This window comes from Falco peregrinus, chromosome 10 (assembly GCF_023634155.1).
Source record: "Falco peregrinus isolate bFalPer1 chromosome 10, bFalPer1.pri, whole genome shotgun sequence".
NCBI lineage: Eukaryota > Metazoa > Chordata > Aves > Falconiformes > Falconidae > Falco > Falco peregrinus.
In genome coordinates, this window is record NC_073730.1 from 32,670,035 (window position 1) to 32,924,135 (window position 254,101).

The 254,101-nt window shown below is 41.8% G+C and overlaps 1 protein-coding gene across 2 annotated transcripts; it reads left to right on the top strand.

Moving 5' to 3' along the window:
• Positions 1-18,481: 18,481 nt before the first annotated feature.
• On the top strand, positions 18,482-190,113 carry ROR1 (receptor tyrosine kinase like orphan receptor 1). Of its 2 annotated transcripts, XM_055815670.1 has the most exons (9): positions 18,482-18,747; positions 133,961-134,032; positions 146,495-146,782; positions 148,253-148,283; positions 174,514-174,641; positions 175,831-176,148; positions 177,016-177,261; positions 183,024-183,235; positions 187,140-190,113. In XM_055815670.1, exons 1-9 carry the CDS (start codon positions 18,648-18,650, stop codon positions 188,562-188,564), a joined length of 2,820 nt encoding a protein of 939 aa, XP_055671645.1. In that variant the 5' UTR covers positions 18,482-18,647; the 3' UTR covers positions 188,565-190,113. The 2 variants fall into 2 exon arrangements, with proteins under 2 accessions (XP_055671645.1, XP_055671646.1); XM_055815671.1 differs by lacking the exon at positions 177,016-177,261.
• Positions 190,114-254,101: the final 63,988 nt, after the last annotated feature.

The window sequence follows — 254,101 nt, forward strand, 5'->3', positions numbered from 1 at the left end:
AAAGGAAAACTTCCTGGGGGAAAGTACAGGTGCAGAGAGCAGCAGGCGGGGGCCGCTCCCAGGGAGCACAAAAGCCTTACTCGGAGCAAGCCGTGCCACGTCACTTAATAAAATACAACTACAGAGATCCAAAAATCCCAATAAACTCTGTGGTGTGTGCGTTAAGGGGAGAAAGGGGGGAAAAACCCCTAAATCAAACCTGAGTTGCACATCTGACCTGACAAAAGGCAGTTAAATATGGCCCAGCCTATATTTGTATCGAAGTGAAATTATGTAATCCAGGTATATCCGCACGTGAGCCGGGTGCTCTGTTTGACTTTGATCTCCTCTGTCAAAAAAGATGCCTGTCTGGATCTGGAGGTTGGCAATGAAACCTGGAGCCTCTCACTTGTAAATCCTTGCTTATAGCCTTTCTCTGGGTGGCAGCAACCGTGTGTCCCCCTTTTGTGCTGCCTTGTGGGGCACTGTAGCCCCGCTCCTGCCATAGTGGCACTTGTAGCAGAGAAGCATCAGGGACATGGGATCAAACCTGCAGCTTTTCACTGCTGCTGTCAGATCTCTGCTCCATCCCCTTTCCCTGGCCCAGCTCGTGGGCAGCGTAGGATTCCTCTGCCACTTTTTTTATTCATGCGGATCACTGCTGTGAAACCTGCCTGATTTTCCCCCAACATTTTAACTGGCAAATAGAGATTCCAGTTCTCTAGTAGAAGCCCTTGTTCCCTGATGGTACTTGGTGCTGGGCTATGACAAAAACACCTCCTCCTTGCTGCTGCTCTGCAGCACGGAGCTGGCTCAACTCTTCCATTTTAATCTGCAGGGGAGGTTTGTAGGTGTTTTAGTGGAGACAATGTTTGGAGCATTTGGGGCTGTAATGAAGGACTCCATTTCCATACTGTGTGTCAGGCATCATTAGCACGGATGCTGCTGTGACTTTGGCCAAATGAATTGGTCTGGAAGCATGAGCCACGTGGCCCGGAAAGGGCAGATGCAGTCAGCAAGGAAGCTTCCAAATTAATCTGGGGAGTCTCCTTTCTTCTGAGCACTTGAAAGGCCAAGCCTAAATCTACTTGACAGCTTCTGTAGGGACGTATGTGGTACGGAAACATTTGATCTCTCAGTTGGCTAATAACAAAGTTGAAAACAATGTAGATAGGTGACTATAAAATACTTTCAAGAGACAAAAGAATTTACATTTGCACTATAGAGCTTCAGTCTGATTTGATTATGAAAAACAACGAGAATCACAAATAATGACTTCTGTAAATTGTGTTAGCACCCTGATAGCTACTCAATAGAATGATCTAGATCAGTCTCAGGGTAAAGAGGAAAAAGGAGATTATAACAAAGGCTAAAAGCCGAGGTAGGAAACACTGCTGCCCGCAGGCAGGCTGTGCCAAGCTGCTGCGTGCATTCTGCAAACGGCTGCTCAGCTGTCGGTGTGGGTGTGAGCGCGGGTGTGCGCAGCATCATTGCCCGGTGGTGTGGCAGCTGCTGACCCAGGGAAAGCTTGTGCCTCCATCTGGGAGAGCCGTGTTTTCTGTGCCGTGGTCCTGTGCCGGCACTTTGCTTGGCAGAGTGGGGTCTGGGAGGCTTTCCTCACCGTTGGCTGCAAAGCACTAAACCAGAAAGCTGGGATTAGTGGGGAAAAACAATTTGGCTGCTCTTATTTGCCTTTTGAGCACTGCATGAACAAGTGACCTTGTAGTTTATGGTTGGCCTCTTTTTAAAAAAGGTCAGCCCTGAGGTCTTTCTAATGGAACCATGAGCACTTTTCAGTTAAATTGTGTCCTAAAAACTGCTCTCTTGCCCATGATGGTGCTAACAGCTCTATCGTGGGGTGCAGCTCTCCTCTCTTGGCACTTCCTACTTATTTCAGCATCTTCAGGATGAGTTGCAAAGCTTCCTGTGCTCTCATAGCTTACAGTTACAGTTTCTCCAGCTGTTCCTTTCTGCTGTACCTGGAAGTGCTGCGAAGTAGGGCCTGAACTGTTCCCCCCTGTCGATACCCTTCCCCCACGACAAACAATTTGTGCCTCTGCAGCCCTTGCCTGTTCATCTCATGGGATTTGGAGCCTTGCACAGGAGAGGGAGGTAGTCACAAGCAAAAGACTGCTCCTGGGGAAGCCCGTGTGGATTCGCTTGCTGGGTCACTGAGCAGGGACGTAGCTCTCAGCAGCTGCCTGTGTGCCGGCAGGTCTCTGAATATACAGCAAATGAAGGAAAAGTGGCTGGTGGTTAAGGATAACTGGTACAGCTCTGAGCACGGGAGACTTCCGTTCTACACGCCAAGGTTCAGTTAGTCATAATTTTCTCAGGAAATTCACTTTTACCCCTGGGCTGTATTGTAGTGGATTCCTTCCAAGTCAGTGACTCTGTGCAACAACAGGGAAGCACGGTCGGCCCGTACAGCACTTAATGGGCCGCGTTTGCCAAAGACGTGGCAATGGAGGTGTTTGCAAAGACTCAGCCCCTCTACGCAGATGGATATTTGCATGAAAAATTATGGCTGCTCTTCCTTTGCTTCTCTTCAGGCTAAAGCTATAAGACTCCTGTCCCGGAAGAGCCCAATTAGATCCAGATGTCTCGCTAGTTGTATGTGTTTTAATCTTTACCCCAAGTTTACGTAATGTAATATTTCATTTCTGCATGCAATTTCCACTGCACAAATGAAAATACATCACAAGAGCTCACCGACAAAAATAACCACAGCCGTACAAAGTGGAGATCAGCCCAGCCACCAAACTGCCACTCGGTGATTTCTTGTCCCAGTCTGGTGGGTCTTGCAGAGGAGCCATTGCCAGAAGCCAGGTTATTGAGCAGCAGCAGCAGCCGGGGTGACTCCCAGCGCCCAGGGTGATGGTTTTCCTAGCTGGTGTCAGTGAGCACCTGCACCAGGGGCTGAACCCTTGTGCCAGAGGCAGAAAAGCTCTGAAATCCTGTTCAGATCCTACTGCTCCACCTGTGGAAGGTGGACTGTTTCTCTGTAGATGGTAGCAATGCTAAAGAGCCTCGGGGCATCCGTCTCCAGTGGACCCAGGGTCTTGCTACACCTCACTCTGGCGTGATTTCATCTATAATCCAGGTGTTCGTTCACAACTCAAAATTACCGCATCTTTGAAGTCCTTAGCGAGGCCACAGGCTGCCAAGCTGTTCCATAAGCATCATCTCCCAAGCATATGCTGAAACCCAGCCTGGTAAACCAAAGGTCACTTTGAGACTGGCTAGAGCAATTCAGGAAGATGCTGCATAGTGCTGGGTTTTGCGGGGTATTTCCATGTGATAAATCCAAAGTCTAATCCCCAGATCTTCAGCGTATAGAGTTTTGGGCAAGATTTCCAGTTACCATTGGAAAGAATCTGTTCCCTCAGCTTTGCAGTGAAGAGCATGTGTTATTCAGCACGTTTCTATCACAGCACTGACAGCTATGCCCAGGCTCAAGTGGGGAAAGTGGCTGCAAATGCAATAAACCAATTATCAAATCAAATAAACCAGTTCTCTATTTTCCTCTCAACATTACCTTACGCTGTCCAGGCACATGGGGCCGCCAGCATGTCCTGGTGTCTCTGCACTTTTCCCACCTTCAGAAGAGCTTCCCTTCCCTTAGTATTTCCTCGCACTCCCCAGCTCTGGGAGGCTCTGGAAGGTTCTGGGAAGACCCCAGAAACTGGGAGCAGGGCTAGGCTGGGCCCAAGGAGTGTGGGTGAAGGACCAGGGTCAGGGAAGCATGGCAAGAACAAGACAGGATCAAGAGCTGGCGCTGGGGTGGAGGTTGGGCGGAGTGTAGTGGTATATATGGAAACTGAAAGGGGCAAAAGCTTCAAAACAGTGATGGCTTTGGTTTTACTGACTTTGTTTTTGCAGGTTGTGATTACAAGCCAGAATTAACAAAAATAACAGCCCTATTCCCCATTATAGGACATGGCTGTACATGCCAGTTCAGAACCTGCTGCTCACAGCATCCCACCTGCACTTTAATTCTGTAAATTCACATTTTCCTCTGTGGCTAAACACTCAGTTATACTCACATGCAGCTTGGTTATAGGGAAAAAATAAGTTTTAATTAGGATGAGGAATCCTAGTGATGCATAACAGTCCAGATTTGAAATTCATCCAGGCTTGTGTGACAGTGTGTGATAGGAGCCAAAGCCATATCCGTTAGGATGGATTTGTATGGCCTCTGAAGTCGTTATTAAATATCCATCCTCCCATTTTAGATGGTATGGGTTATAATTTGCATCATCTTGGTAAACAAACCTCAGCACAACAGGGGCTGGGCGCTGGGAATGTCTCCCAGCATCCCACTGGCTCCTGGACAGAGCAGCAACACTGTGCACTTCACCAGTGAAACTACAGCAAGGCAAAGGCTGGTGAAGAAAACCTGCCCGTGGCACATTTATTTTGCCATAATTTTGAGCTTTCTATCCATCCCTAGAAGCAGCCAGGATGGGATAAATTTTAGAGGAGTTTGGCTGTATTTAACACCATGGCATTGCTTGGAAAGGCATTTCACCAACTCTGGATCCATTCAGCTCCCTCACCCCCTTTACAAAAGCCATTCTGGAGTGTCTATTAAAAACCTTCCATGCTCTGCTCCCTTGAGGTGCCAGTTCAGGTGCCTCAGGGTGACTTTCAGATATGCTGTGGCTCCCACCGTGGTGTGCAGCTCCCTGCATCGGAGAATCCACAGGGTTGTTCCCCAGCTCTTTCAGGTCCCAGTGAACCTCCTTGCATGCACAGCAGAAAGGAAGGTTAAAAAAAAGGTAAGTTGTAGAGGGAGTGAGTGGGCAAAGAAAGTCCTGTGTCACAGTGAGCGAGTATGCAAAGCTTTGAATCATTTGACTCCGTGTTTATCCACTGCTCCTGGGAGAACAGGGGGAGCTGGAGGGAAGCGGAGGAGTTTAGGAAGTTCGCAAGCAGAGTGCTTGTGTTGTTTCTGGCACAAAATTCCCAGTCATGTGTGTCCCTTCACAGTGCCGTTAACCTCCCATGGCGAGGCTGGGATCCCTTCAGAAATGATCAGCTCCAGCACTTCCATGAAGGATGACTTGGGCAGTTGTTCCTGGCAGCAGCAAGGCTTGGGCTGCTGGTAGGAGCCATGAGCAAGGTGGGGCAGGATCCAGTTTTGCAGAATAAATCTGGTAAGTGCGGGTTAAAACGCTGGAGATGGCTGCTATGGGAACGAGAAACAGGTCTACCCCTGGATGGTGCTGCGAGCTGGGGGGTGACTCGCTCGGAGGAAGGTGCCTAATCTGGCTGTTCGGCATCAAGGCAGCAGAAGTTGGAAGCACTGACAAGGGGGAGCAGCACGTGGGGCTTTGCCTTCTCCTTTGGGGTCACCTGCCTGCGAGGATCCTTAGGGAGAGAGGCTTTACTGAGTTCCAAGGCAAGCATGCCTGTAAGCATTTCCCTGCTCAGGTCACTGATGTTGCTCCCTCCCTGAACTGAATGTACCGCTGTGGTCTGGTTTTGGCTGTGCTAATGCTACACACTCCTCCAGAATGAAAGGAAGGAGAAAGTTTTCTGTATTTTTCCCTTCTGACCATGCACAACTGGATGAAACAGGAGACAGACTACAAATCTACCCTGCCCAAAGATAAAAGCGTTAAAATACTCTGTAATTATAGTCAGCCTCAAAGGAGAAGTTTTATGAGGGCAGTAATCAGATGCTCAGCTCTTACAATCCATGGCACAGAATGAAAGAATGTGATTTTTAAACAATGCTGGGGTTTAATTTGGCTCAGCAACAGTTCAGAGGTGTTTCTCCCTTTGTAAGAATTTTGAACTGTTTGAGAGTCCGACCACTTGGATGACAGAATAAAACCCCACATTTAAATGACAGTCCTGTCCCGTTCTAGATGCCTGCATGTTTCAGGGTGAAGCGTAGCTGCCTACAAAGCAAAATGAAAGCATTGGTTATATGCAGCTTAGGCTGAGGAAGTTAATTAGTATGTAGGTGTTATTTTAAATAGCTAAATTAGAATTTATTAGAATGCTAAGATGGATGTGGCCCAGTTAGGTCCTGACTGCCTTTTTCAGGAGCACACGAGCTCCTACCGAGTTCAGAAGGTCAGAGTGTACCCCGTGCTTACCGGTTCTTAGCTTTAAGTGTCCTGCTGATAAAATTGTTGCTTTTGTGGAAGCTGAAACGTTAGGTTACAAGGAAAGTAGAGAAGTCAGGAAGTTTGGATACCTTAAGGACAGATTTCCTAACGCAGGATGGCCACCCTCAGCCTGTGTTATTTAACCAACTAGCTTATTAAAAATTAAAAACATTCTGTTAAACGTTCTCAAAACACTCTGGTTTTCAGTGTTCAAGCTAAAACTCAGTTATCAGAGATTCCCTCAGACTTCCTGCAGTCAAAGGGAACTTACTTTCCCAAGTTTTAACTTCTTAATGGGCAATGCATAGGTATCACGCCTGCCTGCACAGCGCTCTTGTGAATTTTTTAGCCTGATTTCTTAGAGTCCCATGCGATCACCTCACCTTTGCTTGTCTCTTCTAGGTGACACCGGAAAACCTGTTGACATATTTCAAATTGGATATAGATGTGAGTTCGCAAAGATGTTAAAATCCTGTCGGTTTAATGGCACTTTGCAGCAGAATGGCAGAGTGAGCAGCCCTGGTGAGACCTTCACCGAAGAACAGTGGCTCTGGGGGTTCAGCCCTTCCTCGACATCAGTGAATCCACACGGGACTGCATGCCTAAACCACACACCCATAGGAAACCCAGTACTGTCGTCTCTTGTGCCAGTGGAACTATTTGTTTCATCATTAGTTGTTCAAAAGAAAGGCGTGAGGTACTGGTGCTTCTTGCGGTGCTGCAGCGAGCCCGGAACTGGCTCTGTTCGCCCCCTCCTCGCTTAGCAGGCGGGGCAGAGCTCTCAGAGGTCTGGCTCATGGCAAAGGAGGTCTGGCTCATCCTGTCCCCTCTCACTGTTGTTAATGTCCTGTTTATTTTCCATGATCCCATGAGCCCTCCAAACTCAGGAGCTGGTACTTGCACCCGTGAAAAGGGATGCTCTTTAGCCCCAGAGCAACGTCAGCAGTCAGCTGCAGAAGGATCTGCTGGAAAGCTTCGGGTTTTTTGTGTTTTTTTGTTTGTTTACTCCTTCTGCTTATTTTCCTCAGGGAGAAGTTGTGGTGTGACCTCAGCCTCTGCCTGCTCTGCCCTTGGCCGGTGTTTGTGTGTGTGCAGGCACTGCAGCTCAGCACCAGCCACAGCAGCACCTTCGGGGCGAGGAGGGAGAGGGGAGGTGGGGAACTCGGTATATTGGAGTCACAACGGATGCTGGATGGGTGGTGGGAGATTTTGGAGGTGCATGCATTAAAGGATAAAGGACACAAAGCTGCCAGGTATCATTACTTGTGCTGTTTGTATCTTGCTTAAAAATACATTCTGGGATTCTGATATTAGTCAATAGAATCACAACACAGCAAGAAATATGGCAGAATGTGGCCAGAGGTGCCCCGGTGGAAGTAAAGGGAATCTACAGGGCATGAAGCTGTGTCTGTGTTTCAGCAGCACACCCGGCTAGTTTATAACTCCCTCTGTTAATAGGAACGTGCTGTTGGATGCAAGTTACTGGCATTTTAGGCTTTTGTGTGTGTGCACACTATTAAAATCTGTATGTGGTGAGAGTGACGAAGACACTGACCCGCAGAGCCGCGCATGCACGCCGCAGAGCCGTGGTGCTGGCTTCGTGAGCCAGGGCTGAGGCAGGGCCAGGACTTGCACTGGGGGCTGGTGGGGCGTGCAGAGCTGGGGCTGCTCTCCTCCGTGAGTCCACCCCAGTGAAGATGGATCGTGATTTGTGATGCTGCACATACTTGTTTGCTTCGGCACATTGTTTTGCGTTGAGAAAATCAGGGAGATATTTTAAAAAAGCTAATCTTTCTTGCTTCTGTATTTTCAGGATAAGCTTCCTAATTTTTGTACATTTTATTTTGATTGAGAAAAATGTTTAGTGTAAATTAAAGCCATTTATTTTTTACTTTATTGCAAAACAAAATTGCAAGTGAAAATGTGCTACATATACAGGGCTCTTAATTAGTATCTCGCTCGCAGTAGCAGGTGGGACAGCAGAGCTTCTGGCAACATTTCAAGCATTTACTGTTGATAACATTTACGGCAGCACTAGCAAGGTAAGACATTTTATTTTTCTGCTTTCACAGAAAAAAAAAAAAAAGAAGAAATGGAATTGATCCATGCAAATTAAACAGCAACAAAACCTAAACTAGACATTAGTGGTTTCAAATACCCAGGCTGTACTGGTAAGGTCTCTGTCATAGAGGGAATCAAAGTCAATCTTTAAGCAGCTACTGTATGTTCTACTTTGAACTGATTATTGTAGATGCCTTATAAAAAGCAGCTGAGCTGCATTTTTCAATTTTATATACAGGCCTTGAAAACCCACTAAGTAGCTGAATGCCCCCGTGCATGTATGTTAAACGTCCTGTGTGGTAGGAAGAAGGTACAGAATATACCTCAGCTCGTATATAAATAACAAACGACTGATTTTTTCTGCCATTTCCAAGTAAGTTGATGCTAAACAGCATATAGCCTGTGGGTGTTTCATAGGAATTTTTTTTAGATCCAGGGAAGTGCTACAGATTCCTCTCACTATGCACTAATTCCTGCAAAATTGTGCTTTCATACTGGATCTTTCTTTCATCTTAACTTTTGGACTTTCTCCTCCTATCTTTTTTCCTTCCTTTGTTTCCAGCTTCTCCTCCTCTTCAGTCTCCTTCACCATTTCCAGTTTGCCATCTTCTCCGTACATAATATTTTTTCCCCCTCTAGATTTCTTTTATCTTTTGTAGTACTGTGTGGGACCACAAGACTTCAAGATATTTAAGCAAACCAACATCTGCAATCCTTCCTCTGGTCCATGCTTTCAGCATTGACTAAAAATCCCTTTGTGGAACTCCAACACGGGTGTCTGAGGAGTTACTGTATGATCAGGTGAGCATGAAGAAAAGGCAGACAATGCGGTTTTTGTAATGTCCCCGGAAAGTGCCCATGGGAGAAGGGCGAGACAGTTGCTTCCCTGGCTCTCCTTGGCTGTGGTGGCTCCTTCAGGGCTGCCTGAGAGTGGCTGGGGTTTTGGCCACGTAGCCTCAGTTGTGTAGGTTTGTCCTACTAAAAGATGTTGTAATATGTACAGCTGTGTTAAAGTAAAGAACATCTGCAAAGAACATAGCAACTGCAGTGTTTGTAGTAGCAATAGCACACAGGATTGCCTCACTCATGCACTTCACAGCAGTGATCACTGCAGTGATCATCTGTTGCAAGGAACGCTGAAGCCATGAAGCACTGACTGGAGAAAAAAAGGACATAACCCCCTGTTTTCAGAGCCAGTATAAGCAACTTATAAATGAATCACACTAAGAAACAAAGGGGAAGCAGCTCATCAGTCATTGCAAACCTGAGTTGGATGGATTAAACCATGTCTTGTCCAGTTCCACGGCAGCTACACACCACAACCCTGTGCACAAACCCATGTGCTCTGCTGTGGAGCCCAGGTGAGTGTGCAGTGGCCTGACGGGAGCAGCTCAGTCCTCGCCCAGCTCAGAACTCGTGTTCTGAAGACCCCAGGGTGGACGCACCAGGGCACTCGGGCACCACTGGGCAACTGGGAATATTTAACCCAGAACTAGAAGCAAGGATGTTTGTGCTATGTATGTGGTCTTATTCCCCAAGCTCCAGCCCTCCTGCCAGCTGCATGGGTCAGTGATACCTGGTACCTATGCAAACCTCAAAGATCTTTTAAAAGTTAGTCTTCTTGCGGCACTCAACTCCCTCAAAACAGTATTTAAAAGCGTATGAAATGGCCTTCAAAACCAAGCTATCTGTATTTTGACATTGTTCCCTTCCCCACCTTTAATAATGATTAACATTATTTTAAATCTCTGTAGAGAGACCTTGAGTGATGGCCAAACACAGAAGGTGCTGATGCGGGTGCCAGAACTGGAGAGGATAGATCAGGGGTAGGAGAAGGAGATGACATGGGGAGGTGCAGGCTACCTTTTAAGAGAATTTTTTAACAGTAAGGTATTTTGCTAAGGGTTATTTGATGGAATTTGTAATGGAACACTCTGGAAAACATCTCTAGTTGTTATGCATTTAAAGCTCTGTAGATTTTCAGTTTAATTTACTCCATAGAAACTAATGTAAAGAATGTTTTAATCAACATCCTTTAGCATAAATGATACACTAGAAACATTACAAAATACTAAGTATTCAGTTACGTCCCAGGGTCCCATCGCTTTTATTCCACGTACAATGAAACATATGTGTCCTGAAGCGGTCTGAGAGGTAAAGGTTAAATTATGGATATATATTCAGCATTTTAAAAGTCTAAGAAGTTGTCAGGCTCTGTAGTCCCTTCTACATGAAAGGCTTGTCAGCACGTGTTGCTGAGATCAGTGGGAGATCTGCACTGGCAACCCAGAGGAGACAAGCTGACATGTCATGAGCTGAAAGGATAAAGAATAGAACTAGTAGTGGTCCATAAACCCAATATAACTCGTATTTGTTCCTTTGGCATTGCAATACCACTCCAAAACAGAGGCCAACTGTTAGCAGGGGCAAAGCCAACTTCATCTTTTGCAGGCTGACAAATGGTCATGTAAGTTACCAAATAACCCAAGACCTCAGGATTAAACTTCGCCAATTGTTTTCACACGATGCAACTTTAAATCTCTCTTTTGAACAGTATTAAATTTCCTTTCATTCCCATAAACTTCAGAAAAAGTTGACTGCTCTCACATTTCAGACTGTGACCCAGCTAACTTGCACTTTTCCCCTCTGCTAGTCTGGAGAACAGAATAATGAAATTCAGACAACAGTGACCAAATGTTGCTCCATAGAACTTTCCTTTTACAAAACAGATGAATACTCCTGGGCTCCAAAACACTGCAGGGAACAAAACTTTCAAACCTTATGGAAATAAAATAGTAAGCCTATGCAGTGACTTCATCTCCTTTATCAGATCAGAGACATTTTCACTGGAATTGAAATGGGTTTAAAAAAACCCTCTAAATAGAGCAAAAGAATTAAAAAATCCCACTGAAGCCATTACTGAAATACTGTTTCATTTAAAAAAACCCACACCCATGTGAATGAAAGCTAAATTTCACAGAGCTACAGAGGAAAAAAACCCCTCTATCATCCTCATAATTTACATAATTCTTTGTTGCAGATAGAGGTGCACTTTTATAACAGCCAGGAAAATAAATATTTTAGCTTTTGTGTTTGTGATTAAAAAGATGATAAGCAAATGTATTGTGTACTCTAATTTGGACAAAGGGCTATAGAAAATGACCACAGACATGCTGTGTGGAGGTTCAGTTGCTGCAAGGTCTGGAATTTCTCCCTCGAGGTGCTGAGCACTCTCGGATCTCACAGAAACCCAACCAAGTTAGTCCACTCAGCATCTTGCCAGATGAGGCCCTATATTTATATAACAAGAAATACCCACTGTGCTGCAGATTTGCTGCTGGTGTGAGTGGAATTGCATTCACTTAAGCCCATTGCAAATTTAGCCACTAGAGTCAAAATAAAAGGAGCCAAAATATATAAATCCAGCAGACGAAGTTTATGGGGGAACTAAACCAAACATTCAACATCAAGATTTAGTGCAGCCAAATTGTTATAACTAAATGGGGTACCTTACATCATTTTGTGTCCTAGGGGCATAGTCTCCATTTTAGTGGCGTGCTAAACTCACGCTGATATCAATAAAAGTTTTACATGCAAAATGAGTGGAAAATACGAGATGTTAGATAGTACGATACAAGTCTATAAACCTGATACCTAAACCCTATCATGGCTTTGCCAACCCCCTGCTAACTTCCATGCAAATTCCACCGATGGATCTCTAGTTCAGTTTGTCTTAATTGAAAGTCTTAAAGGTGAATTGAAATGTTGTTGGAATAAAAACCTGTTTAAGATGCCAAATCCGTAACAAAATCCCTGTGTAGACTTACAAGTAAATAAATTGTAAAGGCAAATGTACAGGCCTTCTTATTAACCTGTCAAACCACAGATCCTGGAATCTATTTTTCTCCTGAAAAAATTGTGACATTCTTCTTCCTTTAATGACTGATGTATTTTACTGCTTTACATGCCTGGCAACAAAGATTATATTGTTCAGGAAGGTGGTGAAATCTCCCTTGTTCACGCTGATGACTGCCATGGCCCTTCCCGGCAGGACTACTTACTACAAGTTGGTCTGGGGCTACCTGCAAATTGTGTGAAGTCATGGATTAAGACAGCTGAGTGTAATACTAGTTCGGTTTTCCAAACTATTGCCTTAATAACCTCCTCCTTGAATCAGATTTTTTGAGGATTGGTTTAACTGATTCCTTTTAGGAAAAGCAAACAAACCCTGCAAGAGGAATCAATTAATGAGGAGTTTCACCTGAAATTACCTGAGATATTTTGCAACAGGACAACCTGGTCATGCCTGAACTGAGCTGTAAATCCACAGCCTTCTTTTCAAGACTCACTTCTGGGGCTAATGAGAAAGTCAGAGATAAAACAGTTGCAACTCTTTCCTCCCAAAGGACAACTACAAAGCTCAGCATCTGAAATGTAAATAACCAGCCTGTGCGACTACTTGGTACATGCTTCTCCTATTGACTGTCCCGCTCTGTACCATGCCTGGTTATTCAATTAACTCTTTGAAAGTGCCTGGCACAATGGATATCAAATTTAATGAAATGCTGGATGCCGAACAAATATAAAGTAATATCAACAACAAAAATAATAAGCGTGCCAATATTTGCGTATGTTATTAAGCAGTTGCTAGTGTTTGTGCCCCATTCTATCGCCCTCGTTTTTCCAAAAGGGTAACATTACATGTTATGGAGGTATGTAATTCAAGGATATAAAGAACAGAGTCCTTCTGCTATATATATAAAATTCCAGTGTAATACACATATGAAAGGGAAAGAATTGTGGTCTATTTCAAGGCTTTTCCTTTTATCTTTTCCATAGTCTCCTGCCAATTTTCAAAGTACTCCCAGATCACAGACTGAACTAGATTGTCTGAACAAGATTGTACTGCACCTCCTGATACTCCCTCTGTCATTCCCCAGGGCTGCAGTCTGTCCCCTGTCCCCTGACGGTGCTCTGCTCCACCTCTCCCTATGGATAGTTGGTCCTTTGCTTTTCAGGCAAAGAAAAAAATTCAGCCTGGGAAGGTGGCAGAGCTGCTGCAAAGACTGGCACAAATGCAGCTACTCGTTGGCCTAACCTGGTGCCTTCAAATCAAAGAGGCCCCTGGCAAGGGATGCGTATCCCACTACCTACGGGCATACCCTGAGCTACTGCCTGATGCCTGCAGCTGACCTGCCTGATTCAGGCAGGGAAAGGCACATCAGGAAACATCCTGACAATAATGACCAGTGCTGGATTTAACTCTAAAATAATGGATCAAGTGCAATCCGTTACCTCCCTGTCTTTGGCGTCTTCTTACTCCTGCTGAAAACAAATACTGAAACCAGCCTTAAATGCTTCAGAGTGTTCTGTCACGATCACCAGGTTTATCAACCATTTTCTCATGCAATTATGAACAAAAGAGAAAGCTTTTGCTACATGATCACATAAAGTAAAATTTTTCCCATGCATGCTGGCCAATATCTGTAGTTCTTTAACTGTCTGCAACAGGCTTTTACAAGACAGCCAACTTGCTGAAAAAAATCACGTAGCGCGACATATGTCTTTCTTGTGCATGCCTGTTCTCTACACAGTGGCTGATTTTTTTTAGAGAAGTCAGAAAATTTACACTCATATCTCCTGTTCCTTTTAAAGAAACATGTTATTATTTGCACTGCACTTGCTCCTGAAAACTCAGCTAGAAAACAAAGGATACATCGAGTGGGACAATGTCTTCACGTAAGTTAGAGAGAATTCCTATCCTAGAGAATTGACAGTATAAGGTAGACGTAAATCTCCAATCTTTAAGAAGTACCGGCAATTGTTGTTTTCCATGGCATGTCAGCATTTAAAAATCAGCGGTGAAATCAGATTTACATGTGGTCTTTCCACGGATGCACAGATTCTAGGAGTCCACAGGCCGTTCTAACCTCATCTCCAGGTTCCACTTGGGAAGCCTTAACACACTAGTGTAATTCTAGTGGAATTTCAAATGGGCAAAGGATGATTCATGTGGCCTCAAATGGTTGAATGAAAAAAATCTGGTATAGATTAATAGGAGTATTAGTGAAAGATGGAAAGGAAAACAAGGATTCTTTTATAATGTGACATGATACTTAAGAACACACGTTGTCAGTAACTACAAATGTGTAATGTTTCTCTTTTATTTTGCTGTACTTCTGACACTATTCTTTTACAATATTTTGCTTATCATCTTCTTGTGAGGTTTATTGTACTTACAAATCATTCCCAGACAGTCAGCTTCTTTGCTATCTTTTCATTAAAAAAAAAAGAATAAAAAAGTTTTGTGTGTAATACATTTTCCCTGCAGGAACTAATTCCACAAAGATATTGACTACAAGCCTTTCGTTGTTTTAAAATATGTAGACATGCATCAAACAGTTGATTTTTCTCCCCAGAGTCACCTTCTGAAGCTTTATCTGTGCATTACATCTCCGAAGCATCCTGCAGACTGCGCAGGAGAAATTCTCTCTGATTTGTCCTCCCAAGCCAGTGCTTATCCTTACCTCGACTACTTTTTGCCATCATATCATTATGAATACTCTGTGCTATTCATTTCATGGTGTTTAGGGCTGTGTCCGCTCTAGTTCCTTTGTTTAATATATTTTTACTCTTCCACTGTGGTATGACAGACTGCAGCATGTTAAAGGAAAAGCAGGGAGAATATCTGTATTGATTTCAAAACGCTGCAGATTGAGAGCAGATGTACCATGTATTCCCAAAACGTATGTTTTAACTTTCATTTATGTGCTGTGCTGAACAGTCTTCAAGCCAGGAAGTGATTTATATTTGCTAATTGCATGCACTTTGGTAGATCTGCAGCTAAAAATAAGTGGTTTGTTTTTTAATTATAAATGATTTATCCTTTCACACTGCATGTATCTAACACTTAGAAGCTAACTGAAGACTTGAGGATTCTGCATTTAGTTTCCTCATCTGCCGTAGAAGCAGTATCTTTAGGCACGCACTGTGGATTACCCCTGTGCCCAGCTCAGAGGTATCTGGACCTCACGGACATCGTACTTCTTTACACAACCAGCAGACAGATTAAGGAAACACTTTTGTGTTACAGCTAAGCAAGTCTTAACAGCCAGTTGCTGCCAAAAGCAGTGTTCAACTGCTCCTACCCCACCCCTGAACCAGGGTCCCACTTGCCTTTGCTGGATCTAACACCCAGCAGCTGTGGGGGAGCTGACCCAGATGGCTCTTCCGGAGGAGTATTGCTCTTCTTTTCTCTCATCAGAGGGTTAGTTTTCTGTAGGACCAGCTGGCTGAATGGATTTGCCCGGATGAACATACAGGAAACAAAGTGGATTTTTTTATTGTGGACAGCTTGCAGTTAGAGCACCTAAAAGTAACTTGAAATGTCACTTTAGGGGGTCAGGGCGGTCAAGTCTGGGCTGGTGCTGCAGAAATCCTATCCCAGCTGTACAGCCTGACCTTCTCGCTGGCATTAGCTCTAGTATTCCTGTATCTAGATGACACGTGTCAGGACCCTGAGGGCACTCACAGCTCTTAATGACTGACCAGCTTCATCTGGGGCCTCAAACACCACCCCACCCTTGTCAAGGGGCTCTATTTAAGCTCTGCCCTGCCCCCCACTACCTCTTAGTCCCTGCTTGGGCTATGTTGGAGGGCTTGTAGTCCGCTACTCCAACATACCTGTGCCTGGCTATGGACCCTGGCACGTGGACTGACTTCCCTGTTTGACCTCAGACCTGTCTTATTGCTCCGGACCTGCCCGGCAATCACTGTCCTGATGACCATGATGGAATGGACCCTGGCCTCTAGTTGATTTCTCATCTTGATGTTAGACACACCCCACCACTACAAACTTGCCTGGTAATATAGACTCTCGGTTGGACCTGGGCCTGCCTTGTTCAACTTGGTTGGGGGTAGTGAGACAAGCTCTGGCTTCTAAGGTCCATGTTCTGCTGGTTCTGTCTGGCACCACTTCAACTCCTTGTCCCTTGAGAACCAAAAAGCATTTGCTATGCCCTGGGAAAGAAGTGGTTCAAGGACCTAAACTGGCAGAAACACCTCCACTCTGAAGCAGTAACTATCTGTCAGCTTGGCTCTTGAACCATCTCAGTTCCTGGTTCTTTGTGTCAGGAGAAAATGCATGGGACTGGGAAGACCATGTAGCTGTCTAAGGAAGGCAATGGTGTGGGTCTTTCCTAATCTTGATTTGAATTGGCTTTTGCTGGTACTGATGGGCTTGGCTTCATGGTCAGTTTAAACTGGCCTAAGCTCATACTGCTGCTGAAAGGGCAAATCCTGTGTGGCTGTGTACCTGCTAGGGGTGACACAAAGACTGTATTGGAAACGCATGATTGGGAAAAGGGGGGAGGTGGCAGCATGGCTGCCTTCAGTCAGCTGTGAAACTGCATCCTAAGGCATATCAGAGCAAGGTGGCAAAAAGTCCTGCAGCTCCAACAAGGACCTACTTTGTCCAGTGCTGCAGAAATTAAATCCCACCCTGCTGCAAACATAGGCACCTGGGTCCCAGGCACAGCTGGTCCCTTCCATGCATCACACACAGAGCCTGTAACAGCTCTGGCAGTACCAAGCTTGGCTTGCCTCTTCCAATGATTCTGTGTTTGCATAGTGGTCAATTTTCACTAGGAAGTGGATAATCTCTTGCCATTGTCCTCCTTGGTCTGAGGAGGAATATGCGCACATTTGTGTATGTGAGGAGAAGGTGGTTTCAAACCTCCATCTACTTCCCTAACATGCAGCCAGATGCTTATCTGGGTTTGTTCCTCCTCTTGAAACTCTATTAGTGTCTGACAAGAAATACAAGATTCATATGGCAGAAAGCAAGCCTAGGAGGGCTGGGATCTGATCTAGCAGGAAGTGAGGAGGAAATTCCTTTAATCTTGTCCTTGTTTCCACTCTGCTTATGAACTTTTTATTAAACAGTTGCTGACTTTTGAAATCCTAAACCTAATCTAAGCATCCCAGGAATGTGATCCTTCTCCTGAATGGAAGGAAAGTAGTTATCATCCTAGTAGCTTCAACTAGCTTTGGCAGTGTCCTTCAACTCCAGCAAAACAGTGCTATCCACTATGGAACCTGCCCGGGCACAGTTACAGCTGTGATGTAACATATGGTCAATGGTCCTTTGTGTTGGCAGGAGGGAGCTGCAACCCTTCTGCTCGCAAAGCTTAGCTTCTATCACCGGAGCAAGGGAAAAGCATGTTTGGGGCCTGGCTGTAGGTACCCTGGGATGATTGAGCCCTGGCAATGAGGCCACAGCCGTGCAGGCAGCATGCTTGTGGGGGTGGCCCTCCCCTGGGCTGAGGTGTGCTGGAGAAAGGTGGGTAAGAGCAGCATTACAGTGCTGCTGCTGCTCTTAGCATTTACGATCTTAGGTAGCAGGTATACCTGACTCCTTTCAGGTAGGGTGTGGTTTTTTTGGTTTGTTTTTTTTTTTTTTTTTTTTGTGAAGAAAGGCTGAACTAGGAGAAATCTGTATATTAAACATTGATTTCACTGAGGCAGAGAGGGTTGAAAGTGATTCCTAAGAACTTCTGAGTTCCTGACAGGAAGAGTAGGAGATATCCAGTAAATCTGAAATGTTGTGAGGGGAAAACTGGAAGCTCTTGACCCTCAACCCATGTATGAAGAACAGCCCCCCTGCCGCACTGCCATGAGCCCTGTGGGAGGCCGTGGCATGTGGGGCTGGCCTGTGCGCCTGGCTTGGAGCTGGGCACCCTGACATGGCATCCTTCATGGCTGGGGAGCTTCCTCAGGGAAGTTTGCTGACGGGGTATTCCAGCTGTCATGTGTGGTATGGGAAGACCAGGAAGAGACCTGGACCGGTTGTGAGTGGTGGTAACAAGTAACAAAACTGGATTCTGCCTGGGAAAGTGGTTTCCCCCCAGTAATCCCACCTGTCGTGTTTGCTGTTTGATCCCTGGAAAGTGAAATGTGGAGGGGAAAGGCTGGTAACCCCAACTGCTGCCTTTGTAAATCCACCTGCTATGAAAGGGGAAACGTGAGGTGGGCTGTGAGGAAAGGCGCTTCTCCTCCGTCAGGCCTCTGGCTCACGGGGCAGGGAGGCGGCTGCCACCCGCCGAGGCCCGCAGGTGAGAGGCGCCGGGGCCGCCTGCTGAGGTGAGGAGGGAAAATGGCGGACGGCGGGGAGAGGAGAGCGCCCCCCCGCGGCGGGCGGCCGGGAGGCGGCGGCGCGGGCGGGGCAGTAGGGGGCGCTGCCGGGCCGGGCTCGGCGGGCCCGCGGCTGGGGCCGGTCTGTGAGCGCAGCTCGCGCAAAGTGACAAGTGAGAGGGGCTGAGGCGGCGGCCGCCCGCGCTCGCTTCCCCGCCCGCCAGGAGAGCGCAGCCCCGAGGGCGCGGCGTGGGACGGCTCGGGAGGAGACGCGGCCCCGCGGCGGTGCGAGGGCCGGCCCGGGACGCCGGCGCTGCGCGGTGGATGTGGGAGTAGCGCGGCGCCGGCTCAGGAATGCAGCAGCCGGGCGGCGGGGACGGGAGCCTCTTGCTGCTCCCGCTGCTCCTGCTGCTGCGCGCGGGCAGCCGGGCGGAGCTGGGGGACGCCACGCAAGGTAAGGGGTGTGCGGGGCCGCCGGCCGGCTTTTGTCCCGCGGGAGCCTCCCCTCGCCCGCGGCGGCGGCACCGGAGGCGGTTTGTGAGGGGGACCGAGCCCGCGTGGGGTCCGGCGCGGCGGGGCCGGCCGTGAGGCGCGCTGGGGCGAGCGCGGCGCAGCCCGCCGGCGGGATGCCGCCCTGCTGAGGCGCTGAGGGGCTGGGGGCCCTCCGCCCGCCGGGGAGCCCGCGGCTCCAGCGCTCCCCTCCCGCCGCCCGTTAACGAACTCCGAGTTTTATACTCGATCGGTGTTTAATTGCTTCGTAAAAAGCCCTTCCAAGTGTTCGGCCGAGTTATTAGCTAAGTGTAACCATGCCCAGGCAGTCCCGCTTTTGATATGTGATTGATGGTTCCCGAGGCGGCGTTATCGACGGTGACTTGTCCTTCGGCTTGTAGTCTTCCAATAAGAAGTTTTCGGCTTTTCTATTTTTTTTTTTAAACAGTAATCTTAAAGTCTCTTTGATTTAGTTTTAACGAGTAATATCTATTTTGCTATCCTTCTGTTTTATGAGGGTTTTGATTTCAGCCTTTTGCAAATGATTTATGTTTAAAGCATAGCGTAACACATGCATAAAGGGACCTAGATGGAATTAGGCAAGAAGGACTGATTCTGAAGCCAAGTCAGTAAAATGTGAGCCTGCTTTTGGACGCCTGCATGACAATTTCAGTAAGAGGTGACTGACTACTCATGAACTCCATCTTCTTGAAGGTATTTTATGGTGGGTACTTAAATCACAAGCCAATTCTGCAAAGTCCCGGCTGATAATATGGCCATATTTAGTATTTAAAGAAGAGGGGGAAAAAAGTGAACACTGAAGAGATCAAGCTGATTGAATTTAAATACTTAGCAGTTCAAAACTGAAAAAGCTGTGGTTGTAAAACCTCCAAGCCAAATTGCAGATACTGTAGGATAACTGCGTTTAAAAGGCTGGTCGTAGCTAACAGATACAATGCTTTTGTCATATGCCTGTGCCTGAATTTCTCTCTGTGTTTCAGTGTGTCCCTAGTGATGCCATTACCTGGGACTGTGTGTTAGGTAGTGGATCTGTTTGAATGACTTCCAGATATTGCAGTGTGATTCTGTTGGACACAGGAGTCTCCTGGTGCAGATTCAACGGCTGGATGATGTTCTAGCTTAGGGTAGGAATTCTCTATGACATCTCAGTGGGAAAACTTTCAAATGCTGTTTTCTAGTGTCCCCAGGGAATGCTGTATGTGCTTAATAAATAGCTGTATAATTAAAAGGGGCAGGGGGGAAGACAGGCCATCTTTTTCAGATAATTTCAAAACTTTAGGGTAATAATATGAAAACTTGTGATTTTCTAAGAGCCTAGAGAGGGGAGAAAACCCATGAACATAAGGCAACTGATCATGTTGGGTCTAAACCTGCCCATTTACTATTTACTGTGAATTGTGCTGGGAAGTATCTTTCATTATATGAATTCACCTTTATGTATGACTTAATATGGTCATTATGCACAATTACTTTCCACAGTGAAATATTTCTTGTGTTTTAAGTAATATTTTTGGCAAAAGCTGACAATGTTGATTCATGAGCAGATCAAGTGATTTTTTTTTTAATAGATAGACATTTATCACATGTTACAACTACATACTACGTTTTCCCCCAAGCTTGCCAAAGATCTAGGTTTTGTCAAAGAGTAACGAAACCTAAACGTCTAATGCTAATTAAACAAACAAAAAAACTATTATAATGTGTTTTACAAATGTCTTTAAGATAACCGTAGTGGCTGGGTAAATAGATTTTGCTCCATCAGAAACCCAACGAACCATACAGTACCCTTCAATCCCTACCCTTTTACCTTCACATTTTTCAAAAAGGTAGAATATGGACTGCTATATAAGTAAAAGACTTGATTTTTCCAGGCATGTCAAATAAGGACTGCAATGAAAGTCCATCTCTGGTGGTAGCCTAACTTCAGCTACCAGAAAAGATGGCCTGGAAGTCCAATATCTGACAGTCTAATACACTGAAAATATTGAAGAGTAGTTTGGGCTCTTAGCTCCCTGAGGTCCGTAAGGATCAGAGCCTGCTTGTGCTGCGCTTGGTCCAAACATTTGTGAAGACATGGCTCCCAGTATAGAGTTTGACACTGTGATCCAGTAAACATATACAGATGTGCACAGATGGCCTCATGTGAATAGGCTGATGCAGCTCAGTAGGACAGGTCTGATGCCAGGAACTTGCACAGCTATTGTCACATCTCTTTTGGGGAGGATTATTACCAGGTCATCCATTTAGTTGAGTTATTGTCAAGTGACCAAAACTGTGTTGCTGTGTTGCCTTCCAAAGGCTCTTTTTTGGCCTTTTCCTCTTCACTTTTACCCCTGTCTCCTGCTGCTTCCTTTTTGTCAATGACCTTTCCTTGTAGAAAGCAAAACAAAACAAAAAGCACATTTTCCTTTGTATATTCATGCTGTCTTTAATGTGTGCTCTTCCCAAGGGTGCTCACAGGCTGCCCAAATGTTCTGAATAAAACCACAAAGTTAACTGGAACAGAAACGCTCCAACTTGGGTATTTTTTCATTCTTTGCAGTATCTGACTATGGATATTACCAGTTCAGCTTTGTTATTTTTATTCCATAGCATGTAACTTTGCGAGGAGTCAGGATAGAAGAAGTGTGACTAGTATAAAAGCATTATAAAAACATACAGTAAACCCACAGATCTCTAGATTAGGTTTTAGATTATAGGGGGTACTGTTGATTTCTTTGAAAGTTGCCTCTTGTGAGATAAAGTTCCACAAGCTCTTCATTAGTCCCTGTAATACTCCAGTGGTTAATTGTTTTGTCCATAGGTCAACAGGCTGCTATTTCAGCCAGTATCCACTTATGAGTTCACAAACAAACTAAATGCTTTTGTTGCCTTAAGCCTATAAGAGGATGAGAGTACATGTCACTGTTTGACTTACAGTGATTGTAGTCTCACATTTCTTGAGAAAAGTTGCTTGAAGTATCAGCAGATTATCTTCAGGACATAATTTCTTTGTTTCTATAATTAACATTTACTGGAACTGCTGTGTTGATTATGTACACACAGGAACTTTAAGTTAAAGCATTGCAAATGAGATATGGTCAGGAGAGCGTTTTTAAGCTTGTATATGGATTTTAAATACAAATACCTAAATGTAGGCAAAGGTGGGGGAAGCTTCCCTGAGGTGTGACACTAGATACCACTCTTTGGAAACATGTGTAGAAATGCAGCAGTCTTCTGAGACTCAGAAGAGCACCTCAGAGTTGAAAACTCTTTAAAAAGCTCTCTTAACTGAATGCAGCTGCTTTCCACATAATGATTGTCTTGCAAGCCAGAAATATCTGGAAAGTTAACTAATACAAAACAAGGTGTAAACGTTTTCTTCCCCAAGCCCTGGAGAAAACCTCAGTGGACCTCACTTGCAATTACAGCATGTTTTTGAAACTATGTATCTTAAGAAACAATTTTTACTGATCTGGTAGACTGTGAGCTGCAGTTATTTTCAGCTGCAAAGCCCTGTGTTTTATCTGCTGTTGTAGTGTGATGTTCTTGTCTTGCTGTAGGTACCCAGGTAATGTTGGCTAGTACTTCACTGGTGAAGTTGCTCTCTGAACCAAAAGAAATGAGGTAGAAGTAGTGTAGTACCACGCGTAGGTAGAGGCGTGGTGGTGGTAATGCAGCTTGCATTTTGACAGTGACTCCTATGTATTGAAACACTTAATAGGAATGTCAAATGAAGTTATGCTATTGTTAAGATGCTGTCTTTGATCTAAGTTTCTGCTTCTAAAAATTACCAAATTGGGGTATATTTCTTATAATAATCTCTTGCACCTGAAGGCAGAGGAAAGGTTTATGTGAAATCTGAATCTGGTTATGCAGTAGGAGGCAGTTCCTAGTGGTAAGGGTAGTGCAGCATTGTGGGGAGAACTGTGGAACCAACTCCTTAGAGCAGAACTTAAAGAAATTGTGGGTTGATTGGGGCTGGGGCGGTGGTTAAGTGATAGTTCAGAATAGTTGAGTGACTTTATAGGGCTTCTTCTGTCCTGGTTTCTTTTTCATTCTAATAATGGAAATATTGAAAGGCAGTGAATCTGCTCATTTATAAATGAAACAATAAGGAAATGAATAAATCAGCGCAACTGTCTATGATCCTTTGGAAATAATAACAAAATACTGCTGTTAGCTGAAGGATGGTTCTATAGGTTTGATGATTGCAGTTCTACATTCTTTATGATGAATGGAGAGCACTCTAAAATTCCTGAATTTTACATTTGGTGTAAAATTTCATTTGGGCAGGTGCTGCAGAAGAAGTTATAATTTTTTCTGTCTGTTTACAAGCAGAGCCACCCCCTGCCCCCTCACCAGGAGTGTGGCATGTGAGAGGCTTGGTTGTGTTTAATGTCTTTTAATTGGGCTGAAATGACAGAATGCATGGAAAGGCTATGAAGTTTGCTAAGGTAAAAAAATGGAATTATTTCAGCTTAAATAGATACTACTAGTGTATTATGTAATAATAAAGATCTAAATACTACTATTTAAAACTAGTAAAGTTCATTTAGGTCCTCTTGGGAATATATTGTAAAATAAAAGAACTTGCATATATTTGGAATCCAGTGCAATGTGATATTGAAAATGGTGCTCCGCCAAAGTTAGAGAGCTTGGGAAAAAGAAGTAGCTTTACAAAGGAATCCTTTAGTGAGGGAAAGCAATAATGCAGGCTTCTCAGCATACTTCCATGCCAGCATCCTGTAGTGAGGAAGATTGCTTTCCAGGATCTCCTTCTGAAGTGGAGACATTGGAGTGCCACTGTTTCCAAGTAAATCTGCAGAACAGTATATGAAAGGAAATGGCTAGTGACTTGTGAAAAGAATCCCATGGTGCATATTACTGGGATGGACACAGATTTGGAGGATGATTAGTTAGATATGATTCCTGAAGAAATAATGCAGAATATTCACCAACAGAAAGCCAGATCACTCCCATTGAGGAGGGACTGACAGGTATAAATTAACTGCAGGGCCAGTACTGTGTTTCAGCAGTGCTGCGTTCAGTGCTGGGCTTTTTCTAATGTGTTTCAACAAGTCATTAGCTGGAGTTCCTGCCGAAGGCATGAAATAGTCTCCAAAGCAGAAGAAAGCCTAGGTCAAGTCTGCTTTGTTACTTCTACTGAGTTTCATGGCGTAATTGTACTTGATAGCCTCTTTTAACAAAATCCCTTCAGGGAGCTGCATAGAGGCTTTGGTTGTGTTTGATCAGTGAGGTGCTACAGAGCACCTTCACAGGAGATTGAAGAACAACAAAAAATTGCCTCTTGCAGGAAGTATCCTGTATTGCTGATGCTGGCAAGGTCTGGGGAGTGTGTCTCTGTCAGCTGGATTGGGACAATTGCATGCCAGTTCTAGGCATGTGCTGGTCCTGGCATGGCTTAACCCACTTGGGCCTTTCTGTTCTCACGTTGGAGGCAGGGAACCTGGGCACATTTATGGTGCTTCGGGAGTGTTGAAGGGAAAGGAGATATTTCTGGCCTTGGTGTAAGGGGAAGTTTAGGAAAAAAAAGAATTAAAAAAAAAAATAATGAGGTGAATCACTATATGTAGAGGCAAGACACGCTCCTGAAGAGTTCAAGAAAAAGTGCTGGTAACTTTGTGCAGATGTTGCATGTTTTTTATAACTGCTGCTGATGCCCTGTTCTGCGTTGTGTTGTGCAAAGACATGCTTTCACTCAGTAACAGATATTTGGGTCTAGGTTTACATTAAGACTTAGCGATCCCAACATGCAATGCCGAAGTTTCATAACTAGATGAGTTCTTGAGAAAACAGTTAGTGGAGGCCCTGGTGGAAGCCTGCATTTTATTAAATTTTTTTTTCAAACTGGTCAGGTCATATGTTGAAACCGATACTTCACGATGGCTTCCTGTGACCTTCTGCTCCTTTCCTCCAAGGGGTGTCAGTTGTGTGTACTCCTGTCCGGTTCCCAGATGCTCTGTTCTGTCTGCAGCAGAGGTCTGAACATCTGTTCCATGCGGATCTGGGAAAGAGACGGAGTAGTGAAACTGTGTGTTGGAGCACAGCAGCAGGCCATGGGAAATTGAAAGATCAGAGATAAGCAAGGAAAAATGTTCGGCAACTTTATAACCTCATTGCACATTCTCTCCAGAGACTGGAAATATATGAGGGTATGCTTTTCTTACCCTTAGAACTTGAGATTATCTTTGGAAGGATATGCACTTCCAGATTCACAGAGTGAGCATTCCTTTCAAGAAAGCTGTTTTGTCTTCCTCTGAAGGAGGTGGCACGGTCCCTCCTTGAAAATGCTAAGCCATGCTTTCAAGGATTGGTGGTGAAAGTTTAAAGTGCTGCCTGAGAGCGTCCGCATTGTGGCCAGTCAATACAGAACATAATGGCTACTCATTCAGAGAAAACTGTGTGCTGGGAATATGTGCTGGGCAAGGAGGAATTTTATGATCTGTGTGGCTGTATTTTCAAAACTCATGAGGATCTTTAGCTCTTACCATGTTTCGTTGGGAGAGCCAAGCACTTCTCTAAATCTCATCAGAAAGGGCAGAGGGTGCAGACCAGTCTAAAGGCTTCAGAAGCCTAGTCAGGAGGAATGAAGCTGCTTGAGGTGATGCAGTGAGTGAGAAATTTTAGTAGAGCCCTTTTTATATCATGTCTGGTACTTCATCTCTTCTTGTTGGGCTAATACCACTTTGAAAAGAACCTGTCTTTGTACTTCAGTCTCCTAACCACATCTAGGTAAAAGGGAGAAATGGCATTTGTAGGGAAAAGGGTGAACTTTTGTTAGCCCAGCTGACAAGCTTTTGAGTGCAGAATGTGGGCTTTGCCCTGAGGGCAGGAGTGGACCCTAGTAAGACCTAATAATAACACTACCACCTTTCCTTGTTCCTTTCAATTGTTACAACTATGTAGGTATCATTATTTGAAAAATAATGGCAATGCTTCCTGTAGTACATAGAATAATTCGTGCTAGGCAGAGGCTGCAGGTTAGTGTTCTGTTTTCGTCTAAACATTTCCTTTAGCACTAGCACTATAGAAAAGTTATTATGATGTTCGGTATGTTGAAGGATTTTCAATTAAAGTGATTTTTCCACTGTCTTCCAGAGAGCTTTTATCTGATTTTGAACAGAATGTGTGTCTGATGATAGGATTGTTCTTACTGAAGGCTTTGGTTTAAAAGCACAGATGTAAAGCTGCTCACATATATAAAAGCATTATTGGGTAACAAAACAAAGGGTGGTAAAACAAATTGCAGAGTATGGTGACGAGGCTGGGCTAATGGACATCCTAAAATGTTTGAAGCCCATACAGCAAGGGCATAGGAGTCTTCATGTTCTCCTAGGAGAGTCTGTTGGTTGTGGTGAGCGCTTCCCTTTATTCTTTCTTAGACTTGGTACCAGCCTTTGTTACACAACTTTATGCAATGGGTATGTTTGGATAATACAAAACAGCTTCCAGAGACGTTTTGTTGCAAATATGAACATGTTATGGAACTGCTAATTGTTGAAGTTGTTGAGATAGTCAGGCATCTGGAAAAAACCAGAAAGGATTCGTCCAGACTCAGTATACCCCGTGAGGTCAGGCAGGTGTATTCCTGACGTTCTCACTACAATTTGAAAAGGGTTTGAATGTTTTCAGATGATTCTTGCATTTCATGAACTTTTAAGTTTTCATCCCACTTGCAGAAGTAATTATCTATGCTTGTGCTTGTTAACTGCTCTGAGCTATGAAGCGAGTGGTAAAGTCACCTTTTTGACTTGGTTAGAAAAGGAGAAATGCAGTGTCATAATGCTGTCATTGTGTTTGTAGCAGCAGCTGAATAAAACGTACAAGCCACCTCAGCATCCATAGCTTTGAACATCTGTGAAATATGCAACTTGGAGAGGGGGTTTGTTTTCTTTCTGTTGAATTCAGCTTCAGTAATTCTGTCCTCAAAGATTATTGTGATTGTGTATACAGAGCAGTCTCTAAGAAAAGCCAGAACCATGGCCAAATGACCAAGAAAAAATATAATTCAGTGTTAGAACTAAGATTAGATCTATTTTTGATCCAGCAAAGTCCTCTTTGAAAAAAACTTATTACTTCACCTTTTTCTTCTTGGAGAGTTACTGTCCTTATTGTACAGTGAATATCATTTTAATCTGTGACACCTTTATAGAGTTATTGTATATCTGAATGCTGTGGATTCTACGCTGTATTTACAACAGTTTTTGCCTCTCCTGGTTTTTCCTGTAAGAGGTCAGTTATCGTGGCTGAACATCTCTTCTCAAAATTAACTTGGCTTCAAATAAAAGGAAGTATTTTTGTAATTGTTTTGTTTACTCTGAAATATTTGATGTGCTGTATAAGTAACAAGCATGTTTTAGTTTTTAATTTTATTTTATATGTTAATTATTCATTCCATGTTTTGATTTTTATTTTTAAAATGCATTATCTCTCTGTGAATTGAGTGAACATCTGTAGCATGATGGAGACATCTCTTTTTCTCCAGAACAAGCTGAGTGTAGAGAGCACCACGTTGAGCTCTGCTTTCAGTGTGTTTCACCTAGAATGACAAGAGGTCACTTAATTTGAAATTGATTGTCAGGGAAATAGATTTATGTCATTAAATGCTTTCAAAAAGCCACCGAATAGCATTAGGTGGATCTCTGCTTTTGACCATTGACATACTATTCTAGTGTGTTGAATCATTTTCTTTTCCTACATTTAAAGCACTTCTCTAAATGAAAAAAAAATGGTTTCCAGCTTTGATTTGTGCGCCCTTTTTTTATGAAGAGAGGAGCTCCCCTGAGAGCTGAGTTACTGTGGAGGGCTACTAATACCCACAGCTGAGAAGCTGGCAGCAAGAGGGAAGGCTGGTAATTAGAAGTAAAAATGTGGTAGTTTAGAAGTGACTATCAGCCAGCGATTAAATCTGAAATTGCAAGTGGGTTTTTCCTTTGTTTGGGCCCTGTCTGGGCATTTGATGCCTTTTCCTGCTACTGGACAGGAGAATTGCATTTACTCTAATTAGCAATATGTCAGAAGTCCTCCCAGAAACCCTGGCTGGTACAAAGCTGGCCCCCTTCTAGCTGGTACGCGCTCATGAGGCTTGAGCCTCTTCATCGATTTGTATTTAATATCTGGGGCAACTTGGTAGTGTTGCCAATGCTTTTTATAGCTCTGAATGGTCCAGTGTTGTGGTTTGAGAGCATGGTTGTTCTGCCTGGTATTGCATCAAGCAGTTAAGATTAGCTTGGGAATGCCGGGCTGCTGGCATCTCTGAGGCTGAAACACTTCATGTTCACGATAGGATGTTTTTGAACTGAGGGCCCCTTACTTTTACATTCACTTGGCGTTCTGTCAGAGCCCAAGTCTGGCGACCTTTGTCGTGAGATGCAACAAGCCTTACTTATTTTAACTATTGGTCTGTCACTGTGTTTTTAATTTACTGTAATTTAATAACTGACACAATGCTGGAATAAATAAATGGGCTGTGAACATTCTCATAGACCTTGGAAGTCCAGCTCAGGGCAAGATTTAGCTTTTAATTAACACTGTCCATGAGATTTATTGTTAAAACTATATCCTTTTAAGTAAGTACATCTGAAATTGAGTAAGAGATGAATAATTGAAACCTGGTGTGGGATAACAGAATGCATTCTAGTGCATGCAATAGTGTAGCACAGTGACCTTCTGCAGCAGAGTGGAGGACCATCACAGCTCTAAACTCTGTTTCTATTAAGTTATGGGTCATTCCACTGTTGGGCAACAAGTTGAATGTTGTCTTTATGTCTCCCTTTATTTTTCTTGTGAATGATATGCTGCTATATGTAGAAAACCACGTGTTCTTCACTACATTAAGAACACTAGTATTTTCCATGTGTATAAACCAGATTTTTAGTACAGCAAAGAGCTTTAGGAAGGCCTTTGGATGCCCAGCTAAAAAGAACTGTTGAAGGGGTTTTGCATCTTTTAGCCCCTACTGCTACATAAATTTTCCAAAAAGAGGCCCAGGCAAAGGAAGAAGCTGTAAAGGCATCCTCTCACTATGGAGGAATCTTAGTCATTAGCAAAATTCTAATTAATGAGGGATCAAAAGATTATGTTCTTCTGATTTTCTTCCGTTATGTAGGGAAAGATTTTGGCTGCAGCGCAAACGTCTTAACTGACATAGTTGTTCTCGTTGTGTCAGTAAGTGACTGAAGCTGTTGCCTCAGGCATCGCAGGCAATCCAGCAAGGGTCATAGCCAGCAGAGCAGTGCTATCGCTGTCTTTGATTTGGGAAAACTGCAGTGTGTAGTGTTCTGCACAGTTTTGTACATTAGGAGGTTTTAATTTTATTTGTCACCTCCACAGAAATCCCCTACCCAAACCCTGTAATTGTTGGATGTTCTGTTATACTATTCCCCCTGCCAGTTATTATCTCCTAAGATTATCAAGGGTAACTTCACATGGACTAATTGTAATAACTGAAAAGGCCCAAGGGGAAGAATTCTGTCTCGACATTGCAAGTAGGGGATTAAGTGTGCATGTATTCAATGTAATTTGCTGAGAGGTGTCTATGTACGTAGCTGTCAGAAGAACTGTAAAATTGTTTGAAATACTGCAAAGGATAGATACATGGTGATATGGAGGCTCAACTTTTGCTTTTGGTACATTATCCCATTGAAGGTAAATGTGTATGCTTTTTTCTCCCCTTGTCTGTATAAGCTAGTGTCAGGCTCCTCAAGAAGGAGGAATTTATGTTCTTGAAGGATTATTGTGCTAATTTAGCTTTCATTTCATCAGGTATCAAGGACTGATATTATCCTGCTATTTGTTACTGTATTTTTACTGTAAATTACTGACACCAGAGATGGTTGATGATTACAGTGAAGATGACTGAGGTGCAGGAAGGAAATACTAGGTTTTGATCTCTACTTGCTTTGCTGTCTTAAAAATCCTGTAAGTGGTTATGATCCTCTGGGGCTCAGTCATTCAGTAACGCTGATTAAAATAGCTATTCTGAGCAACAGACCCTGACAGATTTTCTGCCAGGGCCCTGTAAAGAATACATGCAATGCATCTTTTAGGAAATCTAGCGGGCAATTGCTTTCAGTCAGCTAAAATATTTCCCGTGTAAAAGAATGCCTGCTATGATGGACTTGTGATGGGAGGTACTGTTGTGTCAGAAATAACAGGCTGGATTCATGGCAGCTCTCCTGACAAATATATTTTTCTAGTGATCAATGTTTTTGTTAAAATAATGTTAACAGCACTAGACTTGTATTTGTTCTATAGTATTCCTGGGTTCCAGGTTGTTTCTTCTGAACTGTAGCATATTGAGTAATACAAGCATCCAAAGCTATTCAGTGTCTCAGTTTTATTTAAACAAAGGGTAAAAAATGAATTATCTAACTGTTCAAAGAAGATTTATCTTTCTTAATTTTGGCCTCAGTGGAATCTCCCTCTAAGCTTTTCTTGGGGCTTCTGGGTAAAATAGAGCCACTTTCAATGTGAGAATGATGATGTGTGCATTGCAAGCGAGAGCGTGATGTTACTGCCCCAAAAGATGCATCTTTGAACAGTTAGCATGATCATTCCTGTTAATGATGGCACTTGTTACTGTTAGACATAGAAGTAAATTGAAAAGTTACTTGGATATATTTTCCTTACTTCTGAAATAAAATCCGTTTTTTTTATAGGGAATAATTTTGCTACTTTGTTTCTTGGCACACTTCATCTAGCAGTGAACAGAGCAGAAAGCAATTTCAGTGCTGAGTGTCCTAGAACATCTTATCCTGAAGAACAGAGAAGTGCAATTCCTGTCATTAATTTCATTGGGACTTAAAGTATGTGGGGTGCTTGAAAGAAATGGGAGAGGTGCTGAGTTTTGTTTTGCCACATTGCTCCATTACACTGGTGCAACTCCTGAGTATTTCCCATCAACTCTGGTGTTGTTCAAATGTACAGTGGTACCACTGAGGTGGTTATTCATCTGTAGATTTGTGCAGCAAAAAAACCCTCATTTGACAAATGGTGATAGTCTGGACTTCTGCTGGTGCCCCTTTTCTCATCGAAGTTAAGTGTCCACTGCAGAATGTGTGAAATTTGAATACTTTGGATTTTGTCTGTAAGCAGAATATAGTGTTGCTTTTGCTTCCTGCACCAAATGCCATGGGAGAAAGGATAGTTTTGATCTGTGCTATCCATACTGTGATGTGTAGCTGTCTCGGCTTTCAGGGATGAAAGACGGCTGTCATTTACAGCACTTGCCATATGAGAAAATAGTGTCTGTTCTTGCATAGCTGTTTGGGGGAAGGGAGAAAGTGAATGCTTTGCATACAGGAAAATATCTGCTCAGGGGGTATTTGATTTCACTAAACAAAATATTATCCAACCTCCTTTGCATGACTTTCATACTATAGTGGGGTTAAAATGAACAGCCAAATGCAAATGGTTACACTTCTTGTTCCATATATGTTTTCATGCCTTCTCCAACATTAATTATAATATCCTCTCTTTTTTCTTAAAGAAATATATACTAGGAAATTAAAAGGCAACACATTTGACTAGTAACAAATAGTATAGAATTCAGTCAAATCCTAATGAAAAGATACTGTTTTTCTATGAGAAATATTTCTCAGACTGAATGTATGACTCGAAATAAGCAGTTTCATTTCCCTATTTTAAATCCATTTGTATGTCAGGAAAGCATTTACACTATTTGATGAAAGCCATTGCTACTTGAGACAATGTTTGTTCTTGAAGCCTGCATTTAGTAATTGCATGTGCAATTCAAGGAGAATAACAGTAGTTCTCTGAGCATGAACTTTTCACATTTTGGAGGAATATAAAGATATAAAAAAGGAAATGTTTGATGCTGTGCATTTAAATCGGCTCTTTTGATTGGGGAAACAACTGTTTTTAGTCTGCTATATGGCTTCTTTGGCTTTTATTAATTTTGTTATCACTTTTAGAGTTCTGAAATGAGTGGTATTTGTCTATAAAAAGGATTTTATAATCTTCAATATTTTTCTGTTTTGCCTGCATCTATCAAACATTTGTTCAGATGATGTGAAAGGGAAGACAGCTTGAAGTGTCTTTTTCCTGTTGCATGAGATTTGATCCTTGTTTGAGTTCTGCAGAATTTACTAGTTTGAGCCAAACTAGGAAACATTTTGGATATTTTATGTTCATTCATCTTTGATGTTTTTGATTTGGGACTTCAATGGCTTATTTTGGATATAAGCCCAGGTGAAAATGGGATGGAAAGGGGTTGTACCTGGCAGGTGAGGTTCTGGCAGCCCTTTTCTGGCCTGCACCAACAGGTTCTGTCCTGGGCCAATTTTAATCCAAGGCATTTCTAGGGTTTCCATCTCTGTCGTATCTAGATACTGGTATGTCTGAAGATGCAATACCAGGAGGATCACCCTTGGAGAGCACAGATACTAAAGATTTGGAAATTCAGTGTTAGTGCCTGCTTTCCAGAGTAGAGTTGTGGTTATTTTTTTGTTCTCTGCTAATTATGTGTTTACCCTCCATGGAACTCTGTTGATTTGGAGGTGAAATGGCATACACTGAACTTTGTGATTTATATTGTCTTTGGCAGAACACTTATTCAGAGATGCTAAGAGTATTAGAAAGCATCAACCCAGAGTGTAGCCACATTTTCACTCATGTTCTTTCGTGAGGAGGGGCTATGCTATTGAGCTGCTCTGATGAATCATTTCTATTGGCAATTCAACATCCTGGGGTTTTGTTTGGGTTTTAGTGTATCCTTGTCTCAGCCAACATCTGCTTAGATGCTTTTTATTGACATCCGTTTAATTTGGGGATTTTCTTTAATTGAAACTTTAAAGTCACAGGAAGATAGTTCGACCAAACCTGTTCTTCTTTGCACTAATATAAATGCAGAATAAATCCATACTGTGACTGATGCTGGTAATAAATTGTGTGTGTTGAAGAGTCCATGGTTTGATAGTTGCCAGTTCCTTTGGTTCAGCAAGACTTAAAATTTCTTGACTTTTGAAGCATGCTGCAAGGCTTGCCTGCTTATTTGAGCTGCTTAATAAGGAATAGATAGAAGGAAGGGTAGCTCTTAGAAATCGTGAATGGGTAGGGGTAGTCACTAATAAGTACGCTATGACATACTTTGCATGCATTTTTTTAAAAAAAAATATTTAAATGCATTTTTTTGTACATGTGCCAAAAACATAGGGCAGTTACAGTTTTAAGTGAACACCCTGATCTGACGTTAGAGATGTGGTATGGTTCAATTCTTACGTGCATGTGATGAACAGCAGAGAAACATAGCATACCATGAAGTTAGGCAGCAGTGCCAGCTCTTCAGTTGTTTTGTGTTTATAAGCAGATACTTATTCTTTAATCTAGGGAGTGATTGGTATATTATCCACAGTGTGACTGATTTACCAAGAGATGCAATCAATTTGTTTCTATGCAGAGACATGTCTGGCCTAATACAATACAGGCACACTAATGACAATGCAGTTTCCAGTGCTTTTTCTTATTTTCCAGTTTTTAGTGACTGGCATTATTAAAAAAATGAATAAATCCATCTGTACCAATTTACATTTTCAAGGGAGAAGGTAGTGGGGAGCAGAATTACAGATGTTTGTGTGCCCAAACCCTATAATGATATTAGCAAATAACAGAGCTGCAATGCTATTTGGCATGACAGCTAAAATGATTGACCTGTTTTTCTTTCCAAACCTTTGTTTATATTAGAAGCTTTATATCTCAAATAAAATTAGCTTTATATGAATTGGAACTATACTTGTAATGATTTAGTTTAGAAAAGTAATGTCAACACCCCAAAGGATTTCTGGCCTTTGATTTTTTTCCGTGTCCAATGGAAGCCTTTCATAGAGGCTGGATAATGTCTTGTTCTGACTTCTGTTGCAGCACACAAAGCTAAGTGTCTTGACAGCTTCCAAACCAATAATATCTTACTTATGTTTCAATATATGAATAACAGCACAGGCTTTCTAGAAGTTATCTTTTTATAATGTCTTTAGTTCTGTAACATGATGTAGCCAGATGAATGTAAATCCTTGAGCATTTTGAAGAACAGGAATGTATCCCTTTAAAAAAATGTGTGTTATAGCAGGGATGCGCAGTAATATTAATTCAGTAAGCCAGAGCTATACTCTTTTAATTAAGAGGAACAGTTAGCAGAGCATATGATACTTCTTCCTCTTCATGCTGTTTCTTTCCTTTTTTCTAATCTCTGCTCTCCAGTGTGTTTTTTTCATGGTCCTTGGGAGTCTTGTTTTTTCAAAGTGATCCCCTGCTGACTGTTTTGAGGTCTGTCTAAGCAGTTTCTTCAGCTCTAATTTAAAAGAAAGTGTTCCCTTTGATTACTTAAATAATTCCATTGCTGTCCGTGTGCTTATTTTCTTCGCGTGGAAGAGCTGGGAGGAGAAGAGACCAGAGAGCTGCCAGTGCTTCTTGGTCCATCTGCTGTGGTGATGTCTCATCCAAGTGGATGCATCTTTCTGCATCCCAGGTTTGTCACCCTAGGCTGGGGACTGTGTAAACAAGCGTTTGCATCAGGTAGTGCATGGAGAGACTGGTGGAGAAGCCATTCTGTGCAAACTGGTGCTGGAAATGCTCTGTTTCTGTTGAAAAAGCTGTTCCACACGGCGCTGCTACAGATGTCTCCTCTCTGGTCATTCTCGGCAGGCAAGTCCTATGGCAAGCTCTAGTGCTTTATCAGCTACAGCAAGAAGTGAGAACTCCTGCTAATTTTCTTACAGAGGCAATTGGTGTGGTGAGGAAAAATGCCTCAAGCTGCTACCTTCTCTGCGGGCCTGGTTTGTTTTCCCCTTTCCTATCATCTCCCTTTGTCCCACAGCATATGCACCACTGCCTGTGTTTGCCTTCTTTCTCCTATTGACGGCAAATGTTGCTAATTTATTCTTGTCTTGAGGAAAACTTTGAAAATAGTAACTTGCCTTTAAATTTAATATCTGCCGGTTCCTAGATTACTGCGGTGGCAGAATCTGAAGTGTTCTGACTGGGGGACATCTGTGTTTGTTCAAGAAACAACAGGAGATGCAGTGGATGGAAAATAGATGAAGTTTGTTGAGGCACAAAAAACTGGCAAGATACCTTGAAGAAAGTGTTAAATAACAATCTCTGTTTAAGGCCCCAATCCAGCAAAGCACTTAAACATATATTGTAATTGTAAACAGTCGAGACGCCCAGTTGATTTAAATGGGAGTAGTTTTGTTTTTAAAGTTGTTAGATACTCACTTGAGTGCCTTTCTGGATCAGGGCCTAAGTGAGCGAGGGACTGAGTTGTTTTTCATTTACAAGAGTGAGACTTGAAAGTGAGACCTGACTAGTGGTTAGTGGTGTCCTGGGGCATCTGAGATCTCAGAGAGACTTTTTAAGGCTGTATCCCTGCTGATACTTTTCCTGCCACTTGCAAATACGTTGCTTTTCCCTTGCTTATTTTTCTGCTCACTAGTCAAATAACTTAGGCAGAATGTGAACCTAAAAGATGCAAATAATTCATTTCATGCCAGGGTCATGGTGTAACTGATCACATTTTTCAACCCAGCTTGTGTGGTGGAAGAGAGAAGGGAAGGAGCAGAAAAAGTAGTGATGTAGAGGTGGCTTTCTACTTTACTGGCATAAAGTACATGTAAAATTCTTAGGTTTATGTAAGTACATATAAAATGATAGGTGAAGTTTTAATATATATATAGGTCCTATTTAGATAATCTGTATCTTTTTGTGAATCTTCAATCCATCCTAGAAGTGTTTCTTAGGAAAACAGGATTTTTTTTCAAGCAATTATTCACATATGACTTTAATTACTAGGAGGAACTTGCTTAGTGGGCTTGATCACACATATTTCTCTTGCAAGTTGTCTTTACTCCAGAGAGCTGACTGCTGTTTTCAGAGGAGACTGCTGTGCAGAGAATGCTCTTCTGCTTCAGGTTTGCCATTGGCTTACTCTGCAACAATTTGTCTCCTTCCCAATCTATGGGAAGCAGGATAATAATGTTTACCCACCTGTGTAATACAAGTTCAGATTCTTGAATGAAAGGCCCTACTGTGCGAAAATACAAGGTAGCACTATTGGGGAGAGGGTGGGAAGTGTTCTATACCTGCAACTTTAGATGACTTACTGTGGATGTAATGAAGTTTTCGTTAACAAATAGGTAAGGTGTAGCTGGTATGCACCAGTGTATGATGTTGCTTTAAAAAGATAACATTAGGGAATAATGCTACAATTGTCACTATCTTAGTATTTTTAAAAATGGGAAGGTCAACTTTCTAATCCCTTAGGTGTGGAAGTTGTGCTGTAGCTATTCCTGGTTATTGAACTATTCTGCTCTGGTTAACATGCTGCTTACCTGCTATTCCTCTCCAAGGCTTGCGTGTCCATGTAATTTCTAACTCAAAATGGCAATAGTATTTTGAAGGAGCTGGTAGAGGAAAACTTTTGCAATAGCAGGGTGATGAAGAAGAATGAAGAGGAGAATCAGATTTGCTGAAGAATAATATTGTTTTTATTGTGTATTGCACCTGCAGTGCCTGGACAAGATTTATGCCACAGTCCAGGTTGTGTACAAATGCCTGGTAAGGAGCAGGCTCCTTTCTCTGGTGCTTTTATAGTGTAGATCTCAGTGGTCATGATGTCAGTGGTAAAACTCCATTGACTTCCACAGGGAAGGGAGTTTGCCTCCCTTCAATATATAGTGAAGTGTGTGAGATGGAACAGTAGCTTAGAGCAGAGATTTGACCAAAAGTCACACAACAGGTTAAAAATAAAGCACATGCTCTCCCAAGTCTCCAGCAGGCGCTTTATAAGCTGCCCAAAACACTTCTCAAGAAGTAAATGAAAGTATATAGGAAATTGTGAAATAAGCAGCTCTTCTGTTAATCTTCAGTCATCAGCCGTGGGGGTGTGTGGTAGGTGTGTGTGTGTACAGCATACTCAGTAAAGGCCCTTATAATTGTTCCTGCATGAGCCTTAGGTCAGGAAATACACCTGACAAAGCTATAATTTGTAGACCTGTGCAAAACACCTTTTCATAAATCTTTGTTTCATATTTGTTTGGCTAAATCTTCTTACAAATTTCCCTAGCATTTTAGGGGCACAAACTATATCATTGTTTTGGAAAATGCAAGTCTGACCACTGTAAATGGGTTTATATTTCCAACAGGGCAGTTATTTAATTTCCTGTTGGAAGTCTGCAAATGTTGGCACTGTTGGCTCTTTGGTAGGAAGCCAAAAGAGTACGGTATCATTAACATGCTGCAGTCCATTTGAGATTTCAATTGGTTTCATCCAACCTTTCAGACCGGACTATAACAAAATATGGTTTTTTGATTAAATTTCATAAAAGCAGTCAGGGAGACAGGGGTGAAAGGGGAGTGACAGGGTATTCTCTAGCATGAGAACAGCTTTTGTTCTTCCTTACCTAGTCTTGTGCTGGAGTAATCCTCGTTTTGCTGCAGACTTTATCTCACTTTGCAATTTTCCATTAAAGCACCACAAAAGGAAGGATGAAGTCTGATCCTGAAATTGGCTCTTTCAGTATAAACACGTTCCCTGATGCAGTTATCTTCCTTGGGATCCACGTGCAAGGTCCCTGCAGAAGGAGGAGTGCCAAGGTTTGAACCTCTTAATAGTCACGGTAAGTCACCCAGGTGCATTTCCAAAGGATTCGTCAGCATTCAGACGACTGAGCTGTTTGGAAAATGCTGTGTTTAGAGACAAGTGCTTAGAGATGATTTGGAAAGCAAACTCTTATAAACAGAAAAGCTATTTTTGTTCGGAGTTTGTTTTAATTACACAGTCTTAACTCTGCAAAAATTAATCACACTAGTATAAAACCACATAGTTTACCTTGGATGCCTGGTGTAGGCTATCTATAGCTGCATGATGCATCAGGCAAGGCAATTTCCTCTGTGTAACAGTTACTGGCTCACGTGGACCTGCTGGTGTACCATTTCTGGTGCCCAACTTGCTTGTGGAATTCTCCATTTTACCGTGGTTTGTAATGGAGATATATTCTTAACAAAATCTACATCTTGAAATAGAGGAAGCCAACTTCAGTTTTCTTTTGCAAATTTTTCACTTTGAAAGGAACTATGTGTTGAAAACAAATGATCGAATGATGTGACGAACTCTTCATCACTTGGAAGCCTTTAAATCAAGGCTGACTTCCTCAACAATACGCTCACAGTCACAGTGGGCTATGCAAGAATTGCTGGATGAAGGAAATTGGGGCATGTGTCACACAGGGGATCAAATATAGGATTATTGTGGTCTCTACTAAATCTCGCATAAGACAGTACTTCAGTGTAATCTGTTTGGATTTACCCTGTTCTCAACTGGAGCAGCTGCTTTTTCTCAATGATTCGCATGTTGAAGAGGAAGCGCTCGCAGAGAAATGTGCACAATTTATACATTGTAGTTAATATTTGCACTCACTTTCTGGCTTATCTGAAGCTGTAATAGGTAAAACTATATGATGGAAAGCAGAAGGAGGATAAAAAGCATGTTTTGTACACCTGTCATACTTTGGTATTGTTGCTTGAATTAAATTCTTGGCTGCTGATACGTAGCTTAGGCCATTGATAATGTACTGAATCAGAATGAGGAGTACCTAAATAACTTGTGTGTCAAAAGATCAGGTTCTTTTTTCATTGGGTCCTGAGAAGTATGCAGTGCAGCTAAAGAAAAATGCATGTAAAGATCAAAACATATAAAAAATTATATTCCTGAATTGTGTACTGCAATAATGTACTTCTGCCACTTCCATATTTTTGGTGATAATTTATTTAGTAAGATTTGCAGGTTTTCTTTTCCTTTTTTTTCTTTCTTTTTTTGAAGCATACAGGTGAATGCACTTAACTGTATTTACATCCCAAAAAGGCAAACTAGAGAGTGTTCTTTCCATATGCTTATGGGGCTAACAGCCGTAATAAGTATATAGGGACAGGAGAGCCTCTGGTCCTTTACAGTTTCTTCTGGGTGTTAAATTTCATGCAGAAAATATGGTTCTTATTGCAGTTTGGCAGGCTTTAGAAAAAAAACACATCTTTTCAGTGTTCCATCTACATGGGAACATGGCACGCTCAATTTCTATTTCTTTGCTGTCTCTTAGTGATAGTATCCAGAAGTTATCATTTTTTTTATATTAGGTTTGATCAAGGGATCTCAGAACTGTTTATAAACCATTCTTAATTTTTTACTGTGTCTTGTCTGTGATTTCTGTGTTTTCTCCTTTTAGATACATGTAATGGAGCACAGGGTAAAATAGCTTGTTTGAGATCCCAAAAGAGAACCCCTAGCAGGTCTGGAAATAGAAGCCAGGGATCTTCTCTTCCACACACCTCTGTTACATCAAAATTTTAAGACCAAAGTCCTATTTATTTATTTTTTCCCTGGTAGTCTGGGACCTTGCCTACATGTGGTTCTTTTTCATGGTGTACGTATGCAGCTGTCTTACATTAATCCTTATTGAACTTGCCCAAACTCTGCAGTCAGTGTCTCCTACCCATGCACCTCCCACATCCTCCAAAAGTCTTCTGCCATTCCCAGCTGCCTACCTCCCAGGTTTGTGGATTTGGGGAGGGGAGTGAGATGTTGACAGAAAGAAATCATTATCATGTTTTTGAAGTTGCTAATTATTTCAAAAGTTGTTACCTTCATGAAATAAATGCATTTGCTAGCATTTCTTGAAATTGCATGACGTTGGGTTGAAAATACTCTTTTCTGCACAGCGTTGCATACTGGTTTGTTAACTCCAGTTGCCCTTGAAGGCTTGCTCTGCTGCTGGCAGAGATTGTCCCCCAGTTCTGATTGCCACCTGAACATCAAGAAAAAGTGTGAAGAGGTCATGGTGTGCAGCAATCTGAAAAGAATAAAGCCCTATATAATGCTTTATGCATTTCAAATCAATATGAGATATGCTAAATGTTTTAAATGCAAATTTGGATCAAACCCTGAATCTATAGACATCTAAAAAAATCAGGTTTACGTAGCAAAGGGACAATAAAACAACGTAAATCAGCCACACAACAAACAGTGATGTCTGTACCTATATGTTAATATATCCTGCTAAAACAAATGAACTCTCAACATCATGTAAATAGCGTGAAACACTTACTGAAGTGTAACAACAGAGGCGAATATATTTTTCCAAGGAGAACTTCCATTTATCATGTAATGTTCAAAGTTTAGCTGAATGTATAGCCATCAAATATAAGATGACAAAGTGCTTTTAAATTTGCGCACTTGACTTTGAAAAGTATTTTGATTTTGAATCAAAAAATTTTTTGAATTCAGAAGCTTTGAATGATGTGAGTTCAAAATCCTTAGGAAATAAGGATGATATAAAAAACATTGTGATGTGGTGCAGACTAAAGACTAAAGTTTGTAAGTAATGTCCTGTGGGAAGCAAATCTAAAGAGAAAAAATATTTAAGGGAGTCTATGGTTACATACAGAGATTATACTGCTGATGTGAGGGCATCCTCTTATTATATGGGAATGATAGCTGTGATTAAAAGGGAGCGAGTGGCCTCAAACACAAGAGGGAGGCATCTAAAAACTGCAAATGAGATTACCAGAAATGGGTACAAAAGCTTAGGATAAACACAGCAACAAAATCAGAAAAGCAGAGGCACAGAATAGGACTAAATCTCTAAGTGATAAGAGAAGCAGAAAGAGAAAGCCAAGAGAAATGCTGACTTGTGAATCAGTGCACAGGAAAAATTCTTGATAGGTGAAACGGAAGGCTGAAATCTCTAATGCCCTTTTTTTGTACTGCTTTCCATTCTGCCCTGAAAAAAACAGCAGATGCAATGAGTGCAAAGACGTAAGGACTGTAATCTCAGTCTAGAATAAGAAAAAACAGTCAGAAAATACTAGATAAATTAGATGTTTTCAGATTTCTCTTGTCAATTCTTTAACCAGAGAAAGTTGTTTGGTCCTGGTCAGTCTCAGGAGTGAGAGACACTGTACTGATGGAGGTAGGCCTAGAAAATTGGGAAGAGGGGGGAAGGACAAACGTAAAGCCTGTTAGAAAGAGAAGTGCTAAGGAATTCTACATCAGTCTGCTTAAGAACAGATAAATTATTTGCAAGCAGCTGGAAGATAACAAGGAGATAAATAGCAAGCTAAAATGGTTTTGTCAAGAACAAATCCTCTCACACCAATCTCCTTTTACAGCAGTGTATTGAGTCTTGTGGAGAATGTGAGACCATGTATCTTGAGTTCATGTAAACTTTTGATGCTGCATCTCATGTGCCATTCCTACAAGTCACTTAGAGATGCAAGGTCTTAGTGAAACTAGTCTAGCCTAAAGGCAGAACTGGAGTAATTGCATGTCGAGGATAGTTCTCAGGGTTCACAGGAAAAATGGAGACCCTCTAAATAAGTGGAAAGCCTTGGACCCAGGGGTTTGGTACTTCTGGTAGCAAGCTGGGAAATGGAATAGGAATTATGCTGGAGGACACACATGTGGGAGCGACTGTGAGGGTATCGGCAGGCAGGTTTTAAAATGCTCTTGCTAAATTAGAGAAATAAAAGAAATATTATGAAATGGAATAAGTGCAATATGTTAAACTTCCAAAGGAGTAATCAACTGTATAAATTACAGAATAGGAATGTGGTTAGGTTGCAGCTCTTCTAAAATGATTTGGGAGTTTTTGTGGAACAGAAATTGAGCAGAGTCAACAGTGGCATACTGTGAGGAGAAGGCAAACATTGTGTTTGGCTGCGTCACTAGCAATAGACCCAGCAGGGTACAAGAAGTCATGTGTCCCTCTGCTCAGCATGGGTAAGACCTCAATGGGAGGAGTACTGTGTATAGTTTTGGGAAGCATATCTTGGGAAAGGTATGGATCAGCTGGAGAAGGTCCAGTGAGAACAGCAAGAATTGTCACAGACTAAGAAAACATGACCCGCGAGAATGAATGAACTGAGAATGAATGAACATCACCAAAAGGGGGGTGGAGGGGCAGGAAGCAGCAGATATTATGAGCTTTTTGGTACATAAACTGTTACAGGGAGGAAGAGAACAGCTTATTCCCAATGGCAGTGATTGATAGGACAAAAGATATTTGGCTTCATTAACAGCAGAATAGATTTAATTTAGATATGAGGGAAAAAAACTTGCCCAGGTAAGGAGAATAAAGCCCTTCACAGTCAGGAGACTGTGAATTTTGTGTTGCTAGAGGTCTTTAACCACAGATTAGGTTTACATCTGTTAGGACTCAGTTTGGGGAGTGAGATGGGAAGAGGACTTTTGATACCTCTATTTTACCCTGGTTAATATGGTGACTCTAAAGAGATCCTAGAGAAACTAGCTTCTGTAGGCTCCATTTCGTCTTTGTGAATATTTCCCTCACCTGTTTCTTCAGATCTTCACAAATATACACATTAATTAAAACAATAATAGTATCATACCTAAATTGTTTCTCATCTAAAACCTGATAGAGTATAAAATGCTTTTTGATATGAAAGCTTACAGACCTAAACAGTAGCACGTGATCCTGAAGCCCTCTTCTGTACTTGTTCCCAGGACTTAGAAAAGGAAGGGTGCTTTTGCACTGCACATCTTTCTTGCGTGGTGGGGGAGGAAGCAGTACTGTGGGTGGTATCCACCTGTGGTGTTTATCTAAAAGCCTATTAGTCTTTCCTCCTAACAAAGTACGTTTTTTGTTCTGTCCAAGGAGATGACAAATACGTCTACTTTATTAATCACATGAGTCACTTGAGAACAGCAAAACATCAAACATTTTCAAAGGACCGAGTATGTCAGAATTTCTGTATCTGTGTAATAGTCTTTGATTCACTTATGACTTCCCAAGTAGTTCAAGTCTGCCAAGAAGCCTAATCACTCGACACCAACCCACAAAACTGGATAGACTTAGGTTCACTGTCGTTTTGAGTTAATACATCAGTGATGAGTCTAGTCCAAGAGCAGAAGAAAAATCTGTTTTCCAAAGTTGTGTGAGCCATTAAGAGGGGTAGCTCTGCTGGGACTAGTTTACATATAAGTTAAATACCAGATATGAGGGGTTGTCTGTACTGAAAAATAAGTAGTCTGTCGTTATATAGAAAACAGAGGCCCGTTTTCCTATGTACATGTGTCTAGCTCACAATTTAGGCCCCAAAGGATGTGTCTGTTGAAAAGAGAAGGCAGAGATTGCCAAGAAAAAAAGGCATGCCCTACTCAAATAACAAGTATTACTTTCCCCTTTCTCCTTCCTCCTTTCCCCCCCCAAAATTATATATACACATACTGCCCCCCTTTTTTAATACTCAATTTTTTATTCAAATGGGCTGAACCTTAATCTCGTGAGTCTGAGTGCTATGTTTAGCTGCTTTTCCTTCCATTGGAAACCCCAGCATGTTTTTTTTGTCACAGTAACTTCCATCTAACACATCACCCTCTTTGTGAAGTCTGCTGTTACTCACTGTCCTGTAAGGATCAAAGTCAGCCTTTTAATATTTATTAATTAGACTTTAGCCAAGAAGTTTTGTGTTGTGTGTAATGGTGTCAGTCAGTTGTGCCAGAATCTTGCTATTTTCCAGGATGCAGAATGTCTCAATTTTATAGAATCATGGAATCCTTGTAATGCTGCTCAAAGGGACTTGGGGTCACCCAGTCCAGCCTCCTGGTTGGGGTCAGACTGTTTTCCTTTCTGTTATATTATGCACATGTGCTCTACTTTTTTCAGTGGGTTTTGCTGTTTTTCTTATGGTAGTTCCTCAAGGCCTTATTAAGCTGCACATGATGCAAAGACATTTTCTGTAGGACACTGCTCCCGGTAAGCTCATGTCCTGGGTAATAAAGCAGACAGAAAGGAAATATCCAGAGTAACTTGCCTGAACAGAGCTGCAGTTTAACCTCTCCAGGTTCTCAGTGTCAGCCTCATCTCTTGCTCTAGCTGCTCATTAACACGGTGGCTGTTAATATGAAACTTGCACATCGTTTATTCACATGTGTACGTATATATGTATGTGCTACACTGGGGAGCACTGCAGAGGTGTTTGGGTTCTTCTCTTAATTCTGAACATTTTTCTTTCTTCTGCATGTAGAAGGGACCAGCTCATCTGCAATGTATATAGTTGTTCCAGGGGGCACTGCTAAAAATGTTTAGGTTTTTCTTCCCCTTTTATTATTATTCTATAATGTATCTGGTTTTTCAGATACTGCTTAAATATAGTTCATTCTCATGCTGTGTCCCCTGAAGGCAATGTAAGCCATTTCTAATGCAGCAGTGAAGTTTGACCAGATGCAGTTTTGTTGAGTATTTCTCAATTTTTAGCCTTTGCTGGGGTACTCTGCATGGTATTGTAATAAAGGAAGGAAAATGGTCTTAGTCAACAATAAATAGATACTTGTTTGTAAAACCCGATTTCTGTTATTTGGCCGAAAGGAACCTGCAAGTGAGTATACACAAGATCAGTGAGGTTAGTGGGCTTTCTCTACAGCTGTCATGGGAAAGAACATTTCTCTACAGCTGTCTTACTAGAAAGGCTTTCAACAAATTGGGGTGAAACCTTAGAGGAAAAACATCAAAATCGATTCTGTGGTTTGTTTTTATTTAGGGGAAAATGAAAGCATGTTGAAGTTAAGGGGGAGGATCTCGCGCATACTTGATTTCCGTGACCAACAGGGAAAGGGGTGGTTGTTTGGAGCAATGCAAAGGAAAACATGGCTATAAATAGGAAATGCAGACAAGGAAGCCTCGGCTAAATTTCAGAACCAGTTTCCTAAGAGTAAAACCTGTTGGACTGAATAATCTTGCAAGGGAGGTTATTGAAGCTACATTGTTTGAGATGTTTAAATTGGACTGGGCAGAACTACAGGGGAATATATTTCTGGCACCAAGTCCTCCTTGGCAGTGGATTGGATGTACAGGTTGGTCCAGCACCTGGGGAAGTCAATGGGAGTCTTTCAGCTTGCTCTGGATCAAGCCTCTACTGACTGAAGATGTTGCTTCTGTTTCTGTGATCTCAGTCATGTTTAAATGTCTGTTCAGATTTTCAGGTTTCCTAGAATGGAGGAGGGGATGAGTGGTGGGACCATATTTGCCATCATTCTTTAATTACCTCAGACTGCTACCTGTAAATGCTGCTTTAGAGACTAATTTTTTAAGATGAGATTAAAAGAGATTCCCCTGTTGAGATGGGAATGTATCTTTTTTCCCTCTTGGATTTTCATAAACATATTTTTAACCTGGATCTATTTCATTAATATTAAAGGTGAAAGATTTTTCTGGGTTTTTTCCCCTGTCTTTTTAATATTTCTCTACTTAATGCAAAGTCCCTGTAATGTTTGCCTTGTTGGTGGTCTTGAAAGAATCCAAAATATAGATTTGGTTGATAATGTGTAATGTAAATACAGTTAGTAGTATGTGCTTGCTTGTTTTTCTAACAGAAAAAGGTCTACAGAAAAATAATACATCACCAAATTCAGATCACAGGAAGGAGCTATGATATATCCTTAGGTTTGTTACCTCAGATTGTGTAACTGCCCTTAGTATTTAAATTCCAGAGCAATAAAAAGCAGTATTTTTAGACTCACAAATTTAAATAACACAGTATGATTCCCTGATACTGCGAAGTCTCTGTGTGAGAGAACTGTGGCAATATTGTGTTTTTCCTCCCTCATTTCCCTGCCATATGTAGTTAATAGAATAATAGTTGGTGGTATGCCTATGCCTCGATGCAGCTACCACACTGGAGGAAAGTTGCAGGGCCTTTTGGCTTTCACAGTTCGCCTATCTCTGCAAATCAGTTGCTTAAACAATGCAGCAAGTTCTTCACAGATATGTGAATCCCTTATGCTGGCACGTGGCAGCCTGCCTGCTGCTTAGCTTGTTGGCATAAAAATCCGTTTCTTTGGTATTTAAAGCTTTCCTCTCTGAAATTAGCTTTTGTTGAAGTTTGTGTAAGTCTTTGGTATTAGAGCACTCCCCCCCCCCCCGCCCCGAAAAATTACTGAGATCTATAAAACTATATTTGTGTTCCTAGAATTGTATGGAAAAATAGCAACTGATATTTTTTGTTTTGTTTGTTTCTTTGTCATCCTCTGAAGCTTTGGCACCATTGACACTTTACTACTTATTTCTGTGGTAAGTGGGAAGACACTTTTTTAGTCATTGCACAGCATGCTGCAGCTGCACAGAAATGGAGACAGCCTGAACTCTTCTGCTTTGCCCAAAATCCACAGGGCAGATTTGTGGCCACCATTTTGGATCCTCTCCTGAATGCAAATTCTTTCCCACAGCCATTTAAGTCTTTCTAAATGTGTTTTTCCATTGGAAAGACACATTTGGGCATTAAACATGTGCTTAGAGTGTATAAAGAAGAGGAGAAAATTATTTCAGATGGGCAAGCGGACTCATTTCTTCTTTCCCTTGGGGGAGCATCCTCCTCAGGAGGTTGTGTGTGTGTGCATACCCCGGGCTGGCACTTGGGCACTTCACTTCAAGGAAAGCAAAAAACTGCAGTGGACCACGTATCGGTGCATTGGGGTGCCAAAATTTTACTAAAGTGAGCAAAGGGAGGGAGTGTTCAGAGTTTCAGCCTAGAAAGGAAGCATTGTGCAGAGGCAGCTCTCATTCTGTGCAGGTATTTGTTTGCTGACAGTGCAAGGCGCAATGAAGAGGGTTAGTAATCATCCACTTCATTAAATAGTACTTCTGAACTGAACCTGTGCTGCCCTTCAAAGCCCTGTGAAGTGATTTCTGTATTGATTTTTGGCTAAGACAGTTTTTTCCTATCTGATACTTACACAGTTCTTACCACTGTAAATACCCCAAAGCTGTACAATCTTTGACATCATTTTCCCCATTAAATTCCTTTTGAGACAGGCAAAACCTGCTATTTCCATTGTACGGTTGGGAAACAGAGACATAGGCTAAATAACTTTGTCTAGGATGACACCAGACAAAGATAATTATCCAAGATTCAAACCTTGAGCCCTCTTTGCTCAGATGGGTACTGTCACCTCCAGGCCACTTGCACGGAGACTGGAGGGGGTGGCAGAACTTTTGGGGCATGTGTATTTCTGCTGGCATAGTGAAAGCTGCTTGTCGCACTGGTATCACAAGAGTCGTGGTGTCAGCTAGATACTGAATCTTGGTTTTATACTCAAGGTATCAAAACACTAAAGACCATGTAGACTCCCAGCATCCTCACCACTGTCATTCTCCACCCAGTTCTGTACTTCCAACCCCATATTTTTGCCTTGTAACATGATTTTACTCCATTCAGTGATTAATTGTCAAAACATTTGAAGCCATGAACTATTTCTGGCATGGTAGAAAAATATAAGGGGACACAAAACCCCAAAGGTTCAGAGCACGTGCATTTCTCCAGGTCCAGGCTGGCCCATGGGAACATCTGGATTCCCAGTACCATCATCTTCCACTTAACCACTCCTTGGTTCTGCCAGTCTGATGTGTCTCCTTCCAGCTTGTTACTCCTACCCAGTGTGCTCTGGGTGGTGATAAAGGCATCTTTTCCTGTGTTCCTCTAAGAGACTTCACAGGGGTTTCTCCCCTGTTCTTTTTTCCAAGTTGTTACTGGGCATTGCACAGCAGTTTGTCAGCCTGTGGCAGTGAGGCAGTGGTGGTGGATGCAGGTGGGGAAGGTGGAGTGCTTTTGCTTCCTGCCATCTCCTCTCCAGGTGAAACTGCCTCATCCTGCTGTCATCTTACTCTAAACTGTGCAATGGACAAGGAGCTCGACCCCACTCCCTTTCTGGGTAGGGTTCAAACTCTGGTTAAGAAATCCCCATTCACATGTTCAATAGACAAATTTGGTTTACTTTTTATTGCCCAACTTTTTTTTAATAATAAATAATTTTTGAGTTGGAAATCTTGAATTTACAGCAAGGTATTTGTTTAAGGAATACTTCAATGAAGTATGAATGTCTTCGGGTGAGGAAACAGATTTTCTCACTTGCTCTAGCTGTGGCTGTTTGGCATTCAGATGCTACTCTCCCATAGCATTTGGTCCTGTCACAGATGGAACAGTTAACCCACTCCACCAAACCCAGGGGTGTAGCCTTGAAAAAATCCAAACCAGCCCAGAATACTTTTAGCAGGTACTTTCCCTGACACTGTTGCTGAAGTGCCAGGTGCTTGATTCAGCTGTTCAGTATGACATAGCAAAAAAATTATAAGAGATGGTAAAATATAACCGTAGACATGAGTTAGTGTTTCTAAAATATTGCATTTCATGTTTTTTAATCAGCTGTGTAATACTTAATATGCAGCATGAACATCCCATGCCTCTGTAGGGTGTGCTTGAAGCAATTTTTTCATGTACTTTGGGTTCAATGTTCTGAGCACTTTGTGTTTTATGTGTCCTGTTCTGCAATGAAAAAGCAATGAATTATTTCCAACTAGTTATAAGCTGCTCTTATTCTGTCAACACAGAGTAGAAATCCTGGTCGTCTTTCTCTGTGACACAAATTTTCACACTTTCTGCAGTTAATATAATTGCAGGCGCTGCCAGATAATGGCCTGCTTTCTGGGCACAGGACTGTGAATGTGCATATTATCCCATATTTTAGAATAATTGGCCTGTACATGTTACAGAGTTTGGAACTTAATTTTGGAAAGCAGCATTGCTTCTTGGCAGTACTTCTTGGCAGGAAGCAGTGTGCTTTTTTGTCTGCAGCAGCTCTGTTGAGCAGCATGAAGAGGGTTAATGCTGATAACACTGGAAAAGTCTCCTGGCTGCATGGTGGGGGAATTGACCTAGGCTGGCTGAAACAGCGGGGAACTAATAGAAGTTTTCTGCTCTATTCAGAGCAGGGTAGTCAAGCATCTGAACTTCCCACCAAACTCTGTTTTCTATTGTACTTTTGATGCCAGCTCTCTGTAGCACTCACACTAAAAGACAAACATTTGCAACTCCATCTTTGCAATTCTGACTATATGGCATTTAGTCTTAAATAAATAAATAAATATCTGCAAATTGCTAGTCTTATTTAAACAGACTGGGGGAAAGGAGCTTTGCTATTTGCAACTAAGAACATTCAAACTGTTTCAGAACAGAGTGTAAATAATTAGACCACACTTACACGTCTGCTCTGAGATAATGCCACTGAGTGAATCTTATCTTGAGGGTTTTTTTTTTTAGAAGTAAAGTTTTGATTAGGGTAAATGTCATTTTTATCTCTCTTTAAAGCACCTATCGTATTTTGGAGCTCTATGTAAATAGCAAAGGCAGAGAACCTAATTTCTGCTGTCACCTTTGCACTGTAGTCTGAGCATTGCTGTTCACTTCAACTTTTTTACATGAACATCTCAATAAAAGAGAACAAAATTTGACTTTCATGCTAATGAAACCCCACTCTCATTTTCCTTTGTAACATTTCCCTTTTTTTCTCAGTATATACTCTGCTTTTGAACATTTTTTTTTTTTTTAAACAAAGGTATAGGAGGAAATCTGCTATAAATTTTATGTACATATAAAGAGGGCGAATTGTTGTATACTGGAAATACACTGTTGGGTGGATCGCTAAACTTATATATTGCAAGAATTTTGTACATCTGTGCCTGGATATGGAACAGCGCTTGGAACGTAAAGGTACAGGAGCATTTTGCCTCTGCAAGCAGGGCATGAAGACAGCCACTCTGTAAAAATGTGTATTGCATCTGGATCTAGGAGTAACTCTTGACCTAGCCCAGACAACTGATTGACATTATGAACAGGGGGCATCTGAGCTCGAATACTTGGCAGAAACAAAACTGCCTTGTCCTGACTTTCTGTGATCCCTCAGTTGGAGTCTTTTCGAAAATCATAAGGATGGAGACCCTGTGTTGAAAGACTGTCTGGTAAGATATTGTTGAAAAGAGGCAGGGGGAAAACAATTTCTGAAGAATTTAGAGCCCTGTTGATCTACTAGCCCATTGAAAAGACTAGCTGAAGCAGAAAGTCCCAAAAGGGTTAAGTGGAGGCAGGTGTTCAGTGGACATGATAAACTATATCCCTTTCAGCTCTCAAGAAATATCTCATTTCTGCTGTGGAATGGAGAGAGCAATGACTCTATGTGCCTCTTTATACCTAAATACATTCTGAGGACTGATTAAGTTTCCTTGATACCTTTTGTAAATATTCTCATTAAAAAAAAAAAAAAAAAAAAAAAAAGCTTTCTTTTAAGGGACAAATACTTACAAATTAGATGATGGTGGATTTTTTTTTTTATATAAGGAAATGCAAATGTTAATTTGTTAGGAGCAGATATTTGTGTACAGCAGGCCCCAAGCAATTCATGTGTGTCTCTTGCAGTAATGAAGGCAGTTTGGGTTTCAGGCTGCTAGCTAGCATGGCCATGTAGCATTCACTGCTGCAAAATGTTTAGTATGAAGTGTGGCCCTACATCCACGACAAGACTGTATCCCTTCCAGATGCGCAATATCGGCATACTAATTTGCAGTGTGTTTGAATGCATGTCAACAGGAGTGGTTATTTTAGGCTACAGAAAGTTTATCTTGAAGTAAGCATGATAAAAGAATATCCTTTTTGGTCCACACACACCCCCCCACCCCCCCACCCCCCGCCACTTCCCCCAGGCAAGCTCCGATTCCTGTGCTATCCTTTTCTCTTGGAGCAATGTGCAGGATCTGGGCTACCTCATCCATCTGGGCTGCATTCACTCTTTCTGTGCATTTTTACATACATGCTGTTTTCCTTTGTCTCCTTGTTCTCCTTCCCCTGTTCCAGGCACGGCAAAATGAAGGAGTCAAATTCCGGCTTGTGAGGGCTTCTCTCTTGTTCTTCTCTGCCGTTAACATGTGTCTCCTAGTTTTTACTGGACATCCTGAGAAGGTTGCCGGATGACATGTATGGAAATGCTGATGAGGTTAATGGGACATCAGGAGAAATATTAAAAATCATGATTTATATTGGGACATCTGGCAAATCTATTTCCAGAGCCTCTTTTGCTCTGTAGGTGAATTCTGAAAACTCTTAAAACTTCATAGGATGAGCTTGTACGCTGCAGGATCTACCCTGTGCTTTGCAGCATTGTTATCCCTCCCTGGCAAGTATTTAGTGCTGTGTACCCTGAGCCACAGCTGATTTTGAACAGAGCTTGTTTGGCCTTCATCTGGCATGGCACATTAGTTTATTTCTGGTGTTTTCCTGTCCCCTTCCATTTCTCCAGCATTTAGCAACCCTAAAATTTCTCTTTTAGGGTTGGTTGCATTTAGTTTTCCTTTCTTATAATACGCCTGGTAAAAACTAATAGAACATTTTAAACTTAAAAAAAAAAAAAGTGTTGTGTGTGTGTACAATTTTTGGAAGGACTGGCTCATTTTTTACTTGTTTTTGTGTAATTTATTTAAATTTGAAGTATTACTGCACATGTTAGCATGAATAAAAGATTCCAGGAATTTTTCATTTACCAAAATGAATTTTAATTTATCAAAAGCTCCTGACATCTTGAGGCAAGCACGATGCGTTCTTTGTGTTTCAGTCTAATGCTGGCTCCCAGCCATAAGGCTGTGAAGGATCGTTTTCACCCGAGGCCTCTTGTAGTTGGAGGAAATCAATCTTGTGTGATACAAAATGCCTGAGCATTGGAGGCATGTCCATCTTCAGGAACTTCAAACTCATTCGCTTCCTTTCAGGGACTTGGCTTGAAGGCAAAGGCTGAACTCTCTTCTTGTCCAAGAAAAATGAACAAGCCTTGTAAAGATGCTTTCTCCTCTGACTGGATGTCTATTGAGCTGGAAGATTTTGACTTCTCCCTGGAGTAGGGAAGATGTGGGTGGCCTTCAACAGAGATGAGGCCGCTGAACAATGTAGCCATTGTTTGAGCTCCTCCAGGAGGTAGCAGAGTGTTGCTTTAACATGGTGGTTCTGTTTCTGGTGGGCTGGTAATATTGAGGCATTGCTTTTTGTCTTGTAATTATAACAGTATTAGCTAAAGTTTTCTCCCTCACTAATATTAATTAATCAATGATGTAGATGGGCTAGTGTTTGGGTTACTCTCTCTTCATGTGCAAGGGTAGGAATCTATAAGAATTAAGCATGGAATCAGAAAACATGTGTTTTCTCAGGGAATGAATTTGAGGTAGCAGCTTTTGAACATTCTCTGCATTATGATTAAGAAGGAACAACAACAACAACAACAAAAATCAAACTGCCATCCTGAGTCTAATAGCCTATTGCACTAGCATGACTGAGGCACTGGTTTCTGCAGCTGATGATACCCAGGGACCTGGTGTGGGCAGCTGGCATAGTAGTCATGACTGAATGATTAGATACCCCATTTACAACAGGGGCTGCAGTAAGGATTCAGCTGGTCTTTGCAGAGTGAGTTGGCTCAGGCCTTCTGTAGTTACTCCCTTTTCTCCTTTTTTTTTTTTTTTTATTACAACATGTTTAATTTGGGAAATAATTTAACACAGACTTCTGTTTTCTAGTTTTAACTTCTCTCTGCTGTCACTTGGGGAAGAACTGTTGTGTTCTCTCCTCAGGAGATAGGAAGATACCTGACTGAGGGTCTCCATGGTGGAAGCCTTTGGCTTTTTTCAAGGTAATCTGTACTTTGTTCTGTTTTGCCACAGCTGCTTGTTGGAAAAAACTGTAATTACTTCAGGTTGGTATTAAAATGAGCAAATAAGAAGCCTGTTTTATCTTTGCTGGCTTACATGGTGTTTTACCTTATAAATCTTCTGTTTGAAGCATGTGGAATCTGGACCAATATCCATGGTGACATGTTATGCTCACACTGCACAGCTGTAAGTCTATGAAAGGTGAAATCTGGATGTCACTGAAGTGCATGCAAAACTCCGGTATGCAGCAGGTCTGAGATTTCACACTTCCTCTCCAAAGTTCTGCTGGATGAATTGCTTAATGCTGGGTTTTGGGAATGTCAGGACGACCTTTTTTGTTTTTTTGGGTTTTGTTTTTCAAATAAGGTAAGGCTAAGCAGCTGCTGCTGCTGGAGTCATTCAGAATGAGTTGTAGGGGGTAGAGATTAAAAATGTTTTTAAATAATTGCAATTTGATTAAGAAAAACATACACATAATTTTGAGGTGGTTTGGGGCATAATGAATGTGTGGCCCTGCTTTCTCAGATGTCTGTACCTTTCTCTTGAGGGTGTACGACTAAAACTGCTCTGTGCTTCTGCAAAGTATTCAAGCTCTACACCCCCTTCACGGAGAATGTTGTGCACATGGTGTTATGTTCAGTGGGGAGGAAAGGAAGATTTGCTTCAGGATTATGCTGCAGGAAGGCTGAAATCAGAGCAAAGGTCTTAGTGCTGAAGGTGGGATGCTTTGCTCTCCTAGGAGGGCAGCGGGCTACAGGCATCAGAATTGTGCTATTTGTGTCACTAGTGACAATTCCTGGTCTTGCAGAATTGTCTGGACTTTGCTTCAGCTCTGGTGCTGTGCTTCCAGACTCTGCCATTTTATGTTACTGAAGGAAAGCACATCGTCTGGCATTGCCATTTGGAGAGGAAAGGTGATGATGACTCGGGCTGTTTCTTAGAGAATTCAGCCTGTTGCTTTCTGTCGTTATGGCATATCTTCATAATCTCTGTGACTGGGGGCAAAAGTAAAAGAACTGAACAATGAAACTGTTATTAAATTGAATTTATTACACGCAGACATGAGAGGGCAGATTTGATAATGTGGTCCAATACGTTAAGGAGCTGCCACAAAAAGGAAGGCAATAGTTGTTCTTGGCCACCGAGATTAGGACTGGCTATGGTCTTAAACAACAGCGAGGGACGTATAGACCAAACCATTAGCTGATGGAATAGCTTTCATGAAATTGCTGTTCTACATGATCTTTAAGGTTGTTCAGATGCTTGTGGTACAGCTGATGCTGCTTTGTGCTGAAGGGAGGGAAGAGGAGATGTCTCCAGTGTGAGCAGCTCTGCTCTCTGTAGTGCCCTGCAACAACCTACAGAATGGGAGTTGCTATGCTTAGAATTATGGAAATAAGGTTGCAGAAAGTATAGATTTATTAGATTTCCCTTAGCAAAAAGGTGAGGATCCTCATCTCATCACATCTCCCGTGATTGCCCTGCTCATTTTTGTTGGAATTGCTGTTGAAGACCATATCTGCAGGGTAACTGATGGCTTTGCTTTGCTGAGTGGGAAGTCACTCAACAACAAACTTCATTTCTTTTTGCCTGGCCGCAGAAGTGGTCCTCTGAATTGTTACAGCGGAGTTTGTGCTGCAGTGCCTGCCTACCACAGCATTTTCTTCTGCTATTTATTTCCCAGAAGAATAGGATAGATACAGTAGATAAATGAGCAAGAACATGAACATAAGCATGAAGTTAAATGCACAAGGAGTAGTGTTTTTTTCCCTGTGCTTATGTGAGGTGTTGTACAAAATGTCATGGCACTTGGATCTATTCTTTTCTTCCTGCCACTGGCAAATGTCCCTGCCACTTGCCCGTCTGTAATACTGGTTTCATAATAATAATAGTTCAAAGAACTTGCATGGTGAGACTGTAGTTTTTAAAGCATGTTGCAAATACCAGTTGAAGCACACTGCCTCCAAATGGTGGGTAAGCCCTGGCCTCTTCTCGCTGTAGGAGCAGCAGAGCAATGACTTGGCCAGAGCAACAAAAGAAGTTATTGTTAAAAGCAGCACGAGAAACTAGAGGCTCCTGGCTCAAAAGCCAATGCCCAGACTCCCAGGCACATGACACAATTTACCAACATGCAGCCTGGTTTTAGCAGTTTTAATGTCAAGCATATATCATCATTAGTCTCACTCCAGCAGCCTATGTATTTTCCTTTTCTTTATTTTCTTCCTGAAAGCTGTGAGCAGCTCCAGTAATTCTTGAGAATAAATCTTATTTCATCAAAGTGAGTGCCTCGTCAAAAGCACTGTTTATCTTTGCAGCTCTGTCTGGGCTTTAATGCTTGCAAGGAGTCAGGAGTGGCTGCATTGTGCTTCCTGACCAGATGTACAAATAGCAATCATGCGGGCACTGGGATGAGGCACATTCCTATCATTATTTTGCAGAGATAAGATCTATCAAGCTACTAGACAGTCGTTGTTTGTTATGTTGATTCATAACTTTATTCATTCCCAAGGAGCTCCTTGATCTGGTAAATTCTGTCAGGAGCAGAGTGCTGTGAAAAGAGCTAGTTAGCACATGTAATTCAAACGGTTTTCACATAAAAATCAAGCATGTGCTCATAGCCTCTTTGGCGATTCTCTGAGTACTTTTTCCAATGGACTTTATCGGTGAAGCTTTAAGTGATAGAAATGCCATACTTATCTGCATGTCTATATAAAGACACATATGCAAATAATATTAAATGTCATGCAGTGTGACTTTTGCTGCTGTTGTGTCAATGGAAAAATCATCTCGTAGTTTTAAAAGGCAATATTTTAAAGTGGTGCTTCAAATTAAAGGAGTGTCATTGTTTTGAACCTTATTACCTAATATTGCTATGGATAGTACTGAAGATGATAGTAGGGTAACTACCTGTACTTCTGTATTTTTTTTTCATTTTAAAAAGAAAAGTGATAAGAATTATGAAATTTGCAGAATACCTCAGGCATGACTTATTCCTGAAATAAAATAGAGACTTTTACAGATGGAGGATTTATCTTTACATTATTCAAATTGAGATTTCAATTTGCAAGAATGTGATATTTTTTTTTTTTCATATCACTTGATCAATTTGTTTTTATGGATGCTTATATCTAATTATTAACCATTGTGTATGGTTTGCTTGTAGGTTGGTTGTGTAAATAAGTATAAAAGTCCAGATCTGTTATTAATTACAGATAAGCTCTGTGTAACACACACAGCTTTGTATGATCCAACAGTCACAAAATCTGAATGTGTTACATTCGGCTTGATGTGTTTTTCCTCACTTATACGTTGTTTCTTTTCATTTGTACCAAAAGAAAAATGGATACAGTCAGTTAATGCACAACTTCTTTGTTCAGGTTGAGTGACTTGCTGTAGATGGTTTAAAGGGAATGTTAAACATTGAGGGTTTTATGCCAGGAAAGTACTACTTTATTGTAAAACAAGACAATAAAGGGAAGAAATGCTCCTTTATTATAATTTGCACAGTGGTACAGAAATAATTGTTTAGTTTTCTTTTGAGGTCAGACTGAAGTACAGCAGGAAGATCTTATTAATGATTGTGAAGAAGTGTTTTCATAAAAATAAAGATATACCTAGATGAATCCATGCTTTTGTGTTCACTTTAAAAATAGTACTGTAATAGAAATATTAAGGTCATGGTTTTGGTTAATTAATGTAATTTAGAGGCATATAGAGGATAAATTGAAATCCCATGTTACTTGTGTGGTTGTCTTTTGGCATGCAAGAGACATTTGATCAAACACTACTTATATGCCTACATAATTTTAATATTTGGAGTTTGTGAATGTGATTTCTGTTCCTGCATAGTTTTGAAGTAATCCATATTATGATTAAGAAATGAACTCTGAATAAATCCTAGACAATGAAAGTGTCTCAGTACATTCACTGAAGAGCGAAGTGCATGTTCCTCTCAGCGTTTTTTGCATTGATTTAAACAGAGGAGTGCTTTAGATCCTTCCCAGCAGCTGCTACTGTCTCTATATGTATGTGCCTTTGTTACTGTAGAGTATGAAAACTCAGTTTGTAGGTTTCTGTGCTTCATGTGATGATAAGCATCACTGTTGGCATCAAGTCTAGATGTCCAAGTAAAGGGAGGGTGTGTGGATTATATGGGTAACACCACCCACCAGCCCCAATTCTTGGCAATTCAGAGATGTAAAGTGAAAATTACTAAGCAGGAAACAATAGTATGTGTAGATTTATTAGTCTGGGTCTTAGGAAGCTGTTGCAATGCAAAAGGCACCAAAGAACTGTGTAGATGGTGACTTGAACTGCTCTCTGATGGTCCCGGCAGAAGTGGTGCATCCAGAAGCAGCTTGCAATAAATAGCATTTTCCATTTTAGCAATCCATCTTTTGTTTAAAAGAGGACTGCAGACTCAGTCCTTCTTACAGATTTGAAGTTAAGTGGTATAAGCAGTCTGCTAATTGGGGGGATGTAGTAGGTAATATATTAAATCCTTTTCAGTTCTGCTGATTTTGTTAGCAGGTGGGGGTGGGTTGGGGCATGATTCACAATTCCTTTGAAGTTCATGGCATAACTGTTGATTTCAGCAGAGCTGGAATTAAGCTTCGGGTCTCTGCCTATAAATTTCTTTTTCCCTCTATCTGTAATGTTTTTAAATAGCAATGGCATTCAGGTGCAGCTATTGTCTTGCACTCAGGGTGATCACTTTCTGCCCTGATCCTCCTCTGATTGCAGAGCTTGAATCCCATGGCCATCAGTTTAGCTTGAATTTCTTTAAGGTACAGGAGAGGAAAAATTGAAGGTGTTGAAGGATTTTGTGGTTTGGTTTTTCTTTCTTTTTTTTTTTTTTCCCCCTCAATCCTTGGGGTTTTTGTATTCTCTTTAAATCAAGAGTTAATGATTTTACATGATACCATGACTCCCAGTGCACAGCCACAGCTGGCAGTGCTGTGTCTTGTAGCACAAATTTCCTTCTGAAAGGATGGCATAACATCACCCTTTTCACCATTAGCAGTAAGATGGTTGTGCAGATGGAGGAACTCAAGCTGAGCTCTCAGGTGGACTTGCCCTAAGTTTCCCTGCCACTGAACCCGTGAATGTGCTAGTTGTGCAGACAGCACTGTCCTGAACAGAGTCTGATTGAAGCATATAAATGATTTTTTTTCCTGAGTTTGTGAGAGTCTCTTGGGCACAACAATTTAATAAATATTTGACCTACCCTGGGGGGGGCGTTGGCGTTTATTATAGTTTAGACTGTCTTAACTCAGTGACTCAGGAGACACCAATCCAACACTGTTGATATTTTAATTGAGACTTTTCTGAATTTCTATCAGCGGTCTGAACCTAGCCAGAACGGCTGCCTACCTCCTCCCTTGACAGATTATTTAATTGTGGTCAGTTCTGGATAGTTACGATTTACGATCTGTTGGTTGTGTTCATGAATGCTTTGGGAATGGTGCTCTGCTCTTGGGCTGACTTTGTCCAGATGCATCAATATTTTGGTTTGGATGATATAAAATAAATGGTCAAGATTAACTGTCTGCGACATTCTCATTTTAACAACGAAGTAGAACCATTTTTCACATCGGGAGATGTCTTTAAAACAAATATTGAGGTTTGCAAAATGGTTATAGCAGCCCATGCAGAAGTGGCTTTCCATTAGCCTTTGCTACATCTTTTTTGGCGTTGCTGTTAGACAGTGAGAAGACCGTGGGGAATCCACTTGCGATGCTCTGTGCTAAAGGCTTCAGATTGTGTAATGATGACCTAAGTGTGAAAGGATAAGGTGAAATCTTTTCAGCCTTCAGGCAGCTAGTGCTGCTCTAATAGGAGATGAGCTGGGAAAGGTTTAGAGAATTTTGTGATGAGAATGGAAAATCTGTAGTGTGATTTTTATTTGGTTAGCTCTGATCAAGTGAAGGAGGTCAGATCTCCAAAGGCTGATGTTATCTTGAGCTCCTCACAGCCTTCTCCTTTGTGGCTGCTGTTACTTAGGGTAACACCACTCTGTTATGTGCAAGGGGCTTCTGAATAGGGAAGTGCCAAGGTACTTGCATTACAAAACCATGAAGCTGACAGTTGTTAATGGGAATAGAAGAGCCCATTTCCCCTTAGTACCAGTCTCTGCCATGGATGTGAGCAGCCAGCAGAAATGGGTCGTTCAGGGCCTCCTACTGTTAAGAGAAAAAAGATGAAAACTCATCTGGATAAGTCTCTGACAATAGAAGATGTGCTGATTCACATCAGCAGCTGTGAAAACCAATTCCCTGCTAAAGAGCTGTTTTTCAGTGTGTGTATTTCTTGTTTGTGGAACCAGGATAGTTTACTTGATTTCCGTCTGATGCTTGATCACTTAGTAGTCCTTGAGTTCAGAGGACAGCCACAGGTCTGGACCAAAGACCCATGTGAATGAGCAGCATGTCTCCGATGATGGCTGGCCAGTAGACAACACTTGGGAAGGAATGTAAGAAACAGTGCAGGAATAGGATCCTCCCAGGCTCAGGCAGGGAACTGCTTGAGCTGGAAGTCAGTTATTAGTTTTGTCATTCGATGTAAGATAATCTGGTATGACAAAATGAATGTAGGATATAGAGATATAACAAACCTGTTATAACAGAGTTAGCATAAAAGAGAGCAAATGATTTTGTTTGGGCAACAGTAAGAGCAGTTAGCTTTTTGCTACATCAATTTATGCATATAAAATTATTCCAACTAGGTAGGAAGAATTTTCTGCATAAGGCATTAACTGGGTCAGGCTGGCTTCCGAAGGTGATGTTTGATAGCATGCCTTGAGTTGGATGTGGAGGATGCTGGAAATGAGGTGATGTAAGTGTGAGCTAGCTTGTGACCTGTGCTATACTTTACAAATGAACAAGTAAATTGCTTACTTTAGGGCTGAAAAGAGTTGGATTTTTCAAAGAGCTGTTTCTACAGGATTAGGTCTTTGATATTTCTGTTATTTTGTTTTTCTAAGCTAGAGAAAGCTTTGAGTATGTAATACCTGCAGAACTGTTTTTTCATAGAAAGCCAATCTGATAGTAATAAAACAAGAAATGCAGCAAAAGGAACACTCTGTTTTGTTGTGCAAGTACATGGTATTTCATATAACTTTCATGTGTGCTTCCAGTAGAATGGAGGTGATTAAACACCAAACACTTCTTTTGTCTCTATCTAATAATCTGCACTGGTAAACCAGCCTAAACTCTTAAATTGCAGGGAAACAATGTTTTCCGTAAGAAGTGGGCATGTCTCGTTCTGAACTCTGAGGCTGGTGTAGCTACAGCCAATAAATTTCTTTCTAAAGGGGAATTTGACGTTTTAAAAGAGAAAATAAGGTTATTCCAATCTTTCATGGTGTAAGCCTTCTGGTGTATTACCCATACCCTTTGTGTGTTGTAGTCATTCAGTGGCAATGCCTTGTCTAAATCGGGGATAGGTTACTACTTCATTTTAAAAATCTGTTGCTTGAGTTACTAAAGGTATGGCTATAGTGAGAAGTTGCATATTTCATTTGAAGCTGATTGCTTTAACTTTGAAAATATTTGTCTAAGTTTCATTTGGTTTGCTAACTCATTATATAGAAGTGACAGTAGTTTAATTAGAAACCACAGTTTGTATTTATGGAAAGTTTTCACATGCTGTCTTTTGTGAAAGCTGAAGAATTCAAGAAGGAACACAATGTTTCCCACAAACCATACATCTCCGCAATTCCACAGTCTCTCAACAGCTGGACTAAAAAGGTTTTAATACAAGTTATGTGTTTAATTAGGGAAGGGAGCCTTGGCAGATCTTCTGACTTATAGTTCATTTTAAAGTCTTCCAAAAAAAAAGGAAAGAAAAAAAATAGAAAAAAAGGAATCAATCCAATTTGGTTTAATTGTCATATATAAATTAAGAACTCATTTTTTTCCACTTCACAAAGATATCTTCTTTGGCCCCTCCTGATGGATTGCACAGGGCAATTACTTCCAAATGAGGAACGCCAGGCTGGAATTCAGCAGTGAGTTCTCATGGTCTCCCAGAAGGCCCCGCTGCAGATCCCCCCATCGCAGCCCTGTGGTTTCCCAGTGCTCTGCAGGCATTTGCCTCTACGGTTCCTCCCACAAGACAGTTGCTCAGCCCGGAGAGAAGGGCTTCTTCCAAACGCTCAAAAACCTTCTTGAGAGTGGACTGTGGGCAAGAAAGTATCTTGTAGGAGATTCCTGCCTGAAGTGGCCATCCTGCGTGTTCAGCAGGACGCAAGGCCAGGCTTTTCCAGGCTTTGGTTGGAGGGTTCTCCACTGCTTTCTTTCCCTTTTTCATATGGGTAAATCATTTTGGGTGATAGAAATTTATTCCCTTTGTAACACTTCTGCATGGGAGAAGATTAGTATGACAAGATCAAAATAAATGGGCTTAAACCACAATAATTTAATGCAAGAGTACCAATTGCCTACCGGTTTCTTCTATTAGGTTTAACTCTTGGTAACAGATCTAAAACAAATTGGAAAGAGAAGAGTTGCTTCAAGCTGACTGAAATTTCTTTACTGTCTTCACAGGGAAACACACAGTGGATTTGAGCTCTAGAAATATTAATGGCAAGCTGAACACTAACATTTTTATGTCTATCTCTTAGCAGCCCTCATTTTCAGGATATAGGGTTGAATATGGTGAAGGATGGACAATTCTTTTTTTAAAAAAATCTGAAAAAGGAAAGTTTCAGGGGTTGCAGAGGTTAGTAGTCTCATTCGTTAACTTCCTTTTAAGAACTGCCATGTGTCACTGGGCTTCTGCAAGGCACCGTTGCTGCCTTGCTGTCTCCTCCTTGCCCTCAAGAAGCCAAAATGTTAAACTAGTGGAGTTTACTAGTTCTACAGAGAAATTCTTCACGTCTGGCCTAGATGTCTAACTAAATTTGGTATGTATCTTGTGGGCTGGGGCAAGTGCTGGAAGCTATTAGAACACTGAACAAAAAGCTCTATTCAAGGACTATCGCCTTCCTGCCGGGGTAATCCAAGTATCAAAATGTTAAAAATATGGGGTAGGAGACTGTGGCTGCCACAGACGAGAACTTTTAAAGGTGTCTAGAACATCCACTCACTTTAAAATGTTGCTTCGATGGTATATGATTAATTTGAAAAATGCAACAAAGCCGCCCAATATAACATATACATATATATCCAATTAAATAAAATTGAACACTTTTAATAAAGTAGAGTTGCAAGCTGGTAAAAATTTTCTCTTGTCACTCAGAGTTAGGACAGGAAAACATTTTTCTTTCCCTTGAAATAGCTGTATTTATTATATCTGATCTGTTTAACATTGCTGGTTTTACTTAAGAACTAGAAAGAAACAAATGCTTTTCATCATTTGGTGCCTTTTTTGTAGTGTGAAATTGTGTTACCAAGAAAAATAAGGTAGAAATGGTTTCCAAAACACAGCCCTGAATAATGATTCTTTTTTTTTTTTTTTTTTTAATGAAGCTGGTTAATCCTAATTATTTGAATTTATTATAAATTATTTACTTTCTGTTATAAATTATTTACTTTCTGAAAGGCAGCTTGTTCTCATTTTTAGGCTTTAAAACGGCTATGTATGGGTTTTAGTTTTCAGTAGTTTCTTCAGGAAAGGTGAAAATGCAGTGAGAATACATGTAGTGCTTAGAGAAAACCAGACCATACAAAGTGATTCAACTTCCAGTTGAGCTATCCTGTCTGTTAGTTACTTTTAGCTGCTTCCTAATGAAAAAGTTCTAGGCAGCAGGAGAGCTGCTGAAGTCCATTCTGTGCTTGGTTTACTTTTAGTGTATACTTGTAGCTATATTTTTTGAGATATTTATACAAGATTTTTTTTTGGTGTCATGTATTGTAATGGATTTGCCTGAAGAGCAGACCTGCTCCATGCATGGCTGGGCTAAATATCTTCATTCCACAGCCAGAAGCATGGGTTATTTATATTATTTGTCTTTCATTTTACCTTAACCATTCCAAGTTAGCCAATGAACTGTGCAGCTGGTACCAGGCAAGTCAAGGAAAAAATCTGCATTGTTGTGGCCCCAGCAGGCAGATGCTGAGGGTGTTGGAGTAAGTGGGAGTATTTCTGTTGGGATCATGGGAAATGAACAAAGATGAAGGAGTCGAGACCTTGCTGGGGTGGGTTTGTACACATAAAGTTGAAACTTGCAGCACATTATTTCACAGGAAGATCCAGTTGCAGCAGATGCCCCAGGATGCTCCCAGGAGGGCCTGATTCTCTCCTTTCCAACTTTTCCCCCAGGTCCATTGTCCAAACAAATCTTGAATGAACATTGGATAAATTGCTTATTTCCCTCCCTGTTTCACCAGTGTGCTTTAAATATGGGAGACAAAAATTCAGCAAGTTTTTTTTACACATGCTATTTGCTTATCTCCCTGAGGATTTTGAAGTCAGAAGTGGCATCTATTCTGCATTGCTGCACTACTCGCATTGTATGGAATTTGTACCTGTGTGTACTTTTCATGTTATGCTCACACACAGAGGAAAAATCGTAGTTTTAAGTAAAAATTAGATCTGATGTGTTTGCTACCTATTGCCACTTATTTGTCCATCTTGCAATCCTTTAAGGTTGAGAGGCAACTGAGCATAATAAAATCTGCTTGTAGGGCAGAGCCCTTACACTTACCCTGTCCTCTCTAGCAGGAATGTGAGCCGAAGCCTACTCAAGTCAATACAAGCCTTTCCACTGCCTTCAGTAAGTGGTGGATTAGGTCTGCGGTGTGGCTGTTGAGATTGGTTGAAACAGAAGGCTTTTGTATATAAATTTATTTTATTTTTCTTCCATAAATGGCAATGAGTGGTGTTACAAATAAAATAATAATAGACTTGCATTATAGAGCTCCTTTTATCTGTTGACTTCTAAGTGCTTCCAAGTTTGCATGAAGTTCGCAGCTTTCTTGTTGGAGAAACTGAAGCAGGTGGAAATCAAATTCAAAGTAACATGGTGCAATAGCAAGATTGGGAATAGCACTTGGCCTAATTTTCATTCATACAAAGTGTCCTTAGCTTTCACTAGTTTTCAGTTGTCCTGAATTTATTTGGATGTATTTTTTCTATCTCCTGTATTTTTTGACAACCAGGATACCAGAGTACAGCATTAGTGAGAGGCAGTAGGTGAAAGCCCTGGCTAGAGACTTTGTAAATGTACCATTTTAATGTACAAAGGGTGATGATCTTAGATTTCGATTGTATCTGTGTTCAGTGTCATAACATTAAGCTATTATATAAACCATAGCAAAAGCTTTGAAAACTTGTAATGTATTAAGCTGTTCCTTTCCAATTTTCCTTATTGTCTAGTTTTCTTTTTTTCCTCAGTAGCTTCCCTAAAGCATGCTCATTATTTCTGTTTTCCAGGATTTGCTCTAGAAGTTGCAATTAGACTGACATAGTCACAAGTATGTTTGAGGCTTTCTGTTGTTAGAGAGTTAAAACTGAGGTGATTTCATGCCCTGAACTTGGGGTGCTGTGTGATGAGAGAGCACCAACACAGTCTCAGTTCTAAGAGGTTTGTCCTTACAGACTGGAGACTTTGAATTCTTAAAATATAAATTGAAGTGTTATATCCACTTATATTTGTCTTTTAAATACCTGTATAATGGATATTAATACCTGTTCAGCTTTGTGCTTCAGTTTCACTGGACCCATATAGTATAAACATGATCTTTCACCAGATTTTTTTCCAAAAGTAAAATGATCATTTGGACTGAAGACTCGCACTTTTGGCTGGAGAGAGAGTTGTAGACTGAGCTGATTTTACAACCATCTAACTGAACGGATATGTTCCGGTTTCTTTTCAGAGATTATCTTCTAAAATAAATAAATAAAAAGCAACAAGCTGGAGACATGCACAGAATCTGTACAGAAGGGAGTCCAGAACAGCTTTTGTGTGTTTTCTGCACTTCAGATGAAACTTTCATTACAATTTGTCTCAAAATGATTGCTTTAAATTAAGCCATCTCTTGCAAGGTACAGAAGCTTGTATTGATTACAGTTGGCATAAAGCTGTAGATAACATTAAAAAAAAAAAAAAAAAAAAAAAAAAGAGACTCCAACTTTTACATCTTCCACGGCCCTGACTGGATACGCTTGGAAGGTGGATTGCTCTTCCCTGTCTAAATGTGGGGAGGGTTTTTGGTTTGTTTTTCCTTCTTTAGCTCCCATGTTGGTCACTGAGAGGGAGGTTGCTGGGTTTCAGAGGTCATTCTCCTTATTGCTCTGTTCTCTGTGTCGGGTCTTGGCACTTGCATGGTTTTCATGCATGAGAGTGTTAGAAAAATTCTAGTTTGCAAAAGACTGTATTTTCTACTTCTGTAATACCAACATAAGCAGGAAGATGAAAATTCTAATTTGATCATAATTTTCAGTAGAGAATTGTAAGGATTTACTTTCAAACTAGAGGCCAAAAAATGCAACTGCTTGGCACTAATTTGATATTGAAAATTATAATACGTGAGAAATGGGAAGTGTTGACTGCTAGGCTTATGGCAATCTGTCGTAGCTGGAGGGAATAATTTTTCTCATGGGACAAGGAGTATGATTTCTAGGTGTGTGATCTAGTTGCTAGGTATTTAGTACATGAACAGTGGTAATTGATTTTAACATTTACCAGTTTTTTCTTGTAATTCTTGTCTTTGACCCTGTGTTTGCTTTGATAGGGCCACATGTGCTCTAGATGTAAATTGGTGAATCTTTGTGGCCTCTGGTAATTTGTACCTGGCTCCACATTATTGCTGTACAGCAGACATAGCCTAGTTTGGCAATTTTTATCGTCCTCAGTATAGTGCTAAGGCAGGTGGTGCTTTTTGTGTTATGTTTTACTTCCATCTTTTGTGGAAATAATGAAAAAATAGTAACAGAAAGCACCCTCCTGCTGAAGAGAAAGGTGGTTTTAATTTCTTAACAAGTTAATAATTCATTACTTTGTTTCTGTCTGTACAACTATTAGTGAAATGTGCTGTAAAGATCTACCTGATTGCCTGAAGAGAAAGCTGTTATGTGTACCCATGCATAAAGAAATGAAAAGCACCTGCCAGGTCCTATGTAACGCAGGCCTGGCTTTAAACTCTACAAGTAGTACAGCAAATGCTATTAAAGCGGTGCACTGGGATCAGTTGATAGTCCAGTGCTAAATCAAATTACCAGATTTCACTTCTCATGACAATGATATTCCAGGATTGCTTTATGCTTTTTCCATTTGGAAATAACTAAGTTTTCCTTACTGGTTTTGTTTATAGCTTTGATAATCTACAAATTTGAAATCCATATTGTGACTGAGTCAAACAGAGATTCCACCAAACATTAGAAAGTTGGTATTTTCATACTGAAAACTTAGGCACTCTAAATGCCAAGGTTGAAATTAAGTAAGTCCTTAAAAGCTTGACCCAAAGTCTGTTGGGTCAATATAAAGACTCACATTGAATTTTAGTGGGCTTTGATCAGGCTGTAAGTAATGTACAATTTATCAAATTATTTCCTTGCTATTCTCTTTCTTTTCTGTAAGGTTCACAGAGGAAATGGCTTTTGTTAGTGACAAGAATAAATCTGAAAGATGAATGGAGGGGAGAAAGTATGCATATGCTGAGGGCTTGCTCCTCCTTTCAGCAATGCAGGTGTGGGTCTTGGTATCTTGTAAGATCAGCTGCACTGCTGATTTTACAAGAGATATGATTTACATTGTGTGCTCTGTGACCAGAGTCAGCCTCAGTGATGCACGCCTGCATACCTGTGACTGGGGCAGGCTGAAGTTGATGGAAAGTGCAGGTAGTCTTTGTGTCTCTGTCATTAGCTAACATTAAACTGATTTAAAGGACATTTAGAAAGAGCTCACTATTTGGCAAGCACATGGAAAACCAAGCAAACAAATACAGAGGCACAGTTTTGCACTGCTGGTTGTCTTGCACTTTTTCAGTCCTTGCCAAAGTCACATGCAGGAGCAGGTTCTGGCATAATCAAGAATAATAGGGGAAATCTGTGTGTATACAGGGCAAAAATTAGTCAAAAGAACGCCTGTCTTTTGACTTCTATTAGCTAGAACTTCCTGTGTATCTGTTGTGTAGCAGTGCTTTCACGTCAACACTGTTTGTATGCTTTTCTTCAAGACTTGTCTGTGTCAAAACAAGGCAGCTGGTACAGAGTAAAAGCTTGAGCTAGTAGTTGGGAGAAGTGTGGAAAGTCTTATTACTTAATACCTAGCAAGTTCTTATGGAACTTGCATCCTGTTTCAGGGTAACTCCCTATTTATTGCTGCAAATAGTCATAGTAACATCGTCTCTCTTTTGTGGTGTTTAAGGAAGAACTACAATGGCTGGGTTATGCGATACACAGCAGGTGTGGACTGCTGGTGTATGACCAGACATGTCCATTTATACAGGTACCTACGATGCATGCAAAGTTATTTATGAGAAAAAATCCATAGTAGCTGTGTTGGCACACAAGGGTAAGGTATTTCTCCTTTTTCCAAGCTGGCAGCCTTTAGTGACTCACTTCAAAGGTAAAAACACATCTTTATTCCTGTATACCATAGCCTTTCATCCCTCTGCTAATCCGTAGGTTTGGGAGACTTATCCCATGACTAAAACACAAACTGGTATATAGTACAGAAGAATGCAGAGAAGAAAAAAAACCCCAAAACCTACCCCAAAAGAATTTGAAGGGCACAGTTCTGTAGGTGAATTTTATTTTTGCCTTGAGATAGCTTTCTTCTCATTTCGATTGAAGACTGGAGATGGTAAGTATCATGAAAACTTCCTTTGTCCTGCAGAGGCCTGCATGGCAGATAACAAACCCTTTGATCTGAGTCCCTGTCTATGTTTAGAGTTTAGTCCGGAGAGATGAGGTACAAGTGCTCGTCATTCTGGGAGAGCTGCTGGGTAAGAGTATAAGCAGAAGCAGTTACTGGTAGAGAGCAATATGCTCTTTGCTTACCTTGCAGCAACTTGTTTTTATGTCCGTTTCCTGAAGTGGTTTTCCTTGTTTCTGCTGTTTTCTCATAGCTGTTTCCCCTGAGGGTTTCTTGGGGTTTGTGTTTTTGTTTGTTCTGCTTAGTTATTTTTTGAGTTTGGGTTGTTTTTTGAATGAATCGCTCTGTTTCACTGGAATTAATAACTCTCTCTTTTCTTTTTGAGTAACCACAAGTGGTTAAGACCTGTCTCCTCTGGTAAACAGCGCGTGCAAAACCACAGTAACTTATGCTGCTGTTGACATGCTTTTTCCACTGCCTTCTGGAGTCATGAACCTCTGCAGTGCAGCTCAAAGGGTTGTGTGTCACCTTCAGGGATTCACCGTCAGTATTCCCTTCAGCATTCTGCCTTCTCTTGGAGGTGTCACATCAAGGTATTGACCTGATCTGACCTCTGTCACCTTCTTTGACCCAAAACCACCACAGCCTGAGGTGGTGTTACTGCAGGAACACCTGTGACATTTTCGTTTTTTTTTCCTACTGGAAAAAAAGACCAAGTTTTTCTTTCACACTAATTCCATCTAAGCACTGTATTTTCATCATTCCGGAGGTAATGATTTGAAATGACTTCATTCTGCTTCCAAGGATAGTACTCGGAATTTAATGAAGACCAACTTGACAGAATTTAGTGCCTCATCATATGGTATAATTAGGATTGTGGAGAAAAATAGAAGTGTAAGTCCCTGTGTACTCTGAGAAGCTCAAGTCTTGTGCCTGTGTAAGGTCATGGCATGTTTTATCCCTGTTCAAACTTGTTGGGAAACTGATGATTTTAAAGCCCACTTAGATGTTTTTCTTATTGGTCTTGCCTCTTGATGTTTGCTGGCTGGTTGGGGGATCATTATACTTTGGGCACAATATATCTGTACTCAATGCATAGTTGCAAGTCATTATTAACCCTGGAAGCTTGCTTATAGTTCCATTTTTTGCTCAATTTTTTTTTCCTGTACTAAAAGCAAGGTAAGCCAATGAGCAGTGTTTGGAAGGTTTGTTATTAAAGGCCTGTGATTTGCATATTTGATATGTTCAATGTCTTTAAAGATGTCTTATGGATAAACATAAAATCACAGAGCAGTTTAGGCTGAAAGGTAGGTCGTCTTGTCTGAGCCATTGCTCAGAGCAGTGGCTGCTTTGAAGTGAGACCCAGCTTTGGTGTTAGATCAGCTTGCTTGTAGGTTGAATGGCTTATGTGTTATGGACTTTGAGGGGTTTAAATCACTTTGCTAAGTGGTAATACTTGAAGTTAATAATATTTCTTGACCACTTAGTACCTTGAAGTAAACCTTCTGGATGTGTCCTATGTTTCAGTACAAGTCCATATTGTCACTAATAGGTTCTCAATAATACAGCATTTTCTCCTAACAATGGATTAGAGAGAAAGAATGCTGCTTCTTGGTGATTAAATGGCACTTATTCTTGTGTGCTTTATTCAGCTATTCCCCACCAGTTGCTGACAAAAGGTGCTTTCTCTGAATACAGACCAGCGAGCCACCTCCTCTGTGTTAGTAAAATACTGTAAATTCCAGATGCCTTACAAATAAGCTTGGCCAAAACGTTGCATTCAGGAAGAGAGGCTACTTTTTAATTAACAGTAAAGTTTTGTAGAAAATTATAACTTCAAAGTTTTCTTTTTCCCATTTTTCCTTAAAAGTATGTTGTTTTGATTTTAAACTCCACTGAAATACTGAAAATTAATGGAAAGATTTCCATCATTTAAGTTTACATGTGGGAAGAAAACAGTTTCCTACCCAGTTAAAATTTTAACCTGTGCTCCCCCAATTCCCAACACTAGTGTTTCTCAGTAGTCCTTGTTCCCTGAGAATTTTCACAAAGAGCTGATTTTTTTTAATTAGGCATTTGCAAGCACACGTATGTTTGCATCAGCGAGTACATTTTTATCTGCTTCATGTGCGCACCTTTGAACATGAATTTTTGTGGGTATGTATATTTAACATGTATTTGAAAACTCTGCTCTTACCATAGCTGCCTTTTGAGCACTGGCGCCATAATTTCCTAAGGGAGATGTGCTGCAGCACTCCCTCCCATCTGATCACCAGGACAGTGATTGCGGTTAGAGATAACTGGCAATATCTTTAATTAAAAGGCTTGCTGGAGAGCAAAGGGCACTTGGCCAGTTACCATAACAACTGTTGCTGCTGAGAAATTATAACTGCATGCTTTGGCACAAATGGTATGCTTTCAGGTATGTTTTTTATCTCCTCGCGACTTAATTGTTTGTGTTTGCAAAGTATATGGCCATTTTTTTCTTTAAGTGTCATGTGGTTTTCACTCTGCTGTTCTCATTGTGTCTAGGGATTTTTAGCTTTCTGCAGCAGGCAGTGAGAATTGTTGCTTAAGTTTATAATGCTCTGTCAGGCTTGTGACCATAAATAATCCATGGTGGAGCAGTGATTATACTGCATTTCCCCAGGAGCTGCAGGCTACCTTTGCACTGGACATACACCCACTGCATTGCTTTAGGCATTTGAGTGATTCCTATTCTCAGTTTATTTTAAAAAGTTGCAAATGGACAATTTTTTAAATGGTTTGTTATTTTTATTTAAGTTGATTTAGTATTTAGACTTTTGCATTTGTACTTTAAAGAGACTGCAAATTAAAACCAGTTCTGAGTCGGGAATGTGTATTCACTACAGCTTTCGAACATGTATGGAATCTGAAGTTTATGGCTTTGAAAGCACTTGCCCTCTTTCAAATGTTTCTAATAAGATAGAGTGTGGTGATTTACACCTCTTGAGATATTGAACTGCTCTCCAAGAATGCTGTTTGGCTCTTAAAGAAAGAAAACATTGGTGGGCCTGATTTTGGTAAAAAAAAAAAAAAAAAAAAAAAGCCAATGTGATTTCATTGAAACTTAGACAGTATGAGTGTAAAAGAATTCATTATTTAACACTTTCTCTGCACACCACGAATGCATTTGGGATCCATCAGATGTTAGTTTCTGCCGAGGACAAAGAGGAGAGCAGAGGCCTCGCATGACCTGCTTTTTCTCTCGCTCCAAAAGGCGTTGCTGTACCAGGAAAAGAAAATTTGACTCCGCTCCCAAAGGAAGCTCTTTGTCTCTCCGCTGCTGGGCTCTGATAGCAGTCGTGGCGGTTCAGAGCCGCAGGCTCCCGCGGGGTGAGGCCGTGCCGGGGTTACGCAGCTCAGCACAAGGCGGGTCAATCGCCATGGGGGTCCCTGATACTACTGTATCGCAGTGCTAGCAGCACTGGGTGGCTCACACATAGGAGAGAAGACATTTGGAAGCAGTGAGCTGGGACTTTTTTTATATGTACATATATTTTAATGTAAAACAGGGTGTGTAGCTTTTAAGTGCTCCAGGGTGTGTTTCAGCCTAGATGCAAAAAATGAAGCATGGGTAGGGAAAGTGAAGGGAGAGACAGAGCAGAATGAATTCTCACATCGCTCATCAGAAGAGGAAGGACTTGTAAACGGGTTTTTGGAAGAGCTTCTAGGAATAAGAAATGGTGTCCTAACTTGGGAATCTATGATGTGTTTCTCAGGGTGATTTAATGATTATCTATATAATATAACTATATTATAGTTATAATTAAGGGGGTTTTTCTTACATAAAATTGAGAATGTTGTGATTTTTATAGATTAACTACACTCACCCCATCCTTGTGGGCCAGCAGTGCTTCTGCCCTCGCTCTCCCTGACTTTCATTAGAGGTTATCAAATTACATTTGCAAATCCTGAGATGAGTTACAAATTATGTTTGCCCATTCATTTGACTGGAAGAACTGGGGAGGGCAGGCATGAAGAGGGCAGGAGGAGGTTCAGGTCTGTCCTGGTGTGTGTGGTTCAAGTTTTAATCAGTGTGGTATTTCCTCTTCCTGCAGGCCAGAGGAACACCTGTGTTTTTCTTTAAGTATTGCAAGGGACAGTTGATGGGCCCTATCCTTTTGAAGAGAAACGCATTAGAACCTATCTGCATACATAGGCTTCAATGGGTGTGCTCAGTGTTTTGGCTGATAATTTAAAAAAAATTAGGGTGAGATCTCTTGATGGAGCTAATAAGGCTCTAGGTAAATTGCTTTAACAAAGCATCTGTCCTGGAGAAGACACCTTGGGGTTGATATGAAAGGTCAGGGAGGTTTTGTGTGGTGAAGTTTTGAAGTGTTTCTTAACCTTCAGGACTAGTTTCTTGTTTTGAGGTTATGTTTTATTTCAAAGCACAAAACTATTCTTAATTTCATCCTTTGTTTCATATAAACCTATGTTAGAAATCTGTAAAATTACATACACTGTTTTTTGTCCGGGATCTTTTTCCACTCCTGAGAACTTTTAATGGGAATTGTTGCTCCCAGGGCCATTTTGCAGCTTTGCCGGTGTGTAGTAGCACAGTACTGCCTGAATGTCTCCAGCACCTTTATTGGCACACGCTGGGGGTTTGGCAGGTGAGTGCATGTAAAGCATAGCAGGCACTGCTGTAACCATGTTTTGGAGGCAGCTCCATGAAAGCTAGAGGGGCACAAATGCAAGCAGAGAACCTCTCTAATCTACAAAACTGGGAACTGTTTGCTCCTGTTCTCCCTTGTGAATTAACTTGTTTGTGTTTTTAAAGGATGAAAATTTGAGTTGTGTGGAGAAAGACGATTACTACTCACAGAGGACTAGAACATTTAAAAGCTGGGGTTTTGTTCAAGGTTGCACTGAAAGCCAAACCTGTGAAATTCTCTGTAAAGGGAATGGGGCCTTAACTCAGGGCAAGCTGCCTGGGGGGCGCATGAAGCCATCGGCCGGGAGAGCTGGGGCTCCTTGCAAGACACAGTCCTGGGAATGATGTTTCCAAGCTCTGGGCTGCCCTTTAATCTGCCAGGTGGGCTGAAGGGAAGCCAGGAAACTGAAAGTCTTAGGAGCCACGGCTCCAAAGTGTCTGGCTCGGCTATGGTTGCAGGCTCTGGCTCCTCTTCAGCTACTGATGGGGAGCCAGAGAGCCTTGCTTCCCAGCACACCCTCAGGGGAGCTGCACTGGAGGGGGAGTATGCCGGCAACTGGGAGCTGTGGGAACTGGAAGGCATGTTGCCAGAGGGCTGAGAGCTGGAAGGGCAGACTCCCTGTTAACCTAGCAAGGCTGCTTGGTGGGGTAGCAGTGAGGGTCTTGTCATAACCCTGGCAGGGCCCTGCAACAAATATATTAGAACTGAACCATCTCCAGGTAATGTTTTGATTGTGCAAGTTTGGCATTCTCCAGTGGAAACTCACTCTCTTAAAGAATTTCTGACAAGCATTTTTAAAATCCAAGGGTTTGGTTTTTTTTTTCCCCTTTTCAAACATACTAAGTTTGTTGATTACAGCCTTGCTTTTGTAGCAGTAAGGTCAGCTGTTTGGTGGTTTTTGGTTTTTTTTTTTCCTGTCTTTTTTTTTTATGTCTTTGTTGCTGATTGTTATTCAGGATTTCTGGTTAGCTTTTCATACTAAATGTCCAGGAGGGTGATTTTTCATACGCTAGAGTATAAATTCAGTCACGTACAACATAGAGGAAAATCTGTTTCCCACAGAAGTCAGTACAAATTTGAGACAAATGAACTTGACTGCAGCATGTCAGGACTAGAAATTTAGGCCCTGGTCATGTCATCAGATTTACTTATGTGGCATTGTAATGAAATTCAGTCCTTTAAAATGTGTTGATCAGATCTTAGCGAACGAAGATGCATCTTCAGTTGGAAGTGTATTGAAAACATTGCTTGTAATCATCCGTCATTATATCAAGAAATTGCACATTGCACCTGAAGTGGGGAGAGCAAAACAAAAACAACCCCAAAACCAATAAAACCCAAACCTCAAGGATCCAGGGAAAACCACCACCTTTACAAACTGCTATAAACTCATATTCAAAGACCTCCTTACATTATTTGCAGTTATTGCATAAACATGTTGCACAACAGCTATACTGTTAGCAAAATACATAAACACATACTTACAATATTTTTCAGAGCAGATCATACCGCAGGGGCTGCTAACGTGTTCTCAGGGACTTTGCTAGCTCTTCCAGCTCCGCTCACAGCTCTGGAGGGAGGCAAAAGATGAGGAGCTAGGAAGCCCGCTGTGTGCTTACATGTAGAATGTGTGTGCCCCAGTTTCTTGGATTGGGGGTCTTCTCAGGGTTGCAGATTTCCTTTTCCAGCACCAAGATTATGATTTTGGCTTTTTTCTTCATCAGCTGCTGTTGTCCCCTGTCTGTCCCCTCTCACGCATTCTCATTTAGCAACATGGTCCCTCTCATCCTCTCTTGTTGATCTTTCAAGTACCCATCCTGATTTTCTGATAACCAAGCTCTAAATCCCATTTGTGCCCACCGTGTAAGTTTGTGTTTCTTGATGGAAATTCTTGGTCCAGCCCGAGTTCTGTCCCTTTGAAAGAAATTTTCTCAGAGTTGGTTTTCTGAAGACCCCTTTTCCTTTGCCTGCTTACTGTTCCAGGTAACTAGGAATTTTGTGCCTGATTTCTCTGAGGTAAAATTCTGTCCTCTGGTTGTTTTGTGTGTGTGGTGTTTTGTTTTTTTTTAAACATGCGGAGAATATGGGAAAAAAGCAGAAGGGAAACAGGATTGTACCAACCAACTGACTGGGAATCATCAATGTGGGCAGGCAGATGAAAAGGCAAATGATACCCTAGGGTGTACCAGGTAACTGATATTAATAGTGGAGTAAAGGAAGTTTCAGTGTAAAAGGTTCTGGAAAGACTCCATCTGGAATTCTCCACACAACTTTAGTTTATGACTTTGAAGACCATCACTGATATGGACAGGCTCCTTGGTGAGACTGCTGATACATCTTGTGTAGTCAAGCTTAGGTGCTTGCTACAATGAAATGTGAATGAAATGTGGCTGTATGAGTAAAGCGTTTATCCTCAAATGCCAGAAAGGCAGGGAATGTAACTGAAGCAGAGATTAATGCTGATGCAAAATTAAATTTGTCTAAACTGGCCATCAGTAAGTTTTAGTTAATGTTTTCTAAGTAGAAAAGCTGTGAGGCACTGGAATAGCTTTCCAGCAGGAGCAGTTTGGGCAAGAAACTTCATTAGTTTGAAGATGGCACTCATTCAGTTCCTAAGTAGTGTGGCCTGCCTGCAATAAAAGGCAGTTGTACCAAATCACCCGACATGTCACTTTAAAGCTGTCATGGCTACCTGTCTCCTCCAGCCTTCTCTCCTTCCAGAGCTTATCCTGCACCTCCTGGTATTCCCTGCCGTGGCTGTTGCTGCCTCTGTATCCTGCCCACCCCTCCTGCCAACGGCCCACCCATTCCTGATGCTTCTCAATGAAAGGACATTTTGTGGAGCTGATTCACTGCTGTGTTTTTACTCTTTGCTGCTTTGTATAATCCTTGCTCTTTCAAGCTAAACAGCTTCCCGTCAGATGGCTTGCCAATAGCAATTGTGATCTTAATATTTCATGCCAGGTTCATCTCACTGCCCTTACAAGATAAATGAGGCTTATGTGTACTCTAGAGAGCGCATCTTTCTTTTTGTAAGGCCACAGTTAATTGCAATTAAACAGCCAGCCTTTGTAAAATTAATATTATTATTACTATGCAGTGTATGTGCTAGAACTTTGGGAATGGGTAAAAAATGTCAAACAAATACAAATGTAGCCCTTTGCTTACTGGGATTTTTAATATATTATAATCACCTGTTTGCCTTGGCAAAAATGTATATTTTAGATATTCAAATCAGTGGGAAAATAAACTCGTAACTTTGCTTTAAGTATAGCCTGACATCTGTTCCTTTCTTCTTTTCTGTTCAGCTTCCTTCATTATGCTTTTTCACAGGTCTCTTTGTTCTCAAATATGTTAATTTCTTGGGTTGTTTAAACCACATACCTAAAATGTCGATTCTAAAGAGTTCTTTAGAATTTAAAGTTGCTCTTGTTATTCTGAAATCCAATTCTACCACCACTTGTACAAACCGAGCTAGTGGGAGTAACCCACACAACAAAGTTACCAACCTTGAGCGTTTCCAGACTGGTGGAAGTTTGTGTTGTACATTCGATGTGACAGGACTGACCATCCGAATGAACTCTGCGTGCTTTTCCTTGGGAGCATGAAAGTAGCAGCTGACATTCCCAAGCTGAGCCAGGCGTTGGCTTCCTTTTCTCAGCATCTGTTGTTGCTGCTGCGCGGAGCCGTGGTTCAGCTGCACTAAACGGATGACCTTGTGATTGCGAGATCCTAATATTAGGGTTAACTTCCCGCAGTTGTGGCTTTTAGCAGACACAGCCGTGAGCACAGGTAGGCTGTAGGAGGTATATCTCTGTAGATAACCTTCTGGATTATTTGATCTGTTCTCCTGCACACAGCATAAATGATGAGACAGTGTGATGTTCCCTAATAAATATAGATACTATGTAATCTTGATTAATGAATCATGACTGCAACTATTTACTGAAAGACATATTTGTAACAGAAGGAAGTTCTTTTTATTATTATTTTCTTAATTGTGGTGACAGTCTCTCACCACTGAGCAGGAAGACTCCCAAGATACTTAAATTGTTCATAATTTAGCACCCCATGTGAAACAAATTGGCTGTTGCCATTTTAATCGCAAATGGGCTCTCATATCCCTCTGAATAGTGCCTCATGCAGTTCCCCAAAAGTGCCCCCACTGGAAATAAGCATTGCTTAGAAAGAAAAACCCAGAAATAACCCTTCTGACTGCAGGCCCTTGCATCTCAATTGTACATGTGGTTAGGTTGAAGGTCATGGATGCGTTGCAGAAGGAGCAGGGCTCTTTGCCGAGGCTGGAGATAGAAGGGATTTCAGTTCTTATGACTGGTTCCTAATGTTTCACAAGTACACGTTTCTTTCAAAATTTAAGAGAAGAAAAACTGTATTTTGACTAAGGAATGTAATTCCCTCTCCCCCAAAAGAGATATTTATTCAAAAGCTGGAGCAGGTCCAGTTCAAATGTTGAATACTGAGCCAGTACAGAGACATATAGCACATGTTCATCACCATGCAGGTGCAAGGGGAAAGGGAGTTTAGGCTTGAGCCATTTTGAAATATTACTTTTACCTACATGTTTGACATTTTGTAGCTCTTTTATAAGGAGTGATGGAAATCTACGTTTTTCCTCCTTTAATAAAATGAAATTCTTGCTCGTTAAAGGTGCTAGATTGACAACTGTGGAGACTGAAGTCTTCTGTTTACCCAGAGAATAAGCACAGCATGGGAAAGCTGCAGTACAGACTTCCTTCAGGTGCTGCCTAAGCTAATGTGCCTCAGCCTTGACCGGGTGAGAAATCCATCTGTTCCCGTTGCAGCTGTAGCTTTTGTGATCAGACTCTGCAAAGGAGGAGTCAGTTCAGGCTGGTTCTAATGTTGCTGTTATTGCTTTAAGAAATCTTTTGGTCCTAAACAGACCACCCCACAAGCTACCTCTGGAGCATGTGCAGTAAGCAGAATAACCTCATCATCTTCTCTTTCACTTTGTACACACAAAACTGAACACGTCTTTGATGAACCCCAGGTGAAAATTCAGAGCTTGCCATGAAAAATAAGTAGCAGGAAAAGATGACTAACTGAACACATACATTGAGAAAACCTCCAACGATTCCTCATTTTCCTCTTCTAGTCTTAATCACTGGTGCATTTTGTATTAGGGAATGTCTGAATGTGTGTGTTTCAGGACAATAATAAATAGTGGCTTTGCATTAAGATAGATCAGGTCTGCACATCCCAGAAAAAGTGAAGGAGAGAAACTGAAGTTTTAAGCCCAAAAATCTTTGCGCTTCTCTCATTTTTATGGCTAGCAAAACTCAGAAAATTTAGCTTTGGAAAAAATTATGACAGGTCTTCTTCAAAAACAGTTTGTGATGACTGACTAACAAGAAGAAAGATATACAAGTACCCCAACAAATCACTTAATGATATAAATTTATGCATAATGGTAATACTACTGGCCTCAAAAATTTAACTCATCAGTTAATGTTAATGTAGGCAATGTTTTCATTACTGTCCTGTCCTATAACCCATTTTTCTTTTTTTCATATTACTAGATCTGTGGAGAAAATAAACTTTGGTAAACTCACTTGTGATGAAACTATTAACAGTGAGTTCTTAGCACATTAAATAGCAGATTCTTTAAACACAAATTTAGATAAACTAATTTTAATGTAATGCTAGAAATTAATAATTTAGTGAGTTTGCAATAAATAGTAGAACTACTAGGTGCTTTTCTTACTGGAAAACACTTTTCTTTTGGAAACACCCCTACTGTGCTGTTGGTCTCTGTGAGCACACTTGTTCTGATCATCTCAATGAAGCACAGTCCTACTATCCTCCTGGTAAGGAGACAACTGGACTTGTAAAACACATCTTCTCTGCAATATCTTAGTCAGTAAATGCTGTTGGGTAAACATTTGTGCCAGTGTGGCCCTGAAGCACCGGAGTCCTGCGGATGGCCTGACATGCTTTCTAGGTTTCTGCAGTAGAGGAAAGTCAAGTAGGATAATTTATTTCTGTGAAAAGGTTAAAGCATCAGATTGGGACATAGAGGAGATGTAGATGCAGAAAATGGCAAAACAGGAAGATGGTTTCCTAATGAGTACTAAGCAATTTAAGGGAGGAAGAAAAGTTTTAAAACCCTGAGATATATGAAGGACACTGCTACAGGACAGTGAAGATCTGCTTGAGAAAAAAATATAAGGGGGAAATGAGCTTCTTGAAAATAGTTGTGTATCTATTAGTATGTGAGCTTGGAAGTAACCTGAACCCTGAAGAGGGCCAGGTTTTTTAGGAGCTACACCACTTGGAGTGGGCTACTGTGTAGTTTTCTGTGCTCCTGTGAATTAGGGGTAATGTTCATTAGAGTTTCCCATCTTGGCTCTAGCCTGTGACTCTCCAAGGTGCATCTTTTCATTTGTAGTGCAGTTATGTTTCCTTTGAGCCTGTTGATATTCTCAGAATGCAGGTAAGTAACACAATGACCTACAACCTCACCAGGACAATTATAGTCCAGTTCCACAGAAGTCAGTGTAAGACCTAATTTTTATTTTTACTTTTTAAATCAAAAGAAGAGCCTGTGCTCCTGCAATTTTATTTTGGGAGTTTATCTAGTGTCGAGATTTTGTGTGCCTGTGCTGTGACAGTGTAGTTGAAGAACCCTGCCAAAACCATTCTTCACTTAGAATATGTGTACTCAGAATGCTTAACTCAGGCTTTTAATGATGGAGCATGGTATTGTGCTATTGGGGCAGTAATTTTCAGATAAGGTTTCCAGACATGATTTCTGCTTTAAGGCTTCGCCAGTACTAACATTAAACAAGCTTAAGTATACATCTGGGTTTTTTTTATATCATCTAGATATGCGGTGTTATTAACGTAACTTTTAATTTACATGTCAGAGTACAGATAAAACCCATTTGGATTAGGATCACCATGAAACTGCTGAAATGGTGAATTTTAGGTGTGTGACTGTGTCACACTAGGGAAGGGAAAAAGCAATCAAATGTAAGAGGGCTAGAACTTTTCAGGGTTGTTACAGATCCCATATGGTGAGAAATCACTTTTTTGGCAATTTTCAAAAGATAGTGATATGATTTCACTTCTTTGTGTCTGTCACCACATCATCTAGTGTGGAGAACAGCACAGAGGAATGTAAGACACTGTTAGCATGACTTCAACTGTTCTGAATTTAGTTTATTTGTGCAAATTGGCTTAATATTATACTTTGAAAACTCTTTCATCAAAAATTTTTTTTAAGTTCAATTTGGTTTGAAGGTATATATTATATCCTTTCAGGACACCCTTTGGTGATTACATGGGAAAAATGTATTTTTTTGGTTTGTTTTTGTAAGCTTATTTTTCAGTGGTTCATTTACTTACTGGTTCATTTTTTGTTAAGTTCTGAAGGAATGATGCAGTCATTTTTCTGTGACACCTGGTTATTTTTTCTTTATGTTACTCTTGGAGTACAAGAAAGTAATTTGCACAGATTCAGGAGTCTTTAAAATTCTTCTGCATCAAAACATTCACCATAGAAACTAATCGTGCTGCTTCTTAACTGGGAGTAAAGGGGAGGAGGGGTTCCTTTTAATTAGAGTAGACCTGAAGCCGTAACAATTTCTGAAGTCACTTGGGTCTCTAGAATCCGTGTATTTTGGTAGAGCACGGAAGTCCTTTTCAATGCCTAGGCTGATTACCTGCAGTCTTGGAAACAGCTGTTTGCAACATCAGGGATAGCATCTAGTGGTGTGTGATACTGGCTGGCGCCAGTGCTGCTTTCAAATAAGCAAAGTCCTACAGGACTGGTAGGAACTGATTAATTATTACATATGAAGTTTACGTTGTGTGGACAGCTGTATAAGGCATGATCACCGCTGAAGTCCCAAATAGACCCATTGGATAATGGGTAGTAAAGCGCATGCTCCTGTGTGAGAAAATTTCCTTCCCAGTAACTCATGCTAGTACAGCATGTACTAGTAACTATTTGTGTTTATATGGTGACACACAGAGGTGGAACTGAAATAACACTAATAAAGTTTGCAGGTACATGCTGGATTGCCAGTGATGTGGCAATCCTGTGACTTTTACATCATACTTCATTTAACAGTGTTGTCAAAAAACTTCTTTTCAATCTTAGTGGTAAAATTACTTTGTTTGTCTTCCCTTACTCTACCCACCTTATTTTACTATGATATAATATTTGGCTTTAGTAAGTGGTATCATATTAAAGGTAATAAAAAAAAGACAAGGATATGAATTAAAACTTATAAAAATGGGATTATCTGTTTCATAATTTGTACAGAAGTAGAATATCTACTATTTCCTACTGACATGTCCATCATTTTGTATCACCTAAGGAGTAAAGTGCAGCCTTGTGTTGTACTTAAGCTTTACAAATCCTGTTTTGACTCATCAAGAGATAAGCATTTAAAATGTTACACTCTGCTTTGAAGTTCTTTATGGAAAATTGTACTTTACATAGTGTTTCTACAGTGAGGTACCAGTGACTTCTTGTTATGTATTTGGGAATATGAAATTCAGAATCAGGCATTCAGCTTCAGCTAACTGGAACTGTTTTCTTATTTTTTTTGTGCAGTATGTCGCTGATTTATAGTTTGGTGCCTGAGATGGTATCTGCAAAATATAATTATTGAAAGTATTTATTAAGAATTATATTAAGAATTAGTATCACTGTTGCTAGTAGGTTATATATTTTTAACTTTCAAGCTCTCTGCTTGGTTGTATGTGTGGCATTTTAAAATTACCATTACCCACCCACCCTCAGCCCCCTTCATAGAAAGCTATTTAGTACATATTATCCCCTCTCACTATTTATCCCCCAAGTCCTGCTTTTGCATTATAAACAAATGCTTACACATGGTAGTGGTACCAGCAAACATGAACCCACTGACCAGTGGCCATAATATTAACAAGGATAATTTTTCTGGGACTGGATAGCAATTTGGTTTTAGCAGTAACATAAGCTTACCATGTTGCAGAAGAGAAAATGAATGTCTTTCAATGTGGTTCTTTATTGTACATCCCTAAGGAGCAAGATTTTATGTTAGTAGTTCATATTGTGTGGGAGAGTACCATTTAAAGTAGTATAAATAACAGCACAGTAGACTTAGGATCATTCGATTTAGCTTAAAATCAAAGTGATTGAGCATTTTCTGTCTAAGCACCATGGGAGTTCAACGAGCCCAAGATCAATGCCTGAATCAGTAGTTCACATTCTGCACCTGGTTAATCTTGAAAAAGTTTCCTTCATTGGCACAGATTTATACAGCGATGCAAAAAGTCTGTTTTGTGACCTGTCCAAACATTCAACTGTTACTTGCTCTGGGCAAATGACTGTTCAGCAGAACAGCTGGGTTGTTGTGAGTGCAAGTCTAAAGGTTCACAAGTTGCACAAACTGGTGTCCTGCCACTTACTAATTATCCTCTAAGTCAGCAGACTGATTTCTCAAGAGTTTGTACAAAAACATACTAAAGAAAATGGATTATGTTATTTATAAAGCACTCTGCTACTTCTTACGTGAGAAAGAAATATTTTTAAAATTCTCATACTTGTCTAGTAACTTTATTCAAGTCTGTTTCCTGAAGGTTTTTAACTCCACTTTTATGCTTTATCCATTAATAACTTTTTTGTTCCTTCCTGTTCTTCCTTATACATTTTTGAGTGAATTAATCAGAATGCTGCACTTGGAACAGGCTCACTTGCATTTTTCTTGGGAGGAGACGTGTATTGTAGGGTATTAAACAGTCTGGTTCTTTGTACTTTGCATATTGAGTTACTACTGATCCAATTCTGTTGATCATTTTTTTTACATATCATCTGCGCTAGTACAGTGAAGAACTGAGCATCTGCTTAACTACCGTATTGAATCCACAGGTTGCTTGTTGTTAAACTTCTTCAGGCCCTTATGCAGGTTTTATAGATGATATGAAATACATGCACAGGCAAAAAACATTGACTCAGGAATGTAAATATGTAGAGGATGCAAAGTAGCCACCTTTAGGACACCAAAACCCCCACATCTTTATTACAATTTTGCTGAGGGGAATGCACAAAGAGAGTAAGCAAGCTATTAGAAACATACTGTAATGCCTAGTGTGTATTTGTATGATGCTGTAAATCATGTAAGGGCCTTGTATGCTGAGAACACCGGAGGAAGCGAACAAAGGAAAAGACTGAAGTCACAGTTCCCACAGTGCGGCTGTTTACCCTGAATTGCTTCTACAGACTGTGACTTTTTGTTGTTGGGGCTGAGTCTCACCTCGTTCACTTGAGATGATGCAGGACTTACTCTGTGCTTTTGTTGAGCCCCTCTGGGTTTTTCTTGACCAAGAATCGTCAGGATATTTTATTGTTCGGCTCATTATTATTCAATGAAAAGATGACAAGATGCTGGAAGCCACAAGCATCTGCCCACTATTAGACAATGCAAAGAATGGTAAATAGAGTGTTTGGCTATTTCTTACACTTGTAAATCAGTTACTAACTATGCCTGTACTTGTGGATGGATGAATCACTTGCTTAATTTATTGAACAGGCTCTCTTGTTTTAGTAGGGGTGTAGGGAGCTCAGAAATCTTTGCACACTGGGAGCAGTGAAGGCTCTTGAAACAAATGTGTGCAGGCAAAGTGTTTAGGTACATTTTGCCTTAGAGTGACCTTTCAAAGAATTTCACACACACTCTGGGCACTGGGTTTCTTTCCATGGGTTTACCCTTAAGTGCAAAGCCATATGTTTTAGGTAAGGTTAAGCCATCAACAGGTTGTATGTTTAACCCTTAAGTACCATATCTGGGACTAGACATTTTTATTGCATCGCTTCAGTCTATGTATTGCTCTACTACCAAGTGAGAATTTAAAAGGTTGATACAAGTGCCTCTTGAATAGTATGGTGGTTTTTTTTAGCTTGTTGATTGAAATTTATTCCAGATGTAGGTTGTGATTTATTTATTTATTTAATATATTTCATAACTGCGAATCAGTACCTGATTCTGAAAGGTGGTCCTCTTGGGGGGGCTTGAATATATTGCAGCCTGTTGAAGTAAATGGTAAGTGAAAGTGCCTGTGATGTGTGATTAGGCCCTTGTTTCAGGAGACAGAAGCCATCAAGCTTTTATTTACTAGATTTATCTTAGTGGTTACTCTGTATTCTAGCCAGCTGCTAGCATTTGAGGAACTATGTTGTGTCTTTAAGAAAATATATCAGTATTTCCCTGTTGTCCCAGTGATAAGGGAGTGTCAGAGTTTAGCAAACGAGTTGTAACAGCATTGAGAGCTGCCCCAAACCTCTTGGCTGCTCATCTGGGCAGATCTCACAGATTTCATGGATCTCCAAAAAGACTGGTCTTATCCCCACATGGTGGCTGGCGTTACCACCTAAGTTAAGGTCATGGTATGCTTTGTTTTCTAGCAGTACTCAGATGGAGAATATTTGTAATAAAATGTATGAAACTGTGGCTTTTTGATGGGAATATGAAACTCATCCCCTCTTCCCCTGTCTCTGAAGGAAGAATACACTGTCTGTTCCTGCTAAGAGTATTCTGATCTTAGAGCTGATGCAAAGCAGTGGCATAAGCTGATTAATGGCACGGCTCACCACCGCTGACGTTTGGGGTTACATTTTTGAAAGACACTTGTGAAACTGAGCCACTAATGTTATTTTACAGCCGTTTTTATGCTTTGAAATTCCTCTAGCAATACAGAATGTTGTTTTTCCTTTTTATCAAAGTTTAAGGATATTTCAGCAATTAAATTTAGTGTACTTCAGCCAAAGAACATACTACAGATAGCTGCTTTGCCTTGTTATATAACAAGTCTTCCCATATTACCAACAGAGTAAATATTGCTTTGTTTGGCATCTTGTGAAAAGAAAATTTCAGAAGAAGATGGGAAAAATATGCAAGATTGCTTATGACAATTTTTAACATGTAAGTGAATAGTGAATATAAATTGCTGTAGTTCTAAATTTAGCAGATCTATCCCAGCGTGCAGTTGGTCAGGATCTGTCTTGTGCTTCCAAATATATCCTGGCAGATATGTTCCACCAAGTGCCTGCTTTTGAATTAATCCTGAACTTCCAAATTTATTGTTCATGATCAGAAAAAGGAAAGATGGGAATGGAAAACGCTGGGAGTGGTTATCCAGCATTGCCCACAGAACCAACCTGTGCAAGAATAGTCTTCTTCTGGAGACGCTTCTTTCTGCCACGGTGTACAACAAATGCCAAAACATCTTTGTGTGATTGAGAAGTGCTGTCACTTCTGCTGTACCTGAAAGGGCTGGGGAGTTTTACATCACCATTTCTTTTCTTTTATGTTTACCTCAGTAGTATAAGATGTAATAGAAAGCCAAGAAGACATCTCCATATATAGGTCAGAAGCTCATCTGAATTTGTTGTGCTCCAGCTTCATTTACTGAATCATCAGGCAGAGTGCTGCAGAGATAGAGGGGGATTTGGGTGTTGAATGTCGTTAAGCACTTACTGCACCTTGCCATGTGTATAGTTTTCTTAGTTTTCTGATGCTTCTTTCACTATTTTGAAAGAAATAATTTCTATTATAACAACGTTTGGGGCACTGTGAAGGGTAAAGATGTCCTCTTGAACTTGACTTGCATTGTGCTTTTTGAAGGCAGTATTAGCTACCTGGCGAAGTGATGCTTTTTTGTCTTCCATATAATGAAATCACGAAGTGCTAAGGTAATAGGCCCATCAGATGCTCTGTCAGGTGCTATATTGAAAGAGAAGCATTGTCGGTTATTCTTTAAGCATAGCAAGACTGTGATTATTTGGCTAGGTGAGCAATTTTCATTTAAGTTTTTGTATGTATCTTGAATTTTTGTCCAGTGAAAGCAGTAGGTAGGATGGTACCTTTCTACTTAGCACATGGCTTTCTTTTCAGATAGAAATTTTCTGCTAAATTCCTATTAGCTTTTCCAGTTTAAATTCTGTTTTTGGGATTCTTGTGTTACATGTATGGCAAAATCAAAATTATTTTCTGTTTTTTTGAGGGATTGAGTTCTTTAAAAAGTTTTGTAAATCATAAAAAAAAAGGATTTGTTTTTAGTAAGTTTGAAGTTTTCCAGGCCTTTAGCTCACTATATGGACTAATCAATGCCTTTTGGATAATTTGGACAGGGAAAACAATATGAGACTAAGATACTCTCTTCTTTTTTGGGAGTCACATGGCATTTCTGCTTTTCAGTAAACATTTAATCAGTATTTCTGACCCTTGGGGGTTGCATGCATGCACAACAGCCAAATAGTCTCTGGGTTTAAGACTCCCTAAATACTCCTTGGCATGATACACTAACTGCTCCAGCGCTGTGAAACCTGAAGGTCAAAAATTGCCTTTATAAAAGTCCCCAAATGCAGGTTTACAATTCAGTTTTTAATGTCTACTGGCTAGATACTACCTGCTAGGAAAGATCTCCTAATACAGCTGGGCCAGACAGGATTTTTTTATGTCAGCCCTGAGTTACTGCTTGAGAAGTTGCTCTAAGTGCTTTCCCTGGAAAGAGCAGCCTTGGGAAGGAGCTGACTTGGAGGAGTCATGGTTCATTGCCTGACCCCGTCTGGCTTAGACCTAAGAGGGAACAGCGCAGGAAAAGGCATTACTGCTGGCTTTTCTCTTTTCTCCTCCATCTTGCAAGAGCCTGCTCAGCTGCCTCTCACTTTTTTTTCTTTATCACAATTTTTCAGTGCAAAAGATGCACTAAAGCTTCTTTGAAACACAGCCAAGATCTGCATGGCCTGGGAAATCCTTTTTGCCCGGGTCCAAATTAGAAAAGGACACAGCTGATCTGTGTCTAACAACTGTTACTAGGGAGACTTGCTTTTCTAGAATTCCTCCCAGCGACCAGGTTCAGAATTACATTTGCTTAATCATATTTTAAAATTTAAAGATACATGAAAGGTTGAACTTACTTGAGCTCAACAAAACCACTGTAGCACTGAAAAAAGAAATTGGATTTCTCCATATCTCCCCTGCCTTGTTCACAGAACTACAAAATCAGTTCCATTTCTAGCATCGCCTCTTCAACTCCATTGTTTTCAGGTTATGTCCTTAGCTGTAATTGTGCATCCTCATGGGTAGCAATAGGTTTCCTGTTGCAGTGCTGAAGGATGAATGAAGTCAAGGTCGCTGTTTGACCTGTAGACTCTTCAGTGTTTGGTCACAGCCATGAAGTAAAGGTAAAGCGCATTCCTGGGGAATTAATGATACAGTTTTAGTTCTGAGTAGGAATTCTCTGGCTTGTTTAGTTTCTTGGAGTCCTGCAGCAATGTATTTAAATGTGGAATCAGTTCAAAATTTCAGCATCTCAGCATGTGCTTGCTATCGTAGTACTTAGCCATAAAACCTTTTTATGATCTCATTTAAAAGGCTCTATTTTATATGTAGTTCTTAAAAGCCCCTAAATTGTCTTTAAAAAGCTATTTTTAATTATTGCTCTTAATAACCATGTTAAACCCTATAGACGAAAACCTAACCTTACTGAGGAACTTCAGCAAGGCAAGGATTTCACTCTGTGTTTACAAGTGTATTTTTAAAGTGTTGTTATAGGCAAGTGGCCAAGTGAGTTATCCCTGAATGATAACCGCTGCAGCCACGTTATAGGTGCTGTGATGGGCTTTTGGGAAGTAACTGTTGAGTCTAGCCTAGAGGTGTTAGTAAATCAGAGTTCCTTCAGATGACTGATGATACAGATAAAGTAAGTGTGGGTTTGTCTTAATTCAGTGTCTTTGTTAAACAGTTCCCATGGTCACGTAGCATTGAACAGACTACCTTTTTGTGAAGGTCTGGACTAAGCTACCTTTCATCTTCCCCACTGCTCCTTCTGGGTGAATGATGAGGATGTTAATGGAGTCATACTTAAGAAAGCTAAACTGTTGTGACTTGTACTTCTAAAGTATCATGGATAAAAATATGCCTTTTTTGGTCAGGACTGAACAGTTTCCCAGAACCAAACCTAAAAAAAAAAAAAAAAAGCTTAGCTGTCTACAAAACAACATATGGTTGTTGTAGAAAAACAACACACATGTTGCTTTACAAATCTATAGTGGTATATGTAACATAAATATACATAATAACTTGATTGAGTATCTTCACTGAATATCTGAACATTTATGTCTCTGCTTTAATGGAACTTCAGCAAAAGGAATCATGAGTTCTACTTAAAAATCCCACAAGCAGAGGTTTTTAAGGGTGGATTTTGTATTGCCTGATATATTTGGTGATAGAATGTTAAATTGAAAGATGTCACATGTAACGTTTCAGGTGGAAATTCTAACTAATTGGCAGTGAGCCACTAGAGATTGTATTACAGTATTGTCCACAAATTAAACAGTTTTGCTCTTGATTTTTTAAAATAAATTATTATTGTTTTCAGGGCCAGGCCATAGTTAGAAATTTTCTGTGATTCTGTCACCAGCACATTTTGCATAGGTAGACCTCTGCAGAACTCTCAATAAACAAGCTGTCAGGGCTGTTTGGATAAGAGCTAGGGAAGGGACAATAATAAACCAAATGTACAACAAAGTTTGAAAAGCAAAGTTATCTCAGACTGTTTATTTTTAATGGCCTTTCACAAACAGAAGGTACTTTATTGTCTGTGATGCAAATAAATATTATGAAGTGTGCAGGTCTTCAGCCACTGCTGAACTTTGGAAGTTGAGTAATTTGCAAAATATAATGAAATATCAGATATTCCATCAAAAGTTCCTGTCTGGTGCAGGGTAGTGATCTGTACACTCTTTCTCATTTAAAAGATAAATAAAGATTGGGATTCCCTGTGGTTTCTTTAGAAAGTGCAGGTCAATACGATGTGCAGGTGTAAAGGGATTGTGGCATCACAAGTACAGGAGACAGGGGCTGTTTGTAAAGTCTGCAGCTGCCCGTTTTGAAAATGGGGTAAAGTCCACCCTTAACTCAAAGGTTGTCGGGTCTGTTTTTTTATCATTTTCCTGCATAGACTAAATAGAAAGAAATAAAAAATTAATGCCATGTTAATCAAAAGAAACAGTAGGATATTTGCTGCATTATTAAAACCAGGCTTTCCTGTTGTGGCAAGTCACCTGTATTTTCTGATCCGAGGTCTGAAATCCTGCCACTTTCACAAGCCCCAAACTGCAGGTGTGGGCCTGAAAGTCCCCATGATGCCTTTTGCAGATTCAGGCTTGCCTTTGCAGCCCATCTCAGAGAGGTGTGTTTTAAAACTCCAGCCTCTGCTCTTGACAAGGACCATTTTGGAGTCTGCATTGAAGAGCCAATCCTCTAGCAGTCATCTGCTGTCTGTGTTTCTTGTATCCCTCATTTCCCCATAACATATAAAGGAGTTTCTTTGCAGCCGAGTTAAGAATGAACTTAGCTGAACCAAGTCTAATACACAAAATATAATTTCTGTGTGCCTTCTCTTTGAATTTGACCATATTATTTTTCTATTCTTTGTGTGTTAACAAGGGACTTTATAACTGTGTTCACTGTAGTGCAGATACACAAGTACAGTACTTGCCTGTTACTTTCGTTTTTCTTTTAAAAAGAGACTAAGTAAAATAATAAATATAATAGCATTATATTTCTGAAGAGACAAGTGTGAGATGTTTCTTTTTGTTTTAAAATGTCTGATTTCTTCTTGGGGAGGAACATGGTACCAGTAAGCACGAGGGACAATTACAGGGATCATATTTCGCAGACGTGGCCCAGGCGTTTATCACACAAAAACATCTGATGAATCGGAGTATTCCACAAGTATTAAAGTTTATGTCCTCAATCAAACCCAGCATAGGGTGTAAAAAGACCAACAACAACAAACACAAAACCCCCAAACAAACAAAAACCCCAACCAAAACGCTGCTTTCCACCACATGCTGTTTCAAAAATTAGTTTTGTTTTGAGCACAGAGATAGATCATGGAGATAAGTTGCCCTTTCCAGCTTTCAGTGTAGCTGTTCTCCTATGACTAGACCTTTACCTGCCTTCTCTCTGGTCTGCTCTCCATTCCCTCATTCTTGCTTCTCTCCATTCATGTTTGTTCCTCTACAGTTTCTCAGCCATAGCTAGAAAGGACGCTACAGTGGGATACAGCTATAATAACAAATCACTTGTGGAGTTTGAGGTTTGGATCTGAACTTGGATCACTCAGTTTTTTCTTTGAACAAAGTATGCGGCTGACAATTGGCATATAGTAGATTTTTTGAGAAGTAAAGCATTTGGTGTGGAACAAATGGAAAATTTAAAAATAATTGTTAAAACATTGGAAAAAAGATTCACTTTGAGTCAGAGTGCTTTATTTGAGAAAATCAAACCATCTTACTTGCTTTTGACTGTTTTAAGTTTTCAATTGTATTCAACAACAATTTGAAATGAAAGGTCTTTTCAAATGAAATAATTACTCTTTTCCTGAAGCCATCTAAAGAGGATTCAGAATGGTATGAAGCTTTTGTTTTTACATAAACAATTCATTAAGATTAACATGAACCTGCAAAAAATTGTGTCATCAATCAACATGTGTTTTTGCTATAAAAAAAAAAAAAAAAGCAGCCTGTTCAAACCAAGAGATGTGGGTTGATTATTTTGCACCAGCACAGATTTATGGGTGGCTTTAAATCAGCTTCCCCCTCCCAAGTTGTAAAGTAGTGATAATGCTGCTCTTGTTCAGTTTTTTTTATTTAGATAGTAAACCTCATTGAGGGGAGGGTCTGTTGTGAGCAGCTGGCTATGTATGAGAGGCCGTGCTGAAGTCTGCTTGGGCATGTGTCTGACACGGGTAATGCAAGAAAGTAATGCAGTTAGTTCCCTTTGGAGATGGCAACTGTCTAACATAATCCAAAAGAGGGCTTTTGTGGATTTTTAGCTTTATTTAATGAAAACAGTGCAAATGGTGAGAAATGTGGTCTATTTTGATTCATTGTCTGTGCAGCCTTCTGCTGGGAATTAATTAATAACTTTTGTAGGTTATTTTTGTAGGTCTTAAGTAGCAGGATATTATCTAGTCTGTCTTGGGGCTTCACCTCCTCAGAGTGGTAGCCAGGATGTCTGAGAGGGTTTTGAGGGCTTTTCCCTCCTTGCAGCCCATCTGGTCCCTTGATGAGCTGTACTGGGAGCGAGTTAGTCTTTGAAGTTTGTTTGGAGTCCTGTCTAGACTTCCAAAAAATTCCCTCCTCCCCAGCTTTGCTTTTGTAGATTTTTAAAAATTTTTGTCTGTTAAAAAAATCTTTTCTTATGCTAGTACCAGCTAAACTTGTCTGAAAGCTGTGTGATTGCATCAGAGAGGTACTGGTCTCCTTTTGGGTGGCAGAAGCTATTGAAATTCATGTGGTGGCCCCTAAACTACTTCTCCCTCCCCTAAATTCATGTACCCACCCTGAATGACTTTCTTTGCAGGCAGAAATAAAATCACTATAACTGTACGAAGGCAATCTGTTCTATTTAGTATGTCAAAGAAACACCAATTTTTAATCTATGTAGTTGACCTCATTTTCGTTTTAGGTAATGCTCCTGGCTAATCTAATGCATAGATGCTATGGGAAGATAAGCTTTATTGCTTTAAAAATGTGCAGGGTAACACACTGTACGTTATTTCTCAGTCATTGCTCATTTCTCTAACATTTGTTCGCCTAGCCAAAGAGATAGCCAAAGAGGTGTGTGTGGTTTTTGTTTTTTTTAAAAATAATAATGAACTGGAGAATTCAGAGGCAAGTGTAGTATTTTCTTTTATAGATGATTACTGTTGATTCTCCTTTTAATGTTTTTTAGCTTTTATGTGCAGTCGTCATTTCCTTGAGGTTAAATTTCTAGTGTTTATTCAAGATTTATGTTTAATCTTAGTTTCAAAGAATCCTAAAAATTATGAATGCATTTCTTTCAACCAAGTTTTCATTTCTAGGAGCCACTGTTCTTATTGGAGCTGATCTACAAAATAACACATTATTACAGTCCCTGTCTCCTTTTAAAAGAGACTTTGTTAACAAGCTGTGCAGGTCTTGCACACTTGAAAGAAATGCAGAAACCATGGGGAACTGTGGTGTAGCTTTTTATCAGACTGATACAGATATTCCCAGAAGCTCTTTTTGACTCTTAGGATGTGCAGAAATCATGATAAATTTTTGAAGTTACTTCTGTTTTATGTCTTAAAAAAAAAAAAAAAAAAAAGTGAACTTTTCCTGACCCTTTACACGGACTGCACTTGAAGCTGGCACAGATTCCATCTCATAAATCTCGTAAGAGAGTAAAATGTCTACTTTTTGTTCCATTCCCCTTCTTCTCCCCAGCCAAAACTTGTCATAGGTCCAAGGACAGTGTTACTTGGGTTGACACATGCACCACGTTAGAGGACAGAGGATCCTCGAAGTCAAAAGCACACGCAAGTCCAATAGTAGATCCGTTTTAGTTCCATGTGCAAAGGTCTAACAGGCAGCAAAGGAATTGGTTCTCAACTCTACCACCAAAGGAGGATCAATGATTATGTGGTCACCTCTATGCCTAAATTATTTGGAGAGTAAAAAAAAAGGACTGTCCTTTGGTGGAAACCTGATGGGTGCTCCTATCCTGGCTGAAATGGAACGAGTGAGAAAGGAGTTCAAACCCGCAGTGCAAAATGGGGAATGTCTTGAGAGAGTTTCATACCTGACCTATTTCCCCTTCCTGGGGATGTAATACTGTGTGGGAGTAAAACCTTATTTCAGCTTACTCAAAATGTCTCTTTCAATTAAAGTAGTTTTATTTTCCCCATCTGACTTCTTATCTTTCCTCCGGCTTCTCATTCACGCAGGTTTCCCAGGTGACAAAAGCTGACTCTACACTGAATGTCTGAGGTCAGAATGAAAATAATGCGACTTTTTATTTTGGTAGATGAATCAGTAATTGGAGAGTTATGCAGATGTATCTAAACCTTGCTAATGAAAAGCATTTGAAGTTTGTTAACTTTAGAAAGGCATTTTTTCATCATGAACAATGGCATAGGTGGGGCCAATGTATCGCATGCCAAGTGTGAAATAAGTTTTGCTCCAGGGAAAATCTAATCAGTCAGCTAAATGTGGGGCTCCCATTGCAGCTCAGGCAGGCTGTTTGGCTGTGTGCATCGGACGAGAGACTGGGTGAATTCGGGGGAGTAAGCTTTTATAGCCAGATATGTCAGGGCAATTGGCGCCCTGAATAGTATGAAGTTCCTATTTCTTCCTCCCCTGTTTCCAGGTGCTTTTTCTCTGATGAAACCCAGCGGACAGTATCTTCATACCTCTATGGGGGAAAGTACGTGGAGTTGTATTCTACAGCAAAAAGCACCAGTCCTGCAAGTCCTCAGGAGGCAGGCCTGCTGGGCTACGGCTTACTCCTGTTAAAGAAAGTCCTTTTAGTGCTGAAAGATGTATGGAAAAAAGGGTGCCTGGCAGAACTGCAACAGAGTGGTGCAAGGGCAAAGAAAGGGTAGGATGAACCCCCACACTTAAGGATAAATAAGTCAAACTTTTAAAAAACAAAATAGGACCATTTAAATGAGTGTATTTCCTTCTTGAAAAATTAAATTAAATTTGTGAGGAAGATTGATTTATTTTAGATTGTTTTTTTACAAAAGTCATATAGGTTTATAGTCTGGCTCCTAGTTTTATCTTTTTAAATAAATGTAGTAGTAGGACACGTTCTTAGTTAAAAAAATTATTCATGTCTTTCTTTTGGGTAAAATAGAGAGCTTATTATATACACTGTATTTCTATTTGTCTGTTGTTTTGAAGTTAGAGGTAGGGAGTTGTACTTTTTGCTGTATATATAGCATGCATATTCCGTAGGACCATTTTCTGAATTGCTTTTAAAGAGGTGTCAGCAAGGTAGAATGAGGTGTCCCGCTTTAGCCTCTGCTTCCATGCAAGTGGGATTTGGCCTCCTGTTTTACTGCCAATATTTAGTTTGATGCCTCAGCTTGCAGCATGCTGACTGTGAAAGGACAAGATCTTCCTGCGCAGGCTGCTGATTCAGGGAATAGTGGCTTGGTAACCTGCTTGCAGCATTCTGCTGATCTAGTGTTACAGTAATTAAACACAAAGAGGTCGGGATAGCAAACACATGGACTGAAATCTTCCCTGGGTGTCAAATGCAATCTGTCTTACATCAGTCGCTCTGGGCCGTTTCAGTCATGTGATGTCATAACCCTGATGACATGATCTGGTGTGACAGCCAACCTGATTGAGGCGCATGCTAGAGAAAGAAATTTGGAGGGGGAGGGACATGGATCACTTTCCCTTCCCCCAGATGAAGTGTGCATGGAAAAGTTTTGGCTGGCTATTTGTGTTGAAAGCTGTGTGGGATCTTAGCCCCGGAGCTCTCTGGAAGCTGATGCTCTGATACATTGCCAGAGCAACATTGCACACTAAAATGTATTTTTGGACATATTTTCATCTAAAATACCACTACTTCTGGAAGAGATATGTGGGATGGGGATAATGCTTTTTCGCACGAGCACATTATCAAAAATCTGTTGTTGTGAGTAGTGCCTTTGCTTAGGAACTTGCCGGTTTTTTGCAGTCTCTGAGACCCAACAAACTGAAATCTTAACTGCTGCTTTGTGACAGTGTTAAAGAACAAGTGCCAGCAGAAGTGTCGCGTTGCTTATGGACCTACCTTTCACACATACTTTGTTGCCAGTACCTGTGTAAGCATAATAAAATGATGCACAGAAGTTGGAAATCATGAGAAAATGTAGCTGGGAAGGAGCTGCTGGAGGTCAGCTCATCTAGGGCTAACTTCAAAGTGTGCCCAGGACCTTGTCCTGTCTGGTGTGAAAAACGGGCAGAGGTTTTCCAGTGGTAATGTTTCTTTCTGCAGCTTGTGGGTGTTGTCTCTTGTCCTTTTCCTGTGTGCTTCCAAAAGGAGCTTGGTTCTGTCTCCTCCACTCTGCGATCTCTCACCTGCTTTCTCTTCTCCAAGTGGCACAAGCCCACATCCCTGGGACTGCCCTCCTGTGTTGTGTAACTCCATCCTCTGACCATCTTAGCTGCAAAACTCCCTCTAGTCGTCTGTTCTCTCTCAAATGAAGGGTGTGAGGGGAGGGAAAACGGGGCTCCAGATGTGACCTCACAGGTCCCGTGTCGAGGGGAATGCTGGCTCCTCGCGGCCAGCTGGCTAAGCTCTGCTAATGGCAGTCCCATAGGTGAGTGGCCTGCGAGGGTGTGCTGCTGTCATGTGTTCAGCCTGCTGTCTGCCTGTCTGGGTGAGGAGAAAATGATCAGCCTGTTGGTGAGGGAAAACAGCCTTATGCTTGGGGTGCTGGGCTACGGCTACAAGGACGTCATATCATGCCTCATGTGAACACATACACTGTGTGACCTGGGTAGAATTCTTGATTTTGCTGTGCCTCTCTTGTGCATCTGCAAAACGGATAACACTTCATTCCTTTTTTGTACTGTCCATTAAGCATTAAGCCAGTGAGATTGGGAACTGTCTCTTAATGTGTTTAGACAGTCTCCAGGGCTTCACCAGGGATCATCAGGTATGATTGATCTGAAATGACAGTGAGAAAGAGACCACAAGACAAAAAGCTGTGCAAATATTTCTGAGATGATCTGAAAATACCCGGAGTTGTTAGCAAGGTAGAAGTCAAATGCCTTAACTGCATGCCTTCTAATTGAACCAAGTTGGTCTGGCTACATGCATCTAAACATATTTTTTTTAGTTAAATTTGGCAGATCTATGAAGTTTCATCTCTTCAGTGATTATTAGGAGCATTAATCCTTCTTACTTCCCCTTTCACTTTTCTAAGGAAGATATGTTGGAAGCTAGTGTTTAGGCAAGGAGGGGAAAAGAGGCAGTCAGGTTCAGGTTATTATGAATACAATAGTATGGAACTGGTTTTGCTTTATATAGGGAACTGCTAATTGGATGTTAGAGGCTGCTAACTTTATAGTCCTGTAAAACTGCAATGAGTGAAGCTGACACTTGTATAAAGTCTCTAGGGAGAAAAGGAAGTTTTCATGTCACTCTAAGGAAAAGGTTAAGAAACAAACTGAAAAAACAGTTGTTTTTTGTGTTTGTGCTTCAGTAATTCTCAGTTCTGTAATTTAAACAAGATTTTAGACATCCTCATGGCATTTGCAAAGTAATTGTAAGTGCTCATACTGAAAATAGTGGAACAAATTTTAAAATGGCATAGATTTAATTTGCATATGGCCAGACTTAAATCTAGGTTCCCATTCCCTCAGTTGTTTTCAGAGGGCCAGCAAGTTGAGATAAGTTTGCTGTAAGCTTGTAGCAGCAGAATACAGGCAGTTGTACAATCCAGTGTTTGTATCTTGTGTGCAGAAATGGATTAACTACTTGCATCTGTACTGGATCTTAAGAGCAAACCAAAAATACTTACTGTGCATGTTTTCCAGAAGCAGCTAGCTCTGTGTGTGTCTGCCTATAGCACCCATTTTGCTCATTAGTTGAATCCCAGCAAACCGTCATTCCCAGGACATGGCACAGTGGAAGTTCTGCTTGGAAGTGCTGTTCCCCGTCCCACCTGGTCTAGCTAACAATGTAAAATATAGTGTCAATATTTTGTACCCACAGAGGTGAAAAGAGCCTGTTGTTTTAAACACAGGCCACTCATAGCTTGTACCTTTTTTCTTGTGTAAATGACAGTGAAAGGGTCTTGAGGATTTTTAGAAATCAAATCCCTCTGAGAGAAAAATGCATCATTTCCTTAACTTTTAAGATGTGTTAAGAGTATATAAATCTGTGTATTGAGCCTTGAGGGACTGCACGCCTGGACCTATGCAGGTGCACACAGTAGTAAAAGCAATAAAACACACTAAGTGGTCGGTACGCTTTTGTTTCACGCAGATCAATTACTGTGTTTTCATGTATGGAAAAACTGCCTTGCCAAAGATGACGTAGCTCCTTTTAAGTGATATAATAAAGTGCAGTGTTTCTGAAGGCTGCGTGTGAAAAACTCAGTAGTGAGGGTAGAACTAAACCATTTCTAGGTGCCTGATTTAACTAACCTGCAGGTTTTTCTGAGATAGACCCTGAAGGTGTCAGTTTTATAAATAAAGTATTTTTAGAGGTATTGACTGTTTCCCTCCTACTCTGCTTACTGGGACACTGTAAAGGGGACATGGTCAACTGTGGTTTTAAATAGAGTGGCTGATCCTTTGCAGCAGCACGTGGCGATTTATGGTCTTAAAGTGACATGGTCAAGTCTCTTAAGCTTAGAAAGAAAGAGAATGCCATTAGAAAACGGGTGTGAGGTGACAAGTATTCTCCAGATGACAAATCTCTGTATGTTCCTTTACATCAGTCCCTTTGCATTTCAGAAATAAGAAGCAACTAAATGATGCTTTGTATGGTGGAAAAATGGTTTTGTACTTTTTGGGGGGACACCACTCCCTGACCATGTGCTGCTTCTGGGCAGTACAAATACTTGATTCTGGTTCAGCTATGAACCCCCCACTATAGAGCTATGGAGAAATGATGTCATTGGCAGAAGCATAACTACAAATACAATTCCAGATTTATCATGATTATAAGGAAGGGCCTTTCCAGCACCTCACATCTGTCTGGCACAAGAAGGCTGGCCAGCTGTGTGTGCAGGAGCCGGTGGTGGTCCCAGCCCGCTGTGGTCTGCTCCGAAGCATGGCGGTCCCACTTAGCCAGGCTGAGCAGGAGGGAGGAAGATCATCAACGAGCTGATGCTGACACCCTTGTTACTAGCAGAATTCCCTCTGGCAGGGGAGAGAGGGAGGGATGAGGTTTTCTAGCCAAGCTGGAAGTGAAAGAAAGCTTTTCCCCCTCCCTACTATCTGGTTATCCAAGTTCTGCAGTGATTCAAAGGGGACTGTGATTTAGATTCTGCATAATTTAGATTAACAAATGCAATCTGCCTGCAGCAGAAGGTGGAGACAGTGCCTTGGCTAGCTCTGGAGAGGTCAAGCAGTCTTGGTCATGCAGAGTTCTCCAAGTCTCCCGAGCTCTGAAATACCTTTGTAGCTGAAGGTGATTTTTCTTTCCATCAGTTATGCAGGCAACGATAATCTTCCCATCAGCTATGCAGCCCTCAGACCTCCTTCCCCATCTTTCAAGCCTCACCGTGGTCCTCCTGCTTCAGAAGTACCACTCCTTGGATGCATGCCAGATATCTTGGAAGAAGTAGGGGGGTAAAGCACAGTAAATTATACCAGTATTATTCTTAGTCAATGAAGGAAATGAGTGATTAAGTGTACATGGGACTCATGAGTGTCCAACACATTATCAGTGCCGGTATTTAAACTATGTACAGTGTATCAGAGAGAAGAAAAGTATTTCCTTATATCTGTGTCTGCCTTTCTTCTTGACTGATACAAAGATAAGGCCTGTGCTATAATGAATCGCCACTGTGGGAGACAGTAAGATTGATTAGGCCTATTACTGAGTGAATAGGTCAGATACTTGTAGTACAAAGCTAAACTTCAACTTTGATAGCTGTCAGGCTATGCTTTTACTGTCCGCCCCTACCCCCCCCCCAAAAAACAAACAAACAAACAAAAACCCCCAAAAAACCCCAAATAACAAAACCCTAGGCTTTTATATCTACAAAAAGATATTTAACTCCGTAAGAAATGTCTATTTGCAAAATCAAGATGGACAAAATAAAACAGTGACTGTGCTGAAGGTTTACCTACAAGTCTTCATAACTTTTGTAGTGACATTTAGTCTACATTTATGTATTAGCTAAATTACCAAGGTGATGAGCATCTTGCATAGATCTCCTTTTAACTGTTGCATTACATTTTTCCTCTATTTATTTAATTCAAACATTTAACACTGACAATTAGGTTTTTAAATAATGAAATCTATCTGCAGTTGTATTTTAAAGGTTGTTTCTTAAAGGGCTGCTCACTTCTGAAAGTATTAGGTCTGAACTGTGATGAGCTGCTCTGAAAATGCTGAGGGGACAGCCAGCAGGGCATGGGTAGCCTTCTGCACTGGAGCTCTTTATCCTCAGAGGGTCAGACCTTGCAGGAGTTAATCCCAATGCACAAAGTTAGCCCCCCAAGTAGGCTGCACACCCACGTAATTGACACCCTTGATCTTTGTGTTGCTGGAAAGGACTGCATCTGTGGTGATGCCTTCATCAGTGGTGGAACTGAGCTGTGGATTTCCATTCCCTCTTCTGAATTCACACTTGTCATTGGCAGGGGGTGATAATGAGAAACTTTTCGTGGGCTTTGGCAAAAGATACTCATGTCTTTTCTTTCTGGACATCCCAGGGTGTCTCAGCTTACTTGAGCTATATTGTCTCTTGAGCTCTTACCAGAAATGCTGTGTCCAACTACCATGGCAGTGTAGTGCCTTTATTAATACAGGATAATTATTATTTTGTGTAATAGGGCACTTAACCAGTTTTCGGTATAAAAGTGCAGGAGCATTTAACCAGCATCTACCTTATTTTCTTATTTGTCTTGCGGGGGCAGAAGTTTTACTGGGGAGGGTCAGACTCCAGCCTTTTAGCACTGCATTGGCATTGCCACCACTGCATTCCCACCTTCTTCCCTTCTGCTCAGACTGAAGGTGTATCCATTGTTTTTTTTTAAATTCTTACATATGGACTTTTTAAAAATAAAACTATGAGGACCTGTTTAAGGAGGGGAAAACTGCCCTTCCAAGTTAGTCCTCAAGTCTTGGGCAGTAAAGTGAGTAGATAATCAGTGACCTGTATTAAGGAATTAACGTTTGGTGGAGATCAGACCTTCTGAGCATTCCCACAGAACTTCTGTGTTGCTTTTGTCAATAGATATGTCATCTTCGGTCCTGTATGAGCTGTTTATGGTATAGCCTGGTGTTTACCAAGTGCTTTTTAACTGACTTGAAGGTTTATGTCACACCCCAACTGAACTCATATTTCCAAATATAAGTTTGAAGCCTGGAGGAGATTTAATAAGTTGTCGACCAGTATGTCACTGAGAGACAGTGGAAATCCACTTTCAGTGCTGTCCAGGTGATAGCCTTCGGCTTGTTTTTATAGGTTTTCCAATACTGAATCAAAGTATATTGAATTGGTTTGTGGTTCCTCAGGACACAGACTGTCTTGCAGAAAGACTTGTCCCTGATGGAACTGCTTTGGCTAGATCTCAGACTACATTTCTTGTGAAACATTAAAAGCGCTGTCAGAATTGATGAGAACCTTTTCTTAGATTTTTAGACAGGTAATTCTTAGCACCTGAATGGCAGCACCTCTCATCAGCAAACCATACTTGTAGTACACAGGGATACTATGAGCCGAATTCAGGAACTGTGTTGCTGTTGTATCTGTCCAGGTAAAAGTTTGATGAAGAGGATCCAAGACAGTCCGTTGGAAAGTAGCAAGTAGTCTGCCAGCTAACAAGATTTGGAGTCCACAGCTTTAAATGTATGTATTCAGTGATGGGAAATGTCTTTTGTGGAGCAGGATGGCTGGTAAAGTCATTTTCCTCATTACCAGTGAGAATCATTTACTGCTGTGCTGCTTCTTATAATATTATGGAATATGAGGGAGAGTCCTCTGCTGTCACTAAACAGTAAAAGGTGATTTCAGACCAATTCTGTATAAATGGAGCGGGGCTTACATGGCATAGATGGTGATAATTCTGGTACTTTGAAGCAGTTAAGTTTTTGTTGACTCTAAAGGCTACTGTGGTAACGATAGAGTTCCTTTTGTAATACCTGTTTTGGCAGTTCTGGGAATGCCTTTGGAGGTTGCTTTGGCATACTTTTGTGGTTTTGTTTGCTTTCCATCTGTGCCTTTTTATTTCTCAAAGATGTGTAGTTGTTTATCTTGATCATCAGGGAACATCAGATCTGTTGACATACAAATAAAGGAAGCTATTATTTGTAGAGCTTTTGTGGTTGGTGAGCTACAAATTATTATGAAGTTATTATCTTTGCTATTGTATTGCAATACTGCGTTCTTCACTACTTTTGTAAACTAGATTTATGTGATTTTAGTGTATCCTATATATTTCAAAAAAGCAGTAGTGAATGGTAATCAAATGATGCAGGCAAAAAAAATAAATCACAACTGATCAGATCCTGACCTAACACTATTGGAGCTGTCCTCACAAAAAAAAGTGTTACCCAGGAGTACGATATCTGTGAATACGTATAACTTTCTGCTATGCAGCGGTCGTTGTTTGAGTGGAAGTGGTTTGGGCAGCTTTCTCCAACTCCTGAACCCCAGCTAGCCTTCTGGAGTGGTGTCTGCAGCTCTACCTGGCTTCTGTGTGGAGATGTTGAGAGGGAAATCGGTCTGACAGAATTTACTCCTACTTTCTTTTTGGTGTCCTACAACAATCTTTGAAAAATGTGAAAATGGATGAGAAACACGCAAGTCGCTGTTGAGATTAGGCATTACTTTTAGCCATTTTAGAGTTAGAACCTAACTGTTGAAGGCAAGTTTTATAACCAGCTGCTCAGTTTTTCCCTTTCAACCATTATCTTTACCTCAGGGAGATTACTCATGTAGGTAAATGTTATTGATGTGAATCAAGTTTGTAGGACCAGGTCCACAGACCTCATCTTTGTATTGCTGTTAGATTGCAGTTTCGTTTAATGGAGCAGCATTAAGTATAACGTTGTTGCAACATGTTAAATTGCTTTAAATATAATCAACCTTCACATCATGCTTTGGGTTGATCATTGCCATATTTGTAAAAGTAAGGCTGAAGACATTTTCTTGGCAGGTTCCAAACTACATTATACAACCTGTAATGCAATCCCAAATTGCAAGGGCTTTAGTATTTTTTGGGAAATGATTTCAGGCCTGGGAGCCTCAGCATGGAGATGCTGTCACGCATGAGACTGAAATCGGCAATGATGTAAAGACTTTTAAAACAATCTCATGCAGTAATTTAACTTTGTTGAACTAGATTTAGACAGTTTTGCTTCCAAGATCTTTCAGGTTACATTCTAATTATTTCAAACACCCCATGTGGCACAACAGAGATAACACTAAGTGGCTGTAGTTTACTTTTGCTGTTAAAATCTGCATTTAAAGAGAGCTCATAAGTATACATTTGTTTTCCTTGACACTTGGCTTAGCCAAAAATGCACAGTTTTGAAAAAGCCAGGATAGCTGAGGTGGCTGTTAACTCTAGAGGTTTCCATGTTTTTTACATACATCCCTAGCAGATTCTGCAAAGGGAGAGCTCCAGCTGGCCTGGGAAGTTCAAGCTGTAAAAGGAAAGCTGTAAAGTGAATACACAAGATTACCATACTTATTCTGTAAACCTCACATCTCATTTCTCAGCTAGGACTTCTAAATGCAGTATTAAAATTAAAGTGAGGGCAAGAGATTTCTAGGTGAATTTCTGGCTTTCTCTGGATTCGATTATAAGGTAAATATTTCAAAAATACCACTCCACTGAGCTGATCAGAAACTTTTCAAATTTTTACATTATTGAGTACCACCAATACATACTTACAAAGTTTCATCTAGATTTAAACAATGAATTCAGTCATTCTGTAAACGGCTTCTGAATTACCATTGTTCCCAACGATGACATTATTTTGCAGGTAGCTATCAAGTTTCAAAGTTATTAAATGTTATTCAGCCCTCGCCTTACCTCCCCCTTGAAATTCTCTCAACAACCATGTGCCACTCTGCAGTCCCAGTTGATTAGACTCTGCTGAGAAATGTGTAGGTGAATGATCTTTTTGTATTCTTGTCCACTGTGATGCAGTATGTGAGAAACTAGGAATGAAGGCTTATATTGCCCCAGCGGGTCAGTGTTAACTCTCTGAATTCCTAGGTTATAACAACGTGAGTTCAGCATATCCTTTTGTGTTTGCTTCTCCATGAAACATTGCGATGGAGTCTCTTCTCTGCTGGGGTGAGAGGGCAGTTCTGCAGGAAAAATTTATTCTGGCTGTTTGAACTTCAGTCTCTTGGGCAGGAGAGTTTCAAATTCCAACCACTTGTAGGTTGGGTGTTTGTTTTTTTTTTTTTTTTCCTCCTGAAACACATAGCAAAGGAACAGGGCATTAAAATGCAGCCTTTTGGTAAGGTTTCAGGCCTTGATTTGGGAGTTGTATTAACAGGTAGGTGATGAGCACAGGGCTCTATCACACAGGAAGGCACAAAAATTTCCAAACTAAATTACAGAGGAGGGAAGGAAAAAGGAGATTATATCGTAGTCTTTCTAATGCCTTTAGAAATGCCTAAAAGTGATACATACAAACTATATGTAAACATCCTGAAACTGGCTGCAGAAAACATCTTTTCCTCTTTTTCCTTAAAATCACTGAAGAAACGTCACAAAATTGTCTGGAAGCCCTGAGAAACTTGATTGAATAGAGAAAGTAAAAAACCAAAACCAACACCTATCACTCAGCCTCAAGTACATGCAGCTTGCCTGAACAGCAAGGACTCAGAGAGAGGGAAGGAATGTATTATCTCAAAGTGCATTTGTAATTATTACGATTCAGCCTTTGCTAATAGTTACCACAAAATGTCGTTTCAGATGCCACATTCTCCCCTCCAAGTTTAGAAAGGCAAATAGCTCTGTGGGAAACACTGACTCCCTTGAAGTGGGCGGTATTGGATAGTAAAGGGAAAAACCAAGAAAAGAGAGGAGCTGTTTTAACATAGTCCAAGGGAATGATGGGTGAAACTGAGAAATGGAAAATACAGAGCAAACGTCAGGAATGAAGTCCTTATTGCAGAACTTTTTAGCCTCGAGGATAAACTATGAAAGTAAGTGCTGGGAACTGTGTTGCTTGGGTCAGCAGCAGTAACATGAAATAAGCTTTTCAGAGAGTGCAATATGGAATAATATTGCAAAGGTAAGAGACAAGAATACATGAAAACGTTAACGTGATTTCCCAACATAGAGGGGAAAGTTAGACACTCAGAATGGTCTATTGAAGTCTCATGATGGTTAAACATCATGCACGTTGCCAGGTTAACTTAGAAGTTGTTGATTAAATGAAATAAAAGGCATTCTTCTGGCCAGGACTGACTGTTTTGGGGGTAATTTGGGGGCTTTTTATAAGCTGTTAAATGAACGCTGACATCCTGTATCTAGTATCTACAGATAGGCTGATCTGAAAGCCTTGGAGACCCTGAGGGTCTGACCTACATTACTGGTACTGTCAGTATAGCAAGCTCATATATCTTCCAAGCTTTTTGACAATTTAAAGGGCAGTCAGCCTAGCCCAAATAGTTAATCTCTCCCTCTTGTCTCTCTTTCCCTCTTTCCCCCCCTCAATTCAAAGAGAAGGGAGAGAGCCAAGGAAAAATTTATTAGAGCGCAGCATGCCTATTTGTCTTTTTAAGTTAAATAAGAGTGTTGGATGTAGTTAAAATATGGTTTTGTTAAAACAGAAAGGGATTTAACCTCTTACTTTCCAACAGTGAAGAGGGGGGAATCTACACAATGCCTGTGACAATGATAGCCTATTTGTTGGTTTTAGGTTAAAAACCACACATTGTCATCTCAAGGTAGAGTGGCTTCAGCCTGAGAATCACCATTCAAAAGCAGATGAGCTCTTTAGCCAGCAAAACCCAATCATCAAAGATGTTAGGAGTCAAACTGTGGAGCATCTAAACCCATGTGATGTGTGGGGGCCAGAGAGCCTTCTGACCTGTAGATCAAAGGCTGATCGAATCCTTTCTCCATGCCCCTTTGGGAAATCAAAAGTCAGCACCTACACCATGCCTCCTCTAAAAGCAACAGTAAGAAAGCATGACGTGGGCTCCATTCCTCCCCCATTTTTTGTAGAACAGCATGTCTGTTTTAGGGAAATGAAACAAATATCCATCATCAAATCTGCATCCAGTTGTTTTGTTTGCTTTGATCAAGGCGTTTGATCATTACATATATCTTTATCGTTTCTGTGCAAAGATGATGTTCAAGAGGCATGTTTTCCATCAGTCCTCTGTTTACTGTTAGACAGGACAAGCATGTAAGCATCTATTGCATGTAAAAAGTCTATAAATAGATGAACGCAAGAATTGTTGCATGAAGGTTTGTGGCTTGCTCCTGATCTGCACTAAAGCAGGCTGACAGACAGCCTCAGAATTAACATGATTTAGAAGAGGCAACCTCTGTGAAAGCCGAAACCGCCCAGCCCCTGCTGTGTTCCGTGCTCTGGGAAGCAGCCTGGCGCAGCAGCAGGTATTAGTGATAAGGACATCAGTGCTATCTGGCCTCCTTCAGAGGCAGCATCCCTGAACTCTTGCTGGGTTTCAGCTGGAGTCACACAGCTGGTGGAATCTCCAGAGCACATGCTCTTCCCTTGCATTTTCTGGCTGGATTTAACTATTCCTTTCCCCCAGGAGTTGTACAGCATGAGCAATGTGAAATAGAATCAAGTATGAGCACATGAACTGGGGAAGCCTGGTTTCCTGGGGATTTATGCCTTACAGCACTGACTGTAGGCTCAAATGGAAAGACCTTTTCACATCTGGAGCGTTTAAAATGTGCTCTTTGCCAGGTAGACTCTGTGGTGGTTGTAAGGGCTGAGCTCACAGTTCTGCCTCTCCTCCATAGGGCACGGAGGATTTCTCTCCTTTATCCACCCATTTATATTAATGCAGAGGACTTTTTCATTATAAAGCCCTTATGCTTATAGGGTAATATAGAGCCAACTAAAGAGCTAGCCCACAAGGGGTTAAACAGGACCTGTATGCTGCTGTATAGTAGAGATAAATTCTTTTGCCTGTTTCTTTGCCTAACTCCGTTTTTCTCTGTGTGCTTTCAACTACCTCTTCTTCCTCCGCTGTATCAAATGCAAGCTGCTTCCCTTCATTTTCAAAGTCCATCCCAGTTTGTTCTGTTCTCTATCGTATTTCCTGGGGCCGAGGAGGGGAGTGCCTGCCTTTTGCTGGCTCAGCCTTCATCATCTACTCATTAAATTTTCAAACAAATGACTTTGTGTATTCTTGTACCTCTCCCCTCATGCATGGAAGGAGCTCCCCATCAGTATCTGCAAAGCTGTTTCATTACACTGTTTCAGAAATCCTTCCTTAAAGCTTTCCTTTGCTGAGATGCTGACAAAAAAAGCCTTGTTATCAGTGGGGCATTGAAGGCGCTGAGCCTGCTGCCGGTCACACTGACCCTACTGTTTCCTTGAGTCTCCTGCTCTCCCAGTCACAGAGGGTTTCTAATTCTTGCTGGCAGAGAATGCAATGAAAATTCAAGCTGCTTAACCCCATCTTCATTTTGATAAGGTACGGGAGGCAAGAGCAGTGATGGTAGAGGTAGATTGTAGTGCTCTGAGATATTCATGGTGAGCAGGGAGGAGAATGGGAAAGTGGCCACCTTGTTCAGATGGCTATTACAGTACACCTCGGGGACCTGTTAGTCTCAATAAATGGGGAATTTAAATCAGATGATAAAGGAATATTCAGTGTCTTCATGGGGAAATAATGCTATATGGATCCAACCCCAAAGTCTCAGTGTGAAACATCTTACTTTTTTCAGTTTTGGTTGGCTCAGCAACATATTTGAAGATTAAGCATTCATTTTTAAAATTATAGAAAAATATTTTACAGAAATGTTTAAAAAAATGCCCAGGCCAGATCTTTGGACAGGTAGTATGAACTGCCTACAAGACAAGTGACGTTTCCTACAGATGTCTCAAAAACCAAACCAGCACTCAATGTGAAAGGGATGAATTGTTACCAATTGCTATGACTTGTGGTTCTCATTGACTTGACTCCCTCAGCTGTGTAGCCATGCTCCCTAAAATCCAGCAAGTTGGAGTAGTCAAGGAAGCAGCTGCAGGATAGTTTTTACAAGTACAAATAGTCTAGATATTTATCAGTCCATGTCTGGATAAATTTATTTGCAAGTTTAACTTAAATTATGATAGATCCATTCTATTCCTGTTGTTTCTTTTCCTGTACCGTATGCTTTTTCTTTCCTGAAGGTATTAAATAGCTACATAAATCCTGGTAATCCTTCATTCATAGGATTTAAAAAAAAAAATCCAGGAAGAAAGTTGTCAGGAGAATGGACAGTTATGCAGTTATTTCCAGAGTCTGTGCTGCCAAAAAGCTAATTGTTCAAGTGTTAGAATAGCTTCTGCCACATTACGGAATTATCTAAATAATGTGGTTTCTTGTCACAACTTTTGCTAAAACATTTGACCACTTGATTTTGGTCTCACAGCAAACTTTTTCAGATGGAAATATAAGCATCCTCCTTAGTTAAGGAGAATTTTTTTCCTAAATGTGAATTATTGTACCACTGTTGTAGACAGCCTGGAAATCTCTTTTAGAGTGGGAATGAATGGCCTCACTAATTCTAGTGATTCTTGACTTGAAATAACTATGATACCACTTTTTCCAGAAGTTTTGCACATTGCTTCGGTTAATGCTGGGACTCTCCTTTGGCTGTGCAGTTACTGCAAATCTGGGAAGCACTCAAAATGATGACCAGATATTACGACAGTGGAATTCCTAAGAATGCCTTATATCAATATGGTCATTAAACAAACAAATCTAAATTATTACAGAAAGCCCATAGTCTGCTTTGAGGGATGTTCCTTGTATTGCCATAACTGGGAGATAGGCAGAGCAATATGGTATTCTAAAACTGCAGCCCAATCCGCAAGCTTAAACATGTGATTTTTCATTTAAGCATAATTCTGAATTATTTTTACCTCTATACTTCTTTCCTAGATTTGTAACTCAAAGATCAGTGTATTTAAAATGAAGAGTCCTTTATCTCTGTCATTATGCTTAAAGAGTATAGAAAGTCAAATTGGACTCTAGTATTTACTTTTATTCAAAGAAGGTGCAGGTAGTACTTTCAAAACCTGACCTGTTATCTGAAGTTGTAGCTAAGCTGTCCTTTTTCCTCTGTAACAATCTCAGTTAAAATAGATGTTATAAATATAGTCATAGCTCTAAACACTGAAAAGTGAGAAAAGAATTCTTATCTCTATCCTCTGCTACGCACATTTCTCAAGGGCAAGGTTTTTTATTTTGTATGCAGAGGTTTTTTTCCCCCATAAATCTTAATTTCCTAGAATGCTTGTTGTGTGTAACTCTTTAGAGCTCATGTATGAAATGTGAAGGAAACCATGAATGTAATCCCAGAAAACAGTTTGAGTAGCTCTGAGCTGTGTTGGAAGCAGCCTGGCCGGAGCGATCCTGATTCAAAGCCAGTCAAAGTCCATGGAAAACCTCCTATGCCTTCAATGGCTTTTGGATCTTGGCCCAAGGTTCTGGCTTCCCACCTTGTTTCCAGCTGCTAGAGTGCATTAAAAGAGGCTAAAAATACGTCAGACAGTTTTCTAACATTATTTTTTCTATGTAAGCAACTGCCTTAGTTGCCATTTTATCTGGTGGGTGGTCCATGACCCTATCTGTTGATACCACGGTCAATTCTGTAAAGAAACTAAAAGACTCTGGAGTGGATACTATTCCAGTTAGCAAGTATATTTTAGAGACAGAAGAACTGTACAAGAAAAAATGAATAGTGAGTCTCAGCAGCTGTTACGGGTCTCATTGTGCTAATGCAGATGTCTAAAGGAATGGTGTGGAAAAGAAAGGAAGAGAGAAAGAAGAAAGGTTTCTGTTCTAAAAATGTAATTTTCATTTTTAAGGAGAGAATGTACCTTCAGTATATGGTAATGTATACAGGGTCTGATTAATTGACCATGTTGTGTAAAGGCTGTGTGGGTGCATGTCTCTGAGGTCTCATATACAACATAGTTTTCTCCAGGGTATTTCTCTTTTTGAGTGATAAAACATGGAAAGACATAAAGTCTTTATTTCTCCGTACCTGAACAAAAGATGTTGATAGAGGCACCAGCATGCATAGTATGAATTTCTGTTTCAATGAAATCTATTTAAATCACTAGTGAATTCCCTGATTTCAGCAGAACTTGGGTAAAACTTCAAGTTCTCTTTTGGTTTTGAGGAAGACAAGTGGTCAGCCTCTTTCTGCACTCTTGGAGCACAGGTCAGAAGGTCTTAAGGCAGTATAGCAGGCAGCACTCCCTGGCTTGGGGCAATAGTTACCTCCATCATTTTGCCTTTCCCCTTCCTATGTTTTACCTGTTCAGATGATGAATTCTTTTAAGCAGGGATGAATTTTATTCTTTCTCAACATGGTCTCTCAAGCACACAATAACTGGTGGTAGGAGCAGTCGTGATATTTTCTTGAGCATTGTCTCAGGAAAATGCTTGATGAAAGTCAGTTGTAGCAGGTTCCAGCTCACAGGATTTCTGAATCATTTTAGCAAGGTATCAGAACAAAACCCAAGGATTTGGGATAACTCTGAGCTTTGGAATAAGTTTGATTCTGCTTTAAACTTGAGCACTGATGCTTTACTTTCTGGAATAAAAGCCCTGCCTGTGAGCATCTGTGAACTCTGTACAAGTTCAAAAAACAGAACCAGACCCACACTTTTGTGGCTTCAGCCCATCTTTCATTCATTAATTTCTAAAGTATTTTATGGCCTTTGTTATCTGGCTGCTTCCTGATGCCTTTAACAGTTTCCTCATAGCAAGTGAAGCTAATAAATTTACGGTCACCATTCTTACGGAAGTTTTAAGCAGAGTCACTTTCCTTTAAAAGAAAAAGCGGGGGGGTGGGGGTGGGGGGGAGTGGGGGGAGGGAGGGAGCTTCATCATCTGATCTCTCTAATGTCTGGTAGTTGGTAAGGAAACAATACAAATAATAATTGTGACTGATGAGATGTATAGGAAGAAAATTTGATAATTGAGTGTGCAGGAAAATGTATGACCTGGAAGATGCTGGATCAGTCACTGGAACTCACCCTTCAGCTTAGGAAGCAGTATTCCCAGTGGCATTCCCGGCTCAGGGCCCTCTATGGCAGCACAACTTGTTAATCATCACACCATCAGACTGGCCAGAATGCAGCTATATAACTTAAGCTTTTGTGTTGCCGTGGATGCTATCTAAGCATTCCTGGAACAGTAATTTCCTTTTCGACCTCCATGGAAACAGTCATAAAACAATTCTTAAAATGTCAGGAGAAACTGCATCTAATGGTCATGCTTCAGCCAAAGAAAACATACTTTAGTTTTGAAGCATTCCCACCAAAACACTGAAATCTTAAAGCTACTAATAGGCTGTGCATCAGTGCCTGAGCACTTTACCATGACATTTAATAAAATGTAATTCATATACCAGCTTTACTGAAATCACAATATTCACCAAGGTATGCTAAAAACTTTCCAAAAGAGATCAGACAAAGAGAGAAGGGCACTGGCGACAGCCTAGCTGGAGGCAGAGAAGGACCAACTGGCTTGTATGTGCCAATAATACTGCAGCATGGTAATTAGTAAATATTTAACATCACGTCACGCTCCTTTAAATACCTGTCCAGTAGCGAAAGGACTGTTGTTGCTATTGATAAATGTATCACACAGTAGAATTCACAACAAGAAAAATGTGACATCTTTGAGCAAGTCGATATGTACAACAGTAGTGTGTGTCCATGTGTTTGCATTCTTACAGTTATTTGAATTTTTTCTGATGCTGCTTTTTGGCAGCAGGGAAAAGATTCCTCATGTGTTTTTATGGATAAGTTGCCTTTTGAATCACAGGTCTCTTGTGCTTTAGTTGAATTTGAGGAAGGAAGGGAGGGACAATCAAAGGTGCCAGGTGAGCAGTTGCAACTCATTTTGTATCTTGCCTAAATCATTCGTCGTAGTCAATGGTGAAGGGCTGAGGAGCCTTCGTTTTTTGTTGCCTCATGTCAGAATGGATTCAGTGCTCATCCCTGTATACTCTGAAGCAGGATTTCCATGTTTAATTTAATTAGGTACCAGTGCCAGGAGCAAGCAGAGTCATCCCTGGCCTTGTGCTGGGCAGTATGACAGGGGAGAACTGGCACAGTAATGCGAGACACAGCCCTGTGCTGGGCTTCCTCCACTTGTGTTGAAGTTGGCGTATTGGGCTATTAATGCAGTTTCAGTTCTGGAGATGCTCATTCACTTTATACTAGAAAAATATGTCAGCTGTTCCAGAGATAATGACACCCCTGTGAGCGGCTGGCTGGCCTTTCTCTGCCGTAATGCTGATGTACATCAGTAATCTGGTAGGGCAAACTTCAAAAGATTCAGAGAGTGAGTTCATGCCAGCACACAAAGTTCAACTGCTTACGGGAAGCCAATCCAAGCATATCAAATGCTTTTGGGCTGGAATTTGCACTGTGAATCTTTCAGGATTAGGCTCTCTTTCGTCTGCAGGACAGTTCCTGTTTCCAGCAAGGCTGGAATACCATGAGAACAGGCACCTTTGAAATTTTCTGAGATTTGAGTTTCCATCCCAAAGATTAGTGCCTGAAATCAAGTTGTGGTGATAGATACGGGAAAGAAAAAAGCACTTAACCACATTTCTTCCATGCTGGGTATGGCTTGAGCGTGTTTCAAGTTTTTGATGACAGCCAAAATCAGCTCTTTATTAAAACTGACGCATCCCCGGTTTGTGGGTGGCTGTCATGCGGATTCCTGCTTATACCCCGTGTTTCTTTAATACATAGGTGTTTCAGGCTTTTATCTTTTCACCCTGGAATATTTTATTTTAATACACTGTTTTAATATAACCAAAGTGTGGAAAGCTTTGAAAAATTCTACCTGAAATTATTTGTACAATATTTAAACTACACTTTAAAACCTTCCAAATTTTTAAAAATATTTCTCCCTTCTTAAGCCCTTCTGCACTTTGGAACATACTACAGATTTGAAAGATGCTGCCTATTCATTTTATTTTTAAGTTTTAGTTTGCTGATATTTTTTTTAATTGGGACTGAGCTAAGCTCATTCTCTGTAACTGATATGGGTATCATTTAACTGATGTGGGTGTAAACTTTCACCCTTAAGACAATTTTAAAATTATATTTCTAATCCTCTTATCTCTTCTGTGAATCATCAGTCTTGCTTGTAGGTTTTCTGGAGAGAATGATTTAATTATGAATTAATTTTTTCCATTTGGATTTGTTTATTTTTAAGAAAGATAACTTATCTTTCTATGAGAAAGAGCAATTAAAATATTTCTAATTATAAATTTGAAAGAGGTGCAATTCAAAATACTTCACTGACTGTTTGCTGGGATAGCAGAAATGTAACTGATGGAAACATAAAAAATTGATGAGCCTGTGAATTTGAACATCATGATGAAGTGATATGAAAGGGAGAAGTAACAGAAAATGACAGGAATAGTGAAATAAATGGAGATATGTAATCAGTGCATCTCTCCTCTTCAGGTACCATTTAATTTGTGGTATATGTAGTGGTATTTACTGTTCAGCCAAGTCACTTCCTTGGTATAGACAGGGAAGTTCTTTAGAAACCTACCTAGAGAAAACCTGTAAAAATGTCTTTTACTTGCTGCTTTGTGTCTGAGAATTAAAGCTTTAGGATATATGAGATCTTGTAAGAAATAGTGATAAACACCCACTTTGGGCTGGGAGTGTAAGTGTCAGAAGCCTGAAGGGAGGGAGAGGGAGTGCTGTGGGATGATATCCAAAGGGGAGTAGGTATCGCAGAGGACCTGTGGAGAATTTGCTGGGTGGTGATAATGTGGAGGAGCTGGGGGCGGTTGGGAAGTGAGGCCAAAGCAAAGAGATATTAATGCTTGACAAATTTTGTTATAATCCTGTGTGATCATCAGCTCATGGAAGCCGGAATCTAAATATTTCTTTTGTCCACATGGATACAGACCCAGCGTCCATAACAAGTGATATGCGGTGTCCCAGAGGTGGGCAATTTCCACCTACCAAGGATGAGCCAAAGCAATATTGTAAGAGGCCCAGCATCAACCTTCTCCCACATTTTCCTATTTTAAAAGCTGTGATTTCATCGGGGGCTTCTTTCTAGTCAAAAAGAGGTTTCTGCATCTGTGCTGCCTTGCTCTGTGCTCCTGGATGGGACTACTGCTGTGGCACCTAGGAGGAAATCCCAGTTTTCCACGTTCACAGGGAACCAGCGTCCCACCAGCAGCATTTACAAAGTGATCTGAAATCAAGTGGGCAGTCTGATTCCCAGTGTTGAGTCAAGTACGGCACATGCTGAGGCTTTCCCTGTGAAATAGTCTGTAATAGCCCATTTCATCTTATATGTCTGTTTCCCTTTAGTTTTTGCAAGTTATTTTTCAACTGAAGACACTGTTTCTGCTTGTGCCACCATTTCATTAATTCACTGGACACATTCTGATAATCCCGATGTTCAAAGCTAGAAGAGGGAAGCAGATGGTAAGGACTATCTGGCAAAAGGTCTTCCAAGTTTCCGTGTTGGCTTCACTTGAAAAGGAGGATAAGCACGACTGTACTGCATGTGGGATTTACTGCAATGCAAATTTCCATCCATCTTCTGGAAAAATAACTAAGGGATGTTTTGTCTGCTTTTACTGATACACCTTGAGGAAACATTGAGCCTTTTCAAGGTGGTGGTATATTAGTTACATTGTGAAAACCTTTCTTAGATATACATGGTTTCTTTGTCCAAAAAGGAAAAAGTGGTCAGTATATTTACATTGTTAATGGAAAAGGAATTTAAATCGGATTTTCTTGGACAAACTGTCTTAAGTTCTTCTATAATACTTCTTTTTTTTTACATAACAAAAGCCTAGAAATAACCCAAATTTATAAATACGAAAAAACCTGGAAGAAATGCATTAACCATTTGTGTCACTGCAAACAATTACACATTGAGAAGGTCCATGAATACTCAGAAACAATGCTTAGGCATTCACAATTGGGCTTAATAAAAATTTAGTGTGGAGGTAAAACCAGAAAATATTTGTGCGCTATTGCAGTATATTAGAGTTTAATGATACTCAAAAATAAATCATATCTTGCCATCCTTTGTAAGTAATCACTTGGTGGGTCAGATTACCATGCGTTTGCAAAGGCTGATGCAGAATTTTGCCTCTTCTCACCAACAGTTACTCTGATGGATGAGTATATATTTTTGTGACATAGGGAAAAGGACTGTATATTAACATTTTCAATTAACATGGTACATTTTCGTAACAAATATACTGAGAGATGTTCATAAAACAGGTACAGATGGACAATAATTCACAACAACTCTTCTTTTAGAGCCCAGGGACTCAGGATCACCTGGTAGGTATCCTTGGTGTTTTGGACTGGTTTTCTGATTCTAGTCCCTTTATGGTATGGACCATGAGCCCCTCTTACAGTAGAGTATTTAGGCACATACTTAAGCCTTATTAAAGTTACTCATGTGCTTAAGTACTCTGCTGAACTGGGCCTTGAAATGCATTCAGCAAAAATGGATTTGAGTTTTTTTTGTTGGCGCGTTAAGTGTGTCATGCACGACTCAGAGTAATTAACATGCCTGTTAAGATTCCTTTAAAAGTTCAGCAATATGGGACTCTTTTTCAAAGAACTGGCTTTCAACCTTTGACCTTTCTGAGTATTTCTAAGGAATTACAAGGATGGACACATTTAAACTGTTCAGAGTTGCTCCTTCCATAGTAAAATTTATTATATTGATCTGAATGGCCCAGAGTCTGCTTTTGGGGGGAGAGAGCATAATAAGGGACTTTGCAGACTGTTAAAGGGCCCTGGGCAGTTCTTTATGGTGGGTGTCTTTCTGCTGGAGGAGGGAAAGGAGATATCTTCTCACCTTCACAGTGGAAGGCCTTCTTTCTCTTATTATGTTTCAGGGAATACATAAGATTAGGCTAGGGCTGCTATTTTTCTGCAAAAATCCTCACACCTCTAGAAGAACTTACTCCAAATGACATTATGGGAGGAACGACATTTCCCTGTGGCATGAAGCATTTTAAATGGTTATCAAACCCAGCCTCACAGCCGTCGAGATGAATTATGAACTATGGGCGTGCGGGAGTGGGGACACTGCTGCGGAGCTGAGCAGCTTTGATGCAGGATTGTCCTTTGTGCAAAAAATAAGAACCAGCTTCTCCAGCACTCCCAATCTCACACGCTTTTCCCAAAGAGTGGTGCTGGAAGGGCAGTTACATGCTATCTGATGGACTCAAACACATAAAGAGCAGCGGGGTGAAATTTTACTATATTTGGATAATCCTTTAGCACTGAGGCAATCCAATATTTTGTTTCAGATGGCTGATCTTCCCCCCCCCCCCCCTTTCCTATGCAAGTGAATTGGTACTTTCTTAAATATTGACATTAATCTCCTCAGTTGGAAGCAAACCAAGCTTCTGTATTTCTTATCCTCCCAAATCGCCTGTACTTCAGATCTGTTTACCGAACGGGCTATATTGCATTCCCATAAATCCTGTAATTCGAGTTTGCTGTGATATTAATTTATTAGTACGCATGCATTTTCAACATCAATTACGCTCTATCTCAACAGACATAATCTCTCTTCAAAGGAGATAGAAAGCCATGCAGCTCTTGGGTTTCCACATCCCTTCCCCTCCCTCTACCCCGCTGCAGAGCGGCCGGGCTCAGCTGGGCTTTGAGGCACTGGGAACCAGCATCTGTGCAGGAGCAAATAGATGAATGAGAAATATCACTGCTGCAGTGTTATTCTGGGTTTCCTGGTATTTTGCTTAAATGTTGTGCTTGTACAGAAGGGAGTTTTCCCTGAAAGCAAAACCGCTGTGTTTGTGTTTGTAGGAAGGTGCTTGACATTCTAATAGAAGTGCAAACTTCTGACACAAAAGAGCAGAAGAGGGCATTAGCTTTCAAAATGTTGTAATTTAAAATCAGTTTGGAGATTTTAGGGGGAAGGAAGAACAACAACTTTTTTTTTTTTTTTAACCGAACAGCTGGAATAAATGTCTGCAGACGTACACATCTTCATTTATGTGCCCAGAGCTTCCCACTACACCAAACATTGCCTGTTAAGGGAAAACGATGCCAAGTGTTTATTTTTTAAAATGAAGAATTACAAAGGACAGTTTTTTGAAAAAGACATACCAGATCTACTCTTCATGCCCTAATACTGCAGTACTTGGGGGGACAAAGGCAAGGGAAAGGAAAAACTGCTTTAGTGAAAAGGAGTTAAGTGCTTTAATTTTCTTCCTTATGTTGGGCTGGAATAGAAGTGGTGCCTTGTAAAGGAAAAATAACTTTTCATTTAGATGACCTGTTTAAAACTAGAAGTACTGTTAAAGTTTAAGAAATGCTTGTCAGCCTGTCACTGATACATAGAGAAAAAATGACAAAAAAAAGAAGCACATGGGACTTAGATCCAAAATTTTACACAGTTTTACCTGCATCCACTGTGCTTGTAGGTACACAGGCTTGTTCCTCAGACAGAAGTCTTGCAGAATGCATTTGATTTTGTTCATGTAGGTTGTTCAAAAATACACACTGTGCTTTCCCTTTGTCACCTATTGTTTAATGAATCTACATGTATAAGTGGGAATGTTTCCCTGGTACTTTTTGCCAGAAATACTTACAATTGTCCCTTTTTTTTTTCACTCGATGTTTCAGAAGTTTTCAATACTTGGTAGTGAAATGAGAGAGTCCATTCTTCCCTTTTTGTAACAAACTAGTGAATAACTGCAATCCAAATCACTTCCTCCCATGGTGAGACTTGCAAGAGCTGTGAGGTGATTTGAGAGGCAGAAAGACTAATATTTTTCTCACTTCCTTCCCCCCAAGTTGTCCACTCAGCCTGGGCAGGGCAGCTCTGAATCCCATGAAATAACAGCAGGTTGTGTTCTTGCAGCCTGCCATCCCTTTGAGATTTGTTCCTGTGCAAGCTGCCACAGGAACTTCAGCCTTCCTTCTATTCTTTCTAATTTTTTTCCTAATTTCCCCCAATTTCTCTATTTTTAATTTAAATTACCCCCTCCTTTTTTAAAATTATTTTGCAAGAATTATTCTTTAGTAGGTTATTAATTCAAATGGAAACTGAGTGATTTTTTTTTTCAAAGTACCTTTCCATTGAGGTACCTTTCCAGCTTGCCACACTAAACTGCAGCACAGATGTTAAGCACATTTAACTGTACAGGCAGTGTGTGCATATTTTTAACATAACTTGTCTTGAAAATATTTATTCAAGCCAAGACAACAGAAAATTAGAGTAATTTGATTGCTCAGGCTTAAGGAATAGATTACTACTGTTCCAGATGTAAGAAACAACAGATGACTTATGCTTTCTAGGCTGAAAAAAATGTCTTTGGCTCCTGATACCAACCATATTTGCTATTATGTTCATAGTAAATCTTTTAAAAGTTGAATACCTTTAAAGATTTTCAGTTTAAACTTTTGCCAACTAGCATTACGAGAATTTCACCCCAAAATAAGCTCATTATGAAGGGTTTCATAATACCCAGTGCTCCAAGGGTGCACTATTACAAAGCAAAGTTATAAATCATCTTTGCTGTGAAATAAGGGTGCCAGATATCTGTATGGCGGACTTGGTACTTGGACTACTCGGGGCTTTCAGCAGTCATTGCTGATTAAATTTAAATATCAGGCAGTTGGCACAAAAGATGTGTGATCTGGGTTGCAGATTTTTTTTCCTTTCCTTCTCCTCTTCAACTAAATCTTTGTTGTTTATATTTGTAGTTATCACTCAACCTTTTGGACTTGTTTTTACTGGTTGGGTTTTTTTTTCCTATTTATGACTTATGCTTATCCTTTGTATCACTCAGTGGGTTTCTGAATGTATATAAATATGCAATAGGGAAGCAAGACAGAAATGCTAGCTGTCTTACCCAGGGTTTAAAATACATATTCCTAATAGCTTGGGTTAGTAACTGTACAATTAGATTGTCAAAGTACTGTGGGACTATGGAAGGCTATTTTAACATATTTTTCTGCAACTGCAGCTTCTGTATCAGTCCTTCAGGAGCGTGTTTTGGGATGTAGGTATAGTCCTGCTTTGCATACAAGTACCTGAGCTATTTTTACATGAACTGATCATATATGAAATGATAGTCGAGTTTGCAAGTGGGGCTAACGTTTTGTGTCTCTTCATTTTTCCACTTGTGCCTGTAAACTGCCTTCATACATTTCATTTGAATGTTTTGTATCAAGATGTCTTTTTGACTTGTTAATCTAAATGTGGTGTCCACAGATGTAAAGTTTTCTTTGTGTAAGAACTAATCATACACATGTGGAAACCAGGTTCACAGCTCCTGAAGAGTGTTGCTTCCAAGCTGACTATAACCAAATGGAGCTGGGCAGATACTCTTGATGAAACTACCATTTTGTTGTGGGTCTCCTCTCCATTTTCTCCTAGGTACCATTTTTATTTAATCTTTTATGTCTGGCGGTATTTGCGGTTTTTATGACTCTGTCAAAGAGAGTTAATGATTAGTAGAGTGAGAATCAAGGTGCAGGGGTCATACACTGTTAAAAGAAAGGATCATTCTCAAGCTGTCTCTGCTGGTTCCCTCCAGTGTGCTGATTCTGTCTTCACAGGCTGCTCTGTTTATTTAGACGATTACTTTTCAAGAATTAGCTTTCTCTTTTTTTTATCCCTGACCTTTTTCAACAAAAAAAGTGCCTATGTGCAGGGTTTTGCACTAACTGTACCATACAACTTAATGCATGCTTCATTACAGATCTTCCCTCTCTGTCCCACCAGCTGCCTCTGCTCCAGTAGTACATGGAGAGAAGACTATAAAACCCTCGGTCCTGTGTCTGGTTTTACTTAAGGACCTTATTATTTTAGGGTGAAGATGAGGATGAGAAAATAGTCTTCATAATTGCTGTTGAACAGAATCTCTCTGCATTTGAAATCACTTAAATCCATGCTTCTTTTCTGAACAGCAAAGAATGCCATATTTTCACTTCTCTTTCTGCAGTAATGCCATCTATTTCTCCTGTCAGCTGAGTGGAAGGAGTCATTCAGCAGTGAAGTAAAACACTGTTTCCACTCCCTTTTGGATCAAACTTTGTGCCTCCATTAGCTGGGTGTAACCATGGATATCCTTATGGTCCAACCGCTGTATGCCTTAAAGCTAGTCTTAGCCATCAGTGTTTGCGAAGAACAGCGCTTTGAATCACAGTTCCCTAAAACTGAAGTAATGAAAGCAGAATCTTTAAGTGGATAAATGTTTCTGGGCTGCTAATCAAGTAGTGTGGAGCTCTAATAGTGCTGTGTATACACTAGCTGCTGGAAGTCTAGTTTAGTTGTCTGAAGGGAGATTTCCTTCATTCCTGTCCTTCCATGTTCACCTTTTGAAGAATACAAATGTTTGTGTATAAAAGGTCATTAGGGGTTGACTTACTGCTTAAATAACAGCACCTTGTGTCATTTTTCACATAATAACCAGGATGGAGCACAGCACCCTTTAAAGGGGAACTTGAGCCATACTGCTAAATGTTAACTGACAGCCTAGTAAAAACAAAAGTCTTCATTTTTCTCATTTGTCTGCTTTCTAACCAGCCAGAAACTGTGCAGAGTGCTCTTATTAGATCTCCAAGCATGCAATGCGGAGAAATCCTTGGATTCTAAAATTGCTGAGTACACACAAACGGTGCCACAGTGTCCTCACCCTGTGCCAAAGCAAATCTCTTGAGTTATGTAATTCTTCTCAGTATTTGAGTTAGGTAAAATGTTCAGCATGTCTGAGTTGCTTGTAACAGCGCATAATCTGTAGGATCCTGCAGTTTATCAAGGTGCCATTGGCAAACACGGCACTGTGGCATTGGATTTCATGCAGCCCTGCGGGGTGAGTTTGGCCACGCTGGCTTGTGCTTGCCATCGCGGGAGTGCCCTGGACCAGTGTCGACTCCTGATTTCTAGTAATGTGGTTCTGCATGAAATGTAAGTTGTCAGAGCTTATGAGCCAGAGAATGCCATGTTCATGTGCTAACCCCGTTGAGCCCAGGAGATTTTTCATGTGCAAAACTCTAAACCAACAGTCTAATTCAAGGGGCCATGAGCCCTCGTCACAAGACCAGATAACTCTTCCAGTTCCGTCAGTTCTGGCCTTATTTTATGTCTACAGTCTGTGAAAGTGCCAGCTATTTAGGTTCCATAAACTTCAGTAAGGTGATTCTGGTGGCTGCAGAGCAGTTTTCGCTCTCCTGAACTACAATATACTGAGCATGTGTAAATAAACATTAAATTTAATTAAAACCTAGACCATGATGAAGTGGCCTTCAGTAGATCGTGTGCAGATGAAAGGGACTGCAGGCAGTCAGTGTGTGATGGTTTAGAAGGGCTTTCAAACATTTCTACCCCTTTCTTTGCTTTTACTTTCTTTATTTTCATTGCTTGTTAACTTGTAGAGCAGTTGTGAGCTAATAGCTTTGTAAGGCACTTTTCATCCACTTGTACAGCTTTCAAAAGTGCTCAGGATTTCCTAATTCAGTAACAGCTTTACTGTTGACTTCAATTGGAGCGCAAGTGGGACCAAGTGCCGCTTGAAAAACCACGCTGGTTTCCCTAGAGTTTTATCTTTTTGACTGTTACTTCATAGAATAAAGGTGACAGCATCGTCAAGTGATAATTGTAACAGTTAAAAATTTCAGCATGTTCTGCAATTTCAGTGTTTGATCCCAGATCGCTAGCGAGTCCTCTCAATGGGGCTGCAGTAGGTGCGGGGGGCTTACAGGTATTAATTGGCTTTTAAGAATTAATTGTTAAGGAGAAGTTCCTACTCAAATCAAACATGCTCCTTTGCATACATTGAAAAAATCTCTCTTTTCTCATACCGCACGTTGGTTTTGCTCTGCATTTTAAGTGCTCAGTGTAGGGGAACCTCCTGCTTGGTGACCTTTGTCTAGCCTGGCTCTTTCCCATCATCAGTGACACCTGGTACCACTGGGACTTTCTTCTCAACCCGGTATGGGAGAAGCTAATTCCACCATACTGTTCTCTGCTGACTTCCAGGTATTATGAAGTATTTTTGTATTTATTTATTTAAAAAGTAAACCCACCTGCACTGCTTTACCTAAATACATGCTGAGATCTCCAAGACTCCTGTGTCTGCAGTGCAGTGTTTATCCACTTGGATCAGAGCTCACGTTCTCCTTGCCTGGCACAATGTCAAGTATTATGGCACTAAGTAAACCAAATCCTGAAAGCTTTGGGCAGTCCTTTATTTATCCTTGTTACTCAGAACTCAATCGACCACAGTGGGAACCCTCCCAGAATTGGGTAGCAACGTATGGATATGGACAGGAGCCTCCGGTGGAAGAGCTCATGGCAATACATGCAGAGTGGCAAGGTGTGGGGTGTCCCTGACCCCGGAAGGTCAGCTGTGCTAATGTCTGGAGGTTTGCCAGCAAAATAAATCAGTTTGTTGGTTCTGATAAACTGACAGTCTCTTTAAGGTGCTACGTTATGTGCCGCACAGTGTGTAAATGTGATGATTGTACAGCTTTTCTTTTCCCCTGCTGCGCTTAAAGATTTCTAGATAGAAAGGGGGACCGCTTGCAAAAGTCAGCTGGAAGGCTGGAAAATTTACAGGTGCCTCATGCCCTATGCCACCTCCATCTCCTCTCATGCCTGAGAAGAGTGTATCTTTGGGCTGATATAAAGTGTGCAGGGTATAAGGGTGTTAGGCTCGTCTCTGATTCCATCTGTTAAGTAAGTTTGTTACATGTTTAAACCCAGCAAAATGTTCAGAGAAGTTTGGTTACTTTCTTGCAAGGCAAAGCTGGGAAGTGTAATGTCTAGGTGTCACAGAAGACTAGTTTTGCTTGTCCTTGCTCTTGATCGGGCTTGCACAGAGAGGAGCTCTGTCATCTAATGTAACTCATTTCTAGATTATTCTCTTGAATTCACATACCCTGCTCCAAGGCAAATTAGTCCTCATTTCTATCCTTGTGCTTCAGTTTTGCATTAGTATAAAGCTGCACACAAATGCACAAGTGTGTTTAATAATTAATTCTACCCTGGAAGGAGCGTAACAGAGGTTCTGCTCAGCAGTGGAAATAACAATTGTATTAATTGCTTTGGATACTACGGTGCAGGTTACTAAAACTCCAGGCTAACACTGTCATTGAAGGGCTCAGGTAGAAGTGGATAAAGTTTGGTCCAGTAACTCCTTGTTTTCAACCAATTTTAGCTTGAAGGAGCAACAACAAAGCTTTGATTAGTGAAAATGGCCATACTGTTTGTCTGCATCAGTCACATAATAGGACTTCAGTGTTCCTCATTGTCTAGCAGGACTTCATAACCACTTTGTTCCCCAGGGAATGCCTTGAGTGGGTATTTACCCCCGAGGGTTCACGTTGCATTAGCTTTCCATGTCTGCTTCCGCTGTAGCTCCTGGATTCCTGGTGTCAGAGAATGCAGTTGAGTTAATACCTCACCCCAGAAAGTGTCCAAGGCATTTGGATGCACACCTTCCCCCAGCTTCATTTAAAGCCAGTGTCTAGAGCTGTGTGTGCCACTGCCTGGTACATCAGCGAGTGGTTCAGTTTGTTAAAATGGAAAGCCCAAGGCAGAACAAAATTTTGTCAGTCACCACAACAACTGCTTCTTAATGAACACTGTGCTGTGCTTTCTCCTGTGAAATTCATCACAGGTGAGATGTTTGGGATGTGCTGTCTGTGATGTGACACTGCGTGTGTCGGATTTTGTATCTGAATCCAAAATCCCTGTCTGCTTAGTTGTGTGTGCATGCTTGTGTGTCTGTGCATATACGTATATATATGTATTAAATGGTTTCAGAGCTTTAAGTCAGTAATGCAAGGAAACCAAAATCACAGGGCACGATTTGCTCTGTGGTTTGGAGAGAACCACATCTTCTGAGAATTCCCGCCTTCGGCATACCAAGCCCAGACATTTCAAACAAGACATGATTTGCTGAGAAATGTGGCGAAAAAAGACACTTCTGCATGATTGATATTTATGGTTTGTCTAAGTTTGCATTGAGAGAGATGATGCTGCTTGGTACCATCTCAGTGGCCCTCAATGCAGCAGAAGCAATTTCATCACTTTACCTAGGATATACCTCTGTTGAATCCATTTATGGTCTATTCACATCTTTTTGTGAATTTACGTCCTATTGCAGGTAATTTTTATCTTTCCTTTGTCATAAATTGAGAACATTTTCAATTTGGTTTCCTGTGAGAATAGTGAGATTTGCTCCATTTGCAAGTTTAGGACTAACCTGAAGTTCACAGTCGCTCCAGGCTGAGGAGTTAATATCCCAGAGGACTACTGGTCTGAGAGATCACTCACTGGGAGAGGGAAATTCAGTCCTTCAGCTCTTGGACTTGCCAGGAAGGTTACTGCATCTGTTAGTTGTGTTTTCTGTGACAGGGGTATTTGGCTGCCGGGAGCTGGACTGAGATCACAAAATGTGATGTCTTTATCAAATCAGGTAACCCACAAGAATATATTTTCTCTTACTTCTGGTAAACCCCTTCTGAGTCTTTAATAGCTACATTTTTAAAAGATTATTGTAATGCTATAATCTGCTGTCCCTGGCTTTATGTAAACAGCATGACTAATGGCAGCACACAAACCCACTGTCAAAGTCCATTAATTTGGGAATTTGAGTAAGAAAATACACAACTTGGCAGTGCTGTGTTTCAGGAGGATTGCAGGCATGCACAAACCTGAAACAGCATCCAAAATCATTAATTGATGCTGGGTTTTCCAGGTATCTCAATAAACTCTGGATTAGGTTCAAATATTCCTCAAGCATCTGTGTATTAAATAGTGGAAAGTTTTTAGTCTTGTACAGCCACAGGGTAAGGAGTTTGATTACTTCAGCATCTTAATTTAAACTAAACAGGTGATAGATTGTGATATGATTTGAGAAGAATCATGAAAACGATAAGGTAATCTGCCAGAATAAAAAAAATAAGTATTTCCAACATATTTCTCATATCACTGATGGACTGTTTAGACTTTGTGCAACCAGTCTTCCCTATCTCTCAGGCAGGAACACTCCTGAAACTGCAGTCACTGCTGAAGAGGCTAAAATTGCAGTTGTCCATAGTCTCCTGCCATCATTCATTCAGAAGCCCCTTTGGTAGCATCAAGACTTTGTTTTGTTTTGCTAACATGGGGTCCTGTACAAGATGGTCAGAGCTGAGAAGTGGGATAAAAGTGAGGGTGTAGCTCCTGGCATAGTGCGGAAGGGACCTGAGAATGAACTTTAGGAGACTTGAAAAATTAAACTGCAGAAAAATTTGGCTTGACCACAAGGAGTAGTTTGAGAGCTAATGACAGATGAGTGGAGAAATATTGGAGGAGCAGTCTGTAAATACTAGGTACGAAACTAATGAGAAGGCTAACAGGACATTCTACCGTTTCAGTTTGCCAGTGTCATGTTGGCTTCCAAGCTATCAGGGAGAAACTGTGTTTTCCTTTACTTGTAAATAGTCTGTGGAATATATTTCAAGCGTGTCTGGATGCTATCAGAGCTGACTAATGCTAATGAACCCACTAGTCAAATTTAACCCTGTAATAAGTATGTGCTCATTTGAACTCAGCAGAATCTGTGCACTCGGGCTTACTTTGGCAGACACTTGCTCTTATCACCTGCTGAGCTTGATATTACTGCAGTCCTTTGGCCTGTAGAACAAGAAATTAGGAACAGCAATGAAAAACCTTTGCGCAGCTGTGTGGTTTGCAGCTACTAGGCAAGCAGTTGGTCTGCTGGAGCTTCATCTGGATGTACTGTGCTCAGCGTGTTTATTTGGATTGCCTTGCCTTTCAGAGAAAATCTATATCCGTTTCCAAGCGTACTAGTTTCTTAAAGTATGGCAGTTGCCATGACTTTGAAACATAATCTCTGTAGATCTGCAGTAGCATTACATCAAATGCCTAGCTTCTTGTTTGTTGAGCTAATAAAAAAATCATCAGTGGTTTATCCTTCCACGAGGCTTCAGTGGCTGCAAAAGCAGTTAAGACTGAACAAGCCAACTTTGCCCTGCTCCTGTTGATTTCCTATTGTACAGGCTATTAAATTTTAGAGACTGTGGGTTTTTTGTGGCAAAGCCCTTACGGGGTCATGAAGACTACAGACATTTGTACTTCTGGGTGCAATTAAGACGAAGGCTTTCTAAGTGTTAGTTGTGTTGTTTAGAAGTGGCTCTTTTGCACCAACCGTTTCTTTAGTCCTGACTCTGCTTGGGAAAGTGCACAAGGATTGCTGCATAATTTAAGGATTCAGGAGATTGACTTCATCAAACCTTTGGATTTGGTGTTCGTTATTAAGCTGCCAGCATGAGGCATGCAGTGCTGAGGTCTGCATGCCCATGAGTTTCAGTAGCCCCTAGAATTTTGCATAATTCTATATCTATTGAAATGATGGGGAATATAGTACAAGAGCATGCTTAAGCCACAGGTGGAACAATTTGAAGATCCCCCAAAACATAGCAATGAAAATAAATTTGGTCCTATTGGTAAGTTTGAATTTAATTTTTCTTAATGTTAGAGAGTATCTGAATCAGGAGATCCTGAATTCAGGAAACTTTCCTACAGTAAATAAGTTGTAACCGTGGCTGAATCAGTATATACGCTCATTCCAGCAATGAAGGGATTAAAATTAAACTTCTGGAGCATTGATATAAACCTTTTGTGTGGGCTAATTGCCTATGTAATTGCTTTTGTTAGCTAGCATGCGGACAGCGCTGATCTGGAGTCCCACAAGGGTAGGACAAGAACAGACATGCCTGTGTCCTGTCACTGTTGTGTCTGAAAGCCAACCTGGAGCCGTGAAAAGGGAGTTCAGTCTTCACCTCCAAGAGACCTAGCCCTCTCTTGATGTTGCTAATAAATACAAATTAGCTGGAGGGCCTTGGTTTGGTTTTGGCTTCTTGAGGATGCTGTGCCTGCATGCACAGAGGGATCTGGGTCAGGATTCTGCCTCCTGGCGCTTCCCTCAGTGCTCCCAGCTGAGACCTGAGCTAAGCCCAGTTCTCCACTTGCACACTGATCAGCTCTTACTCACAAGTGGCGTCTGGTTGACTTCAAGGAAAATTGTAAAAACCCAGCCTTTTAGCAGAAGAAATTAAGTTTTAAATCTGCCTTCTAAAATGTGCAGGCTTTAAGCCTGTCTGAGATCAGGCTTGTGTGGGTTTAGACCAGGGTGTAAGTTCCTCTTGAACAATCAATGTAGCTCAGTCCCGACTTGGCCAAAGCATCTAGCTCTGGCATCAGTTAAATATTTACATTCCCCCCTTTTTATATAAATTGTGCTCTATTAGCATACGTTTCACAGTGTATCCTTGTGTTTCAGACTCTTTATAAATTTGGCAGTTTGTACATTAATCAACATCAACCCATGTAAAATCCTAGGCATGAGGTTGAAGCCGTCAAATGTGCAACATTTGCTGTTTCATCATACGCAGCCAATAAGTCATGTTGCAATGTATGCCTTGTACCAAGAGGATATGGTATAAAATGGAGTGTGTTTACACTAGGGAGACTTCTGTGTATTTAAGAAGTAATTGTTTCAGGACTGTTCATTAATTCATGAGCTGACTTGGGTACATTTTTCGTCACTGCAACAAAAATAATTATCAAGCTCAAAAAATAATAATGAATTTGCACATGCCAAACTTCTACTGTGATTTTCTTCACAAGTTATAAGGGTTTAATTGTAGATTGCTAGTAGCCTTATCCATTTCAATCATTCCTGGCTCTCAAGTGCTGAGGTGCAAGGAGTTACGGTGTGCTGCGATTTATGGTGGATGTAAATGATTTCTTGTTTGCCCTCCTGGTACTTGGCTGGGTTTGCCTTCTTTAAAGCTTTTGCGGGTGGATTTAGTGCAGTGGCACTGATGGAAGCCAGGGACAAGCAAGCAGGTGCAATGCAAAGCCCTGTCCAGGCACTTCGTCCTTTGTCTGCAAACACTTCTATCCTAGCTGTGCACTTGTGGGTGCTGCTCAGTCTGCTGTTTTGTGAGATAAATGGGGAGCCTGTGTGGATGTTCTGTCAGTAGAGGGGCAGGGCCCCAAAAATGCTTGTGCATGGCATTGATGCCTTCAGGAAGGCGAGCTTCCATTGTAAATGTGGGCTGTGGATCACTCAGAGTCACAAGGACATCTGGGCTTTGCAAGAGAGCCTCTTCTCTTTGCTTGGATGGATCTCAGCACTCTTCACACTTGGGACCTTTCCAGGGGTATTAGGGAAACCTCCATCTCAGACAACCCAGATGTTGCTACCACAGTGTTGTCCCCAGAAAGTGCCTAACAGAGAATACTGCCTCCTTCCGTTCCTCCCTGGACCCTTTAATACCATTCCTGACATTGAAATGTCTTCGCCTAACAGTGCCCCGGGACATCTTTCTCCATCTCCCCACCCTCCTGATACTGTGATGGGTTTTTGTGATTCTCTGTTTCTTGTCACATCCTCTTGCCCCAGACTAGGCACCCAGTACTTTCTTGCTGCCGTTGTTAGTTTTTTGCTTTCTTCTGTTGCAGTCATCCAGTTTCCTTTGTGTGGTTCCCACTTCCACTTTCTCTTCTGTCTTTCCGCCAGTTTGAGGTGCTCAGAAGAGAATACCTCGGGGCATGGAAAAAAATCCAGTATTATTTCAGGTAGGCTGAAGAGATGCAAAATTTGCATTTATTATGCGAGTTCCCAACAACCAGACTCTCTGATACCCATGTCCAATAAAACCTGCCTTTATGGGCAAGAAAACTATGTGTTCCTCCCATATCTTGTTTCTACATCCCTTGTGTTTCAGATTGAGCAGAATACAAATAATTCTTCCTAGAAAAATGTAGAGGTCCCGTGAGTTTTTGCAGTGTAGGATCACGTCCAGTCCACCTGAGCGGTGCCGTTCCCCAGAACACCAAACGGAGCATTTTCTGCGCTAGGCTCACGTGCTGAGGTTCACGTCTGGTGACGTGCATTGAAGTGCCATTGTAGCCACATTTCTGCAGTTCATAAGCACAAAGACTCGACTGTGAGCTATGAAATGCTGGCATTCAGCCAACTGGCCATTTCTTTTCTTCATTCCCTGTCATTAAAGCTGTGGGTTGCTCCAGGGTGCAGTGTTTTGCTCTTCTTAAGTGGAACTGTTAACAACCCAATTTAGAGCAATGTAAAGTGCACCCAGATTCCACAGTGACTTCTAAATCCATATAACATTAATGATAATCTGTAATTAATAGCTGCAATCAAAAGGAATTGTAGTTCAGTAATTAGAAATTTAGGATTAAAGTATTAGCATATAAAAAAGCCTCTTAAAAACCTCTTCTTCCAAGAGATGGCTCTGATCCCATGGAAGAAAACAATTTTTAACTGATATGACCTTAGCCAAAGACCAAGTTACTAAAAATATTGCAGTCGGCCCTGACTTGTTTAGGTCATTAGACTACTGCCAAAACATTTAAGGTATTTTACTGCAGATATTCAGTACATAGCAATCACATAATTTTCTGATGATGTTCCGGAAAAAATCTTCAGAATGATGTGTTTGAGAATAAGCTTTAATCTCCCCAGTAGGCCTTTTGGAGTGGGGTGGGTACTACTGGTATCCTGTAAGTATGGGAAACCCCGGTGACTGCCCACCTTTAAGCCAAAAGCTTTCCTGGTGTATCCTTATTGAGGAGAGCAGATCTGCAAGAAGAGGTAAGGCAGAGGTATCAGGTGCATGCAGCGCTCCTGGCTTCCTGCCCTGTAATCAGAAATAGGGCACCAAGAGTCTTTCTGATGATGCATCATAAATGGGCTAATCCTTCAATTTATCTCTAGCCCTCAGGAGCTTGAGGCATTTAGTAAGACTCCCAGGCAGAAGGCTTATTCATTGCGTACATGCTGATTAAAGTGCCAGTAGCAGTGATTAAGTGCTCTGATAAATGGAATACGCTGTGGTATAAATGAAGTTCCTCACAATTTCCAGTCCTGCACTAAATGAAATCATCCTGCTGCCCGTCTCGCTTTTGAAGCTGAAAATGAATATATTGTATATTTGAAATCCCTAGTTTAATTTGTTCATTAGTGTTGAAAATTGTTATGTAATGCCAATTATTAACCTACCCTAGATTATCAATGATGATATAGTACAGAAAAATAACAGGTAGATGTGCTTGAGATTTTTACATTCTAACAGTGTGAACAAAAATAACCATTTGAAAGTTAGTAGCATCGCATGGTATCATCTCTGCCCCTGTCTGCATGGAGCAGCCGGAAGAGCTCCAGCGGGTCCTTTGCCAGCAGAAAGTGCATTTTCTGACACAGCGATGACAACAGTTGTGAACTCTGCAAGAACTGGCTGGTAAACTATCTCTTGGATCTGCCTATGCAAGGTTTTGGCAAAATAAACTTTGCCTTTGCTTTTTCAGCCATAAAGGAAGCAGGTGGAGTAAAGCTAACTAGTTAATGTTAAGCATTTGAAGGAGAAATGCTGTCACGCAGCGTTTCATGTTGCTTACCAGATAGATCTTTACTTAAGGTCTGTTATTTGTAGGCTCTTCTCGTTCAAAGTATTCAAAATGATGATACAAAGGCCAGCAGCTTCACCTAAACATGGAAGGCTGAGTCTCTTTGCAGGAGTAAATTTTTAATGTAGGCTGCTTGCTGTAAGCTATATACAGGATATCTTTTACACATCATTGTGCACTGAAATTGCTATATGCGTAACGGCTCAATGGAAGATTTGTTGCTGACCTATGGTATTGCATACTATTACAGGCAGTATTTTCTCCTTGAGAGACACCTGCCTTACTTGAAGAGCACAAATGCACTCAACAATTTCCTTTCTTCATGCAGTTTTGCCTTGTTCAACTGATTGAAGTATTTATGATTCCTACCTCCTTTTGAAACACAAGAATTGTATAATGCAGACATGTCTACTGACACGTAGAGATACTGTTGTCATGAAAATAGAATCCTTTCACACAGTAAAGATATAAGCAAAATTCGAGGTATATATTATGGAAATTCAAGAATGGTGCCAACTTTTAAACAGACAAGAAAATTAGTAAATAATAGGTCATATGCATTACAGCCTGCAGAAAGTATGTCTAGATTTCCTTCAGCACCTCCAGGGTGGGCTGTGGATAGGGTGGTAACTGGCTGATTGCAAAATGTAATATCTTGGGAGATCAGATGAAAATGTGTGGGGAACTTACAAAGGATCAGTGAAACAGAAAACGCAAAAGGCAAAAAAGGAAGATGAGGGAGATATGACTGAGAAGAAAAACAGCCGTGAGGCATATCTGTGGGAAGATCCTGGAAGAGATCAGTCAGGTAGGAACCAGACGGAGAAAGATGAAGCGTCGGTCTGGAATGTGCAGAAAAGCCAATAATACTGAGCACTTAGTGTAATTAGGTTTTGCTCTAAGTCTGTATAACTTTATCTATGATTCCTGTTTTCACAAAGTTATGTCCAACTGGGATAGCTGAAGATTCCATTTTCTGAAGATTTTTATTCACCTCTTCAAGGGGTGTTGATTTTTCTAGTAGATCTGCTGCTATGAAATGATTATCGGTGATTTGGCCAATATAGTTGTGCCCAAATCTCCTGTTCAAGTTATCCTCTCTTGACCCTCCTGATGGCATGGGATAGCTCCCCATTTGTGTCTGTAGTAATGTCTTGCCCAATCTTGTTTTCGGCGTCTTGTGAAACTGGAGTTTTATCACTTCCCTAGGCAAATTACTTCAAAGGATAAAAATCTCACTTGGGGTAGACTTTCTATGCAGCTTCAGAAAGAGGTTTGCAAATGGAAAACTTCTTTTTTAATTCAGTTTAAACATTCATTTTGTATAGTTTGTCTTACTACTCAGGCTTCTAACTCCTTTGTTGCTCTGAATACCTCCTTGCTCTTTTTGCTATTTTGGGTATTGTACAGTGACATCTGAGTTGCATACATTGGAAGTCACATTCATCTATGTATCAGAAAAATTTACTCCCGATTATGCATATAATTAAATAATTAGGGTATATAGTGACCCTCTGGTGTGATATGAAGTAAGACAGAGGATGCCCATTAGGATAATGCTTTGAATTTTTTGTTTGTGTGTTTTAACTGGATATATCTTCTACCTTAAAAAGATGTGTTCCTGCAAGACCTGGGATTTTCATCTCTGCACCCGAGAAGAAAGCCTGTTGCAGCCAATGCTTCTGCTGGAGTGCACATTGCTACGCTTAGCAGCCATACAGACCTCATGCATTCCTCGTAGGGCCTTGCAAGCAGAATATCCACTTCCTCAGACTTACTTTGCTCTCTGCTTTGTTTCTGTATAGCAGATTTATTCCTTGTTAAAGTCTTCCATCAATTCTGGGTTTGGTGTCATCTTAGTTATCTGCCTTCTTCCTGTTTTGACTTATATTCTCTTTACTTCATGTTACAAATGCATCGCACAGAGGTATTAATTAGCCTGGGCATGGGGCCTAGATCTTCTCCTTTTTGGTTCTGTGGCCAGGGAATGAAGCTGCCCCAGCCTTTTGATGGGTCTATAACCATGACAGGATGAACACTGGAGCACTGAATAATGGTTGCTTCTGGTGAGAAAATGAGACAGTAGTGTATGCCTGTGATAAGAGCTAGCTCTGTAGTTTTTCTTCAGAGGCAGATTTTTGTAAACCTTATTGAAGTTTATTTAATCACAAAGGCTTTAAAAGGACTGACTTCTGTGAAATTCACTCTACATTTATGCTATATGGTAGTAAAATCAGATATTAGCCAAATTCTCTGTGGGGTGTGTATTTGAATACACTTTACTTGGCTTTTCACAGGGGTTATAATTGACTGTTTTGTTTTCTCATTGACTTAAAGACCAACATTTCTTAATAGTGATAGAGATTTGAACAGAATCTTATCTTTCCAGTATTAAGCCTAAGATTTGTCATTCTTCAGAACGGTTTCATCTATATATAAAATCTTAACAGGATAATGTTTCTGTCTGTTGATCACATATCTCAGGTTGACTTTTTTCCAAAACAAATCTTGTTGTAATAGTTAAAGCAGGGCATAAGAGGGCATTTTTAACAATTAAGGATTAATTTTTAAACTCCTCGTTTGAAATCCAGTTGCAGTATTAAGCAGGATTATTTTTTTTTTCTCTCTTGTTTTTAATGGTGACAGCAAATGGGCAAACCTGTTCTGGTCTCCTTCAGGTCACGGGTGGAATAGCTGTAGGTGTCTTGCATTTGGGGTGACCTTCTTGGTGCTCCAGCTCTTTGACCCACTAGCACATAGTGGGTCCCAGAAGGGAAAAAAGTCCTACTCATTCCCAGTTTGGTTTTTTAAACCTGTTTTCCTCCTGGAGGCAGAGTTACTGAGAGTTACTGAGCGAGGTGGGTCAGGCAGGAGCAGGAGGTTCCAGGGGAGGAACAAGTTTGCTGGGATGAGTCTTTGATCCTTCTCCCATCCATGACTCATCTCTCTCCGTGGGCTGGCTGGAAGCTCACCTTCTGACAGAGCGCACCTTGTATTTGGCCTGCAGGTTATAACATAGTTTTTCCAAGGAGAGGTATCACTGCTCTCATTTTCATGCACAGCGATCCTAAGTCATCACAGTTAGAAATTAAATTCATGCGTGTCTCGCGGCTGCCTTTTCTGGGATGCTTTTGTATTCTGCATTAACCAATTCGGTGTTATGTTCCCATGCTGTGTAGCTGCTGTGCATGGTCCTTTCAGTCAAATAAAATATTTACTAAGGGCACAGTGATGCTTTGCTCTTAAATCTGAGCTTTAATTCAGGAATATCAGAAAATTTGCCGGTTACCAGGATAACTGTCTCACAAATAGTAAAGTTTGGTCTTCTAATGTGGTTTCTTAGATCAGATGATGGATGTCTGCTCTGTGAGATTCACGGTCATGTTTTCAAAGCCTGTTTAAGGAAACATTCATATGAGCACTCTGGGGTTTTCAATAGCAAAATATTGTATTTGGTCATAGTATTTTTAGTACTTTTTTCTTTCATTTTGCTTTAATGTGTGTTAGCTGTTTGCAGAATATGGTTCATTTGTGGGCTCTTAATGCTGGAATATTTCCAGGTGAACAAAAGTAATATCGCGTACAGAAAACACATTGTTGAGCGCAAAACTGGAATGAGTGAGCAGTGTGAATGACATAACCCATTGTTTGTGCCCTGTGGACATGAGAGATGAACCTGTTTGGTCTACCCAGGAGGTGTGAGAGGCAGTGGCACCTTAGATCCCTGTCTCAGAGGGTTTTATCACGGGCCTACAGGAGCTGCCCTATTTTTGGGGTAGGAGGGATTGATAGGCAAGGACGCAGGGGAGGCGTAGGAGATTGGGCATCCCAACCTCCAGTACCAGCTTAACACCAACCAGGTCCTGGACAGCATTTGGCGCACTGGTTATTTGTCACCTACCCTACACCTCAGCTTTAGCCTCAGAGCAAATCCATTGACCTCAGTGTCCTTTAGCCCGGATGCTCATGATCAGCATGAAGATGATATTAGCACTGGATCAGGTTTTTTTTTCCTTAAACAAAGGAGGAGGTCTTTCATCCATGTGATCCCTAATGGACCCAGTGGGCCAAAATCTCAGCTTGGGTAAACAGGTGTCAACTGCTGACATCAGAGCGCTGCCATTTTACATGGGCTCAGGATCTGTCTCTGTCAGTGGGTCTCTGCCCTGTGCATCTGTGCAGGCTGGGGGCCGTGTTTGTAGGTGAGTTATAATGCCTTCAAATTCCGTGTTTACATTGGAAATACTTGACAGAGTCTTAAATAAGCAGTGCTACCAGGTGGGCTTTTAAGAAAGGCGGTATTTATAAAAAGCATAGTGGCTGTATCTGAACTGCTTCATGCATTTGTATGACTTTGTGTTTACAATTTTCTCGTGATTTTTTAATGAAATAGAAATAGAATAGTTGCCAACTGGTCAAATAAACACAGAACATTTTTGCATATCCTTGCACTGCCACAGTTTTATGAGTGAAACTGCTTTGTAGTTAAAAGCTGTGTGGGAACAAGTTAAAGGGATGGTGTCACAATAAAAACAGTATACTTCAGACTCATCCGGGATCCAGCTGACGCTCAGCGTCCTGACTCTGCCCTCACTGGGACTCTATGGGACCAAGTGAGATGACCTAGCACTGGGGGCCCAGCCAGGGTGCAGAATCAGGCCACAGGGTGTTAATATGTAGTGAGCATCCCACTCAGGTCGGGAGCTGACACATTGAGCACTGCTTGGTTTTATTTCAGATTCACTCTCCCCTCCCACATTCTGTGCCCTAGCACTCCTGTCCAGCGTCGCGCTCTTCCTCCTCAGGGTCAGGTTTCCTGGGGCTGGGTAGATGCAGGGAACTGGGAGCTCCGCTACATTTCCATGCATGTAATGTGTGCGCACACATTCTTCCCACCGTCACTCACTAAAGCTCGTATATATGTGTAGTATCCCTGGGGGCTGACTGGGAGAGCAGCAGTGCTTTCCAGGTGCCTGAAGAGCATCACAAGGCGCATGTGGGTCAGCTGTTCCAGGGGAACAGTAATTCCACCCACACCATGTGATGGTGGGTTTACGCTGCTGAACATGGCTTTGTGAAGACCCTCAGGGAGCTCGGCAAACACCTCATCACTGTGCCTTGCCACCACAGCCTGGTGGGATGTGGCAAGCGCTATGGCAGCAGTTACACACCATATGGGTGTCCTCATATGGGTGTGTGATGAAATCATCGATGTTCAGATACAGGGAGGTGTTTTACCATGACCTATAGCTGAAGCTGGAAGTATTCTGGCAGTTCCCCTAACACCATCTTCCATACAATTTACTGTTTGTGTGTTTAAAAAAAAAGGTAAAAATAGAAGTGAAAACTAAAATCACCATTCAACTTTTTCAAGAAAAAGGAAGAAATGTCATAGCAATGAGAAAATGCTACTGATGTTCAGATCAGTCTTTCCAGCCCATGCTTACATGAGTCGTAGGACAATTTTTCATACAAGTAGCCCTATTAACTTCAGTGCATAAACTATGTCTCTTCTTGTGCACATGGGCCTGCAGGATTAAAATAGCTTGTAAATGTTAATAGATAACATGGTCAGCAACCTCATAGTGTTTGTGTTTTTCTTAGCTGTAACACTGCAGAGTCATTCTACCTCTATAAAACTTGTGGAGAGATTTTAAGGTGGGCCAAATACATCTCAAAGATGGGTTGCTTAATTAACACAAGGCTTCACAGTGACAGCATTGCAAAACAAACCCCAGCGCTGGCCCTGTGCCTTTTTCCACTTTGCTGGTTCTGCTGCCCATATGTCTGAGCCTGCCAACACAGAGCATCGAGTGCCTTTTAATAGCTGCTGTTCTTCAAGTAATTTTATTAGTGTGACACCGACTTTATAAATGTCTCTCACTCTCCTGATTATACAGAATTGATATATTAACAGCATCTTTTTTTTTTTTTTTCTTTTCTATTTTTCCTTTCTAGGAGCAAATTCATCAGTTGTTGCGGATTTTATGCCTACATCATCATGGAACATCTCAAGTGAATTAGATAAAGGTAAGAGGACAGAAAAAATAGAAAGATGTGAAATCAGACTTTAAAATCTCAATTCTTGACTTGGCCAAACCAGCAGGCAAAGTGGTGAGGGGGCATTTAAGATAAACCTCGTTTCTCTTGTGATCGTTTGACAGTTAATTATGTGTCGTTCTGTGATTTCTGGAGAATGCTGTGTTTGATTCTTGTACCAGTAAAATGTTCCACATGGTAAAAATATTTCAAGATGTGAGTTCTGTTGGTTTGTGAACTGCTTGACATTTTGTCTGGTGGATGGTAGGATTTGTACTCAAAGTTAACAAGCATCAGGCAGGCAGTTTGCCTCAGTGTGTTTTATTATGAAATTTTGAGGCTTTAAATTAAGGGGGGGAGGATAGATTTGCAGGTGGTAATTATGTATGATTTGGAGCTTTCCAAAGAATATCTATTGTAAAATAAGGGTTGTATTTACCATTCCCCTTCATTTTGTAAATTATGCACCACCAATTATTTAAACCAAATTGCTTAGATTCCTCAAGCCCTTTCTGCAAGGCAGTGGCCTGCAGCTCCTTGAGTTAATCGGGTCTTTGAAATGCTTCTAACATAACATGTGCAGTGGAGGATGCTGTTAGCTACACTAACTGCAATTTGTCGACCACTCTTTTCATTTACTTATAACTTTGCCTACCATTAACTATTTAGACTGAAATTTCCCATAGTGGAGTTCTGCTACAGATGTTTTTTCTCAGTGTTTTTGTCTGTATTTTGTTAATGTTTTTTATGAACATGTGTTCATAATGTTTTCTGTTTATGCATAAGTATTTTTGGTGCTTAAGTGTGAAGAGAATGTATGGTTCTGAGTACTTTAAGACAAGGTTGACTCTTCCACATCTGCCTTCCCACCAGGGAAGGAGCAGGACTTTCTGGCGATGCAGGACACATTGGAGAAGACAAAAGTCAAAGGGCTTGTGCTAGCTGGTGGGAAAGGGAGAAAAGCATGTAGTCATTAAGCAGAGAATTCCCAATTCACAGCATAGTGCTGAAAGAAGGTGTTGATAGAATGGATGTCTTGTCTCACTGCAGTGATGCATCCAGGTGCCCATGGTAGGACTGCAGGTCCAGGCTGTGCTCAGGGAACATCCTGAAGCTGTAGACACGTGAGGGTGGTGGTTCCCCCAAGCAGGATGCCTGCATGTTTCTTTACTTGTTTGACAGCTTTCTCTGGTTTTTTCAAAAAGAAAGAAATAAGTGGCTAGAAAAAGCAAGTAAGGCCACAAAGCCGAACACTCAAAAATTAGAAAATGACAGAGAGGCAATCAGTCTTAATTCAGGCCTCTGACGATATCACTGGCAGGCAGCCTTTACTAACCTACAGGAACCCACCCCGTGATCAAAGGAGAAGACAGGGTCACACTTCGTTGAAGTGGTGGAAGTATTTGTTGCAAATGATCGTCAGAGATATTCTTTTTTCTCCACTGTGAGCCCTAGGGTTCAACTGGTAAGGTGCCCATAGATTGCTAGATACTGCAGGGAAAGCTGTGTGCTTCCAACCAAAACCTAGGTAGAAAGGAAGGCAGAGAAGAGATATTAAAATTTACTGTAAAATTACATTACCTTGATCTGGTCTGTGATGAAAAATAGCCCCCCAGTAGCTACTTTATTGTTATTCCTAATGGGAAGTTTCATGTAGACTTATTTCTTATGACCAGAGTGACTTTTAACCCATACTTTGATTGTTTTCTCTCAGCTGGTAGTTCAAATGCTCCTTTTTTCCAGTGTCATGTGCTCCAGGTGGGCACTCTCCAAAATTTTAGTTTGGCTAACACAGCTAGGAAACAGAGAAAAGTGCCTGATGGTAGCATGGAGTGCGGGCCTCCTTTGGCATCTGCTTTCTTCAAAATACTCTCCATGTCTTTATGCTGGGCTCTGTCAACCAGGGTTCAGATGTCCCACTCTGGTTGCCAATGTCTGTTGGAAAGCAGCAGCTCCAGAGGCAGCAGAGGTAAAACTTGGGGGGGGCTGCCACTGTCCTGGACATTGAGTCATCTGACTGCTCAAAGCAAGGCTTACACTTTCTGCGCCAGCGCTGAGCCTGGCCTCTACATTGGTAATTAAACCATTTTCTGCATTACTTCCATGGCACCTGTTCCTGAGCTATATTGTTAGAAACAGGTAAAATGAAGTTACATGCTTCTAATCCAGCTGGAATGTGGCAATTACCACTCGTTGGGCTGAACCCTGCATTCCTGGGGGATTACCGGCCCCTTTGCTTGAGCTGATTAGCATTTAGACTGCTGTAAGCTTACACACCTAAACACAGATTTACATATGTGATTAAAATGCATTTGCTGCCCAAAAAGCTTAGTCAGAGGGGCGGATTCTCCCAGTGTGCCTACAAGCAAAGTAAGGTGCGCACGTTTCGTCTTGTCTAAGAGAGAAGCAGGGGCTTTAATGTGGGAGCTGCTGGTTCTGCTAAAGGTCTTTGAAATTCTCACTTGTGTAGAGCCAAATATACTGCAGTGCATGCTGACTTGGTGAGTTCAAACCTCAGAGGAGAAAATTAGGTGTGCACTTAGTTTACATTTCTTTTCCAAACAAGTATCTCAAGAAATCAACATCCACTTGTCTTTGCTGCAGTTAGCCATGAGGTCATGCAGGCATCCCAGTAAAACTCATTTTAAAGCCTATTAAGTTCACCACATGAAAGTGGTTTCCAGCCAAATTTCCCAATTAAATGGCTGCCCGCTTTAAGTGGCTTTAACTCTACCTGCTGCCTTTTGGAAATGAGCATCTACTCCAATATATCTCCTGTGTTTGGGAAGGAGGAACAGCTCACAGTCTTGCTAAGCAACATTCTGCATTTTGAAATAATTACTTAATATGGTGCTTTCCCTAGCTCAGTGAGTTCTGCAGTGATTATCTTACAACTGAGCCCTATTCAGGTTTCAGTTTCTATTAAATAAGCTAAATCGACAGCATTAAACAGTTGCCTGTTTATTCTTTTTAACAGGAAATGAATTTAAAAGAGACGCAGCCACCCGTGAAGAGCTGTTGAAAGCAACGATTGATGGGAGGGAGGAGGTGGTTTCTCACCAAAACCTTAAAAAAACAAACAAACTGTGCTTAAAAAATAAAAAAATAATCACTTTTAAAATAGGGGAAATTCAGCTATGAGCATTTCTCTCTCTTTTCCAGCTGATAAATCATGGCATGCAGAGGGAATGCCAAAAGGGAAAAAGAGAAATGAAAACTTGATTCAATAAATATTTAATTACATCAGGAGAAATAAGGAAAAAAGGGGAGAAAAGAGGGCTCTGGTGGTAGGAAAAGGCCCATCTCAGGCGGTCAGTGGCAGGATGCGAAGCCTTTCATTCCCAGGTCGCTAGCCGAGATATCCCTCGGGCTGTGGGAGCCTGCAGCTGCCGGGTGGGTGGGAGATGACTAGCTCATCACTTCATGAGGCTTGCAGAAGTCTGCCTCCACGTGTGCTCCTGTGTAGCCCTGCTGCACTGGACTTTCTAACTGCTCCTGACACTCACCATGGCATGGCCATTTGTTCTTGGTGCCTTAAGGGAATTTCCTTATCTGGAAATGGTTTGACATCAGCTGTGGCAATAGGTAATATCTGAGGCAAAACAAAAAGACCAGATGGAATGGAAAGTAAGTGGAGTTCACGTGGACACTCTGCCCTGGTGCCAGCTTTCAGGGTCCATACTCTGTTCTTTGACGCAACTCTTTTTTTGGGATGTGCCAGCAGAGGAGGGAACAAGGCAGGCAGTCTTGAGCATTATTTAGTCTGTCTCCCTTCTTGTTGTGTAAGGCACTCTGGTTTCTCATTTCTCCTTGGCTGTGCATTGCCTCCCCTCTCTCCCCTTACACCACGGGACAAGCTCCTGCTCCAGCTCTTTGAGAAAGCTTCCAATTTACCGTGAGCTCTTCTTTTCCCTGATCCTTATTTTGAAAGGTGAAGAGCCCTTCATTCAGCTGCTTCTCTTCCACAAAAACAATTGGAAGGTTAGGCTTTTCCCTGTGTCAGATGTCAGTTTATTTACAAAGAAATAGGCCTGAATTTGAATGAGAGCCTATTTACATCTGTACAGTAGGGGAATTGTTTGGGAACTCTTCATCCTTAGGCAAAGATAATATTGGAGTCTTTGCCAAGAAAGAGTCAGCTTCAAAATATTATTTTCTTTAAACTGTGGGTAGGATTCAGCTTTGGTGGACATTCACTCTACAGGACTGGTAAGAAAAGGATGGTGTTGCTGTAGCTTCCCCTGGTCAGGTTCTCCCAATCCCCCCATTCCCACATGCAGCCTCCTCAGGAGCTCATTTCACCATGGCGGCTCCCTGACCATGCACAAGGATGTGTCCTGGCTGTGATTGACCCAGAGCTGAGGACACTGATGCTGGGGTGCAGCGTGTTCTCTTGTTGCTGGTACCTCATCCTCCCAGGAGCTTTTCACTTGGTCCTTCAGTTTCCAAAGAAAACTATTTGTGTGAGTTTTTGCAGATACTACCTATTTTCCCTTTCATGGCCTATCTGCTTTGGCAAACAAGTTTAAAATGCTAGTGATTGAGGGCTTGGGAACCATTTTCATTTCCAGACATCCACGATCCCAAGCCCAGGCTTTGAGCTTCCCGCTGCTCACAGCCTCGCTGTGTGGCATGGACCTTGCAGTCACTGCTGCAGCAGCACTTAGCAGTCTCGTGGTGCTCCAGGTATTATATGGAAAGCAAACATGCCCTGGAGAGCTCGGCAGCAAGTGTCAGGATTTAGAAAATGGCACCCCAAATCACGTTGTGGTTTAAGGTTAATCTGGGATTTATCCTAAAGTATTCGAAGACATATCAATACAAGGATCACTTATAGCAAGCATCCCTCCCCTGGGATGGTCTGGGGATCCAGAGCAGAAAATAACTGTAGAAGGCCAAACCAGGGAATGGGAGAGCTGCAGTGTGTGCTCCCATGCCCTGTGTGTGGGGCTGCGTGTCACAGACTTGGAGATCCTTATGCAGGCAGAACATCCTCTGGTGGGGTGGGCTGGACAGCAGCTACAGCGCAGGAGGCCACAGAGCGCAGAAGGGGCTGCAGGACATCCCAGTGGGTACAGCCATGCTGCTGATCGACCCTTTGGGTCTGGGGGCTTCCTGAGGGGAGAAGCAAACCTTGCTGTCCTTACTGAGAAATCCAGGCTAAAGCTAGTACCTTGACAAGTCTTTCCAGGCAGGGGAATGACCTGGCTATGAGTTCTTACAGGGAAAATCTTTCTGATGTCCCAGGGAGAATTTGACTTTTGGGCAAACTACATCTTAAAAAACATAAACAAAACCAAACGTGGCGAAAAACCAGGTGGATCGAGGCCTCCTGACTTTGGCCTCAGTTCTTTAGAGATTTCCAGATTCTCTTTTGAGATCACTGGATGTGAATTTGATACACATGGTGAAAGGGGAAGAATTACAGCTTTCACATTCATGCACAATTTACCTTTTTATTTTCCTTTATTATCTGGGGGATATTCGGTAAATCAAGCTCCCCTTATGGAGCTCAAGATTCTGATTCTATTTGTGGGGTCCCGTTAGTAGCGAGGCAGTAAATTACTTCTACTTTGTTTGAAAATTTTTTTAGCCACAGTACATTAGCTCCTTTTGTTTGCTTTTCCACTGACGGAGTGTACGTTTTTATTTGAGAATTTGTGTTTCTTGAATGTCTCATTTATAAATAATACAGGGTGTGAAATTTGAAGGTTGCAGAACACAACCTGAAAAAGAAACCACCCTGAGTAACGCTGGGCATTCGTGGCAAAAATCTTTCACAAAATGCTTGACTTACATTGGATTTTTATATAACCTCAGTGTGTGCAGTGAATATCTGACCATTATACATAAGGTAACTATATATAATAACCTTTTCCTGGCTCATCCAGCTATCTTTGTTTATTTGAAAGATTGATAGATCAGAGAGTGAAGAGACGTGTTTTTTTGTAAGTTTCTGTTCCAAATTTCCTGAGATTTTTGTTTTTTTTTTTTAAAAAATAGACTGTTAAAAGGCACAGAAAGGGCTAATAAGAACCAGATCCTAAAGTGATGCTATGTCAAAATGTCAAAAATAACAGCTTTTCTTCGACTCTACCACATTAATCTTAAGGCACATAGCTTTCTATACACCCTTCCTTTAATAGCTTGAGTTTTTCTACGTGGCTCTTTACTGCAGAGCAGCTTCTAAAGTGACAACAAAATCCCTTGATGGTTTTCAGTAGTTGGGTTTATAGCTGGATGTGGACATTTGTTTACCTATTCCAAATCACTTTTTTTGTGATAAAGTTTAGAAGCTTCCTACTTGTGCTATAAAACTGGAGCCTGAGAAAAGAAAAGCTTCGTTTCCTGTTGCCAGATCGTAGCGTCAAAGCTATCACCAAGACATCTGTCCTTAAACATGAATGTTGGCTCATAAAAGGAAAGACAGATACAAACTCTCAAATGCATATTATGAATTAACATTGGTGCGCAGGGTAGAGAGTTTTTGCAGTTCCTATCCAAAAGCAGTGGGATTCAGGTGCTCAGCCCCAGATAATTTTTTGCAAGTCTGCAGGCATCTGTGCTCTGGTTTCCCTCTGCAAACCTTCCCCCCCTGCTATGGCCCAGGGCAATCTCTAAGCTACTAATTATCAGAAAGTAGCAATTAATTCTGAGAATCCCAAATACACTGAATGTCACACATGGATATCTGAAAAGCCATAAAGCCTCAGGCAGTGGTCAGCCTCTTTCAGTTCAGTAAATTATCCTCAGGAGGCACTAAACCCCCTAGATAGTGTCTGTGGAGAGAAAGCCCAACACACAGCTGCAGGGTGTATTGAGTCTTGCACATACACATCGCTGAAGAAACTCATTTGAAAATAAGCTGGGCAAGCAAAGGCAGTAGAATATTTTTCCTTTTGTCCCAAGACAGTTAACATTGAATATTTCCGCATGATTGTCTGGACTTCTTTAATATTCTTTGTACGGGTTGCTGAATTATGGGTTGAGTGCGGTATTCCTTTCTTCCCACTGTCATTCCTCTACTTTTATTCATTTAAAGTAAGTGAAATTCCAGCCAAGAGCCTTCCTTTTGCCCCTTTTAATAACAAGGGCCTGTTGGTCAGACCCTCAGATCGGACTTGCCAGGAGTTGTCTCCCTTTGTGAGTTACGGGCAGATCAAGCAATCGGTGGTTAATCCTTTTTCCAACTGAGAAGTATGTGCTCTGTCTATGGCTACACTTCAGTCAGAAATCCTGCTCATTCCTTCTTCAGCTTAAAACTCAAGTCGATTGAACATACGGAACAACCAGCAAGCCCCTCCAGCATCTTCAGGCTGGGTGGGCTCCGCGTTGTTGACTTGCTCCAAAGAATTGTAGAGAATTGCCAGTGGTCAGTGCTCAGTGGTGGTGCCGATACATGTGAGTACGGGGGACACGTCTAAGTGTAGCATCAGACTGCGCTAATGTAAATAATGCAACAGTCTGAATGAAGGAAAATGCTTCTTTCCAGACTAGTATATTAAATCGGACAGACTGTGTCAGACCCTCTGATGTGCCTGACAGGCTCTTTCCCCTTCAACAAAGGTTATCAGCTCCTTAAGTTCCCAATCACTAAATGCATCTGTCTTGCAATCACTGACTGAGACACTTGTTGCATTTCTTCTTGCCAGAGTATGCTGTGACAAAGAACTGGTGAGCTGCTAAACTTGTGGTGCAGAAAGATAAAGGCAATAAGCAGTCTGTAAGGCTGGTGTCCCGACTGCCTTACTCCAACCAGGTCAGGTGGTTGCTTTACGTGCTGCAATGCAGATTTAAGTTTTCAAATCCAGACTTAAACTTATTCTCCAGTCCAGCAGCTGGAAACAGTGTCCCCACAGCTGTAGGTTTGCTTGAGAAAGGGTCTGGAGATGTTCCTGTCCAGGGAAGTGTGTTCTTACATGTCTATAATGGGAAGTCACTTGGTACCCCAGCCTCTCTGTTGCACCTGGATTGAAGCTGTTTTCAGGGTTGTGATGGCTTGAACGGAGACTTTAATTTCAACTTTTCTTTCAATATTCTGAAAGATCAGAAGGGCATAAAGAAAAGGATAAATGAAACAACAGTTCTTCTCATAAAATGAACATTTTAGGGTCTAATTCTGCATCCCCATCGTGCTTTAAACACCTAGTGAAATCAGAAACATATAGTGCACAGTGCTTGGGGAAAAAAGGTCTCACTGTGGCCAGCAAAATCCTCCTCCAAGGAAAGAGGGTGTTACTACTTTAAGATGTGTCTTTGGTAATTTAAGATAGAGTAACCATGTGGTCACAGAGGAGATTAACATTCCTTGGCCAGAGAGGACGAGCTTTTATTTTGAAAGCCACCTGGGTTCCACTTAAAAGTAGTAGAATACTTCAGGATTTATTATGACTGGGCAGGCTCCTATTTAACAATGTCAAGACGGAGCTGTGGAAATACACACACTTTTCTTCTTTTGAGATGCGCAAATGCACTACGTTTTGTCCTTGCACAGCTGCTGCTATTCTGTAACATCAAACCAGCAAAAAGTTTGGCCATGAAGGATACCTAATATTTGGATTTTGTATGCAGTGTCTCCAATTCATGTGCTTAGAATCATGAAGATGACTTATGATGTGTTGTGTTTGCATTGGCAACGGCTCAAAACCAGAAATATATTTCAGGCTTGGCTTTCCAGATATTATCTCAAGTCATTTAAAAGTTCATTATAGGGCACCCACTAGTGCTGCTATAGTAAAGGGGCTGTCAGCATTTTTCAAGGGTTTATAACTCAGCCATTAAAAAAAAAATATCTCTGTGGGCTGAAACTTGGCATTCAGGGTCTAGACCCAGCAGTAAATTGTTTTTACAAATTAAAAAAAAATCAGTTTGACTATTATTAAATTATAGGTGGGCTAAATTTTATTTAGAACCTTTTCAGGCTATTCTCCCATACTTCTGTAAATTAAAATGTTTCCAAAATGTTTTTATAGAGTGCTACTCTAAAACATGGACCAGCTTTTGTTATGTTCTTGAAACCCTGATATTTAACTTAAAATATAATAACAGTGCTTATCCCAGCATAGCACTTTTCACCTTCAAAGTGCTTTATGAGCATTATCTCATTAATGTACATAACAGCCTCCCCATGATGTAAGAGGGATTATTATCCTCACTTTACAGCTGGAGAGATTGAGCCAAAAGGTTTAAGGCTGTTTTTAAAAGGACTTAGTTGCACAAATCCCATGTGAGCTTTGATTGGCTTTGGGTGTCTGCTTCCCTTTGGCTCTTCTAAAAATCACAACTGAAGTGATTCACCCAGGACTACTCAGAGCCAGGATTGAAACTCAGACTTTCCGATGGCCAGTGCCACTAGACCAGTTAATTCTCAGAAGCGCAGTAATTACTTTGTACAGAAGAAACATCATGTTTCTAAGAAATTATTCTTTCGGTTGAAGGGAGTCAACTCTGGGCATCTGGGGACCTCCTTGATGGCGCGGAGACTGTCAAATTAAATCTGGTAGAACGTGGCATGCTCTAAGACCATGGCCATGCGATAGTGTCTTCATCATGTGTGCAAGCAGCGAGTCCATCCTGTTTCATCATCCCTGTTCGCCTCCTGCTGAAAGCACAAAAGGAGGATTTACCACCGTTTTTCTTGGCCTTTTGTCCCAGAGAGAAGCGATGTTAATGCTGGTGGCCCTAGAGAGTGGTTCATGGGGGGTGACCTGGGCAAAAACCTGGCTGCAGGCAGGAACTGGTTTATATGTTCTTTGTATAGTTGTTATTAAGGGCAGAGGATGGTGGTGGTAGCTTTGAAGATTTGATGGGCTTTGGTAGGTGAGAGTCAGACACAGGTATTAAAAATAAAATTGGGCTTCTCCTTTGCCCCTCCATGCCAGGCAGGGCAGCAATGGATGGCTTTTGTACATGCCAGGGAAGGAATGCTCGTAATTTTGTATGCCTCGGTAACAGCTCAGGGTTTTTTGGAAGCACTGTTAGACATTCCACTCATTTTCAGTTACAGAACTGCTTTATCTGTGAGGAATGTCTTCTCATGAAGCTTCCAAATGCTTGAAACCTGCCCTGTTTAAATCTCATCTCAGGTGATCTGCTTGATCTGATTTATGATTTGGATGCAAAATTTATGGATTTGAGGACAAAGCTAAACCGAATTTAGCAGATGCGTTTTGTTTAGGGTTTCTGTAGTAGTTTGTGGAGGAGGGTGGAGAACACTTAGAGGAGTCAGAAACTCCTGAAGCTGAGAGGCTGTTTCTGTTTGTGCCTACAGAGCAGTTGCACCGTAGCTTTTGCATTACAGCCATATTTTTTCACTGACTTACTGTCGCTACTGATATTTTAAAATCCTTCTCCAGCCTTTGGAAAGCTACGTTACATCCTTACTCCTTTATTTGCCTCTCCTGTATACCATAGGACCTTTAAAATATTATATTTACTGTGGTGTTTGTCAGCAAGACCATCACAGGACTGAGGCCATTCTGTTTTTTGACTGTTATACTGTAGATATCTGAACTAGTCTTTGAAATGTTATCAGGAATTATATAAATGACTGCGGTATAGAAACGTTACGTTGGATAATTAAATGTGGTTATCCAGTTTCATGCTATTACTGTGATTTTATTAAACCCAGATTGTGGAGAGAACCCAAGAATACGTGCACTGACTTAGATTATGCTTCCCAGTGAGGTTATTAAGATAGCAAGTCAGGAACATTTCTAGTCTTGCAATGAAGCATGCAGAAATGGTTCTGGAGAGCCTAAAGGCCAGTCTGACACCCCTGACGAGAGACGTCGGACCCTGTTGTCTGGCTTCACCGAGGGCTGGCATCTCTGCCCTTTTTACCCCATACACAGATTTCCTAGCTAATTAGATCCATAGGAGCTTAGGTAACAGTTGTATTTTGCACAGTTTCATACCTGCATGTTAAAAGGCTAGTCTGGTGAAAAAAAAATATGTGTGGGTAGTACCTTTGTGTTAAATGTTTATCCTGATGGCTTCTCAGGATCAAATGAAAACAGGGATGCCTTGTATAAAGTGCTATGCAAACACAGGGTAAGAGCTTAGGTGCTAAACAGATTAAATACAAAGGAAAGAGATAATGATGTACACAAAATATAATTAAGGGAGTAGCTAGTAAAGACACAAGTCTTCAATAAATAATACTTTATTATTATTTAATAATAAAATAAATAATTAGGGAAGCAGGTTAGTTAAGTAAGTTAGTTGGCTAAGCTGTTTCTATACATGCTAGAATTTTTTTTCATACTTTTAGGCAGGCTTATTGCTGGAGTTAACAGTAGATGTACCTGAAAATGGTGGAGCATAAGCAGCACAGCACAAGCTTACTTACTGATAGGCTTTTCTTGACGTGCTGGGTTAGCTCTGAGAGTGCCAGAGCAGGGCACAGTCTCTGGATTTCTCATGCTTTGGCCACCCTGCTGAGACAGCCAGCAGATGATAATGGGTTTTGGCCCCTAATGACACTTAGATTTGAACCTGTGACGTGGAGATGAAAGCCTGCATATTCCATTCCCCATCCTCAATCCATCTCGGTCTCTGCCTTTAAAGGATTTAATTAAATGTTGAATACAGTTAACTAGAAATGGTCCTGTTCCTGAATGATGCAGAATGAAATAGCACTTGACAGAAGAAGACAATGCTCATGAATGGATTAGACGAGATTAATTTTGCTAAATTTCAATTTAACATTCTCTGTCTTAAGGAAAGAACTCTCGATCTTCGATCTTCTGCTTGCACCTATCATGAGACCTATTTCAGATTTAAGATAAATTTTGGTACTCTAGCAAGGAAAATACCAAGTGAGAAAAAAAGTCTTCATCTCCCAGATATGATCCTTATTCTTCATCTATGCAGTTAGTGCTTACTAAATCATTGACAACATACTGTCTGCATTGCTGTGTGAATCAAATAAAAATGGCTCTGAGATCTTCACTTCTGAGTGATTGATTTTGTATATTCCTATATTTTGTGGGTCTTAACATGAGCAGAGGGAGGTCTGCATAGGCAAAGGCATCAAAATGAGCAGCCAGATTTCTGATACATGTTTTTCATGTGTATTGGTTAGCAAAAAGGAGAAATAAAAGAAAAAAAAGAGAAGCAGTGCTACCTCCTTTTCCTGTGTTGAATGAAGCCAAATAGGATGATGTTGAGAAAGTAGAGAAAATCCATGGGTATATGAAGGAAGAGAAGTTTTCAAGAAATACAGCATTACTGTAGTACATGGAAATTCCAAAATTTGTTCCTTTTATTACCATGCAAAAACTATGTGGGACCTACTGTCCTGAAACATCAATTAACAAGTATTATTGTTTTCTACTAAATTTGATGGCCAGTTCCTTTTTTTCCCTTTCGGAGACAAGCATGAGGTTTCTTTAAAATAACATTTCCTGAGCTGGAGATTTTTATTCACCCTTTTTTCTTTTTACATAACAGACTACTTCTTGACGCTTGATGAACCTATGAATAACATAACTACCACCCTTGGCCAGACTGCAGAGCTGCACTGTAAAGTCTCTGGCAATCCTCCGCCGACAGTCCGTTGGCTGAAAAATGATGCGCCAGTTGTCCAAGAACCCCGGAGGATCTCCTTCCGTGCCACAAGCTATGGGTCTCGACTGCGCATAAGGAACCTTGACACTACAGATACTGGCTACTTCCAGTGTGTTGCAACTAACGGCAGAAAGACTGTTTCTACAACTGGTGTGCTGTTTGTAAAATTTGGTAAGTTTTCTCCTTTTAAGCTGTCCAGACTGTTACTTAGAAAAACAACTCTGGAGAAAGGGGTGTTTATCCACCAAAAATGAACGCACTGATGTAGTAGTATTATCCAATCTGATTCAGCCCGTTTCTGGGAGCATCTCTGGGATGGCCGTTTATCCTCTCTGCCTGTTTGCTTTTTGCTCCACTGCGATGCCTGTGTTGGCAGCTGTAATGGTGGCTTTTACTGTATAAAAGCCTACTGGAAGCAGGACCGAAGCACAGAGGTCACTAAACAGCAATGTTCATGAATATGCTACCTGAGTGGATTCAGACCAGAAGACAAAAAAGATTTTATTCTCAGGTGCCTGAGTGACCTCCTTTTTCTCTAACAAGTGAGAAATTTCAGCTTGCAGTATAGATTGGAGGCATGTTAATGGGAGATACATATACACCTGTCAGGTGAAATAAGCACTTTTTCTTGCAGGTTTATATTGAGATAATTGCCTTCAAAGCTGATCTTGCAACTGGGAAGATTCCAAACAAGAAGCAGGTTTTGTGTGTCTTCTCCACCTCCACATTCAGAGGGAAATAATTCACTGAGATGAAGATACTTGCAGAGTCCTAGTTAATCCTCTTAGGAACTGGACAAACACACAATGAATGATGTATGAGATGAGTTTCATAGTCTTTTTTCATAAACCTCCCACATTTTCAAAATTCTAATAAGAAATTAATCATTAGATGTTCTCATAAGGCAGTTTTCTTTTCAGCTTCTGTATTCTTTTCAGTATCTGAAATGTAGGAGATTTTTATTTGAAAAATGATACTTGTTTAGATGCTCCTGTAGAAAATGGTCAGTATTTGTCTTTGTTCTGGCTGGAGCAATATTCAGTCTCACAATTTGGTTTCTAGAGCAAATACTCATTAGTATGAACCTCCCTGAAATCTGCTGCAGCCAACTCTTCAGTCTGCACTGTGCCAGTGAATGTGCACTCTGGCCTGCTCACCACTTCCAGCAGCTGCCAATATACAAGCACCCAGGGCAGTAACAATGAGACCCTCTCAGCCAAAGCCCACTGAGGTCAGAGTGAATTTGACCAATGCATCTGAATCAGGTCTAGGATGAATTCCCTGATAAATAATGAAGATTGATGGGAGAAACGATGATGTTTTCTCCCAGTTACAGTTACAACATGCTTTTGGGCAAGCCTGTGGTTTGCTTTAACCTTTATGTGATGGCCTGAGACACAGCTGAAATGCAGGATGAGTGCCTCACCTGCTTATTGTCCTTGTCTACGGCATTTTGCAATCACTGCTGTGGGGTACAGTCTTGTCTTTGGTACTTAGAAACTGTGACTTATCTGTTAAGCTACAAAAATGACATCCAACATGACAGAGTATTACTTTTATCTTTTAAAACATTTTCAAAAGCTTCCTGCTTGCTACCTCACCATAACTCATCACACTGTTTTTCTTCTGTCAATTTTGCAGGTCCCCCGCCAACAGCAAGTCCAGGATCATCGTAAGTTGTTTCATGTCTGTTATGTCGATTCATTAATCTTGCATTTCAGCAGTCAGAAGTTCATTTTTCATTTTGTGTGACAGGAGCACTTTTACATTCCACTTTGAGTCAGATACTATGCTAATTTATTATAACTGAATTATCTGTCTTGTAGATATATTTTCATGTTATCATGTCAACTTCTATTTCTTACCCTAGACTTCTTAATTTCCAATATTATTACCTTCAGATCCTCTGGTGCCTTCAGTCTTTGAACAGATTTCAGTGTCCTTCAAACTGTTCTTCATACATGTCACAGCCCAATCCAGAAAATATTTGTCACTATAAGTAGATTTTACTATCTAGGGGCTTCTTACTGGTTTTAAGAGGACCGATGGTCATAAACTGTATCTGTATCTGTATCTGTCTGTACTTGTGTTAGTATATTGTCTTAAAACTGAGATTTTAAAGATCAAGTATGTGGGTGGGAGTAGTGGCTGTTTTTACAAGTTCCCTGTATCCCGGAGCTCAGGTTTGGTTCCTGCGGCTGGGTCTGAGCAGTTGCCACATTGTTGTATTTTGGCAGTGGAGGTTCTGCCTTCGGTAGCTTTTGAGAACATAGGTTTATCATCCCCTCTAGTTCCAAGACACGTGATCAAAGTTGCTCACCTTTTGTAGTCCCTTACTGTTTTCAAGTGTGATTTGCAACTCTTCTGAAGTTTGAAATTAATTTTGTGATAGTGCGTCCAGCTTACGTCTTATGTGCCCGGAACAACACTGAAAACCCGCCTCTCCTGGTGAAGGAAGCCGCGCCATTAGAAGAGAAATACAGTACCAATTAAAACATAAAACACATCTATTACACTTACAAGGGATGCAAAAGCTTGGGGATGTGACTGTTCCTGATTGTCCTTATAGAAGATCGTTCACAAAGTATTGCAGAAGATATATCTTAAGAGCATCTCACCACAAAAGGACATGCTAGGATGCCCTCTAATGGAACATCATAAAATGTGTTTTTGTCTTTCCTTTTGAAGGTACCTGATAGGAAGTTGCTGTTTGTTTTGGAAGGGGTGCGCTTTGCTCACACTCAGGCTATGTTTTGTGATTGTGGTGTTCCAAGGAGGAAAGCTTCATGATGCTGTGGGAAGTGTTGGGGGCTGTTGTGCTCTTTAGTAGTTTGGATAATTAATTAATGAGTTGAGAAGATGTGTATTTTGTGTCTACTTCCACCTAGTTTGGGGTTTCTGAAATGTGTAAGGTTGAGCAACACATCGTTGGTGGCCAGAAACCCACAGGAGAGCAGTGGGAGCACAGAAAGCAGAGAGCTGTGCTGGAATTTCACTGTCTAGGCCACTCAGCTTTGCCTCACTTTTTAAAAACAAAACAGATCTGGGAACCTTTTCCCATTTTCCTTTCTGGCAGGGTTTGGGGATTTTTTTGCCCCCATGCGAAAAAAAAAGACCACGACTTAACTAGTGAGAAGCCTTACCAAGTTATGGAGAAGTAACAGCAAATGGTCCCTCTAATTCAGTGAGTGCTGGGCTGAGCTCTAAAGCGATGTCTGCACAGCATCACCCAGACCATGAGGAAAAAACAAACTAGTGTCATGAGTGCTAGTTTGGAGACTAGGAGTATTACATTCCACCTGAGCTAAGCACCCTTCTTCCAGCTTCACATGGCCCTGTCTTATTCTGCATGTAAAGGCCGTATATCCAGGGAACAAACAATCACTGTTCTCTGTATGCACCATATAAAACATTCAATTGGCTTTAAAGTTGACTCAATTCCATTTTTTAATTTTTTTTCCCCAGCATTTGCTGCCCACTGGTATACATGTGTACAAACACAAAGAGTGTGAAAAGGTGAAAAAAAGTGAGACGCCCATTTTAATAGTCCTATTTAATAGTTGACTTTATAATTGTGCCTTATAATTTTGTAGCCAAAAAATACATTTAATCACACTTCATTACCATGGGGGGTTGTGGGCTCTATCTAGTAAGAGGTCAGTCACATTGTACTAAACATTGGAGAGAAACAAATGTTGCAGAAGGATCTCTGTTTTACCGAATGAAAAATTTCTACGTTCCTGTAGGAGGTAACCAAGTTTAATCTATGGAATAAGAGAATCAGGAAGGAGCTTATGACAAAGAAGTTATAAACTTGGAACTCATACTAAATAAGAGGTAAAAAAAAGGTCAGTGTACGTCATCTTGAACCTTGTTCATATCTGCTGCCAGTGGTGTGAGTGCAAGAGCCTTACGGATAGCAGCAGTGGGTGGTTAGGTCCAGCTGAGTGAAGTGGAATTGCAAAAAGAAATTGCATGTTCTGGAATGCAGGAGGGAAATTGCCTCGAAATCTGTTCCTTGCTGTTTGCTGTTCTTTCCATGCAAACAATATCTTGTGTGCTGTATAGCCTACTCACGCATAGCCTTCTCCCCATACAAGTTGGCAAACAAATTCATAGCTATGAAATGAATGAAAATTTGGTGGAAGTGAGAGTGAGCCCACATCACATAGGTAAGTGTCACAAAAAAGCATTTGAAGGACTGCTGGCTAAAGGCTGCAGTACTCTTCAGCACAGGGGAACAGCATTTTGTACAGCTCTGCAAAATTATCTTGTCTGAAAACCAAATTCATGTAAGTTGTTCCAGGGATGAAAAAATATTTTTTCTGGTGTTTTGATTGAAAATTTCTTCAAATATGAATAGAAGTTGGAACCTGCTCCCTGTGAGACCCTTTGAATGCATCAGCCCTCAGACACTATTACATTGTTTCATAGTCTTGATGCCATTTTAGGACTCCTCCTCGCTATTAGATGAGCAATGAGTATAGTCATGAGAAATACCTGCTTTTATCTGTGAAAACCAACCCCATCTATGCCAGCCTGGATTTTCAAGTTCCAGGGTGATACATGGTCAACCTCCCTCCCCATCATTTAAGACTCGTGGGAGTCCTATGGGGAAACAATTTCTTCAGGAACACTCCTGGAAGCTGGGTCATGAAATATCTGCCTGCCATTTTTTCCAAAGCTAGGGCACTGGTCATGGTGCTTTGGCTAAATTGGCTGTGGGTCCATGGGTTCGGCTGGTTTTGGTTCCCCAAAATACATTCATGGGAACCTATGGCCCTCTTCCCTTGCTGCGCAAGCTGACTGCTGGTGTAGCTCTGAGCAAATGGACACCCACCGTACATCATCTTACAGACATATTATATTATTTTACAGTGATTAAATGAAGGCTAAATATGGAAAGCACTTGGAAGGATGTTGTGGAAATGAAAACTCATACTTGGAAAGTGTTTGTGCCTTATCAGCATGAGTTTCTTCTCCTATGATAAGGCAATGAACAAAATTGATGGTGAGTAGCAGCCCTGTTCAGCGGGTGTGCTTCTCCCATGTTGTCTTTATCAGTCTACCATGAGTGGAAGGTTCTGTTCATTTAAGGATTTAATTTGAGGATCATGTTTTTAAAAAAATCCATATGCTCAGCACTTTTTTTCGCATAATTTATAGGTGCAGAGTTCTGTGCTGATGTGATGGCAGAAAAATAGATGAGCCAAGTGTAGCTTAAAAATAAAAAGGTTAAATGTGTGACTTCTGTAAAAGAAGACAGGCGATGCTAGATAACGTAATAATTCACGTGTGTGTTATATCCTTATTCTTTTTGCTTTCCTTGAGTACTGTTACAGGTAGCTAGAGCCAGAAGTCTCATTTACAAATCAATCTGAAACAAATAAAAGAAAATCCAGCAGAAACATGCCACTGCAGTGCGTAAGGAAAGCAAGAACCCAAGGTATTACTGCAGTGTAAAACGCTGGCTGACCTGAATTTCTTCTTTTAACTCTCTTGTGTTTGGCAAAGGTCGGCTTTAAAGCCCTTATCTGTGAGGTGTGGTGTTCTTGCCATTAATGTGCTCTGCTGCTCTGCATCTCTGACATAGCTTGAAGAAGCTTCTTTTGTTAAAAAAAACCAAAACAAACAACAACAAAAAACAAACCCACTCCCCTGCTTGATAAATAAATCATTATTTTATCTTTTGTTTTGCCAGAAGTTGCTACAGATACAGTGCCAGTTACAAGAAGTTTGGTGAGCTGTGGGGAGAGTGCGAATGTCTCTGTCCCGCAGCCGGACGCGTGCCCAGGAGCAGGGCAGTCATGGCTCCGGCTCTCAGACTGCTGGAATAGTTTCTGTAAAGTGGATGGTGTCAAGGGCACCTCCACAACAGGCAGAGTCGGGGCGGGGGGCCTCTTCAGGCGGGTAAGTCAGGTTGTGCTGGCTCTTGGTGGAAAAGGCCACCATCAGCTAATTTAGCCCCTTCTTTTTTCCACGGAATTTATGAATGCAAACTCAAATTGAATTGATTGAATAATTTGAGGAAGATCAAAGGGAGCATTTTGCTTGTTAACTCGTGTATCAGTGTACACTTGTGCATCGCATATTTCTGTGTGTGTATATATATAATATTGTACACACGTATATATGCACAGCTTTAGCCATCACTTCTAAAAATTTCCTGAAAGACCATAACTCTAACATTGTTTTTGAAGTTCCTATGCTTCACATCACTTTGAAATTCACTTTTTATCCATCATCCATAGCAAAGTTTGCACCTTTAAGGACATAGAAGTGTGTATGTTAACCTCAGGTCTCTCTGGTTGCTACAGAGATGAAAATCAGAAAGGGCTGAGGTCAGAGCACAGCAGATTCCTGGAGATGAGAGAATTTAATATGACAATAGAATACTTTGGCCTAGAAAATGGTTGCATGCCCAGTCTTTTCCATTATTATTGTTCTTTTTTCCCCTCATTCTGTATCGTTTCTACTGCCTGGAGCGATGGCCCTGTGCTTGCCCTGAACTTCACCCACTCCAGGAGAAATGCTAGGCACAAGTCACTGAAATGAGAGGAGGCAGAGCACACTTGCATACTGTTCGAGAAACTGTCAAAAGAGCTATAGTGGGAAAGAAAATAACTGGTTTACATGGTCTGGTCTAAAGATGAGCAAGACAAACCCTGCTGGAGTGTAGTTCAGTGGGAAGAGTTCAGGATAATGCTCTGACTATTCTGTGTCAGAAAACCACACACAATTTATTGTGTTTTGAGCATGTTTCAAAAAGGCTTAACCTGCAGGTGAAATAGTTCACTCAATAACACAGACTTATGATTTTATTACTGGGAACACGTTGGAAGAACAGAATGGCACCTCTTGGAAGCATTCTGTAAGTTTGCAAGACACGTTGTTTTAGGGTTTAAAGGAGAAAAATTACTAGTTCATCAATATTACCGCTCTTGGATGTGCAGGGGTTACTGTGTAGCAGAGAGACAACAGCGTGAATGTAAATCAGAGTGGATGTGTATACTGCAGACTGGCATCTCCTGGGTGTATACGGTCCTTGTGTCACTATTGCTCTTCAACAGTCCTTTTATTCTTAATGGAGCCTTTTCTACATATATAACTAAATATGGTATTGTTTTGTTCTTTATTTAACCACTGGGAATGAGGAGAGAAGAGGAGGAAAAGAGGAGAGGAGAGGGCTGTAATTTTAAGGGGCATTTGCTTCATAAAATCAAATGGGGTTTGTGATTCCCATAAATAGCTCGCAAGGCTTGTGAAACCACAAACCCCACAGGATTCTCCCATCCTCTTTTTCAGTGATTAAGAGAGTTCTCTCTCTTTTTTTTTTTTTTTTTTTTTTTATTTTTTATTAGTTAAACATATCTGGGCTTTTTCAGTAAAACAGATATTTTGTACAGTGGCTCTGTGTGGCTGGATGTCACCGTGGTTCTTTCAACAAGAAAACGCATAACCACTGGCCAGCATCCAGGTGAGGCTTGGCCAGCCATGTATTTGACTGTAGATTTCAAAGAGTAACATAGAGACTTTACCCCTTTGGCCACAGAAGCTATATTTTATAGAAGAAAAAATTCCAATGAAGAGGCAAGAGTAGATTCACTGGAGAGCCACTCCAGCAGCATCCTGAGACCAACCTGCCTGCTGCTGCCCACTGCCAGCACCCAGGGCTCTGGCACCCAGGCTGGGCATCAGCCTTGACCCCCAGGATCTTGGTGGAGGAGGTGTATTGATTTCCAGTCCTGTGACATGTTTTGTGGCTGTGACAGAAGCTACCTCCTTGTTGCTTGGTGATGGTGGAAATTTTGAATGAGGACTGAATGCAAGTCCCACGAGTTGTGGTGTGGGATCTTTTATAGCCCCACCGTGTGTTGGTGCAGCAGCTTGTACATATGGCATGTAGGATCTGAGGCGCAATCTTGAAGTGGGATATTCTATGTGGAGGCCAATATAAATATATTTGTGCAAAAAAATCACGCAGTATGAAGATGAAGTCTGAGTGGCTGATGCTGACAGAAACCATGTTACGTTCTGTTGCATTACTTCATTTGAGTGAAAATAATACTCCCTTAGTTTTGCCAGGGTCTGAGAGTCAGATTATCTGCTGTGAGCATGCCAGTCGTGGACCTGAAATGTTTCCAGGGAGAGCTGGACTTGTCCTCTTCACTGCATCTTTGATCTGGTACACACTTCTCTGTTATGCCACTGTCTCACCTTTCCCTTGTACTGATTATTCTGCTGTGATTTTCTTTGTGGCATTCCTGTAGCATTGTGGACAGTAAGGTGAGTGCTGAGGCACTGGGGTGTATGGTTGAGGAGGGGGCATGCTCTTGGACTTTCCTGAGCAAGCAAAAATAAATTAAAACCTCTGGGTAAATCTAGCACAGAGTTTAGGAAGCCATGTTTGTGTCTTGTATTAAAACAAATGGGCTACAGGCAGTATTCTAGTGCATTTTATCTACCTCAAGGCACTTACGTAGCTAAATATACACGTTATCTGAGAATTCCAGGATCCTTTGCCTCTTGCCTTCCTCTTATCTCCCAGACCACATATGGGAAACAGCCAGAGTAAGATTAAAGGTGTGGTGCAGTTGCCTTGACTGCAGCTGTTTGTGCTACTTCAGATGCAGCTGAAGTCACACTGGTCACCTTGTCTGGGTGTGACACCCTGGGGTGATTTGCCCAGCTATTGCGTGTGTAGCCCGTAACAAAATCGAGAACTGAACTCTGTCTCTGGAGGCTCAGGCCAAAACCTGTGCTACTGGGTGGTTGTTCTTATCGTCTGGGGCCATGCATTCTCCACTGGTTTTCATGTGAGCAGTGCTGCAGAAATCAGAGTTCTTTGCCACAGAGCTCTTATCCCAGCTCTTACTAATGAACTGAGTTAAATTGTATTTTGTTATGCTATGGGAAGTCTACAGAAAGGAAACTGGCCTGTAGTTTGGAGAAGGATCGCCCTTAGAAAGTGCTTTTTACTTTTGGAAAGGTATCTGATAAGTATTTTTACAAATTTTAGCCAAAGTGTTCCACTCTTATCTACCTGTAGTGCAAACGGAAAGCCCTTCTGTCTTCATGCAGCACAAAAGAAAAGTATGACACAATATGGAGACATAGTTGTATTATCTGAAAACAGATTAATTGCACTGATGTCAATATTTTTTAAGTGGGGAGAGATAAGGATGTAAAGGACGTTATAACGTGGACATGGGGAGCTAGAGTTCCCTAATGCATTTTTGTAATACAAGGGAACAGACAATGTGCTGTTAAGAACTGGATTTGTTTTCGTTCTGTACATGATCACCCATAGCAACTGCATATGCAAATAAATGTTTGGTATAGCAATGGCGTTTGTGGAATGCTACAGTCAGTATTTGAAGAGTATTTGGACTTTTATTTCTATGAAGCTTTGATATGAGCCAGTTGCATAGTCAGTAACCCCAGACGTTGCATACAGGATTTGTAGCAGGACATGAGGAGACTGGGAGAGTTGAAGCCTTGACTCCAGCATTTTGTTGCCCTCATCCTGAAGCCAACTTGTCCATCCATGAGCGGCACCATTACCTGCTCACCACATCTTTCTCAAGCACAAGTCTACACAGGCAGCTTAGTGCAGCATCCTGCTACACCCAGCTCACTTCAGCAAATGCCCTGTGGTACCTAAGGACAGGAACACAAGCACTACTATTTCATTTCTTTGCAAAATCAGTTCTCAACCCTGTTTCGTGGCCTTCCTGAAGAAGCAGTAACACAGTTTCTTGTGCTAATTCCCACTGCACATCCAAACAGAAAAGGAAGAGTACATATGGTGCATTTCGATGTGCCTGCAGAGGTCAGGAGGCGGCAGGCAGTGCTAATTGTGTATTACAACCCACATCGAAGTGAAGATGAAAATATGAAATGGCTTTTACTTGCTTAGGAAGTGCTCAGCTTTCAGCATTTTGGAAATGCAGGATCAGGTCTTGTACCTTTTTATATTTAGCTGCTTTTTAGCATGTTAATTTAGCCTTGCTGCATTAGTCCTGTTGCCTTGTTTGGCCATATTTGATAAATGCTGAAGATAACACTGAAAGGTGAATTTCAGCTGTCGTTATAAACTATGCTCAGATACCTTATTGTTGTTTTTTAACACTGTGGATCTAGAAACATTTCAAATCCAGCGTAGGAACCTGGGGGGCTGATACATAAAGTGTGGATAAGAGAGTAGATTTTCCTTTCTCTAATTGGTTAAGTCAGTTGTCAGTGTTTCTGTAAACACTTAAAGAAATCCTGTAATTATATAATTTGACCCTGAGTTACACACTATGTGTATATTTTCTGTTTGGAAACAGAAAGGATTAAAAAAAAAAAAAGATAGGCTGAAAAGTTGCATTACTTAGGCTGATCATCTCTTGCAGCCTTCAGGGTGTCGTGTTTACAGAGATATTCTTTAACTGTTGCAAAAAAAGAAAAAGATCATTACATACAGTTGGCAGTCTGTATCTGACTAATAATATATTGAGTCTTATGAGTTAAACCAAATAGATCTGCCAAGTATTGTTCCTATTAATGTTGTATATCCTTAATGTCACACAGAGGCCTTTTTCCCACAGAACTCCCTGGCAGAAATTGTCTGGGTAGGAGTTCAATCCACCCCAGGACAGAGGACCCATGCTGCTAAGACCCATATTAAGGCTGCAACTAAGACAGGTTGGAAAAAAAGTATTGCATTTGATTAAAAATATTGAGCCTTCAATATCTGGTTTTATTCCATGTTGAAACGAACCTGAGAGCATTAGGCATTTTTCTCAGAAAATAAATGTTGCATAGCCCCTAGTGCAGCATATACTCACTTGAGAGGAGGAAGATGCAGGCTCTGCTTTAGAGCAGAGGAATAACCTGGTTTTCCCATATTTCTTGTGGTCATTCCAGATAGCAGCTATTTTGAAGCCAACCCAAAAAATCCTTCTGGAGCTGCTAAAAGATCACAGCAGCAGTTTTGGCCAAACCACTGTGTTTTTGTGAAACATTCCACTTTTCAGAAGATGATGTTTTCTCTCAAGACAATTTTAATGATAAAAGTTTCTTACTTAGCTCTAATCATAAAGGCAATTTAAATGGCTTAGAAGGTTTCTTTGAGCCTGAAGGCTGTGAGGCAAGATCTGACAATATTACAGTAACAATTAATTTTACCCTTCCTGGACTGTGTCAGGTTACTGTACTGGTTAAACAGAGCCTATTTTGGAAAGGACTTGCCCTGAATTTATGTCTTGCCCTCAAAGAGGGTAAATTAAAAATTGTTTTAGAATGACTCTGATTCACATGGAATTAGACCTGATTTGTGTTATGCTCAGACAACACAGTGTCTTAAAGTTTCTGGCAGAGTCTGTTTTATTTGCATGTATTTACAACATAGCACCTTCTGCAAGGGCTCTTCATCTAAGAGTTGCTAAAATAGAGATGGGTACTGTTGTTTTGGGGTGGAGGGGTGTATTTTACAGTGCAGCCCAAGTGCCAGAGCCTCCTCCCTCCCATTCCCAGGCTTTTGGAGCTTTCTATTCTGTTTTGGGGGTTTGCTGGTCTATGTCAGCAGTTTTTAAAAAAACACAATGAAAACCTGAAAAAAACCCAACAAAACCCAACAAAAAGCAAAAAGACTGGAAACCAACCTCCTTGATTTCCCTTCTCGCCAGCCTGCAGTGGGATGACAGTCAACATAAGATTTTGTGTTGCAGAATACATTGCTTCATTGGAACAGGGTGCCCAGGGATGGGTGGAATCACCATCCATGGGGGTGTTTAAAAAACTTGTAGATGTGGTGTTTTAATGACCTGGTTTAGTGGTGGACTTGACAGTGCTGCATTAACGGTTGGACTTGATGATCTTAAAGGTCTTTTCCAACCTAAATGAGTCTGTGACTCTTGTCTGGCTGTTGCCTCATTAGTGTTGTTTCCTAATGTGCACAGGTGTTACTTCTGGGGAGGTGGGTGTAAAGGTCTGTAGATGTAGGAGGAAAAAAGGGAAATAATTACACAACCTGTGTCATATACTTACAGTATAAAATGATTTCTAGCTGTCATGGAATGAGTTAAATGTAACAAAGTCAGAAAACTGACAAATGAAATTGTAAATCAGTCATCTTTATTATGATTTTTCTGAAAGAGAAAATTGAACTTCTGGCACATGAAGCATGCATGTTTAAAAGGCTTGTATGGTCTTGTTTTACTTAAAAACCTGCAACTTCTGGTGGCCAAACGTTAGAGCACTTTCCTGGGCTTCTGGCCGTTTGCACAGCCATGGGAGTAGGTCAGGTGTAAGGGGTGAAATAAAGAAATAGTCAAACATTTCAGAAACTGGTTAATGTTTGAGGTCATCTCTGAGGTACTGTGAGGTTCACCTATGCTGTAAGGCCTTAATTATAAAGGAAATCCTATTTAAAGGCCTATAATGTTTCTGTGGTTGTCATAAAATATCTTGCATAACCAGGTAGTAAAAGCTCAGTGGGTAAATCTCAATCTTGCATTTTGGTGTTCTTTTACTTTAGTGCCCAGCTGTTGTTGATATTCCTTAAACAAATCCTGTCCTGCTATTTTCAGTTTGTGTTGATGGGGAACCAAGAAAAGGAGGAGCAGTGAGGGATCTGTCAAGAGATTTGTCAGATCGTAATGCCATGCAATGGCTCAACTCTGGGCATAACTTCAAGCAGGTTTTTGTTTTATCTGCTGGCTGCCAGCCTCGCTACCAGTGGGCTGAAAATTAATTAAGATGAAACATTCAAAACATTAAGGGCAGTGAAACCTCCAGTTGCTTGTGGTAGGAATTATTCAAGAGAACAAAAAATAGTAATAATAATAATTACAGTACTGCCAACAAAGCGTGGGTGCTGGCAGGGGGAGAGGCGGTGTCTGTGGCCTCTGTGCGATGGATTTGTTTCCTGTCCTAGGCTTTCGTTCACCCACATGAAAAGTCATCTCTGTCCGTATGTAACCCCCTTCCTCCTGCCCCCGTCACCCCCTGGGCAGTTTATGCTTCTCCTCCCGCTTCAGATGGACTCAGCATCAAGACTTTGCTTTTTCCCTGAATGAGACATCCCAGGGCTGGGATCCAGAGCCATGTGCTGGGCCTCTTAAAATCACTGTCCCAACCAGCAGCTGGGCAGCTGCAAAACTTCTTTTCTTAATCACTCCCCATGTATCTTCAGATTTTTTGATTCCATAAACAGTCCAGTGGTAGGGGTGTTTCTGCTTCCACCTGGACTAACGTCCTACCTCCCCTGGGCTGGCCCGACGTGCCTGCTGGGAGGAAGCTCCTCCGCTGCCAGGGGAGGATGAGTACAGGCATACTCCAGGTGCCCCATGCTCGAATGGGACTCTCTCATGAATGCTGCCTGAAAATCGGCAATTTAAATGGCCACCCAGTGCCATGGGCAGCTGGGTAACCAGCCAACATCGGGAGTGTTGTGAGCCAGAGCCCTGTGATGAAGGGGCTGTGAAAGGTAAAGGAGTCGGTTGCAGTCCTCCATCTAACCATGGCGGGGGCTGCACCCGCTGCCGTACTTCTCTCAGGTATGTTATGTTCCAAATCTGGTGGCTTTGAATTAACTAGGGCACAGCCCTAGAGAGGGGGAAAAAAAGTATCTGTCTTTAACTTCTGAACATGCTTGTGCTGTGTCAAGTCGAATGCCTTTATAAGATTCTAAACATGCAAGCATTGGTATCGTTACAACCCAAATCCTGACTTCGCTAAAGCACATTTAAGAGGTCTCTTTTCCATAAGCTCCTGGGAATTGCCACCAGAGCTCTGTTACCACCTCAGATCCTGTGGTTTTTGGGCTTTATTTCAGCCATTCCACTGTTGTGTGTCGGGTGGTGTAAGGCTGGCAGATGTGGGGTCACTTGGGTCTGTCCGTGACATGTGTGAGTACTGGCAGTGCGAGGGCTGCCGGGCATCTGGTTAAGTGAACAGCCATGAAGAGACCACGGAGACATTGTCTTTTGCAATTCCTGGATGCAAGCTGTCTCAAAAGATCTGGTTTTAGTATGTGCTATCTAATGTTGTCTTTAGTAACTTTTGGAATAGAGACTGTTTTGTTGTATTTGTATGATTTAAAAAAAACCTGATGTACTCTGTGATGTTGTTGACAGTTCCACGCTTTCCATCTTGCAAGAAAAAAATATGAATTGTAGCAGAGACTCTTGGCCCTAAAAGCATAGGAAGAGCCTCTCCTGTACTGTTTGCAGCTATGCTACTTTCAGAAATCTCCTTGTCTGACTTTTGCTTCTCATGGTAATTTTTTAGCATTTATTTACAATTTGGTGGTGTCAGTTTGTCCTCCTCAATGGATGCAAATTAGCCCAGGCACAAATAGCAGATGAGGATTTGACCTCCATGAGTGTACTGTCCTTTGCAGATTTGAAAGGAACAAAACATAATGAGAAAATATCATTCTAGCAATGATAAATGTGAAGGAGTGATCCGGAGAATGTTTGCTTTGCATTCGGAGCTGTCTTTGGGGCAGTAGTTGGCATCAGGAGCTGTGACCGTTTCAGAGTCTGATCTTGGCTGTAGGGGGATAAACCCAGAGGAACTCCATGGGTTTCTGTGGAGCTGCTCCATATTTTTCCTCAGTGTGAATAACACAGGAATGTTCCTCCATCCTTGGCATATAAGGTGTTTTTGTGAGACAAAATAGGCAATTGTGGTCTTGCCAAAATAAAGTTCCTCAGCTGGATAAAAGGAGCAATGGTATATAAATACCAATGTTTCCTTTGATTTTCAGCTTGCTCACACTATGTGTAAATTGTTTTGCTACATGGATGGTATGTGTGCATGCCTTTTAAAATGATATTTGGCTTAATCCTCATTTAATTTTTTATGGAGTTGTAAAATACATGTTTTATATTACAAGACCATGATAAGAATTAGTATTGATACGAACCAGCATTTCACCTATTCAAAGATAAACAGCTTTTAGACTTGATAAAATACAACTGCAAAAGTATGCCAGGAGAGACATTATTAAAACAAGGTTCTGGAAACAGTTCTATTATCTTAAATAATATTTTTCTAGTGAGGGAATGCATTAATATAATACGTAACACACACATAACCTTATCAATACCAATTAATTTCAGATTTACAGCTGAAATTTTGGTGTCGTGCAGCTCAGCCCATCATGCCATGTGGAGGCAGGTAGGAATTCTAACAGATGTGGCTGCACTTTCTTACTGAGAAATGGTAGAGCTGGCTGTTATGAGTACCCCAAATACAGTTTGCATCAAAGTACCTAAGTAATCCTGTGTAAAATGTCTTAGAAATTTGTGATCCTTTCACAGAGGCAAGTTAGTGTAGTTACTTATAATGCAAAATTCAATCGAATTACTATTCTCAATTGCTGACACATTGAATAATAAAACTGAATAAAGCAGTTGGGATAGTTTTATTTGTTCGTAAATATCAATAAATTGCGTATCCTGCAAACTTAGAGAAGTCCAGAAAAATATGTACCTTTTTCTTCTTCTGCCAGGGTGCTGATTATGGGGGGAGGAAAGTGTTTTTTTCACCTTGAATACCAATTATTGGCTGTAAATGAGCTGCAAAATGGCATTATCTGACACATCTTCTGCAAACAAGTTGCTCAGACAAGTGCTTTAAGCTTGTAGTGTTTCAGACTGGTTGGTCTTGCAAAATTAGATGTTCCTATGTTTGTTTACCACAATAAAAGAAAAAAAAAAATTGGAGGTCAGAATTTACTTAATTCTTTTAATGCTGCTGCCAGAAAATAGGCAGGAAGGCATGTTGCAATGAAGTCGCTCTTTTGGGATAGCAGAAGGATTTGGCCCATTTCTAAGTAGAAAGCTGCCATTTTTACACAGTTTTCAAATCAGGAGTTTCAGAATTTAGGGTAGGCATCCTTCTGAAGGCTAACCAAAATAGGGATATTTTGGTCCCAAGACGGTTACAGATGTGTGGTTGCTTCATGCTGGTCTGTGCAGGCTATGTAGAGAGGCAAAATGCTTTAAAAGAAAACAAGTTCTCTGTACCTTATCTGATTACCATTAGAGAATGGATGTACAGATCTTAAATTTTCACCGAAGCATATTTTCACTCATGTTTGTTGTCTTAAGAAAGGGTTTCTTATCTCGAAAGCAATCTTTTTCACAAGACATTCTCAGTTTAATATAACTCACCATACCCTTTAAAGCAGACTGGCGATTCCCAGCTGAGGAGCCTCTATTTGTGTGTGTCTGTCAGGAGCAGAATTTATGATAGACCTGCGAGTTATGTGAACTTTAAATGTTTTCACAGTTGTTAAACTTGACCAACTATGTCAATGAGACTAACTGCTTAAAATGGTTTTGGGCTTACCAGCTACCCCCAGCCAAAGTATGAGTATTATGCTCATAAACCCAGCAACCCCCAGACTGCTCGTCAGCAGAGAAAAATGCCGTATTCCTATCCTACCTTGACATGATTCCTAGGAAGCCTATTTAGTAAAATATGTTTTCAGCTAGATTTTTTTAAAGGACTTGAATTTCAGATCATCATTTTCCATGTAGTTGTTCTCCATCCACTGTCCTTACTTTGTGGTGCCTGCCTTCTCCCCTGTCCCATCAAAGGGAACCACAGAAACACATTTCAGGGCAAAAGTTAGTTACCACATTAAGAGAAACAAGTCTATATGCCTGTAAAATCAGTTATCTGCAATTAATTATTGGAATCTGAATTAGTACTGAGGCATCAAACAGCGATGCACAATGCTCTGAGCAGGTACACGGCTCGTGCGTTGGGGTACTGGTGTGCTGAAGTCCGTAATTTTTTCAGTAAGTTTGAGCTTATGGTGGTTACTGTTATTTTTGTAGCAGTTGACTATAGCAGTTATTGATGGGTGCAAATTTTTGGTCAAATAATAAGTTTAAACAAGCTAACATTATATGTATTATTTTTAATTAACTTGTGCTGAGGCATGTGTTTCACTTTTAATTCAAGTGTCAGATTTGTGAAGTCTGTTTTTCATCATGCTTAAGGTTAAAATATTAGGTCACCAGAAGAAAGACCTATTTGAGTCACATAAGACAAATTAAATGTTAGAAGGAGGGAGAGGGGAGGGAGGAGCAGAAATAAAGCTGTGACTTCAGAAAACATGGTAAAGCAGGAAAGAGTGAGTGAGAGATAAAATGGGCTGCAGAGGTCCTGAAACTCATTTTGTAGTGTTCAATATTGACTCTTGGTGCTTGCAAGTTTTTGTGTTGGTTAGGGAGAGTTCAAAGCTGTATTTGCAGGGTCCTGAGGCCCAGGAAGGAGCAGGATACTGCCTGCTGTAAGAAGTCCCTCCTGAGCAATAGTTTTCTCAGGGAATGAACCAGGTCTTTCAGACATGCTGCTGCAGGATGGGAAGGTTTGTAGTCCTTCCGTAGGAGAGAAAGAAAAAAAAAAATCACATAGGATGGAAAAACAGCTTGAAAATGAAGATATTTTCATATGCTATTTAAATAGTCTATGTGTTAACACCATAAAAAATTGTCCTTTGCTTTAGATTAAATGTTTTCCTTTTTGATGTTCTCATTTATGAATGTGTGTTATTTCCTGTGTATTCCAGAAGACTTGACTATCCTGTTGCAAAGGTAGGTGTGTATCATACAGCAGCAAGCCAAGTCTCCTTTACTGAACACTTGATCAGTTTCAGCCATCAGCCAGGAATACGCAGTTGAGAGGGAGACAGGAATCATAGTAATGCTAACTGGAAAATTTAAAATGTTAATTTTTCCTTAAAAAAAGGACATCTGACAAAAGAGATTTAATGTAAGGCAAACAGAAAGGTGTTACTTCAAACTTTATTATTCTCACCCTATTCTAATCACAGGGGTTCAAAGTACCCTTGTCCCTGCTGTTTTCTCAAAGCAGCACTCCTAGGAGGACCCAGCTCCTTATGCATTAAAGCCTGGTTATGCCACACTTTTGGTGCAAAGAGACCTCATGTGGTATCAGTTGCATGAACACTTGCTCTGAGGCCCCATTATGCCTGTAAAGAAGCAGGAAAATACTTAGGAATAAAGCCCTTAATGTCCAGATCAAGCCATTTGGAAGGCGACTCAACCTTGACTGTATTTCTCTTAAAGTTTCTTTTTTGAATATATTGCAGAGATGCACTTTTCCGTATATTGGGGGGGAAATTTGTGGGGGAGACGTACAATGTAATCTGCAGCTTATTTAATTGCTCAAGGAAATCTGAACAACCTCCGTAACTTCATGTGACTAAATAATGAATGAATTCTTTGGTACTGGGGATTTTTATCTGACTACAAACTGAATACAATGTAGAATATGTCCTTTGGGATATGCCCTCTTTGTTGCCCTCTGTGTAGCCTCCTGGCAGACCCCAAGGGGCAGAAGGATGTGTTGTTCTTATGTGGAAAAGTGCTGACGTCATGCAGCACCAAGTAAACCTGCAGTAACTCTCCCATATGGCAATGCTGTAGGTGGGGAGCGGTCTCTGGGGGATGTCAACTTCCTGGTCAAATAGGTCACTTAAATACTTTTTATGCATGTGAAAGCAATGAGGTGTTTGATCAAGGAGCTCCGTCAGATCTGGTGGCTTGCTGTCACTTGTACAGAGCTGCACCCAGCTGTGATGGTTGGGCATGGGTGGCTGATGGAGGTGCCACAGGCGGGCTGTAGTACACTTTGAGGCTGCTCATAAAATGTGCATTCAGAAAGCTCCTGGTTACAAGGGATTTGGGCAAAAATCCGAGAGCTGGGGCCAAGGCACTTAGAGGAAGCCTATTCCCTTTGCCTGGCATCTTATTTCATGCCCAGCTTCCCGGCACAGTGCCCAAGGGTTGCGCTCTCGCCGTTTAGGAGATGGATATGGATGTGATACGGTCCGGGGTGTCCACTCCCGAGGGCCATCAGCCCAACAGCCTGGGCCCCTGTGGGGCAGAGGGGTCTGCTATCACTCAGGGCGGAGCGGCTGCAGCCGATTTATGGGGTGAAGTTGATGATCTTTCCATCAAAAATTCCTTATCTAAAGGTTAATGCCCGATGAGAGGTGGATAAGGAACGTGTGTGTGAGATCATTGCAGCTCCATGAGGGAATCCAGGAGGAGGGGAGAGTGTTTTTCTGGGCAGTACAAAGGCTTGATAGAAGAGGCAACATTTAGCGCTTGTAATCTTATCCTGCTTGACTGCTCTTCAGAAACATTTTACATTTTTTTCCTCTTCATCTAGAAACTTGGATGGACCGACCTTCCAAACATAACCTTAAAATAGCTTTGTCAAACAAAACATAAGTGCAAGAAATTTCCTGCCATTTCCATAACTACGAGCATATGATTTGCAGTTCATCTTGAATAATGATGTAAGAAATCTGCCAGGAAAGATCCCAGCGCTGTTACCAGGGTTGTTTCCTAACCAGCTGCAGCTGCTGAGCAAGCACAAGGCCCGCTCATACCCTTGCTTGCAGGAATGCCCATTGACTTTGGAGGAGTTTTGGTGGGGAAGGGATTGTTATAAAGTGTTTAGGAGGAGAAAAAGAGTGAATCTCAGAGGCTAACATCCCAGTTAATTTATTTATTTGTGGTCAATGTTTAGATCAAATTCATGGCCACCGTTACTGAGCTTTTCTAGGCAGATTTTGCTTCCCCAAAATGAGTCATTTTGATAGAGACACTGTAAAACTTTCTTATGATGACAAAGGAAAACACACAGTAACTGCTTCAGTGCATCCTTGCCAAGGGATTAATTGCATGAGAGAGATATTTTATTAAGCTTCCAAAGCTGTGGATGCTGCCACGCTGCCCAGATGAGGTTAGTAGAAAACACATGTCAGCTCTCACCAGTGATGTTTATGTCTCTGCGCAAACCTGCCTCCTTTCAGCACCAAAATCCTTTAACGAGAAGTGACTGGGGGAGGGGAGTGCAAGGATATGTAGCCCTGAGAAATGCTTAGACCAATACATCTGGGTAATTGTAAGATTTTTGTGGGGTCAGGGATTTTTATCTGTCCCAGTTTTAGCAGAGAATGGCCATAACATGGCCTCAGCGCTGGCCTGAGCCACTTGGTGCCATCCCACATGCGAAGCTGTGCAGAACAGCATCCCAAACTCACGTTAATTTTGGATATTTTGTCCATCTCTGGATCAGAGGCATCATGTTAAACCAGCTATCAGCCTGGAATGTGAGATAACAACTAAATAAAGTAGTTACTTAGGCAGATCATTGCTTATTCAGTTTTTTATCATCATCATTATTATTATTTATAGGAACTAAGTGGGTCAGTGGTGCTATGGGACTCTGTAAATTTAATGATGTCAAAGGACAGCATTATTAATATTTTTTTTTATGCCTACACTTTCCTAGTGAACCATTTAAACCCTAGCTGCCCTGCGACTTTAAAGGGGTGTCAAAACAGCAATACCTTATATTACACAGAACTTTTCCTTAAATTACACGGTGACGTACAAGTCTGGGCAATTCTCTTCTTTTTGCAAAGTAAAATGCAGCCCTCACATTTCTGAAATATTGTTATGAAACAGAGCCAATATGTTCCCATTTTCAAAGCAAGGCACAAGCAACTGGGAAAGTTGCTCTTTGGAAACTATGACAGAATATTATTCATCTGTTTGCTTTAAGGGATATCTGCCAAGTCAAAACTTTTCATTTTATTCTCTTTGAAGCTGGAACATGAGTACAGAAGAAAATACAATTTATTTAACAATGTACAAATAATTTATACAGTATTCATGCATGTAAAGAGGGTGTACTGGCCATATGTAATAATAATAATTTTTTGATACGCCTTTTAATTAACTGCAAATTTTTCTAGAGCATGTTTCTTCCTTCCATGCTGTCACCTACCAGCATGCGTTATGAACTCAACTCCCCTGAAGCAACACCCTCCATAAACCCCAGTTTTAGGTGGTGGATTTGTGGGACATGAGTCAAGTGTTAAGCAGGAGCCTTTTGGTGCAGCTCTTGAGAGGGCCCCGGAGTCTCCCCAGGCGCAGCGTGGATCCCCGGCTGTGCCAGGGGACTTGCCAGTGCCAGGGTGACGGGAGCTGAGCTGTCTGCTCACACTTCTGTTGTCCCGCTGCAGCAAGCAGCAGTTTTTCCTTGGAAGAGAAGGATATAAAGCACTTGGTTGTCTGAACTAGACAACATTGGCTGCATTTTCCCATCAGTACTCTGCTGTTGGATATAAATTATTTAGATAAACAGCTCTGACTAGTTTAGTGCTATGCTAGAACATTATTTTTTTTTTTAAGCAAGACAAAATGCCTTTCACTTTGTAAGTGAAAAAAAAGTGTGGTCAGTCTTCACACAGAGCCAAAGCTACTCCATCTCCACTTGTTAGATCTTGGAGATAACACACCATTTATTTGCTTTTGCTCTTCAGATCAGTTAATCTTCATAAATCAGTCTGGCACTGCATGCACACCTTAATCCTGTGCTGGCTTTACATGGCCATCTTCCAGTGTCACAGACCATTATGATGTCCTCTCCCCTGTTGCTTTCCTTAAATCCTCGCTGCCTTTCTGTACACTCCCCTCTTTACGTTGCTGTCAGTTAGAGATTTGCTTACCAAAATCATGGTAATCCAATGATCCCACCTAACCAACTGACTGACCTAAACTTAAGTGTGTATCTTAGCAGGCTGGTGTTGGAACAGGCATCAGGAGGAAGAGCAATGCTCCTACTTCTTGTCTTGGAACAGTCAAAGCATTTAGGACTTTGTTTTGCCTTGTCCTACATGTCTGGTTTGCCTTGTCCTACATGTCTCCTTTGCCCATTTTTGCTCAAGATATCAAAATTAGTCCTGTATCTAGGATTCTTTCTTGTTGGGTACTCATTCAAATCCTTCTTAAAGCAAAAGAAAGAAAAAGGAAAAAGAAAAGAGAAAGAAAGAAAGAAATCCATGGAGTGTGGTAGAAATGACCACACTATTACACCATCTTTGGAAAATGTATTTTTAATACATTGGATATTGTAAAAATAAATACAACATGATCTCACAACGTTCAGGTTTTCTATTAATTTATAAAATACTTCTAAGTGTACTCACGATAGAGCCTGGTTACAAAGCTTCGGCTAAACTAAGTTCCTGGACCTGTTGTTGACATTTGCTGGGACCGTTGTTTAGATTCGGGAAATTTCTGGTAAGTTAGAAAAAGACTGGCAAAGAACAGTCAGGATGTTGGGAAGCGGACTTTGATGGAGAATCTTGAAGAAATGGTTTGTATTTACAAATCAGACTGCAGAGAGGCATTTGGATGAGGTGGATACCGTGCAGCCCCTCCATGTTTAGCATGAGCCGATAAGAAAGAAATTGCAAACTGATTGTTATTTCTTTTCCGCTGCTGCAGGCTGCTTTGCCTGGTTTGCATGGGGATGCCTAAAAAGCTGCTGCTGCTTCAAGTCAGCAGCAATTAGAAAATCTCCCTGGTTTCAGACTGCAGCAGAAAGGCACTGCGCTGGGAGGCAAATCAGTCTTTCAAGCCACTGCACCACAGGCAGATGAGATAGAGATCTCTCCTGATATGGTACCTGTAACTAATTCCTCCGGGATTCCAGCGCAAAGTCAGAGATTTTGGTCCTTCCTTCCTTTCCTTTCCTTTTGCATTTTTATGCATGAGTGTATCTCTCATAAGAAACAACCCTCTGTCAGCTTCTGTTAAAGAACTGCTGTCTCAGGAGTGCCTGCTGTGCTCAGTCCTGCTGCCTGTTGCTGATCCTGTGCTCGCCTGGGAAAGGGCCAAGGAGTTTGTGGCATGTGGGAAGCGGCAGACATCAGTAACAGGGTAAACTTTACGAAGAGCAGCACCTCCATCGCACAACATGAAGCACCCCTGCAATTTTGACACCGCAGCAACGCAGCAGTGCTGCCCTGGTGCCAGATCCACCGATCGATGGTGTTCATCTCAAACCACTCTGCCTTTTCTGAATGTGCTTTTTCATTCACCGTATGGCTTTTGCACATGGAGCTGTAAGCACTCTTGCTTTCATGTTTACCTCTTCGATATGCCAAAGTCAGATGGGATGAAGGAGAATATCCCAGACAGAAGAGAAGGTTCTGGCTGCACAGTCAGGTAACACCAGGAAAACCATTGGGAGGTTCTGAGTGAGAAGCAAAGGGAAGGAGGAGAAGCATGAACTTGCACCAGCCATTCTTTGGTTTAGGGTTGGTTTATTATTTTGTTACCATTTCAATATGTGAAAAGCTGCTGGTGACCCAGAGTTGACAGATATAAGTATTGCTAGCAGAAAACCGAAGAGGGGAAAATGAACCCAAACAGTGACACTGAATTCTTTGTCAGTTGTTTGCAAATTTTTTTGTGCGCTGTGACTTGGTCTCTCCTGGCTTTGTTCAGGTGACCCTGGTTGAGACCTTTGCTATCGTGAAGGACAGGGTCCTTTTACTCATACAGGCACTTACTCGTATTCAGGTGTACCCAGAGAGACATGAGGTACCTTACTACAGTGCTGATCTTTCTGTGCAGCCTCTGTAATCCATAGAAAGATGCTGCTCGAGTTTGGGCTTTGTGAAGACCCAGTACATTCCATGTTGATGCAAACTCTAGCTCAGATCAGAGTACGTTAGTGAATTGGTGTGTGCACCCTTCAAAGCTCTTACTCAGTCTTCTGTAAACTTTGTGCAGTCAGATACTTAAAGACACCTGAGTACAGTGTAAATTTAATCCATGGTACTGTTATTACATGAAGCCAGGAGTATTGTCACAGAGGGAACTGCTGTGGGATCTAACAGCAATGGGCAAGCTCCAGGATTCACATCAGGGCTAGAAATATTTAAAGACCCAAACAGAAAACAGAGTGGAAACAAAATCTGAAAAGAAATAAGCTTGAAATGTTCCGGTGCTGTGTCATCTGTCGGTCATTAAAATCCAACACTTTCCTTTGTCTTGTGTAGTTGTCATTGAAGGAGAGTTGGTCGAGGGGCCGTGCCCAGACCCCAAAACCTGCGCTGTGATTAGCGCTGAATTGCCCCTGCAAGCTGCCATTCCCAGTTTCAGCTGCTGACTGCTTACCTCTCCAGTTCAAAATTTGCACAAGTGATTAAGTCCGTCCCCAATCAGCAAAGCCTGTAGGCTTCATTTGGCTTCCATTTCATTAGGACTTAAACTTGTCTGTAAATTTTAACACACTAACTGCTGAATCAAGCCTAATTTACATCTGTTTGAGCCAAAGGGACACATCCTTTGGCTGTGGGTAGAATCAAACCAGGACCATGAAGCAGATAGTCATTTGAGCAGCGATGCTGTGCTTTGCTTACCAAAAAACATGTGAGGTATGTAAAACGTGAACTGTGTGAAAGGTATCTGCAATCTCAGCCTTGATCCCAAGAAACTGATAGCTGTGTTTTAAAGGCAGCCCACAAAGCGGCTGCCAGTTGGCAGCAGGAGGTGGGGAATGTGTTTAAGCCTTGTAGGAGCTCAGCATGCTATTGTGGGCTCCATGTCAGGCTGCAGCTCTGGTTTTGGATGAAATGTCTGGCAAGCAGAGTGTGTTCAGCCTCGGCAGCAATCTGTTCAGTGAGAAATGGTCTTAGATGGAGAGTTGGTGGCTGCCCCCCAAAACTCTGTATTGTGGGGAGCGATGGCTCAGGCAGTGTCTGTCTGGCAGAGCTGCAGCTGCATTGGCAGTAGCGTTGTCTCCAGGGCTGCCCTGGATATCGCTGGGTACAGCTTCAGTTGCCCATCAAGAACCTAAGGGATGCCCAGGGAGGCCCTAGGTACTAGATGTAAGCAGTTCCATCCTGAGCCATCTCATAAAAAAAAGCCGTGGGAGCAAGGGAGAGGAAGAGGCATCATGAAGAGAGGCAGGGGCAGAAGATTTGGTGTGCCCCCAAATGGCTGACAAAGTGTCATACAGAAACAGCCAGGGAGTGAGAGGTGGCCACTTGTTCGTTGATGACCACGTGCCAATAACTTCACCACAATGTCATGTTACCAGCCTGGGATCAGGACGCCTATCGTGGGAGCTGCTGTTCTGGGCTCCTGAGAGCTGCCAGGAGCAATAGCTGAACCTCACAGCCCCGTACTTCCCTCCTTTATCACCGTGGGGCAGAGCAGCTCTAGGAGTGGGGACGAGGGGACCTTATCCTCTTGTGTCTCAGGGGTCCTTCTGTCGTATTCTGACGCTCCTGTTCCTTTCATTTGATTTATCATTCTGACCCATTATGGGGCCGATTTACAAAGCAGTGCCTGCTCCATTTGAGCTACTAATCTCATGCTTTACCTCTGTGAATTCAAGGCTGGCATGCAGCCCCAGGGGCAGAGGTGGTAGGATCCAGGCTCTCCTCTTTAATCTTCACCTTCTGAGATTATCTCCAAAATCCTGCTCCTCGGGGCATTTCCAGCCAGGTAAACTGGTGTCCTTGCTCACTCGCCATCCTTGCTGCGTGCAGCTATGCAGTTACATCTTTACCATCCTTGCTGCGTGCAGCTATGCAGTTACATCTTTACCATCCTTGCTGCGTGCAGCTATGCAGTTACATCTTTAGTTCGAAGGTGAGGCTCAGAGTGAAGTGGGTTTGCTTTGTTGATATGTTAATCACATTCCTCCTGGTTTTGTCTTCTCTATCTAGTTGTGTGCTTAAATTGCAATGCTTGATCGCCTTCAAGAGCTGTTTGGTGTAATCCCTGAGCTAAATTCCATAATAAATAATAGTAAATAATAAATCAATAATATATTATCTCCTATGGGAGGATTTATTGATTAGAAGATGCAGAACTGACCTCCAGAGCCTGCAGTAGCTATTGTGGTTTTTCAGCTCAGGTTTCAGCTGTTTTGTCTTCTCTTCAAGCACCGACAGAGTAAAAATGTTTTTGCCAGAGCTGACTCCATGCAGAAACACATGCATGTGGTTGTGTGTCTCTGTTTACATCTCTGAGTATCTTTGTTGGCTGAATACTATCCATTTTCTGAGACACCTCAGCCTACCATCGCTCTAGTTAATGAAGAGTTTAATTGGCAGTTTAAAGGTTGTGCTTTTGCAATCCAGTTTTCAATGTACTTGGGGACATCTTGGGACCATCATCTAATGAAGCCTGGACCCCACACTCAGCTGATGTGAGATGTCTGTGGAAGGAGGTTTCCATCTCTACCATCCCTCTTTCCCACCCCCCTGTCTTCACAGTCATAAATTACTGCAGTTAATTCATGGTGTCTAGCTTCTCCCCGTGAACTGGAAAACAATGCTGCGTGAATCCTGGGACGGTGCTCTGGAGCTGGTAGCTCAGGAGTGCTGGGAGATGTTTGGAAGGTGATCCTAGCACTTCTTCCTGTTAATCCCATTAGCTCGCGCTGGCCGCTGTGACAGGGCGCTGGGGAGCCCTGCTGCAAGCTGGCCGCTTGCTCTAAGCCCTGTGCACAATGAATGGGTGACTTCAAAGAGGCTAAATGTAATTTGCATTTCCAAGCTCTCACAGCCAAGGTCTTCAGGCGGGGATGAAAGTGTCTTTTGTGAAACTTAATAGCAGAGTTGATTAAAAAGCTCTGATTTTTCCCTGTTAAGGCATAGTCTGGTTCCACTGTTAGGCTTTCAGCATCTGGGGGAGGATAAATTCTGGAAAAAAAAAAAAAAGCATACAAAGAAAGTAACTTGTTGCCTAGCCAGCCATGATCATAATTAGGGATATTCTAATATAATTTTTCCTAATTTGAGAGTCATATAGTAGCTGTCTTGGGTGAATACCAGCATGAATAACAAAGAAATTATCAGCAAATTTTCATTAGGCATCTCCCTTTGCAGGGGCCTCAGCAGAGCCAAGGTGTCTGTCTTTCCAGAAAATGGGTCCCAAGTATCTCCAACTGGATTCTGGAAGCAAGAAAGTGAAAGGGCTGATTCATGCAGTTGGGTGCATGTTTCAGTGATCCCATATGCAAACTCCTCCTCAAATCATCCATAAAACTGTGTGTTGTGTGCCAGCACTTAGCTGTTGATTATCTGTTCAAAATAAGCAGTGACTGGTCTGGTCTTCAGAGGTTTAGTAATTTCTTTCTTTGCTTTGTTTGAAGAATATTGGCAAATAATTTCACATCTGGATTTATGTATTAAATGTCTCCTATATTGCATAAAGCAAAGCACCTAATGAAAGAAATCTGTCTATTTAACTCCTGTCTTAGCTTTGGTTCTGTTTTAGCAATAACTGTTACCACACTCATGGAAGATTGAAGAAACATTTCCTACTTCAGGGGTATCAGTGCTGGGAGTGGTTTGATTTTCTATATACGCTTTAAATTCAGTCTCTGCTAGCATCACTCTTCTGGCTATGTTTGTCAATATTAAGTACAAGTTTGGCTTAAAACTAGAAAACAGCATGTTAGTTGCTTTAAATAAACATTTATTATTTTTTTTCCCCAGGCAGTTTGTTTTATCTTCTAATCAAGGCTGGGTATATTCCTGAATATAGCCTTCCCCCTCATGGAAAAAGCATTAATTTCATACAACATTAGTGCATATTCTGGCTAACCTGAAATGCCACTAACTGCTTTCACCAAACAGCTGAAGTGTTTTGAAAAAAATGAGCATTCAAGATCTTGTGAAATAGAAGGATATAATCCTTATATTCACTTTGCATTCGTTTGTGAGATACTGAAAACTACCTGCGGCAGTGTGGGAATCCTTTAAGGTTAAAATCATCCAGGGCACAAAGCCCATGCCATGCCCCTGCACTACCTAAAGACCATATAATCCCTTATCACAGGCTCTAAATGGAGGGGATGGCGGCATGTGGGCTCCCGCGCTGGGGGAGCGTCACCCAGAACGAATTGCGGAGTGCAAGACAAACACAGTAAGCCCCTCGCATCGGCCTCTATTAATACAAGTGCCAGCTCCCTGTAGGGACATTTTGTTGCAAAGTCGCATGTGAAATGTTTCACCCCTTTGTGTTTATGATTGATTTCAGTGACGAGTATGAAGAGGATGGGTTTTGCCAGCCCTACAGGGGGATCGCTTGTGCACGATTTATTGGAAATCGAACCATTTATATGGAGTCTTTGCATATGCAAGGTGAAATAGAAAATCAGATTACAGGTAGGTAAAAAATGCATTTGCTTCTTTTCCACAAAACTGTCTCTTCCCAAAAAGTGCTAGAGTTTTGTAAAATAGAGTAGTGTTTTTATTTTCTCTTTATCCTCTCTTGCTGTGAGCTTCCCACCACAAAGCTTACCCGGGACTCCTGCCTTGTGCGGTGGCAGTGGAGGGAGTCATCTGAAGACTGACAATCTGAGCAGCCTTCATGTCTCTGCTTATCCAGCTCCCCCAAGAGAAACTAAAGAATTATTTTCCAAGGAGAAGGGGCTGTGTATTTACAGCTATTCTCATAGCTGGGCTACCTTGTACTGCTGTTACCCAAGCAGATTTTAAAAGCAGAGGGAGACCAGACTTGAGTTTTATGTGGTTGAGATTATTTAGGTGCTGGAAGAGGCTACATAAATAATCCAGCAGGTAGTGTTTTCCCTTTAGATTTAGGAAAGAACCAGTTTTCATTGTTTTTGTAGGATATGCCGTGCCAATGGAGGTGCTGAATTAAAACTGAGGCCTCATAGATGTCTATCATAGTGCCTCTCTATTTTTTAAATATAAATTAACCTTGGCCAGATCCTAGCCATGGTAATCATCTTCTCTACATTCAGGTTTTCTCTTTCTGTCAGAATATTACGAATTCCTCTTTCCCCTAGAGTGTTCTTCCTTTGTTTCCAAACATTGTCAGTGTTGTGAAAAAGGTTGTTGAATTGCTCACAGGGAAGGCCAATGGTTTCTATACAACCAGCAGTTCATAATCTTACACCATTTTGTATGAAAAGTCATTTGGGGTAGTGTGAAAGCTGTCATCTTCCACCAAGGCACTGGTGCTGTCATCCTGCAGCCTGCAGGAACTTTCATTTTCACCTGCTGAGCAAAAAGCAGCCAAATATTATATGACTTTGCAAAACATTATAAATTCTTGGGGGGGGGGGGGGTATAATTAAGTTTGGGGTTTGGGTAACGTGCTTAACATTAATCCCGTGTTGAAAACCAGATGTACTTTCTCTGTCAGCAAAATCAGCATCATTAATAACTTCTAATGTAATTAGTGCTCTGTATTTCTTGAAGGCCCGTTCATCACCTGAACATCTGAAAATAATAGTCACAATGGGAAGTGGGGGTTGTACTGGGAAGGCAAGAGCACAGGAATAAAACTCCTACTGGGTTAAGTAAAATCCTTTTGTGTATTTTACAGCTGCCTTCACCATGATTGGCACTTCCAGCCATTTGTCGGATAAATGCTCCCAGTTTGCTATTCCTTCACTGTGCCATTACGCCTTCCCCTACTGTGATGAGACTTCATCAGCTCCCAAGCCACGAGACCTGTGCCGTGATGAATGTGAAATTCTGGAAAATGTCCTGTGTCAGACAGAGTATATTTTTGCAAGATCTAATCCCATGATTCTGATGAGATTAAAGCTGCCCAACTGTGAAGATCTTCCCCAGCCAGATAGTCCCGAAGCTGTCAATTGTATCCGGATTGGGATTCCAATGGCAGATCCCATAAATAAAAGTAAGTGAAAACCGCCTGTTTCTCTGTGCAAAAAGTACCACTGTGAAAAGGTTGGCTGTAGGGGCTCGTGCTATCAGAGTCGGAGCTGGTGCTGGGCTTTGAAAGCTTGCAGATGCCGTGCTCTTGAGTTACCCCACTCGCACACTTCTCCCCTAGCTAGGCTGGATGGGTAGAAATTCAGAAATACTTTTTCTTTTTTTTTCTTCACCTGCCTATGGACTCACACTAAATGCTGTTTATTGGTTTCAGATCTTTTCTAATTAATATGAAGTAGGAAACAATGGCAGTGTAAGCATTTGAATCCTGAGGAACATCCCTGTCCTCCCACAGCCATCCAAGGTGCTCCAGCGAGGCCAGGGGTGCTTGTCAGAAGGAACATTTGCAGGGGTCAACATTGGCCATGGCTGCGCCTGCCAAATGCAGCCTAATTTTAGACATCGGCTGAGCTCACTCTTTGATCAGACTGGGCTGCAGCCTGTTCACAGCCCTTATACATCTCAATAGTCAAATATAAAACATGGCTCCCACAAATTCTCTACCTTCATACGAAAATAATGGCTGCAATTCAGGTTCCCACTGTAGTTTTTACTTCTTTGTGTATCTTATATTAAAAACGCTTGGCATAAGCTGTTTTCATTACAGAAGCATAAGCTTTAAATCCTCCCAGGAATGTGAATGCAAAGCAGGCCTTGTGTTACAGCCACAGCAAATTGGGAGCCTGTGCTTCCAAACTGGGTTTCCCGGCCCTGGGCCAGCAGCAGTGTGCTGGGGCTGGGGATGCCGGTAGCTCACTGCCCCCGAGTGCTGCGGCCCTCTGCCTTGCCGCCACCAACTATTGCTTTGGATTATTATTTTTTTTTTTTTCAGATCACAAATGCTACAACAGCACAGGAGTAGATTACCGAGGGACGGTAAGCGTGACCAGGTCGGGGCGGCAGTGCCAGCCATGGAACTCACAGTACCCCCATACCCACACCTTCACTGCCATCAGGTACCCCGAACTCAACGGGGGTCACTCCTACTGCCGCAACCCAGGGAACCAGAAGGACGCCCCGTGGTGCTTCACCTTAGATGAGAACTTTAAGTCTGAGCTTTGTGATGTCCCAGCATGTGGTAATTACTGACCTTTTTTACGTTTTGTTTTGGAACAAAAAGGGGCACTGTTTTGTCACGTCCTGCAAATCAGGGCCTTGGGGAAGCTGTGCACAAAGTGTCTTTCTTGAATCCCTGTAAAGAGAGCTGTAGGAAAGGCTAACTACAGTGTCTGTAACTAAAGCCACAGCATCCCCACTCCTAGGAGACCTTTGAGCACTTACTGCCCATGCAGCTGGCAAAGTGTTGGCATGAAAATATTTTAGTAGGGAATACCTGAGCACTCACCAGAAGGTGATGAAGCAGCAGCATGTTGCCAGCCCAAGCATTCTAGGCTTTCCTGTTTGCCATTACAATCAATATAACTTCTTAGTCCAAATTAAAACAAGCAATCATAGAATTATTTAGGTTGGAAAAAGCCTTTAAGATTATAGAGTCCAACCATTAGCCCAGCACTGCCAAGCCCACCACTAGCCCATGTCCCTAAGTGCCACATCTACGGGTCTTTAAATACCTCCAGGGATGAGGACTCCACCCCTTCCCTGGGCAGCCTGTTCCAGGGCTTGACCACCCTTTTGGTGAAGACATTTTTCCCAATATCCAATCTGGCACAGCTTGAAGCCGTTGCTTCTCATCCTATCGCTTGTTATCTGGGAGAAGAGACCAACCCCACCCCACTGCACCCCCCCTTTCAGGCAGCTGTAGAGAGCGATTGGGTTCCCCCTGAGCCTCCCTTTCTCTGGGCTGAACACCCCCAGCCGCCCCCGCCAGCCTTGTGCCCCAGCCCCCTGCCCGGCTCTGGACACGCTCCAGCCCCTCCAGGTCCCCCTTGCCGCGAGGGGCCCGATCCTGCACACAGGGTTCGGGGTGCAGCCTCACCAGTGCCGAGCGCAGGGGGCCGTCACTGCCCCGGCCCTGCTGGCCACACTGTTTCTGGTACCAGCCAGGACGCCGCTGGCCTCCTTGGCCACCCGGCCACGCTGCCGGCTCATGTCCAGCGGCCGCTGACCAGCCCCCCCGGCCCTTCCCCGCCGGGCAGCTCCCAGCCCCCTGCCCCCAGGGGCTGGTGTGACCCCCGGGCAGGGCCGGCACTGAGCCCTGGGGACCCTCGTCCGATCGGCCTCGGCCCCTCGACGCAGCCTGCCCAGACCCCCCTGCAGAGCCGGCCGACCCCCCGGCAGATCAGCACCCCCCAGCTCGGGGCTGCCTGCAAACCTGCTGAGGGTGCGCTCGATCCCTCGCCCCGGTCATGGGTGAAGGTGTTAGAGGGCTGCCCCCCGCCCGCACCCTGGGGACGCCCTTGTGACCAGCGGGGTGTAACTCCATTCACCACAAGTCTCTGAGCTCGGCCACCCAGCCAGGTTTTTACGCAGAGAACAGCACACCTGAACCAGCCGTCAGCAGCCAGAATAGGGTCACAGAAGTTGCACTGTTGACGCTGATCCACAAAGTCATTGTAGAACATTCTATATTTCACTTAGTTTATTAAGAGCCATTTTCATAAATGCAAACCTTGCTTAGTAGAGCTCAGGCCTTATTTAAAAAATAAAGATCATCTTGCCAGACCCTTTTATCTGTCTCTTAAGTTTGTGTTCACAGAACTGCCCTGGCTGCATTTTGGTTTTGCAAAATGAACAAAAATGGAGATTCAGCTCTCATTTTATTCTGCTTTTCTGAGACACAGAAGCAGTGGGTGGAAGACCTGAACAAATAGTTCCTAATTGTTTTATCGGCATATAGAAATAATAGTGCTGATAGCGTGCCAAGAAAAAAACACAGCAATTTGCATAGACGTGCCAGAAATGCACCCAGAAATGTTCTGGAAATTCATGGTGCAAAGTTTCACCCAAATTTTATGTTGCCTACAAGTTGTCCCAGTAACATTACCTTTCCCCTGGGAAAGGAGATACCTTTTGATGTTACTGTTCGATAGCCAGAACCAAATTAAATTATTTCTGGTTATGGTTATGAGCATTCCTGCAGTGAGACATGTTCTGAGCCTACTCCAAAGTCTTTTTCAATTAATGGAAAGATGGGAATCGATGCCAAAATAGGATCTAAATTATGTTCTTACTGAAAGAGTAGATCAGGGGAAAGGCAGACAGTCTGGGCTGTATCATGTGCACCTCAGTTTTGGGCCCCTCACTTCAAGAGGGATGTAGAGGTGCTGGAGCATGTCCAGAGAAGGGCAGCAGGGCTGGGGAAGGGGCTGGGGGTGTTTAGCCTGGAGAAAAGGAGGCTCAGGGGGGATCTTCTCGCTCTCCACAACTATCTGACAGGAGGTTGTAGCGAGGTGGGGTCTGTCTCTCCTCCCAAGTAACAAGTGGTAGGATGACAGGCAGTGGCCTCAGGTTGTGCATGGGGAGGTTTACATTGGGTGTTAGGAAAAATGTCTTACGCTGGAACAGGCAGTGGTGGCATCCCCATCCCTGGAGGTATTTAAAGACCCGTAGATGTGGCACTTAGGGACGTGGGTTAGCGGTGGGCTTGGCATTTCTGGGCTAATGGTTGGACTCGATGATCTTAAAGGTCTTTTCCAACCTAAACTGTTCTGTGATTCTGTGTATGGTTTTTAGAATCCTGTATCTCTTTTGCTATTATTCCACTGCATTTAACTTCAGTTATTTTTTTTGTGTGAGGTGCAGTGATAGACTGACTACCCGAGAGTAGTTCAATCTATACAGACTGTTCTGAAGATCTTTTTCAGCACTTCAGTACGAAAATCTGGATCTAAGTAGCAGTCAGCAGGTCTCCCCTTAGCATACTGTCCCCTCTGGGCTCTCCACCCCGGAGCTGCATGGCTGCATATGCTGGGCTGAGCTGGGTGAGCAGAGGGAGCTCAGCTCCGGGGGGGGGGGTGGGGGGGTGGGCAGCTGAGTTTGGGCAAGCTGAGGGGTCATGCACGTCCACCAGCAGCGATGCTGTTGAGCTTGCTGTACTACACTGTCGCTGTACAATCTTTCAGCCTTGTGCATTTTGTGTTTTCCACAACTTCTGGATAATGGGTAATTAAAGAGTTGATTGGGGTGGGCTGCTTGCCAGGCCCCCTCTAGATGGGCTCTGAGATCCCAGGGCTGGCTCAGTCTTTTGATCTGGAATAGCTGAAAGCAGGATGCTTTTGGACGTGTTGCAAAGTCTCTGATTTGGACGTTTTACTAGATAATAAACAAGATAGGCTGGGTGGCTTGAAGAATTCCCGACAAGGGTTTTAATTATGTCTCACCACTGCCTTAAATGGTACTGGCAGTACGGCTGAGTTATATGGCATTATTATTCTAAATACAGACAAATAGAGCTGTATCAGGTGAGTAGTAATTTAATTGGTAAATGCTAATATGCATATTAAAACCAAAATACCATGTGGGACTTGCATTCCGTTGGTTTTGCACTGGTTGAAAGAGCCATTTCAGGCGCATTTTAATAAGTATTGTGCATTCTGCCTCACCAGGACATGCCTAGATGGGAAATGGATTTAATTAGGGTGGCTCCCAAGAAACCTATTAACCTAATGAGGCTTCACTGCAGGGGCTGCTACTTAATAAGAATAATAATTCCCTTTGACTGGAATAGCTCAGGTGATGAACTAGTGCCCAGGTCTCGTCTGCCTCATGCTGATGCTTTCTTTTTCTTCCTTCAACTGTATCTTTCAGTTGTCTCATAAGCTGCAATAGATTCATTTCATAGAAGTTTGTCAACTTGAATATAGGAAGATGTGAAACATGGAGTAATTCAAGCATGAGGCTTAGCAAAGACAAACATAAGAAGGATTTGAAGGAGAGGGGAAAGGCACAGATAGTGTGTCTGTGTTAGAGAGCAGCAGCTCACAAAGGAGACCTACAGTGGGTCCGTGCTGTAGAGCTGAATGTTCACTGAAGACAGGGTGAGAGCACAGGCTGCCCTTCTGCTGGGCACAGGGAGACTGTAGCGGGGACAGTGCTTTAGTCCTCTGTTGTTTCCTAGAGGCCATAGAAATATTTGAACCACCTCTCCTCTCAATTAAAGAACAGATGGCACTACTTACTCTAAAAAGAGTGGACAAAAAGGAGGGCAGGGAGAGCAGCGCAACAGCGTGAGCCTGTAAGAGGAGAGGAGTTATGCAAAATGACATCTAGAACCATTTGAACTTTGCCTCTGTCACAATTTGAGTCAAACCCAAGCTTCGGATCAAGTTCATGTTTAATTAAGTGCATAAAAGATATCTGTGTGGGCTGCTAAGCACTTCTACAAATCCAGTCTGGAAAACACAGACAAACAAACTGAAATGACCCTGCAGGAATAATAAAACATTCCCCATTCTGCCAGAATCCACTAAGCCTGATGCTGCCACAGACCTTCACAATCTCAACCAGGCTACAGCCACCAGTCCCGCAGCTCAAGGTGATCCTCAGAGTTCCTGGGGTGCCCTATAGTTAGTGTGTTAATCCATGCGTAATTATACCCTAAATTTTATGAATGCTCCTGAGAAATGCCAAAGCAAAGCAGGTTTCGGCGTCCCCGTGCTCAGAGCAGCCCGGCTGGAAGGTATGTCCTTGTCAACCCAAGCAGGTGCTGCATGAATGCAAGGACGTGAGCTCCTTCCCGAAACCCGTCTCTCCTCTCTCACGGCACCTTCCCTCTGAGCACTGTGCCCTGTGAAACCGGAGCCAGCTGGAGGGAGGCAAGTGTCCAGCGTTCCAGCTGTGCCTTGCCGGGCAGTGGTAGAAGAGGTTTTCATATTTCTAAAATTAATCACTCCCTAGCTGTGAAGAGAGCTGTGTGCAGAGGGAGCAAATATTGCAGCTAGCATTCACACTATGTGCAATAAACTGGCTTCCCAACCTCTTCCGGATCCTTCTTTTTTATCCATGCTCTAGCTTCCTCTCAGCTACCGTTGCTGCGTCCTTTGTGCCAGCATCTGCCACCCTGCTCAGATGACCACTATTACTGTATAGTTGGTAGAGGGGTGGGTTTTCCCATTAGCCCGTTAATCCTATTAAGACCAAGTTCTCGGTAGGTAAGATCTTTTTTTAAGATTATGCTACAGTTTTTGTCTGTGTTCAGACTTTCTGAAGCCCTTTCCTGACTTTCTGGGATGAAAAACAGGACTATGCTCTCTATTTCTTGCCATGCAGTTCCTCCTGTTTCCCAGGTGTTCTCCATTTCTTCTGCTCTGGAGTTCCTATTCATCCTGTTCCTGCACCTAACACTAACTAGAAAACAACTTTTCTGTTTCACATGTTGTTTGTTCCAGTGCCCTGGGTGGCCACACAAATGCTTCAGTCGGTGCTAGGAGATATTGAGATCAGGAGGCTGGAAATAAACAGGGGGATAAAACTATTCTTTTTAATGGCTCCCCACATTTTTGTTGGATTAAGGAAACTATGGCACCAAATCCTAATATACATATTAAAATAAGGAGGCTATAATCCCACCAAAGCCTTTCTTCCATCAGCTGTCTTAGAAATTAACTTTTCTGTGGACCTGTACTAGCCCATCCCTTCGTTTCACCCCAGTCAACAGCCATGTCACAGTATTCACCTATTTCATGACCATAAATATGTTTGAACTGACGTGCTGCAGGGGGGAAGTTGTTCCTGGTCATTCTGTGTTCTTACAGAAATGTTACTCAACAAAATTAATTGCTCTGTTAATATTAGGGAAAGAAAACAGCATTCAAGGTGGATTGTAGTGGTGTTATCGGGATGTTTTACTCTTAACACTTCCAGTTGATCCAGGGATGTACTTGACACTGTGGAATACTTCATTCATTGGTTTGGGTCTTTTTTTTTTTTCTTCTGAACCAGATTATAAGGATTCCAAGGAAAAGAATAAAATGGAAATCCTGTATATCCTGGTGCCAAGTGTTACTATTCCCCTGGCCATAGCCTTACTCTTCTTCTTCATCTGCATCTGTCGCAACAATCAGAAGTCATCCTCCCCTCCCGTTCAAAGACAGCCTAAACATGTAAGAGGACAAAATGTGGAGATGTCAATGCTCAACGCCTATAAACCAAAGGTAATCCCTCATTTCTGCTTTGACATTTGCTGTCTGTAAAGGCGGGGAGTGAAATGCTTTGATCAACTCAGCACTGAAATACTAAGCTGATTTCCAGCTTGCAGTTTCTGCTGGTGCCTTCAGCTGTAATTTTTGTAAGGACTTCTCTCATCAGCAGGATAGCAACTGTGCTGGACCCGTGGAGGTAATTCCTCTGTGTCCATGTACCTGGATAAATAGGAGCTGGAGTTTTTTTGTATTAAAGCGAGCAACCCATTAATGAAGCATCTCTAAATCACCTCGTTTAAGTTAGAGAGTAGTGCGGATAAAGATGTGATTCAGCATTTTGTCAAGAGAGTTTTTTCATGGGTCTGTTGTAGTCCTATGTCATCTCTCGCTCGGCCGAAATCACTTTGGAAAGATTTGTTCCTTGTTTTTTCAGGCTTGCCCTTTCTCTTAAATTCCTTTTAAAAAAGAGGAATTACCAAAACAGGGCCTTAGAAGTCTGCCTGCTGTTTTGGCCAGCACAGCTGATGCGTAGCGGCTCCTGTTGCCGGTATTGTTTTGCTTCACTGCAGTCCCAGGTTCATGAAGCATTTTTAAAAATCATTTAAGATTTAGGCATGATCAACCTTTAGCTCCTTGCGTATGGGCAGGGCAGCCAAATTGCAAACCTGTGGCGTTTCAGGGCTATAACTGCCTTCTGCCACCTACAGAAAGAATAACGCCCTGGAAAGAATATTTGCCTTGGTTCTCACACCCTGCCAGTTCTCTTCCACAACTTGATGAAGATTGTTCTTTTGAAACATTTCAGAGTGAAAATCAGTATCTACAATTAAGTAGAATAGAAACTGTGTAGACTGTGGTATCTGAAAGAGTCATGCCTTTGGGTAAGCTGTTATTTTTGTTAGAAAATGACATAGAAAAATGAATCCAAAGTCTGATTTTATTGAGTTTAGCAATGTGAACTCTAGCCTTCAAGCATTGCTGCCGTAGGTATTCTTTCAGCAGAGCTAATCACTTAGCATCAAGGAGGCTCACACGCTTCAGGAGTAGTGTTCAACATCTCTGAACAAATTCTGGGGTCGTTTCTTCTGAAGTTCAATAAAGCAGCTATGGGATGCTGTTAATGCTTGGTCTTAAATGTCAAGTTGACAGAATTAGGTTGTAAAGAGTTAATTGTGACAGCCTAGGGAAAATGGAGTAAGTAGCTGTATCCGGTGAGGGGCTGGGATGGATGCGCCGCCCAGGCACTAGCTGCTCTTTCAGGGGTGCTGCCCTGTGGGTCTGTGGAGCTGCAGTCTTAGTGCAGCAGGGACTGGCACAGAAAGTTGTTGCAGAGGAAAATTCCAGCTCCTCGCCAGCTCACAGAAAGAGTAGGAGAGTCTTTTTAAGTCAGCGATAAAAGTAAACCCACAGCTGTGCTGGAAGATGCTGTGCTGCTTTAGCCTGTTAGTAACACAAACTGCATTCAGAGATGTCACGGGGCTGACACTGGGATTCCTGTTTAAATAGTGTTGCGGGCACTGGGAGCTGGTGATCTGTGCAGGGTATCTGTTCAGGATGGTCAGACAGGGTTTGGTCTGTTGTTACATTTTAACTCCTCAGTCCCATACACACTGGCCCTGGGAATTTATCTTCCTTTTCCCTTCAAGTTCTTAATTCTAACTTTCATGTACATCTTAGAGTAGCTATATATCAAAATGCTGGTAATAGTACAAAGACCATTTAATTAGGTAAGTGTCAGAACTACATCTTGCGTCCAACTGCCATGGAATATTCTGTTAAATTTGGATTTGCTTCTTGGTCCCCATTCTGCTAGATATTTGGGATACAATCCTGGCTAAACTGAAGATAGTGGGAATGTCAGCATCATTTTTAATGAGGTCACAGTTTCCACCTAGACTAGACTGCTGACACGCTGGTGGCTTGTGCACACAACTTAGGAAAGCAACTTGCCCAGAAATGTTTGCAAATATAAGACTCTTTTTGTGTTCAAAGGCATATGCTGCAAAAAACTTTCCATCTTATTTATGATAATTCTGTATTTTCCCACTGGGAAACCCAGCTCTCCCTGTCTCAAATGTTTTGATTGCCTTTCAAACAAATTTTAAAAGAAAGGAAGTAGAATCCTATTTTAAAATACTGTATCTAGTATTAATGTCGACTTTGGATAAAAACATGCTTAGGCTTCAGGCTCCAACTGAGATAGATGTGTGTTTGCTCATGCAAATAAAACCGTTAGCATTTAATCCAAAAGCCTGTCTCAGCTTTAAGGGATTTTAATTGCCTTCCAAAAATATAATAAACTAAGCTCGTCTTGTCATTCACCTAGTGGAAGGAGCCGATAAAGAGATAGAGGCGGTGGGCTTCGCTCTTGCTGCTCTCCCTTTGTACTCAGTTTACTTTGGCGTGCTGCCTCGTATGTATTTTACACTTCTTTACATTTTGTACACCGATGTATGACAAATACTTGTCAAACAAAAACTAAGCAGATTTATAACCGCTTAACTTGAAGTGAGCCCTTCCTGCCAAAACTTTATGACTTCATTTTCTTTCATAGTTTTCCACTATGTTGGTTCAAACAGACGAACCCAGCCTCAGGTCAGACAAAGGTCATTTCACTTTCATTACTAAAATATAATTTACAATATGCCAGACCTAAACAAGTTTTAGCCTAAAGGATTTGTATAATACAAACCATCTGTTTCTCAACAATATAGCTAATTTCCTGCCATCGCCATACAGTCTACTGGCTGCCTGCTCAAATGGCTGCTATTATTATTATTGTTGTTGTTGTTGGTTTTATTAGTACTATTATTATAGTTATTGTTGTTATTGTTATTATTATTATTTTTTGTTGCAGTGATTGTCTGAAAGTCGTAAGTGGTCAATATGATTAGAATTCATTTATTCTAAAATGTCATTTCTTCATCATTTTTTAAAATGTCAGTTCTTCTGTATTGCCACTGTAAAGCTGCTGTTACGTGATTTCAGGAATACAAATGATAATTTTTACACTAACTTATGAAACATAGATCCCACACTCAGTAGTCTTAAATTACTACCTATGGCTATACTGAGGACCCTAAATGAGTATGTTTGGGTCTAGGTGTTACAAGCACGAGTGGAAGTTAATGTCTGAGAATAATACAGCTTCTTTATGGCCTAAGAGTGAATATATGCACCCAGAATAACAATAGAGTTTTAAAACACTTTGCCTTTCTCCTTTGACCACTATTTCCTTTTTCCAGCTGACTCTGTCCTGCCTGGAAAATCCTGTTTGGATTGAACATTCCGTCAAGTGTGAGCAGAAATAGTCTCTACTGTGCATTGGAAGGTTAATAGCGAAGTCAAGGAAAAATTGGCTACAAGGACAGAATTTTTAAAATAAAAAAATATTCCGCTAAAACTTTAGGCCCTGGCCCAGAAAACGCTTCAGCATGTACTTACTTAAAGACTGTGAATTGCCTCAATTCCTGAAATTAGTCAGATTCAATTTTAAGCATATACCTGCCTGAGCCCAAGTATATAAATGCCTTTGCTGAAATGCTGATGGTTCCTGCATATATTTTGATCTAATACTTGCTACTATTATCTGATCTTGTGTAGAGGGTAAAAAGTAATTCTGAATTTAGGTTTGGAGCATGGAGGGCAGAGATTAGGCAGCACTCAGCCCTGAGCTTTGCTGATGGTGGGATACTGGTGTCCCTCAGGCTGTCCCTGGCCCTGGGGCTGGTGCCGTCACACCAGTGCCAGCATCTCACAGGGCTGAGCAGGGTCGTTGCCAAACGGGTATGGAGCCCAGGGAACTCCTCTGCTGCCCGTTTGGCTCTCAGACATCCTGTGCGAAAAGGTCTTTTCCTTAAAACCACATTTTCAATCCTGTTTTTCTGACGTGGTTTTGCTGTCATTTCTTCAACAGAGTAAGGCTAAGGAGTTGCCCCTATCTGCTGTTCGTTTCATGGAAGAACTGGGTGAATGTGCTTTTGGCAAGATCTACAAGGGACATCTCTACCTCCCAGGCATGGATCACGCTCAGCTCGTTGCTATCAAGACACTAAAAGACTTTAACAACCCCCAGCAGTGGGCAGAGTTCCAGCAAGAAGCATCTCTCATGGCCGAGCTCCATCACCCTAACATCGTTTGCCTCTTAGGTGTTGTGACCCAGGAACAACCTGTCTGCATGCTTTTTGAGTACATGAACCAAGGAGACCTCCATGAGTTTCTCATCATGCGATCGCCGCATTCAGACGTGGGATGCAGCAGCGACGAGGATGGGACTGTAAAATCCAGCCTGGACCATGGGGATTTCCTGCATATCGCAGTCCAGATTGCAGCAGGGATGGAGTACTTGGCAAGTCATTTTTTTGTCCATAAAGATCTTGCTGCTCGTAACATTCTAATTGGAGAACAACTTCACGTGAAAATTTCGGACCTGGGACTTTCAAGAGAAATCTACTCGGCAGATTATTACAGAGTTCAAAACAAGTCTCTCTTGCCCATTCGCTGGATGCCACCAGAGGCAATTATGTATGGCAAGTTCTCTTCCGATTCAGATATTTGGTCATTTGGAGTTGTTTTGTGGGAAATATTCAGCTTTGGGCTGCAACCGTATTACGGATTTAGTAACCAAGAAGTCATAGAGATGATCAGGAAAAGACAACTGCTGCCATGCTCTGAAGACTGTCCTCCCAGAATGTATAGCCTGATGACAGAGTGCTGGCATGATCTGCCATCCCGGAGGCCACGATTCAAAGAAATCCATGCCAGGCTGCGCTCATGGGAGGGTCTTTCAAGTCACACTAGTTCTACTACCCCCTCCGGTGGGAACGCCACCACTCAAACGACTTCCCTCAGCGCAAGCCCAGTTAGCAACCTCAGCAATCCTAGGTACCCTAACTACATGTTTCCAGCACAAGGTATACCCCAAGGCCAAATCGCCGGGTTCATCGGACCGCCAATACCTCAAAACCAGCGATACATCCCGATCAATGGGTACCCGATTCCACCAGGATATGCTGCTTTCCCAGCTGCCCACTACCAACCGCAAGGGCCACCCAGGGTGATCCAGCACTGTCCTCCTCCAAAGAGTCGCTCTCCCAGCAGCGCCAGCGGATCCACTAGCACAGGTCACGTCACTAGCCTGCCATCTTCAGGATCCAACCAGGAAGCAAATATTCCTTTGCTATCTCATATGTCAATTCCTAGTCATCCGGGGGGAATCGGTATTACAGTTTTTGGAAATAAAACTCAAAAACCGTACAAAATTGACTCAAAGCAGTCTTCCCTATTAGGAGACTCCAGCATCCATGGACCGAATGAATCTATGATTTCAGCTGAATTGTAAATAAGTGAGGCCTTTGTAAATATAACTATTTACAACACAAACTAGAAAGTCGTAGAAAAGATTTATATTCAAATATTTTATTAAAGATTCTTCTGGTTGTTTAACAGACATTGCAGCAAGTATCTTCTGTGAAGTGTAACTGCTTAACAAGATGGGCAGACGCAACCAGGCAAAGATCGCTGTGGTATGGATACTCAGCTCTGTCAATGGACACGTTTCTTTTAAGTGCCACCGACAATTCAAAAGGGGGAAAGGAGATTATTTTTTTTTTTAACTAAAAACATTTTATCATACGTTTTTCACAGCTTTTTAAACCTCTGGTGTGGTTTAAATCACAGAAACTTTTTTATACTGAAAACATATTTTAATATTTGTCTCTTTTTTTGGGAGATGCAAATATTCAGAGATCTACTGGGTGTGCAATTTCAGTTCCAATAGCTCGTTAAACTATTTGTAAATTTTGCAGTCAAGGATTATGTCTCAAATATGTGATCTGAATAAATTTCTTCAGGTAGGATTTTGGTCTTTCATTAACTTGGGAGTCTGAGTTCAGATTCAGACCAAAAAAAGTCATTTATATGACAGCACAATAACTTGAGTTATCAACTTGCAGTCTACAAAAGTCACCTGCTGTTGGCTGCTAAAGATGGCTGGAGTTCTAAGAAATTGCCTTAAAGGAAATGAAATTAAAGTGTTTTAATTTCAGAACCTGAATCAACTTATTCAAAGATAACATTTCATAATCTAGTAGTTAAAGCAGAAATTTTATATCCTTTTGTTGCTATGCAACTGTGTAATGGAAAGGCTCCAAACCACAATTTTATATATGACAATCAGTTTTCCCAGGAATATTTATTGTTTCAGATCAATGTGTAATTTCAGTGACTATGACTCCAGGAACCCTGAAAAAGGGAAACTCGCATTCCATCATGCAGCAAATCCATTGATAGCAATTCTGTCTAGCAATTCTAATAATGTGAATTAGTGTTAACTTTCAACTTAGAAATATGACATTTGTGTATTTACTAAAAAAATCATTCAGGTATAAGCAATCTAGATTATTCATTTGAAACCACTTTTATGAGTTACAAAAGTGCTGTGTACATTACCGTTTTTCACAGACTTTTTTGTACTGAAAAGTATTTTTATTGTACACGGAACGAGAACAATCTTTTGCTCAGTTGACAATGTTGTATAATATGACTTTATTTTTACGTTTTTGCACAGAAGTGTGATAATGTTTTGTACAGCAGAAGTGAAAATACATCTCTGCGTTTTATATCTTGGTCTGTTTCTTTTTGCTTTTAACCTGATGTAGATGTTCTTGAAATATATTATGGTGATATTCAGCCACTACCTTATACAAATATTTTTCTTTGTTTTCACTGCATGCATTTAATCACTGTATTACTTGATGATTGATTTATTAATTATGGGCATTTCAATTAGGCAAGCATGAAAATGTAATAACAAAGGCTATTTTATAATTAAGATATGTGCATTTTTGTATTTCACATGCCAGAGATGATATTAAACACTGATTATTTTATGCTGCTGTTTATTAAAATGTTGTTTTAACATAAACATGTCGATATTTCCTCCATCTTGGTGTAAGATATTTGAAGTGCTTCGTAATTAACACAGCACTGAAATTGCTCATGCAGCTCAGGCAAGGAGTCTGCTGAAATGCTGCCTTGAACGGGACACGACAGTTTTGCAAATAACATTTGCAGGCACAGATTACTGAGGGGTAACGTACAGAGGCTTAAATGAATATGTGACTGTAAATATTTGCAGAGCGCACCAAAGAAGCAGGATGGCATCACTGCCCTGTGAGGATGATGCCGTCTTGGCTGTGATCTCACCGGCGCCGCTCAGCTCTGTACCGAGGGCCAGCATCGCCCTTTCAGCTCCTCGCTGAGGTTTTGTGTCCTGCTGCATCGCCTGAGCTTTCACGGTACATTGTATTGCTGCAGCACCCGGAGCTGCCAAGCTTCCTCTCCATTGCACAGGCATGAAACTGTACTTGCAGATTAAGAACAGCCAGTAATCACATAGTAAGGACTTCTGTGACCTCTGAGATACTTTATGAACCTGAGATGTCAGCTTCCGTATGGATTGAATTCACATCTGCATCAGTAATGAAAATACGGTATGTGTCAGCTAAAACTTAGTTTTGACTGAAGATTCAGGTAATAATTAAAACTTACTAACTTCTGTATCTGTGTCAGGTTATCAGACTCAGATGCAAAAAAATAACTTTTGAACAGAGGTGTTTTGCAGGAGTGGATGAGGTTTTGCTGTGAGCCGTAGCTATTAACATAACCAGAAGCTCGGGAGCTGCCCTCACACACGTACACGCACTTTGCAGCGCTCGCTTGGCATCTCCTTCAACAGATGCCAACTGTATTGTCGTTCCCAAGTCATCTTTTCTCTCACCTGCTCCTGCATGCTTTCTCCAGTGGTTGCATCAGTGCAAACAATTATTGCAACTTAAGCGTCAAACACACTGAGAAGGAAGAAGCCTTTTTTCCTGCTCATTTTTCCTATGGGATTTCTTCACTTAGACCATTTAAGGGCTTAAAATTTCAACAGTGCCAGTTCAAAGACAGTCTGCCGTTTCCTAAGTGTCTGGTTTCAGAAACATAAGAAACTATATGCAGCCAAGCATGTCTGTGGCCCTTAGGTTATGCTGTTACTGCAAAATCTTCAGTAAAGAGCATGCTGTCAATGAAGTCAACGCAGAAATAGGGGTATTTGTGCCAGGCTGGTACACAGACATTTGTGCAAAAACATGGCCAAAGAAGATGGTGAGATATCGTGATCCATGAGATCAAAGTATTTGCTCATTGCTGTCAAGCAACAGCCTTCACTGAGTGCACGTGTGAAGAAAATGGAAGTTCCCTTCAGGAGGTTCTCTTTTCACCTGCACAGGCAGGCATGGAACCAGGCAAAGGCAGCCACAGAGCCAGCTCACGGGACATCGGACAAGTGATGCATGTCCCATCAGGTCACAGCTGAATGCATTGGGCGTAATGCCGTAATTCAGTTCATTTCTGTAAAGAGAAGCATGAGCCACGCTCGAGTCAAACCGCCCTCCCATCAATACTACACGCGCTTGGCTCCCCCAGGACTGCCGTCTTACGCAGGTAAGCTTAGCTGTGAATTTGCATACTTAGCTTTGATCACCCTGATAGGAAAGCAGTAACCTAATACTTCATGGAGCAGCAATGGGAGTCATAAAACAGTCCCTCATACCCTTTGTGGTTTTACGTTAAAAAACCAGGAGCTATAGTGCAAGCCCCCTCACGGCTCAGTTTAGGGTTTTTCCTTTATTTGAAAGTAAGCTGGGTCCTTAGGGTTAAAATATTTTTAGACTCACAGATGTAAACCAGCACTGAACAATACACCTGAAAACGCTTGCAAAGACCTCTTCCTGCCCCTCTCCCGCTCAGCAGGCGAAGTTTGTGAACTGCGAGGCTGAAATCACAGTCTGGCTCACAGCCGGTGCATAGGGAACAAACGCTAACACAGAGAGGCAGGAATTCACTGGGGAGAGACGGGGGGGGGGGGGGGAAGTCTTCTAAAAACCACTTAGATAATGCTGAAAATAAATGTTGCCAGAATTAAGGAATTACTCCTCAGGTGGGAATGCAAACATACAGATGAAGGCTATTTTCGTGGCAAACGAAGGAAAAGGGAATTTTCCAGATTCCTAATGCTACATGCTAGAATCATCATCCCTTCTTCCTTCAAAGAGATGGGGCAGCCAAGACTGTTGGAAATGCAGTAATGGATTGAGAAGCTCTAGAGGTTTGGAAATGAAACTCTGAATAAACACTGTTTAGTAAGCCCTCAATCTGGAGAATCTCATTCCCTCCAGCTTAGCTTATATTTTTGTAAAAGAGAATAAATATTTGCTGATTTAAAGACCAAAATGCAGAGTCTGAAATGGAGATGTGTATCCTTTGTTCCCACAGAGGAGCGATTACAGTGGGTTTTGGCGTTCTCTGGATTGAAAGCAGAAGGTAAAGCAGAGACACAACTTGTGCAGAAATTTGGGCTGGAAAACTCAGAAACACCAGCATATGTTTATCTGGAGCGTGAGAAATTGTCAAAAAGGAATCTATTATTTGCTTTGCATGAATAAGGATCTCCAAGAAGGTTGCTTGGAAATACTCTTTACATTTGCTTGTTGTTCCAATACTGTTCTGTAACCTACATTCACCAGGAGGACTTTAAAATGTCCACCTAACTCGAAACACTCCCGGCTGCGAGGCAGGCGGTGCAGACACCCTCTCAAATACAAACACATGCTGTTCCCTGCGGACCCGCTTCTGCGGAACGAGTACCTTCAACAGCTCTTGGCTCTAGTTACGGTCTTTATCAGCAGGTATTTGGCTTGTTGGCAGGATTCACTCTTTTCAGTATGTCCGAACCTTGCCTTTGCCCCCTCACAGAGTGGAGTTTCGCCAAAGGGTGCTGATTTTCTCCTGTTCCACACCACCAGGCCTAGGTTGGTCAAGGCAGGCCAGGCGCAGCTCAGGCTGGAAAGAGGAGCTACGCAGCCAGGGCTCCTTCCCAGAGGCGCTAAGCCACCCTCCGTCCTCGCACACCATGTCACACCAGGTGTTCAGTACATCGGAGCACCAAGGTGGCTCTGACTTTATCATCTACCCTCTCCATGCAAGCATAAGGTACAATAACTGGTTATGAATTATATATATTAATTAGAAATTCATGAACACGGTAGAGCTGCAGGTAGGGAGGCAGAGGGCTGTCTTTGTGCAGCAAAGATGGTAATCTTGTAGGATGGCCAGTTTTGTGAAAAAAATTCTTATTGTTCCTTACAGCTTGGCATAAAACACTGAAAGCCAGAGCCTTTGCGCTGAGTTTAGCGGTGCCTGAATTGGGCTCTCTGCCTGCTGGAGAGTCCTTGGCAGTTCCAACGAGCCTGGTGAAACCCCGCACCTTCGGCCGTACCTGTGAGAAATCTGATTTCGCAGCACAAGCTCACAAACAGTTCTGGCGCAGGCACAGAGCGTGCCATAAAGCAGGGTCCCAAGCCAGCAAAGAGAAACGTGAACATTTTTGTTGAAAAGAACAATTTTGTACAAAGGCTCCAAAGTACTACAATAAACCAGAAAAGGTCAGTTTTTTATTTGCAGGAAAAATTACAGCCTCTTTACTGTATGTTACAGTATTTTAGCCAGTATTTCTTGAGCATATGAATTCATCATCATCCTGTGGTCAGGGAGTGGAACGAGCAGCCATGCTAAGCTGAACTTCACCACCTCTGGTTCGGCTGGAGAACCTCAGTGGAAAAACGAGGCAACTGGGCTTCTGCCTGGGCTAAGCTAATAGAGAGCAAATGCCTTTTGGAGAGGAAGCACTGGCTGCGTTTTGGAAGAGCACCTCCTTTGTGTCTGTAAGATCTGCGTGCTGATTCCTCAGTTCCCTTCCCCAGCTATCACAATGTCTTCGTGGTATGTAGCCTCACACCTTTGTCCCAGATATTTTTTTGGCTTGAGACAGAGCCAGCACATTCATTCCAGCAAAAAGACAGTAGCCAAGTGGTTCTCGGCTGTCAGGCTTGCAGAGCACGGCTAAACTGAGGAGGTCTGAGGGCGTTGGGACCAATCTTAAAGCATGCAGTCGCCCAAACCACATCCTCGAGTTCTGTGAGAGCATGCTTGCTTTTGGCTGCATCTTCAGCAGCAATGTTTTTTTGTGGCCCCAAGTCTGCTCTCCGTGGGCCTGAAAGCCTCTCTTAAAGATGTGATGTTCATGGAATCTGAGAAGCAATTTTTATCTTGCTGTGGGCTATCTTTTATGGGAGGAGAGAATATTGCCCCCAAGTCAGTCACTCTCTATCCCATCATATTTCTTCCTGTTTGATCTCTCAAAGATTAAAGATCACTATATTTGAGGACAGTTATATTGCTGAGGTAATATAAAATTATTAAAAACAGAGAGAGAGACAATATTGTGACTGCACATCAAAAGCTCTTTAAGACAAAGGAGGGAAAATTGACTTGAAACTGGAATTATTAGAAGCATCTGTGGTGGCCTTTATTTCCCATTTAACAGTGCAACACATTTTGGAACGGTGTCTAACTCTTTTGAACTGGCAACCTTGGTACTGCCTTGATTTTGTGATCTGTACCCTGACCCACGTGGTTTATCTGCTCCTGCGAGGGCAACAGCAGCTGCGTGTTAATGAGTTTTGACCTTAAGACACAAAAGAACATTTTGCAATGCTGCAACCTATAGCCTGTATGAAGAAGTTGGGTTATTTTTTTTTTTTCTCATCTGAGGAATTTAAAACAAAGCAGAAATATCTATTAGATTCCTAAGAAGCACATGAGTTTTTAAACCACAGCTGGTGCTTGGAGTACGATGTGCCTATGTTTGTGTGTGTGCATACATGTAGCTGTACACACTCAGATGATTTTGGTAGGTATTTCCAGAATTTAAAAAACATCCAATAACAATTTAGAATAGTAACCAGTGGGAACTAGGATAATATTTATTTCCTGAGCACAAACAGAAGGAGCTGCCTTGGGCCGGTGCAGAGCCGTGGGAGGCGGAGGCGCTGCCATGGCTGGGTCCCTGCAGCAGCAGTGCCAGCTCGCCGGTGCTGGGTGCTCGCTCCGGTGCAGCCGTGGGGTGACTCAGCCGCTGGCCAGAGCCATGGGGAGAGTGAGCAAAACATCTCGCCCTCGGAAAAAACACCCTTTAACGCGAGCTCACCTGCCTTCACACACACCTTCCTACATTTTAAGGCCAAAAGAAGCGGAAAAGGACAAGTGGTTTCTGAACACCGTATGTAGCCCTTCTTCCCCAAGCCCAAAGCGCTGCTTGAGGCAGAGTTTCTGCCTTTGGGCAGAGCTGGATAACACATGGCCGGTGCATCCCGTTAAATGGACGTGTTTTACTCGGCCCCCCGACCAGGCGTGAGTTACCTCACTCCGGGCACTAACGGCCTTTGTGCATCCTCTTCCGCGCTGCACAGGATGGCGAGGCCACCATCACACTCCCCAGGGGTACGGGCCCATGCTGGCACGGGTCCTGTGGAGCTGCGGAAGAGCGACAGTCCCTGCGGCACAGGGAAATGCTGCATCTGGGAAAATGCAGCCGCCTGAGGGAAGCGGGGCGGCCGGGTGGAGGCGGTGGGGGCTGAGGTAGGAGCTGGGAGAGCAGGGAGGTGGCGAAGGGAGACAGGAGGGTGGGGGGATGGGGCGGCGGACTGCAGCGGCATGGACACCACAGCATGGCAGGTAGGAGGGGATGGGAAACAAAGGTGGGGGGCCTCTGCAGCCAGGGAGGAGAGGGAAGACCCCCCATTCTGCAGAGCTGGGCCTGGTCAGGGGGAACATGGTGGACACGACCCCCCGAGCCCCCCTGGCAGCACCCCAGGGTGCGTTACCTCAGGGTGGCTGTGGCAGTGGCACTGCCCGTGCCCCACACAGCCCTCAGATGAGCCTTGGCAGCTGCCAGGCCGGCTCCCACGCCCCCTGCCCAGCTCCCCGCAGCCCACCTCCACGCTGCCTCGGGCCAGTGGAATTCCCCTGCCCGCACCCAGCCTTCCCGCAGACCGAACTAAACCACGCCAGTGAAGGCTGCCGCTTGTGTTCTTTAAAGACTGCTGTCTCCAGTTTGCATTGGAATTACCCCAAATCATTATGCTGAAACAACGTAGCTTAAATAAACTTCACTGCACACCAAGCCCAGCTCATTCCCAGGTTCCCCCGTGAGCTGTGGGACAGGTAACCAGCTGCCACCGGTGGCCCCATGGTGGCCCGGTGCCCACACGCACCGTCTTGCCTTGCCTCACAGGGCTACGAGGCACCAAGTGGGCTTAGCTCAGGAGACACCTTAGAAATGGTATTTGCTATTCTGTTGTTATGCTTCATCACCTATTTTCTTGCCTCTGAAATACTTCTGTGCACCAAAGAACTTGAATGCTATAGAGATTTTTTTTAAAGGCAGACGAGGTGGTACAAAGGCTTGGCAGAAGCTCTGCTGAGCACCCCCCTGCTGAAGGCCAGGTTTCTGCTGGTACCACCAGCCCACCAGTTTGCATCTAAACCGCTGCAGCTCCGCCTCAGCCACTCCTCCGGTCAGTGCCTTACCTGGCTCTGCACACTTCAGGCTAAGCATGCCAGGTCCAGCACAGAAATCCTCCCATTCCCTGCAGGATCTATCAGGACTGCCAGGGTCTGGGCACTGGCTCAAACCACCACATTGCTGTAATTCCTCCTGCATCGTGCCACGATTCCTTGGGCCTGCTCTGGAAGCAGTATAGGAGGACGACTGCTGAGCAGCGTGAGCCCAACTGCTGTTCGCTGTCAATATGCTTTTCTGTGCGTTTGGGCAGCTGCTTTGTTGGATGGCCCTGGCTGCCTCAAAAAGTATCTCTGCCAATGCAATAAGGACACTGCTAGACAAGGAGGAGGAGGAAACGGAATAATTAGGTTTTTGTTTTTAACATGACTCCACACAGTGACACTGACTCCTGGAAGAAGAAGGGGATGCAGAAGAGTAAGGACCTGAGTCAGAAGTACAGCTGTGGCCGTCGAAGGTCGTACACTTACAGATCCACGCAGAGTTCACTGGGGAGCAGGAGCTACGTGGGTGCCTGCTCCTTGCTGAGAAATGGGCATCTTCTTCCTCTGGAAGGTCACTGCCTCTTCACCCTTGGCACTCTGCAGGCTGCTTGCAGAGCCCGATAATTCCAGTAACTTCTGTTAGGAGTTCAGGCTGCTCAGAGGGCAGCAGGTCCCAGGGGGAACTGCAAAACCCCGAGACCGAATTGCCACGCTGAGGGTGGGTGGGATGCTGACTCTGTAAAACCATTAGTCCCAGATGTAAAGCAGTGTACGTGTCTTGTGTGCTAGCGTTGCAAAGAGGTCAGATCCTGGCAAATAACTTAGAAGCACTAGAGAAGACACAAATAAACAGATGGTCTGGATGCTGTGTTATGGTATAGTGGGAAACAGTGCCAGAAATGGAATAATTATTCCAAAGTAGACTCACATAAGCTGTATCCTGAAAGAGGGATGTTTTTTCCCAAAGACAGTCAACATGAAATGGATTAGACATTGGATAAGAAAGTTAAAATTACTTCTGTATGTGGGCACAGATTAGTTTATGCTGAAAAAATCTCCGGTCCTAAGGAATCTAGCCTTCCTAAGTAGCCAAGCCATGACAATTGCACAAGAAGCCATAAATCTGGCATTTCCTAATTTCTGAGTGCTCAGCAATGCAGAATGAATAATATTCCTCTCAAACGTCGCTTTGTAGGCAATTTCTTTGCAAGATAATTTATGCATTTATTTTCTTATCTGGTGGTTAGTCTTGGTCCTGAAAATATGCAGACCACTATAAGAGCAGGATCAAGAATTAACACCACTATGGGTTTGTGTCACACCAAAGCTGCTGCTGCACGTGGTCCAAAAGCTGCCTAGGGTGCAAATGCCGGATCGCTCCATGCTGGTGCAGAAAGAAGAGTCGTGTGCTGTTTCTCCCATATTTTGCTGTTGCAGCGACTGGCAGGGATACGGGGAGAGCCTGGTTCACATGCTATTGTTTTTCATCTTGCTGACTGTAAGGCAGTTGTGTTTGTTTACTGCTGGCTGCTTCATGAGGGTTCATTCAGCTCCTGAAAATGATGCTGTTCCAAGTGACTTGTGCAGCGTGGCAGGAACCCAGATGACGGGAGCATCCAGTTCTCGGTTTGACCCTGCAGTGATTCACAACACTTAGGCTGTTGGTTGAACATGAGGCGGATGCTGTCAACCTAACAGCTCTTTGCAATGGAGGGGAGGAGGGTAGACTCACCAAACTGCTATGTCAATGACCATATAAACACACTGTTAAACAGAACCTCAGAGAAGAATGTGTGAATTCCTAAAAAATCAGAAAGAACGGAGGAGAATGGGGAAGATAACAGTCAGGGGTCATCTGGGTATGAGATATGCCATATCTCCCTCCAGGATAAGAAGCAGGGACACCTTCCAGGTAGGACTTGCTGCATACTGCTGTTCATTTTATCAGTGCATTTGTCATAAAAATTTGCAGAGCTGAAATACAACAGGCTGGTTGGAACCGTCGAGCTGTTGTTCTAGCCTGGCCATTAAATGTCCAAAAGTCTTGGACAAAGACAGAAATTTTAACAGTTTTTGCCAGGACAGATTTTTTCAGGGCAGAAAAATGGGAGCATATCTGGAGAACCATGCAAATAGTCCCATAGATAGGAAGTCTGGAGACAGGCTTTTGGGTCACTTAAAAATACAAGATACACAGGGCAAAGAGCTCTAGCTCCTTTAGAGCCTAGCAACACAGCTGTCCTATCTTAAAGCTATACAGCACCTAGATGTTTTCCCTTTGTGCCGTGGATCGGTGCTCTGGGAGGCCATGTATAGACTTCCTCGACAACCCTGAGAAGTGGAAAGAAAAGTAATGTTTTACTTGCTCTCCGGGTAAGGAAAAAGATGGAGGCTTACAGTGTTAGGTTGACAGCATCCGCCTCATGTTCAACCAACAGCCTAAGTGTTGTGAATCACTGCAGGGTCAAACCGAGAACTGGATGCTCCCGTCATCTGGGTTCCTGCCACGCTGCACAAGTCACTTGGAACAGCATCATTTTCAGGAGCTGAATGAACCCTCATGAAGCAGCCAGCAGTAAACAATTTTATTCTCTGTTGGAAAATATTAGAATATGCTTTAGGTAGTAGTTGTGAATTTTAAAATACAAACTCCCAGATGACTCCTGAGCTGGGGTAAACAGGATCTGTTGGCCACTCCACAAACAGGAATTTCTTCCTCACTCCTGCATTTCTTCACCAGTGGCTCTTCTGGCAGCTCCTTAACTCTGATGCAAACAGATGATGAAATGAATGACCACAACTGGAGTTGTTACCAATGCTAATTTTTAGATAGACCAGGCTAACTGGTTCCTTTGATCTTTAGGATTTACACTCTTTTATCTTATGTAAGTCAACTCCTCAAGAGGCATGTGCCCACCCAGCACTTCAGAAAAATGCTTTAAAGCAGCTGATAATTTTACTTTTAAGTTTTCTGGACTGTCATATTGTCAATCTTGGTCAAGAGTGCTGGGATGAGTCTTAAGATCAGTGATAACTAAGTGTTGTTTCATTTTGCTACACAGGCCTCTATGCTTCAGATTTACTGCTCACTCTGGTTTTGTTGGTTTTGGGGTTTTTTTTAAAGACAAATTAATCCAGATTTTTTCTTGGAGCACTCTGCTGTTCTTTCTGTCCTCATTTCCAGCCTCACTGCTTGCCGTCACTTCAAGTGATACTGTACTCTCATAACTGACTATGTCCCCTAGGTGTATGCATGATTTTTCCAAACTTCATATTGATTATGAGTAAAACAAATGGTAAAGTCACATGCTATTTACAGCTGTCTACTGGGATTTATAAAAGAATGAAGGGGAAAGTTGAAAGGAGCAAGAAGACTCTGTCCTTTTTTTTTTTTTAAATACCAAAATTAAAAGGCTACTATGATTATTCTGGCCAGAAAGCAACCAATTTAACAGAATAGACTTGTGTAATTTTACTAATTAAGTATGAAATCAGGGGTTTGACACTTATGCTTGTGTGAGACTTGTGTTTATGTTTCTTTAGATGATGCTTTCAAATCCAGTAAAATGCAGCAAACACAAACACAGCAGGAGGGGTAAAAAGCAATGGATCTTTGTATAGACAAATGGCACTGCAGTGTGTTAGAAAGAGCCTGCACCCAGAAGGTAACACTGTCTCTTTTTTTGTTATTATTCATAAATAAATGTTGAGTATTTTTAAAACTTTTAAAACCATTCTAAAACCTGCTTAACAAGTAAATTTGAGTGTTGATTTTAATGAACAAAAAGTAGTTTTGAAAGCAAACGTGTGGCCTGATCTTGCGAATGGTGTAGCGGTGAATGAGCCCCAGCACGATCCATGGATCCATGCGTTCTGGTGAGCACAGCTGAGATAAAACAGGGAGAGGGGAAGTGCTGATATTTTCTCTCTGAGACACCAGCTGGTTTCCCTACCCTCCAGTCTAAGCGCAGCACAGCCACTCAACAAGTATTGGCTTTAGTTCAAGGAAACAAACAGAAAACAAAACTCTGGCCATTCAAACCATCCAGTGAAATCAGCCAAAAACCCTCATTCAAGTCTCTTTCGCCTCCTCTGCTCAGATATTTCTGGGATAGAGGAAAAACCCTTCATTTCCAAAGGAAGGTCCCTAAAAGTCCTCTGCCTCCAGAGAAGCCCAGATCTGTCATTCCTTCCTGGCTGGTCCTGAAATAAACCCTTTTTAGCCAGGAATCCTCTTCCCTAGCGATTCCCAGCAGCAGCATGCCTGCTGTCAATGCAGTGGGGCAAGTTCTCCTCCAGGCTTTTTAAAGGGTGGGTGTGGGCTGGTGAAGCCCAGGGGTTCTGTTTCACAGCAAGCAGCTGCCAGAATGGGTTGCCCGGAGGGGAGAACTTGTGGCAGAACTCTCAGTTTGCTCAGTAAGTGCCAGCAGGGAGAGGGAGGGTGCAGGTATGGATCCTGTAAATATTTTCCTACAGTGGCACAAAGTGTCCGGCGTCTGATGATGATAAAGAAGTTCCCATGAGCCTGAAGGCAGGCAAGCTGTGCTTTCAGGTGGCCATCAGGATCAAGGGTCAGCTGCCTCTCCACGTTCCTTCATTTCCCATAGCCTGTTATGCTGCATACAAGCAAGGATTGAGCCCAATCCCTATCCAAGTGCAGGCACAGCACCCTCGCCTATGTGGCTATTCAAGATAGGGAAGGAGGGTAACTGTTTCCAAGTCAGCACAGCTCCCACTGAACAGAGTCAGCTCATGCCAGCAGGATCTAGACGAGCAATTTTTAAAAAGACCCTGTTTTCCATTGTAGAACTTCCTGATGTTGAGGACTGTTCTCTGAAGTTTTACCAGCCAGCTAAAGGGTCTTCTCTTGGCTTTGCCAGGTAACAAATTACAACAAACATTCTGCTTTCACTGCCACTCTTTTACAGAAAGCAACATAAGTCCAGGATGTTTGGGTCTGTATGCTAAAAACAGGAATTATTTTCTTTTTCCTGTTAGTGAATATTCTCAATTATTTAATTTCCTACGGAGACATTTGGCAAGCAGTTCCCTTCCCAGCTACTGCCAGCAACTCTTGTTCCTAAATGAAACAAGTTCTTGGCCTACAGGAGCACAGCCAGGAAATTTGTCATTGTTGGGCCAAGTGATATTTTTATTTGACCTAATCAATTACATTTATTTCAGGCAATACATATTTTAAGATCATTTATTATATTAATAAATAGCATAGAAAAACCAGTGAATTCACTCTAAGGAAAAAAAAAAAGTGGCTCATTTTTATGATGTATTTCTTTTTGTACTGCTAGGGTTGTACATGGCATCACTGTTGAAATATTTCTGAAGCTAACGTTCAAACTAGCAGATGGAGCCAGATTCTTTTTCTCCGTTCAGTTGCCTTTGCTTCCCTCCAGAACTTGGCAGTACTTGGCCTGCTGACAGTTTTCTTAAGGACAAGAAGTTCTCAGCCCCGGTAATACTAGTGCAGTGGATTCCTAACTCATTCTATTTCCAGACCCTAGCAATGGGGATGTGGCTGGGACATTAAGGATAACATCTTAGCCCTGGTGAAATTAAATTCTAATTCACACTGGTGGGAACAGGATTTTCATTGTAGAATTTTTGCTTAGGTACAGAATCAGGTTGATTGCAAATCCCAAACGAGTATCTCCAGTTTGTCTTCAAAGTATGGTTGATCTGCTTGTGCCTTTGAAGCTCAGGTACAACTTCCACTGGTTTCCTCACAAATTCCAAGTGTGGAATGGAAGGAAATTGAGATTTGTAATGGAATTGTTTCCTTTTATGGACACAGCTTTAAATATTGCTGGAAGCAAAAGGCCTCTGGCAAGCAGCTTTTGACATTTTACAGGACTACAATGGCAAGGGAGGTTGGAAGGATATCAAAGAAAAAAAAATAATGTTGATCACTGAGCTCCAAAGTCGATGTTTTTTCATAACTGGTGTCTTCCTCTCACTTTCATTGTTACTTCCTGAGAGATAATAGACAGTAGTGGGATCACAGGGGATTCTGTAATTCAGACAGGGGCTGAGTCAACGTTTTGTTATGTATAAAATTGCACTAGCCCAATATGTTTTGTTTACAATTTAATCTGACACACACCCCCCCTTCAATTATTTTTGTAGAAGCAGGAGTAATAAGTATGAGATAATGCAGAGCTTTAGGAGGGCGCCAAGTCAGACAATGTTGGCTAGCCACGAGTAGACAAGAGTCTCATGCAAGTTTGCCAGGTTTCTGGTGGGGGCCAGTAAAGGGGATGAAATTTTTAATTTTCCTCCTTCCCATAAAAACATCTTGCTAAAGAAATGTTCAGTATTCTGAGTTGTTTCAGAAGAAGTGTCCTAAGATGAGATTTAGGAAAGCGGTTAGCGCTGGCTTCCAGCACTCTCGGCAGCTATTAGTTTTATGGTGACGGAGCCACAGTCTTCAACCAGACCCACTGATGTCGGAGCCCTCTGAGCAGCGTAGGAGGAAAAGCGCTTCCTGTGCCCTCATGGGCATATTGGGCCGCAGGAACTTCTTTCTTGCCTTACTCTAGAATAGACACCTAATAAAAAATCTCATCTCATGAAGTCAATGGTAAAACTGTGACATGAACCTGCACAGGGCTGGCATGGTGGCATGGAGGGTTGCTCTGGATGGGATGCGATGAGCCAGTGCGAGTTCTGCCAAAAAGGGGAGGGCTTGTTACCCATCCCCTTCCCAGATACGCAGCCCTGCTGGGTGCCCACACCAGCATTCTAGCAAGTTGCACACACTGCACCACCCCCACCCCCACCATGTCTGCTTGCTGGCCGGCCCAGCCCCAGCCCTGGAGAAGGAAGCGGCTCATTCCCGGCTTTGCCTGTGCATCGAATGCGCTGACAGAAAGATCCCACGGATGCCAGAACGGGCCCTGAGGGGAAGGGAAGCGTGTGGCCAGAGACTTTCTGATTAAAGATGTCGGTCCGTGGGAGTTTAAACCTCCCTAAATCGACTGTGGTCCTGCCCCCTCCCTAACCCCAGCGCTGGTGCCTGCCTGACCCTGCAGTGTCCCAGCTCAGGAAGCCAAGCTAGGAGAAAATGATTTTTTATTTTATTTTATTTTATTTTATTGGTTGTCTGATGGCTTCCCTCTCAGTTCACAGCAGGATCAGATGAGCCCTGGGGAAGGATAGGAATGTGTGGGCAAAAGCACAAGAGACAGCGGGGTCATGGCAGCACCAGCTTGCTCTTTTAAGCAAGCTGTCATGAAACTGAAAATTGCCTTACCTTACCTAGGTTGCGGTTTCCCTCACTCAGTTTAGTAAAAGATGACGTAGGTATAGAGTATACCTGAGGCAGGAACAAGACCTGTACAATGTGAGGGGCCCACACACAATGTGACGAACCATACAGGACTCACAGGTAAACAGGCACTTTTCTTCACTTATTTTCCATGTTTGTGTAGTAACTTTGAAACTAAGGCAGAAAACTCATGCAAAAATACCAAATGAATTTTACAAAACTCTACCTAATAGCAAAAATATTTCTTCCCTTGGCTTCAGATTGGCTTTATAAATGATTTTAAACAATATTTTATTTTCCTTGGAATAGAAGGGAAGGACAGAATATTAAAATAATCTTTGCTTTTGCTTTTAACAGCAGTAATGAACAGACATACCAATTTCTTGTGGAAGTCATTCCTCTTGGGTTTGTTGGAGCTTTTTCTTTATACAAATATATATATTTATATATTATTCTTTATATAATATATATAAATATATATTTACATATTATTTTTATATAAATATAATAAAAAATAGCTTTGTGCACCTATTTCTTTCTGCCATTTGTCAACTGTTAATACTGTAAGGGTTTTAAATCCACTTAATTATGTTCTTTTGTGAAAGTTATACAAGTGCCTGCTTTAACTAACAAATTTTGTAATTGCCAGAAACTCCTCTCTTGTTCTGTATTTGTTTTCAGAGGGATGAGAAGCATTTCATTTGAAGATTACCACAGGACATGGTCTAGAATAGCTACATCAAAAGCAAGAGAGCACTTCAAAGATTCACGTAAGATGTCAAGCCTGGTTTAGCAAAATTGAACGTAATGGACTTGGTGCTGTCCTAGTGCCAGACTTATCCTAGTGTAGCTAGGATAGTGTCTGTAGTCAGTCTGTTTTAGCCAAGTGCCCCAAACTTGCAGTCTAGATGATGTGTTGCTGTGAGCTCATGTGTCTCAGGGCAGCCGTGGCACTTTACAGCTACTGGAGATCCAGCCTTCTGTATCTGATCTGGAGCCAGGTGATGCGCTGGCATTGCACAAACCCAGCACAAGGGATGATCCCCACCTCAGAGGCCTTCAGTCAGAGAATGACCTTGCTGGCTGGGGACAAGCTTGGAAGTCTGGATTTGAACTGGGCACCATCATATTGAGAAGCCATTAACTACAAGTATTGAAGCATGGAGAGGTGGTAAGGAAAGTGTGTGTCAGCTACAGCCTTGTGAAGTCCAGCGCTGCTGGATTTTGCTGTGCCTGAACTACTAGCCAAACTGGGTAATCGGTAATGTTTTGCAAGGGGGTTGTAATGGCTCATTACTAATTTGGGTTTGCAGCATTAAGGTTGTATTATCAGTTTTTTGTACTGTATGGAAAACATATAGCAGGCAGTCCCCATTGTCTGTTTTCCTCCGGCCAAGCAACTCAGTGCTACTTCTGGATTGTGCCATGAAGACAATCTAACCAGTTCTCTGTTTTTCTGCAGACTGAGGGTGACGGAGCACAAGGAAGCCAAGCAACACAATTAAGCAAAAACCTTAAGCAGCACTGCTGTTGCTAGACCCAAGCAGCTCCTCATAAAGCAACCTCTGGTGCTGAAGTCCCCAGTGTGTCTGGTTCCCGAAAAACTTACTGACAGATCCAACTGGGGTCCAGAAGCAGTACATCCAACTGCACTTACAGGTGAGGCCAAAGGGACCAGATCATTCATCCCTTTCCTTTCTCTGCAGACACCTGCGCAGTGTTCACACCCTGTCTTTGAAGAAATCTATTTGTGTGAGACCCATGGAGAGAGCCCAAACTCTGTTGGAAGCACAGATCCTGCAGAGCTTGCTGAGGCACATCATTCTGAACAAAGGTAGCTGCCCTTCCTCTCTTCCTCTGGTGTCTTTAGAAGTAGCAGAGATGCATTTACATGGAGCAGTGCCTGAGCTAAGGAGCATAGACTGCTCTGGCCAACACAGAGCAAGCGCAACTGTCTCTGAACCTGTGGAATAACTTTTGGCAACCCCAATAATCCATGGAACTACCATGACTGGGAGGCAAACGTGTGGAAAGAACAGACGACTGGGATGCGGAGTTGTAAGTTTAAATTGCTGAGCATTTACACCTGGCGGTGTTTTTAAGTGCAGTGGCAATACTTGGGTATCATAATATTTTCAGATTCTGGATGTTTGTCCCCATGTGTCCTTAAGTTATAGCAGTTCTCACCTTATCTTAAATTTCAACTCCTAAGACAAGTGTTCCCTCGAAAGGTACATCTGTGGGAGGGACAGGTTGGGGAGGAAAAGGACGCACAGTAGCTGGGAGGGTACCTGTCCAAACCAGCAGCTTCACTCCTCAGAAAGGAGGCTTTCTCTACCAAACATAGCTGTTGACTTGCTGGAATAAATTCCTTGCTGTAACTGTGAAGTTACATGTGCGTTAGGTCAGCTGAAGATGTCAGCAAGGTTCTCAAAATTTTACTCTTGAATTCTCCTGTGGCTTAGTTAGCAGAAAACAATTTAGGGAAGTTGCAAAGCCAGGATGCTGCCTTGTGTCTCAGAGGTTGCTGGAGTTTTCTTCCTTCTTATTTCTTGTTTGGGAACTCTATAACAGTTAAAAAAAAATAATCCCTTTTCCCTTTGAATCCCATTTATTTTCAACATCCATTAGAAAGGAAAGGACTGCTTCATCGAATTTGAAGGACAGAAAGACCTCAATTCAAATTAAGAGGGTTTTATTCTTTCACAAAAAGCCCCTAGAATATAGGGTTAATTTTCCTTTGACATGGCTTCCTTGTTTTTATGTCCTTTAACAGAACTCCATTGTTTTATATGTTTGATAATTGTTTCATTATGCAGTGGCACACCATCCTACCAGACTGTAGAAAATGCCGCAAACGCCCCTTTTTGCGCTACAGCTTAGGCAACCTGGAGTTGTTTTAGAGTTGTCTTCATCTCCCATTGTAGTGACAGCCTGCACACACACACCCCACCACCCCCAATCAGATTCGTAAGAACTAGAGAGGAAATTGCAAAGGTGAACTTTCTGATTTGGGGGGAGCAAGGCCCATTCCCTGGTGATGGGAACTGGGGACATCTCGATGCCACCTGGTGGTTAGCACATAATGGGCTTTTAACAGATTTCTCCTTGCCTTTGAACTGTGGGGCTGATGGATCAAAGACAGGTCCAAGCGTTCAGATGCAGGTTCAAACACAGGATTGCCTCTCATTTTGTATTTTTTTTTCCCTCAATTGCAAACAGCTTACAAAACATGCTTGTTTTTTAGAAGCTTGCAGTCTGTTCTTAACTCCTGGCATGGGATTAGAGGGGAAAGAGGCCAAAAATGTGCTGACATAAGTGTAGCAGCAGCAGCAATCTTAATTTCGGTTATATAATAAGGCAAATGTTCATACTTAAATGTGTTTTCTTCATAAAATTGGATCTCTAAATTCAATTACTTCTATAAAAGATATTTGAAATACAGCTTGGTTTTGTATAATATGCTGTTCAATTACTGTGAGCAGTTTGCCCCCGTTGGGTTTTTACATGTTCACTAATTACAGTGGCACTGAGTCAATTTTTACATCGTTAAATCAGTGTAAGCCTTCAGGGACTAGTGATTTGTCCTGGTGTAATGAGCAGTTTGTTGCACATCATCTTTAGGAAGCACTGAATATTGTTAAAGAAATGATGGTGAAACCCAGGGAAATGGGGAGGTGTGAAGTATAACATTGTGATTATAATTTGGAGAGCTTTAAGAATCATAGGAGAAGCAGCGGAGTCGATCTGGAAGTAGCCCTTAAGCTATTACAGTAGAGACTGGAGGTTTGTTTGTTGATGGCAAAGGACAGAAGTGGTACTTAGGGTACAGCCACAAAAAGAATAAAACCAAAACCACGTTTTCAGAGAGCTGGTTGAACAAGCAGAGGGGACTGGTAGTGGCCATGTCTCTGTTGCAGTGACCATAGTTTGTGCCAGTATTGTGTACAGTAGAGGAGGAATACCTTCAGAAGTGGGGCTGTCACAGCAGGAGGTTCAACACAAGTTAAAAAACCCACCTGAGAAGGTAGGCAACTATTCCCATGGCCAGACATGCTATTCTGCAGGCATAAGGCAGTGCTACAAGCCAGTTTCCAGCTAGCTGGAATATTTCTGCAGCAGCTACGCTTACAGCCACAGGGTAGGCATCCTAGTGACCAAGAAAGGAATGCAAGCATGAGCCTCCAGTTCCCAGCTAAGCATTCACACTACAGGCCTACGTCTTCCTCATGGCCAATGAAATGCACAAAATGTGCATAGCAACGTATTTAGATCTTTTAGACCTTTTTCAGTTTCCCTCTCTGATATAGCCGGCCTTTTCAGCATATGGATCGACTGCCCTGTGCTCTCTAAAACCACTCCTGCTCGAAGAAGATAGTAAAAACTACACGGTTAGAATTTGTGCATGTGTTTTGCTAAGCTCCTTCAAAAACCAGAGGCGCTGCGATTTTATTGCATGTTAAAAGCTAGTTTGCCATCTTGTGGCTGGAAAGAGAATGCAGTGACCGGGTGCTCTATCTTGACTCCTTGGTTTCGTTTCATGAGAGATAGCTTACACATCTGATTAGCAGCAGTATATTTAGGAACCGTTTTCCCCCACTACAAAAGTAAGTATTCCAGGAAGCATGAATATAAAAAAAATCCTCTAAAAGTCAAGGCAGTGAGACAGTTATTGGACAAGTTACTGGGCTGGTTCATATTTTAAAGGATATTATTCTGTGATTCTTTTTTCTTTACAGCAGTTTTCTCTCCCATTCCAGTTATATTTTGACACAGCAGAGAAGAAATGATAAGTCAAACTGAAGAGTGGTAATTGGCTGCAGGGGAATGAAACTGGAGGACACGAGTGATTTTTAAGAATTTTATTTAATGCTCTCTTTTGTACAATTTAATCCCTAGTATACACCACTGCCTTTCAGAATTGTGGGGTTTTTTTAAAACAAATTTAAAATAGAAAGCAAGGTTGGTTTATTTGCTAAGAATGGAAGGGATGTAGCAAGGCTAAGAACTGTATCATGGGATAGAACAAAGTTGTGTGTACAAGTGTAACTAATATACCTCTTTTTTTAAAAAAAATAAAAAGTTAGGGTACAAGGAACATAGTACATTATTCATGTTTCCTCATAATGATCTTTTACATTTCTCATCTTTGGAGAACGTAAGTTGTTTCAGTCCCTGGGACTCGGTTGTGAAAGGTGTTCAGCAATCTAGTCATGAATCAGCAAAGTTCTTACCACACAATTATCTTCACAATTGACAAGTTAGCCATTAACTCCATGCTATTAACTTCCAAGTGCCTTAATAGTGCTTGCAGAGTTAGACGTGTGATTAGTGCTTTACTGAGTCTGGGTCAAGGCTTTCAGCACTTGACAAGGTAAAGCCTCTCCAGCGTGTATGGTTTTCAGCTCTTTATATGCTACAGCTGCACAGTCAGGTGGCTTCTGCATCTTCCAGAGGCTTCTCATTTAAAATGTGTTCTTGGGAAGATATCAGAGAAGACAACTGATGTACATCATTGATTGCTGGCCTAGGATACAGGATTTGATAGTCTAATTCTCTGCTGTGACTCAAGCATAAATTTTGACTTTGAACTCCAAGACTAAAGAGTGGGGAAAAAGCTGGGCACAGAAGGGAAAAGAAGTCTTCTTCAGTTTATACAGCTCAAGATGCAGAGATGCCAACAGGAATGATATCCTGGTCAAAGCTGGTGTGTGTCTCTTTGAGGTTTGTCCATGAATAAAGAAATCAAACACATTTCTTCAGAGATCTGCTGCTCACCTCTGCCTCCAAATTCTTTTTGTAAGCACTTGTTTGAAGTGAACAGCCAAAGTGGGCACTGTGCCTATTATATAAAATTGTCTTAAAGAAGTGTATGCTAAATTGATTTTATCCAGCAATTTTTATTTTTGTTTACAGATGCAATGCTACCATATCTCTGCCCATCAGAAGGCAAAAGAAACAAACAGCCACAGGGTTGTTTGAAATGAGCAAAACAGAGCTAGAAAACTATCCATCTCCAGGTAAAGAGTCAGTGCCACATAAATTAATCTTTCCTGTGAATATGTATGACATAATTTTCCCCTCTTTATTTCACCAGTGTAAATCTGCCACAACTTCATTGTAATTTAATGCTCTTGGGAGTCTTGAATCAAGTATTTTAGTGTTGTCATTTGTGGATTTAAATGTGCCCAGGGGGGAAAACGATGTTGAAAATAATGGACAGAACTAGACGCTATGGAAGAAAAATCAATGTCATTATAAATACATGTGCAGCTCCCAGCATATTAGTAACGGTCACAGTTTATTTTGTGACCTATTCAGAAGTGTAAATGTTAACAATATTATCACCATTTCTTCAGTGAGGATTGACTAGGAGCCTGCTATAAACTGTGCCGTAGATCATGTTTTGTCTGAAGTTTGTAGGTTTGATTTTTTTCCCTGCTAACCTAAGGAAATTGGGATCAACACAACTCAAATATGTAGAACCTTTACCAAAATAGAAGTGAAGAAATGAAAGAAGAACTGGGTTCTACGTATCTGAAGTCAGGAGATGGGTTACACGCTTTTATTAGCATAAGGATTCATTTTTTATTTCCCCCCCATTTTTTTCCAAAAAAGAAGGAAGAACAGATGTAAAGTTGTTATGTAGAGATGCTGTTGGAATACAGCTGTTACACATTGATTTTAAATATTTATTACTTCATGAGAACACTGTTAATGGCTCTCCAAAGTTTATCATTGTCTGCTGACAAGGGAATCTTCCTTGTATTTCTGATATAGTTTGCTTTGACCCAAACTAACACTTTCTAAGACTGCTAAAAAATCTGATCATCAGAGGCCCAAATAGTATTGCATTGGATTTGATTGTATCAAATGAATCAATGTCTAAATCGAGGGGAGGGTTTAAAAAGAATATTCAGACTAGATTTTCTTATTGAGAGTTAGACCTAGAGAACTTGAACCTCAACACAATAAAAGGAGAATCTTCCCCTTTTTTTTTTTTTGCTGAAGCCAAGCAGTCAGCTTGGGATGTCTCTGGTGCTAAACAAGATCCCTGCCTCAGCACAGCTGAGCTGTAACTGGTGTAACTGGAGGACTCCAGCAGCCACCACAGAGCTGCTGACGCCACCCAATGCCCCACTTGCTTTAGCTTCAAGAAGCCATTTGTTGCATGATCTCCTGAAATGTCAATTTTTTGGACCAAAGAGACTGAAAACTGTAACGTCCTGCACAGCAAATCCCTGCAGCTTGAACCTTTCATACCCAGCCAGAGAAGGAACAGGGCTTAAGGTTGGCAGTCCAAGAGAGAGGCAAAGCTGTTTATTGAGGGCACACGACTAAGCAGCGAACACTGTAGCTTGATTACATTGTCATATGATTGGTTTCTTCCTTATAAACCTGGTTTTGTTATGAAGCCTGTGCTTGGAAAGAAAATAGATGACACATTGAAAATGATGTTTTTGTCAGTACCTTAAAGGGAAAATGCCGTACATGTTCTTCACAACTGTATGGACTGTTGTTTCATAACCTGAAACATTTTAGCCACATGTTTTGCATGTGAAAAATCTAATATTCCTAAGCTCTTTTTTTTCTTTTTTTTCTTTTTTCCCCCCTCAGAATAGTATACAAAGCAAGAGTTTAGTGGTTTGGAGCATTGTGATTTTCTAGCATTCAAAGTGCATGACATCACTAACTGGCTGCAAATTAGTCAGAAAAAATGCTTAAAAATAGCACCATTTTCTCAATAAATCTGTTCCTTGTTTGTATTAGAGGCATATGGGCTTGCTTAACTGACAAAAACAAATTATAATACTGTTAACACAGCAGAGTCCTAGAGCTACAAAAGAGCAAATGGGAATCCTGCTGACAGAATTGTTAATATTGATAATGCTGGGAGTGGTGGAAAGGATATTTCACTCATTCAGAACACAACATCATCATTCAGAGCCTCAGAAAGAAACTTTATTTTTGACAGGTTAAAAAGCAGTTGTCCAGAATAGCTTGGAAGAATCTATAAAGATCGAGTTTAAATAGATTGGTGGCCAGATTTCAGGCAGAGCTGTCCGACAGATGAAAAATGTAGTTTATTACATTATTCTGCAACTTGTTATACAAATACTTCTCTATTTATAGCGCATGTGAATCTGCATGTTCCCTGTGCATTCCCAGCAGATGCAGTTTCATGTATTATGGCAAAGCTGGGCTTGCATTTAAAATGAAAAATATGTTTTGGCTTGTTTTAGAAGCATCCTTCCTACTCTTTCCTGCTGTATTTCATTTCCTACAGTAATTTTTTATCTTCCTTGTCTCAAACCGTAGATGTGCCTAAGCTCCTATCAGGAAGGCCAGTAGCTGATGAAGATGGACACAACAACCAAGAGGAACGATGGGGGAAGGAAGTGGGCAGTCTAGCGGTTTAGACTAATTCTCTAACAAAAGATTACAGGATTACATCAGGGAGACTGCATGTACAGATAAGCAAGTACTTTATTACCTTCTAAACAGTTTAAGGATTTTTGTACCATTTCTACCAGGCAAATCTTCAGCTGTTACTTTTCAGTTGGGTTTTTTTGTTTGTTTTGCCAGCATGGTGTTATCAGCTTCAGTTAGAGACTGAGTAGGAATGGGGTAAGAATCTGTTTTGTGCATGCAAGCCTGGCATTTTACCAGGATTTCTATCTTTCTTTTGCCCTTGGTGGTTTGTTGCTGTGTAATTTTTTGGATCTCATTGTCTAATTAGCTTGGTATTTTTCAGTCTTGTAACGTCTGCTGGGCCTAGAGTGATGACAAGATGTAGGAACTACTATGAAGAAACATGGAGTTTTGAATGCACAGGAGAACATATCTGGTGAGTGAGAAGATGATGTTGCTTATATTAAAATCAGGCTATGGTCATGTTCAGAACTGAAAATCCAACAATGCTAATTTTGCACTCCAAATTTCCTGTGTTCTCCTGGTCTTTACACTGGCTACAAAATGTCTGAATGTGGCATATCGTAGTTTTCCTGAAAGAACTGTACAGGTCTGTCATCTCTTCTGGGCTTATCAGTTGTAGCCATCACTAAGTAATTCATGCAGCTGTGTTGAGACCTACGTAAAGGGCAATGGAGTACAGGCAGGCAGGGCAGTAAGGATTCATACAGCTTGGATCCAGGCTCATGTTTCAAGAGCCAGCCAGGCACTGTCACTAGGTAAACAGGTAAACAAGAGCCACACTGTTACAAAGTCTGCAGAATGACATTCACAGAAGATCTCTGAGATTACAAGAGAAATGTCTTTTTTCCATCTTCAAGTCACTGGCCACTGAACATGTCTGTGCACTGCCTAGGGAGAGATGTGTCTTTTATACTTGCATGCTGTGTCCTAAAGAAAACCTAACCCACAGGACCGGAGCACAGCGGTGAAAGACACAAAGACTTTGGCATAGGAATCGATTAGAAATGCCAGTTGTGTAATAAGACTTCAAAAATATTTATTGTCTGAATACCTAGAGATAAAACAGATAGGAAAGTCCCACCTCTGACACCTGTTGCCTAAGTGACATAGCAAACAGAGTAGCTGCCATAAAGCAACCCGCTCCATGGCTTGTTCTGTGTGTATGACGCACACACATGAAAGTTCTTCTTAGTAACCAGTACCTTGTCATTTTTGTGCCTGTGAGGATGGTCCTGAAAGACTAAAAACATTGAATATGCACATACAACTGTACTTGCAGGCATCAGACTCTAAGAAAAGAGCACAGGACTGGAGGGTGGGTAATCTGTCACCTCTTCAGAGCTGTGCTGCTATGACATGACCATGGTCAAGTTATTTCACCTTTCTGAGAGCTCCTTCTCATTTGATTGGTCTCTTACCTATGAAGGTGGTAAATTCTGGAACATAATTTGTTTCTGTGGTGTGCTTGCATGTTCATAGCCAGTCTGGTCATGCTCTGAAAATATTGTATTGTTCCTGGAGCAAAGCAGGAGCCTTGGAACTTATCAGTAAACTCACTTTTCTAAGAAAATTCTCACATTAGCCTTGCAATACATAGGGAATTATTATATCTTGTGTTAGTACAATCAGTTGAGCCCTGACATCTGCTTAAATTGGGTAAGGCATGTAACTAGGGCTTTGGTAAATAAGGGACAATGCTGCACCCTGTATAGACTTACACATGTATATCTGGGAAAACTAATAAATATTCTTGATCTGAAAGAGGTATTCAGAATCAGCTGGCACAAAGCATGAACTAGGTCTGAACAGGTATTGGGTCTGTAAAACAGGCAGGCAGCTGAAGGGAATGAAGGTCAATGTACTGTATCTTTGATGGTGCCTTTCTAGAAACGGTTCACAGCCAGGAATGCAAACAATATATAACTGAGTGAAGCTGTAGTTTGTACTTCAGTCTAGATGCAGATGATATCACTTTAATCCTATCGACCATGTGTGGAAAATTATCTCCAGCTACAAATGCCTTGCATCTTTTCTAATGAAAATCCAGCTTCAGATTTTCCTGTGTACAGGGTAATGGGACTCCAAACTGCAGTCCTTTAAATTTCACGCTTCTTTATGAGCTCTTACCTGTGATCTTTGCTTCATATAACATATTATAGGCAGAGTATAGTTCAAACTGTGTGTGCGCCTGCTATGAGAAAAAGCAGTGTGTATCACATGGTGGTTTCATTAATGGAGAAGACTGTTCATGCACTTTTTTATCAAATACCTGTAGAAAAATTAACCAGCTGCAGGTACTCTCCAGACCTGTTTCTGGTTTAGTCACTGTGATTCCACAGTGTCATGGTTTAACCTCAGCCAGCCTCTCAGCCCTGCACAGCGGCTCACTCACTGCCCACGGGTGGGATGGGGGAGAGAATCAGAAGAGTAAAAGCGAGAAAACTTGTGGCTTGAGATAAAGACAGTTTAGTAAGTAAAGCAAAAGCCACGCACACAAAGCAAAGCGAGGAATTCATTTGCCACCTCCCATGGGCGGGCAGGTGCTCAGCCATCCTCAGGAAAGCTGGGCTGCATCATGCACAACAGTGACTTGGGAAGACAAATGCCATCGCTCTGAATGCCCCCCCCCCCCCCCTTCTTCATCGCCCAGTTTATATACCGAGCATGACATCGTACGGCATGGACTAGCCCTTTGGCTAGTTTGGGTCAGCTGTCCTGGCCACGCTGCCTCCCGGCTCCCTGTGCAGGTGCTCGCTGGCTGGGCAGGGGGAGCCTGGCAAGCCCCTGAGCTAGAGCGAGCACTGCTCGGCCACAACTAAAACATCGGCGCGTTACCAACATTATTCTCATACTAAATCCAAAACACAGTGCTGCACCAGCGACTAAGAAGAAAATTACCTCTATCGCAGCTGACAGCAGGCCAGGCGGAGTGAGGCGCGCTGCATAAGGCCTGCGCAGCCGTGAGGGGAAACGCTGCTGTGTTACCGGCACCGGTCCCAGCCCCAATCCAAAATACAGCCCCGTCGGAGCTGCTATGAAGATTACTCCAGCCCAAAGGGGCACGGCGGGCCTGTGGAGCTGCGGAGGACCTCCTCCGCCTCTAGATGGCCCCGCGGCCCTGCCCGAGACGGCTTGGCCTGGCTGGGCGGGAAGGGCTGCGGCGCGGCTGGGCTGGGCTGGGCTGGGCTGGGCTGGGCGGGAAGGGCGGGAAGGGCGGGAAGGGCTGCGGCGCGGCTGGGCTGGGCTGGGCGGGAAGGGCGGGAAGGGCTGCGGCCTGGCAGCCCCGGCAGCGCCCCCTCGCAGGGCCAGCTGCTCAGGGGGTGCTCCTATTTCTCGGAACCTCCTCGGCTTTTCACCAACTAACGTCTCACCTTACCTGAGAGGGAGAACTGCCTCTAAATACTTGTCTCTGAAGTGCCTCAGCCAAGGCCAAAGGGACGGGCCCAGCGCAGGTTGCGGTGGGTTTGCTGAGGTAACGTCCAGCCTGAGGGGCCACCGCCTCAGGGAGCACCGGCAGCGCGGTCACACCAAGCGTGGTGGCCCATCTAAGCATTAAATGTACATTGTGCAGCCCCTCAGAACATATTATGCCTGAAGAACCTGGGTACTGTGCCGATGAGCGCTGTGAAGGGCCAGCGAAGGAAAACACATGAGTCCCAGCAGCTGCACCCCAAGGGGACACAAAGGGGGCAGTGGGAAATGCAACCTCTTAGTTTGGTGTGTGGGTGTCGGACAATGTTGTTACACAGCCTCAAATATGTGTTTGTAGGTAGGCACAGATGTGTAGCGAAGGCCGTACGCTGTGTTCAGTCTATAATAGACATCAGTGATGTGAATAGATGTGCTGCCATGGAGCTGAAGGTGCTTGGCCTCCTGCCTGCTGTACTTTCTGTGGGGTAGCTTATGCTGTTCTCCTTCTGAATAATATTCTCTAAATAAACCTGAGAAAACCTGCAGAGGAAGGTACTGCTTGCTCTGTGCTACCGTGTCACAGTGGTGTTTCATATTAAGGACAGACTCAAAAACAGTTTAGAAGGGGTTAGTAAAGAACCAAAGACCTTGTTGGTAGTGAGACCAATCCTGAAGGCAAGCAAGACAATAAATGGTTTGTTACCCCTGGTAGCAATTTCCACCGGTGGAGTGTTTGTAGCCATATGTATCCCACTGCCGATTTAGGTTCCTAAGATGCTTATAACAAACACATACTCCTTTTCATCATTATGCTTTCCCTAACATTAAGGGTGACCTCTCTCAGAGTCTGGCCGTAAGCTTAGGTGACTTCAAAGTGCTGCCTTAGCTCAGCAGAAAATTCTGATGGCAAGGGATTGCTGAAAGGCTTCCTCCTGATTCTTTTCTCACTGGGGGTGTCCTGTGGTTTAACATCCGACAAGCAGGTTGATCAAAGGTATCCAGTGAGAAACAACATGACTGGCTCAACCAAGGGGTGAGAGAATGAAAGTTGAAAGATCTCTTTTATCTTGAGCACACTGTAAAATATGTTAATAATTTAGAGCATCCAAGGACAAAAAGATAGCACTTGAAAGGGAGGTGAGAGAATGGCAGAAGTTTAAGGGTTGTTTGCAAAGCAGCTAAATCAAACAAATCTTTCATTTGACTCTAAGCATAAGAAAGAGGTGTGAACAAATTCCTAATTAGATTGATGCCCAAGGCAAAGTGCTTTATGCTAAAGTTAGGCTACCTGGTTCTTTTGTGGTTTGGGGCTTTTTTAAAATAGAAAATAAAATAAGGAATGATCTTAAAATCTTGAGGCCAGGTCCCCTCTTTTGTTGGTGTGAATTGCCCTAAAGGTTGCAAGATTTGCCTTGAAGTGAAGCCCAGCCTGTGGGAAATCTCTGCCAGCACCACAATTCCTGCCTTGCCCCTCTCTCCCAGCTGCTCTGCAAAGCACCCAGCTGTAGTGCTTTTAAGGTGGAGCAGCCATCCTTGCATGCTGCTCTTCTATGCAGTTGTGTCAGGGACGTTGGAAACTCTTACTGTAGCTCTGAGATAACCAGGGAACCCTCTGCGGAGACCACATGGCACCTTATAGAGTCCCGTGTTTGGGGACTTGACTAGGGAGGCAGTCAACATGTTTTGTTTTGTTTTTCTCAGAGTAGCATTCCCTGTTCTGATAGCAATACCCTAGTAATAACCCACATGGCATCCTGAATTATTTTTTTAGCACCTCCACCTACCCCAATACCTTGCACAGGTGTATCACTCCTGCAAGAGATTGCTCTGAACCTTTTAAGTTGACCAGTTTGGCAGCTTCAACAAATACAGTGAATGCATAAGAGCATTCCTCTGCGGTGCTTGCTGTTAATGAAAAAGCCTAGTCTCTCAGTGGGATGGGTGAGTTGAGAACAACTTTACAACTTCCCTAGCTTTTGTCTATATTTAATCATTCTCTAGATATAGCTAATGCTGCTTCTTCAATGTATTTGACTACTGTAGTTTAAACGATCTGAATGCATATACTTCTTGTGGTTAATGAAAAAGTAGTTAGTATCAGCAAATACATGATTTGACTTTCTTTGGGTGCAGGCAATGTTGTTCTGCCCTGAAGACAGTAATAATCCCAATTAGATTGGGGAGAGGGTGGGGGACAAAACAAAAAACTCATAACTGGGCAGATGAGCCTCCCAAAACCCAGAGCTTTGAAAGCTTTCCAACTATTATCCCATCTTGGTTGAATATTGTGGCTCTGATGATTTCCGTGTGGCTGCAGTGCAAGGACAGCTGCAATTTTAAATGATGGCACATTGATTGTTAAATTACATTGGTGAGCCCAGGAAATGTGTGTTAGTGCCACATTAAAGCTATATTAATTTATCATGATTAATTGCACAAGGAATATCAAATGAATTATTGATTGGTCTCTTATTACTGCAACAGCTGTCTGTCATTACTGTGCATGGTGGTTTGTGATAACTATTACCCTTGTCATTTTCTGGGCTAAAACTCTGTGATGAATCATAATCTACATTCCCACAACTAACAGATGCCAATTTTCCTGCTTACAGTGGTCAAATGAGTCTGTATTAAAGTTTAGTGTAGACATAGACTAAATAATCTAGTAGCATTTAATATGCTGTTAAAGGATTAAAGAATTAAACTGCCCTGAAAATACAACTAAGCGTATCTATTGTGGCAGCCTTTGAAGAAGAACACTGCTAGGTTGTGCATGTTAAGGTCAGCTGTAATTTTGACTGTACTAGCCTTGAGTTCCATGTTATGCAGTGCGGGTTGAGCCTGTATAGTAAGGCATAGCTGTGGATATACTGATGTAAAATTTGTTTGTGCTTACACCATTGCTTCCTCTCTAAGTGGAATGAGGTGTAAGAATCTCTCTCCCACTCTACTTGCTGACAAGTTATACCTCGTGCCTAGCTCAGGCAGAGGAAGGTTTTATCCTCGCCTCAAGAGGCATCGTCCTGCATTCACAATAGGTACCACCACATTCTTAATTTGTAGCTGCAGGTTAATGTTAGATCAAATTGTCTATTTCTGGTGCTTCTCACCAAACGCGATGCCTGGCAGTCACTTCCTCTGGATGCTTCTCTTTCGTGATGCTCGTGAGCGAGCTTCGTTCCTAACACTATAGGAACCACTTGGTGAGATGTGATATGTAAGGATTACAATGCGCTGAGAGGGTATGACTAATTGCAATGACAGGGCAGGGCTGGTGGATTCATTGCGGAGAAATTAAATAGCGCATTCCACACCACTGTCTGATCAGCTGTCGGCAAGAGAGGAAGGCCCATACAATGGGAAAGAAAGGCCAGGCTGCAGAGACAACACCCAGATCCCCTCCTCAGCCAATCATCCATTCATACTTGGAATTATATCAGTGTATGTATGTCAGAAGAAGCCAAGCTGACATAATGGCCTTTGGTGATTGATTAGTGAAATAGAAAGAAAAATGCAGGAATGAAGGCAAGCAAAAGCATCTCCTTGGGGCAGGTATTTTTTGTGCTGTGCTGAATCCAGTATGGTTTTGCCCTTGCCTACCATTCTAAATTGATTTTAAGTAAAACTCTATTAATTCTTGCAAGTCTCAAACTAAAGTGAAAGCTGCAATGTCCAGTGATAATACATAAAAAACATCGTATGCTTTACTAAGGAAAGCATCATGTCCAAAGCTGAAGCCATAGGAGGTGAATTAACTTACTCATGGTCACTGTAAAAATAGAAACTGTTACCTAAATCCTGCAGGAACGGACTGCAGCGTCCACCAACACTGCTGCTTCTAATGCCAGTGATCGTACCATACTGCGAATTGTATTGGTGTAAAACCCAAAGGAATCCCTCAAGAGTAACAAAATTATTTCAAGTTTTTGTATAACAGAATGTGGAGAGTAATAGCTGCCAGGCTATGGCCCTACGTATAAAATAAGATGCTGGGTAGATCAAGAGTAGAGACCAATTTGGCAGATGTCTTCCCCTTTTTCTAAGGAGTACATGTCTAGCAGTTAAAAAAAGAGTTCTGTATAGAGTTGCCACTGAGTGCTAAAAGCAAGGGGATCAGTGTTCATGATGGAGCCTCACACATAGTTTGAAAACATTTAAAAGTTAAATATTACTACAGAAGATCATGTTTTTGCCTGCAGTAAAAAGAAAGGTGAAGGAAAATTCAAATACAACTAATTTATTTGCTGAAAAATGCAGTTTATGCTTAGCCCAAATGGTTAGTAAATCTGCATTAAATTCGGTGAATGCCGTCAGTTTTCTGTTGTCGTGTTGAAGGGTTGCCATGTTCCAGTTAGTGGAAAAATGCAGATAAATGAAGCAATGTCATCCTGCAAAGGACCATTCAGGTCCATGATGGGTGTTAGTTGCAAACTGGCTCCATCCCCACTGGCTCCGTGTCTTTCTCACCATGCTCTGCCTCCTGGGAGGGTCTGTTGGCCCTCCTGGCACCAGGACTGAGCTGGCTTTAGAAACAGCATGGCTTAGATTAAGAGTAAAGAGAAGATCTACCAAGCAAAGAAACAAAAATCATATAATCCCAAAGCTCCTGATATAAAACCTCCTGATAATTGTCAACACCATCTCCGCATCAAGGAGTAACGTGGCTGGAAAAAATGAGAAAATTATTCCCTTCTAAAATGAAGAAGTCTTTCAGAGGCTAAAGTGTGGGTTTGGGAAGGTGAAAGCTCTTTTCTTGCCTCTGCTGAAGGCCAGGAGTTAGCATGCAAGGTGTTCTGCTTCTTTGTACTGCATTTTCCCCAAATGTAAGAAGGAAGATTATCACTTTGATATCTCAGAAGTCTTTAAAAACTATGGATGAAAATTGCAATTTAGAGTTCTGTATTGCTATCCATACCTAAACACCATCTCTGGCTTGACTTGATAACGCTCATGAAATCTTTTGCAAACTTCCTCTCCTTACCCAATAATTTCGCTGCAGAAATGAAGCTGAGCAGGGTTAAAGGATGCTGGAAGGGATCTGCTAGTATTAGGGGAGATTGTGGGAAGACAGCTTGGGGTTATGCACTGTGTGCATGGGGCCATAGACAAACTTCTTAGAAATTATCTGTGAGCTCTCCTGCTGCTCACAGTACAACTTGTGTTTTATGAGGCATTTCATTCAAAGACTTTTGAAATAACTGAATGAACTAGTTAAATGTTAAAAGTGAATTGGTGTACATGTTTTTGATTTACCATGACAGCTTAATTTATTAAAGAAGAAAACCTTGCTCTCACAGTAACTTTTCCCTTCCTGTTTAAGGCTAAAAAATGGGGGCAATGAAGTATTTAAACCTCTCAGTCTCCTTTGCTGTGCAATGATACTAGCACATGCAAACCTAGACTCTAGCTAAAGTGTATGCTACTTTTAAAATGTATTGATGTATAGTAGTGCAGTAACTGGATCCTAACAGGTGTAAATGGATGTATTCGCATTAGCTGGATGGAGCACTGCCAGTTCTATCCTTCTCTTTTGAAAGATACACCTCTGTCTCTTAAGTAGAACAGAATATCTCCCTGTGCTGAGAAATAAATGACAAAGCACAGACCTTTTTATTTTTGAAATCACAGCTGAGGTCTGAGTTAAGGAAGAGCCAGGTTGTGCCCAGATGTACACTGAGAGCTGGAAATGGAGAGGGTCCCTTTAGTCACCTTCCACATCATTACTGCATGGCAGGGAGAAGTGTCCTGTAAACCGAATACCAGAGCTTTCTAGGGCAGAGCCATCACTCATTAGGTAGGGTGTGCTGTCCTTCTTGCCTGTCTGCAGCAGAATTCAGCAGGCAGCCCTTGGCTAGTTGGCCTTGAGCCTGGCAGCAGCAGGATGCTTGCTCTGCACATCCCTCGCTGCCACAGCTGGGTTCTGCTGCCTGCTGCCCTTGCCAGTTCCCACCAGGAAGGAGAGGCTTCTATTTTATGATATTCGAGTCAGTCATTTGTGCCGGCAGGGCTCTTGATCCAGCTGATCCATAGCCACCTAGGTGGCTGTAATTGCTATTATCAGTGGCAGCATTAAAGCAAGAGGCAGATGGAAAAACACACAACTTGGAGAAGAGTGAGGACATGTAAATGAGACCTTTCTGTGCCACACTCTCAAAATAAGATTTAAGAAGTAATGAAGCCCAGCTGTTTTTTCTAGAGCTAGCACGAAGCTCAGGTGAAGCCTGCCAAGGCTGGTGTTGAATGATCAACTTCTCCTGAGGGGGAGGATGGATGGCTGCAGCAGCTACAAGGGCTGCAGGGCAGGCAGGGCCAAACTGCAGTGAGCAGCAGGAAGAGTTGGGGGTGGGGGGAGCTGTGGAAAGCAGAGCTGGCCAGAAGATTTAGATCCAACTTCAGGTTTTAGAAGCTGTTTCATTATACTTGTATCTCAATTCAGCCATTTATTCCAAGGATCTGGAGATCTGGTGCCCTGACTATTTGCAGGTGGCTATGTGGGCAGTCAGTTGCTGACCCACAATTGAAACCAACTCATAGGATCTACCCATACCTGATGTAGATGAAGGATCATGTAAAAACACCCTTGGCCTCCTTACATGTGCAAAGGTTACCACAAATTAGTGAGCCCAGTTCCTCATTAGGATGATATTATGCTAATGGAAATTTTGAGTAAAGACTTGAGGAATCAAAGCAAGTTCCCTCAGCTGCAGGGGGAATGTGATAACACCCAGCTGGCAGGCTGGTGGCAAATTCTGCTCCCCAGAAGCCCATAGGCACTTCTCTGTGTTCTAGGAAGACTAATCTAATTTTTAATGCCTTCATCTCTGCTTGCAGGTATTAGCAGATATAGAAGAAAAAAGAGGAGGGAAAAGAAGTGGGAAAGCATATACATGAAGCAGAAAGAACACTTCTGTTTGTTCTAATCAATCATAGCCCCTTTATGTGGTTTGGATTTTCTGAAGAGGCATCATATAGACTTGAGTGTACCTTTCTGACCCTCTGTGGGATTGGGAAGGATGTTGTCCAACTGGGCTCTTGTCCCTTATGTAAAACACCTTGCTTGGTGTTGTGGTTGTTGGTTCTTTTTTTGGTGTGGAAAGCCTTGTGTTCGCTTCTGTGTTTGGCAGAACTGTTAGGGTGAGCTGCTGTTTCAAAGTATGTCGTATGTAATGAAACAAGCTACTAAGTGTTTGCAGCAGAAGTTATAGGATCATTAAAGAGTCTTTACCAAAAGACTCCCAACCAAACAATTACACCCTCAGCCACAAAAGACAGGAAATACCACAGATCTCCACCAAGGACATCTCTCTCCCAGAATAAAAAGGTAGTTGGCCACAAAAAGGAGACTGACTTCCTGGAATCTTCTTTTGGGTGTCTGGTTTATAACACAGGAAAGAAAGAGAAGGGAATTGAAGGTCTGAGCATGTTCATGTGATTGAGAACAGGGCAGTTCACTGCAAATCTTGTGTTAGCTGTGTGATATTCCTGTGTCAGGACAGATTTTTAGCCTGGGTGAGTCTTTCCTCCACCAAACTCTTTCTCTCCCCTTCAAAACTTTCTTCAACAATTCTTTCAACAATACTTCCCCTTTATTTTCCTTGTTATTGAGTTTTTCACACTTTTTTTTTGAAGGGGGTGTGTGTGTTGTGGTTTGGGTCGTCCCCCCCCCCCCCCCCCCCCCCTTACTCTTTCCTTACTCCGTGTTTCATGCTTCGCATTTATGGTGCCTGTTGGGTGATGAGAACAGTAGGGGAGAGGTACCCTGTCCTATATTTGTGAAGCACTGTGTGCATGCCTGGGACTGCCTAAATGGTTTGCTGTAATAACGTCTCTCATGGCTTGGTTTTCTTTTTCCTCGCTCTTCCAATGTGATCCCTCCATCACGAGCTTGCAGACAAAAAAACTGAAGTAGCTAGTCCACATTTTGCTGATGTGTTAATATTTCGTTATGTGTTCCTTGTCTTGTCTTCTGTATACGTAAATGTAAAAATGTTGATCCTGGGGTATAATAAGATGATGTTCAATCTCATCCCCTATGTGTCACGTAAGTTTTTCTCTTGCATGATTTAAAATAATCTGGAGAAGGGAATTCTGTGGCCTAGCTTTCGTTACGCCTCTAGCACAGAAAGCTACATGGATCAGAGACATTTTACATGTGCAAGTTAGCGTGCAAAAGCTTGAGGGTGGATTTCTCCTGTCTGTACTCCTCCATCCCTCCCCTGCTAAATGCAAGGGAGCTTATTCCTGTTCCCCTGGAAGGTGGGAATCATTGTAGGTATCCTTGTAAGGATTATCTAATCCTAGAGGTACCTAGAGGTAAGCAGGCCTGAACAATTAGCTGGTAGTGTGAGTTCATGTTTGTTTTCATGTCTTGTTTTTAGCTTGTGAGAGGAACTTGGTCCATCAGTACTTTTTTTTTTTTTTTTTTTTCCAAGAAAAGCGATCCTTTTTGCCTTGGGTGATTGCTAAGACCTCATGGTATCTTTCACACACATATATTCATATATATCTTTGATATACTGATTTTAGTCACTTTGCTTCAAGTGCTTTTTGTATCTCTGTGACGCATTCAAAGGACATCAGTATAAATGACTTTGACTCTTGTCTTGGAATAAGGGCAGTGACTTGAAAATACCCCTATTTTTCTCATGTATTGGGAAAGTTCACTGACATGAACCCTAACATTAAGACTGAAGAACTTGGACTGCATTTTTTAAACCTGTTAAACTAGTACATTTATGATTCAATAAAGGGAAGAAGGAGGAAGTTTTGAAACATTACATGAAAGCCTGATTGTCAGATGAGTTCAGAGGATGAGATTCCTTCCAGATCACTTGTAAAAGTTTGTTTTTCTGAAAAGTAGACAACATGCTGCATTCCTACCAGAACTTGACTGCTGGCTTTGCTAAGAGCTTGCAAGAACTGCATCAGGGCAGGAAAACAAGTTGTTATATGGATTTCCTGGTGCAGATTGCACTGCAGCCATGGGACACCCCCCTTTAAAGTAAATCTGTTCGTGGCACACCACTGCTGAGCACATCTGCAGCTGCTAAAATAATCTTTTCCCACTGTGGTGATTCACAAACTGAGTTTTGCCATATGTTTTGCTGCTCACTTATTTTTTGGGAGAATGGAAGGGAAATTTGTAGTTTTAGTGTACAAGAGCTCTCCATCCGTACCAGCCTGGAAATGCTGCTGGCCAGAATCCCTATGCCTGCTCTGCGTGGGCTTTCTTCACAAACACAATCTAGGTTCAGGCAAGCAAAATATTCATTTGTGACAACTTGCCAGAACTGGTATGTATATTTGTAAACCTCAAACCCTGAGGTACTGATTGCCAGACCCATGAGAGCAATTCTTAGCACTTCAACCAGTCAGAGGACTACAAGCTTTAAAAACACTAGCATTTGAGCATCTAAACCATTTTTGCAAAGTAAAACATTGTTTTGGAAGCCAGAAACTTTCAGCAGCAGAATCTGGGAGCGATTCTGCCGGAGCTGGTGGGGTGGCAGTGGCACAAACTTGAAGCGTCCTCTGTGCATTGCTGAGGTGTGTTATCTATAAGGTTTGATCAAGTTTGCTGTGGCCTCCTTAATCTCTTGATTAAAACCTTATGCTGCCAGCAGTCCTCTCCTCCTGCCTTCTGAAACAGGAATTTGCAGAGCTATCAGAAGAAGAATTTCCACTGGTTTCCATCTGTATGGGACCCAAAGCCCTGAAAAGGAAATCCTTTGTCATAGTCTGTCGCCTGTCATTTCAAAGATCCCCTAGATTTATCTAGCTCTACCTTTCATTCATAGATCTGAAGGCATCTCATAGTTAAGAGATTTATAACCTACTGTGAAAACGAAGATGTGAGCTTTGTTTCGTCATTGTGAGGTGCATGGAAAGCCAGGGAGCTGAAAAATTCCCATTCATCTTGTACTAACACTAGAAATAGGTTTAACTAGCTATTCACACTAATTATAAAGCTGCATATAAAGAAATCTATACAGCATTTTATAAATGTTTTGTGTATTTTATTTCAAATTGTGGATTTAAAAGTAATCATTATCAATTCTGATAGTTAAGTCACTCTTCTGCAAATGTATTTGTTAGTACACTGTATAATTACTAACATCTCTCTGTAGAGCAAACTGACTTCTGAAGGTTTTCTGTCACTCTGTGGTGCTAAATATTCAAGTATGACAAAAATAATTTGCTAGCAGCTAATGTAAAGGCACATTAGGTCATGCCATAATAGTTGGACCAAGTCAGATCTATCAATTTTATCTTACCATTTCTAGCATTTAACCAAGAGCAGCTATTCAAACTTTCATTATATAGAAAGGAGGGACCACAACTGGTAGCATTGCCTGTTGTCATGGTTATCTTGCAACAGCTGGAGGAACAGCTGCCTGTTAAGGCCAGCTGAAATGAAGTGTGGTGCTCTAGCTTTTAATAATGGCGTGCTCCAGGTGGGAACAGGGCAAGTGAGACATCTCTTCTGCTGGTGGGACCCAATGTAATTTTCTTTGCTTCTTAGTGCAGAAATGCTATACTCCAAGGAGTATCCTTCTGACTGTAATTCACAGCTTTTATACTGAGCACCCTTGTATTTTTCTGCCCAGCACATCTTCATGCAACACCTTTATTTTGTGGCCTGCTTTTGTAAGCTGAAAAATAGCAGTCAGGGTCAAGGAGAAATACCTGTGTTGGTTGTAGCAACAATTGGCCTCAGTGTAACAAACTGGCTGGTTTTGCAGCTGATCAGCCAGGTAGTGGCATATCTTCCATCCTGCTTGCTAATTTAGATCCTGTGTGCAGATACATTTTGATATCTATGGTGTACCATGTACGTGTACTATGTACGTGTACTACATGAGCTCAACCATTGTACACGGATTACTGATGGCATTGTCTATTACTGACAGCCTTGTCTATATAAATGATATTAGGCACTAACAGGGGAAAATGTATGAAATTAAAAACTATGATTATGCTCTTCATCTGTAAAGGAGTTTAAATGATATCATTCCAGCCCGAATATGCAATTTGGCATTATAATCTCATAACAGGATTAGCCCATCACTCATAGACCCTGCAAGAATAATTTTAAAGGAAGTTATTTATATGGAGAAGCCAAGACACTTGTGCTTTTTACGGGCAGATAATGGAGACTGGAGAATGATTTATGTCAAATGGAAACAATTCCTCATAATTGCATGAAGTACTTAATATTCCATCTCCGCCCCCATGAACAGGAAACTGTCTGGCTTTCAATTTATGGTTAATTTGTAATAATCATATATTAAATCTATCATGTGTTCAGTTGCACTCTGAAATGCAATGAAGCCTTTTTCCTCAGAGATTCATCTTCCAAACCCTCACTAACCGCTGCTGTCAGTAGCACGACTTTCTTTCCTTGCATCATGTGCCTCTAATCAATCAGCCTGTAACCAGGCGTTACACATTTAATTTGGCTAATATTTGGTAAGAAAATTTGTGCATTCCCATCTGTAGCAGAACAAGAATTTTTGAATATACTACATGCATCCCAGGAGAGGAAAATACACTTTCTTTGTGTTGCAAGCTGGGAAGTAGCAACAGGTACAGAGCAGGGCAGTGAGAGCTGTTGTTCACAATATCCTCTGCTGGCAGGATTTTGTTGTTGTATCGGAGCAGGAGAGGCTGGATGTGGAGCAGAACATGCTTGCGTGTGTCATGGGCTGCTGTGCCGAGTGGCACCCACCATTGGGCATAGCTGGGAGCTCTGGCTCTTTAAAGGCACAAGTTACTTGAAGATGAGCTGGGATCTATTCTGTACCCAGCACCAGTGTCGGAGGAATTTGCCTGGAAATTGGTTTACATTACAGTGGCATGTTCATTTTCTGAAGCTTAAGAATCTTGGCTTGAGCTCCGAATAAAAACCCACAAACTTTAATTTAGTGGGGTGGCTTGAAATCAGGACTCTGCCCTCCAGCAGACCTTGACATTAACCATCTTCCCCACCATCTCTTTTTGCCAGTATAATTGCAACCTGAAATACTGCTTGAGTATGTATGCCCAAGAGGGAGAGGAACTGATTTTGTAGGCTGTAGGAATGTAAACAGTCAGGAATATCAGAGATGGAAATGCACAGGTTAGGTTCATTATTACGAGACAAAAAACCAGGCTGGCAGTGAGGTCTATGAGTTTCTCTTCATAATTTTCACAAGAAGTGGCGAAGAAAGCAAAAAGCAGATTCTTTCAATTAGATCTGAAAATCAAAAGCCCTGGAAGCTATGCCTGACCCCAGGCTGACATAACAGGCTTCCTGCACGGGGAAACCCGGTGGATATTCATGTAGGCTCTAAGTAAGACTCCATATGTTTATTCCAAGCAAAAAGAGTGTAAGCATGGAGCCAAAAGTCTGGAAAAATCCACCACAGGTATTTTGTGAGAAACCAGGTTCCTGCCAACCAACCTATGGAGCTGGACTGACCCACTGTGCGATGAGGATGCCACAGTGAAAGAGTTAACGTCGGGGAGAGACGAGCAGGGGTGTTTGCTGGGTGGAAGATTTCAGTGGAAGGTCTGACCCAAGACAAACAACTGATGCTTTATCCTCAGACCGAAGAAACCCAAAGCTCAAGCAGGGCACAGACAGGCTGCTGAACTCTTCCCCCAGCACTTGCAGATTACTGTGGGTCAGGGGCACAAGACTATGCATCGAGGGGGACCAGGTGGGGTGCAGGACAGGGGTTACATTTTTTCCTGTTCCTTTAACAGCTGCTGATAACATCCTGATCTGATGGACATGATTCGTGGAAGTCAAATAAACCTGTATAAACCATCCACAGAGACTGAGGGCTTTTTTTTGGTGAAGTTTGGGAAGAAAAAGAGTGGTGCTGCATAAACATGTATTTATGAATGAATTTTGTAGGACCCAGTGCAAAATGACTAGAATGTTTCAACCCACTGAAAAGAGCAAATATGCAGAGTCTCTCCTATAAATTGATTTTTCTAGGTCAAAGAAATACAGTCTGAAACCTTAAAGGTTGTTCCTGAACATTCATAGAAAAGCTAGATACAGAGGATGTACTTGGTCACAGTCAGATAAGTGATTGGCTTAATCAGTGAATTCTCTGTGAGCCCAAAGATACCAAAAATGTCTGTATTATTTATAATCCCCCTGGGGAATCTAACTAGGCTGCAAAATACTTTTTGCTCATCTTTTGATTCTTCTCCAGAAAGACACTTTCCAGACATCTAAGTAGTTTTTGAGGATGACAGCTAGCTGCAATCCAGGAGTCCCTGCTAATTTCGAAGCACTGCTTGTTTTTAGACAGTATCTGAGGGAACTGGCTGTTTAAAACACAGTAAATCTTGCTCTGTCTTGGATTAATGAAGTACTTGGAAAATAGCTTTGCAAACATCATTGAGCTTGCAGGCATGCTCTGTCTGCACAGCAGACTGCTGCCCTTCAGCTTTCTGAAGCTTTCTCCAGGCTATTTTATCAGCACAAAGTCTCCTGCAGCCCAGCAGTGGGATGGAGCTTGGAGCAGGATGAGCACTTTATATTGACATTGCACAGTAATTAGAAAGAGCAAGTATGCCAGTAAGAGTCTTATGAAAAGAGCATGAGAGATGCAGCTGAATTAAAGAGCTCCATTACCAAATACATACACGTTGCAATTAAATTCACCAAGAATCTGGGGGAACTCTTCTGTCCAAGCACAGAAATACTGGAAGAGAATGGCTTGCGGTAGGAGTCTGAGCACCAGGAATAGAACACCCATGTTTCCTGCAGACAGGAGTTTTACATCTTTTTTTTTTATTCCTTCCAGTAACTCTTCTCCCCACCTCCCCAGAGACAGGCAAGTGATGCATTTGCAGTATTGATTACCTGGGACATGGGGCATCATTTGTAATGCCTGATTCCAGTAGGAGTACATCGTTATTAATAATAATGTGGTACAGCACTACACTCATAGTCCTTTTCTCATCTGTCCCTTTGCTGTTGCCCCGGTGACTTTTCCAGCCACGGCTGATCCAGGCTATGTCCATCTGTTAACGCAATTTCCAAAGGCAACCTCTCAGCTATGGTTATTCCTGGGAAGGGAAAAGCTGAACACAAGTCAGAAATACAGCTGTTGTCAGCAGGCAGTAGTCATGATGAATGAAAACTTAACTTTTCCTGTATGCCCTTCTATTCTTTCCAGTTTCCCCGTCTCCTGTCCTTTGCGTTCATCAACCCTTTCATTCTGCTGCTGTGTTTAAGATGGTGCCTATGGTGTCTCTGAGTGCTGTTCTTTCAGAGTTTGCATAATGGATGTTGACAATGGCTTGAACACTAAAAGGAGATATTCAGCCCACAGCCATGGCGAGAGCTGGAAGTTTAATGGCTCAAAGACATGAGGATGGCCTCTGCACAAGGGGAGCATCTGGAAGAAATAATAACCAGAGGTTGAGGCAGCTGGTTAGCACAACAGCACTGGTTGGCATGTTCTGAGCAGGTTGGACAGTACACGTGCAGTAGTGTAATGTTAAAATTGCCCGCTAATTTTGGTCTGATCTTGTAGATATTAAAGTAGAAGCTTACTGGCCAATGTGCCTCCGAAACCACTCAGAAGTCTGCTGTGGGGCTTTAGGTCCTTGTGAAGATTCCAAGCTTGGAATCAGACTCAACCCTATTTCATTTTTTAATGTTTTTTCAAAACATGCAGAAGCAGTTGCTAGAACAGAAGGCAGTATTTATAAATGATGAAAATTGAATTATATAGACGTGCATGTGTAGCTTATAATGTAGTACATTGGTTTTGTGTTAATGTATTATATGATACTATAAACCAGTATATACTTATGTATAGCATGTATGTGTGTACACACGCATATACCTACGTATGGTTTATGTATACAAACCCTAACTGTGTTGTATATCTAACTCTAGTTCTTGTAAGGCTCATCCAGGCAGAGAGCAGACAGCAGCAAAGGGACACAGGAGAATGAGGGCTCTGTGTGGCAATGGGTTCTTCAGCTCTGCCTCTCTCAGACTCTGCCCCTGCAAAATAAACCTCCAGAAGTTTCCTGCCGCCACATCCAGCCTCATCTTGCCCATCACCTCGGCTAACACAAGGGCTGTCCTGGGAGTAGAGAGGCTGCCTGCGTCCCCGGTGCTTCACCCAGACAAGGCAGGAGGAGCCCTTCTGTTTGGACGCTGGGTAGAATTATGCTAGCTCTTACATGTGTGGATTGTCCATACCAGTAAGTCCTTTGCTGTTTCCTTTCCTGTAAGAATACAGTCACCTCTGTGCAGCTTTCAGCTTATATCCATGGTGAATTAAAAGTTTTGTCCTTTTTTCCAACCACCAAATTCTGAGTGATGCTTCCCTTCACCTCCAGCTCTTCCTGTGCCCTGGCTGACCTGCAGCCTGGTGGGGCATCCTCGATTTGGCAGTTTGCATTTCAAATGCCGCCACACGGGAGGTTTGCTGGTGCATGTAGCATTCTTCTCCCACAGCTGTGCAGTGGGGATCAGGGGCTGCATCCTTAGCTAGAGCATGTTAGCTGAGCTCCCTTTGCATTTACAAATGATGCTTTTTTACACCAGCAGCATATCTGCATAGTTAAAGCTAAATACTAGTGGAAGCTGTTTGATTTGATCCTACAGGCATTGCCTTGCTGTTGATAGCTGTGACCATGGGCTGCAGATTGCCTTATTCCCTTCTTGTGGGGAAATCATGTTTCCAATAAGGAAGCCTGATTGATCCTTGCTCCAACACAGCATATCAGCTGGGTCATATCCTGCCTGGGGGGCTGTCTCTCAGCCCCGCAGCCTGAGCATAGGAAAACATCTGAGGGCATTGCACTGTATTTATTTTCCCCAGCTTTTTTGCAGATGCACCCAACCCAAAATATGTTATTAATTATTTTTGTCATCATCAATGACAGTTGTGATTCATCATGTAGTTTTATTTTCTTGCACTTAATAACTTCTATGGAGCAGAAATATACTTCAGTTGCACATCTGTCGGCAAACCATGGCTCCTTATCCAAGTAAACAAAACAACTTAATTTATTCTCACTAATAAAGACATTTTCTAAAATGTGCTGTAAATATTTAGAATGAGTTGCATTGCTGTGTGATCTTTATATGCCTCCCAAATATTTCTGTCATTATGATCTATACTAGAAAACTGGGTTGAAATGCAAGCTATATGTGCCATTCAAGGAACAAATAATAGTATCAAAGCCCTTCATGGATGTATAGGGTAATTGCTCTTAGCACACTTTAGAAGTTAAACTACTGTAGCTTGACTATAATTGCTGCATATGTACTCAGATAAATAATAACCATTTTAATGCAGAAAAGAAATTACTTTAAAAAGCCCAGTGTGTTGCCTGGCCTGTTTTATATGAGCTGGAGCTCATAAAGGCATGGCTGGCCAAGTTCACATTGTTTCCAGCTAACGCCATGTCCCTTCCCTGTGTGCAGTGAGGTCTCAGGACAGGCACAGCCAAGTCCGAGCAGCTTTTCTCTCTGTTAGTACATCTTTGGGACGATACATGGCACAGTTCTGCTCCAGCGTATCATACAGTGCTTGAGCCACAGTGCACGCCCTCACCCACATGGTTTGGAAGATTTAGTATGTCACAGACTGGGGAAAAAAGCACCCAAATGGTAATTGGATTTAAACATAATATTGTAGCAAGAAAGAATAAAGCATAAATATTCAAAACACATGAAAAACTATGCTTAGGTGCAGATGCAAATGTCATTTATCTTTGACCCCTGCATAAATAGCAACAACATCTCTGCTGTTACAGATAATGATGCTCTTCAGCTGCAGTCAAGTACCCAGTTTGGATTCAGGCTTTTCCTACATCCTTTGATCTGTATTCTGTTTAGCGATGCCTGGCCCTTTACATGTGGTTATTTGTATATTCTGGGAACACCAGCACCACATTACAGCAGTAAGTAACGTAACACAGTTATTTTTCATTTCTCCTTTTTTCTAAATTTGCTACTTAGAAACATCATGGGCTCAACTGACATAGATTATTTAATTCATCGGTTGCTCATTAGCTTCATTTTAAATTCCTCTAAAATATAGCCAGTGATCAGGAACTGTATTCTTACAGTACCCTCTTTTTTTCATATTACAGTAAAAATACATTTTATAAAATAATAACTTCCTCACATTGTTTAAAACACAACTCTTACAGCCCAGTGAATCTGAGATGAGGCTGACTTCAAAGGTTCCCATTGTCTGAACTGAAATGTAAAATACAGCCAAAGAGCAAAAATAATGACAAATCAAGTGGAGGTTACAAATTTATTCACCATTTGGTCGACAGTTTCTCTTTAAATAAAGTGTTGTGGCTTGAATAATTTGGTGTAAAGTTAATAACGAGGCACCAGCAAGTACATGCTGGAGGTCTGTGTTAGAGCAGCAGTAGCAGGGCCCTGTGTGGGTTACGCAGGCATGATGCCACTGGCACCCCAGGGACATTAATTTGACATTGTGCAAATAAGTTGTGTGGAGCCAAAGGAGCGAAGACTGACCTGCCTGGCTGCATCCCACCCATCTGCCCCTCAGAGCAGGCTTTGCCCTACAGCATACTATAGGTTGTGTCCAATGACAGAGGTTTTTTTACATGTACAAGTGACTGCTAGTGTTGCCCGAGTTTAAATTCTGTTCTTATTGAAGTTAATTGTGGACTTAAACAGCAGTGTGTCTTACTGGATGGGATTTATGTGGTATATTTTTGCTACAGTTGGCAAAGTCAATTGACTGAAATATTTTCTGGTGGATATCAGATTTTTGCTTGTGTAAACAGTTTGGCAGAACCTGTTTTGTACCCATTGGTAATTCTTAATCTTTAATAGAAAAGCAAAATTTGGTTTTGAATTTCAATTAAAATGGGTCTATCTTTAATAGACATCTGCATTTCTCACTCATAAATTCCTGTGAGGGTATCCACAAGCTCCATGTTACCTATTGCTGTACTTCAGTTGTATTATATTTAGTAAGTTTTTTTCTAAGCATCTAACATATCTCTCTTGCTGTGAATTGAACTGATTCCTTCTAGTTTTATTCTTAGTGGATGTGGAAACCAGTTAATAATGGTCTTATGTAAAATAACCTATGAGGATTGTGACTGTCTTTTATCTCCCTTCAGTTTTTCGTACAAAGCAAAGTCAATACTTCCCAACTTTCCTCATACATCTTATCTTAGAAATCTATTATCATTTCTCTGAACCTTTTTCCAGTTGTCTGTTGTGTGAGTGCAGAATAACTATATCAATACAGATACAACATTCCTCTTAATACTTGGCAGGCCAAGCTCTTCCGTAAATATTACAGCACTACTATGCTCGTGCCTGGCTCAAAAGCAGGACTAATGAGAATTTGCTCTCTGTTGCAAAGCTTGCTTTTCCTCTGCCAAGATACTCATAGTCGCTTCTGGTCTCTTCATCTGGCATTTGATTTTGGGTAAGGCTTTGCACATCAGGATCAGCCCAGCAGAGGGGGTGCAGATCTCCTTTTTAAAATAGGGTTAAGAGATTATTTGCATTGAAATGCATTAATGACTTTTTATTCTTGTGCTACCACAGTTTCACTTTATAAAATCACACTGGAGCTGTATACATGACCAGATGGTTGCTGTCACACACGTGAATGTTGATTGAAATATTTGCTTTGCTGATACTTGGAAACAGTCAGAGGCCTGGAGGTCGCTCATCAATGTTTAATCAGTGCTTAATGGGGCGATATTCTCTGTGACCTGTGATAGTGCTGCTTGAGCAAGAATTGCAAAATTCATCCTTTGGAGAACAGTCAAGTGACAGGGCAGGTTCTTATTACATGTCAAAGACACGCAGCTTAAAAAGCAAGCTGAGAGGAGAGGTGAGCCTGAGGGACAGAGTGAGATTTTGAACTTTTCCCAGAGGCCATGAAGTAATTTCAGGGTTTGGATACGTTCCTCCCAGAGAAATACTTGCAGCAATAGAGTTCAGGCTCTCAACTGAAAGCACATAACTACTAGAGTGCTCAAGATTGCTTTTTCCACATACATGCAGCAATGGTGAGCCTGGCAGAAACCGGTACTGTATTAATTAACAAGGGAAGGGTCCCTTGAACTGAAAAAGCAAATGTTTGGTATAGCCAAATCAGTTACTACTAGAATACCATGAAACATAAACACACCTGATCTGAATATAGTGGCACACATCACTGAAATTATCTGCTGGTGCAAATAAAAAGAGACTTTGGATCATTAGATAAAATAAACCTGGAGTTTGCCAGCATTGACTAAGCCCCTTAAGTCCTTGAGATGCTTCCTAGCTAAGTGTGCAGGCTCCAAGCTGAATTAACAGTGGACTACACGTGAAATTTGTCCATTCCTCATAATGGGAGTTAAGATAACAAGTGGCCTGGCTGGATAGCTTCTCAGGCTGATAGTCTGGAAAAAGCAAACTTGCTATAAAATGGTACACTCAGATATAAACTACAGCAAGACCCATTTGCGCATTGCAGCCTGAGTCTTTCCTTGTTGCTACGGTATCTCAGCAGGGCTGGAGCAGCTGGAGGTTGGGCAGTCAGGTCCAGCTCTTCCCTTTCACGTGCAGTCAAGCACCAAGAAGCCGAAGACTTCTTCTGCAGGGACCCAGTTAAATATGGGGAAACACTTCACCAGGCAGTGGAAGTTTTCACCTCCCTGGTTTTGAAGCTGCATTCCTTTGAACAGAGATGTTTTAAAATAAACAACAACTTGTCCCATCTTTGGCATTGAACAAAAGGGGATTCAGCGTAAACTAAGAAGTGAGTCCTCAGGCCAAGCCAGAACCTGGTGCCAACACCCCCGTCCCCACCTGCCCTGGGAGAGCTCAAAAGGAGCCAAGAAACCAAATGCAGTTTGCAGCACGGATGCTTTATCTTGTCTTGTAGCCAAATGAAAGAAATGCATCTCTAAACATGTTTTTCATAGCAAGGCAGCTGCTATTGGACAAATACAGCTCTCCCCAGGCACCCTGCAGGATGATCCCCATGTCCTCACCTCTGAACTCACCACAGTATTGTCCTCCATCTCACACAGAGAACCTCAACAATCCAACCAGTTTGATCTACTATTGCCATACATTTGCTTTGCTCTAACACAAATAGCCTCAACGTGCATTGCAGGGATAGTTTGCATCCTCAGCAGAGAAAGTAAGGGTGTATTTGCATTTGATGTTTGTATGTGATAAAGGTGGACTGCTTGCTCATTATTTTTAATGGTTTCTCCATGAAATGGGAATTGCAAGCTTTCTGGCAGCTAGTAATAACATTTTGCACTTTTATGGCATCTCTCCTCTGAAGATCTTGAAGTATTTTTAAAACATTAGCTAATTATGTGTGACAACACACCTGTCAGGTAGATGAAGGGATAAAGCAGCAGCAAACTTCCCCCGGCACTGGAACAGAGCCTGTTTTGGCTGGCGCAGTACTGCTGCTGCCAACCTGGGAAACAGCAGCTCAGGGAAGGGAACAGAGCAGCGTGTCTAACACAATGGGAAACATAAATTCCTAAAGATGGAGTTTATGAGAGCTGCATGGGATTAACCCTGTTGAGATTTATCAGGTGATCTCTGTCATGTGGCTTTGTGACACCTTTGAAGTCATATTTGCCATGCTATTTTTTTCCCCCCAACTATAAGGAAGAAACTAAAGAGACGGCAGCACAGCATTTCCCAGCCCCAGAGGAGGGCTCACAGCTTCAGCTTCCTTTCATTAGGAAAACTGTTATTTTTCCAGTGCTTTGCATAGAAGAGTTGACTGCATTCATCCCGCTGTGTGGCTGAGATGGGTGAGCCTGAAGGGTGTCCAAGAGCCTGGGGACTCTCCTCGCCATGGCTCTGCTTTTGCTGAGCTACAGTTTGGAAACCTCCACCAGACCTTGCCTCACTGCATTAGGAGAACGACCCTGGATATTATGGAGCAATGCTGGCTTCATGGTGCTCAATTTAGATTCAGGCCCTTTGCCATAATAATACAGATTAACATTGACATGGACCTCTTGGAGCAGGTCCAGAGGAGACCACGAAGGTGACTGGGGGGCTAGGGCCCCTGTGCTGTGCAGGCAGGCTGAGAGCTGGGGCTCTTTAGCCTGGAGAAGGCTCTGAGAGACCTTACAGCAGTTTCTAGTACCTAAAGGGGCCGACAAGAGAACTGGGGAGGGACTTTTTACAAAGGGAATGTAATGATAGGGCAAAGGGGAATGGCTTTCAGTGGAAAGAGGGGAGATTTAGATGAGATATTAGAAATAAATTCTTTAATGTGAGGGCAGTGAAGTGCTGGCCCAGGCTGCCCAGAGCAGCTGTGGGTGCCCCATCCCTGGCAGGGCTCAAGGCCAGGCTGGACGGGGCTGGGAGCAGCCTGGGCTGGTGGAAGGTGTCCCTGCCCACAGCAGGGGGTTGGAACTGGGTGATCTTGAGGGTCCCTCTAACCCAAACCATTCTATGATCATATGGTTCTATGACCTTGCTTTTCAAAGACACTTGAAGAAGGTGTTGCCCCAGCTTACATAACCCCAAATAAGCAGTTTGTAGCTCTCTGTAATAAGACAGTCTGAAATATAGAACACCAAACATAGCAAAACCAAAACAGAAATAAAATCCATACTCCTCACCCATAATCATAAACTGTATCAAAATCCACCCCAGCCACTGCTCTGCCCCAGCATTTTGCTTCCCTCCACACACAGGCTTTTATTTGGCTTCGCCAAAGTACCCCACACCCTCACATACCAGCTTTGCACTGTGGTTACCTTATGGTGATGTATAATTTTTTTATTTTTCCCGCTATTTGTTGCTAGGACCATAGAAACACAGGAATGGAGGATCAGGAGGGCTCCTCAGCTCAGGGCAGCCAAGCCCCTGGTTTTGCAAGGCACCACATCATCCAGCTGCTGCTCTGTGCCCAGTGAGCAGGGTTTTCTCCCAGTATTCTTCCTTTTGGGTAGATGTTCCTAAATACTGTGGCCTGGTGGCTAGAGATGGTCTGACCTCCTGTCCAAATGTCTTTGGTCAATTTTTACCCGCATATTCATTGTGCCAGCATTGTTCCCAAACACAAATAGCTCTTCTTTCCTGCTCCCTTCCTCGGGTGTCACCTTCCAGATGCTCTTCCTATTTTTATCAGCTGACCTCATGCAAGTTAGAGCTGAGTATTTCCAATGCACTTACAGTACTTGCTTATGATGTTTTGGGAATTTCTAGGCTTTTTTGGAGGGGACCTGACATTATGCCCCCCACGAAGCACACCTGCATCTTTGCTGTCTTCACATGGTCGCATCTGTCTCCAGAGCTCTGACAGTGACGGTTACGGGCACTGTCCTATAGCAACACTTCTCCAAGCAGCATTCAGTTAATTTCCATCGTTTAACCTAAAGTTTGTGCCACTTGTTTTGTGTTGGGTTTTCTCCATTTGAAAATATAAACAGTCTGAAAGTCAGACAAATTAGTTTGCGAGTGCCAAGTCTGTATTCACTCAGAACTGCACTTTGGATGCCTCATGGGGCCATTTTCTAACACGTGCTGGTTCCCTGTTTGCATTGCAGCTGCTATACCACAGGTCCCCCTCAGAGCCCAGGCGTTCAGCATGCCATTGCATTGCAGCTTGCCATCCCGTTGCAACATTGCCATGTCATCGCAGCACTGCTGTCTCACCACAGCATGCTGCCTTATTGCAGTTTGCAATCCTATTGCAGCATTGCAGTCTGGGTCAGTAGATCTGCTGTAGGTGAACCAGGCACCTTTCTTTGATCCTGCCCGTTTTCATGGTCTCAGCAGGATGTATTTTGCTATAACCATGAAGATGATTATGAGGAACTCTTATGGGGAGCGGCTGAGGGAACTGGGGGTGTTTAGCCTGGAGAAATGGAGGCTCAGGGGAGACCTTCTCGCTCTCTACAGCTGCATGAAAGGAGGGTGGGTATAGCAAGGTGGGGTTGGTCTCTTCTCCAAAATAGCAAACGATAGGATGAGAGGCAATGGCCTCAAGTTGTGCCAGAGGAGGTTTAGATTGGATATTAGGAAAAATGTCTTTACAGAAAGGCTTGTCAAGCCCTGGAACAGGCTTCTCAGGGAAAGGGTGGGGTCCCCATACCTGGAGGTACTTAAAAAACATGTAAACACAGTGCACAGGGACATGGGTTAGTGGTGGGTTTGGCAGTGCTGGGTTAACAGTTGGACTCCATGATCTTAAAGGTTTTTTCCAACCTAAATGATTCTGTGATTATGAGGATGACTGCAGGGAGTTATGAAACCTTATCTGGGTCAACAAAACCCTGATAGCTGGTTTTGTTGATGACAGTTGCAGTGAGCACTGCAGAGTGCCCAGTGGCAGGTTCTTGCTATGGATACTGCCACTTGCCCAGCCCGAACTCTGCCTTTCAGCCTTGAAGTGTATCCAAGAGTCTTGTTTGTAGGAAATCCACGGGGTGTGTGTGTCACGTGTAGGGGGGATTGATTGATCTGGATTGTTTTCATCCAGGGAGGTAAAAGCATCCTGGATTTGTTAGATCATATGAGTTTGCTTCAAATATCAAGCCACTTTTAAAAAGTAAAAATAGCCAATTTATTCCAGTAGAGCAAAGCGCTAAAGCCTGATGACAAGGTCAGATATTATATTAAGAATAAATCACAGAAACTAAATGAAAAAAGAAAATTAGAAGGCACTTTGGAATCATCCCTTGTTCTAGTTGTCACGCAGGGTTTCCCTGCAGCCATCTGCAGCAAGGAGCAAGGCAGAGCACAGCCTCTGCCCTGGATTTCTTTGAAGCCTGGCTCAGCCCCTGGGCAGAGCTGCAGCTCAGCACCATGGCTCAGCATTGCAGCCCCTGCATGGTCCCACAGGATGGCCTCAGGAAGCCCAGGCTGGCTGCTCACAGGCTCCCCGGGGCCAGCACAGCCCCTTTCCTCTTGTTCCAGGCAGAATCACCTCTGCCAGATGCCTGTAGCTTCCTGCCTCCTCCTTCTTCCTGACTCTCTGTGTAATTTGTTATACTCCCAAGCTGTGGTTCAGTGGCTCTTTGTAGAGACGAGTAAGACATCTGTTGCCATTGGTGTGACAGTCCTGAGTCCATCCCCATCTCTAATCCCTGCTCAGCTCATGGCCTTTGGCTTGCTCAGTCCCACAGCTCTGCTTGCTCCAGGACTCAGAAATATTCCCAACCAGTCTACTCCAGTTAAACTAGATGAGCCAGAAATGTGTGTAAACCTCTGGTACCTGCTGTGGCAGAGGCCCGGCCAGCCTGACCATGTTGTGGCAGTTGGCAGGGTGCCCCGGCACAGCAGTGGCTGCTGGGGGGGGCTGTGCTTTCCACAAAATAGAGCAGAAGGGGCCTTTGAAGCTGCCAAAGTTCCAAATGCCGTCTTCATTTTAATGAAATTATATCATCTTCTGTGCTACATACCTTCAAATGTTGTGTCTTTAGCAAGGTCTTTTAAAATTAATTTTCCACCCTCTGTGGGAGCCACTGACCTCCCCAACCATATTGCCTCCAGATGTCCAGGAGGGAGCAGGGTGAGTGATCCCTGCAAGCTCCTCACCCCCCTGCTTGGCTGGAAAAGCCGCTGGCTCCGCTCACTAATGTTGTGTTTTTACTCAGTTTAAATGAGCATCATCCACAGCCCCCATCAGAAAAGTGGTCCCACCGCTTCCAGCCCTGGCTGCTCTTTCCTTTTTCCACCTCCTTTGAACCATCTTAGGGAACCGATCGGAATTTAAACCAACTTCCCACCCCCCCAGTGGTTTAATTTTAACCTGGATTGGTTGTTTTAATTGGACCTGGGTCACGGAGATGACCTCTGCAGCCACAGCTCATGGTGGGGTGGCTGTGGCAGGGACTTTCAGGGCAAGGAATGTGGACCAGTGTCCCCTGGGCTGATGGCCTCCAGAGCTGCATAAAGCAGGAGAAATGTTGGCTGCAGGGAAAAAAGCTTTAAAAAAAGTGAAATAACTGAAACTCAGCAGGTGAGAAAGCCCTGCGCCTGCTCCCATCCTGCATTATGCAGCATCCCTGCTTTCTTCGCCACATCCTGGGTAGCAGAAATTTGCCAACATGAGGCTTTTCCATGGTGTCTTTATCTGCATCAATATTCCAGGCTGCTTTTTTATTTGCTCCAGATGGGCTACAATAGTTTCCTATCTTCCTTCTTTGGTCTTTTTATCTTTTATTTCAATCCAAACAATTTCTGCACTTCTTGCCAAACTATATATTGTATCACATTCTTTCCTTCTTCAGACACAATATCCTCCTTGACCCAGGCTGGCATGTTTCCACCTGCCCTGTTGTGTCTATTCTTTCTACAAACTCTTATTTCAGCATTAAAAGCAAGACCAGACGGATGTGATATCCTGTTGTCTGTCATCCCAGTTACATAAAGTGTCTCTTTGACATCAGGGGGACAAACTCCCATCCTCTAAACCTCTGCAGCTGCCCAGGAGGGCTGGACTGAGAACATCACTTCAATACAAATTTTGGTACATTTTTTTGTTAAGCAACCCTTTTAAGTGAGTTGTCTGTTGGCATGTACACCCAACCTCTCTTCCAGGTTGAATCCTGCAGTTGTGTACAGCTACATGTGCCAAAAAGTACATTTTACATTTCTGAATTTTTTCTGCTTAGCAAGTCAGGACAGCGTTTAATTGCATAGATACACCTCTATCTCCCAACACTGTCTACTTTAAAAAAAAAAAAAAAATTATTTGTTCCAATTTGTTATTTATCATCTTCGATGTCTAGAAAAAGAAGTATTTATGAAGACCCTTTTGAGTGTTTCTATGCATGCTTTCAATATTGCCAATGTCATCTCTGCATACTTTAGTCTTTGGAGGTAAAGCTATGGGCAGCCTGCATATAGGAATAAATGAAAGCTACTGCTGCTGCTGAAGAGTATTTGAGGTACTGATGGAACTGTCTTACTGTCATTTCTCAGCAGATCTGAATGCCAGGCAATGGTCCCGTATAACCAAAGTCACTTGATTTAACAGGTTATGCTGCATTTGCTCTCAACACTTCTGTTTTCTGTTATTTTTTAAAATTTATTTTACATGGACAATCCAAAAGAGAAATGAAAAGTAAGCAAATTATTCTAATACCTCCAACAAAAAAGAAGAGAGGAACTGCTCTACTGATAAGTTCAAACTAATTTGACTAATAAGATAAAACTAATTCAAGAAAGTCGTAATAGTGGGGTAATTTACCAAAATTTCAAAGGGAGTGCAAAGGTACCTTCGAGTAGTTAATCTGGTCCACAGGCTTGTAAGGGCTTTTTTGAGATTAATGATGTGCAAGGAGGAAGAGCCCGGCTTGACTCTTGAGATGTATGAATATTAATGAATTTGCACTTGCATAAATTGGACAATTTAAGATAAATTTGATATCACTGTGGCAAATCCTTAATACAGAGCTAGTTACACTAGGTGAAGATGCATTTAAACTGTACTTTTTTGGTATAATTATTAAAAATATATTTACTTTGCACAAGCTAAAATTTTGTTCTGTAGAAGTGCTTTTTTAACCTGGGACAATTTGGGTCTGTTTGTAGTTAAGGAAAATATTTTAATGTTGCTATCTGACCAGCTTTGAGTTTATGTTCTATTTTAATGGATACTTTTCCTATAAGAGAAATCCAATTTAAATTTTCGTCATTGTTAAATAATGCATAAAAAAAGTGAAAGAATTAATGCCTTTGTAGACTCAGACCCAAACAAGTGCTGGCCAAAAGATGGACTGTTATCTGTGGCTTTGCTCTGATGTATCTGAGGTTGTTGTATCCATGGCCCCATCTTAATTTGTCATTCAGACTGGAAAGGAACTAAAGGGTCTGCTGGGAGATCTTTTCATTGCTGTTGTTAAAAAAGGCCATTTTCTTTGCAAGCCATTTGTCTCTGCCTTGTTTATAACAGCAGGAGGTATGGCTGCACATGTCTATCATATTTTAAAGGGCCATTGGTGATAAGATGATCAAAAGAATGCAGGCTCTTTGCAACCACTTGATTCCAACAAGCTGTATATATCCAGTATGACAAATGGATTATTCTACTTTTCTTTCATTTTAAATATATAGTCATTTCCAGTAAGACTGTTGGATATGAATGTATTGTGCAGAATATATACAGTAGCTATGCAGTGTTGTTGAGTGGGTAACTAACCGATCAGGGTGTCAGGACACTGTTATAATTGATAAGTATTCCTCTGTCTTTGATGAGGTATGATTAGCAGTAAATTTGCAAGAGGTTTTGTGGAAAGTCCTCACCAATTTTCACAATGCACTAACATTAATTTCCTATTAATTTGTTAGTAGGTAGAGGTAAGCACCTGGAAACTGCCCACTCTGTAATGACTCATATTAAAGCAATCTCATGTGCTAGACATTTCATTTTGGTTAAGGTAAAGATCATCTTCCCCAGTGCATGGAGAACACTGCGTTATTTAGCATGCATGGGACATTCCCAGCATGAAATAAGGTAGTTTTCCAAGCAGGGATTGAGACAAACCCACAACCAATCTAGACTTCATGGCTGCCACAAGGCAACTCAACATCCACAGTGGCAACACTCTATAAAATGGACCCTCTGGAATGCAAAATATGGAGTCTTGCTGCTTGCATTAAAGGTGATGCTCTGCGATTGCTGGCCACACTGAGCCTATATATACATATGGGTCCCTTGCCAGGAGGGCTAACGGTGCCCGTACATGCTAGCCAAGTCACTGTAACATTTCCTGTGGAGCTGCAATCTCATTACTACACATCCCTTTGAATGTCCTGCTGCTGCAATGAAGACATGGAAAAACTTTAGATGAGTTCAGTCACATATTAGTAAAGGATTCATTACTAATGTTTTCTCCTTAACACCATGGAGGGCCTTTGCATTTTTGCTAGGTTTTTGGTCTTTAATGGTGAACTCCCATCTTCTTCTTGAATAAGATGTCCTCCAGGGCTTTCAGACATCTCAAGAGAACGTGCTTTCTTGACCACACTTCCAAAATCTGCCAGCATTGGGAGAAATTATAAACGAAGTGAAGCTATGATTACATTATGTATTGCATTTGCTGTCACCAGCCCATCTACTAAATGAACCTTTTAAAATGTTATTATCATTCTTGTCTACCCTCTGACCTTACTTTTGTCTTCACTCCTGAAAAGGAACTGCAAAGAATGCTCTGTGACATTCAAATGCAATCCCCTAACAAGAACTGTTTCGTGTGTGTTAAATTCAACCTTCACAATTAAGGGCATGAATAACTGGAAAATAAAGGTCTGTTTCTTACCACATCTCAGCTGTTCATTAGGTGGTGGAGCTGAAATCTGTGATAAGCATCAGAAGGCAGAGCCAAACAGATAAAGTATTGTAATCCTGTTGATGGAAGAAGAGAAAGAAAACCAGCTGGGATTTTTCACTCTTTGTTTCTTTAATTAAGTCTAGACTGTATGTGTTGTGCAGCTTGGAAATATCTGGAAATATTTACCAAATTGCATTCTGATTGTGATGTCAATAATCAAATTAAAAGATTGAGTGGAAAAGGGATTTAGGAAAGAAAAGGAATATCTAATTTGCAGGTTCGCGTTGCTTAACAGAACATCACTGAACTTCAAAGACAGAAATGTTCTTTCTTCCCGGTTTGTAAAATTTATTCTAGCCAGCACTTCTGGTTTCCATGAAACTAGAATTTTACATCACTAACACCAGAGAACTGATGCAGATGAGAAGATTTCACTTCTTGGCCTCTTGGCTTTCCATTTAAAAAATAGAATACCCATTTCAGCCTTTAAAAGGATTTCTTCAGCCAATCTCAAATAGTACAAGAAAAAAGCAGCTACAGAGTTTTATGATCCTCTAGTCTGAGGTTTTAGTCTCCACAGATTGCACACAATTTCAAAGTATTCCTATATATATTTCCTTTTAAAAGCCTATCTTTAATATGTATGTATCTAACTTTAGGTTAGAGGAGAATTTCAGCTGAGTATCTGTGTACTCTAAACACAGTAAAATAGCGGCAGGTCAGAGTTTTGTATTGGTACATGCGCTAGCAAAGAAAAAAGAAGAAATAGCAATGGATGAAGAGTAAGCCAAAAAATCCTGTGGAGGCATGGAGTAACGCATAATGTTAATGAGCTAGGCAGACATCACTCTTCTCTCTGCTTCTTTGTTAGTGGCAGTACTTAAAACAATGCCTCATCTAATCACAAGTCAGATTTTGGAGGAGTGTGTCTGTAGGTATGATCTGTCATGAAAGTTGGCAGTGGCATTTACTGTTTTTTCAAGAAAAATTGTTTAAGAGCAAGTAAGTGACTGGATCCTCTGGATTTGTATGAAAGATGCATGTTTTGACTGTTATTTAACTAGTTTATAAATGAGTTGTTTAATTAACAGGAGACTAAATAATTTAAATATAATATTATGTTCCAAATGCATACTTAAAAACTGCTCTCTTTGATGGCGGCTTAATTTTTTTAGTTCAGACATACTTATTTAGTTGGTCAGTCAAAAAATGTTGTCTAAAGTGATGTCATTATCTGTTATTTCCCATCAAACTGGGAAATACCTTTCTCTAAGATTTTTTTTTTATTTTTATTTTTTTTAAATCTTGTAACATTACAAAAATTATTGATTCAGGTGCCTTCCAACCTTTCTATTGGCAGACCTGTATTTATCTCACTGTTACTGGTGGCAAAATTACTTACTGTGCTTAAATGTGATCCTGACTCTTGAGAGTTTACAACCCTGTCCACAGGATACCTGCAATATGCAGTGACAGCACAGGTCTAAGATTTTGCAGGAATAAATTCTACTACGAAAAGTAGCCACAGTGGTGCGATGAGCTTATAGGGAATATTTTTGGAGGGGTTTAAAGAAAAGGGATAGATCATAAAAACGTAGTAAAAGCTGTAACAAAACAAAAGATAGCAATGTACTCTGAAAAAAGAATGGCCAAAAAAAAAGCCAGATATATTGATTTTCTTAATTTTGGTACGTGTTTACAGACTGACACTGATTCACTCTGATAGCATTCCCCAAAAGGTGGTAAATTCTACCTTTTCATTCATATCTCGCAAAACAGTGACATTCAAATCAGTCTTTTTTGGCTATTAGAGTATGCATTTCCTTTACTTCTGTAGGTCCTAATGAGTAGCCAAATTCCAAACCACTGAGCTGGATACACTGAAAATGTAACTACCTGCAGATGGTGTTATTTAAGCATTTATTTTGGTGCACATTAGATGTTCCTAAAAATGTAATAAAAGAAAATTCCACTTATTGACTGCCTAATTTCAGAGACCATAACCAGCTCAAGGTGTTCCAAGAGCACAGGCTATGGTGAGGATCCCATTGCAGCCTGGCTGCTAAAGGCTAAAGAATTCCAGATGTGCTGGGGCAGAGGAGGAGGAGGATGGGGAGGGTACGACTCCAGGCACAGAGGAGGGTGTTCATTAGGCAGGAAAGAGCCCTGGATTTTGGCCTTCATTCTTGAGTTAATATTTTAATTGATGGCTGTGGAATGTAAAATGCAGAAGAGAGGAGCAGAGCCCGATGCCCAGGCTTGGAAACTTGGCTGCTGACTGATGTACCCAGCAGACAGAGCTGTTGACTGAGATGAACACCACCGGGCTGTCTTCTGAGAAGGTGATGACGCACCATGGAGATGACTATCACCCAGCACAGTGAGTGGAGCTCCACCCTGCTGTAACTTCAGAAAGGACTTCCCAGAACAGTGGGAGATGGAGAAAGAGAGACCTGGGTCCTGCTGAACACACAATCCTGAATCGCAAAAATGCTCCTCAGCGACCTTCTCCATGACTGGCCACATCCCTCATCCAGACAGGCTGGCGAAACCTGTTAGACAGCACGCTCTCACTGTGCAGCTCTCCTGCTTGCTTACAACTCTTTTCAAGCTTTGTTTACATGCTGAAGTTGAGAGATTTAAATTTCAGGTGCGTGGGAATGGCCCTGTCGACAGGCAGCTCTCTGTGTACACCACTTCGCTCCCAGGAGCATGCTGCATCCTTTGCCTAATTAGAGGGCATGTTCTCGGAGACAAAGATCTCATCAGCCTGTTTCCAAAGTGCTCCAGAAACCGTACCAGGTCTAGCAGAAGTTATATACTTTGCCCTGCAAGCCTTGCCTTGCATACAGCCAGGCCGTAGGTGTCGGTGATATTAATAGCAATGCAATACCACGTTTAAAGTGTCTGCTCAGCATTTAGAGGGAGATTCAGATTAGGGACCTCAAGGAATCCCCATGACAGGGACAGCTGAGGTATATACTGTTTCCCAAGAGGCAGGAGACAGACGGGTGGCTCTCACGTTCTCCCCGTTACCACTGCAAATATTTCCATCCAACCAATCTTGCTGTGACAAAATGACACTTTTTTTGGTCCTGTGGGAGATCATCCTCTTACACCTGTAAAAAGGTCTTGCTGCTCTCTCATGCAATCCTGTGGCAAGACATGGTCCCCCAGCCAAGAGAGAAGATAACTGCACCTCGTCACAAGACAGGAGTCCACGGGTGCGTGGAAGGTACACCAGAACTTTGCCTTTTTTCAAATAATAATAATGAGGCTATTTCAATTTTGAAAATGAAGCCAAAAGAAAAAGAAAAGGAAAAAAATAATGTGGTGCCATGAATTCCATGGCATCAACATGAAGATAAAAGATGAGATGCAGAAGGAAGATAAAGAGATTAGAGTATCAGAATTATTACAAATACTGCCAGTAGCAGTGCCTGTTTCCAAGGCTGCCTGCCATTTCTCAATGATAAGATCCAGGTTTTCAGGTTGATTTTTTTTTTATTATTCTATTTGTGCTAGAAAGCTCCTAGCTATTTTTTGCTTTAGATTCCAAGATATTCATGCTGAAGGGTTCAGCCATTTCTACAAAAGAGGTTATAGACAAAGTTGTTGAGAAAAGAGAAAAGCTGAGATTGTTTAAGTTTTGCCACACTGGCCAAGAGTGTGCCCTTTGATACACCTATGAAAATCCAAAAAATTTAGCTATATTATGAGTCTCTGAGAAACTATGGCTTACATATAATCAGTGAGGCTTCACTGGAGTCTGGCAGCTCCAAGGGTGGAAGCACACTATAAAACCCCAGTGATTCTCATAACTAAGGTAGAGGTATGTATTTTTCATTTGATCAGTAAAAAGATTGATGCTGAATGTAATGAGAGGTCCAATCCTGTACTCCTTGACACCACGGATACATGATGTCAGCTGCTGCTCCAGCCTTGTGAGGGTTCCTGTGTGGTTCCTGCGGGTCTAATCTGGTGTCTGCTGCTGAGGCAAATGTGCACTCATTCCAGTGCAGGCCACTGCTGATGCAAGACGATACTGAAATTGAAAACAAGGTGGTTTTTTTTTTTAAAAAAAGAGAAGGCATCTGATGCTATTTTTAGAAACATTTTCTGATTATCCTAAAATTCTAGAAAAAGTACAAGTTTTACAATATTTTGCTTTTAGCAATAATCTCACAAATTCTATCTTCCTAATCATGTTTGCTCTTTCCATTAGCTGTGTGTAGCTAAAATATAATACAGAATAATAAGAACTATGGAAGAATGAAGATACCAAGAAATGTGCATTCGAAATCTGTATGCTTTGTTCCACAACATGGCCATGTCCTTTTACCCATAAACGTGAAAAATGCTTAATAATCCATATGGTCTTGATTCAGGAGAGAACCGTGGGTGTTCAAAGAATTCCTTAAACATGTTTCAAATGTAGTTTGCTTCTCTGTCACAATTTGCTTGGGCTACCATCTGGTGAACCATGTCAGTCCTTAATGGAATGTTTAGGGATGAACTGTGTGCCACGCTACTAAAAGAGGTTATCCCAGGTATCATGCAGGCAAAGGAGACACGCTGAAGGCATCAGGTTGCAGGAGTAAGGAAAGCTCATCAGCCTAGAGCTAGGATGAAGTTGTGAGCCTGTGGAACCATGATTTCTGGAAGAGCCTCCAGCACATCTGCCTGCTGCCCAGAATCAGTCTCCATGGGAAAGCACAGCAGAAGCCTTGGTAAGGTTCAGGTGTGGTATGGATGAATACTCTGACGTCTGCTGTGGCTGGGGAACTGTTCACATCCTAACAGGCTGGTTCTCTTACAGGTAATTATGTGATTATATGAAGGTCACAACTTGTATATTACCATAGACTGCTGGACAACTGGTAAAAAAACCCCAAACATGCGATCTGCTTTTACGGTTATATTAATCTCAAACTGTTTGACTGCAGCTTTCCTACACTAGCTACTTATCGTTCTCTTCTACACTGTGATTAATTGCATCTGTTATTTTTCCTATATCATGAACTTCTGTTGTCACATCATGCTCCCACAGTGGTTTTGTTTCAGGAGAAACAAGATGCGCTGAGATGCCCAGACCCAAAAAACCCTCTTTCTAGTAAAGGGTAAGAAAATGCCAGAATAGCAGAAGATTCTGCAGGGGGAAGTTTCTGGCTTTGTCTCCAATTTTCTTTCTCTGGGCCAGCAGGAGTGGCAAACCAAGATCCTTGGGACCTTCCATTGGCTTCCAGATGCCTCTGCCTTAACCCCTGTTCAGTGCTTGCTTAAAAATTTCAGCCCTGCAACCATGATAGTTTGAAGCCTACAAGTTTATTTTCTCCCTTACATCATCTTTTAGTTAGAATTTAGTATAAAATTAGCTGACCTGAAAGGAGACCTCACCAATAATGCTGTGATATAGCTACGCTGCTAGCATCAGGCTTTTTCAGTGCCGAGCTGTACAGCTGGGCACAACTCACTTTGAAATCCCACACTACACACGTGATGGCTTTCATTAAAAATATTATCTGGTAATGATGGTGCTATGGAAAGAACGCTCTCATAGGCACACTTACAGACCTGGGCTGGGGAGAGAGGAGACCAAGGCATTTTTCCATTTTCATTACTGGTTGTAATCTATAGGGGAATGACTGATTAAGTGTGCAGATGTTGCACGGACTATGAGATAAAACTTGGGTGTTTATAGAGTCTTACAGGCCCTACCATGTGATACATGTGAAAATGGGCACATAGGAGAAGTACAGGCTTAAGAACAGGGTTATACCAACGCTCTTCCAATCAGGAATTAATGAGGAATGTTCAAGGAACAATTCTTTCCAATGTATAACACAGATTGTCATTTGCCTGCAAGGGAAAAGGTTTAGAGAAGCAGTTTCCAGATGCGTTAATCAATTGCTACTTGAATTATTCCGTGCTAAATCAAAGAATAAGAGATGCTACCCTTGGCTTAATCTGAACATGTCAGTATATTCAACACGTAACTCTCTAAAGAGTGAGCAAAGATCAAACTTACTGAGAAAGCAAGAGCTAGCAAAAAGTTGCAACTTCCAGAGAAAACATGTAAAGGTATAATGAGAGGGATGGGAAGCTGAACACGAAAATCAACATGGGGAAAGTAAGCCCTTCAGACTTAGCCTGTGTCCATCTTACTGATGACCACTATCACAATGAAGGCAAACAGAAAAGGAGTCAGGTGAGAAAGTAAAAACAAAGCACATAAATTGGGAGAGGAGGAAGACTGCAGTGAAGCAAAAAGTGGTAGCCTCATGTAAACTTTCATTTTCTCTATTTTTAATCTGGATTTATACCAAAAGATTAAATTTAGTCTTGGCTTTGAGGTTAGGAGTTTCTGGGTTCCTTTCTTGGTGAGTGAGTAGTTTCACTCTGCCTTTATGGGGTTTACTGGATGTGCAGCTCGCACACGACCAGTTAGCAAAAGGGCTATGAACTGGGAGAGAGGGTCAGGCAGAGGGTATAAGGCTGCTAAACAAACATTCTGTCTACCTTATAATCTTTTTTGAGCGTATATTGTATTGCTAGCAGGCATGAAGATTAGTATCATAGAAGTGCCACGTTCAAGATTTTTGAAAGGTCAGACCATACTTTTTCAACACACAGTGTTCCTGATTTGCTAGGAGAGTACAGGGACTTGCTACAAAGTGAAGCAAGCACAGCAGCCTAGGGGTACCACAAAACAGATCTCTGGATTCAAATGGATCTGTACCTGTATAACCAGTTAGATTACAGTTTTTAAAGTATAAATACTTACCTGTAAAGGAATTACAGAATATGTATCAATAATGTCACGATCTCTAGAGGGATTTATGCAATAGAGAAACCATGTTGGATCATACGCTACAGAAATAGTGCTTTTCTGTGGTGCTGTCACATGCACCAGCTATTCTGTAGGCATCTCACTCGTTCTGTTTTCCAGCATTGCCATATACTGACCTATACGGCATCTGTGTATGCTGCTGTCAAAAGCATGTTTAGTCCCACCATGGCAATGGGATTTATATCTGACATATGTTCCTCTTCTTCCCATACTCTGGCACTTAAACTCCAGATTCATTCTTTTCTTGCTCTTTAAAAAAAGAAGGGACATATTTCTAGTGTGGCCTCATTTTTGCAGATCTTAACAGCTGCATTATTTATGCCTGAAGGCTGTTAGCATAGCAGAGGCTGCTTCTCTTCTCTGCATCTTCCTGTTCCTTTCCCTCTCCAGCCTGCAGCACATATACGCTCCACTTCTGGGGATGCCACAGCTCTACTGCACCAAGCAAGGGCAATCCTCCTCTCTTCAAGGCTTATTCCAAAGCAAGAGGAGACAGATTTAATCCACGGCTGTGTCAGCCTGACCACCTAAGCATCTGAAAGACCAGCCTGGTTTGAGAGGGCAATAAACGTCAGGTTGTCCAAACTGGCAGTTTTGACTGATGTCCTGTGACTCCATAGACCATAGGATCTGGATTTTGGTGGGGTTTTTTTAGATATCCTATTCTTTTTCTGTGTGGCATTTTGGAGGGAATTATTTCCTATTCTTTAGATATTTTGACTTGTGAAAGTGAGCGCATGTACAACTAATTTAGAAATGGCACCGCCGGTGGTTACCTCGGTTGCAGTTCTGCATGGGGTCTGCTTTCCACATCACGAACCAGCTCCTCCGTGAAATACGGGAGGCAAGGAGGCTGTGGGGTGGAAGGAAGGGTTGCTGACTGCTGCTGTGCTGGAAGCTGGCTAGCTTGTCTGGGGAGGCAGTGGTGTAGACGTGAGGTATACGGGAACTCCAGGAGGAGTCGGGGTTTGCCTGGAGGGCTGTAGAGTAAGTGAGTTTAGATTCTACACGAAAGTGTTAAACCTGTTCAGTTGGTTCCCTCGCCATGAGCAGGTTCCTGGGGCTTTGGAACCAGAAGGACAATTGCTTCATTCATTTCCTGAGGTTAGTTTGTTAAAAAAAGAAAAAAGAAAGGCTATTTGTAGCATTAAGCTTGTGATTTCAAGACCGAGTGTATGAACGGGATGGCTTGGATAGCTGGAAATTCAGTGGTGTTGCTAATGCAGCTAGCTACTGACTTAGCTCCAGCTGCAACCTTGATTTGACAATTTTTTATGTAACAAAGTTTACAGAGATGGAGGTTTCTTTTCGAACATGCAGCTAAGGTCAGAAATAAAACAAAAAAATATGGGTAGTTTAGCCAAGGTATTTGAAAACCACTCGGCTTTTCACTATAATTTAAAACCTTTGCGTCTTACACTAGTGAATCTAATAAAAAACCCCATAAAATGTAATACGAAAATGACTAGTGCTAAGAGCGAATTTGGCTCAGTTTTGCATCTCTCTCTCTTGGGCCCCAGCAAAATATTCCAACAGAAATCCAAAAGCTTCAGCATGATGGAAAGAAAATTCCTTGTCTTTCAGGTAACAAATGCTACTTCAGCAACGGAAATACAAGACACCAATTATGGCAGCTTTGGAAAGGCGGTGTTTTGGTTTAGATTGCTTTTGCTAAACCAGAAGTCCTCCTCAGGAAAATGAAAAAAAAAAACCAACCACCAAACCCAGAAATGTATGTTAGACACATAAATCACCTGAATGAACAAAAGCCAAGGATAAACTGATACAGGTTTTGCATAGTAAGAATTAGATTTCATTTATTAAAACCAAAGGAAAGAGAGTTTTGCTGACATCCCTCCCAAGAACAGAGAGGCAGGTAAAACCTGACTGACCCTGGGGGATGCCGGTGGGTGCTGCCTGGCCGCAGCCCTCTCCTGCTGGAGAAGGGTTTCGGATCCGACCCAGGTCCCAGACTCGACAAAGTGGGATGGGGAAATCACTGCTAGCACTCAGAGCCTGGGAGAAGTCAAAACCAAAACCCAATCAATCATTAAAGCAGATAGAAACCACATTCCAAGAAAACAGGATATGATTGTATGTCTCAGGTGAATTGTTAACTCGTGGAATTTGCTGCTGCTGGACCCAAGTGACTCCGGTAGGACTCCGTTACAAAAAATCAACTGGTGAAGTGGAGATTGAAGCCATCTTGTCACTACAGGTCAGATTTATTTAAAAATTGTATACACCCATGGGGTTTGACATGATGTAAAGTGTTAATTAACAAAGAGTAAATCTAGAGGCTATGTATTTTGTATGTGCTTAGTATTTGGCTGCTTGGGCTCACTGATCGCAGGCAGGAACTGCTGCCAGGTGTCACGTAAAGGGACTCCGGCTTTCATTTAGCAAATTTTACTCCCCTGTACATGTTTTCCTAACACAACCCAAAGTGCACACAAGGCTTCTGCCATGTTCCTAGTGAGGAGCATGATGAGGAGGGCAGGCCAAGGTGTGAGGAAGGTGAGGGATTGAGAAAGATGCTGCTACATATCACCAGGGCAGGGGCTGATGTGTTCTTGGCCGGGCGCTGCTTCCAGGGCCGATGGGGTTATGAGCAGAGGGTATAGAAAGGGGTTTCTTCCCATCGCCTGTAACGTGGTTTGCTTTCCCCCAGCTCTTCTTCCCGCCAAGGGGATGTTTCTCCAGGGGTCTCAGCTTGTTACATTCTCCGTGCCACTCTTCCTGGGAGGACAGCTATGGTCTGTGTGCCTTCCTTTCAGTTATTTATTTGTCGGTTCTGTTGCATAACAAACATTTCCTCGAGCCTCACTGCTTGAGCCTGTGCTGCAGGGTGCCATCTGGGGCCGGATGACTCTGTGCTTCAGGTCACAAGAGGAGACAGGCACATTGCACTGGGATTTAAGAGAAGAAGATTTAAAGGAAAAGGTAAAAAAAAGTTTTAAAAAAGTAAAAGGAAAAAGTTAAAAAAATATGTTTAAATAAATGTAAAAAACCAAGGTTTAAAAAAGGCTAAAAAAAGTTATTATGAAAGGTTGAAAAAGGTTAAAAAAAGGTTTAAAAACGGGTATAAAAAGGTTTTTAAAAGGTTTAAAAAAGTAAAGGTTTAAAAAGGTTAAAAAAGGTTTAAAAAGGTTAA

Excerpts from the sequence above, each read along its gene's own strand:
- ROR1 (XM_055815670.1), top strand. The coding sequence starts at position 18,648 with ATGCAGCAGCCGGGCGGCGGGGACGGGAGCCTCTTGCTGCTCCCGCTG. Across the intron at positions 146,783-148,252 it reads TGTGCTGTTTGTAAAATTTG|GTCCCCCGCCAACAGCAAGT; the intron begins GTAAGTTTTCTC and ends TCAATTTTGCAG. Across the intron at positions 177,262-183,023 it reads TTGTGATGTCCCAGCATGTG|ATTATAAGGATTCCAAGGAA; the intron begins GTAATTACTGAC and ends CTTCTGAACCAG.